We start from the raw sequence: 218,023 nt of genomic DNA, 5'->3' as shown, positions 1-218,023 counted from the left end.
GAAAGAGTGCTTCCAGTGGGAATGTTATCCCGGTTCCCGGGACATGGACTCGACCTTCTCACGCTGCGCTGCTCCATTAAGTTGGGCTTTGTTGGTGCTTTTTACTGAGAGAGGGCTGGGCGGCCCTGTGGAGAGAGAGAAAGAAAGTTCACCAACTTGGGGGAAAGAAAATGTTTGATGACTGATTGGGGGAGGGAAGGAGAGAATAATTACTAGAATTGGATAGGAGCTTGAATAATATCTCAGCTCTGCATTGTGTGACTGTGTGTGAGTGTTTGTGCACAAGTGTCGCTGTGGGCGTGTGTCTCTGTCTGAATTTGTTTGTGTGTGTCTCTGAGTGTGTTTGTGGAGTTGTCTCTGTTATTGAGTGCCTCTGTGGGAGTGTCTTTGTGACTGTCTGGCTTTGTTTGAGTATTTGAGTGTGCGTCTGTCTCTGTGAGTGTGTTTGTGGGGTTATCTCTGAGTGTTTGTGTTCATGTATTGAGTGTATCTGTGTGACTGAATTTGAGTATGTCTGTGTACAAGTGTGTGTCGCTGTGGGGATGTGTCTGTATGACTTTGTGTCTGAGAGCATTTGAGTGCCGTGTGTGTCTGTCTCTCTGAGTGTTTCTGTTCAGCTCTGACTGTGGGAGGGGGTGGGGACAGGAGCTGTATGCAAATAGCTGGACTTGGAAGCAGCTGATGAGAGGGGGGCAGTGGCTGTGTGTTCGTGCTTTATGAAGGCGCTGTGTTGTCAGACCAGGGGCAGTCCCAACTGGCTGACACCCCTTCGGCAGCAGCACGCATCCCCGGCACAGAAAGAGTCTCTGGGGGAGTTGTTGTTGAGTGCTCGCCTCTCCTGCTCTGTGGAAGCAGCCGGGACTTTCTTTGCAGAGTGTGTGACATGTTCCAGGATCCACAGCAACTTCGGGGTAAACTTTTCAAAAAGAATCTCGTTTCCAAAACAGCGAAGGCGGAAAGATGCAGAGCCCGAGGAGCGGGAACACAGGCAACTTTCTCCAGACTCTGACAACCTTCATTGCCTTTGTACTGAGTGAAGGATTGAGTGGAGTTCAGGGCAAGGAGCAGGAGAGCTACAGTGTACAAGGTCTGTGCTTCCTCTCTGGGTAAAGAACAAAAACCAAAATCACACGCAGTAACTCCTGCATATTGTTAAAAAAAAGACTCGGTTTGTGAACTGTAATCTCCCCATGTTCCTCACTCCTACTTTCCTTGTTCCAGAAAGTTGCACTGGTTAAGTTTAGGACAAATGTGATAAAGTGTGTGCAGTGAGCTGAACTTTAGACAGGAATATTCTGCAATAAATCCCAGATCCTCAGAAATTCCAACACTTTCCTATTCCTGTAATTGACAATTTCTGTGAACTTGTCATTGTAACTTTCTCCAGTGGAATTAACTTTTATTGCTCTGATTGTTTTGCTAATTTATACCTTTTGCTTAATACATAGTTGCGTTTGGAGAATGTATCAGCAGCCGACAGATACATTCCAGTGTTTGCAACAGTTCTGGGGCGGATAGTGAATCAATGAGAATGATATTTCCAGTTTGTCTGAGGTCAGGGTGTATTTTTGGGGCGTGAGTATATTTTTTGACACGTTTCATCTTTCCTTTCCAGAGCACCGTCTTCATCCCCTGTCTGACCCCGAGCTGGTCCACCCGGTCAGGGTTGACCACCTTGGCCGCTTCTTGTCTCACGATGTGTCTCACCAGGTGAGGCGGCTGCACCGCCGGGATCTTCCGGCGGAGCGGGATTCCGATCCCGCCGTCTACTACCGGCTCTCCCACCGGGGCCGCCAGCTGCATTTCAACTTGACTGCCAACCGGGCACTCCTGGCACCCGGCTTCGTGGCCGAGAGGCGCTATGGGGGCATGAAGGGGGCAAGCATCAGCCGCCTGAAGGTGGCTGGATGTCACTTCATAGGAAAAGTTCAAGCAGCAGAAACCGGGACAGCAGCTATCAGCACCTGCAAAGGCCTGGTAAGCACATCTGCAACTCGATAACCACTCTCAGAATTAAGCTGCAGTGAATTCCCACACCACACATTGCCCATAATGGCCAACGTTTGCCAACATGGGGGCAGCATGGTGGCACAGTGCAGTTAGCACTGCTGCCTCACAGCGCCAGGAACCCGGGTTCGATTCCCGGCTTGGGTCACTGCGGAGTCTGCACGTTCTCCCTGTGTCTGCGTGGGTTTCCTCCCACAGTCCAAAGATGCGTAGGTTAGGTGCATTGGCCATGCTAAATTCTCCCTCTCTGTACCTGAATAGGCACCAGAGTGTGGCGACTAGGGGATTTTCACAGTAACTTCATTGCACTGTTAATGTAAGCCTACTTGTGACTAATAAAGAAACTTTACTTTATTTTCCGAACGACCTGCATTGGCTACTTATTATCAATCTCAGCATCACTGAGTAGGGGTACAGAGGAGATTCACCAGAATGTTGCCCGGCTGGAGTGTGTCAGCTAGTGGCACAATGGTTAGCACTGCTGCCTCACAGCGCCAGGGACCCAGGTTCAATTCCCGGCTTGGGTCACTGTGTGGAGTCTGCACGTTCTCCCCGTGTCTGCGTGGGTTTCCTCCGGGTGTTCCAGTTTCCTCCCACAGTCCAAGATGCGCAGATCAGGTCCTTTAGCCGTGCTAAATTCTCCCTCAGTGTATCCGAACAGTTTTCTGACACAATGGGCTGAATGGCCTCCTTCTGTACCACAAACCTTTCGATGTTAATGTGGCAACTAGGGGATTTTCACAGTAACTTCATTGCAGTGTTAATGTAAGCCTTACTTGTGACACTAATAAATAAATTTTAACTTTTAAAGGCTGGTTAGGCTGGAGTTGTTTTCCTTGGAGCAGAGATGAGGTGCGATGCCTTATCTTGTCAGCTTGGATCTTGTTTGTCTCTCTTATGAGGACCACAAATTGGATTCAATTTGAATTTGGTTTTTGGAGTAAGCAAGGAGATGGATTCAGGTCTGCCCGGCCCACTCTGATAATTGGCTTGATCACTTTAAGAATGGAATAAATAAAATTAATAAGTTTTCCTTCGAGCTGAGAAGGAAATTGAGATTGAGGTGTACAAAATTATGAGGGACATTGATAGGGGAGATAGGAAGGAACTTGTCCCCTTACTACAGGCATCAATAACCAGGGGGCATAAATTCAAGGGAAAGGGTGGGAGATTTAAGAACATAAGAACTCGCAGCAGGAGTAGGTCATTTGGCCCCTCGAGCCTGCTCCGCCATTCAATAAGATCATGGCTGATCTTTTCGTGGACTCAGCTCCATTTACCCGCCCGCTCACCATAACTCTTAATTCCTTTACTGTTCAAAAATTTATCTATCCTTGCCTTAAAAACATTCAATGAGGTAGCCTCAACTGCTTCACTGGGCAGGGAATTCCACAGATTCACAACCCTTTGTGAAGAAGTTCCTCCTCAACTCAGTCCTAAATCTGCTCCCCCTTATTTTGAGGCCATGCCCCCTAGTTCTGGTTTCACCTGCCAGTGAAAACCACCTCCCTACTTCTATCTTATCCATTCCCTTCATAATCTTATATGTTTAGAGGGGATGTGAGGAAAAACTTTTTCACCTCGAGGTGGGAATCTGGAACTCACTGCCTGAAAGAGAGGTAGAGGCAGGAACCCTCACAATATTTAAGAAGTATTTAGATTTAAAACATACAAGGCTAAGGACCAAGTACTAGAAAGCGGGATTAGAGTAGATAGATGCTTGATGGCCAGTGCAGAGATGATGGGCCAAAGGGCCTCTTGCTCTGCTGTGAACCTTTATGACTGTATGACATTGCTGAACCTGACATTTATTGCCCAAGTTGCAGAAAGGAATCACATTTCAGACCATCCCCCACCCTATTCAACTTTGAGTTGTATTTCCAACTCTCCGATGCCCTTTTTCATCATCTGCCCATTTCCACACTTTATTATTTATTTATTAGTCACAAGTAAGGCTTACATTAACAGTGCAATGAAGTTACTGTGAAATTCCCCTAGTCGCCACAGTCCGGTGCCTGTTCGGGTCAATGCACCTAACCAGCACGTCTTTCAGAATGTGGGAGGAATCTGGAGCACCCGGAGGAAACCCACGCAGACACGGGGAGAACATGCCCACAGTGCCCCTGCAATTATTACAGAAATTATGTTAAATCTTTGCCCCTGATTATTGACCTCTCTATTAATGTAAATCAATCCTTTCTGTCCAACTCAATCTAGACCATTCATAATTTTTTCACCTCATTCAAATCTCCCCTCATCCACCTCTGTTCTAAAGAAAGTAGCCCCAGCCAATCTTTACTCATAGCTGAAATTCTCCATTCCTCCTAGCAACATGGAGTCATTACAGTGCAAAAGGAGGCCATTTGGCCCATCAAGTCGTTGGGTCAAAATCCTGGAATTACCTCTTGCTTTGATTTATTATTGTCACATGTATTAACATACAGTGAAAAGTATTGTTTCATACACACTATACAGACAGAGCATACCATTCATAGAGAAGGAAAGGAGAGAGTGCAGAAGTAGTGTTACAGTCATAGCTAGGGTGTAGAGAAAGATCAACTTAATGCGAGGTAGTCCATTCAAAAGTCTGATGGCACTACCAGCCACTGGTACACTACCAGCCACAGAGGGCAAGAGAGCGGGAGAGATGGCTGTGGCTGGTAGTGTACCAGTGATGGTGTATCCCTTTACACTGTGGAATCGGCCGGTTCTGCTTCACCTTCTTAGCGAGGAATCGCTTCATCCTGAAGGTTTCGTGGGATGGCATGGCCGCACGTCCAGTCCGGCAGGAGGCATCGGCCGCAGACTGGCAGCCGATTTCCCCCTCCAACCAGAGGATGAGACGTCATACCCCCCCCCCCCCCCCCCCCCCGCCTCCTAGGGGATGAAACATCACACCCCCTCTCCTCTCCCCCCCCCCCCTCCCCCACCCCAGGGGATGAGACGTCACCCCCCACCCCCCAGGGATGATACGTCACACCCCCTCTTCCCCCACCCCCCCCCCCTTTCAGGGGATGAGACATCACACCCCCTCTCCTCCTCCCGCCCCGACCAGAGGATGACCTGGGTCAGGGAGCCATTGCAGTCTCTGAGCCCGCTCTTCGGAGGCTGCAGCGGCGACTTCAGACTTTTATTTTGCAGGTCGGTAACAACGCGGACACGGATCGGGCCAGAAGACGGTAAAGTGGGATTTGGCGGAAGAGTTGGGCGCGCGGTTCATTAAGTCGATTTAAATGCATGCAAATGCATTTAAATCATCGGGCCACCTGATTCGGGCGTGGGCCAGACCCGCGCCTGAATCGGGTGTCGGTAAAGGCGCGATCTGCTCGGATTTGGGTGCAGATCGCGTTAAAGGCCCGACACCCAACTTTACTGCGATTTTCGGGCGCGAAGTTTTGGTAAAATCAGGCCCTTGGTCACCCTTGTTAGCCATTCCCTCTTTGTCTCAGAGTCCATTTCCCCAACTTCTCTGGATGTTTTTCAAGGTTAACTGCACGATATAAGCCCTATGCTACACACAGGGTAGAGTACATGGATTTAGATTTAAATTATTGGAATAGTAATCTAGGGAATATCAGCTCAAATCCAACCATGACAATTTTTTAAAAAAGTGATATCGGTAAAAGTTGTAAAAACCAAAGTGTCTTATCTGGTGTGGCCTGTATGTAACTGCAGTCCAACCCTTTACTGCCTTCTGATGACATCTAACAAACCCCATTGTATAAAGAATGATATATGAAAGCAAACTACTGCAGATGCTGGAAATCTGAAATAAAAACAGAAAATGCTGGATAAACTCAACTGGTCTGGCAGCATCTGTGGAGAGAGAAATTATGTTAATGTTTCAGATCTAAATTACTCTTCTACAGAATATATATATAAATGTGTAAAGAATGAGTTGCTGTTGTCAACATATGTTTAAATGTAACTGGTAGATCCTACCTGACAGGTGATCAGGAAATTCCCAGTTTCTAACTTGGAGCAGACTAGCCAGCATTCATTAGCCATCCCTAGTTGCCCGAGAGTCAACCACATTGCTGTGACTTCGGAGTCACATGTAGGCCAGGCGGGTGGTACGGTGGCACAGTGGTTAGCGCTGCTGCCTCACAGCGCCAGAGACCCGGGTTCCATTCCAGCCTCCCCGGTGACTGTGTGGAGTTTGAACGTTCTCCCCGTGTCTGCGGAGGTTTCCTCCCACGCTCTAAAGATGTGCTGGTTAGATTGATTGGCCATGATAAAATGCCCCTTGGTGTCAGGGGGATTGGTAGGATAAATACATGGGGATTACGGGGATAGTGCCTGTTATCCCACCCACACAAGGAGGCTTATTTAATTAGTGGAGGGCACTCTTGGGTCGGAGGGGTTCCCATCGTAAGGGCATTAAACTAGGCAAAATCTGCAGGGATCGCGGACAAGTCTTATGGTTCCCACCAATAGAAAGGGACACTTCCCACCAAGCTGACCTGGCCGCCTCCGAGCAATGACCAATCCTGTACCACAGCAAAGCTTGCTCGGGGAGTGCGGCGTAACGGCCACAGCATCGACGAGGCTCGATGGGCCGAATGGCCACCTTCTGCACTGCAGAGTTCTCTCATCCTATGAAATTAGATAAGGATGGCAAATTTCCTTCCCTAAAGGACATTGGTGAACCACATGGGTTTTTCCGATAATCGACAATGGTCATCATTAAATTCTTAATTCCAGATATTTTTTATTGAATTCACATTTCACCACTTGCCGTGGCGGGATTTGAACCTGGGTCCCCAGAACATTAGCTGAGTTCCTCAATCAATAGTCCAGAATAATACCACTAGGCCATCGCCTCCCATCTACAGTAGATTGAAATCTACCTTAGAAATAGGTAAGCTTATCAAAGTCAGAACTAGCATCATTAAATGATTGTCTTCCTTTCCTATTTTTATGCTTAATGTTTGATGCTGAATATGACATCTGGAGAATAATGAACTGAGATAAAATGGCCTTTCTGTTTTTCTGTGATTTTTGTTTGGTTTTCGGTGATTTTTGGATTTTACCAAATTCAATGGTTTCTTTTTTCCTTTATTGAAATAAAGTCAAAATCGGCATGAAATTGCACCAGAGATTTACCTGTGAAAGAAACAGAAGCGAAATAGATCCTTTCCTTGCGCGATCCTGAAGACAGAACTTTTAATTTCATTGAAACACATTTTCTGAAGGGCTTTGGACAGGGTAGACAACAGGAGGTTGGTTCCCCCTGGCTGGGGAATCGAGCATGTGGGGATTCAGGTAAAGGGCTGATCATTTAGATACCAACATGGGGAAACAGCATTGGCAAAATAATCTACAAAGGAATCTTTCCCAGATCATAAGTTCATAAGATATAGGCCGCACCTGGAGTATTGTGCACAGTTTTGGTCCCCGTATTTGAGGAAAGATGTACTGGCATTGGAGGCAGTTCAGAGGAGGTTCACTAGATTGATTCCAGAGATGAGGGGTTTGTCGTATGAAGAGAGATTGAACAGTGTAGGCCAATACTCTGGAATTTAGAAGAATGAGGGGAGGTCAAATTGAGCTATACAAGATGATAGGAGCAGAATTAGGCCATTTGGCCCATCGAATCCGCTACGCCATTCGATCATGGCTGATATGCTTCTCATACCCATTTTCCTGCCTTCTCCCCATAACCCTTCAACCCATTACCAATTAAAAATCTGTCTAACTCCTCAAATTTACTCACTGTCCCAGCATCCACCGCACTTTGGGGTAGCAAATTCCACAGATTCACAACCCTTTGGGAGAAGTCGTTTCTCCTCAATTCTGTTTTAAATTTGCTGCCCCTTATCCTAAGACTATGACCTCTCGTCCTAGAATGCCCCACAAGAGGAAGCATCCGCTCCACGTCTACTTTATCCATACCTTTTATCATCTTGTATAGCTCAATTTGACCTCCCCTTATTCTTCTAAATTCCAGACAGTATCGGCCTACACTGTTCAATCTCTCTTCATACGACAAACCCCTCATCTCTGGAATCAATCTAGTGAACCTCCTCTGAACTGCCTCCAATGCCACTACATCTTTCCTCAAATACGGGGACCAAAACTGTGCACAATACTCCAGGTGCGGCCTCACCAATGCCTTGTATAGTTGCAGCAATACTTCCTTACCTTTATATTCTATTATAACAGCGACAATGCTTGAAAATTTAAGTTAATTTGTTACAAGTAATTAGTCACAAGTAAGCCTTACATTATATTCTAAAGCCTTGCTTTATATTCTATATATATTCTATTATAACAATGCAATGAAGTTACTGTGAAATTCCCTTAGTCGCCGCGTTCCAGCACCTGTTCGGGTCAATGAACCTAAAGCAGCACGTCTTTCAGAATGTGAGAGGAAACCGGAGCACCCGGAGGAAACCCATGCAGACATGGGGAAGATGTGCAAATTCCACACAGACAGCGACGCAAGCCGGGAATCGAACCCGGTCCCTGGTATTGTGAAGCAGCAGTGCTAACCACTGTGCGACCGTGCCGCCCTATTTAATTGGTTATAGAGGTGCTTTGGGATATCTTACTTAAAGGTATGAAAGGTGCTGTATAATTGCCAATCTTTCTTGCCTTTGTCTTGAGAATACATGAAATTCCAATGATGTAACAATATTATTGTGTCAGCAAGGGGCAGCACCTTTAATAAATTTCGAGATCATGAGGCTGACGGCCAGTATTACAGAGAGGAAGCTCTACTTAATTTAACATTGCAGATTGAATTTCCAAAACCATATTAAGACGCTGAAGCTCAGTGCATACACAGGACACAAAGGGTTAAATACTATTTAGATAATTGCGCCCACAAATAAACACAGGACAGCTTTGCTGTGTCAGATTTCCTGCACTTGAATGCTAACTTTATTGCAAATAACAACATGATCCAACAAGCCACTTTCATCTGTTCCATTCATTGAGTGACCGTGCTTTCATCGAGTGGAAATACGTATTCTTGTACAAAGAGCTGAATTTCAATAGTAATTTATTTTGAACACCTGCAGATGTTAACGTCATTGCTGAATTAAAAGTAGCAAAAAATAGCCCAGTGTAGGCAGAGACCTATATTTATCGGGTAGATTGCAAGTCCAGGCTATTTCTTGGAGCTGATGGATGGGAGACATAAATTTACACTGCAACATGTACTAAATGTAGGTGAGAAGTTGGTAAAAGAAGGATGGGAAAAGCGCAGCAGGACTGAAAGAGATTACCTCATGTTATCAAAACTCAGAGGTTATAACAATCAGGCTGAACTGCCTGGGGCACTTTTCACCAGGAAAGAGAAGGGTGGTGACCTAACAGAGGGCTTTAAAGTTATGGAAAGGGTTTGCTAGGCTAGACACACACATGGTGGCATAGTGGTTAGGACTGCTGCCTCACAGCACCAAGGACCTGGGTTCAATTCTGGCCTCAGGTTATTGTCTGCGTGGAGTTTGCACATTCTCCCTGTGTCTGCATGGGTTTCCTTTGAGTGCTCCAGTTTCCTCCCACAGTCCAAAGATGTGTGGGTTAGGTTGATTGGCCATGCTAAATTGACCCCAGTTTTAGGGGATCAGCGGGTAAATACGTGAGTTTACGGGAATAATGCCTGGATGGGATTGTGGTCGATGCAGACTTAATGGGCCGAATGTCCTCCTTCTGTACTGTAGGGGTTGTATGATTCTTCACGGAGATGTGTTCACTTTTGGGCAAAACCTGACCATAAATATAAAATAATTACTAATAAATCCAATTGGAAATTGAGCCAGAGTTTGGTCTGAATATGGAACCCATTAACCCAGGAGTGGATGAGACAACACTGATGCATTAGAGCAGGTAAACACATGAGGGAGAAAAGAATAGAAGGATATGTTGATGAAGTTATATGAAGGGTAGGAGGAGGATTGTGTGGAGTATAATGTTGTGGATTTGTTGGGCTGAATGGACTGTCTGTACTGTAAATACCGCGTAACATTATGTAATATGTTAGTACGCTGCGGCACTGTTCATCTATTTTTAGAATTTAAAGTCTATTAGACGTTCAAAATCATGAGAGGTTTTGACAGGGTAAATAAGGATAAACTGTTTCCAGTGGATAAAAGGTCAGGAACCAGAGGACAAGGATTAAAGACGATTGGCAAAAAGGATCAGAGATAACGTTAGCAAATATGTTTTAGACAGAGAATTCTCCTGATCTGGAACGCACTGCCCGACAGGCTGTGGAAGATTTGATCGAAAGCTCCAAAAAGAGAATAGGGTAAATATTTAAAAGTGAAAATATACGTAGTGATATGGGAGAAGAGCAGGGGATTGGGATTAATTGAGTGGCTCTATCAAAGAGCTGATACAGGCTGGATAGGCTGAATGGCCTCCTATTGCATTATATCATCCTGTGACTGTATGATTATATTACCTGCCTTGTAAAGCTGCCAGTTGTCCCTTGGTGACCGGAGGTGCCTGGGCTCCACACTATGCGAAGGAGGTAACATAGATGGGTTCTTGTAAAGGTGTATATATAGAATATTACTACACATTGGGGAAGTCAAATTCTGGGACACAGATTCAAGTGTCAAGTTTAAGATTAACTTCAGAAACATCACATTAGGTTTTCCGACTCTCCAGCATTGTCCTGGTGTGTTAGGAACTGAAGGATTAGTCTCCCAAACGCTGCGTGAGCAAGAAAAAGCCATGAGAAGAATTATAAAGGAGCAAAATCAAAGTTTATTTATCACAAATAAGGCTGACATTAACACTGCAATGAAGTTACTGTGAAAATCCAGTCGCCACAGTCCGTCGCCTGTTCAGGTCAATGCACCTAACCAGCACGTCTTTCAGAATGTGGGAGGAAACTGGAGCACCCGGAGGAAACCCACGCAGACACGGGGAGAACGTGCAGACTCCACACAGACAGTGACCCAAGCCGGGAATCGAACCTGCGTCCCTGGTACTGTGAAGCAGCAATGCTAACCACTGTGTTACCGTGCTGTTGTGTGTCATAGAATCCTTACAGTGTAGAAGGAGGCCATTTGGCCCATTGAGTCTGCACTGATTCTCAGATAGAGCATCTTACCCAGGCCCACCCCCTGCCCCATTCCCTTAATCCCACACATTTACCCAGCTAATCCCCCTAATCTTTTAAAAGTTTATTAGTATCACAAGTAGACTTACATTAACAACACTGCAGTGAAGTTACTGTGAAAATCTACACATCTTGGGACACCAAGGGGGAACTTAGCATGGCCAATCCACTTAACCTGCACGTCTTTGGAGTGTGGAAGGGTAACAGAGCACTTGAAGGAAACCCACAAAGTCACTGGGTGAACGTGCAGACTTCGCACAGTCACCCGAACCAGAAATTGAACCCGGGCTCCTGGTGCTGTGAGGCAGCAGAGCTAACCACTGTGCCGTCATATCATCTTAATTTTTCTGATGTTTTTTGCTTCTTAGTTATGAAAATGTTAGAGATTGGGGGATAAAGGCTGTTTGACTGAGCGGGATAGTCAGGAGTGGGAGTTCATGAGATGCCAAAGTTGGCAATCCAATTTCACAGAATACTGAAAACATGGAAGGGAGAACAAAGAAGGAAAAATCTGTGCAATTGCTTAAGGAAAAATTGGATGATGTCATGGGGATTGCAGAGTTCTTTTGGAAGGATGAAAGAAAGTAAACCTAGTGATCCTTTACATTCATTATTCATCTTGAATATTGACCATGATCATACTGGAGGCCTGTGACCAGCGGTGTGTCTCAGGAATTGGTGCTGGGTCCCGTGTTATTTGTCATTTATATTAATGATTTGGATGAAAATATAGGAGGCATGATTAGTAAGTTTGCAGATGACACCAAGATTGGTGGTGTAGTGGACAGTGAAGAAAGTTATCTCCGATTGCAATGGGATCTTGATCAATTGGGCCAGAGGGCGAACGAATGGCAGATGGAGTTTAATTTAGATGGGTGGCACGATAGCACAGTGGTTAGCACTGCTGTTTCACAGCTCGAGGGACCTGGGTTCGATTCCCGGCTTGGGTCACTGTCTGTGTGGAATTTGCACATTCTCCTCGTGTCTGCGTGGGTTTCCTCCGGGTGCTCCGGTTTCCTCCCACAGTCCAAAGATGTGCGGGTTAGGTTGATTGGCCGTGCTAAAAATTGCCCTTAGTGTCCTGGGATGCGTAGGTTAGAGGGATTAGTGGGTAAATATGTAGGGATATGGGGGTAGGGCCTGGGTGGGATTGTGGTCGGTGCAGACTCGATGGGCTGAATGGCCTCTTTCTGTACTGCAGGGTTCCTATGATTTCTATGAAATGTGAGGTGATGCATTTTGGTAGATTGAACCAGGGCAGGACTTACTCAGTTAATGGTAGGGCGTTGGGCAGAGTTATAGAACAAAGAGATCTAGGGGTACATGTTCATAGCTCCTTGAAAGTGGAGTCACAGGTGGACAGAGTGGTGAAGAAGGCATTCGGCATGCTTGGTTTCATTGGTCAGAACATTGAATACAGGAGTTGGGACGTCTTGTTGTAGTTGTACAAGACATTGGTAAGGCCACACTTGGAATACTGTGTACAGTTCTGGTCACGCTATTATAGAAAGGATATTATTAAACTAGAAAGAGTGCAGAAAAGATTTGCTAGGATGTTACTGAAGTGTCCAGAGGGGCAATCTTTTCACATAGAGGGTGGTGAGTGTCTGGAACAAGCTGCCAGGGGTAGTAGTAGAGGTGGGTATAATTTTGTCCTTTAAAAAGCATTTAGACAGTTACATGGGTAAGATGGGTAGAGAGGGATATGGGCCAAATGCGGGCAATTGGGACTAGCTTAGGGTTTTTTTAAAAAAGGGCGGCATGGACAAGTTGGGCCAAAGGGCCTGTTTCCATGCTGTAAACCCCTATGACTCTATTAAAGTGGCAGGCAGTCTGATCAGAAGGTTGTGGGTTCAATTTCCAGTCCAGAGACTTGATCCCATGATCCAGATGGACACTCCTGGTGTCAATACTGAGGGCAGTGTCGGATTTAGACTTGGTGAGGCCCTAAGCTATATAAAGCTTGGAGGCCACTTGTTAAAAAGTTACACCAAAAGGTCTCACAAAGGTGCGAACCAAAACAGGACCTTGGGTCACCACAAAAAAATTGAAAACATAATTATGCCTTTTAATTATTTAATAGCAAGGTATTTAAAGTGAAAAATACAAATTATTTTCAAATGAATGCATTTACTGATTACATATTTATCATTTGGCTGGCTTGATCTCGCTCATAGATTTCGGTAATTTTGGTAATTTTTTGAGTTGCTCTTCAAGCTGGTGCTTTCTTTTTCTTTCCTGGTATCCGCTCTTAAATGTTCTCTTCATTGTAAACCTTCTGAAATTTTGTGAGGCCCCTGCGGATTGTGAGGCTCTAAGCTGTAGCTTGTTTAGCTTATGCCTAAATCCAGCACTGACTGAGGGAGTGCTGTACTATTGGAGGTGCTGTTTTTTGGAGGTACCATTAAGCCAAGGCCCCCTTCTGCACACTCAGATGGTGCAAACAATCCCATGGCATTGGTTTGAGGAAGAGCAAGGGAGTTCACTCTGGTGTCCTGGCCAATACCGTAACACTCATCACTGAAAAAACTATCTGGTCATGTGGATAGAATGGATAATCGTAATCCTTTTCCCAGGGTAGAAAGGTCAATTACTAGGGGACATAGGTTTAAGGTGAAAGGGGGAAAGTTTTAAGGAGATGTGTGAGGCAAGTTTATTACACAGGGTGGTAGGTGCCTGCCAGAGAAGCAGATACAAAAGCAATGTTTAAGAGGCAGCTTAACAGATACGTGAATACGCAGAGAAAGAGGGATATGGACCATGGAGAGGCGAAAGGTGTCATGTGTCGGCGCAGGCTTGGTGGGCCAAAGGGCCTGTTCCTGTGCTGCACTGTTCTTTGTTTATTATTGCATTGCTGCTGGTGGGATCTTGCTGTGCACAAATTGTTTACTGTGTTTCCTCCTTGTTTCCTACATTATAAGAGTACTGCACTTCAGAAGTACTCCCATGGCTGTGAAGTGTTTTGAGATCATGAAAAGTGCTAAACGCAAGTTCTTTCTTTAAGATCCTGTGAGATGTAGTCAGCAAATCCTTCAGTCTTGGCCCGCTGTTGTTGCTTTCCTTTATCCTCCCTATTCGAGTCTATCCTGTAACAGGATTCCTGCTCTCCATTCCATCCCCAGTGAATGGTTCACACCCTGATACTCCTACTTTCCCAGATGCTGACACTGCACTGTGCATTTATAAAGCTTTCAATTTTAATCTCAAATTTGTAAATTTGTTTTATTTTCACACATTTCTGATCAAACGGTCGTTGATTCCTTCTTTGTGCTAACAAGGAGGAGTGAAGATCATCTTCCCCAAGGAGTTTAGTAAAGGGACAACCCTTTAGAACTGAGATGAGGAGGAATTTCTTCAGCCAACGGGTGGCGAACCTGTAGAATTCATTGCCACAGAAGGCTGTGAAGACCGGGTCATTGAGTGTATTTAAGACAGAGATAGATAGGTTATTGATTGGTAAGGGAATCAGAGGTTACAGGGAGAAGGAGGGAGAATGGAGTTGAGAAATGTATCAGCCATGATTGAATGGCGGAGCAGACTCAGTGGGCTGAATGGCCTAATTCTGCTCCTATATCTTATGATCCTAAGATTAACAGGCACTAAGTACAGTTCGGAACTTATCCAAGCCTGAATCTTCTACAAGTTGCAATCACTGATCCAATTATGGCTACAGCAGAAATCTTGGAGCATTGTTGAACTGGTTCCAGCTCAGTGAAATGTGTCTCTGGAGCCAATAAAACTCGCCTTGTGTTTAGAGTATGAGTCAGACTGACACCTACCCTCTTCCATGCGAGTCCAACAAGCAAATTGGATGTGACCAGATGCCTTGTGGTGCTGGGAATCAGTTAAAGTGACACTGGCCTTGAAACCACTTGCCAAGCGAAGGAGAAAACTTGCATTTGTGTTGAGTTTTTCACCACTCCGCTATGTCTCCAAGCACTTTTTTGGCAAACTAATTACATCTGAAGTGCAGTCACGCCTGTATTGAAGGAAAAAACAGGTGCCAATCCACACACAGCAAGCTCCCACATGAAGCAATGAGCTAATGGTTAGACGGTCTGTTTTAGTGATGTGGGCTGAGTGGGACTTGATGAGAGTCAGGATAGCTGCAACAAGGGTTTGGATGAGGTCAAATCTACAGAGGATGCAAGGCGGGACGTTGAAATAGCCGAATCTTAAAGTAGGAGAACAGCATCAGACAATGAATTACCTTCATTTGCAATCAGAATAGAAATATTCTGGAAGTATTGAACAGATCAGGAAGCATCAGTGGTTTGCTTTTGACCGTAACTCATAAACCTGGCCGGACTTCATTATGTAGCTCCCTTTAAACAGAGACAGTTAAGAGGAGATTTGAGAGAAGCTTTTGAAATCATGAGGGTTTTGGACAGTGCTGATAGGGACAGTCTGTTCCCAATTATGGGAGGACTGAAAATCAGATTTCTCACCCATTTACGCTATCGAATCTCAAATACCTTAATCAGTTCAGTCACCTCGGCCTTCTCTTTTCCAGAGAAACGAAACCCAGCCTGTTCAATTCTTCCTGATGGGTATCATTTCTCAGTTCTGGAAATATCCGTGCAAATCCTTTGTGCACCTTTCCCAGTGTCTCTGTATTCTTTTCATAATATTTTCACTTCCTACATGCTGAAATAGAGGGACGAAATCAGACAAATCCAAATCATCCACTGCTTGTAGACTGACTTCTCAACTAGATTCAGCCACAGATACCATTCCAAATCTGAACGTACGAATTAGGGGCAGGAGTAGGGCCACTCGGCCCCTCAAGCCTGCTCCTGGCTGATCTGATTGTAACCCCAAATCCACATTCCTATCTACTCCCCATAACCTCTCACCCCTTTGATTATCAAGAATCTATCTAGCTCTGCCTTAAAAATATCCAAAAACTCTGCTTCCATTGCAGTATAATCGTGGCTGCCATCATTAAAAAAGTTTTTTGGGAAACAATCCTTCCCTGCTACCTTGTTCAATGCAGACTGTGGCCACGCTTATACTACACCATTACAATTAAGGGGAACAGAGCCCCTCTTTGATCAAATGGGCAGCAGAAGCATGCTGGGCCCACAACGCAGGGGTCAATGGATCAGAACCATTCTCTGCTACCAATGTTTCTTCAGGAGGAACTCTTCAAGATACAGCAAATGAAACAACAACAAAATTTACTCCAACTTATAAATCAAAGAAAGGGATTAATAAAGAAACATCATTACTCCAAACTTGGGGCCTCACCCTGGGCCACTCCAAGCTCCCCACAATTCTACATAGTTCCTTATTTATAGTGAATCAGTTGGTCAGCTGACTATTACATCATTCTGTGATTGGTTCCATGTTTTACTGGGTCAGCTGACCCTTCCATCGTGTTCCCATTGGTCATATTACATCAAATTTGTCATTGGTTACATTCTAAGATCCATTGCCTTTTGAAGAAGAGAGTTCCAGACACTCATAACCTTCTGAGATTAAAAAAAATTCCCTTCATCTCTGTCTTAAATGGGTGACCCCTTATTTTTAAAGAGTGACCTTTCGTTCTAGATTCGTTCTCAAAAGGAAACATCCTCTCCACATCCACCCTGCAGAAACTCCTCAGGATCTTAAAGCTTTCGATGAAGTCTCATCTTACTCTTCTAAACTCCCGTGGATACAAAGCTAACCTCTATGACTTTTCCTGATAAAACAACCCACCCATCCCAGATGTTAGTCTAGTAAACTTTCCCTGAACTGTTTCTAAATCATTTACATCTTTTCCTTAAATAAGGAGACCATTACTGCACACAATATTCCAGATGTGGTCTCACCAATGCCCTGAAACATAATCTCCCTACTTTTGTATTCAGTCCCTTCACAATAAGCACTAACATTCTATCAACTTTTCTAATGACTTGCTGTACCTACTGTACTTGTGATTCATGCACTGAGGCACACAGACCTCTCACTAGTTTGATAATCTTTTTAATTCTTCCTACCAAAATGGGCAATTTCACATTTTACCGCATTATACTTCACTTGCCAGATTTTCGCCCATTTATTTAACCTATCAATGTCCTTTTGTGGTCTCCTTATGTTCTCTTCACCACTTATTTTCTTACCTATCTTTGTGTATTCTGCAAATTTAGCAACCATCCCTTTGGTCCCTTCATCCACAGTCATTGATATAAATTGTAAACAGTTGAGGACCAATGATCCCCGTGGCACACAACTCTTTATCGCAGAGGGCAGTAGAGGCTGGGTCATTAAGTAAGTTCAAGGCTGAGATAGACAAATTTTCAATCAGTGAGGGAATCAAGGGTTATGGGGATAAAGTGGGAAAGTGGAGCTGGGGATTATCACATCAGTCATAATCTCATTGAACGGTGGAGCAGACTTGATGGGCCAAATGGCGTTTTTAAAAAATTAATTCGTGGGACATGGGGGTCACTGGCTGGCCAGCATTTATTGCCCATCCCTAGTTGCCCAAGGAAAGTTACGAGTCAACCACATTGCTGTGACTCTGGAGTCACATGTAGGCCAGACCGGTTAAGGACAGCAGCTTTCCTTCCCTAAAGGGCATTTGTGACCCAGATGGGTTTGCCCAACAATCGACCATGGTTTCATGGTCATCAGTAGATTTTTAATTCCAGATTTTTTTTATTGAATTCAGATTCCACCATTTGCCGTGGCAGGATTCGAACCCAGGTCCCTAGAACATTAGCTGAGTTTCTGGATTAATAGTCTCGTGATAATACCACGAGGCCATTGCCTCCCCATACTCCTACATCTTATGATTTGCCAGGATTTGAACCTGTGTTTCAAGATGGTTAACCTAGGCCTCTGGATTACTCATCCAGTGACATAATCACTAAACCACACTCTCCAAGAGTAATTTAGTTATTAATGAAAGTAGGATTTAAATCCAGATTTGTTTATTAATTGAATTTAAATTTCTCCAGCCACCATGGTGGGATTTATAATCCTCTTTGAGACACTAGACCAGGTCTCTGGAACACTAGTCCAGTAATGAAGCTCGTGTGTCTATTTTTGGATTCAGTGAGATTACAAAGGTAGAGGAGGGAAAGGCCATGGAAGGACATGGAAATAAAAGGATGAGAATTTTGACATTGAGCCATTGTGAGTGTCAGCCAGCGAGTAATGGGATGGTGGATAAATGAAACTTTGTGCAAATATCAAAGTAGCACAACAGCCAAAGTACATTTCTGTTGTGTGTGTCACTACAGTTTACAATTTACATAGATGATTTGGAGTTGGGGACCAAGTGTAGTGTGTCAAAATTCGCAGATGACACTAAGATGAGTGGTAGAGCAAAGTGTGCAGAGGATGCTGAAAGCCTGCAAAGAGATATAGATAGTCTAAGTGAGTGGGCGAGGGTCTGGCAGATGAAGTACAATGCTGGTAAATGTGAGGTCATTCATTTCGGTGGGATTAACAGCAAAATGGACTATTATTTAAATGGTAAAAAATTGCAGCATGCTGCTGTGCAGAGGGATCTGGGTGTCCTTGTGCATGAATCACAGAAAGTTGGTTTGCAGGTGCAGCAGGTAATTAAGAAAGCAAATGTAATTTTGTCCTTTATTGCTAGAGGGATGGAGTTTAAAAACAGTGAGGTTATGTTGCAGCTGTACAAGACTCTGATGAGGCCACACCTGGAGTATTGTGTATAGTTTTGGTCTCCTTACTTGAGAAAGGGTGTACTGGCATTAGACGGGGTGCAGGGGAGATTCGCTAGTTGATTCTGGAGCTGAGAGGGTTGGCTTATGAGGAGAGACTGAGTAGACTGGAGCTATACTCATTGGAATTCTGAAAAATGAGGGAAGATCTTATAGAAACATATAAAATTATGAAGGGAAAAGATAAGATAGAAGCAGGGAGGTTGTTTCCACTGGCGGGTGAAACCAGAACTAAGGGGGCATGGCCTCAAAATAAGGGAGAGCAAATTTAGGGCTGAGTTGAGGAGGAACTTCTTCATCCAAAGGGTTGTGAATCTGTGGAATTCCCCGCCCACTGAAACTGTTGAGGCTATCTCGTTGAATGTTTTTAAGGCAAGGATAGATAAATTTTTGAACAGTAAAGGAATTAAGGGTTACGGTGAGTGGGCGGGTAAGTGGAGCTGAGTCCACGAAAAGATCAGCCATGACCTTACTGAAGGGCGGAGCAGGCTCGAGGGGCCAGATGGCCTACTCCTGCTCCTAGTTCTTATGTTCTTATCTGGTATCCCGGAAGCTTGGGACTGGATATATGCCGGATTTGAGGATTTTAGGGATTGTGAATCCTAGGATTGCATGCATAAAAATTAAAGCATAAAAGGTTTGTATTCCCAAGGCACCAGCTTTCAATGCAGATGGTTTTTGGGTCCTTCCAGATTTCTGGACACCAAATAACAAGTGTGGTACCTGTAAAATCTCCTGCTCTCCCCAGCAACCATTTCTCTCTTCTTTCCTCAGTCAACACAAAAAAAATGTCTGAACACGTGTTGCTTTTTATGAGGTCTTTCTGCATGTTTATTTACATAACAACAGTCACTGAAATTTAAGATGAGTCATTCATTTTATTGCCCAACTCGGTGAGAAGGTACCTCTTAAAACAAGACCTTAACGTGAAGCTCTTTGTTTGCACTTTCAGAAAGGAGTATTCCGATTATCGGATGAAGATTACTTTATTGAACCTTTGGAGGGACATCCCTGGGAAGAAGCCACTCCACAGCCCCATGTTATTTACAAACGGCACGCTCCAGATACAAAGGGGATACAGGACCCTCACTTGTTGGGTGAAGTGATGGAGAAGGGAAAGATCAAAAGCCCTGAAGAGAATAGAACATGTGGCGTGTCAGGTAAGCCCACCTCCGCTCTCTGAGTCATTTGGGTTTCTGCGGCAGAAGGAGTTACTCGTGTCCCTGTGAAACTTGAGGCACAACTATCAAGTGTGAAGCTTTGGATGTTGAGAATGTAGCTGCTCTCTGCTCTCATTCACTGCTTTGATGTTAAAAGGCTTCAGCTGACAGCAAACACAGAGTTCCTGCTCTCTGCTGCACTCTTAAATATAAACCAATATTCCAACAGGAGCCAAGATCCACCTTTTCACGGGTTTCTCAATCTACCTGCAGTGTAGCTGTCCATGTTAACCAGCACTGCATAGATTCAGTGCCTCGACACAATTAGGTCAGAGATTCGCACAGAGGCCATTTGGCCCACCAGGACTGTACTGGCTTTTTGGTTGAACTGTCCAATGAATCCCATTTTCCTGCCCTTTCCCTAAAGTCTTGCTTTTTTTTTCCTTTTCAAATATTTATCCAGTTCCATTTTGAAAGTTCCTATTGAATTAATTTCCACTGCTGGTTCTCGCAGTGCCTTCCAGATTCTAACAACTCACAGTGCAAAAGAAATTTCTCATCACATTTCCTCGCATTCTTTTGCCAATTATCCTAAATCTCTCTTCGCTGGTTACTGCCGTTCCTGCCAGTGGAAGCAGCTCCTCCTTACTTACACTCATGGAAGCTTTCATAACTCTGAACAGTTCTGTTAAAGCTTGCCGTCAATTTCTCTGCTTGGAGAACAATCCCAGCTTCTCCAGTCCCTTCATGCAACTGACATTCCTCATGATACAAACTAGAATCATGACACAAGCACGTTGTGGACACAGCAAATGCTGGAAAATGTCAGCAGGTCTGACAGCATCTGTGGAGAGAGAATAGAGCCAACATTTCTGCTCTGACAAAAGGTCACCCAGATTCAAGATGTTGCCTCTGTTCTCTCTCCACAGAGGTTGTCAGACCTGCTGAGATTTTCCAGCATTTTCTGTTTTTGTTTCTGATTCCAGCATAGATGATTTGGAGTTGGGGACCAAGTGTAGTGTGTCAAAATACTTAGATGACACTAAGATGAGTGGCAGAGAGAAGTGTGCAGAAGACGCTGAAAGTCTGCAAAGGGATATAGATAGTCTATGTGAGTGAGCAAGGGTCTGGCAGATGGAGTACAGTGTTGGTAAATATGAGGTCATCCATTTTGATAGGACTATTATTTAAATGGTAAAAAATTGCAGCATGCTGCTGTGCAGAGGGACCTGGGTGTCCTTGTGCATGAATCACAGAAAGTTGGCTTGCGGGTGCAGCAGGAAATTAAGGTAATTGGAATTTTGTCCTTCATTGCTAGAGGGATGGAGTTTAAAAACAGCGAGGTTATGTTGCAGCTGTATAAGGTGCTGGTGAGGCCACACCTGGAGTACTGTGTACAGTTTTGGCCTCCTCACTTTGGAAAGGATATACTGGCACTAGAGGGGGTGCAGGGAAGATCACTAGATTGATTCCGGAGTTGAGAGGGTTGGCTTATGAGGAGAGACTGAGTAGACTAGGGCTATACTCATTGGAATTCAGAAGAATGAGGGGAGATCTTATAGAAACATAAAGGTTTATGAAGGGAATAGATAAGATAGAAGCAGAGAAGTTGTTTCCACTGGCAGGTGAAACTAGAACTAGGGGGCATGGCCTCAAAATAAGGGGGAGCAGATTTAGGACTGAGTTGAGGAGGAACTTCTTCACACAAAGGGATGTGAATCTGTGGAATTCCCAGTGAAGCAGTTGAAGCTACCTCATTGAATGTTTTTAAGGCAAGGATAGATAAATTTTTGAACAGTAAAGGAATTAAGGGTTATGGTGAGCGGGCGGGTAAGTGGAGCTGAATCCACAAAAGGATCAGCCATGATCTTATTGAATGGCGGAGCAGGCTCAAGGGGCCAGATGGCCTACTCCTGCTCCTAGTTCTTATGTTCTTATGTTCATCTGCAGTACTTTGCTTTTATCTCATTGTTGATGCAGGAATGGCTCACGCCCAGTTCTGCTGCCTACTGTTCTGACATGATGCCGCGTCCCAGGCTGGCCTTCTAAACTGGCCTCTTTATGCGGCCTGCTTGGAGACCAGATAACAAAGACTATACAAGAGAGGGGCAAAGAGCTGTGGAACTGCCTTCCCACAGACTGGAGTGAGAAGCGGTATTTCGGAATGTATGTAGCCTTACCCATCAGGGCTCACTGGCAGCCTGGGTAAACAGTACCCGCTGACAATACACACGCTCTAACATTCCCCTCACCTGAAAGCTGCTGCTGAATTTTGGGAACATTCCCAATGGATTTGACCTCGCCCTCTCTAAATGTTCCAGCATTGGCACAGTCCGATACCAGAGACTAAGCAAATGAGCACATTATCAGAATGTGATTATATATGCTGAGGTCACAGAATAAATCCCTGACTGCTGACTCTCTCAACCTGACCTTTTCCCTCACCCTCCCTCTACCACCCAACCCCCGACCCTCTACTCCTCCACCACCCTCTATGCCCCCCTCCACCACCCCTACCTCTCCTCCGACCCTCTACCACCACCCTCTACCTCTCCCCGACCCTCTATCTCTTCCCTCCCCCCCCCCCCCCACCCAACCCCCGACCCTCTATCCCCCCCATCAATCCTCTTTCTCACCTGCAGAGATGGGCTCCCTCCGGCCCTGTCCCCGCTCCGGCCCTGTCCCCGCTCCGGCCCTGTCCCCGCTCCGGCCCTGTCCCCGCTCCGGCCCTGTCCCCGCTCCGGCCCTGTCCCCGCTCCGGCCCTGTCCCCGCTCCGGCCCTGTCCCCGCTCCGGCCCTGTCCCCGCTCCGGCCCTGTCCCCGCTCCGGCCCTGTCCCCGCTCCGGCCCTGTCCCCGCTCCGGCCCTGTCCCCGCTCCGGCCCTGTCCCCGCTCCGGCCCTGTCCCCGCTCCGGCCCTGTCCCCGCTCCGGCCCTGTCCCGGCTCCGGCCCTGTCCCGGCTCCGGCCCTGTCCCCGCTCCGGCCCTGTCCCCGCTCCGGCCCTGTCCCGGCTCCGGCCCTGTCCCGGCTCCGGCCCTGTCCCGGCTCCGGCCCTGTCCCGGCTCCGGCCCTGTCCCGGCTCCGGCCCTGTCCCGGCTCCGGCCCTGTCCCGGCTCCGGCCCTGTCCCGGCTCCGGCCCTGTCCCGGCTCCGGCCCTGTCCCGGCTCCGGCCCTGTCCCCGCTCCGGCCCTGTCCCCGCTCCGGCCCTGTCCCCGCTCCGGCCCTGTCCCCGCTCCGGCCCTGTCCCCGCTCCGGCCCTGTCCCCGCTCCGGCCCTGTCCCCGCTCCGGCCCTGTCCCCGCTCCGGCCCTGTCCGTGCTCCGGCCCTGTCCGTGCTCCGGCCCTGTCCCCGCTCCGGCCCTGTCCCCGCTCCGGCCCTGTCCCCGCTCCGGCCCTGTCCCCGCTCCGGCCCTGTCCCCGCTCCGGCCCTGTCCCCGCTCCGGCCCTGTCCCCGCTCCGGCCCTGTCCCCGCTCCGGCCCTGTCCCCGCTCCGGCCCTGTCCCCGCTCCGGCCCTGTCCCCATTCCGGCCCTGTTCCCATTCCGGCCCTGTCCCTGATTCTTTTTCTCAAGTGCACAAGAAAAATATTTTTCACTGTATCCCAAAACATGTGTCAATAATCAAATCAAATCAAACTTCATCCAGCATGTCACAGTGTGATAATTGAATTTTCTTTCTCTTACCTGCTTGTGTTTTATATTTCCCCACATGCCAGCAATCGCCTCTATGTTTAATTCCCTACGTTCTTCCATTGAACAGCAGTAAACTTTGCTCCAATGTTGACATACTCAGTAAAACTGAGCCAAGCTTTAGTGAATGGGTGCAAATCTCACTCCAACTCGATAGAAGTATTACTTACCATAAAAGTACAGTCTCATCGTGTATAAATCATTCCTAACTTTTTGTAATTGTGTTATGTATATAAACGCAGTGGTAGGCCATTCAGCCCCTTGAGCCCGTTCCACTGTTACATTAGATCATGATTGATCTGGATGTTAACTTTGTTGGCCAACCTGGATTCTGACACCCTTTTAATACCTTCACGAGCGCAATTCCTGCTTCACAATTTACCCCCCGTGTCAGCATCCTTCTGGGGGAGCGAGTTCCAGGTTTCCACAATCCTTTGTATGGAAAAGGGCTTCTTGAACATTACCCTGAACGGCTGGGTTTTAATTCTGGCCACTTGCACATCCCCTATTTCAATCACTCCACTCTTGGCGGCTACGTCTTCAGCTGCCTGGGCCCTAAGCTCTGGAATTCCCTCAGTGTCTGCTTCTGCTTTAGTTGTGTTGGCATCACAGACTAACATCCGTGTTCTGCCAACCTTTATCTGAGTAACGCTAGCTAAACCTTCTCTTTCCTTTCCTTCTTTATGTACAGTGCACTTTGATGCGCTATCAACTAGGCAAAAGACTACTTGTGTGCCAATACAACTGTAGGCTTTTATTCATAACAGAATCAGGAGCACATCCCAACAGGTAACCGACCCGAACTGAACAAGGGGGAGGAGACAGCCACCTTTATACTAGGTGACAAGGGGAGGAGCCAAGCTGGCCGGGGATGTGTCCAGGCATAACAAACACACAACGGTGGTCCAGGTAGGACAAAGGCACATCTGAAATCCACCACACACTTTATCTGTATAGTGCGCAAGAAACAATACTTTTCACTGTATACTAATACAAGTGGCAATAATAAATCAAATCAAATCAAAAACTAGGTATGATCTCCTGAGATGGTATTCCTGATAATGAAAGCTTAGAAGTGGAAATAATCTGAAGATGGGGCATGAACACTTCAAGATTTCTCTAAGTCTCTCCTGCTTTAAGATACTTCTTACAACCTACATCTTTCACCCAAACCTTTGCTGGTCTGTTCTAGTTTGTCCTTGTGTGCTGATGCCAAAATTTCTCATGTATCTTGCTGTGTTTTATTACTTTGAAGCGCTATTATAAATACTGTTAGTGATGGTTGTTGTTGTTTAAGGCATGGCCATCAATGGTGGAGCAAAGGAAGTCAGAGGTTCACCAGAGGCCAGAATTGGCGGCACGCAGAGACCTCAGAGGGTCGTGGGACTGGAGGAGGTTACAGAGATAGGGAAAGTTGTAGAGGCTGGAGGAGGTTACAGAGATAGGGAGGGGTGTAGAGTCTGGAGGAGGTTACAGAGATAGGGAGAGTTGTAGAGGCTGGAGGAGGTTACAGAGATAGGGAGAGTTCTAAGGCAGGAGATTACAAAGATGGGGAGGATTGTAGGGCTGGAACCAGTTATGGAGATCGGGACGGTTGTAGAGGCTGGAAGAGATTATAGAGATAGGGAGGGTTGTAGGTGCTGGAGGTTCCAAAGATGGAGGGGGGGGTTTAGAGCTGGAGCCGGTTATGGAGATTGGGAGGGTTGTAGGGGCTGAAGGAGGTTACAGAGATAGGGAGGGTTGTAAGGCTGTAGGAGGTTATAGAGATAGGGAGAGTTGTAGGGCAGGAGGTTACAAAGATGGGGAGGGTTATAGGGCTGGAGCCGCTTATGGAGATCGGGAGGGCTCTAGAGGCTGGAGGAAGTTATAGAGCTGGGGAGGGTTGTAGGGCTGGAGCGGGTTATAGAGATGGGGAGGGTTGTAGGGCTGGAGGAGGTTACAGAGATGGGGAGGGGTGTAGGGCTGAAGGAGGTTACAGAGATGGGGAGGTTTGTAGGGGCTGGAGGAGGTTATAGAGATGGGGGATGGGAAACAAGGATCTTAAGAACCGCGATCTAGTGTAGGTGGACAAGCACAGAGTGATGGATGAACAGACTTGGTGTAAGTTAGGATGTGGGCAGCAGACTAAATGTGCGGTTAAACGCTGGGATGTCCTCTGTTTTCAACTGCATTGAAGCAGATATTTTGGATTAGAGAGTGCATTTCCAATGTTTCCTCGTGAATTTATGGTAACTGTGCCACCTCCTCCCTCCTACACTCAGTGACAGAGTAAACACAATGACTGTGTAGAATTAAGAATCTGTGGCATGCATGCCCAATAAACTTTCTCCATCCTGTACCGTACACGGGGGGTATAGGCAGCTGTGCTCTGACCCAGCAAGCTGCCATCTAGATAGGAAAGCAAGTTAAAAGTTCAAAACCATTTTTCAGAGACGTTGATAAATTAGATTAAATTGACTTTTGATTATTTTGGCATGAGGTGAAGTCAAACAATAAACCTGAATGCTTGAGGCCGCCTGTCTGTAACCGCCTCCAGCTCATAGACCCACTGCCTGGAGTTCATAAAGAGAGCATGAATTAACTCAGCAACCAGCATTTCATTGACAGGAGATCTGAGGGGAGGTGCCAGCCTGGTACAGTGCGTGGTGCTCTCACCCCTGAACCAGAAGATTGTCAATTCAAGCCCCACTCCAGATGCTTGAAGCACGAAATCCACTCACCCGCCCAGTGTAGCATCGGGTGCCATCTTTCAGATGAGGCATTTGCGGGCAATGGTGGCGCAGTGGTAATTCACTGGATGGTTTGTAAACACTCGGAGGCCATGGGTTCAAATCCCACCACAGCAGCTGGTGGAATTTAAATCAAATTAATAAATCTGGAACACGATGCTAGTCTCGGTAATGGTGACCATGATAATTCATTGCTTATTGTAAAATCCCATCTGGTTCTTTAGAGAAGGACTCTGGACCAATGCAATGTGGTTGAATCTTAACTGCTTCAGTTCAAGAGCAATTAGGGATGGGCAATAAATGTCGGCCTTGCCAGCGATGCCCACATGCCACGAAAGCAGAAATAAATATTGAGGCCCTGCCCATTATCAGATGAATGGAAAAGATCACATGGTCCTCAATATTTATTCCTTAACCAACATTAAAAGCTGATGATATCATGATGGTCATAGATATCGTTGCTGTTTGTGGGAACTTACTGTGTAAAGATTAGCTGCCATGTTTCCAACATTACAATAGTGACTACACTTCAAATGTCATTCATTAGCTGTAGAGCCTTGGGTTGTTTTGAAGACATGAAAAGCTGGAGAATTTGATTTGATTTATTATTATCACATGTATTAACATACAGTGAAAAGTATTGTTTCTTGTGCACTATACAGACAAAGCATGCCATTCATAGAGAAGGAAACATGAGAGTGCAGAATGTAGTGTTACAGTTATAGCTAGGGTGTAGAGGAAGATCAACTTAATGCGAGGTAGGTCCATTCAAAAGCCTGATGGCAGCAGGGACGAAGCTGTTCTTGAGTCGGTTGGTAAGTGACCTCAGACTTTTATATCTTTTTCCCGACGGAAGAAGGTGGAAGAGAGAATGTCCAGGGTGCGTGGGGTCCTTAATTATACTAGCTGCTTTGCCGAGGCAGCAGGAAGTGTAGACAGAGTCAATGGGTGGGAGACTGGTTTGCGTGATGGATTGGGCTACATTCACGACCTTTTGTAGTTTCTTGCGGTCTTGGGCAGAGCAGGAGCCATACCAAGCTGTGATACAACCAGAAAGAATGCTTTCTTTGGTGCACCTGTAAAAGTTGGTGAGAGTCGTAGCTGACATGCCAAATTTCCGTAGTCTTCTGAGAAGATTATGAGTATCGTCACAAACACATCCTCCTCCTCACGCGCTCATTGTAAAAATGGAATCTCCTGGGGGAGACAGCTAAATCTCTCAGGAGAACAGAATCCAGGCGATCATATGGACCAAGTGTTAGCTATAAAGATACAGACATGTAGTCGTCGCATTGTAGTCGTAATCGGGGACAGTATAGTTAGGGGCATTGACATGTGACCAGGATCAAGAATCCTGAAGGTTGTACTGCCTGCCTGGTGCTCGGGTTCAGAATATCTCATTCTGGCTGCAGAGGAACTTGGAGTGGGAGGGTAAAGATCCAGTTGTCGTGGTCCACATAGGTACCAATTTATAGGTAGAACAGGAACAAAGGTTCTGCCAAGAGAGTATGAACAGCTAGGAGCGAAATTAAAAAGCAGAACCAAAAAGGTAATAATCTCTGGATTGCTACCTGAGCCATGAGCGAATTGGCACAGGGCCAATAGGTTTGAGATAAATGTGTGACTCAAAGATTGGTGTGGGAGGAATGGATTTGAATTCATGGGATATTGGCACCAGTATTGGGGAAGAGGGGACCTGTTCCGATGGGACGGTCTTCATCTGAATCATGCTGGGACCAGAGCCCTGGTGAATCATATAACCAGGGCTTTTGGGAGTAGTGTACAGGCCCCCAAGCAGTTGTCAGGATGTGGGGCAGAAAATTAATCAGGAGATAGAAAAGGCAATATGCAGGTGGACTGGGAAAGTCAGGTAGGTAGTGGATCCCAAGAAAAGGAATTTGTGGAATGTCTAAGAAATGTTTTTTTGGAGCAGCTTGTGACAGGCAGGGAACAGGCAATTCTGGATTTGGTGATGTGTAATGAGGCAGACTTGATTAGGGAACTTAAGGTGAAGGAACCCTTAGGGAGCAGTGACCACAATATGATAGAATTTACCCTGCAGTTTGAGAGGGAGAAGCTGGAATCAGATGTAACGGTATTACAATTAAATAAACGTAACTACAAAGACATGAGGGAAGAGCTGACCAGAGTTGATTGGAAAGGGAGCCTGGCAGGGAAGACAGTGGAACAGCAATGGCAGGAGTTTTTGAGGGTTATTCGGGAGGCACAACAGAAATTCATCTCAAGGAGGAGGAAACATGCTAAGGGGAGGACGAGGCATCCATGGCTGATGAGAGAAGTCAAGGACAGCATCAAAGCAAAAGAAAAAGCATATAAAGTGGCGAGGATTAGTGGGAAGCCAGAGGATTGAGAAGCCTTTAAAAGCGAGCAGAGGACAACTAAAAAAGCAACAAGGGGGGAGAAGATGAAATATGAGTGTAAACTAGCTAGTAATGTAAAAGAGGATCGGAAGGGTTTTTTTTTCAATATGTAAAAGGGAGGAGAGAGGCAAAAATAGCCATTGGATCACTGGAAAATGAGGCTGGAGAAGTAATAAGAGGAAACAAAGAAATGGCAGAGGAACTGAACAGTTACTTTGCATCAGTCTTCACGGTGGAAGACACCAGTGGAATGCCAGAGCGCCAGGAGAGTCAGGGGCACAGGTGAGTGTAGTGGCCATCACTAAAGAGAAGGTTCTGGGGAAACTGGAAGGTGGATAAATCACCTGGATCGGATGGACTACACCCCAGGGTTCTAAGAGATAGCTGAGGATATTTTGGAGGCATTGATGGTGATCTTTCAGGAATCACTGGAGGCAGGGAGGGTACCAGAGGACTGGAAAATAGCTAATGTAACACTGCTGTTTAAGAAGGGAGGGAGGCAGCAGACGGGAAATTATAGGCCGGTTAGCCTGACATTAGTCATTGGCAAGATTTTAGAGTCCATTATTAAAGATGAGATCGCGGAGTACTTGGAAGTGCATGATAAAATAGCACTGAGTCAGCACGGCTTCATCAGGGGGAGGTCATGTCTGACAAATCTGTTAGAGTTCTTTGATGAGGTAACAAGGAAGTTAGATAAAGGAGAACCAGTGGACGTAATTTATTTCGATTTCCAAATGGCCTTTGACAAGGTGCCACATAGGAGACTGTTAAATAAGTTAAGAGCCCATGGTGTTAAGGGTAAAATCCAGGCATGGATAGAGGATTGGCTGACTGGCAGAAGGCAGAGAGTGGGGATAAACGGGTCTTTTTCAGGATGGCAGACGGTGACTAGTGGTGTGCCTCAGGGGTCGGTGCTGGGACCACAACTTTACACAACATACATTAACAATTTGGAAGAAGGAACTGAAGGCACTGTTGCTAATTTTGCAGATGATACAAAGATATGTAGAGAGACAGGTAGTATTGAGGAAGCAGGGGGACTGCAGAAGGACTTGGACAGGTTAGGAGAGTGGGCAAAGAAGTGGCAGATGGAATACAATGTGGAAAAGTGTGAGGTTATGCACTTTGGAAGGAGGAATGGAGGCATAGATTATTTTCTAAATGGGGAAATGCTTAGGAAATCAGAAACACAAAGGGACTTGGGACTCCTTGTTCAAGATTCTCTTAAGGTTAATGCGCAGGTTCAGTCGGCAATTAGGAAGGCAAATGCAATGTTAGCATTCATGTTGAGAGGGTTAGAATACAAGAGCAGGGATGTACTTCTGAGGCTGTAAAAGGCTCTGGCGAGAAACCATTTGGAGTATTGTGAGCAGTTTTGGGCCCCATATCTGGATCGGATGGAATACACCCCAGCGTTCTAAAAGAGATAGCTGAGGAAAGGATGTGCTGCCTTTGGAAAAGGTCCAGAGGAGGTTCACAAGAATGATCCCTGGAATGAAGAGCTTGTCATATGAGGAACGGTTGAAGACTCTGGGTCTGTACTTGTTGGAGTTTAGAAGGATGAGGGGGGATCTTATTGAAACTTACAGGATACTGCGAGGCCTGGATAGAGTGGACGTGGAGAGGATGTTTCCATGAGTAGGACAAACTAGAACCAGAGGGCACAACCTCAGGCTAAAGGGACGATCCTTTAAAACAGAGATGAGGAGGAATTTCTTCAGCCAGAGAGTGGTGAATGTGTGGAACTGTTTGCCGCAGAAGGCTGTGGAGGCCGGGTCATTGAGTGTCTTTAAGACAGAGATAGATAGGTTCTTGATTAATAAGGGGATCAGGGGTTATGGAGAAAAGGCAGGAGAATGGGGATGAGAAAAATATCAGGCATGATCGAATGGCAGAGCAGACTCGATAGGCCGAGTGGCCTAATTCTTTTCCTATGTCTTATAGCCTTATGGACATTCTATCCAACGTGATCTCTGCCTGAGTTTAAAAACTACTCGAGCATCCTCTGGAAGGCAGAGAGGCAGCATATGCCATACTGACCAGCAACACATTCCCAGAATTGAGTTGATTTATTATTGTCACATGTATTGAGATATAGTGAAAAGTATTGTTTCTTGCACGCTATACAGACAAAGCATACCGTTCATAGAATACATATGGGAGAAGGAAAGGATAGGGTGCAGAAGATAGTGTTGCAGCCACAGGTAGGGTGAAGAGAAAGATCAGCTGAATGATAGGTCCATTCAAAGGTCTGACAGCAGCAGGGAAGAAGTTTTTCTTGAGTCGGTTGGTACGTGACCTCAGACTTTTGTATCTTTTTCCCGACCAAAGAAGGTGGAAGAGAGAATGTCCGGGGTGCATGGAGTCCTTGATTATGTTGGCTGCTTTTCTGAGGCAACGGGAAGTGTAGACAGAGTCAATGGATGGGAGGCTGGTTTGCATGATGGACTGGGCTACTTTCACAAGTCTTTGTAGTTTCTTGTCGTCTTGACAGAGCAGCAGCCATACCAAGCTGTGATACATCCAGAAAGGATGCTTTCTATGGTGCGTCTGTAAAAATTGGTGAGAGTCGTAGTGGATGTGCTGAATTTCTTTAGCCTCCTGAAAAAGTAGACATTGATGGACTTTCTTAACTGTAGCGTCAGCGTGGAGGGACCAGGACAGGTTGTTAGTGATTTGAACAACTAGAAACTTGAAACTTTTCCGGAGACTCACAACTCTCCAGGAAAGAAAGAACAGCCCAATATTCCCACTCTCCCATAGTACAACCTCATGCCTCCTGCTCCTTCCTAATCCACCCTACAACCCTTTCATTATTTTATAGACCTTCCTTTCGTTTCAGTAATTTTGATGGAAAAACAGATAGTTGAAGAAATAGATTTTACTTTCCTCCTGAAATTAGGGATTTCAGAAGATGGGAGACTTCTTCTTTCAAACATCTTTAACAATGCCAGATAACATGGAGAGAGAAACAATGAAGCCTTTGTAAAATATAAATGTTTTTCTTCAAGTACAAAATACCCGCCTTTGAGAGACAACAGTGCAGCAATCTGTGCGTTGAATGGAAATTTGGGTCTCAGTTCCTTTGCTCAAATATTCTTGCAAGAGATACAAAGACTGGAGTTGGAATGAGTTCAGCTAACAGCAGCTGTTTTAATTTTCCATGGATAGGGCTACACCCAGAATAGATCTCCAGATCTCAATTCATTTCTTAACCCTGTTAATGCTGAGGCTAGTGGAGATGGAACACAGTGTGTGACCACTCGCCTTCCCCAATTGGACGAAATGGAATCGGTTGGGAAGAGGTAGGTGTAGAGTATAAACACTGTCATCGACCAGTTGGGCCGAATGGCCTGTTTCTGTGCTGTAAATTCTATCTAATTCCAGATTTACAGCCAGACGTTTTGTAAGATGGAGACATTCATTTGGCAGTTTATTTCCCTTTTGTTTTCCTTTTTCCCTGTGAGCTAAAATATCCCCTCTCTTGTTTTTGTTGTTTGTATAGTGGCTGAATTCATTATCTCACCGAGAATCCATACACGCAACACCAGATGTTTGAGGAGCCTTGTCTCTCTGCCAATCTTCATTAGCTACCAGGGTGATCCCCCTCTGTTACTCAGTATGATGGGCTCTCCTGTGTACTTACAGCAACAACAACCAACATTTATATAGGGCCTTGAATGCAGTAAAACATCTCAAGGTGCTTCACAAGTATTTGACAATGAGCCACATAAGGAGAGATTAGGACAGCTGACCAAAAGCTTGGTCAAACAGGCAGGTTATTAAGAAGAGTCTTCAAGAAGAAGAGAGAGGTGGGAAAGTCTATGGAAGGAGTTCTCTGGCTTAGGGCTCAGGCAGCCAAGGGCAAGACCACCAATGGGGGAGAGATTAAATCGGGGGGGATATATAAGGGGCCAGAGTTGGAGGAGAGCAGAGACCTTGGAGGGTTAGCAGGCTGGAGGAAACGACAGAGATCATGAGAGGCAAGGTCATGGAGAGATTTGAAAACAAGAATAAGGATTTTAAAATCAAGATGTGACTGGATCAGGGACTGATAGATCAGCGAGCACAGGGCTTTGCGCAAATTAGGGTACAAGGTCAGGTGTATAGAGTGCAAGGTGGGAGATTGGCCAAAGCAGCAATGGAATAGTCAAGGCTGGAGGGGCCAATGAGATGGATGAGGTTTTTGGCTTTCAGTGAGCTAAGGCACGGACAGAACCAACAAACACACAAGGACCAAAGCTCCGTCAGACAGAGCACACTCTTTCTGAATAAAACACTTTTTTCCTGTCAGCTGGTCCAATACACATGGGAGTGCAAAAAGCCTGTGTTTATATTGTTGTAGAACATCCCCTTCCTGTTGTGGGAATGAGGCAAAACTCCCCAGAGGAAATCTCCTGAAAGATAGCAAAGCGAAATGAGACAGCGACTCAGATTATCTGTGAGTTTCCCCAATTACCGACACGTAGGAAATATGACCTCAGAAGGATCTGGCATGTTTAATTGTTCAAACATTATCTGGCATTTAGCACAAACAGAAGAACTTGCAATTACCTAGAGTCTTTCACTACCTCCAGATATCCCAAAGCATTTCACAGCCAATGAAGTACATTTAAAACATTGCCACTGCACTAGTGTAGGAAATGGCAATTTAGGCACAGCAAGCTCCCATAAACGGCACGGTGGCACAGTAGTTAGCACTGCTGCCTCACAGCACCAGGGTCCCAGGTTCAATTCTGGTCTTGGTCACTGTCTGTGTGGAGTTTGCACATTCTCCCTGTGTCTGCGTGGGTTTCCTCTGGGTGCTCTGGTTTCTTCCCACAGTCCAAAGATGTGCGGGTTAGGTGGATTGGCCATGCTAAATTGACCTTCATGTCGGGGGGATTAGCAAGGTAAATGTGTGGGGTTACGGGAATAGGGTCTGGATGGGATTGTGGTTGGTACAGACTTGATGGGCCGAATGACCTCCTTCTGCACTGTAGGGATTCCATGATTCTAAACAGCAATGTGATAATGACCAGATAGTCTTTTTTGGTGTGCCGTCAATTGAGGATCAGATATTGGGACATCAGGGAGAATACAAAGAAAATTACAGCACAGGAACAAGCCTTTTGGCCCTCGAAGCCTGCACCGACCATGCTGCCCGACTGAACTAAAACCTCCTACCCTTCCGGGGACCGTATCCCTCTATTCCCATCCTATTCATGTATTTGTCAAGACGCCCCTTAAAAGTCACTATCGTATCTGCTTCCCCTACCTCCCCCGGCAACGAGTTCCAGGCACTCACCATCCTCTGTGTAAAAAAAAACTTGTCTCGTACATCTTTTAAACCTTGCCCCTTGCACCTTAAACCTCCCCTCGTAATTGACTCTTCCACCCTGGGAAAAAGCTTCTGACTATCCACTCTGTCCATGCCCCTCGTAATTTTGTAGACTTCTATCAGGTCGCCCCTCAAATCTCTATCGTTCCAGTGAGAACAAACCAAGTTTCTCCAACCTCTCCTCATAGCTAATGCCCTCCATACCAGGCAACATCCTGGTAAAACCTTTTCTGTATGCTCTCCAAAGCCTCCACATTCTTCTGGTAGTGTGGCGACCAAAATTGAACACTATATTCCAAGTGCGGCCTAACTAAGGTTCTATAAAGCTGCAACATGACTTGCCAATTTTTAAATTCAATGCCCTGGCGATGAAGGCAAGCATGCCGTATGCCTTCTTGACTACGTTTTTTACCTGCATTGCCACTTTCAGTGACCTGTGTACCGATACACCCAGATCCCTCTGCCTATCAGTACGCTTCAGGGTTCTGCCATTTACTATATATTTCCTATCTGTATTAGACCTTCCAAAATGCATTCCCTCACATTTGTCCAGATTAAACTCCATCTGCCCAAGTCTCCGACTGATCTATATCCTGCTGTATCCTCTGATGGTCCTCATCGCTATCCGCAAATCCACCAACCTTTGTGTCGTCCGCAAACTTATTAATCAAACCAGTTGTATTTTCCTCCAAATTATTTATATATATATGTATATATTACAAACAGCAAATATGACAAAGGTCCCAGCACTGATCCCTGAGGAACGCCATTTGTCACAGCCCTCCATTCAGAAACGCACCCTTCCACTGCTACCCTCTGTGTTCTATGACCGAGCCAGTTCTGTACCAACCTTGCCAGCTCACTTCTGATCCCATGCGACTTCACCTTCTGCACCAGTCTACCATGAGGGACCTTGTCAAAGGCCTTACTGAAGCCCATGTAGACAACATCCACTGCCCTACCGTCATCAATCATCTTCATCACTTCCTCGAAAAACTCGATCAAGTTAATGGGACACAACCTCCCCTTCACAAAACCAAATGTCCCTGTTCTTTTTGGGAGGAGTGATAGGGAAACTTTCATATCCACCTGCGAGGGCAGTTAGACATCTTTATATTTGATCATAGAAATTTGATTTGTTGGTGTGTGCGTGATGCTAACTTTAACTCCTGATCCATAAAAACATTTGTGTTAATTTTTGTTTATGGAACCTCTTTGTGAATTGACCCAAAGCAAGAATTGAAAGAGGTGTTTAATCTTTCATGGGTGAAAATAACAAAATACTTCAAACATATACGGGGGTTGCCAACCCTCCAGGATTGACCTGGTGTCTCCAGGAATTGAGTAGGATATCTCTGCCCGCAATTCAAGAGAAATATCATGGCAGCAATCTAAATAGTGTGCTTTCTTTATCATTTTCTTTTCATTTGTTATAAAACTACGGGAGGTATGGGGGAGAAAAGCATCCTGTTGAGTCAGGAAAGAGTCAGCTCATTTTCTGATTGGCTGTTGGGAAGCTCTGAAGAGTGAGGAACCAATGGCAGGGGGATGGGAAGTGGGAAGTCCAAGGCGGGATGTCAGAAATTGCGCCTGTACAAGAGTTGGCAATAGCTACAATCCATTGGAGTTACCTCTCTCCCGCTCCATCCATGGGACAACCTGGTCAAAGCCAGTGAAGCTGGGTGGGGGAAATGTCCCTATTGTTACTCATGTTCTTCACGACCTTTTCCATAAAAGTCAGCGTCCAGCTTTCAGAAGATTGGGCAATGAGCCCAAGGAGGGAGGGACGGTTCACAGCTTCAGTAAGCTGAAATAACAAAGTAATGTTCAGTTGCCAGTTTCCAGTCCTTTAGTGTGGCTTCTGTATCCGATTCCTTTGTCCTCTTGTGACCTCTCCTTGGCCTAATGACAAATTTGTCAAGAAATGCGGACAGGAGGAGGCCATTCAGCCCCTAAAGCCTGTTCTGCCATTCAGTGGTTGACCCGTCTCTTAACTCTATTTAGGTCTTGTGCTTGCACAAGCCACAAGCTTTCGGAGCGCTGCCCCTTCATCAGGTGAGTGATGTGAGTGAGTGCACTCACCTGATGAAGGGGCAGCGCTCCAAAAGCTTGTGGCTTGTGCTACCAAATAAACCTGTTGGACTTTAACCTGATGTTGTGAGACTTCTTACTGTGCTTACCCCAGTCCAACGCCGGCATCTCCACATCATAGGTCTTGTGGCACAGTGGGTAGCGTTCCTGCCTCTGAGTTCCAGATTTGAGTCCCACTCCAGAACTTGATGGCCAAGGAAGGTGTGTTCATAATGTGGTCAAACAGGTTGAGTGTTAACTTGCAAATCCTTCCAAACACCAGTGGCTGGTGGTAAGAGTGGGAGAGACTCCTGGTCAGCCACACTTGATGTGGAGTGGCGCCTCTCAAACTATTAACCCCTGGTGACAGACTAGCAACTGTTCCAGGAATTACGAGCTATGGAAACAGATGAAAGTTTGTCTTAGTGCACCATTGATAATAACCCTTGCTTAACAAAAATCTACCAGTCTCGGCTTTGAACTTTTGAAGTGATTGTACTTTATTGCCTTTGTTCTTTAAAGGGATAATCATCTCTCATTAAAATTGAAATAAATTAAAAATGAAAAAAATTGTTTGTGCACAAGATTTCAGCAAGGTTACCCATACACAAGTAACATTTGAAAGTTTCACTCGAGTTGAGTAACTGGGACCGGTATATTCCAGCATGTGCATGTTTTCACTTGTCATGTGTCTCTGAATGATCCGGGTTTAGAACGGGTGATTCCGCATTAGACATCTTCAACAGCATTTCCCAAACCTGCAACCTCTATCACCTAAAAGGACAAGGGCAGTGGAATCATTGAAGGACCAACACCTGCAATTTTCCCTCCAAGTCACACATCCCGACTTGGAACGACATTGTCGTTACTCTTTGTGGTTGACCTGTCTCTTAACTCTGTTTAGGTCTTGTGGTACAGTGTGTCGCGTTCCTGCCTCTGAGTTTCAGGTTCGAGTCCCACTCCAGGACTTGATGGCTGAGGAAGGTGCGTTCATAATGCGGTCAAACAGGCTGAGTGTCAACCTGCAAATCCTTTCAAACACCAGTGGCTGGTGGTAAGAACGGGAGAGAGTCCTGGTCAGCCACACTCGATGTGGAGTGGCACCCCTCAAGCTATAAACCTTGGGTCAAAATCCTTGGGTCCTTGGGTCAAAATCCTTGGGTCAAAATCCTGGAACTTCCTCCCTAACAGCACTGTGAGTCTACCTGCAGCAATTCAAGAAAGTAACTGACCGCCAACTTCTTTGATTGAGAAGCTTGAGATGGGCACTTCATTAACTCCTAGTGTCTTAGCTCAGCAGGTTGACTAGTATCGAGTCGGCTAGCAAGAGTGTGTGCCTTCAGAGGAGATAGGAACACACTGAAACCACACTCACCTCAGCAGTTTAATTGGATTCAGGCATCTACACAAGACTTTCGGCAGACATCGAGGCTAATAGGATTAAATTACAAAAAGAGGTTGCATCGACTAGACATGTATTCCCTTGAGTACCGTAGATAAGATTAGGGGTGATATAATTAAGATGTTCATGGTGATTAAGTAATTGGATACGGGTAGACAGAGAGAAGCTATTTCCCCTTGTAGCGGGAGTCCAGAATAAGGGGGCACGGTCTTAAAATTCCAGCCATTCAGATGTGATGTGGGAAGCATTCCTTCACACAAAGAGTAATTGAAATCTAGAACTCTTTCCCAAAAAAGCTGTTTGTGCTGGGGGTCAAATGATCATTTCACAGTGTGCTTTGTAAGGTTTTAGTTGGGTGGGGGTATTAAGGCTTTCAGAGAAAGGCAGATAAACATGTTAAGATACACATCAACCTCGATTTAATTGAATGGTGAATAAGACGCAAGGGGCTGAATGGCCTCCTCCCAATGTTTTACATTCAAGACAGGGAATGAACGGCTGAACAGAACAGTGAGCAGTGACGGAGTTCAGTAACAGTACTGATTGTAGGGTTTCTTTAACATGAATCTGGGTGGTTCCCACCTTGATCAGGTTACAAAATAAATTTGAAAACCAGCTTTCTCAATGTTCTTGTAATGAATACCCTCAACTCCAAGGAGTTGCGCACACGAGTGGAACATTTGAACACGCAAGTCATCATAAGGTTGCCAAATTGTCCTGCCTTCCCATTGGAGCATATTTCAGGCATGATGTCAATGATTCACAAATGTTTATAAGGCGTGAATGCCAGATTCTCATTATTACTGAAATCAAAACAGAATTTTTTTTTTATTCTTTCATGATGTGGGCATAGCTGGCTGGGCCATCATTTATTGCCCATTCCTGAGGGCAGTTAAGAGTCAACCACATTGCTGTGGGTCTGGAGTCACATGTAGGCCAGACCGGGTAAGGACAGCAGATTTCCTTCCCTGAAGGACATTTGTGAACCAGATAGGTTTTTCTGACAATCGATTCAGGGTCATCATTTAGATTTTTAATTCCAGATTTTTATTGAATTCAAATTTCACCATCTGCCTTGGTGGGATTTGAACCCAGGTCCCCAGAGCATCACCCTGGGTCTCTGAATTACTAGCCCAGTGACAATACCACTATACCACTGAGTCCCCTGGAAATGCTCAGGAGATCAGGCAGCAATTTACATCATCAACCTGAGACGCTGATTGGAACTTTCTGTCCCGCCCTACAACATGTTTTCCAGTGGCAGAGGAAGCTCTCCACTTCACCATTGGCAGGTGCTGTGATCCCCCAGTCCTGCCGATGTCTACAGCCTTTTGCGTTCTTCGCCAGCCAAACAGCTAGGGAACCAGTTGGGGTGGGGGTGGGGCGGAGGGGAAGGGGGGGGTCACCATCAGCAGGACTGGAAGGTCCCGCCGGTCAGAAGGGCCAGAAATTTCAGCCCACAGATTCTGACACTATAATCAGGTTGGCGTGGTCAACTCTTCCTGACTCGGTAACAAAATGAGTTGGTTCTGGCCATAAAGCCCAGTAATTGTTGGAAACTAATCGAAGTGTGTGGAATCACACTGCTACAGGTGGAAGGAGAGCTGCCTCCGTACAGTGACCTCTTTCGAAGGATTCATTAAATTTTATGTTTGGCAATAATGCAGCTTTCTTAATATTCTCTGCCGTCTGCTAAAGTGCTGGCTCTTGTTGGGATCATTGTTAAGTGGACCAATTATCCTTTAATAATTTGTGTAAACAGCCATTGTTCATCTGAGGCGGCACAGTGGTTAGCACTGCTGCCTCACAGCGCCAGGGACCAGGGTTCGATTCCCGGCTTGGGTCACTGTCTGTGTGGAGTTTGCACATTCTCCCCATGTCTGCGTGGGTTTCCTCCCGCAGTCTGAAAGAGGTGCTGGTTAGATGCATTGACCCGAACAGACACCAGACTGTGGTGACCAGGGGAATTTCACAGTAACTTCATTGCAGTGTGAATGTATGCCTTACGTGTGACTAATAAATAAACTTTAACTTTATTGATCTTGATCCAGCTCTTTGCTTGGCATCCATGCGTGGACTCTGCCCCATGGAGGGAGGAAGTCACTGCATAGTCATGAGGACTGTGAGGCCAATCTAATTTTACACCCCACCGCTCCCTAATCTAGAGGCAACCTCCCCCCCACCAAACACCACCCGAATTCCAGTCCCACTACCAAAGCGCAACTATACACAGCTAACTCACCACACGCCATGACCTGAAACTGAGTCTTTCCTGGTTGGTAGAACTGGGTATTCACAGGGTTAAAGAATGGTGGTGGGGGGCAGCGGAGGGGGGAGGGGGTGGGGGGGGGGTTGGCAACTTCTGCGGTTTTATTCATTCCCCATGTGTCTCTGCTGCGAATTGTGCTGTTGGTCTCTGAGGAAGGAGACATGAGCTGCCAGAACAGAAATCCTTCAACACAAGCTCACAGGGACACGCCACATCAGATAACAAATCCACATTCATTTATCATTGCTGCAGTATTGCGTGGGATGTACACCTGGTACTTTACACGACTCAACTCCCCAACTCTGGACTCCTTGTTCAACTCTTACCTTGCGTTTCCCAGTGCTCTGACAATAAGGTCATGAACTGTCCATTATGTACCTTCTGTCTCTCGCTCCCTCTAATGCATTGAATTCTCTTTCCCAAAGTAACCCTCAATTCGACAGAAGTTTTGATCAGACCCGATTGGGAGTATCGCACTCCAATTGGGTACCAAACCTCAGGAGAGATGCAAGGGTGGCATGGGCAGCATAGTGGCACAGTGGTTAGCACTGCTGCCTCCCAGCGCCAGGGACGCAGGTTCGATTCCCGGCTTGGGTGGATTTTGCACGTTCTCCCTGTGTCTGTGTGGGTTTCTTCCAAGTGCTCCGGTTTCCTCCCACAGTCCAAAGATGTGCGGGTTGGGTGCATTGGCTAACTTTTCCCTCTGTCTACCCGAACAGGCGCAAGAGTGTGGCGACTCGGGGAATTTCACAGTAACTTCATTGCAGTGTGAATGCGAGCCTTCTTGTGACATTAATAAATAAACTTTAACTTTAGGGGCACAGCGGCACCAGAATGGTGTCGATAAAACATGCAGAGGTGAAATTAAACAGAGGGTGGTGGGTGCCTGGAACTCGCTGCCGGGGGAGGTAGTGGAAGCAGATACGATAGTGACTTTTAAGGGGCATCTGGACAAATACATGAATAGGATGGGAATAGAGGGATACGGTCCCCGGAAGAGTAGGCGGTTTTAGTTCAGTCGGGCAGCATGGTCGGTGCAGTCTTGGAGGGCCGAAGGGCCTGTTCCTGTGCTGTAATTTTCTTTATTCTTTGTTCTTTCGGTGAAATTGAATTCTGTCGGGGAGGTGAGAAGTGTAGCATTTTTTGCATGGCTCCCAGTGTAACAGAATAGAAAATCACTGCAGTACTGATGTCTGTCTCTAGATGTCACTACCACATTGAGGGGGTAATTTTAACTTAACCAGCCTGGTGGGAAATCGAGAGGGTTCGAATCACAGCCCAATCTTACAACAAAACCAGCCGTCACCTGTCCTGTTATCACCTGTTCTGTTGGTGTTGCTCACTAGCGGGTTTGGTTGTGAACCAGACCTCATCCCAGTGGTATCTCCACCATCGCACCAACTGACCAGCAGCAAAATGTCAGACTGTAAAGAATTATACTTTGGGGGGGGGGATTTGGGCAGATGTAGCATCATAGGATTGACAGTAACTCAGTCATCTTTTGAGTGAAGTATATGCGCAACAAACGATGTTCTTCTTGCCTCCCGAGCACCCTTTGTAGTTTTTAACAGCGATGGTGATTGTCAGCCAAACTTGTGGCTTTAATCTAAGATGGTTCAGAAGCTTCGAGTAACTCTGGGAAGCTGCAAACTGAGAAGGGCCTGAGGCCAGATTGAATTTCACCAGCTCTGTTTTTCCCATTTACTGGAGGCCAGTCTTTTAACCTCTTAATGTAACCCCAGACTGAGCACTGTGATGTTTGCTTTGGCGAGCAAATCCTATCATTATGGAATTTGTTCTACTTAGTTTTAATTTTGAGAGGTGGTGGTTAGGGGGTGGTGCCCAGGGACTGGAGAATTGCAAATTGTACACCTGCATTCAACAAAGAGTGTCGGGATAAATCCACCATTACAAACTGAGTGGCGGGAAAGTTTTTGGAAAGAATGTCCAGGACAAAATTAACAGTCATTTGGACAAGTGTGGATTAACTGATGAAAGCCAGAGGGTTAAAGGCAGCTTAACTAACTTGAATGAGTTTTTTTGAGATAACAAAGAGGGTTGATGAGGGGAATGTGGTTGATGTGGTGTATATGGAATAAAGCATTTGATGAAGTGCCACATAATAGACTTGACAGGAAAGCCCATGGAATAAAAGGGACAGTGGCTTCATGGATATGAAGTTGGCTTATGACAAAAAAAAAGGTATTGAGAATGATTGCTTTTAAGGCTGGAAGTAGGTTTACAGTGGGATTTCTCAGAATAGCTACTGCTTTTCTTGATATAAATTAGTGATCTCAATTGCAGAATACAATTTCAAAATTTGCAGGCGACTCAAAACCTGTATGGCAAGCTGTCAGGAGGATAGTGATAAAGTGTGATAAACTACAAGATGGCATAGGCTGATAGAATACACCTTAGGGGGGGGGTGGAGTGGGAGGGGGTTGGGGGGGTGCATTCCCCATACCCCCACCTCCCAACGGGCAAGTTTGGGTGAAGATAATGATCTCAACTTGCAAATACAGGAGTGTGGCGAGGTGTTGGAGTGGAAAAACAGATCAAATCGACCCCTCCAACTCCCCAAAATTAGCTGAGTGAAAGAATGGTGTGTGGTACAAGGCGAGGATTACACAAACACAAACCTGGTTCCTGTTGTCTTTTAGCCTGGGTGTAACCATGTCAGGCTGAAATGATTGCAGTCATATTTCGACTGCAGTCATTTCAGGAGAGGGAAAAAGGTCAAAGGTCACTGCCAGGCTGCATAAGAAATATTAATTGAGCAGTTGTGAATGACTCTCTGTTAACGGACTGGGATCCAACCCAGACATTCCACTTCAAATCCATTCAGGAATTATGTACGGCATCTGAAAGAGTCAGAGCTCCAAACTAAAGGAGGTTCTCCAAGCTCCATTAACTTCTTACTTTCTATTAATGGCGACTGAACTTGATGTTGTTCTAGAGGAGCCAAGTACAGGTTTGTGTAGGTTCCCAGTAGTGCAGGTTCTGGGGACAGTTCATCAATAGTTTCCTATCTGGTCAAAGCTTTATTTAAACAGAAGCCAGCTCGTGCTGTACCAAAGGCGGGAGTTAGGAATTAGAGGCTGCACTTACAAGCTATTGACCTTTCCACTGTGGTCTAAGGTTTGTTGTATAGATGTGGGTGAAGGTTTTAATAAGAAACGGGTTAGACTTTCACATGAGAAAGTTAGCCAACATAGAACAAACATTAGCAAATACATGCACTCACTTGTGTTCTCACACATGCGACACATCCAAACTCATTCTCTTTCCACAACACAATGGGTAAATGTTTGCGGGATGCCATTTTGGAGTTGTATAAAATGTTGGTGAGGCCACAGACAGAGTACTGTGTGCAGTTCTGGCCGCCACGTTATCGGAAGGATGTGATTGCTCTGGAGGGGATGCAGAGGAGATTCACCAGGATGCTGCCTGGGATGGAACATTTAAGTTATGAAGAGAGGTTGGATAGGCTTGAGTTGTTTTCATTGGAGCAGAGAAGACTGAGGGGGGGGGCGGCCTGATCGAGGTGTACAAGATTATGAGGGACATGGACAGGTTGGGTAGGGAGCAGCTCTTCCCCTTAGTTGAAGGGTCAGTCACGAGAGGACACAAGTTCAAGGTGAGGGGCAGGAGGTTTAGGGGGGGATGAGAGGAAAAACGTTTTTACCTAGAGGGTGATGACTGTCTGGAATGCGCTGCCTGGGAGGGTGGTGGAGGCGGGATGCGTCACATCCTTTAAAAAGTACCTGGATGAGCACTTGTCATAACATTCAAGGCTTTGGGCCAAGTGCTGGTAAATGGGATTAGGTGGGAGGTCAGGTGTTTCTCATGTGTCGGTGCAGACTCGATGGGCCAAAGGGCCTCTTCTGCACTGTATGATTCAATGAAATTGGTAAATGGCTGATACGGAATGAGATGCCTGTTTTACATCTAATTATTTCCAGATTCCCCCACTATTTTCCTTTTATTCTCCCTTATGTTCTCTCTCACGCAATCTCATTCTTTCTGAAATCTCTCTGCCTCAAACACGCACGCACTCTCATTTTATGCAGACACACACATACATTGTCCTTTTTTTCCTAGTGTACGTGCACTCTCACATTGCCTCAAATATTCACTCTCACGCGCATTCCCTTAAATATAGATTAATTTCTCTCTCTCCTTTAGCCACTCTCATATTCCTCAGCGTGACACAGGCACCAAAAATAGACATGTGCTCAAACACATTCTCTCACACGCAAACACACACACGCATTGTGCACAATGCATAGCGATTCTGAAACATGTATAAACACACACATTCAAACATCTTCACACAAATGCAATGTAGAGTCACATTCCTATACTTGTACATGTGCACATTAACACTCATGTACACTTGCACATGCAAAAACAGTCAGATACACTTGTGGGCAACTCCTCCTCACTGATTCAAAACCCATTCGCATTGAGTTATAGTCGGGTCCTGGGCCAATTCTTTCACATACAAATATAACAATATACCTTTTAAAAAAAAATAAATGATTACCGAGAATTAGCAAGAATGCCTGTGAAACTGTGCCTGTGCTTGAGTTCAGCTTTTTAGAAGGCCTGGAAGAATACAACACAGAAGGAGGTCATTCGGCCCATTACACTGGTCCTGACTCCTTGAAGGTTTGGTTTGGTCCCACTCACCTGCACCTTCCCCATAGCCCTGTACTCCTCCTGTTTATCCAATTTCCCATTGAAAATTACAATTTAATCTGTGGAAAGAGCCCACTCAGGCAGCACATTTGGGACACGGTGGCACAGTGGTTAGCACTGCTGCCTCACAGCGCCAGGGACCTGGGTTCAATTCTTGGCTTGGGTCACTGTCTGTGTGGAGTTTGCACATTCTCCCCATGTCTGCGTGGGTTTCCTCCGGGTGCTCTGATTTCCTCCCACAGTCCAAAGATGTGCGGGTTAGGTAGATTGGCCATGCTAAATTGCCCTTCGTGTCAGGGAGATTAGCTAGGGTAAATGCATAGGGTAATGGGTTTAGGGCCTGGATGGGATTGTAGTTGGTGCAGGCTCGATGGGCTGAATGGCCTCCTTCTGCACTGTAGGAATTCTATGATTTTAATTCACTGCGTACATTGTTTTTCTCTTCATCTTCCTGTTTCTTTTGCCGATTACCTTCAATCTGATTTCTCTGGTTCCTCACTTCTGTCACTGCAGACAGTTTCTCCTCAGTTGACCTGATCAAAACCCTTCATGATTTAAAAACTTTATTACCTTTTCCCTTAAATCCTTCTGTTTAAGGCAAAGAACCCCAGTTTCTCCATGTAACTGAAGTCTCTAATCTCGAGTACCGTTCCAATGAATCTCCTCCAGACCATCTCCAAAGGTGCCCAGAATTGGACACAATGTTCCAGGAAAAGGCTTAAACAGTGTGTAACTAAACAGGAGGCTATCAGAGGGAGAGGTCAGCCTTTTCTTTTCAAAGTCTGTGCACGACAACAGAAATGTGAAACAAGAAATCCTAACAGGACATCAAGTTAATGACAATCTGTTATAAACTGCTTCCAGGTTTAAAGTTTCGATTGAGTTTTCCTCCATGTATCCTGTGAAAACCCCAAGGCCTTGACATTAAACAGTGGGAAATCTAGGGATCAGGTATCTCTCTCTCTCTCGCCTATTTTCAGGAGAAGAGTTAACCCGAGTTAAAATCAATAGCCTCGCAGCCTCTGACAACTTGTTAAGTTTCTTATTTAGTAAAGGCGTCATATCCCAGATGACCATGGGCAGCTCTCCCCCTCAAAACGGGACTGTGATGAGTTAATCAAAGGTCACCACTCCTCAAACGAGGGGCAAGGTTAAGAAAGTGGACCTTTGTGAATAACCTGAGCCGGTACGGGAATTGAACCTGTGCTGTTAGCGACGCTCTGCACCATAAACTAGCTGTCCAGCCAACTGAGTTAAACTAACCCCCACTCCACTGCCTCGTGTTAGAACTTAAGATTTTGGCTCAAAGTCACTATTTTTTGGGGGGAAGACTGGGGATTAAAGCTGCCAGCAATTTTTCACAAGAAATGTTGAATAAACCAAGTGCCAGTCAGTGATCTGTCGGGTTAATTATTAACGCCAATGAGTAAATCTGAAAGAAACACTTCATCAAACGAGCCTGGCGATTAGATTAGCCTGGATTTGAGCATGGGAGAATGTAGAACTTGCACCATATCCAGTTTCACATCCTCGTTCTCTGTTGATCATACTTGCTTTCCCTCTTTCACTCTCTGTTCAGACGTTTTGGGCCTGATTTTAACTCAGTGGATGGGTTTTGAGAGAGTTAAAATCCTGTTTAATGTCTATCGCTGACCCATGCCTCTCTCTCTCTCTCTCTCTTGCTGTCATTGTTGTGTTCCATGCAGTTTTGATAGCACAGACCAGCAGGGATTGTTCCTGGTGCTGAGACTTTAGTTACAAAACCTTGCAATGGTTTTTGAGATTCACAGGTGTAAAATATATACCTGGGAATTGTGTCGACCCCCTGAGGGAGAGCAGGGTCAGTGTGTCGTTCATGGGTTGTTTAAGAGGGGAAATCTATCCTGTGATATATTCCATCCTCACTTTTATATCTCCAGTCTAAATTCCTAAATCCACATGCGAAATGGAAACTGTCCAATGCAATAGTCACACTGTAATTACATCCTCCTGCCAGTGGTGATGCTGCAGTGCCTCCATAGGTTAATAACAGTGTGACATGTTTACATGGAGACTTCCTATTATAAAGGTGAACATGGGAACTGTGTGCAGATATAAGATTTGTTAGAACTATATTATGTAGATTTATAAAATCTTGACAGTAACTCTGCCTCCGTAACTTCAGTCTCGTTACATAAATTGAGCTTGCGTTTCCTAGAATGTAGAGGCTTTAGGATTGAGTTTAGTGACAATTTTAAGAATTCTGAAGAGAATTGAGAGGCTAACTTACAGAAAATCTTTTTTCCATCAGTGTGGAGCCAAGAACAGTGGAATCTTAGATTAAAATTAGAACCCAGGCCATTCAGGAGGGAAATGAGGAAACATTTCTTTACACAAGAGCTTGTAAATTTGTGGAACATTCTCGCACAAAAACCATCATTTTAAATGTGAGGCTGATCGATTTATTTATTAATGGACACAGAGCCACGGGGTCAAGGAGCAGATCAACCGTGATCTCATTAAATGTCAGGATACCATCACACAGTTGTTACAGCGAGGAGGCAATTCGGCCCATCGTGTCTGTGCTGGCTCTCCAAACGAGCATCATGACTTAGTGCCATTCCCCTGCCTTTTCCCCCTGCACATTGTTTCTATTCAAATTACCATCCAATGCCCTCTTGAATGCCTCGATTGAACCTGCCCCAACCACACTTCCAGGCAGTGCACTCCAGACTTGAACAACTCACTGTGCAAAAAACATTTTTCTCACATCACATTTGCTTCTTTTTGCAAATCAATTCAAATCTGTGCCCTCTTGTTGCTTTTGATGCTTTTGCAAGCGGGAACAGTTTCTCCCTATCTACTCTGTCCAGCCCCCTCATGATTTTGAACATCTCTATCAAATCTCTCCGTCTTCTCTTCAAGGAGAACAGTCCCAATCTCTCCAATCCATCCTCATAACTGAAGTTTCCCATCCCTGGAACCAATCTTGTAAACCTCTTCTGCACTCTCTCCAATGCGTTCACATCCTTCCTATGGTCTGGCGCCCAGAACTGTATACAATATTCCAGCTAAGGTCTAACTAGTGTCTTGTATAAGTTCAGCATAATCTCCTTGCTCTTATACTCTGTGCCCCTATTAATAAAACCTAGAATGCTCTATACTTTATTAACTGCTCTCTCCACCTGTCCTGCCACGTTCAATGATCGATGCAGTCTCTTAAGAATTTTGCACCTCATTTTATATTGTCTCTTTGTGTTCTTACCACCAAAATGCATCACTTCTCTGCACTGAACTTCATCTGCAACCCATCTGTCCACTCCACCAACTTGTTTCTGTTCTTTTGAAGTTCTGAACTGCCCTCTTTACAGTTCACAATACTTCCCAGGTTCTGTATCATCTGCAAACCAAGATCTGGATCATTGATAAATATCAGGAAAAGCAAAGAACTCTGAAAATCTCCACTACAAACTTTGCTCCAGTCCGAAAAATATCCATTGACCATTATCTTGGTTTCCTATTATTCAGCCAATTTTGTATCCCCATTGCCTCCTGTCCCTTTTATTCCATGAGCTATAACTTTCCTTACAAGTCTGTTGTGTGGCATTGTATCAAACGCTTTTTAAAAGTTCATGTATATCACATCAATGGCATTACCCTCTTTATGGGCAGCGCAGTTAACACTGCTGCCTCACAGCGCCAGGGTTCAATTATAGCTTCGGCTGACTGTCTGTGTGGAGTTTGCACATTCTCCTGTGTCTGCGGGAGTTTCCTCCGGGTGCTCCGGTTTCCTCCCACAGTCCAAAGATGTGCTGCTGGAGTAGATTGGCCATGTTAAATTGTCCTTTAGTGTCCCAAGATGTGTAGGAGAGGGGGATTAGCGGGATCAATGTGTGAGATTACGGGGCTAGGGTGGGGTGGGGGCCTGGGTAAGATGCTCTGTTGGAGAATTGGTGCAGATTGTATGGGTCAAATGGGCTCCTTCTGCACTGACCCTTTCTGTTGTCTCCTCAAAAAATTCCAGCAGGCTAATTAAACACTATGAACCCTGTAGAAATCCATGCTGGCTGATCCTAATCAACCTACATTTTTTCCATGTGACTACTAATTCTATTCCAAATAATAATGGGCAGCACAGTGGTTAGCACCAGCCTCACAGCACCAGCGACCCGGGTTCGATTTCCGGCTTGGGTCACTGTCTGTGCGGATTCTGCACATTCTCCCCGTGTCTGCGTGGGTTTCCTCCGGGTGCTCTGGTCTCCTCCACAGTCCAAAGATGTGCGGGTTAGGTGGATTGGCCGTGCTAAATTGCCCCTTAACGTCAGGGGGACTAGCTAGGGTAAATGCATAGGGTTATGTGGATAGGGCCTGGGTGGGATTGTGGTTGGTGCAGACTTAATGGGCCAAAAGGCCTCCTTATGCGCTGTAGGATTCTCTGATCTAATTCTTTCTCGAAGCTTCCTCAGCACCTGATGTTAAACTGACCGCTCTGTAATTGCTGAAGCTATCCTTCCGACCTTTTTGGAACGAGAGCTTAACAGGTTCTAGAGGCCAATTGGCCTCCCTGCTTCTGTTCTTTGGTCAACCCCATTGATGCTGAAGACTGTCCCACTAAAACTCCCTTCCTCCTTACAAACATATTTAGATTCCTTGAAGAACCTGCGGCATTTGGAAAATAAACGGGAAAAGTGGGAAACGAAGCAACGGAAGAGGAGGCGAATCCAGCAACGCTCGATCAGCCAGGAGAAGTGGGTGGAGAGTCTGGTGGTGGCTGACTCGAAGATGGTGGAACATCACGGCAGTGAAAACATTGAAGCGTACGTACTTACCGTCATGAACATGGTGAGTGAGTGAGTGACCTTATTCAATTCATCCATTTTGACACAACACTTTCAATTACTTTAGAAAGTACGTTTTTTTAGGGAGTGCGTTGTGTCAATGCAGGGCCCAGGTTTTAACAAAGCAAAGTAAAAAGTAAAGTTTATTTATTCATCACAAGTTAAGGCTTACATTAACACTGCAATGAAGTTACTGTGAAATTCCCCGAGTCGCCCACACTCCAGCGCCTGTTCAGGTCAATGCATCTAACCAGCGCGTCTTTCAGATTGTGGGAGGAAACCGGAGCACCCGGAGGAAACCCACGCAGACACGGGGAGAACCTGCAAACTCCTCACAGACAGTGACCCAAGCCAGGAATCGAACCCGGGTCCCTGGCGCGGTGAGGAAGCAGTGCTAACCGCTGTGCCACCGTGCAATGAGAATTGGAACGTTTTCCCACTTTTGCCACTGTGAGGCAGCAGTGCTAACGACTGTGCCACCGTGCTGCCCTTAGACATGGGAGGCAGGGAAGTGAAGTTGAGACCACTATGATGAACTTACCAAATGGCTGAGCAGGTTTGATGGGCCGAATGGCCTACTCCTGCTCCAATGTCCTATATTCCCATGAGGGCTTTGAAAACAAGGATGAGAATTTTAAAATCAATGAATTGGTGTATTGGGAGCCACAGTCTGTCAGTAAGCTCAGCGCTGGTGGGTGAATGGATTCATTGAGAGCTAGGATGTGCAGAGCAGGGTTTTGAGGAGCTCAGTGTTGTGCATGGTGGAAGATTGATGAGTGTCTCAGGACTGATGGGACCTTCCTGTGGGTGATGCATTTATCAAGCTCTGTGCTGTGAGAGGATCAGGTTTGAGCAGGGCTGTTAAATTTTAAATGAATTTTTTGAAGGCGTGTGTGAAAACTACTGCGGGTAATATTTTCATTGCGGCTTCTAATAAACATTAGTGAGATGAAAATTAAAGAGAAACTACTCCCCCTTGTAAAAGGATCAAGAACGAGAGGGGAATAGCAGGGTAAATCCGTGGGGTTAAGGGGAAAGGGCCTGAGTGGAATTGTGGTCAGTACAGACTGGATGGGCTGAATGGCCTCCTTCTGCATTGTAGGGATTCTATGAGAGGGCACAGATCTAAGGTGATTTGCAAATGTGATGTGAGAAAGAACATTTTCGCACAGTGAGTGGTTGGGTCTGGAATGCACTGCCTGGAAGTGTGGTGGAGGCAGGTTCAATCGAGGCTTTCAAGAGGGCATTAGATAATTATTTGAATAGAAACAATGTGCAGGGTTATGGGGAAAAGGCAGTGGAATGGCACTAAGTTGTAATACTGGTGGGAGAGCCAGTGCAGCCACAATGGGCCAAATGGCCTCCTTCTCCTTTACTGTAACAATTCTGTGAAAGGACTTTATTTCTATAGCGCTTCAGGAAGTTCCAAAGCACTTTACAGCCAGTTAAATTGTTTTGAACTGTAGGCATTGTTGTAATGTAGGAAATGCAGTAGCTAATGGGCAGCATGGTGACACAGTGGTTAACACTGCTGCCTCACAGCGCCCGGGACCCGGGTTCGATTCCCGGCTTGGGTCACTGCGTGGAGTTTGCACGTTCTCCTCATGTCTGCGTGGGTTTCCTCCGGGTGCTCCGGTTTCCTCCCACAGTCTGAAAGATGTGCGGGGTAGGTGCATTGACCCAAACAGGTGCTGTGGTGTGGCGACTGGGGGAATTTCACAGTAACGTCATTGCAGCGTTAATGTAAACCAACTTGTGACTAGTGAATAAACTTTAACCTTAATATACATGCAACAAGATCCAGCAATATACTAAATCTCCAGATCATCTGTTTTGGTGATGCAAATTGACGGAGTTGGTACGGGCCAGGATTCCTCTGTTCCACTTTGAATTGTGCCGAGGGATCTTTTACATTATCCAAGGGGGTCGACAAGGTCTCGGTTCAAGAATTCAATCGAAACGCAGTGCTTTCATCAACACAGCATTCCCTCTGTACCACAGGAGAAGGCCGGAATTTTCTGTGGCTTGGCCGGCAAGCCAATTAAATCTCCATTAACATGGACGAGATCGGGAGATCCCGCCGGCATGAGCGCTGGAAAATTCCTGTCGGAATGTCAGGTTGGATTATACAGAGTGGGACCTGAACCAACAATCTTCTAACTCTGCATTGAGAAAACTATCCACTGAGCCCACACTTGATACTGTTCTGGGAAGGGAAATTGAATAACATTTGTCTTTTCTCATAACTTTGAAATCAACGCCCTCAGATTAGCTACCATAAATTTATTCGCAAAACATTCTGACCCGTAAACTCAGTCCCCCAGGCTTTGGAGAGCTGAGTGCTGCTGTGACAGCAGATAATAATTCAGGAGATATTTGCAACAAAAGCAATTTAATGCATCAACTGGTCATTTTGGGATTTATGGTCCAGTCAGATTGTTTGGCTTGTTGCTGAAGTATCAGCTTTCCTCCAAAATTTTCAATCAATAGACATCGAAAGCAAGACTCTATTTCACACTCATGTACACACACACTTTTGTACATACATATATACTCACATGCTCACACATTCATATAGACACACACACGCCCACACGCTCACGCACTCATACGCATGAGATGAGGCCTACATAATACAGGAGCCTAACAGCTTTAACTGCACAAAGTGGTGCCGGGCAAGGAAAAGGGGGAATCACCTTTGGGAGTTTCCAGTGGCTATCTCCACCGCCCCCCCCCCCCCCCCCCCCCCCCCCACTCCCCCACAAAAATCACATTTCCCTATATCATGCTCCCCCAGCCCACCCCCTCGTCCTATCAAAACTAGCTCCTCATCTCCCTCGCCAGGACCTTGCCAGCCTGAAAACAGCGAAATCCCCCCCCCGCCACCCCCGGCTTATAGTGGTGTCCGGCTCCAGTGATGATGTCCACTGGGGACTGCCTGTAGTCCCAGCATTGACCACTACTCCTCCCTGGCACTGCTGGGACCACAGAGCTGCCGGCCATCCAATTGGCCAACGACCTTCTGAGACGGGGCTTCCTGTCCCCAAGGGACTGAAGTCCCACCTCCAGCCAATCAATGGCCAGCTGACCATTAAATGACAGCTGTTCTTCCCCTGAGTGGACTTAGATCATAGAATCATAGAATCCCTAAAGTGCAGAAAGTGGCCATTCGGCCCATTCAGCCTGCACGAACAACAATCCCACCCAGGCCTTATCCCTGTAACCCCACGTATTTACCCTGCTGATCCTCCTGACACTAAGAGGCAATTTAGCATGGCCAATCAACCTAACCTGCGCATCTTTGGATTGTGGGAGGAAACTGGAGCACCCGGAGGAAACCCATGCAGACATGGGGAAATGTGCAGACTTCACACAGACAGTGACCCAAGCTGGGAATCGAACCGGGTCCCTGGTGCTGTGAGGCAGCAGCGCTAACCACTGTGCCGCCGTGCTACTGTTGCGCAACATGTTCTTGCGATGCCCCTCTCACCACTCCTTGCATCTCTTTCTGCAGGTCGCCGGGTTATTCCGTGATGCAAGCATCGGCAATGCTGTGAACATCGTCATAGTTCGTCTTGTGCTGCTGGAGGAAGATGAGGTGAGAAGGAAACTTGTGCACTTGATCGTATGTGAGGAACAGCATTGATAATGCGAATATTGTTAACCATATAGTCATCCAATCAGCTCAATCCACTCATAATGACTCTAGCTTACATTTCAGCTCCTGCAACCGAGTTTGATGCTAACCAGGTGAATAAGCAGATTAAATAATGACCTTCAAAAAGGAATTGGGTAAATTCTTTGAAAAGAGAAAGATTCTGGTCTGTATGTGGAGGAAGGGAAGAGGGATGAGGTCCAATTGGACAGATCAAAGAGTTGACCTAGCCATGTTGGGCGAAATGGCTTCATTCTGTGCTAGATGAACCCAGGTCCCCAGAACATTGGCTGAGTTTCTGAATTAATGGTCTAGCGATAATACTACTCGGCCATCGCCTCCACAGAAAGAGTCTTCAAGTTAATTTTTAAAAACTAATAGGATCTGATGTTGTTTGCTGTGAATTCTCTTCTCATAAAGGGGAGGTTTCTGGAGGTTTGCAACTTTAAAATGCAGAAAATTGCAAACTACTGGCTAGATTCACAGAATAAAGCACCTTCTCTTCTCCCATAACCTGCAAGCGTGGAAACGCACCTTCTGTGAAATGTCATAGTAAAGATTAACAATGTGCACACGATGTTCAAACTAAAAGCAGTTGCTGGAATCTGAAATATAAAAATGCTGGAAACATTTCGCAGAGAAGGTGGTATTTACAGAGAAAAAGAGAGGAAAGTGGATCTCTAATGAAAGGTTGGTGATTGTGAATGTTAACCTAAAGGAGGGGCGGCACGGTGGCACAGTGGTTAGCACTGCTGCCTCACAGCGCCAAGGACCCGGGTTCAATTCCGGCCTCGGGTGACTGTGTGGAGTTTGCACGTTCTCCCCGTGTCTGCGTGGGTTTCCTCCGGGTGCTCCGGTTTCCTCCCACAGTCCAAAGACGTGCAGGTTAGGTGGATTGGCCGTGCTAAATTGCCCCTTAGTGTCAGGGGGACAAGCAGGGTAAATAAATGGGGTTATGGGGATGGGATTGTGGTTGGTGCAGACTCGATGGGCCAAATGGCTTCCTTCTGCACTGTGATGATTCTATGATTTTAATCTAAATGGCTACTTGGGATTTGGATGGAACTCCAAACTCAATCTTGACTTCAGTGAAGAGTAAGGTTGTGGGGGTGTGAAGCCACATTGATCCTGATCCTGTCAGCATCCCATATTAGATTAAAATTGTTGCCCACATTTCTCCCTCCACAGATGCTGCCCAGCCTGCTGAGCATGTCTGTCAAATCCTGTTTTTATTTCCACGATTTAAATTCTCGGGTCAGCCTCCTCATCTTCCACTCGATTCACTGAAAGGCACCCGAAACTCTGGTTAAATTGCAGCAAGTCCCTTTCACCCATCGCCCACTGACTGACTTGAATTGACTCTTGGTTGAAATTCACATTCCGCTTTTCAGATCCTCCACGCTTTCACCCTTTGCTCATCCCTGTAACTTGCTGCAAACCTACAATCCTCTGAAATCTCTCCGCTCCTCCAATTCTGGCCTCTTGCCCATCCCTGATTTGCTTTGCTGCATCACTGGCATTTACGCCTTCAGCTATCTGAGCCCCAAAGCTTCTGTAATTTTCTCCCTAAACCTCTCTGTCTCTGGACCTTACTCAACCTCCTTTGGGACACTCTTTAAAACGTATCTTTGACAAAGACTTGGTGGCACAGTGGTTAGCGCTACTGCCTCACAGCTCCAGGGACCCAGGTTCAATTCCGGCCTCGGGTGACTGTCTGTGTGGAATTTGCACGTTCTCCCCATGTCTGCGCTGGTTTCCTCTGGGTGCTCCGGTTTCCTCCCACAGTCCAAAGATGTGTGGGTTAGTTATATTGACCATGCTAAATTGCTCCTTAGTGTCCCAAGATGTGTAGGTTATGGGGATTAGCCTTGGTAAATGAGTTAGAGGGATAAAGCAGGGGAGAGGGACTGGGTAAGATACTCTGTCAGAGAGTCAGTGCAGACTCGATAGGCCGAATGGCCTCTTCTGCACTGTAGAAATTCTATGATTCTATGCCTTTGGTCATCTCTCCTGATATCTGCTTATGTAATTTGATTTTGTTTGCTAAAAGAACTGCGAAACACAAATGCAACTTGTTCCTTAGTGTGTGTCTCAAACATCCTATGAACTTTGTTAAACTTTATTAGATTGCGAGACTTTCCAAAAAAAGCCATTCTTTCAGCTCCGCTCTTTTCTTCAAATTAAGATGAAAGGATTTGGAAATCGAGGATAAAAGTAACATGTCTGCAGCGGGAGGCAGAGGTCAACAGTTTCTAAAGCTTGTTGCGAGAGAGAGGGAGAGGCGGCAGCTCACTTCAAAGCTGAGCATTTTTTATTCAATGCACTTTGTGATATTCTCACAGATTCTGTCTGCAGAATATAGTCAGTTTAAATTGCCGTCAAACTGATATTGTTACTGAGCCTTGGGGGTGAGGGGCTGGTGGCACGACTGTGTATGCTGCTGACTGCACAGTAAGTGTAACCACAGCGATTTATTCCGTGATCCCATGTGGAACATGTGCTGCCGCACCCTGCTTCCCCCCCCACTCAAACAGTAAAAACTGGTGCCCTCTTACTGACACACCCCTAAGAACCCCAATAAACACTGGCACATTCCATGCCCCCCACCCCTAGTAAACACTGGCACACTCCATGCCCCCCTCCCCACAGTAAACACTAGCACGCTCCATGCCCCCCTCCCCACAGTAAACACTGGCACGCTCCATGCCCCCCTCCCTACAGTAAACACTGGCACGCTCCATGCCCCCCTCCCCACAGTAAACACTGGCATGCTCCATGCCCCCCTCCCCACAGTAAACACTGGCACGCTCCATGCCCCCCTCCCCACAGTAAACACTGGCACGCTCCATGGGGACTCCCTCCCCTCTCCCCTCCCCCCCCTCAGTAAACACTAGCGCACTCCATAAGGGACCCCCCCCCCCCCCCCGCCCAATAAGTACTGACACACTCCATGGGACCCCCTCAGTAAACACTGGCACACTGCCGAGGACACTGTAAATACGCGGACACCCATGGATCTCCTGGTTCTCTCCAGGGATCTCCAGTAAATACCGACCACTCCTGGGGACCCACGATATTAGTACTTACTGGCACCCACCCGGCTCTTTCCTAGGATCCTCCAGTATTTACTGACACACTCTCAGCAATGTCCTATAAAAACTACCTTCCAGACTATAACAACTCCCCATCTGAAAACAGTCCCCCTCATCTCTGCTCTGAATATTTTTGCCAATGATCTTACACCTGTGTCCTATTGTTACTGGCCCTCCAGCCAGTAGGAATGATTTCTTCGTACTAACTCCATCGAAACTGCTTATAATTTTGAATATGTCGATTAAATCTTCCCTTAACCATCCCAGCTCTTAGACCAATCCCTGCTTCCCTAGTCTCTCAACACAGCTGGTTCCACTGATCCTGCGGTTGTTTGATTTGAAGACCCAGTGGTCTTTCACATCTGGACACTAACGTTTTTCTATTATTGTATCAGGAGGACCTGAAGATAACACATCATGCGGACAACACCCTGACAAGCTTCTGCAAGTGGCAAAAAAAGGTCAACATTAAGGGAGATAATCACCCCACACACCATGACGTGGCGCTCCTTCTCACAAGGTAAGAGGATGGAGCACGATTTACAGCCATCAGCAGAGTGATAATTAAACTCCTTGCCCTTGCCTTTTCCATTGGAATCGCTTCTGATCTGTGTGACCTTTAACCTGCATGCTACAGACTTTGTCAGGAACACAAAGGGTATTTATTAATGAAGAAAAACTGTACAGAGGCTGGCAACCCCTCGACTGCCCCAGTCCCTACATGACTTAGAAACCTAGAATCTAGAAGCAGGAGTAGGCCATTCGGCCCTTCGAGCCCGCTCCACCACTACAAAAGGTCGTGAATGTAGCCCAATCCATCACGCAAACCAGCCTCCCATCTATTGACACTGTCTACACTTCCCGCTGCCTCGGAAAAGCAGCCAGCATAATGAAGGATCCCACACTCCTCAGACTTTCTCTCTTCCATCTTCTTCTAATGCGAAAAAGATACAAAAGTCTGAGGTCACGTACCAATTGACTCAAGAACAGCTTCTTCCCTGCTGCTGTCAGACTTTTGAATGGACCTACCTCGCATTAAGTTGATCTTTCTCTACACCCTAGCTATGACTGTAACACTACATTCTGCACTCTCTCCTTTCCTTCTCTATGAATGGAATGCTTTGTCTGTACAGCGCACAAAAATAATACTTTTCATTACACTAATACATGTGACAATAATGAATCAAATCAAATCAAATATCCTGATCCCCCCCATATCCCTTGATCTCTTCAGCCCCAGTAACTATATCTAATTTAGACTTCAGACTGTCTTCTATCCAAGGTAGGATTCCACCCTCTGGGGTGATTACCCATTCAGTCCCACTTGGTCCCTCAAGCCAAATGACCCTCTTCTGCTGTGTGGTCCTTAAAGGGACAATCACTACAATCTCCGCATCTGCTCTGTTACTTTACACGTTAAGAAGTTTAACAACACCAGGTTAAAGTCCAACAGGTTTATTTGGTAGCAAAAGTCACAAGCTTTTGGAGCCTTAAGCTCCTTCTTCAGGAGAGTGGGAATTCTCACTCACCTGAAGAAGGAGCTTAAGGCTCCGAAAGCTTGTGACTTTTGTTACCAAATAAACCTGTTGGACTTTAACCTGGTGTTGTTAAACTTCTTACTGTGTTTACCCCAGTCCAACACCGGCATCTCCACATCATGACTTTACACGTTATCCAGAGCTTGCCCTGCAGCCAGTATTTTTTCCAGATATCTAGTTGTTGCACATTTTGTTCTTTATTCCTGTTCTGAATTTTAAAAAGCAAAAGTTCTTAAAATATTCTCCCAGGTGACAATTACCAATGAAAGTATTTCAATGAAATGATTGTATTTAGAATAATTGGATGACAGAATGGGATCTCCATGTGTAATTCCTGCAAACGGGAGCTCATCAGGAAAAGATCCTGAAGAATATATTAACCTGTTAGATTTTACCCTGCTGATATCAGTGGTGATGCTGAATGGCCACTGGTTCCAGGATATGATTCCTGCCTCTAAGATTGGGATGTTGGTTCTGGACTCCACTCCAGCCGTCCATTGCAGTGCTGACCATCACTGGATAGGGGTCAATTTCCTGTGGGGCTTCGTGCAACCAGTGGATTTGATTGTTTCCACTACCTCTTCATCCTCATATTCCAAACCCTCCCTATCTCTGTGACCTCCTCTCCTGACCATCCTCCGTGTAATAATCCAGAAAGCCAGGTGCTGAAGGAAGCGTCATTCTCGCACTCTTTATCAGCGTTACAGAGATGCACATTGCAAACGTACACCTGCAAACCCAACCTCAGCCTTGCTTCTTTATACATTCTTTTATAAACCAAATGAACAAATGTAAACTAGTTAACTCATTGAAAATCCCTTAAAGAGACACTGTAACAAAAAACAAAACTCTCAAAGCAACTTGCTGCTTTATATAGGAGCAGAAGTGAATGTCCAGCACCTAATTACTATTAAATGTTCAATCGACATGTAAATAATAGTCTCAGGTATCCGCACCTTCGAATTTCAGTCTCTTCTACACCCCTCACTTGTTTCGTTCCACAGCAGCGGTCAAACCTTCAGCTACCTATGCCTAAAGATCTGGAACCCGCTGCTTAAACCTCTTGTGCTTCTCCACCTCTCTCTCTCTGAAAGACATTCTTTGAAACCTCCTCCATCTTTTGCTTTTTGTTATATTTTGTGAGTGCACTCCTGTGGAACTCCTTGCAATGTTTTCCTACATTAAAGGTGCTTTATAAAGGTATTGTGAAGTGAGTTACTGTGAACAGACTGCAATGGGGAAGAGATGAAGGACCAGAGGACACTTGGGCCAGAATCTTACCGGCACGCCCGCCCGAGGCCAACAGAGAATGCCCTTTGGCGAGCCTCGCCCGCCCTGATTCCGGGGCAGGCGTGCCGGTAAAATCAGGGCCTTGGTGTCCGTGGACCAGTGTCCCAGCAGAGTTCAGCAGCTTTGTGTAAAAGAAAATTGAGAACGGATAATTGATTTCTGGGTGCATGTGGGAAATCCATCCCAGAATAAATCCTTCCGCTGTCTAGAAACTGCTCAACAATGGAAAATTCAAGGAACACTGATGCTGTATAGCGATTGGCTCATTAACTGATGGCCCTAAATCCAAGCCCAGCATTTTGTTACTGGGCTCTGCTAGCTTTGTGCAGCTTTGTCCTGTGAGTACCGGGCAGTATTCCATCTCAATTTCAGGATTAAATTCTCGAGAAACTCAGCATCAATTTGCCAAGAAACAGTCAGAATTTCCAGGAAATGAAAATTAAAACCATGAAGACAACAACCCTTCAACCCACAATCCATTAAATCATTTATTCAACAGTCAGTCCCAACAGGAAATTTTGAGCCGAAGGATAAATAGTACACACAACTTGATTCGGCTTATACATCATGCTGCTCTCTCTGGAGTGCCTGTGACAGAATCAACATTATATTTCATCCATTCAACATTAAAAGTAAAAATGGCAAGGATTCTGAATCCAATGCAGGAGGAGTGAATGGGAACTGATTCACGACACACCCTTCTCTCAAAATGGGAGCAATGAGTGAAAGCTTGGTCCATTGGGATTGTGTACAGTGGGAGTGAACGGGAAGGAGTTTGATCCATTGAGATTCTATACAGTGAGAGTGAACAGAAAGGGGTTTGATCCATTGGGTTTCTGTACAGTGGGAGTGAACGGGAAGGGGTTTGACCCATTGAGTTTCTGTACAGTGGGACTGAACGCAGAGGGCTTTGATCCACTGGGTTTCTGTACAGTGAGAGCGAACGGGAAGGGCTTTGACCCATTGGGTTTCTGTACAGTAAGGGTGAACAAGAAGGGGTTTGATTCACTGGAATTTGTACAGTGAGAGTGAATGGGAAGGAGTTTGATCCATTGGGATTCTGTACAATGGGAGTGAACGGGAAGGAGTTTGATCTCTTAGGATCCCTAACAATGGGAGTGAACGATGCAAAATTTAATCCATCAGTGTTGTGTCTAGTGAATGGGAATGGGTTTAAACCACTCGAAGAAATGAGCATGAATGAATCTCTGAAGCAATTTAAACTTACCAGAGTGATGGAAGTTAACACAGTTTTATTTCTGAGAGGTTTTATTACTTTTTTATGCCTGTTGCTTTGATTATATACTAGGACAGTATAGTTAACAATGGCATCTTGTAAATCACCCCTTACACAGAAAAATGCCTCGGAGCACTTTCTGGAGGGGACACTTAGAACATAGAACATTACAGCGCAGAACAGGCCCTTCGGCCCACGATGTTGCACCGACCAGTTAAAAAAAAAAACTGTGACCCTCCAACCTAAACCAATTTCTTTTCGTCCATGAACAGGAAAATGTGGAGGTGGAGCAAATCTGCATCCAGCAATCCCATTGATTTTCCATCAATTTCTATAACCTCGAGCTCCTTTACTGAAGGCTGTGCAGATTAAAGATATTTTTATGCATGATGAAATTATCATTTTAATTATAATTTTATGTTACAACTGATTTTTGTTCCAATACATTGCTGTATTGTTAGAGTAGTAGTGTGCATTGTGCAGGATGTGTATAGTGAGTGTTGCAGTGTGACATGGCTTGTGAGTGACCCAGCGTTCGAGTGTGGGAGTTGTTGGCAGTGGTCAGCGGGCGGCTGGTTTATGGGTATGAGGAGACCCACGGGTGTGCACTGCGCTGCTGGTCAATTGCTGGCAGAAGACCCTGATCGGAGAGGACAGGTGAAATTTAAGTTTAAAATTTATTTATTAGCGTCACAAGTAGGCTTACGTTATAACACGGCAATGAAGTTACTGTGAAAATCCCCTAGTCGCTACGCTCCTGCATCTGTTCGGGTACACTGAGGGAGAATTTAGCATGGCCAATGCACCCTAACCAGCACATCTTTCGGACTGTGGGAGGAAACCGGAGTACCCGGAGGAAACCCACGCAGACACAGGAAGAACATGCAGACTCCGCACAGACAGTGACCCAAGCTGGGAAACGAACCCGGGTTCATGGCGCTGTGAGGAGGCAGTGCTAACCGGTGGTTCAGTAGAAGTGAGTACAGAACTATAGTTATTTGATTTGATTTATTATTGTCACATGTATTAGTATACAGTGAAAAGTATTGTTTCTTGCGTGCTATACAGACAAAGCATACCGTTCATAGAGAAGGAAAGGAGAGAGTGCAGAATGTAGTGTTACAGTCATAGCTAGGGTGTAGAGAAAGATCAACTTAGTGCGAGGTAAGTCCATTCAAAAGTCTGATGGCAGCAGGGAAGAAGCTGTTCTTAAGTCGGTTGGTACGTGACCTCAGACTTGTGTCTTTTTCCCATTGGAAGAAGATGGAAGAGAGAATGTCCGGGGTGCGTGGGATCCTCAATTATGCTGGCTGCTTTGCCGAGGCAGCGGGAAGTATAGACAGAGTCAGTGGATAGGAGGCTGATACAAAACTATAGTGAGTGCAGAACTATAATTCAGTAGAAGGTACAAAATAAGAGATCCCCTTTTCACTGGAGCTATTGTTGAGTAATTTCAGCTCTCCCATTGGCTCAGACGGGGTGTGAAGCGGTTTTAAATGTTGTTTCTCTTTTTTTGACTAGGAAGGATATCTGTGCTGGAATGAACCGCCCATGTGAGACGCTGGGATTGTCACACGTTTCCGGAATGTGCCAACCCCACAGGAGCTGCAGCATCAATGAGGACTCGGGTCTCCCTCTGGCATTCACTGTCGCACACGAGCTCGGACATAAGTAAGTCTGGCAACTCGCTCTCGAGATTCCGCTCATTCTCAGCAGCTGCTGATCAGGAGACTGAATTCTCTGAGCTCAGTTAAGGAATTGGCCGTGGCTCCATGGTTAATATTCAATTTCTCACGGCTAGTAGGTAAAGGAAGAGACGAGGGGCGGGATTTTCCGGCCGCGCTCGCCCCAAAACTAGACAGTCCCACCTGAGGTCAACGGACCTTTGCAGGGTCTGCTCCCCACCCGCTACGTTTCCCACGGTGGGCGGGATGGCAACATTTCCCCCAAGAAGTCAAATCGTTACTTGGTTTTAGATTTAATCGCAAAGTGAGACATTACAAATGTTTAACTCCTAACTCTACAACTCACCAGCAGTGTGAAGACATATTTTTGTTTGAGTAAATAATTTAAAAAATGAACAAACTAACTAATTAACAGTCCAAAGATGTGCATGTTAGGTGGATTGGCCATGCTAAATTGGGGCAGCATGATGGCACAGTGGTTAGCACTGCTGCCTCACAGCACCAGGGACCCGGGTTCGATTCCGGCCTCAGGTCACTGTCTGTGCGGAGTCTGAACGTTCTCCCCGTGTCTGCGTGGGTTTCCTCGGGTGCTCTGATTTCCTCCCACAGTCCAAAGATATGCAGGCTAGGTCGATTGGCCGTGCTAAATTGCCCCTGGTATCCAAAGATGTGTAAGTTAGGGAAATTAGTGGAACAAATACTTGGAGTAGCGGGGTTAGTGTCTAGTTAAGATGTTCTGTCGGAGAGTCAGTGCAGACTTGAAGGGCTGAATGGCCTCCTTCTGCATTGCCCCTTAATGTGCAAAAATGTGTAGGTTAGTTGGACTAGCCATGATAAATGTATGGGGTTATGGGGAGAGGGTGGGTGAGTGAGCCTGGATAACGTTTGGAGAGTTGGTGCAGACTCGATGGGCTGAATGACCTCCTTCTGCACTGTAGAGATTCTATTCTATTCTAACTCCTTAAAGAGGTACTGCAAATAAAACAAATGACAAAGGAAACTTATTAAATTAAAATAACTTTTCCAGAGATGACGCACTTCAGCCCCAAGCGTCTCTTTACCAAATAAACAATTAATATTCGTTTGGTGATACGGAACTTGAGTTTTGCTGAAAAAAGAGACATGCTGTCAAAGCTTTTCATCTTCCACTCATCAGGACAGCTCACAAGCAAATAGTTAACTCGTCCATGCTGCATTCTCTGACAAAGGGTCAGCCGGACTGGAAACGTTGGCTCTACTCTCTCTCCACAGATGCTGTCAGACCTGCTGCACTTGAACATCAATCTATACTGCATGTAAAGAGAGTGCTGATTGGTTGGCAAGTGGACTCCGATTGGTGGAGGAATTGCCATAGAGAATGCAGCACGGAACAGTTAACTACCCAGCTTTGTTCTGGTCAAAGCATTGCCCTGGGGAATGAACCTGGGAGCAACATTAGATGCCATTTCACAATTGGACAACTGACTGTGCTAAGAATGATACTGAAGACCATTTTAAGATTGTCAGTCGGGTTCACGGTGTGGTCACTCACACATGCTAGCAAATATATATATATTGACACAAAGGGCCCTGTCCCTTGCAGAGAGAAGGAACATGCAAACTATGCACCTTGTTCAAGTAACAAACAGCTATTTCCTGGTTCATTCCCCAGTGCAATGTCTTGACCACTCAGAGACAAAGGGCTCACATTCACGCCACGCTCCCGCTGCAGCGAGGTCAGAGAAATTGGCAGCCAGCCGAATCTCCTTTCACTGTGATGGGACGGGGAAAGTCCCGCTGGTGTGAATGCTGGTAAGGTTCCAGCCAAAAAGACCAAAAATGTTAAAGGAAAGTTAGCAAATTAAATTAAAAGTCATTTCTGGAACTGACGATGCACTCCAGTTCCCTATACCGGAATGCCTCGAGTGTGCCACTGGACGGGGCGTGGACCCTCTCCGGGCAAGGAAGGAAGCAGACAATCAGGTCTAATCACCCTCTCCGCAGTCTGATGGCTGGACCTGTTTTAGCCACCTTGGCCACACAAAGGAGTAGACCCATGAGGAAGTCCTCCGATCCATCACAACCCTCCACCCCCCCCCCCCCCCCCCCCCCGCAACCAGGCAGTGTGTCTCTTTTTATGTGCACAAGTAACGAGTGCCCCCCCCCCCTCCCCCTCCCCCTGTCCCCTATCTGAATACATTTAACCTTACTTTATACAATTAACATTTAACCTCCGCTTGCGTCCAACAGTTATGGGTTCAAGTTCCACTCCAGAGACTTGAACACAAAATCCCAGCTGTTGTTCCCAGTGCAGTACTGAGGGAGTGCGACACTGTTGGAGACGCCTTCCTTTAAGTAAGACATTAAACTGAGGCCTGGTCTAGTCTCTCTGAATTGAGATTCGATGGCACTAGTCTGAAGAGGAGCAGGGAAGTGCCGGCCAATGATAATCCCACAACAAACAGCAGTAAAACAGATGATTTAACTCATTGCAGTTTGTGGGAGCTTGCTGCACCCAAAACTGGTTGTTGTATTTCCTGCATCACAACAGTGACTATACTTCAAAATAAGTTAAGCTACTGTAAAACATTTTGGGGTGCCCTGAGATCATGAGGTGACGGGAGAAATACAAATTCTTTCCTTCAATTAGAAAGAACCATAGAATGGGTGGCACGGTGGTTAGTCCTCACAGCGCCAGGGACCCGGGTTCGAATCCCGGCTCGGGTCACCGTCACCCAGTCAATTCCACATGGCTGTGTGGAGTTTGCACGTTCTCCCCGTGTGTGCGTGGGTTTCCTCCCACACTCCAAAGATGTGCGGGTTAGGTTGATTGGACATGCTAAATTAGTGTCCCGGGATGTGATAGGTTAGAGGAATTAGCAGGTTAGCTAAGCGGGGCTAGGACCTGGGTGGGATTGGTGTCGGTGCAGGCTCGATGGGCCAAATGGCTTCCTGTAGGGATTCTACGATTCCATGAAAAGTTACAGCACAGAAAGAAGCCGTTCGGCCCAGCTTGTCCATACCAGACCGAGGACACCCAGGTACCCTTTCTAACCCCACCTTCCTGCACCTGGGCCTTTGGAATTGTAATCTATCTGCGAACATCTTAAACCAGGCTGACATCGAACAGTTTATAAATAAAAGGATGGAATTTTCCACAGAACCCGCTGCGTGTTTCTCCGAGACAGCCCACCTTTGGCCAGCGGTGGGATCCTCTGATGTGGCCCGTTGAATGCACCCCTTGCTGTTGAGAAACCCGCAGTGGGGTGTGCCATCGGCAGGACCAGAAGATCCCACTGGTGTGAAGGGCCAGAAAATTCCAGTCAACTGGTCTTCCGTTTAATCATAGAACCATAGACTCCCTACAGTACAGAAGGAGGCCATTTGGCCCATCGAGTCTGTACCGACCACAATCCCACCCAGGCCCTATTCCCGTAACCCCACACATGTACCCAGCCAATCCCCGTGACACTAAGGGACAATTTAGCATGGCCAATCCACCTCTTTGGACTGTGGGAGGAAACCCATTGTGGGGCAGCAGTGCTAACCAGTTCGCCACCATGGTGCCATGGAAATGAAGAGAATTTTCTTTCTCTCAGAGGGTCATGAGTCTTTGGAACTCTCCTCCGCAGAGAGCAGTGCAGGCAGGCTCACTGACTATTTATAAGGCAGAGGCAGATAAATTGTTGACTCGTAAGGGAGTCAAAGGGTATCCAGGACAGGCAGGAGTGTGAGGTTGAGGTTACAATCAGATCAGCCATGATTTTGTTGAATGGAGCAGACTTGAGGGGCCGAATGGCCTACTCCTGCTCCGAATTCGTATTTTTGTATGTATGTACCCTGGGAATAGTCTGGGTGACAGCTCAATGCCAAACACACATCCCCAGCTTCAGGCTAAAGCAATGATGGTGTTAAGTCCACTGGGAGCTGGCAATGGGAGGCAAAATGAAGTCAAAAATAAGGATAAAATCCCATCTTAAAATTAAGAATAAATCTGTATTCACCTAAAAAAAAAAGTTTATTTATTAGTCTCGCAAGTAAGGCTTACATTGACACTACAATGAAGTTACTGTGAAAATCCTCTAGTTGCCACACTCCGGCGCCTGTTCGGGTACACTGAGGGAGAATTTAGCACGGGCAATGCATCCAACCAGCACGTCTTTTGGACTGTGGGAGGAAACCGGAGCACCCGGAGGAAACCCACGCAGGCACGGGGAGAACGTGCAGACACCACACAGACAGTGACCTAAGCCGGGAATCAAACCCGGGTCCTGGCGCTGTGAGGCAGCAGTGCTAACCACTGTGCCACCGTGCTTCTATGAAAAGAAAATTGGCAGTTTGGAATAGTTCCAAGAAAAGTTTAGATTAGATTAAGGTTGGAAAATGCAGCCTCTCTTCTCTGACAGTTTACACTGTAAACAAAACGGATGAAAGGATTTTTCATTTTTCATTCCTGGACACTCAGTTTTCTGTGGTTGGAATATCTAACTCGTGCAGTTAGATTCCAGCCTGTAATCATTGCAAATGTGATGTATATTGTCTACATAAGCAAAGTGAGTCCTTTGATCAGATTCCAGCCAGTTACTGTCATTTAAAGAGAGACTTAGAATCATCGAATCCCTACAGTGCAGAAGGAGGCCATTCGGCCCATCGAGTCTGCACCAACCACAATCCCACCCAGGCCCTATCTCCGGATCCCCACATACTTAGCCTGCTAATCCCCCGTCACTAGGGTCCATTTAGCATGGCAAATCAACTTAACCTTGTAACCCCACGTATTTACCCTGCTAATCCTCCTGACACTGCGGGCAATTTAGCATGGCTAATCCACCTAACTCGCACATCTTTAGACTGTGGGGGGAAACCGGAGCACCCGGAGGAAACCCATGCAGACACGGGGAGAATGTGCAAACACCACACAGACAGTGACCCAAGCCGGGAATCGAACCGGGTCCCACCAACAGCAATGCTGTTTGTTGAGGGGATTAAATCCCCAACTGACCGACACTTTAGGTGCCTCATGCGATTTCAAGCTCGGCGGACATGAAACACGGGCCGACTGTTATTGTTTTCGATTCAATGGGGGGTGTTGGAAGGGGAATGGAGCAAATGCTGGATGGGGAGTGAGTTGCAGCAGTGTTTTTTGTGTTGGGGGCTCAGCACAGTGTGGAGCTCTCAGGTCATTGCTGTCCTCTTGCTGGCCACTGGAATCTTCTTTCTGCCTGCCGTGACTACCATATGAGGAGTTATAAGGAGAGGCTGGATAGACTGGGACTTTTTTCTCTGGAGCGTAGAAGGCTGATCTAATAGAGGTCTATAAAATAATGAGGGGCATAGATCAGCTAGATAGTCAATAGATTTTCCCAAAGGTAAGTGAGTCTAAAACTAGAGGGCATAGGTTTAAGGTGAGAGGGGAGAGATACAAAAGGGTCCAGAGGGGCAATTTTTTCACACTGGACGGTGAGTGTCTGGAACAAGCTGCCAGAGGTAGCAGTAGAGGCGGGTACGATTTTGTCTTTTAAAAAGCATTTAGACAGTTACATGGATAAGATGGATATAGAAGGATATGGGCCAAATGCGGGCAATTGGGACCAGTTTAGAGGTTTAAAATAAAAAGGGTGGCATGGACAAGTTGGGCTGAAAGTCCTGTTTCCATGTTGTAAACCTCTGATTCTATGACTGTACCAGCGCTGGCCACTCTGCCGGCAGTGATGCCTTTGCACGCAGCCTTTCAACCATTGGATGTGGGGTGCCCAACCCCACTGGCCCAATGCAGTCGTGATTTACACTGGCTGCTGCCTAAATGGCCAGCCAGCTTAATATCATGAGTCTGAATTGACCTCGTGTGGAACTGTGAATCGCGGCCGGTTCCGGTTGCCCTGAGTTTTTTATTCAGTCGTGGGACATGGGCAACGCTGGCTAGGCCAGCACTTAGTGCCCATCCCTAGTTGCCCTTGAGAAGATGGTGGTGAGCTGCCTTCTTGAATCGCTGCCGTCCACGTGCTGTGGGTTGACCCACAATGCCGTCAGGGAGGGAATTCCAAGAGTGCTTGTGAAATTCTGCCCATAGAAATCCCGAGCCTGGATCCTAGCCGTCTCTCACTCCCGGAGCTACAGCTGAAATTGAGCCTTAATTCCAGATATAAACTGTTAGAACTCCTCCTCGTAGGTTGCAAGCTGAAATTGTTTCCAGGTTTCATGTTAGTTATTTCAATAATCTGAATTCCTAGAATCCAACGCTATACTGCAATTACCACGAGATACCAATTATTTTCTGTTTTCCAAAAACAATGTTATAGAGTACATTAAAATCAAGACATATAATTAAGATATTTCTGAATATTTTAAATTACAGATATATATTCCTTGAGCTACGGTGCTTCCAGGTTAGATTGAAAATGAGAGAGGAGCTTTAATGTAGAGATATCGGAGTCTGGCGGCTTGGCACAAGATCAGAAATTCATCTCTGCATTACACTGCAATTTCATTCCCTCTGCAGCCGCCCAGCATTCCAGTGCCTGGAGTCTGCATCTATATATTCTAAACAATGTATTGTAGTTTGTGCAACCTACTCTCTGGTGTTTGTTTACAAATGATCCTGTTACCGTTACTCGTGTTTTATGCATGCTTCACTGAACGGGATAATTCTCCGTGAGAAAAGCAGACTGCTGGTTTTTGAAATATAAACTGAATAGTTTTGATTTGTTCATGGGATGCAAGTGTGAGGCCCATCTCTAATTGAGAAGGAGGTGGTGAGATACCTTCTTGAATCGCTGCAGTCCCCATGCGGCGAGTTCCTGCAGCGCATCTCGTAGATAGGGAGGGCAGATGTCCGGCTTTAGGCCGGACAGTCCGCCTTTTGAGCACTCCCTCCGGCGCCACCTCGAGCCGGACATTAATTTGTCCTCCTTTTTTGGGTCTGACTAAAAAAGGGCCGGCGCTCGGCACTTTCCGGAGGATTTCCGAAGTCAGTTTCGTTCCGTGGAGTGCCCGAAGGCCGGTGACGCAATCTCCGCGCCTCCGAAGATGACGCAATGCTCGGTCGGGACGCAGCGACCTCGGTTCATTCCGATCGGTGGCCGAAGATGAGCCGGGAGTGCTCGGGTGGGTGGTGACGTTCTCGGCTGTGTGGAGGCGCTTGCCGAAGCTGACGCAATCGGCGGGTGTCCAAGCGCTCGGTTGTTTCCGGAGGGATCCGAAGATGAGTCGGGGGGGGGGAGCTCGGATGGTGATGCGATGACGTTCTGGTCTGAGCCGGCACGTTGCCGAAGATGACAGAGTGGCGGGGGGGTGTATCGGTCGGAGCGGCTCTCCCGGAGATCTTCGGCTATTTCTGGCGGGTGGCCGAAGCTGACTCGGGAGGGGGCGGGGGAGAGGTTGCCGAGGATGACGCAATGGTGCGCTCGGCTGTTTGCGGACGGTTTCCGACGATGACGCGACGCGGGACGGCTGGCTGAGCGGATGTTGTCAGTGCGCACGCGCGGCTGCCATCTTTGTCCTCCTTTTTGGAAATGTGGAAATGGCTACCCTACTTGTAGATGGTACACACGGATGCCTTTGTGCATCGGTGGCGGAGGGAGTTAATGTTTCAGGTGCTGGATGGGGTACCAATCAAGCACGCTGCTTTGTCCTGGATGATTTTGAGCTTCTTGAGTGTTGTTGGAGCCGCACTCATCTAGGCGAGTGAAGAGTATTCCATCACACTCCTGACTTGTGCCTTGTGGAGGGTGGACAGGGAGAATTTCGCTGCAGAATTTACAACCTCTGATTATTCCCAGCATGCGTTTGGAAGCAAGTCTGAAACTGTTGCCAGCACCTTGGCAGCTTATAAATGGAAAACATCTGCAAGTAAAGCTGTCGCTTACAGTCGTCTTAACAGGGTGTTGACAGGTGTAATTAGCAAATAGATTTGGACTGTCCCAAACACTTTGAGTGCAGTTGGTGGTTATGAGTTCTTCCACTGTAATGACCTTTCACCTGTCTAACCTCCCCTTCCAACCTTTCATCAATTTCCCCACCCTGTCTGGAATTGATAGCCCCTTTTTCATTTGGGATTATTCCAATTACTAGTCCATTTCACAATACTTCCAACTTTAGAACCATAGAATCCCTACAGTGCAGAAGGAGACCATTTGGCCCATCGAGTCTGCACCAATAGCAATCCTACCCAGGCCTTATCCCCATAATCCCATATATTTACCCCACTAATCCCTCTAACCTACGGATCCCGGGACACTAAGGGGCAATTTATCATGGCCAATGCACTTAACCCACACATCTTTGACTGTGGGAGGAAACTGGAGCACCCGGAGGAAACCCATCCTGACACGGGGAGAACATGCAGACTCCGGACAGACAGTGACCCAAGCAAGGAATCGAACCCAGGTCCTTGGAGCTGCGAGGCAGCAGTGCTAACCACTGTGCCATCGTGACGCCCATCAAAGATTGTTAAAGATATTCCCTAAATTGCCCAGATTCCTCATTGCCCTTAACCCAATGTCCCACAGTTAACAGATAATTACAGTAAAAATCATAGGGTGAAATTCTCCAGCCTCTTTGCAGTCGGTTTGCCATTGGCGGAATCTTCTATTCTCAGAGAATTCGATGGTGATTTACGCTCCTTATCCATGCCCTCCTTATCAGGGAACCCACAGCGGGGGTCAACTTCAGTGAGACCAGAAGATCCCACCTGTGGAAAGGGCTGGAGAATTCCATCCGTAGAACCTTACCGCACAGAAAGGAGGCCATTTGGCCCATTGTACTTGTGCCAGTTCTGTGAAATTTATCCTACGCCCTTGCTCATTCTCTATAACCTTGCAAATGATTCCCCTTCCAACCATTTACGCAGTTCCCTTTTGAAAGTTCCCGTTCCATCTGCTTCCAGACTTCCATCCAAGATGCTCTCCAAATGTACCTTCACCCCTGCATGTTGAAGAAGGCCACTGACTACTGTAATAAGTCTTCTGAGGCAGAAGTCCCTTCACTAAAATCCCTTTATTTACAATTCCAACAGCAGTGCACAGAGGGCTCGCAGTCAGCAGTCTACCTTCGGGAGTGCAAGAGGAACTGACACTCCTGGTTAAATACAAGGCAAAGACTCCATGATTGGCCCATCAAGTGACTCCTTAATCAGGGAGTTCATATTCCAATAGGCCAACCTCAATGGCCTGATTGAAGTCATTCCAATCACCACCTTCTCCAGGGTAATTAGGGATGGGCAATAAATGCTGGCACAGCCAGTGACACCCACATTCCAGGCACAAGTAAAGCAGTGAGTTTCAGCAGGTCCTGGTGTTTTGTATCTCCTCAGTCTGCTCCGTGTACAGCTCAGGTTCTGCTTTCAGTGCTGACTCACTCCACTTTCTCTTGTTTTTGTTGGACTCTTGCTTTTACATTTCAGCTTTGGGATACAACACGACGGGACAGCCAATGACTGTGAGCCCATTGGGAAAAGACCTTTCATCATGTCCCCACAGCTCCTGTACGATACCAGCCCACTGACCTGGTCACGTTGCAGCCGGGAATACATCACCCGCTTTCTCGAGTAAGTGTCTCTCTCCTTGGGTCCTATATTATGTTGGGTTTTGGGTGAAGGATCTGCACTGTGTGTTCCTGTTTAGGAACCCAGGTGGAGAACTACAAGAGCTAGCTTGGTGTTCTTTTACAAACTTGTGGCGTTAGTTGAAGCTGTGTCTTAGAAACATAGAAACGAGAAGCAGGAGTAGACCATTTGGCCCGTTGGACCTGCTCTACCATTCATTTTGATCATGGCTGATCATCAAGTTCAACATCCTGATCCTCCCTTTCCCCCCATATCCCTTGATCCCTTTAGCCCCAAGAGCTATAACTAATTTCTTCTTGAAATCAGACAGCGTTTTGGCCTCAATTACTTTCTGTGGTAGTGAATTCCACACATTCACCAGCCTCTGGGTGAAGAAATTTCTCCTCACCTCAGTTAAAAAAAGATTTACCCCTTATCCTCAAACTATGACCCCTAGTTCTGGACTCCCCCACATTCTTTCTGAATCTACTCTGTCTAACCCTCATAGCACGAGCTTTCGGAACGCTGTTCCTTCATCAGGTGCTCCTTCACTCACCTGAGGAAGGAGCAGCGCTCCGAAAGCTCGTGCTACCAAATAAACCTGTTGGACTTTAACCTGGTGTTGTGAGACTTCTTAATGTGCCTATCCAAGTCCAACGCCGGCATCCCCACATCATGTCTAACCCTGTTAGAATTTTATAAATTTCTATGAGATTCCCTCTCATGCTTCTAAACTCCAATGAATACAATCCTAACCGGCTTAGTCTCTCCTCATATGACAGACCGGCCATCCCAGGAATCAGTCTGGTAAACCTTCGCTGCGCTCCCTCTATAGCAAGGACATCCTTCCTCAGATAAAGACACAAAGGCTGCACACAATACTCCAGGTGTTTCCTCACCAACGCCTTATACAATTGCAGCAAAACATCCCTATCCCTATACTCAAATCCTCTTGCTATGAAGTCCATCACTACTTTACTGCCCGCTGTACCTGCATGCTTACATGCTCACATGCTCTTGCGCCTTCTGCAATTGCCCATTGCTTGTGAGGCATCCCTCATGCAGTGAACTATAGAGGGAACATTGAGAAATCACCTCTTAGCCCTTAAATCTTAGAGATCATCTCTCTGAACACACTGTAACAGCTTCAGCTCAGATTGTCAGTGGGTAATACGCTGGCTGGCCCCGGTTGAGGGCGTGTTGGAGGGTGGGGGAACTAAATTGCCACAATTATTGACCTTCTCCTTAGTGGAAGCTGATTCAGGGTTGCCGTTCCTGATTCCTTGCTGGAGGCTGTATGACCATTGGGAGAGATCAGACTCTGAGATGAGGCCCCTCATAGTCGGAGTCACAACTTGCACACAAGGAACGGCACTTGGTTAGGTACAGGGGCAGTGAGTGACCCACGGGCATCCAGGAAACACCAGCAACTTCAGTGGAAATGAGGTGAAAAATAGACACAAGTCTTTTGCTTATTAAAACGCAAGAATGAAATAGAAACATAGAAGATAGGAGCGGGGGGAAGCCATTCGGCCCTTTGCGCCTGCTCCACCTTTCATCACAATCATGGCTGATCATCCAACTCAAGTAAATTTATTTATTAATCACAAGTAAGGCTTACATTAACACTGCAAAGAAGTTACTGTGAAACTCAATAGCCTAATCCTGCTTTCTCCCCATAACCTTTGATCCCATTTGCCCCAAGTGCTGTATCCAGCCGCCTCTTGAATACATTCAATGTTTTGGCATCAACTACTTCCTGTGGTAATGAACTCCACAGGCTCACCACTCTTTGGGTGAAGAAATGTCTCCTCATGTTCGAGCTAAATGGTCTACCCCAAATCCTCAGACTGTGACCCCTGGTTCTGGACTCCCCCCACCATTGGGAACATCCTCCCTGCATCTACCGTGTCTAGTCCTGTTAGAATTTTATAAGTCCGTATGAGACTTATTCATCTCAACTCCAGCGAAAACAATCCTAACCTAGTCAATCTCTCCTCATACATCAGTCCCACCATCTCCGGAATCAGCCTGGTAAACCTTCGCTGCGCTCCCTCGAGAGCAAGAACATCCTTCCTCAGAAAAGGAGACCAAAACTGCACACAATACTCTAGGTGTGGCCTCACCAAGGCCACCCAAATGTCGATTTGGGTTTCGTCTCTTCTCAGATCCTCCAGTTATCCCTAAAACCCCTCCGCTTCCTGTTTGTTTTATTGATGTGCCTTTTTTTTTTACTTTATCTACTTGTTGCTTCCAGCCGCGGATGGGGTCTCTGTCTGGATGATCTGCCCACCAAGGAAGCAATTGAATTGCCCTCAGTGGCCCCGGGAGTGTTGTACGACGTCAATCACCAGTGTCGGCTGCAGTACGGAGTCCGGTCTGTGTTTTGCGACAACATGGACGTAAGGCAACAATCCTTCCATTAACAGGGTCTTTCTGGGACTAGGTAGTTAGTGCCGGTCCTGTGTGGCTCAGAACCCCACATAAAAGATAAGGAAAGTCTGGTATTGATAGTTCCAAAGTTTTTCCCAGCCGATACTCTTTGAAGTTTAGTTACTGCTGTAACAAAGGGAATGTCTTCTGTTTTTGTGATTTTGGTTTGGGATAAATATTGGCCAGCACGCCAGGGTTAACTCCCTTGCTGGTCTTGGGAATAGCGTCTTGGGATCTTTCGCATCCATGTGAGAAGGCATTCGGGGTCTCAGCTTAATATCGCATCCAAAATACAGCACCTCTGGCAGGACGGCACTCCCTCAGCACTGGACTACAGCGTGATTTTGTGTCTTTTTTGCCAACCTGGCTCCATTTGGTCCCCCTTTGGCATCCAGAATCTGACCCGAAGTGGAAGGTAGAGATGGGATGGGAGGAAACGGGGAGGCAAAGGAGGGTAGCTCGGGCTGAGTGATGCCACAGGTTCCTCGGTCTGTCTGTCAACATTCCTCTGCGCTCCCCAGCGAGAAGTGTGTGTTTCTCTGGACTCTCACAGAATGACCCTGAATTGTGAGCTGCTGCTCTAAGTTTAATAATTGCCCTTCTCTCCCTGACAGAGTGTCTGCAATACTCTGTGGTGCACCGTGGGAAACACCTGTCACTCTAAGCTGGATGCAGCTGTGGATGGTACCAAATGTGGAGAGGACAAGGTAATGTTTTCAACCAAGTTTCCTTCAGCTCTCTCACTGATTTGCATTTTTCAGTCAATCAAGGCGATGAAAAATGTCTGGCTGGGCGTAGTGCTTCTCTCAAGTTGATTGGCTGAAAGATTGGACCGTATGTCCACCTGTTTCTATGGAAGGAACTAATGGACGGTCCACCAGTGGGGAGATGCTGACCAGACCTGAGGAACAGGCTGCTCACTCGAACCACCTCGCTGCCACCATCCCCCACCATCACCACATGCACCCTGCCCTCTCCACCCAAGCCTGTCACCTTGTTCCCACCCCATCCCCATATCCTTCGATTTCCTTAGTGTCCGAAAATCTATCAACCTCCGTCTTGAATATTCTCACTGACTCAGCATCCGTAACCCTCTGGGGTAGAGAATTCCAGAACACTAAAGACATTTTCCCTCCTCTCAGTCCAAAATGGCCGCCCCCTTATCTTGAGACTATGGTCATCCAGCTCTCAGTTTCTCCAACCATTAACTGGTCAGTTTCTGTAAGAATGTTACACATTCCAATGGGGTCACCTCTCATCCTTCTAAACTCCAGACACTACATTCTTATTCTATTCCATCTTCCTCCCAATAAGCAGCTTTCTCAACTCAGGAATTGACCATGAACATTCCTCACGCCCTGCTCTGGGAATGTAGATCGTTCCTGTGGTAAGGGGATAAAGAGCTCCATGTGTGGTCTTGCCAAAGTCCGATATAAATTGCTGCAAGGCGTCCTTACTCTTGCCCTCCAACCTTCTTATAATAAAGGTCAACATAACATAAGAACTAGGATCAGGAGTAGCCCATCTGGCCCCTCGAGCCTGCTCCGCCATTCAATAAGATCATGACTGATCTTTTTGTGGACTCAGCTCCACTTACCCGCCCGCTCACCATAACCCTTAATTTCTTTACTGTTCAAAAATTTATCTATTCTTGCCTTAAAAACATTCAATGAGGTAGCCTCAACTGCTTCACTGGGCAGGGAATTCCACAGATTCACAATCCTTTATGTGAAGAAGTTCCTCCTCAACTCAGTCCTAAATCTGTTTTCCCTTATTTTGAGGCCATGCTGTTTACCTTTCCAATTGTTTGCTATAACTACATGTTAACTTGTTAGTTGAACCTTAGTTGAACTGCGTAACGTGTACATTCACTCATGTTACTTTAAGGGACTGAACCCATGGATAGGACATGGTGGCATGGGCTTGGCATCCAGTATGGCAGTACAACTGATCCTGTTAAATAAACAAGCAATGTTCTCAATTTCTTCCCTAAATGTCTACACCTCTCTGCCTCTCTCTCCTCCTTAAAACCCGTCTCTTTGACCAACCTTTTTGTCACCTGTCCTAATATCACCCTAATGTGTCTTGGTGCCAAATTCTGTTGGACAATGCTCTTGCGTTGCACTTTGCGATGTTTTACAATGCTAAAGGTGCTATATAAATGCAAGTTTTTGTTATATCTAAATTGGGAGTCTGTGATGCCAACAATACATTTCCACTTCTAACAATTCCTAGGTTGATGACCCCAGAAAAGGAAGTGTATTATCTGGCAGTAACTCTCAACTTTCTCTTGCAGTGGTGCTTTGATGGAGATTGCATATCTACTGAGCAACGACCCGAGAGTACGAATGGAAACTGGGGAGCCTGGGGTTCTTGGTCTTTGTGTAGTCGAACCTGCAGTGCAGGAATACAGAGTGCAGAGAGACACTGCAACAATCCAACGTAAGCTCTTATGATTTCTCCTTGAAGTCTTGGCTGGAAGCTATTAGCTTGCACCAATCAGTCAGTGGTGTTCCAAACTTATCAGTTTTCCAATACCGTGTTCCAATGTTGTGCCAAGTTCTCAATCATTGCGACAGAATGCAGGCATTCTGTCCCTGGAGGGACAGCAGACACAAGAATTATTTCCTTAGCATCCGAGGAAAAACTCAGAATATTTCAGCTGTAAACGATGCAACTGAGTGTTGATCCTTGAGAAGTGAATGAGATTGGAAAGGTAGATGTGGAGCATTACTTCAACAATAAAAATAGGAGTCAGAGTCAAATAAAATACAGCTTTAGAGCAATGTTTGGAAGTTCTTTACACAAAGAATAATAACACTTGGATTGAGTGCGGCACTGGAGTCAATGAAGGAGCAATTAGATGCTATTATCAGAAGACAATGCAGAACCTCAAGGGACATGGAACTCCTGTTAGCATTGATCACATGTCCTTGCGAATGAGAAGTTGTAAACTGATTCACAGAACAAAGAAGAGCAAAGAACAGTCCAGCACAGGAACGAGCCCTTCGGCCCTCCAAGCCTGCACCGATCATGATGCCTGCCTAAGCTAAAACTATATGCACTTTCAGAGTCCATATCCTTCCATTCCCATCCTATTCATGTATTTGTCTAGTTGCCCCTTAAATGCCGCTATTGTACCTGCTCCCACCACCTCCCCGGGCAGCGCATTCCAGACACTCACCACCCTCTGTGTAAAAAACTTGCCTCGCACATCTCCTCTAAACTTTTCCCCATGCACCTTAAACCTATGTCCCCTAGTACTTGACTTTTCTACCCTAGGAAAGAGCATCTGACTATCCACTCTGTCCATGCCTCTCATAACCTTATTCACATCCTATTCTGAAGTCTCAGCTGTGGCTCAGTTGATAGCACACTCATTTCTTCAGTCAGTAGATTGTGGGTTCAAGTTCCACTTTGGAGATCAGAGTATGTTTCGCAGACTGGGTGCTGCACTGTCACAGATGCTGTTTTTTAGATGAGGTGTTTAAACTTTGGGACCTTGCTGCCTTCTCGGAAGGATTGCCCACCCCATCAGCATCCTGCCCCACCCCCAAGCTCACCTCCGCAACATGAGGAGGGGGAGGGGGGTGGTCACCAAAAGCATTCTCTGGAGAGAATCACGTCGGTTTTCTAGCCAGAAACAAGACTCTGCCATGTTTTGGTGAGATTCCGCGTTATGATTCAACGAACGCTCCTCCTCTGTTTTCTGTTTAACTGGTGTTTTGTTTTAGACTGAGCAATGGGACTTTGATGAAATGGGCTCTGAGATGAGGATTGGCTGCATTTCTCTGGCGTTTATAAAGTGACCGATCCAAACATCTTCCTTACCCAACAATAACACTCCACGGATAATTTTCTATGCATTTAACAGAATGCAACAGTGTTGTTGCTTGTCATCTAAGAATCACTGGGTGTTTTGTTCCCCTTCATTTTCACTGCTCATAAAATATAAGCAGTTTACTTACTTATCCGTTTGTTTGACTGTATGGTTCCATTTATAACTCAGGTCAGAGCCTTGTCTTAGCAAAATCAGCAGCTGGGATTCTGTAGCATGGCAGCAACCGTTGCCCATTTGACATCTGGTTTCTAAGGTAACTGCAGGAAAGCAAATAAGTGACTTTTTTCCAGGGCAATTCTGGTGAGCTTTAACAAAATAGGAAGAAGGAACTGGATGATGCACCTACGAGACTTTAAAATGCTCAAGAGGGTAATGAACACCATGATTCTCCTGCTCTGGGCAGCACGGTGGTTATCCTGCTGCCTCGCACTGCCAGGGACCCGGGTGCAATTCCAGCCTTGGGTGACTTTTTTTTGGTGGAGTTTGCACGTTCTCCCCGTGTCTGCATGGGTTTCCCCCGGGTTCTCCAGGTTCCTCCCACACTCCAAAGATGTGCAGGTTAGGTGGATTGACCATGCTAAATTATCCCTTGGTGTCCCAAAATGTGTAGGTTAGGGGGAATTAGTCATGGGAAATATGGAGGGTTAAATGGTTGGGGGAGGTGGGGCAGAGAGGGTCTAGTAAGATACTCTGTCAGGGAGTCAGTGCAGACTCGATGGGCTGAATGGCCTCTTCTGGTCTGTTGGAATTCTCTGATTCTAAGAGCCGTGTTAATGAGTCTCAGCGAGTATGGGCCAACCATTCAATTGCCCTCACTTGATCTTTGCTATCGTATTTACTTCTATGAACTCATCTCTAAGCTGCTTTTTGTCGAGGCTGTCAAGCTCAAGACTCTCTTCCCAATCAATACCTTCAATGAAACTTTCAATGCTGCCTGATCTCTCCAAGACATCCTCTATTCTGACTGTAAACTGTAGCATTATTGGATTGAAATGCCATCTCAACCTATCAATGTGCTGTCGCTTTGTAATGTGTTGCTTTTCTAAGTTTATTCCATTGGAATCTCTCTATTAGGTTCCACTTCAATTCATTCTCAGTTCACCTTTCAATATTGCCAACACATTGGGGTAAATGTTGCCCCTGGAGTTCATGTATCTCTAGTAGAATTAGCAAAGATATATTCCTCATGGCCTGTCGTAACAGAACAATTCTGAGATTGTGTGGGGAAAAAAGACCATATTTTCTCAGAAACTTCTCAAACATACAATAAGGAGTAATACCTGTACTAGAATGGGTAAATGTGTCGAAGCAAGATCCCACAAACTGTAATGATGAGTTATTCTGTTTGCAATGGATTTAATTCATAGAACCATAGAACCCCTTCAGTGCAGAAAAGGCCATTTGCCCCATGACGTCTGCACCAACTCTGACAGAGTATCCTATCCAGGCACTCTCCCCTGCCATATCCCTGTAACCCTACACATTTACCATGGCTAATCCATCTAACCTATAGATCTTGGTACACTAAAGGGCAACTTAGCATGGCCAGTCCACTAACCTACACATCTTTGAAATGTGGGAGGAAACCCACGCAGACGCGGGGAGAATGTGCAAATTTCACACAGACAGTAATTGAAGGAGGAATCTTGCCAGTATTTCTGCGGGCATTCTCTGCTGTTCCTCAACCCATAACATTCCTCAAAGTTAAAAAAGCCCACCAACACCTCTACTTTCTCAGAAGACTAAGGAAATTTGGCATGTCAGCTACAACTCTCACCAACTTTTACAGATGCACCATAGAAAGCATTCTTTCTAGTTGTATCACAGCTTGGTATGGCTCCTGCTCTGCCCAAGACCGCAAGAAACTACAAAAGGTCGTGAATGTAGCCCAATCCATCACACAAACCAACCTCCCATCCATTGACTCTGTCTACACTTCCCGCTGCCTCGGCAAAGCAGCCAGCATAATTAAGGACCCCACGCACCCCGGACATTCTCTCTTCCACCTTCTTCCGTTGGGATAAAGATACAAAAGTCTGAGGTCTCTTACCAACCGACTCAAGAACAGCTTCTTCCCTGCTGCTGTCAGACTTTTGAATGGACTTGCCTTGCATTAAGTTGACCTTTCTCTACACCTTAGCTATGACTGTAACACTACAGTCTGTACTCTCCCGTTTCCTTCTCTATGAACGGTATGCTTTGTCTGTATAGTGCGCAAGAAACAATACTTTTCACTGTATGTTAATACATGTGACAATAACAAATCAAACCCCCCCCCCCCACACACACACACACACACACACACACACACACACAACACACACAACGATGCAGCGTTCTCTGGGAATCAAATCCTAGAGTGGATCCTCACCACAGCCTTCAGGGTTTGCCACTGATTGAGGTAGACGGACAGTAAATGGATACGTTAAGGGTTAAGCACATCTGTTGTAGTCATTAATAGTAAAACGTTAAGATTAAACACAGATGGAAAGAATTTGGGTGGTCAATGGAAAACACCGGAAAAGAAGATGATATAGCACAATACAATCCGACAGAAGCGTTATTTATGTTTCTTGGCAGTGTGCAGCTCGCTCTCTGAAGGTAATGGTTATGTTAGCGGAGAATGTGATTGAACTTCTGTCCCAGTCTGCCTTGTTTAGTATAAATCCTCCCAACAGCCCCAATACTAATGGATTTGACTCCACCGAACATCTGAGCTACAGACCTGACAACCCAAAGTGTGCTTTCAGTAAATGAGCGTGCAGTTATTGCACGTCCCTTTTTCTGCTTCCTAGAGGAAAGATCCTTCCAGTTCAAACTCAACACATCCAACAAGGAAAGGTTGCACATCCAAAGGTGTGCATGTTCGGTGGATTGGCCATGCCAAATTGCCCCTTAGTGTCCCAAGATGGATTTGCCTTGGGAAATTGAGTGGGGTTACGGGGATAGGTCAGGGGAGAGGGCCTGGGTAATATACTCTGTCAGAGAGTTGGTGCAGACTCGATTAGGCCAAATGGCCTCTTCTGCTCTGTAGGGATTCTATGATTCTGCATTCATTGCACAGTGGAACTCAGCATTATCATCGTTAATCAGCCAGGCATCATGCTTTGTGACTCCTTGGGCAACTGGACAGGCTAATCCTGAGGCTACAGGTTTTGGACAGAGTTGTGCTGAGGCTGGGGGAGGTTCTTGAGCCAGGATTCTGCTCTCCTTCCACTTTTGACACTTCTCCGCAGCGAGTTCATACGATTCATTGCTGACATTGTTGCGGTTTTATTGGATGAGGCACCACCACATGATGTGGTTTGTGGCAAATTCCTTCCCCAAGCATCAATGTTAATTTGTTCCTTTTCTGAGCGTTCTTAAAACATTTTCTTTGTCCTATTTGAGATCGGGAGCCATGCTCCAGCTGTGAAAAGAGGATCTGCTTTGGAAGCTGATTATTTGGCTCGTGGTCCAGACCGGATACGATGGAACTTACAATCCAAGAGCTTCTTCACCACACAGGGAGTTCAAGGAGGCAGCCCAGCCTCCCCTTCTCAAGGATAACTTGGGATGGGCATTAACATGCCAGCTTTGCGAGAGATGCCCAATCCCAAGGACAGATACATAAAGAACTCCTCCATTAGCCACACAGTTATTCAGCAGAGGTTCCCCCTTGTGTGAGACAACTCTCGTTCCACTACTTTTCCTATTTATATTTAATTTTTTTGAGGAATAACAACAGGAACAGCTTGTTCATTTTAATTTGCACTAGCCGATCTTTTGTGGCATTGCTGAGTCAAATTTAAATGTGGTCTTTGGGTGAATTACATCGGAATGTTTTTGGTGATTTTTAACTTCCACAACGATGGGTGTCCTAATCCCATCCACCTACCCTGTTCCCAGGGATTGATCCAATGGGCGATTTAGGAGAACCTTCTTTACCCACTCTCTGGGTGAGGAGAGTGGTGAAAATGTGGAACTCGCTCCCACAGGCGAGTGGTTGAGGTGAATCGATACATGTAAGGGGAAGCTGGATAAACACATGAGCGGGAAAGGAAAGGAATAGATGGGCTGGCTGATAGAGTGAGATGAATGTAGGGAGGAGGAAGCTTGTATGGAACATAAATGCCGCCGTAGACTATATGAAATAAATTCTTTGTTTCTTGTACTGTCTAATCGATGTATCCTTATCATAGAATCCCTACAGTGCAGAAGGAGGCCATTCAGCCCATTGAGTCTGTATGATCACAATCCCACCCAGGCCCTATTCCCGTAACACCATATATTTACCCTGCTAATCCCCTGACACTACGGTCAATTTAGCATGGCCAATCAACCTAACCCGCACATCTTTGGACTTTGGGAGGAAACCGGAGCATCCGGAGGAAATCCATGCAGACACTCCACACAGACAGTGATGTGAGGCCGGAATTGAACCCGGGTCCCTGGCGCTGTGAGGCAGGAGTGCTAACCACTGTGCCACCGTGTCGCCCCATTTACTTATCGTAAATGTTGAAATGGTCTCTGCTTCAGTCACCAACTCTGGTGGTTAATTTCACACCATGTGTCTGGAAACGTTTCCCTGTACTCTCTGTCCTAAATCTCTTGCATTAACATCTATGTCCTCTGGTTCTTGACCTCTCAGCTATCGAAATAACCTGTTCCTATTTCTGATGCCCCCTCCCTTCAAACACTTTGTCAAATCATCCCATAATCTCCGCTATTCTGAACAAAGAGTCCCAGCAACGTGAGCGGGTAGGCAGAGCACCCGTCTAATTTAACTGCCATTTTAAAGATGCACTTTCTTATTTTTGTGTATCTGTTTGAAATTCCTATGTCCTATTTAAAATGGAAACTCCCTGTGTCGATACGTAATGTGACATTTATATCAGTTCAGCAGTGGCGCCATTACAGTGTCTCCACTGGCAACAGACGGTCTTTGAAACTGAAGAAAAGTTTATGTAAGTAGAATCATAGTATCCTACAGTACAGAAGGAGGCCATTCAGCCTATCAAGTCTGTACTGACAACAATTGTTTCCATGCTATAAAACTCTATGACTCTATCTAGCTTAGGGGTTTAAAAAAAACGGGCGGCATGGACAAGTTGGGCCCAAGGGCCTGTTTCCATGCTGTAAACGTCTATGACTCTATGACTAATCCCGCCCAGGCCCTATTCCCATAACCCCATACATTTACCCTGCTAATCCCCCACACACTAGGGTCAATTTAGCATGGCCAATCAACCTAACCCACACGTCTTTGGACTGCAGGAGGAAACCGGAGCACTCGGAGGAAACCCACGCAGATACCGGGAGAACGTGCAGACTTTGCACAGACAGTGACCGAGGCCGAAATTGAACCTGGGTCCCTGGCGCTGCAAGGCAGCATGCTAACCACCGTGCCACCCAAGTAGTTTCCATTCTAAATGCGAGCATTGCAAATTTTATTGTTAAAAGTTGATGGGAAGTACATATGGAAGTAATGATCCAGAATTTTCTGGAGTGGGACATCTCTCAGCGTTTCCCAATAGTTCGACTTGTTATACACATTTAGCTTTGAAATGTTTAGCCCAGAAGTTGCTGAATTATGATAACAGCATCGTGAAAACAACAGGATCTGGTACAAAAACAAAAAATCTCAGCATCTGTGGAGAGAGAATAGAGTCAACATTTTGAGTCAGGATGACTCTTCATCAGAACATCTGGTATCTTGATGAACAATCAGACACGCAGTGAATCTCCCTAACCAATGGGACTTAAGGACTGGAAATAAACAGATGAAGGGCTGAGAAGAAGGTTGTATTTGATGCCATATCAGGTCCCGACAGGGAAATGGAAAGAGAGAGAGGGGGAGGAAGAAACTGAAAAAAAAAGACAGAAAGTGAACGATTTTCAAAACTTTTCATAAATTCAAACAATTCAAAACCTGAAGGAATGAGACTCCACACTTGCAACTGTTCATTTTCTAGGCAAGAGTGATTGATTGGCAGTCATTACAATAGATCATATTGTTAAAATGGGTACTTTTTAAATTACAAGACATAACTTTCTGTGGAATATTTAATTGGCAATTATTTATGGAAATGCAACAATTTATGAAACTTAGAGAGAGGTGAAATCTGAGATGCCATTTTGGTGCTAATGGCGGAGCAGGGCCAATCATCCAGCAGTCTGCTACCGTCTGTGCTTCATGCTATCGTTTCCTTGCCACAGATGCGGCCAATTTTCATATTAATAGAAAACATGGTTCAAATGTTTTTTTTTATTATCAAAATCTGGGGAAATATTTTTAACACATTAATAGCTGGTCCTGCCTCATTCCTGTCTTTACTGAACCTTACAAACAGAGCACTTGCTGCCAATTCCCATTGTCCACTTGCTGATGCGTTTCATGTTGGTGGGTGTTGTAAGTTCCAGGGCTGATCTTCATTTTCCAGTTGTACAGACAGATTTTGAAATTGTTGGCACGTCAACAGTCTGTGGGAGGTATGAGAAAAGTCAAAATCCAAACATTAATTTAGAGGAGGTAGTGGCATCGTGGTAATGCCACTAGATTAGTAATCCAGAGACCCAGGGTAAAGCTCTGGAGACCCAGGTTTGAATCCCAGTACAGCAGCTGGTTAAATTTGAATTTAGTTGAAATCTGCAATTAAAAGTCTGGTAATGACCATCAAACAATTGCCGTAAAAACCCATCTGGTTCACTAACATCGTTTAGGAAAGGAAACCTATCTTCCTTACTCACAGATCACAGAATCCCTACAGTATAGAAAGAGGCCATTCGGCCCATCGAGTCTGCACCGACCACAATCCCACCCAGGCCCTACCCCCATATCCCTCCATATTTTACCCACTAATCCCTCTAACCTACATATCTCAGGATGTTAAGGGGCAATTTAAGCATGGCCAATCAATCTAACCCGCACATCTTTGGACTGTGGGAGGAAACCGGAGCACTCGGAGGAAACCCACGCAGACACGAGGAGAGTGTGCAAACTCCACACAGACAGTGACCCAAGCTGGGAATCGAACCCAGGTTCCCGGAGCTGTGAAGCAGCAGTGCTAAACACTGTGCTACCGTGCCGCCCTACTCAGTCCGGCCTACCTGTGACTCTCGAGCCACAGCAATGTGGTTGACTCTTAAATGCATTCTGGATCGGCTTAGCAAGCCATTCGGTTCAAGGGCAATTAAGGATGGCCAATAAGTGCTGGCCCAGCCAGTGAGGCTCATGTCTCACGAATGAATAAAAGAAAATTGAGCTGTGCATGCAAATTGGTTCATTCCGGGTTAAAAAGGAAGAACGGTGCACGGCTGAGCAGACAGCAATGGAAATCAAAGTTCATTATTATCTCTCACCAATACATTAATTTGTTAATTGTTGTAACCCTGCAGGTTCTTGTATCACCTGCCCTGAATACTGAAAATGGTGACAGATTCACTGGGATGACACGATGCTATATGACTTCTGAACAATACATTTACTCTGGGTAATTCATCACAGCAGGAACACACTCTGTGTCTCTTTCAAAACTAATTTCTTTCTGCCATGTTTTAATTATATTCAGATATCTGTCCTGGCCACAATTGCTGTGCTGAGGCACACTTAATGGCACAATCTATTCTCAATACTGTCTCCTCATTTTGTAATTCAAATACTGAGTTAAAATTAGAAAACTCTTTGAAAACCTTGACTAATGTGATCATGTTAAAAACGTTGATACTTTTACCAGAGAAAAAAAACCCAATAGGCAGAATACCTCGCATTACCAGAAACTTGATCCTTTCATACAATGTCCTTGAATGAAAAAGAATAAGAACTACTGAAACAGGCCATTCAGCCCAACCAGTCTGTGCTGGTGTTTATACTCCACATGAATCTCTACCATCCCCCCTGCCTGAACTTGCCCTTTCACCCTATCTTTCTATCCCCTTTCATGCACTTGTCAAACTTAATTTTGAAAGCATCTTAGCTACTTTCCTCAACAACTTCTTGTGGTAGCGAGTTTCACATTCTAACCACCCTCTGAGTTTTATTTTTCTGTTTCATGGCATGTGGGTATTGCTGTCAAGGTCAATCGATGGTGGTTTCATTATTGAGAACTAGCTTTATTTTCTACATTTATTAATCATATTCAAATTCCACCTGCTGCTAGGATGGGATTTGAACCCATGTCCCCAGAGCATTAGTTCTGGGCCTCTGGATGTTACCACTGCCCCACTATCTCCCAACGAATATAGAAATTTCTCCGAATTCCCTTTCGATTTATTAGTAACTAGTAACTTGAATTCATGGCAGAAAAACAGAAAATGCTGGAAAATCTCAGCAGGCCTCACAGCATCTGTGGAGAGAGAATAGAGTAAGAAGTCTCACAACACCAGGTTAAATTCCAACAGGTTTATTTGGCAGCACAAGCTTTCGGAGCATTGCTCCTTCAGGTGAGTGAAGAGTTGTGTTCACAAACAGGGCATACATAGACAGAGACTCAATTTACAAGATAATGGTTGGAATGTGAGTCTTTACAGGTAATCAAGTCTTAAAGGTACAGACAATGTGAGTGGAGAGAGGGTTCAGCACAGGTTAAAGAGATGTGTATTGTCTCAAACCAGGACAGTTAGTGAGATTTTGCAAGCCCAGGCAAGTCACGGGGTTACAGATAGTGTGACATGAACCCAAGATCCCGGTTGAGGCCATCCTCGTGCGCGGAACTTGGCTATCAGTTTTTGCTTGGCAGTTCTGTGCTGTCGTGTGTTGTGAAGGTCGCCTTGGAGAACGCTTACCCGAAGATCAGAGGCTGAATGCCCGTGACCGCTGAAGTGCTTCCAACAGGAAGAGAACACTCCTGCCTGGTGATTGTCGAGCAGTGTTCATTCATCCGTTGTTGCAGCGTCTGCATGGTCTCCCCAATGTACCATGCCTCGGAACATCCTTTCCTGCAGCGTATCAGGTAGACTACATTGGCCGAGTCGCAAGAGTATGTACCGTGTACCTGGTGGATGGTGTTCTCACGTGAGATGATGGCATCCGTGTCGATGATCCGACACGTCTTGCAGAGGTTGCTGTGGTGTCATGGTCACTGTTCTCCTGAAGGCTGGGTAGTTTGCTGTGGACAATGGTCTGTTTGAGGTTGTGCGGTTGTCTGAAGGCAAGAAGTGGGGAATGTTTCGAGTCTGGCTGACCCTTCATCAGAGCTGAAGACAATAGAGTGATATTTATATTGTTAGGGTGGGGAGGGGGGTTGACATGTCATAGACAAAAGGACAAAGGGAATGTAAATGGCAGTGATCAAGGCTAAGAAGGGAGCTGATAGCCGCACATTAAGATTGTATTTATGGCCCTTAGTTTGGATAACCCCATGAATGGAAACCCTCAGTCCATGTCTACACTGTCCAACCCATTCAGAATTTTAAAAGACCTCAGTCAGGTCAATTTGATATATTCTCTTTACTTCACCCAATCTTCCCCAATAACTGTAATCTCCCTTTATTGTCTCATCAGACAATAAAATCCACTTTTTGGATTCTGTTGAATTTTTCGCTAGAGCTAGATTTATTTTATTAATTCGTGGGACATACACATCATTGACAAAGCCAAAAGAATGTAACCTATCCCTAATTGCCTTTGAGAAGGTTGTGGTGGACCGTCTTCTTAAACCGCTGCAGTCCATGTGGTGTAGGTACACCCACAATGCTGTTAGGGAGGGAGTTCCAGAATTTTGACCAAGTGATGATGAAGGAATGATAACATATTTCCAAGTCAGGATGAAGTGTGACTTGGAGGGGAACTTGGAGATGGTGGTGTCCCCATGCACGCACTCCCCTCTTCCTATCAGATGATAGAAGTCACAAGTGTATGAGGTTTTGAAGATTATAGCTGAGTATGACTCCCCTCTTCCCCACTCCTATTCTTCATCTTCAAATCCCTTAATCCCGTTTTGAGAGATTAAAGATAAGGAAGATGACAAATAGTGAAAGGATGAGTGATGGAGAAGAGGAGAAGGAAGCCAGCAATGGTTATTGGCCACACTCACCCTGCACCCGACATCCAAAAATGCAGCTGAACACATTTGGAACTTCCCTCCCAGTAAAGATTCTTCAGTAACGATGAATATTAAAACTTAACTGTGGCATAAATCCATTGCAGATGATTGTCTATAACTGCATTTATTGATTATCATTCACACTGTAGTAGTGTCTTTGCTGTAAGAAGCACAGACAGATCTCCAGAATGAGCTGTTGCTCCTACTCGTGTGTGAAGTGAGACGAGACTGACAATTCTGGTGAAGACTTGAAAGGGTGGAAGCTGAGAACATGCTTCCCCTGCCGTTTCCCCTGCCGCTTCCCCTGCCGCTTCCCCTGCCGCTTCCCCTTCCGCTTCCCCTGCCGCTTCCCCTGCCTGGTGAAACTGGAACACGGGGTCACAGTCTCAGGATGCGGTCATTTGGGACTGAGCAGAGGAGAAATGTCTTCACTCAGGGGGATTGTGAATCTTTGGAGTTCTCCAGCCCAGAGAGTTGTGGATGCTCAATAGATTCAAGACAAAGGTTGATAGAGTTTTCGGTACCAAAGGAATTAAGGGCTAAGGGGGTAGTGCAGGAAGGTGGAGTTGAGGGAAGAGATCAGCCATGATCTTACTGAATGGCGGAGCAGGCTCGAGGGACCAAATGGCTAATTCCTGCTTCTATTTCTTAAAGAATACTTTATGATTGTGTGGATACCAATGTTACGCATCTATAAAAGAGAAAATATTATTTATTTTACAAAGTGATGTAAGCAGAAGTCTAGAGTACCATCAACTCATGGGCCTCGCACTCAAATCTGAACTGAGTTTACATCAGTGAAGTGCTTAGCACTGCTGCCTCACAGCGCCAGGGACCCAGGTTCAATTCCGGCCTTGGGTCACTGTCTGTGTGGAGACTGCACATCCTCCCCGTGTCTGTGTGGGTTTCCCCCGGGTGCTCCGATTTCCTCCCCCAGCTCAAAGATGTGTGGGTTAGGTGGATTGGCCATGCTAAATTACCTCTTGGTGTCAGAGGGATTAGCAGGATAAATATGTGGGGTTACAGGGATAGGGCCTGGGTGGGATTGTGGTCAGTGCAGGCTCAATGGGCTGAAGGGCCTCCTCCTGTACTGTAGGGTTTTTATTTTTGAGCTCTCAGTTTCAATGCAGAGCAGACCTGGGTCAGCATGGGGTCAGACAAATAATACATTTTGAGATAATGAGAATTTAAGAGGATGTGGCGTCAGACTTCCAAGCTTAGAAATATTATTCCTTAGTTTTGATAAATTAACCAGTGACTTCCATGATATATACGCTCTCTAAAAGCTCTACATCAAAGGCGAAGTCTCCTCATTCAACCATATATCACCAGCATCCAGCTACAAGTTCAGGAAACCCACATTAATAGTGTTGTCCTGGCTTATAGCCTGCTTTTTGAGGAGAATAGGGATTATTCTGGGGGCTGTGTGCAGCATTCTATCAAGAAGATTGTGGGTTTAAACCCTACTCTAGGGACCTGAGCTCATAATCCAGGCTGGTACTCAAGTGCAGTACTGAGTGAGTGCTACACTGTCTTTCAGAGGGGATGTTAAACTGAGGTCCTATCTGCTCCCTGAGCTAGATGCGAAAGGTCCCACGGCATCATTTGGAAATAAAAGGAAGGGCATTCTCCTTGATGTCTTGATCAATATTTATCCTTAAATCAAGGTCACTAAACAAAATATTTATTCTTTATCACAGTTCTGTTTGTGGGAAGCTTCCTGTGTGTAAATTGGCTCAGTAAGTGTTTTAACAACACCAGGTTAAAGTCCAACAGGTTTATTTGGTAGCAAATGCCATTAGCTTTCGGAGCGCTGCTCCTTCGTCAGATGGAGTGGATATCTGCAGATTGAGCAGATATCGAGCAGAGGCATCTCCACATCATGTAAATTAGCTGTCAAGTTTCAGATACTATAATGTGGGGAGATGTGGTATCGGGGCAATGTTACTTGATAACAATCCAGAGGCTCAGGCTAATGCCCTCAGGACATGGGTTCAAATTCTATCTTGGCAGCTGGGGAATTTGAATTTGATTAATAAACTCTGGAATATAAAGGTGATTCCAGTTATGATTGTTGGTTAAAAACACGTCTGGTTTATTAATCTGCCATCCTTACCTGGTCTGGCCCACATACGACTTCAGACCCATATCAATGTGGTTGACACTTAACTGCGCTCTGAAATGGCCGAGCAAGTCGCTCGGTTCCAGGGCAATTAGGGACGAGTAACAAATATTGGCCTTGCCAGCGACGCCCACATCCCATAAAGAAAAATTATAACAGTGAGTACACTTCAAAAGTACTTCATTGGTTGGAAAGCACTCTGAGGTGCCTGAAGATGCTATATAAATGCAAAATCTTTCTCCCTTGGTGGAATTCTCCAGCCCCTCCGCAGTGGGCTTTCCTGAGATGCAGGTATCTCGCCATCGTCATGGATCTTCCAGTCCTGCCAAAGTCGATGGCGATTTACATTCCTCGCCCATCCCCCATGGCGGGGGCTGCCTTTGGCGGGACTGGAAGATCCTGCCGGCAGGAAGGGCAGAAGAATTCCACCCTTCGAGTGGTGATTCACCCAATAAGATGCAGCAATAACTTGACTGGAGATTTTGTGCAAGAGCAAACATTGCAAGGAGACGTTTATTGTGCGTTGTGTATTTGCCGAATTAGAGTTCTATTCACAGTAAACATAAAGAAAGAACAAAAGACTTGTCAGCCCGTACTCACTGACATTTCATGGCTCTATTTAAGCCTTGTGTTCCAATCCTCCGTGGTCTCCCCCTCCCTGTCTCTGTAACCTCCTTCTGTACTTAAAACCTTCGAGGTCTCTTTGCTCCTTTTCTGACCTTTTGCTCATTCCAGATTTCTACTGACCCTCCATTGGCAGCCGTGCCTTTATCTGTCTAGGTCCTAAACTCTGGAATTCCCTCCTGAAACCTAATTCTCTTTTCTGCTTTAAGACGTCCCTTAAAACCTACTTCTTTGACCAAGCTTTTGGTCACCTGTCCTAATTTTTTAGGTCACCTGTCCTGTTTTTTAATGATGTTGTTTGGATGATAAATAACCTTGATACATTGCCACGGGATCTTTTAAGTCCACTTGGGAGGCCAAATGGGGCCTCAGTTTAATACCTCATCCAAAAGACAACATCTCCAACAGTGTCGCACTCCCTCGGTGTTTCCTGAGGAGTGCCAGCCTAGGTCTAGCACTCAGTCTCAGGAATGGTACATGTTGGGTGTTCAGTGATTTGCTCCATCTCTCATTCACAGGCCAAAGTATGGAGGCTCGTACTGTCTTGGAGAGAGGAAGAGATTCAGGATATGCAACATCAAAGCTTGTGTCTCAGAGACACCTTCCTTTCGTCAAATACAATGCAGTCAGTTTGACACAATGCCGTACAAAGGCAAACTGCTCAAGTGGATTCCTGTGCTCAGCAGAGGTAAGTTCATTGCGGTTTGGTTATAAAGATGTTTCATGGTTTCCCAGATCTAATTGATTCTAAATTGGATGATTCTTTCAAAGATCTGGTCAAGGCACGACGGGCTGAATGGCCTTCCTCTGCTGTAAGAGTCTATGATTCAGCTCATCTTTATGTCCCTCTTTTTGCCGTATTTTCTGTACAGGAAGAGGACTGGGATTTATGGATCGCTCTGCTGTTTGATTGGCAGAGGCTTCAAGATTTATTGGAAAACCCTAATTTCAAAATTCAAACTTTGGTTTTCTGAAAATAACCAATCGGTCTGGTCCAAAACCAGGTTCACCGATGCAAATAAGCTGCTGTCTGCAAGTGAAATCTGGATTCTTGTTGAAATGTTGTTATTACCAAGTATTTGCAGCAGAGAGACAGACCATTCAGTGCCCCACATGAGTACCTTGCGCCCCTCCCCAATCTGCATCTCCTCTATTCCTTTCCCTTTATGTTTATCTAGTTCCCCCTTAAATCTATCTGTTATTCACCCCAACCAATCCATGTGGTAGCGATTTTCACATGTTCACACAGAATCATAAGGGGCAATCTTATCAAAAAAACTCTTAAGTGTCGAATGAGCGTGAAAACGGAAGTTTCAGATCCGTTTTTGGGCGAGTTTGAAAATTCAGTCTTACGCCACTTTATGCAAAAAAAAATGCACAATCTGTTTCCCGCCAGTGACGGGAGGGGGTGGGGCCTAAGCTCACTGAAAAGCCGACTGCTCACAATAGAGGGCGTGATTGCGCATGCGCAGATCTCTCTGTCAGTGAGATATGTCAGTCGTGTCTCCCCCCCCCCCCCCCCAATCCCACCTTATCTTCGTAAACCCACATATTTAGCATGGCCAATCCACCTAACCTGCACATCTTTGGACTGTGGAAGAAACCAGAGCACCCGGAGGAAACCCGTGCAGACACAGGGTGAATGTGCAAACTCCACACAGTCACCCAAGGCTGGAATTGAACTTGGGTTCTTGGCACTGTGAGGCAGCAGTGCTCACCGCTGCACCATCCCTACCACTAAAGAATTTCCCCTGAGTTCCCTATTGGATTAATTAGAGATTACCTTGCTCCAATTCTAGCCTCACCTGCAGATGGAAACATTTATTCTATGGGCCCAATTTAATGGGGCACCCGCAGGCAGGAAAATAGGAATGAGGGTGGACCCATAAAGTAGGACACCTTGCTATGAGTGGCTTGCCCGTTGCTAACCCACCTTCTGAGGAAAGATGGAGTTGAGAATAAAATATCTACCATTTAAAGATGGAGATTAGGAGAAATCCTTCCTCTCAGAAGTCATTAGCCTGTGGAATCCTCTTCCCCGAGGCCGTTTGAATCTATTCAAAGCCGAGTTGGATAGATTTTTGATAGACAAGATAGTCAAAGTTTATGGGGGGAGTTTTAAAGGCAACAATGAGGGTGCTGTGTGACCCACCCGCCTGTGGGTAATTAGTTACCCATTAAGGGCCTTTTCCCATCACTCTAGGATTAGATAGGTAGGTCAGGTGTTGCTCATGTCAGTGCAGACTCGATGGGCCGAAGGGCCTCTCCTGCACTGTGCGATTCTATGATCCTGTTTCAACAAGCGACAGAGGAACATGGGATTTAGGAGGAGGCCATTCAGCCCTTCAAACCTGCTCCCCCTTTTGATGATATCATGACTCATCTGGTTGTGGCTCAACTCCGTTTTCCTGTCCCACAAGCTTTGCCGACCTTGTCGATCTAACTCGCCTTTGAATAGATTCAAAGACCCCTCAGGGGAAGAGAATCTCACAGGCTAACGACCTCTGAGAAGAAAGATTTCTCCTAATCTTCATCTTTAAATGGTAGATATCTTATTCCTAAACTGTGTCCCCTGGTTCTAGTCTCCCCCACAGGAGGAAACATTTTCTCAACGTCCACCTCAGGCAGTTTTCACTGATCCTGGTGTGGCGCAGAGCCGCTGGCCTCAGACTGGCCAGTGGCTCTGTGAGGTTGGACTTTCCCCTGGAGATGGACTGAAGTCCCGTCTCACTGAGGACCATCACCTAAAAGTTAAAGAGGGGTGATATGGCCAGATAGAGGAAGCTTCAACCTCAAAGGTACACTGGGGTGTGGAATCAGCATATAATCCAGATCTATGTCTACCCTGTCAAAATGTGGAGATGCCGGCGTTGGACTGGGGTAAGCACAGTAAGAAGTCTCACAACACCAGGTTAAAGCCACCAAGGTGGCTTGTGCTCCCAAATAAACCTGTTGGACTTTAACCTGGTGTTGTGAGACTTCTTATTGTGCTTACCCTGTCAAACCCATCAGAGTTATAACGACTTCTAATACACATCACGTTTTAGCCTTCTTTTTTTCTCTTCACCTTTGTGAAGCTTTTTAACACCTTCTCAGTTGCTTCTATATATTTCCTATAACATGGAAACCAGGTCTGTGCAAGTCATAGAATCCCTACAGTGCGGGAAGAGGCGATTCGGCCCATCAAGTCTGCACTGATTCTCTGACAGAGTGTCTTACCCACTCCCTCTCCCCCACCCGATCCCTGGAGCGCTGCACATTCACCATGGCTAACCCATCTAACCTACACATCTTGAGACACTAAAGGACAATTTAGCATGGCCAATCCAGCTAACTGGCACATCTTTGGACTGAGGGAGGAAACCGGAGCACCCGGAGGAAACCCACGCAGGGAGAATGTGCAAACTCCACACGGACAGTGACCCGAGGTCGGAATTGAACCTGGGTCCCTGGCGCTGAGAGGCAGCAGTGCTAACTACTGTGCTACCATGCCGCCCTAAAACAGCACACCTCGATGACTCAACGCAACTCTGAACTCCTCCTCAGCTCCCTGTCAGGGAATTGAACCCAGGTCTCCTGAGTGACTGGCGCGGATGCGAGCCACTTTACTAACAAGGAACTCCGTAGTATGCTCTAACTAAAATTCTGTGCAAGTTCGACAAAGCTTTAGATGCAAAACTTGGGCTTTTAATTTCGCAATTTCCCACAGAAAGGAAAGATAGTCGTGTCCAAAGCGAAACAACATGATTTAACAATACAAACAAGCTGCAGTTTACGATTAGAATCTGCATGAAGACTGGGATTTTGTCTAAATTGACCTATGCTGACCTAGTTGGGGCAGCACGGTGGCACAGTGGTTAGCACCGCTGCCTCACAGCGCCAGGGACCCGGGTTTGATTCCCAGCTTGAGTCGCTGTCTGTGTGGAGTCTGCACATTCTCCCCATGTCTGCGTGGGTTTCCTCCGGGTGCTCCTGTTTCCTCCCAGAGTCCGAGAGACGTGCTGGTTAGGTGCATTGGTCGTGCTAAATTCTCCCTCAGTGTAACCCGAACAGGCGCCGGAGTGTGGCGACTAGGGGATTTTCACAGTAACTTCATTGCAGTGTTAATGTAAGCCTACTTGTGACACTAATAAATAAACTTTAAACTGATTTCTCCCATGGTGTCTTGCCCTCAGTTAACCCCTGTGAGCTGCACTGCCGCCCTGCAGACGGTTACTTTTCAGAGAAGATGTTGGATGCTGTGATTGATGGAACGCCATGCTTTGAGGGAAATGCCAGCAGGGACATGTGTATCAATGGCATCTGCAAGGTACTGAGTGATTGAAAACAAAAAGGAGGGAAATTATTTTGATTTGATTTGATTTATTATTGTCACATGTATTAACATGCAGTGAAAAGTATTGTTTCTTGCGCGCTATACAGACAAAACATACTGTTCATAGAGAAGGAAACGAGAGAGTGCAGAATGTAGTTTTACAGTCATAGCTAGGGTGTAGAGGAAGATCAACTTAATGCAAGGTAAGTCCATTCAAAGGTTTGACGGCAGCAGGGAAGAAGCTGTTCTTGAGTCAGTTGGTATGTGACCTCAGATTTTTGTATCTTTTTCCCGAAGGAAGAAGGTGGAAGAGAGAATGTCCGGGGTATGTGGGATCCTTAATTATGCTGGCTGCTTTGCCAAGGCAGCGGGAAGTGTAGACAGAGTCAATGGGTGGGAGGCTGGTTTGCGTGATGGATTGGGCTACATTCATGACCTTTTGAAGTTCCTTGTGGTCTTGGGCAGAGCAGGAGCCCATACCAAGCTGTGATCCAACCAGAAAGAATGCTTTCTATGGTGCGTCTGTAAAAGTTGGTCAGAGTTGTAGCTGACATGCCAAATTTCCTTAGTCTTCTGAGAACGTAGAGGCGTTGATGGGCTTTCTTAATGAAGTGTCAGTATGGGGGGACCAGGACAGGCTGTTGGTGATCTGGACACCTAAAAACTTGAAGCTCTCGACCGTTTCTACTTCGTCCCCATTGATGTAGACAGGGGCATGTTCCTGAAGTCGATGACAATCTCCTTCATTTTGTTGACATTGAGGGAGAGATTATTGTTGCCGCACCAGTTCACCATGGGAAATGGGAAGAAACCTTCCATGTATGTTTGGGTATTGAGCAATAAATTACAGTCGGAGGCCCCAGTAGCGAGGTTGCAGATCTTACAATGTTGATCGAGCTCAGAAAGCCTCAAAGTGCCAAAGCATCGAATGAAAATGCCAATATGGGCTCCATAATGAGGGTTCAGCAGGTGATGCCCAACCTTTGTCTACATAGCAGTGTCATTGTGCCAAGTGTGCCATGCTTGTATGACATGTTCAACTTGTCTGGGACAGACGGGTGCCAATCGAGCTGATCTCAATTAGACACAAAGTGGGTGAAATTATTAAGATAAAGGCAAAATACTGCAGATGCTGGAATCTGAAACAAAAACAGAAAATGCTGGAAAATCTCAGCAGGTCTGACAGTATCTGTGGAGAGAGAATAGAACCAACGTTTCCAGTCTGGATGGGTCATTTTTGTGGGCAAAATTATTCTTTGACGAGAGGTGAAAATGGGCATGGAAAATTTGGTGGAGGGGGAGAGAAGGTAAACACAGAAACATAGAAGATAGGAGCAGGAGGAGGCCATTTGGCCCATTGAGCCTGTTCCGCCATTCATTACGATCATGGCTGATCATCCAACTCAATAGCCTAATCCTGCTTTCTCCCCATAACCTTTGATCCCATTTGCCCCAAGTGCTATATCCAGCCGCCTCTTGAATACATTCAAAGTTTTGGCATCAACTACTTCCTGTGGTAATGAATTCCACAGGCTCACCACTCTTTGGGTGAAGAAATGTCTCCTCATCTCCGTCCTAAATGGTCTACCCTGAATCCTCAGACTGTGACCCCTGCTTCTGGACACCCCCACCATCGGGAACATCCTCCCTGCATCTACCCTGTCCAGTCCTGTTAGAATTTGATAAGTCTCTATGAAATCCCCACCCCCTTCATTCGTCTGAACTCCAGCAAAAACAATCCTAACCTAATCAACCTCTCCTCACACGTCAGTCCCGCCATTCTCGGGTGTCTGTTTCACCTGATTCCCTCAAAAATTAAAGACTGGTTTCACACCCAAGATGCCGGCTGGGTGTTAATCAGGATTCCCATGGCGAAGGACCCTGCGGCAATATTTTCTGGAATGCTTTGCAATTGGAGTGATGCCCAGTTGTGCTGGTGAGTCAGGGACTAATGGAACTGAAATCCCCAGGGACTCTGTTCCAGAGGTTGAAATTTCCTTTTGAGTTGGAGCAATGTGCAGAAGAGATAACGGCCGCGACTCTGTGAGAAAGAGCTCTCTTGTAAGAAACTCGTTTAAGCTGAAGATTGGGTCCATTGTCCGGTTACTTCACTGACACTTGCCATTTAGATCTTTACGGGTCAGATGCGCCATCCAGAATCCAGACAGATAACCGTTGCTGTCTGCAGCTCGCTGGAGTGAGAAAGCTCTTTCATGCTGTTCTGGCCGCAAATTAAGCGATACTTTGCAATAATTGCTGTAGAGATTTACAAAGTGGATCATATCAATAGCACAAAGGGAATCAAAACAGAGCATGAATGGAATAATTGAACTGGAACGCTCACCGCTGCCTTGTTATGACAATTTGTGCAACCAGATAAAGGGCCATTGCTGTGATAATGCAATTCTGAGCGTACTTACACTGTAGCGATCATCAGTGCCTGATTCCAAATGTACTGCCGTTCATTATTGTGGAGATTAGGCGCACTGATTGCATTTTTGTAAGAGATCTGTTTGTTTTTGCATTTTACACTCCCTTTGATTCACTCATTTTCTGACCAATTTAACAGACCCAGGCACCAAGATTTAGGTGTTTATTTTTGCGTTTAAGCCATTCCAGAAATCTGGACAAGGTTACCCTCGTGAATTATTGGTTCAAATTGACCCCAATCTTTAACATTGAGCTGTTATCTACTCAGACAATTATCCAGGAAAAGATAACTTTTAAGTCAAGTAACCCAGCTCACGTCTTGCCTGTTGTGCATCTTTTCCACATAACTGAAGCTCCTTGGTATTTAACGCACACCCGTGGAACCCCAGAAGTTATTACTCAGAGTGTCTTGAGGAGAAATTAAGGCAATCATTGACCTGGAACAAAAAGTTTGCGAGCAACTAACGGCTGACCTCTAAATGACCCTCGTGGTTTACAGACATTCTTTAATTAAGTGCATTTGTCAAATTTTAAATCATTTTCCCATGACAGTACCTCAACAGTTGCCTTAAAGGGACAGGTCCGATTAGAGGTTTAAGTTTATTTATTAGTGTCACAAGTAGGCTTACATTAATGAAGTTACTGTGAAAATCCCCTAGTTGCCACACTCTGGCACCTGTTCGGGTACACTGAGGGAGAATTTAGCACCTAACCGGCACGTCTTCCGGACTGTGGGAGGAAACCGGAGCACCCGGAGGAAACCCACACAGACACGGGGAGAGCGTGCAGACTCCGCACAGACAGTGACCCAAGGCCAAATTGAACCTGGGTCCCTGGCGCTGTGAGGGGGCCGTGCTAACCACTGTGCCACCGTGCCGCCCAATAAAATAGAAGCTAGATGTACCATACTGAAGTCCTTCACTTAACTGTGAGAAAAGTGAAATGGTGTTCCTTCATGTGTAATAGGTGGATAGGTGATTAGCAGTAGTCCACCCTCGGTATCTCTCCCTCCATTAGAGGGAAGCCACTGGTTATATAGCTTAAGGGGCACCATTTCACATCCACTATGAATAACCCCAATCCTGTATCTGGTGTGTCTTTATCAGGATCTGGGGCAATATCTATTACAGGAAACAGGGTTCTCCTCTGCTGCCTAGAGAACAAATAATAGGCTTGACTTGTCTCCTTTGGAGAAGGCCAGTATTGAGTGGGTCAACGCGGTCCTGCCCCAGGATCAGTAGAAAGTACGAAGTACGTAGTACGAAGTAGAAAGGGTCGAGAGTTTCACGTTTTTAGGTATCCAGGTCACCAACAACCTGTCCTGGTCCCCCCCCCCTGCCAACACTATAGTTAAGAAAGCCCACCCACGCCTCTACTTTCTCATAAGACTAAGGAAATTTGGCATGTCAGCTACGACTCTCACCAACTTTTACAGGTGCACCATAGAAAGCATTCTTTCTGGTTGTATCACAGCTTGGTATGGCTCCTGCTCTGCCCAAGACCGCAAGGAACTACAAAAGGTCGTGAATGTAGCCCAATGTAGATACACCCACAGAAAAAGTAAAGTAAAAGTTGTGAAGTTTATTTATTAGTCACAGGTAAGGCTTACATTAACACTGCAATGAAGTTACTGTGAAATTCCCCTAGTCGCCACAGTCCGGCGCCTGTTCAGGTCAATGCACCTAACCAGCACGTCTTTCAGAATGTGGGAGGAAACCGGAACACCCGGAGGAAACCCACGCAGACATGGGGAGAACATGCAAACTCCGCTCAGATCAGTGACCTAAGCCGGGAATTGAACCCAGGTCCCTGGCGCTGTGAAGCAGCAATGCTAACCACTGTGTTACTGTGCTGCCCACAATGCTGTTCATAGAATTTACAGTGCAGAGGGAGGCCATTTGCCCCATCGAGCTTGCACCGACAACAATCCCACTCAGGCCCCATCCCCGTAACCCCACATATTTACCCTCCTCATCCCCCTGACACTAAAGGCAATCTAGCATGGCCAATCAACTTAACTCGCACATCTTTGGAGTGTGGGAGGAAACTGGAGCACCCGGAGGAAACCCACGCAGACACTGGGAGAATGTGTGAAGTCCACACAGTCAGTGAGCCGAGGCCGGAATTGAACCTGGGTCTCTGGCGCTGTGAGGCAGCAGTGCTAAACACTCTGCCACCATTACAGAGGGAATTCCAGGATTTTAACCCAGTGACAATGATGAAATGATGATTCCGTGCTGCGTTTAGTCGAGTGACTTCAGTCAATCGATCACTCAGTTGATTCTGTCTCTTTAGAATTTAATTAAAACAGGATACTTGATCAAGGATTGCAGTTGGTGAGTGACAGAGAGCTGTTAAAGTATCGCATAGTATGATTGGTGAAAAGAGTTAAAATCTGCATCTCAATTCTCAGTGTGTAGAATTATTTTCAATGGGAAGGAATTAATATTTAAACGAATTAATTGTAAATGATAAAGTCGAGTTATAAGACTCAATAAGATCAAATGGTTGGGGGCAGAGTTAATTAAAGCTGATTTAACACAAGAGCAAGAAAATGAGTTGTTTTTTTTAGAATGAAAAGGCTTGCCAAAAGAAAACTCCATAATCTGAAGTACCCCCAGGACAAATGGTAACTTGGATTTTCTGTTACAGAATGTAGGTTGTGATTATGAAATTGATTCCAATGCACTGGAGGATCGCTGTGGAGTTTGTCAGGGAAATGGATCCACGTGTGAGACAGTGAAGAAGACATTTGATAAAACTGAAGGGCTGGGTAAGATTGTTCTGTGCTTTTAACACTAACTCGTGGTTATATAGTGCCTTTCCCATCCCGGATGTAATCTGATAAAGGCCGGAATTTTCTGGCTGTACACACTGATGGGCTCTTCTGGTCCCGCCGGCAGTGCACCCCCCCCCCCCCCCCCCCCACGCCCCAGCGGCTGGACCTGAAGCTCCCGTCACCGGTGAACAGAATGCCGCCTCCTGCCACAAGAAACCAGAAAATTTCCCCCCCCCATCCCCAAACATTTGTCACTCAGCTACGGGAGGAGATATTAGAACAGGTGATCAAATGCTTTTAAGGAGCATCTTAAAGGAGAGAGAGAGGTGGAGAGGTTTAGGGAGGGAATTCCAGAGTTTGGTCCCAGATGACTGAATGCACGGCTGCCAGTAATGGGGCGAAGGAAGTGAGGGACGCTCAGGAGGCCACAGCTGGCGCGATGCTGGTATCTGTCGGGGCTGGAGTAGGTTAGAGATTCGGGAGGTGTGAGGACATTGAGGAATTTGAACACAAGAATGAGATTTTCTCAATTGAAGCATTCGAGGATCGGGAGTCAGTGTAAGCCAGCAAGCACTGCAGGTGATGGGTGAACAGGATTGGTGTAAATTGGGGTACGGGCAGCAATGTTTTGGATATTTAATTTTCCAAACGTGACAGAATCCATTCTCAATATTGTGTTGAATCTCAGTGACATCCATTCATGGGTCTGGCACACACCATTGACCTTCTTAACTCCATGTTTCAACCTCTTCCTCATAGGGAGTCGCTGATTGTGGCTTTAAAGGGACAGGCTAGATTAACCATCTCTCTGATTTCCATCTACACTCACAACCATGCACCAGTCAGATTAGTAGAATGTTATCGGCTGGAGAAATTACACACTAGGCCAGTAGTTGCTGGAATGTAAGGTTAAAGTGTGACTTAGTTAAGAGTTTTAGCAATTTGGACTGGGATTGATTGGGTAGATGGAGATTTCCTGATGGTGAAGGAATCTCGGACAAAGGGTCATGACCTTAAGCTGGGCCACGCCGGAGAGAATTTAGGAAACCCCCTGTTCATTCAGAGAGTGATGTGTGGAATTCTCTCCCACACAAAGCTATCAATGCTGGAGACCAATGAATAATTTGAAATCTGAAGTTGCTAGGCAAGGAGTTGCATAGGTCATGGAGCCAAGGCAGGTGGAAAGAGTTACAATAAAGATCAGCCATGGTATTGAATAGTGGAGTAAGAGTTTTAACAACACCAGGAGTTGTTAAAACTCTTACTGTGTTTACCCCAGTCCAACGCCGGCATCTCCACATCATTGAATAGTGGAACGGGATCAAGGGACTGAATGGCCTCTTTTCCCTTTCTGTGATCATAGAGGACCAAAAACGAAAAGCATTCAGTTGTTCTGATGGTCGGTCTTCCAGAGCGGCGACTAACTGGAACAGACAGCCTTAGTTTCCTCATTGTGTTAGGTTAGGCAGTCATGAGATAAAGCACAGCGGAACTCAGGAAGAGAATATTAGTTCCTGTTACAACCTTTGGGAAATGTGTGGATGATGGTAAAACAGGAAACAGCACATTTGCAGCATGATTTACATTCTGTCTAAAGTTCTTCTCCATTGAAGTTAATTATTTTCCGAAACTAATTCCATCTCCTGCAGTTTATTGATTCAAATGTGAAGACTGACTGTGGGGGATTGTATCAGAGGGAATTACAGCAGGAAAACATCCCTGATGGAATTCGGTATATAATTGGCGCTTGGATGATTTGCAAAATAAGTAACATTCCGTCACTCCTGGAATGAATTAAAATATATCTGGTTTTTCTCTGGGTTTGGGGTGAATTTCGAGAATCCTGAAATGGTTGATCAAGGAATTAGATAGCCCCTGAGTGAGACCTATTGATGAAGCCTATTATAACAGAGCAGAATGTGCACATTTATCAAGGAAAGGTGGGACACGTGGCTGGTATTGAACATCCGGGTGAAAATCTTCTTGGGTAGGATGTAAAATAGGAATATAAATGGGGTGATAGAGAGCCATGATGTGGAGTTGCCGGCGTTGGACTGGGGTAGGCACAGTAAGTAGTCTCACAAACACCAGGTTAAAGTCCAACAGGTTTATTTGGTAGCATGAGCTAACGGAGAGTAAAACAGAGAATAATGAATTGGTGCTATGTAAAACCCGCTGCTAATTCGCTCTAAAATTAAAGCAAAATACTGCGGATGCTGGAAATCTGAAATAATGCCGGAGAATGCTGGAAAGCCTCAACGGGTCTGGCAGCACCTGTAGAGAAAGGAGAGCAATATTGGACTCAACATTAAGTCTGTCTCTCTCTCCACAGGTGCTGCCAGATCTACTGAGTCTTTCCAGCATTTTCCGTTTTTATTTCTGATTCACAATAGCATCATGCTGTCACCCAAGATGCATTTTACCCTCACTGTCCTGATTTGCATCTGTTTCCAGTGCGTTCTGAATGGTATAGCCGGGAACACGGTGATAATTCCCACTTTGGGTTTGCTGAGGACTGTGCCATAAATCTCGCTCTGAACAGAAAGCCCCATTCCTCTACCACCATGCCAACATGGCTAATAATGTAGGTTTGGCAGAGCCTGCCTCAACACCGGCAGGTTTGGGTTTTTTTTGGATACATCATGGTGAGTGGTACCGGAGCAAGCCTTTACAAACTCCATCACCCAATGCTTTAAAGCATATCTTCACCTTTGGCCAATAGTGGGAGGGGGGTCAGGTACAGCATGACAATGATGCAAAGTTAAATTACTTGCTATTCCCAGCAGGTGCCTCAATTCCAACTTCAAATAAGGGAAATTACAGTGCCAGAATCCGTGTTTGCTCACTGTAACGATATAAAAGTTTAAGAATGCTGGTTGGATGGTTCTGCTTGCGGGTGTCAATTATCTTTTAAAAATGGATCTCATTTGTGTTGCTCATTGATGATTGGGAAAAAAGTACTTTCGAAATTCAATTCCTTCCCCCACCCACCTCACCCTCACCCCCATCCCCCCCCCCCCCCCCTTCACCCACCGTCCCCGAAAACCGCCACCTCTGTTTTAGTAACTATTCTGAGTTAGATCCTACGTTTGTCTAGTTTCGGAAGAACTGAACGCTTTGCCTATTTTGAAGTTAATGCTGAACGAAATTGCCAATTTTTCATTTCAGCAGAGCAGGTGGAGAGATAATTGCGTGTTAAGCTTTGCATACTTCCGGCTCTCATTAATTTCTATGCCATACGGGCAATTTTCACAGGAGCCCTTTTATTGAATTGTTATCCGAGTGGTGACCGTTAAATAAAATTCAGTTAGTCACAACAGAATGAAAATTGGTTTCAACAAGCAAGCAATTTCCAAACGTGAATCAATATCAGCTTGTCTGCGTTGAACATCCCTGCAGCCATATCGGGATCAAGCTTAGAGTTAACCTGATGCAGTTGTAAGGTCCAACATGAAGTGAGTCTGACCAATTCTCCAACAAGTTCTTGGCAGGCAATAGTCTACATCGTGGGAGAGGAGACATTTATATCCGACTGGATGTTCCTTGATATCAGTCTCCAAAGGTTGAGGTCAAGTCTTCGTAGATCTATTGGATATTTAGGATGCGTGTTAGTATTTAAATACACCTTTAAAATATCACTTACAGCCAGACACTGGAGGATGTAGGTTGGGCATTCTAGTACACCTGAATCCTAAATTTAGTATTTAGGTTGTTTGAACCTTTCAAATCCTTCACAGTTTATGACTTTTGTGTGGCCTCTCTTATTGTGCCAAAAGGTAAAACAACCCCACGTGAGGAGAAGGTGATCAGAACCTTTACATTATTAATAACTCAGTTTAGAATTTTGAAAGAGAAATGAAAAGCAGTAAAAACTAAATGGTACCATTTTAAAATCTGGGTAGTCACTTAAACATTTGGCAGCATCAGACCAATACTGTTTGGTGGGACGGGGTTGTTTAATGGGGACAGATTGTTTTCAATCAAGTTGTCCCGATTAAACCCCTTCCACTCTATCTGAAGCCTAGAGGAGCTGGGGTCCTATTTCAGAACGATTATATATTTGACATATGGCCACAATATGTCTTCAACTTCCAAGTGCTCTGCAAAAGGACAGAAACATCTTAAGCTCTGTCAGCACTCAGCTGATGTAAGTTACATTCCAGCGAGCAGCAATCAATGAAACTTGTGATTTGGTTTTGATTAATAACTTTACAGAGAAATTAAATCAACATATTTAAGAGCAGCGTCTCGTCTCACAGAATAATAGGATCACAGCGTAGAAGGAAGCCAGTCAGTATGTCTATGCTGACTCTTTGAAAGAGTTATCGAATTATGATCAAATTCGCCCTATTCCCACATTCTGGCCCCATATTCCTGCAAATTTATCCCCCTTCAAGCATTCATCCAATTCCCTTCTGATAGTTACTCATGAATCTGCTTTCAAGCAACCGGCCCCAGATCACAACAACTCATTACCCAAAAACAATTCTCTGGAATCCCCAATTCATAGAATTCCTACAGTGCAGAAGGAGGCTATTCAGCCCATCGAGTCTGCACCGACCATAATCCCACCTAGCCCCTAACCCGGAACCCCACATATTTACCCTGCTGGACCCCTGACACTAAGGGGCTATTTAACACAGCCAATCCACCTAACCCGCACATCCTCGGAGTGTGGGAGGAAACCAAAGCACCCGGAGAAAACCCACTCAGACATGGGGAGAATGTGCAAACTCCACACAGACAGTGACCCAAGGCCGGAACTGAACCCGGGCCCCTGGCGCTGCGAGGCAGCAGTGCTAACCACTGTGCCACCGTGCCGCCAATTTTTTCTGCTAACTGCCTTGTATCTGTGTTTTCTGGTTAGTGACTTGCCCCCTCAGGAGATTTTTTTTTTACCACCTTTATTCCACTCGTGAAGTAGAATTCCAATATTGGATCATGATTCTGTCATTGGCACTACTATTCACAACAAAAATAGTTTGAGATCCGCAATGTAATCTTGAAGAACAATTTTGGAGTTTCTGTTGATTTTACAATTACCTACATCATTTATTTAAAAAATTACACCTGTACACATTTCCTGTCAACTTTTTCTATTATAAATGACTACATCCATATTCATCATTGGAAACCATGGCCAGGATTTTCAGGCTCCGTTGTGGCGGAACTCTCTGAGGGAGATTTTCACAGGAACAATGAAGCAGCCAAAAATCATAAGAATATAAGAAATAGGAGCAGAATTAGGCCACTCGGCCCAAGTCCGCTCCGCCATTCAATCATGGCTGATTTTTTTCTCATCCCCATTCTCCTGCCTTTTCCCCATAACCCCTGATCCCCTTATCAATCAAGAACCTATCTATCTCTGTCTTAAAGACACTCAATGACCTGGCCTCCACAGCCTTCTGCGGCAAAGAGTTCCACAGATTCACCACTCTCTGGCTGAAGAAATTCCTCCTCATCTCTGTTTTAAAGGATCGTCCCTTTAGCCTGAGGTTGTGCCCTCTGGTTCTAGTTTTTCCTACTAGTGGAAACATCCTCTCCACGTCCACTCTATCCAGGCCTCGCAGTATCCTGTAAGTTTCAGTAAGGTTCAATCCATTGATTCTCAGTGAGGCTGGAAGACCCGCTGGTGGGAACGGCCCAGGCTGTGTCAATCTGTCATACTGTAGTTACACCTTTCCTCCCCCAGCACGGGCAGTATTACACCACCACTGGCAGGAGGGTAGAAATGCAACGTGACATGTTTACATAGACAATTCCCATTATAAATGTGAATATAGGAATCTATAATGGAAATATAAAAATAAATTCAGAATGTGTGCCTTTTTAAGATCAGGATTAAATTTCCTCTGTGCACCCTTGGACAGTTATCTCTTCCAGTGCAATCCTGCTTCACCCAAAGGTCACACGTGAGCCAGGATTTTACAAGCACTCACACAGGGTGGGATATTACGGTCCTGTCAAAGTAAAGGTGGTGGCGGGGGGCATGCCATGGCGGGGTTGTAAGATCCTGGCCACGGTCTTGATTCTACCTTTGTAATGCCACAGGACATAACTAAATCCTACATAATATGAGGAAGGCGTTTACTTAGCCAGTGGCATATCACTCCGATATGTCCAGAGCAGACATTGGCACTGGGAAATTTTATAGAACCATCTTATGTCCAGGGAGGAAATTGAACATGATGTGGAAATATGTACATTTTGCATTGAGGGTGTAAAATGAGGCTTCGCCAAATCATTTGCTTTAAATACACCATGAAATTCAAAGAGGGTTTGGGGAATGGGTTGATTGGTTGAAAAAAGTGAAGGTTTCAACATCAATAACAACTTGCATTTCTGCAGCACATTTAATGGAATAAAACATCCCCAGGAACATGATCAAGCAAACATTGACACTGTACTGAAGAAGGAGACAGTTGGCTGGGTAACTGAAGGATTGGCTGAAGGGAAATCTTTAATGAAGGGGAAAATGGCAGAGACAGAAAGGTTCCAGGAAGGAATTCCAGAACTTGGGGGCTAGCCATCCACAAGACACTAACAATAAAGCAGTGGATGCTGAGGATCCACAAGAGGGTAAGATGTTTAACAACAACAGGTTAAAGTCCAACAGGTTTATTTGGTAGCAAAAGCCACACAAGCTTTCGGAGCCTTAAGCCCCTTCTTCAGGTGAGTGCATTAATGCTCTCTCCACTCACATTGTTTGTATCTTAAAGACTGGATTAGCTGTAAGTATTCGCATTCCAACCATTATTCTGTAAATTGAGTTTGTAGTTTATATGCCCTATTTGTGAACAGAATTCCCACTCACCTGAAGAAGGGGCTTAAGGCTCCGAAAGCTAGTGGCTTTTGCTACCAAATAAACCTGTTGGACTTTCACCTGGTGTTATTAAACTTCTTACTGTGTTTACCCCAGTCCAACGCCGGCATCTCCACATCATGATCCACAAGAGGCCAGGGTTGGAGGGACACACAAAACCTGGTTGAATGAATGATTGGTTCCCAAGTAATTGCTTACTGATGCAGCAAATGCTGGCTCGATACATTCAAAACTTTGATAACTAGAATCATAGAACCCCTACAGTGCAAAAGGAGGCCATTCGGCCCATCGAAGCTGCACTGACAACAATCCCACCCAGGTCCTATCCCCGTAGCCCCACGTATTTACCCTGCTAATTCCCCCGGGGACAGTTTAGCATAGCCAATCCACCCAACCCACACACCTTTGGACTGTGGGAGGGAAACCGGAACACCCGGAGGAAACCCACACAGACCCGGGGAGAACTTGCAGACTCCACACAGCAGTGACCCGAGGCTGGAATTGAACCCGGGTCCCTGGCGCTGTGAGGCAGCAGTGCTAACCCGCTGTGCCACTGGAGTTGAGGAAGGACATTGGTGAAGATGTGATCAGCCCTCACCATCATGGATAATGCAGAGAAGTGCAAGTAGCATTGGCAATCTTCTAGGATTACAGGGAATTGAAAACTAATCTCCAGGATACTGCTGTGAACAACTCTACGGAGGAACCACAGAGGCAATGGTTAAAAAATAGTTTGTCTTTCATTGTATTTGCACATTTTGTTTATTGGTGGGGAGGTCTGTTTGACTCTGTGATGCTGTTCAAGGTTCCAAGGACCATGTCCAACCAGCATTGCAACTTGGGGGGCACAGTGGTTAGCACTGCTGCCTCACAGCGCCAGGGACCCCGGTTCAATTCCCAGCTTGGGTCACTGTCTGTGTGGAGGTTGCGCATTCTCCCCGTGTCTGCGTGGGTTTCCTCCAGGTGCTCCGATTTCCTCCCACACTCCAAAGATGTGCGGGTTGGGTGGATTGACCATGCTAAATTGTCCCTTCGTGTCAGGGGGATTAACTGGGTAAGTGCATAGGGTTATGAGGTTAGGGCCTGGGTGGGATTGTAGTCAGTCCAGACTCGATGGGCCGAATTGCTGCCTTCTGCACTGTGGGATTCTATGATTTTATTCTAAGATTCTGAGGTGAATGAGGAGATTAACTCTGCACCCTGACCTATTTGTGTTCTTACCCATAGGTTATGTAGACATTGGGCTAATTCCCGAAGGTGCCCGTGAGATTCGAATCGAAGAGGTTGCAGAAGCGGGAAACTTTCTGGCTCTGCGGAGTGATGATCCCGAGAAGTATTTTTTAAATGGTGGCTGGATAATCCAGTGGAATGGGGACTACAAGGTGGCTGGGACAACCTTCACCTACGAAAGAAATGGGAATCTGGAGAACCTCACATCACCAGGTCCCACCAAGGAGCCGGTGTGGATTCAGGTAATTCTGCACTTCCTTCGTGGCTTTGATCATTGATGCCAACTTTCCTCTTTAGGGCGGCATGACAGCATAGTGGGTTAACACTGCTGCCTCACAGCGCCAGGGACCCGGGTTCAATTCCCAGCTTGGGTCACTGTCTGTGCAGAGTCTGCACGTTCTCCCCGTGTCTGCGTGGGTTTCCATCGTGTGCTCCGGTTTCCTTCCACAGTCCGAAAGACGTGCTGGTTAGGTGGATTGGCCATTCTAAATTCTCCCTCAGTGTACCTGAGCAGGCGGCAGAGTGTAGCAAGTGGGGGATTTTCACAGTAACTTCATTGCAGCGTTAATGTAAGCCTACTTGTGACTAATAAATAAACTTTAGTTTTACTTTACTTAGCCTTCACTGCTCTCAGGAGGACAATCCAAGTTTCTCCAGTCTCTTGTCACAACCTTAAACCTTCATCCGTGAAACCATTTTCGTAAACCTCTTTTGTGCCCACTCCAAAATTTTCACTTCCTTCCTGATGTCTGGAGTGCAGAGTTAGACTCAGTATTGCAGCTGGGGTTGAACTAGCGTTTCAGGTTAGCTGAGCACAATTTCCTGGTTTTTAGACTCTGCGCCTATATTTATAAAACTATTTATTAAACTTGAGGCCAGGCACAGACAATAGAGAGAGAGAAAATATTTATCTCATTAAAGTGCACTGGACACGAGAACCTTCTGTCTTTTAAACAATTGCTCTTTTCGCCTACATAACAGCGAGTCATTATTCCACATTTCAATGGATGTGAAAGTCTTTGAGATGTTCTTGTCAGATTTAGCAATGTGAGTTGCTTTTTCTTTCATGCAGCGCAGAGTCTTGCCCTTGTGGTTTTGTTGACTGCGAGTGAGGGGATTTGGGGGAGGGAATGTTTGGTCTGATTTTGGGAACAGTGTGTCTGGGAGATTAAACAGGACCAAGTCTTTGTTGATAATGAGGAAACATGAATGTAGGCGAAGAGACCTTGTGGTGAAGTCTCGGATAAACAATGATGTTGGATTTCCTTTTCAAATGAGAATATCAGAACGCGATGTCTTAACTGAAACTGCAGTCAGTTTTATACTTCTTAAAAACTTAAAGTTAGGAGTTGCTGTCCAGAAGAGGTTGCCTTTCCAAAGGCTGCCAGGCAGACTTCAACAGCACACCAAGTGTCCGTACTTTGTGTGTGAGCCTATACCATGTGCTATTCGACTGTGGGCCATCACAGCGAAACCTGACCCTGTTCTCACCAGGTATAAGAAAACATGTGTGCGGCTGGCAGCGATCATTAGGTGGCAATCAGCCAAACAGAATTAAATTATTAAACAGAAATTGCTGGAGGAATACAGCAAGTCCGACAGCATCTGTGGCACAGTGGTTAGCATTGCAGGCTCAGAGCGCCAGGGACCCAGGTTCGATTCCCGGCTTGGGTCACTGTCTGTGCGAAGTCTGCACATTCTCCCCATGTCTGCGTGGGTTTCCCCTGGGTGCTCCGGTTTCCTCCCACAGTCAGAAAGGCGTGCTGGTTAAGTGCATTGGCCATGCTAAAGTCTCCCTCCGTGTACCCGAACAGGTGCCGGAACGTGGCAACTAGGCGATTTTCACAGTAACTTCATTGCAGTGTTAATGTAAGCCTACTTATGACACTAATAAATAAACAGACTAGTTGGGTACATTGGCCATGCTAAATTCTCCCTCAGTGTACCCGAATAGGCGCCGAAATGTGGCAATTAGGGGATTTTCACTGTAACTTCATTGCAGTGTTAATGTAAGTCTACTTATGACACTAATAAATAAACAGACTCGAAACGTTGGCTCCATTCTCTCTCCACACATGCAGTCAGACCTGCTGAGTTCCTCCAGCATTTTCTGTTTTTGTTTCAGATTCCAACATCCGCAGCATTTTGCCTTTATCTCAGTATTAAACGATTAAAATGGGCTTTGACTAAAAATGGCTGACGTTGCCGTTGCAGTCGATATGGCAGTAAACTGGGCTGCTTCCAATACTTGAGCAACTCACGGTGGATTTCCCTGTGACATTGCTCATGGAGAATCAAGGAAAAGCAGATCCCCTGAGCCTTGCAGCAGGGCTGTTGGAGTTACGGTCAGAAGGATCTGCACTCCCTGAAACTCATGACGTTCCGATTGTAGATGAAGTGTGTAGCTGCAGGCGTTGACTGTGTCTGTCAGCCTGGCGAAGGAGTGCATGATACACTTTTAATATATTAACACTCAGATTTCCTTGGCATTCCACAATGAAAGTTAAGACCAAATGTCATTTTCGGATGAGGTATTGCTAGAAGCCAGGGGGATATTCCCTCTGTTTGTAATTCAGCCCTCATTTTAAAATCATACATTTTTAATTTTTCGATTAGAATTCCCTGTGTTTATAAGATAATGGAAGCTGCCAAATCACACTGCGCTGCCACTGGTGTCACAGCAGCCCTGGTGAGGGTTATCACTGCAGTGTGACCGGGTTCACATAGACAATCACCATCTAAATATGGGAACAGCTATTTATAATGGCAACAGTTAACAGATAATCGTTCTTAAAAACATACTATAGATGCATATTGTTCCTTTGAACACCACAATGCACTAATTAGAAAGTTGCAATAATCTTTTCTTCCAAGATGCACAGTGGTCAGCACTGCTGCCTCACAGCACCAGAGGTCTGGGTTCGATTCCTGGCTTGAGTCACTGTCTGTGTGGAGTCTGCACGTTCTCCCCTTGTCTCTGTGGGTTTCCTCCGGGTGCTCCAGTTTCCTCCCAGAGTCCGAAAGACGTGCTGGTTAGGTGCATTGGCCATGCTAAATTCTCCCTCGGTGTACCCGAACAGGCGCTGGAGTGTGACGACACGGGGATTTTCACAATAATTTAATTGCAGTGTTAATGTAAGCCAACTTGTGACAATAATAAATAAACTTTAAACTTATCTGATCTGCTGTTGAAGGGACATAGGAACAGAAGGAGGCCCTTCGGCTCTTTGAGTCTGTTGCGCTATTCAATTAGCTCATGTAAGAAGTCTCACAACACCATGTTAAAGTCCAGCAGGTTTATGTGGTGAGCTTTCGGAATGCTGCTCCTTCATCAGGTGAGTGGGGTAGTGCTCCGAAAGCTCGTGCTCCCAAATAAACCTGTTGGACTTTAACCTGGTGTTGTGAGACTTCTTACTGTGTCTATCCCAGTCCAATGCCGGCATCTCCACATCACAATTAGATCATGACTCTACATGCCTTATTCCTTGATCTCCTGCCTAATAAAATTCTGTCAATCTGTCTTTTGATCTTTTCAATTGACGCCCACCCCCTGAGCAGCTTTGGGGGAGATAATTTGAGATTTTCACTACCTGTTGAGTGAGGAAGTGTTTCCTGACCTCCTGTGAGAAGCCTGGTTCTAATTTTAAGGTTTTTCCGCCTCATTCTGGACTCCCCCTACCAGCAACAATACTTTCTCTTTGTCTACTCCATCAACTCTTTTAATCATCTTAAATAACTCAGTTCGAAAACCCCTTAATCTTTAACACTGGAGGGAATATAAACCTCGCCTGTACAACCTGTTAACAGATGAAGTGTAAGGCGCCAAGGGCAGATAGTGTTGATGAGCAGATGATGGACTACGTATTTTTTTGGACTCAGCATATCGATTAGGATTCTCTAAAGTGATTTGCGTCTGTTTTGGACACTAACGGATAGGAAGATAGGGCGTGGAAGGGGAGTTGAGGTAAAAGATCATCCATGGCCTTATTGAACGTTGGAGTTGGGTTGAGGAGTCATGTAACTTACTCCTGCTCCCATTCCTTATGTTGTGTCTCATGTATAGATGCGTTTTCTGCCACATTATTAAGGAGACAGTACTGAGATGTACTCGACACAACATGGCTCCTTGTGCCGGGACAGAGAAACAGTATGTGTACTTCAGCCTTTGCCGAGTGTTATCACACATTGCTGCGGCCAATTCATTGTGATGCTGCATTCTCCCACACTCACTCTCTCTCCCACACTCACTCTCTCTCCCACGCTCACTCATTCTCTCTCCCACGCTCACTCCCTTTCTCCCACATTCACTCTCTCTCTCCCACGCTCAGTCTCTCTCCCATTCTCTTTTTCTCTCCTTCTCGCACACTCTCTCTCTCTCTCTCTCCCCCACACTCGCTTTCTTGCTTACTCTCTCTCACTCTCTCTTTCACCCTCTGTCTCTCTCAATCTCTCTCTCTGTTACTTTCTCTCTCTGATCCATGCTGACTCTGAGTTTCACAAACATTAGCAGCTTTCAAAACCCAAGGGACCACTTTTCATTCGTGACCATTCCCCACCTCCACAGACAGAGAGGCTAATCAACTGCATAAAGCGTCACTATTAACCGAATCCTATTCAGAAGAAAATGTCAACGCATGGGAGTGAGTCACGGGATATCAGTCTGCAGATGGAAAGTTTTTATTGTTTTTCCCACTTAGTCAAAGGACAGGAAAGGAAATTATCTGCCCCCCCACCCCCAGGTGAGGTCATTTATCTAAGCACAAGCCAGGAAGTGACCTCCTGGTCTCTTTGCTGAAGACTTTGCAGGGAACTTTTGAATCAACCACAAGTTCCAAATCAGCACAGACTGAATGAGAAATTAAACCTGCAGATACACATCCGGCAGAAGTACCAGCTTGTCGTTACTGGAGCCCCTTTAATACAACTCCCAAAAGCAGTCATAAAGACCAGATCATCTACTTCAGTAATGTCGGGTGAGGGATAAATATTGGACAGGACACAGGGGAAACTCCCCTACTCTCCAAAATCCTGCCATGGGATCCTTTACATCCACTTGGTTTCATGTCTTATCCGTTCTCTGAAGCCTCCAAATATAGAATCATAGAATCCCTACAGTGCAGAAGGAGGCCATTCGGCCCATCGAGTCTGCACTGACCACAATCCTACCCAGGCCCTATCCCTATAACCCCATGCATTTACCCTAGCTAGTCGCCCTGACGCTAAGGGGAAATTTAGCATGGCCAATCCACCTAACTTGCACATCTTCGGACTGTGGGAGGAAACCGGAGCACCCAGAGGAACCCCACGTAGACACGGGGAGAACGTGCAAACTCCACACGGACAGTGACCCAAGCCGGGAATCAAACCCGGGCACCTGGCGCTGTGAGGCAGCAGTGCTAACCACTGTGCCATCGTGCCGACCCTGTAGCACTTTTTCAGCAACAGGCGGGAGTTTTGTGTTTGTGCTTCTGGAGCAAGACTTGAATTCATCACCTCCTGCCTCAGAGGCAGGAAAAGCAATCCACACAAACCCCTTCACCCAGGATTGGTTCTGATCAATTGATATTGTGATGAACAACAATGATCACTCACCTGATGAAGGGGCAGCGCTCCGAAAGCTCGTGCTACCAAATAAACCTGTTGGACTTTAACCTGGTGTTGTGAGACTACTTAATGTCCATAAATTCATGCTGAGGTATTGTTGAAGACAACATTGACACTCACAAGCACAAAGTATTTCCCTTTCCCCAACGGTTCATCAATTTACATTTTTTTTAAAAAAAACCTCTGGTGGGAAATTTTCTCCAATTTTCTGTTAATTTTTTTTACCAGCTGCTGTTTCAGGAGGTGAACCCTGGGGTGCGGTTTGAATACACCGTTCGCCGAGATCTGGACCACGAGAATGAAATTCAACCACCGGAGTTTTTCTGGCGTTACGGCTTGTGGACAGAGTGCACGGCAACCTGTGGGGGCGGTAAGGAGATCAACACTTCCTTTTGATTTGATTTGATTTGATTTATTATTGTCACATGTATTAACATACAGTGAAAAGTATTGTTTCTTGCACGCTATACAGACAAAGCATACCGTTCAAAGAGAAGGAAAGGAGAGAGTGCAGAATGTAGTGTTACAGTCATAGCTAGGGTGTAGAGAAAGATCAACTTAATGCAAGGTAGGTCCATTCAAAAGTCTGACAGCAGCAGGGAAGAAGCTGTTCTTGAGTCGGTTGGTACGTGACCTCAGACGTTTGGATCTTTTTCCCGAAGGAAGAATGTGGAAGAGAGAATGTCTGGGGTACGAGGGGTCCTTAATTATGCTGGCTGCTTTGCCGAGGCAGTGGGAAGTGTAGACAGAGTCAATGGATGGGAGGCTGGGTTTGCTTGATGGATTGGGCTACATTCACGACCCTTTGTAGTTTCTTGCGGTCTTGGGCAGAGCAGGAGCCATACCAAGCTGTGATACAACCAGAAAGAATCTTTCTATGGTGCATCTGTAAAAGTTGGTGAGAGTTGTTGCGGACATAGAACATAGAACAGTACAGCACAGAACAGGCCCTTCGGCCCACGATGTTGTGCCGAGCTTTATCTGAAACCAAGATCAAGCTATCCCACTCCCTATCATCCTGGTGCGCTCCATGTGCCTATCCAATAACCGCTTAAATGTTCCTAAAGTGTCTGACTCCACTATCACTGCAGGCAGTCCATTCCACACCCCAACCACTCTCTGCGTAAAGAACCTACCTCTGATATCCTTCCTATATCTCCCACCACGAACCCTATAGTTATGCCCCCTTGTAATAGCTCCATCCACCCGAGGAAATAGTCTTTGAACGTTCACTCTATCTATCCCCTTCATCATTTTATAAACCTCTATTAAGTCTCCCCTCAGCCTCCTCCGTCCAGAGGGAACAGCCCTAGCTCCCTCAACCTTTCCTCATAAGACCTACCCTCCAAACCAGGCAGCATCCTGGTAAATCTCCTCTGCACTCTTTCCAGCGCTTCCACATCCTTCTTATAGTGAGGTGACCAGAACTGCACACAATATTCCAAATGTGGTCTCACCAAGGTCCCGTACAGTTGCAGCATAACCCCACGGCTCTTAAACTCCAACCCCCTGTTAATAAAAGCTAACACATACTAAATTTCCTTAGTCTTCTGAGAAAGTAGAGGCGTTGGTGTGGCTTTCTTAACTATAGTGTTGGCATGGGGGGACCAGGACAGGTTGTTGGTAATCTGGACACCTAAAAACCTGAAGCTCTTGACCATTTCTACTTCGTCCCTGTTGATGTAGACAGGGATATGTTCTCTACTACGCTTCCTCTGAATAAACCAATGCTAACTCTCAGACTCCTGGATTGGGGGGAGAAACAAGAAAGATTTGAATTTCTATAGCACCTCAGGATGTCCCACGCCGCTTCACAGCCAATGAAGTACTTCTTGAAGTGTAGTCACTTGTTGTAAAGTAAGAAACATGGCAGCCAGTGTGTGCACAGCAAGATCCCACAAGCGGAGTGTTAATGAGCAGATGAGTCTTTCTCAGCGATGTTGGTTGAGGGATAAACATTGGTCAAGACTCAATTGGGTCTGACTGAGAGAGCTTAGTGACTCATCCAAAAGACGGCACCTCTGACAGGACGGCACTCCCTCAGTACGGCACCAGGGGTATCAGCTTAGAGCGTGCACTCTCGGGTGGTGCTTGAACCCAAGATCCTCTGTGGAAGACACAAGATTTTTGGAAAAAATCCACCAACTGTTTAAAGTCTTTTATAAGGTTGCTCACATATTCAAAATGCTGAAATTTCATTGGTGGCTCACTTGTTGCTGAAAAGATGCTGGTATTCTCCTGGTTTTTCATTGGAAGAGGGGTCTTGGGCTCCAGTTTGTGCTCCGTGTTGTGTGAACCCTCTCCTTCACTAATTGGAGTTATCGCCGCAGTGTCCTGCACTGTGACACGTGCAGGAGAATCACAGGAAAGTACATTTCAGAGGAAAAGGCCTGTCTGTGATTTTGTGTGTAAACTTTCATGTGTGTCCAAGGAAGGCAGCCAGACAGTATTTGGGTATAAAGTTAGACAGATGTTGTGGAGTTTTGTGAGGAAAGCGAGAACTTTGTACAAACTCCACATGAATAGGGACCAAGATGAAACAAATGGAAGGAACTGGCTGGATGGGAACCTTGACCTTTCTCCATCCTTCATGTATACAACATAAGGGACAATTCAGCAGCAACAAACAATACATCTTTGTGGCGTATCCCGTGATAATTGGTCTATAATGAACAGGCAGACATGTGCACAATTTGACCTGAACCATGCTAAGCAAGTGTGTGAACACTAATCAAAACTCTTTGCTACGGGACTCGTAATAACTTCAATCAGGCCAGTGCGGTTGGCCTATTGGAATATGAACTCCCTGATTAAGGAGTCACTTGATAGGCCAATCAGGGAGTCTTTTCCTTGTATTTAACCAGGAGTGTCAGTTCCTCTGGCGCTCCCGAAGGTAGACTGCTGACTGCGAGCACTCTGTGCACCTGCTGTTGGAATTGTAAATGAAGGGATTTTCCACAAACGGTAAATCACACTGGATTTTTCAACGGGAGTTTCAAAATGAATCTTCCACGCTCTGTGCACCGCAGAGCGCACTAACATAAATCCTGCTGAAAACCAGTGGACGGGGCCTATTCCCGCTGGATAGGCCAGCAGCATAGCACTGAGCGAGCCACTGTGCATGCACCCATCTGTCAAAGCGGAGATCGCCACATGCGCAGTGGCCCCTGTCTGCCGGCCTCCCGATCACTGGCCAGCCCCGTGACCCCCCCCCCCCCCCCCCCCCCCCCGCATTGCCGGCCCTCCCAACCCTCCACGGGCCGATCGCTGGCTCCCCCCCCCGAACATGCCTCAACCCAGCCTGTCTTGATGCCCGACCGCCGCCACCCCCCCCCCCCCCCCCCCCCCCCCCCCCCCCCCCATGGCCAACCCCAATCCCTGGCTTCCCTCCCTCTGCCACTCAATCCAAATGCAGAGTGGCAGCGAAACCACCACCCCCCCCCCTCCCCACCCCCACCCCCACCGATCGCTCCCCAGAGCATCTCCCAATGTGGCCCCCTGGGCATTGGGGGTTCAGGCTGGCACTGCCAAGGTGCCAATGCACAGGGGGCAGCCCCTGGCACCCGACCGTGGCCTCAGTTGCCCCCCCCCCCCCCCCCCTTCACTCCAGCGGGGTCGGGCCGCCAGCTCCCCGCAAATGGAGAGCTATACTAAAACCCGCTGGAGTGAACCACTCCTGGCGGCGGAGGGGGGAGAGATGCCATTGGGCCTGGAGATTTCAGTCCCCGGCCCACTAATGCTATTTAAAATACATGCAAATTAGCATTTGCATCCATTATGCAGCTCCGTGCCAATCTCCAGCCAGGAGCTGACAGTGCCGGAAATCCGGTTGCCGGAGACGTGCGGAGCCCATGAACTCAACTCAAGTCTCCCGGCCCGCTGCGCTACAAAAGCAGTGCAACGGGATGGGAGAATCACCCCCCACGTTTCCAGTTATTCCCCATCACTCTCCCTTAACTGACCCCAGGATTACTATTTCCTCTCGATCTTTTACTCATGGAACCATAGAATCCCTACAGTGCAGAAGGAGACCATTTGGCCCGTCGAGTCTGCAACGACAACAATCCCACCCAGGTCCTATCCCCATTACCCTGCTAATTCCTCTGACACTAAGGGGCAATTTAGCATGGCCAATCAACCTAACCCGCACATCTTTGGACTGTGGGTGGAAACCCGAGCACCCGGAGGAAACCCACGCAGACACGGGGAGAACGTGCAGACTCCGCACAGACAGTGACCCGAGGCTGGAATTGAACCCGGGTCCCTGGCGCTGTGAGGCAGCAGCGCTAACCACTGTGCCACCGTGCCGCCCTAAAGATCATTCGAAGTGTTGATTGAAGTGGAACAGAATTTGCTGCTTACGAGATCTCGCCACACATTCCTGTTTCAACCTTGTTTTAAAAACACAAAAGTAGCAAAGTAAATTCGAAAATCAGGATTAAAATTTATAAAAACAACTTGTTGCACCAACAGCACAAGCACCCGGGTGAGGGGAGGACATGATCAGAATGCTTGCACACCAAACTCAGTATTGTTGTTGTTTCAACACTGGTCAAATGTGTTACTGGATCCCACTTGTATTCAGTCCCTCAGGCTGTTGGTTTGGTTTTCTGATCCTCAGGCCTGGGATTTCCAGCTTAATGCCATCTGCGCTGGAGCTTTATTTCGAAAAGCACCAAGAAGCTCGGGTTGCGCTGGGGTTGTTGGTATAAAGACTCATTTCTTTCTGCTGTGGGTGGTCAGCTCAGCGGCATCCATCACCTTTTCTCATCAAGATTGGCAAGTCGTGTAAGGAAATACCTTCTGCTTAGCAGAATGCAAAAACAGAATGGGCTTGGGCTGGTAATGAAACCGTCTCAGTCTCCAGGGAGAGGTAGTGCAGAAATTCTACCTCAGGGAGTGATTCCCCCATTCATATGTAACTCAGCTGTCCTAACACGGTGATTATAGCACCGGTCCAGTCTATTGGGGGGAATGTTAACTCCTTGACCAGACAGGGAGGGCGTTAAAATGAAACGGGTTAATTTTCCAATACAGTCAACAACAACAACTTGTGTTCCTGTTGCACACTTAACAACCTCAAACATCTTTAGGCATTTTACAGAAGTGTCATCAAACAAAATGTACATGTGCCACGTAAGGAGATATGTGACCAAAAGAGAGAGGTTTTAAGGAGTATCAGTAGGGAGGTGGAGAGAATCATAGAATCCTGCAGTACAGAAGGAGTGTAAGAAGTCTCACAACACCAGGTTAAAGTCCAACAGGTTTATTTAGCAGCACAAGCTTTCGGAGTCTCGCACCTTCATCAGGTGAGTGGGAGTTGTGTTCACAAACAGGGCATATACAGACACAAACTCAATTTACAAGATAACGGTTGGAATGCGAGTCTTTATAGGTAATCAAGTCTTAAAGGTACAGACAATGTGAGTGGAGAGAGCGTTAAGCACAGGTTAAAGAGATGTGTATTGTCTCCAGCCAGGACAGCTAGTGAGATTTTGCAAGCCCAGGCAAGTCGTGGGGGATTACAGGTAGTGTGACATGAATCCAAGATCCCGGTTGAGGCCGTCCTCATGTGTGCGGAACTTGGCTATCAGCTTCTGCTCAACGATTCTGCGTTGTCGTGTGTCGTGAAGGCCGCCTTGGAGAACGCTTACCCGAAGATTAGAGGCTGAATGCCCGTGACCGCTGAAGTGTTCCCCGACTGGAAGGGAACACTCCTGCCTGGTGATTGTCGAGCGGTGTTCATTCATCCGTTGTCGTAGCATCTGCATGGTTTCCCCAATGTACCATGCCTCGGGACATCCTTTCCTGCAGCGTATCAGGCAGACAACGTTGGCCAAGTTGCAAGAGTATGTATCGTGTACCTGGTGGATGGTGTTCTCCCGTGAGATGATGGCATCCGTGTCGATGATCCAGCACACCTTGCAGAGGTTGCTGCGGCAGGGTTGTGTGGTGTCATGGTCACTGATCTCCTGAAGGCTGGGTAGTTTGCTGCGGAAAATGGTCTGAGGTTGTGCGGTTGTTTGAAGGCAAGAAGTGGGGCTGTGGGGATGGCCTTGGCGAGATGTTCGTCTTCATCAATGGCATGTTGAAGGCTCCGGAGAAGATGACATAGCTTCTCCGCTCCAAGGAAGTACTGGACGACAAAGGGTACTCTGTCCGCCGTGATCCGTGTTTGTCTTCTGAGGAGGTCGGTGCGGTTTTTCGCTGTGGCACGTCAGAATATCGATCGATGAGTCGAGCGCCATATCCTGTTCCTATGAGGGCATCTTTCAGCATCTGTCGGTGTCTATTGCGATCCTCCTAATCTGAACAGATCCTGTGTGCATGGAGGGCTTGTCCGTAGGGGATGGCTTCTTTATCGTGTTTAGGGTGGAAGCACTTCACTGTAAGCCCACGGATAACCTCACGATGTTCCACTTCTCCAGCTTCCACCCAATGATCATGAAACCATTGTCGATTGGTATAAAAAGCCCACATGATTCACGAATGCCCTTTAGGGAAGGAAATCTGCCATCCTTACCTGGTCTGGCCTACATGTGACTCCAGAGCCACAGCAATGTTGTTGGTTCTTAACTGCCCTCTGAAATAACCGAGCGAGCGTTTACAGGAAATTAGGGATGGGGAACACATGGCAGGGTTGCCAATGGCACCAACTTCCCTTGAATAATTTTTAAAAAAAGGTTGGGGTAGTTTCACACCAAATGGAAACTGGCACTACTTCCTAAAATAAGTTGTTCCAATCCCAACACTTCAATGAGCAAAATATATTCACCAACTTCAACTGGGCAAATATGAGGTAATGCATTTTGGAAGGTCTAATACAGATAGGAAATATACAGTAAATGGTAGAATCCTTAAGAGTATCGATAGGCAAAGGGATCTGGGTGTACAGGTACACAGGTCACTGCAAGTGGCAATGCAGGTGGAGAAGGTAGTCAAGAAGGCATATGGCATGCTTGCCTTCATCGGCCGGGGCATTGAGTTTAAAAATTGGCAAGTCATATTGCAGCTTTATAGAACCTTAGTTAGGCCACACTTGGAATATAGTGTTCAATTCTGGTCGCCACACTACCAGAAGGATGTGGAGGCTTTGGAGAGAGTACAGAAAAGATTTACCAGGATGTTGCCTGGTATGGAGGGCATTAGCTATAAGGAGAGGTTGGAGAAACTTGGTTTGTTCTCACTGGAGATGAGGGGCAACCTGGTAGAAGTCTACAAGATTATGAGGGGCATGAACAGAGTGGATAGTCAGAAGCTTTTTCCCAGGATGGAAGAGTCAATTACTAGAGGGCACAGGTTTAAGGTGCGAGGGGCAATGTTTAAAGGAGATGTACGAGGCAGATTTTTTACACAGAGAGTAGTGGGTGCCTGGAACTCGTTGCCGGGGGAGGTAGTGGAAGCGGATACGGTAGTGACTTTTAAGGGGCGTCTTGACAAGTACATGAATAGGATGGGAATAGAGGGATATGGTCCCCAGAGGGGAAGGGGGTTTTAGTTCATTCGGGCAGCATGGTCGGTGCAGGCTTGGAGGGCCGAAGGGCCTGTTCCTGTGCTGTAATTTTCTTTGTTCTTTGTTCTCCCCACTCTACCCCCAAATAAACTAAATTCAATATATTTTTCTTAATTCTCCTGTGAAGAGACTGGTAAAAGTGTACTGGCTGTAATGGAGGGAATGATCTCTGAACAGTTCCTCGCACTGTGAGATTGTGACCAAGGCAGCCCCTTCCCTGTTAGGGAGGAGGTCAAGAGTGAAAGGGCAACTCAACGTGGTCCCTTCTCATCCCCATCTCTTCCTGACCCCTTTCAAGGAAAGAATTCTCAGAGCTCCCTTACCCACTGTGGAGCTTCCTCCAGCCTCTTTGCCCAGCGCAGTATGCGAAGACTCGAGCAAAAAAAAAGAACTTGTTTCTATCCCACGAGCATAGCTTCACAATTGTCTGGTTGGAAGAGGCAGGAAACGATAGCGCAGGCTGTGAGAACAGGAAGCAGGACTGTGATTAACTGACTCCAGGCTCAGTTGACACGGTGAAGATTCTGGCTGTGAAGAGACCAGCCCCACAGTAATCAACAAAGAAAATGTTCTCAACTTCTGAACCCAGAGAGTGGGGAGAATGTGGAGCTCGCTACCACAGGGAGTGGTTGAGTCAAATGGATAGATTTAAGGGGAAGCTGGGTAAACACACGAGGGAGAAAGAAATAGAGGGATATATTTATAGGATTAGATGAATTAAGTGGTTTATGTGGAGCATAAACTTTGGTGTGGACTTTGATGTTTACAGCAAGGAGAATTGACTATAAATACAGGGAGGTTATTGTTATGGTTGTACAGATGATGAGACTACACGTGGATTACTGCGTACAGTTTTGGTCTCCTGACTTAAGAAAGGGTATAATTGCGTTAGATGCAGTTCAGAGAAGATTTACTTGACTGATACCTAGGATGACAGGTTGTCTTGTGGGGAAAGATTGGACAGGTTGGGTCGGTAACCATTGGAGATTAGAGAAATGAGAGATGATCTTAAAGTAAAGTTTATTTATTAGTCACAAGTAAGGCTTACATTAGCACTGCAATGAAGTTACTGTGAAATTCCCCTAGTCGCCACAGTCCGGCGCCTGTTCGGGTCAATGCACCCTAACCAGCACATCTTTCAGAATGTGGGAGGAAACCGGAGCACCTGGAGGAAACCCACGCAGACACGGGAAGAACGTGCAAACTCTGCACAGTGACCCAAGCCGGGAATCAAACCGGGTCCCTGGCGCTGTGAGGCAGCAGTGCTAACTACTGTGCCACCCCATCTTATTGAAATATATAAAATCCTGAGGAGACTTGACAGGGTGGATGCTGAGGGGTGTTTCCCCTTGTGGGAGAGACTAGAAGCAGAGGACACAGTTTAAATATAAGGGGGGGTCTCCCTTTTAAGACAGGGGTGAGGAGAATCTTTTTCTCTGAGGATCGTGAGCCTATAGAATTCTCTTCCCCAAAGAGTAGTGAAGGAAGGTCATTGAATATTTTTAAGGCTAAGTCAGATAGGTTCTTGATTAACAAGAGAGTTAAAGGCTGAAAGGGTGAGACAGAAAGGTACAACTGAGGCCACAATCAGATCAGCCAGGATCTTATCAAATGGCGGAGAAGGCAAGAGGGGCTGAATAGAGGTCTTAGAGGTTTACAGCATGGAAACAGACCCTTTGGCCCAACTTGTCCATGCCGACCAGATTTTACCACTAAGCTTGTCCCAACTGCCCGCATTTGGCCCATATCCCTCTATACCCATCGTACCCATGTAACTGTCCAAATGCTTTTCAAAAGACAAAATCGTACCCGCCTCTACTACTACCTCTGGCAGCTCGTTCCAGACACTCACCACCCTCTGAAGAAATTGCCCCTCTGGACACTTTTGTATCTCTCCCCTCTCACCTTAAACCTATGCCCTCTAGATTTAGACTCCTCTACCTTTGGGAAAAGATGTTGACCATCTGTGCCCCTGGTTATTTTATAGAATGGCCTCTACCTGCTCCTAATTCATATGGTTGGGGCCAAGTAGCCTATTTCTGGGATCCAAATTATATATAATTCTATGAATAATGCGGAGCCACATTTGAAATAGAAATATTCCATGAAGACTTATTTCTGAAATAAATTCTTCAAGATGTGCACGAGGATTTGCCCTGCATAAATCCCAAGGGTTTAGGTTTTTCGAGTCACTGTTCAGCTGAAAGCGCTGACACACTGGACTAGCATCGAGCAAGACGGTGCAACCTCAGGGACAGACCTTCGCTGAATGCTGTTAAAACGTGACCTTCATTCCTACTTCGTTACGGTGCTGTAATGCCTGTGACACACTTGGCCAATTCCTTCCTCTTCCTATCCCAGCACTGTGGGACCATCTGCTCATTTCAAACACCCAGTAGGTGAGATTCGGAATGCCATCATTCCTTCCTGCATCCTTTGAACAGGAATGTAGAAGTCTGGGAGTTACAGTGCTGATATTCCTTGGCCGAATGATAATGTGGCCATACAAAGTTCCTCTGCGCAGTTAATAGGGGCGGCACGGTGGCACAGTGGTTAGCACTGCTATCTCACAGCTCCAGTGATCCAGATTCGATTCCCGACTTGGGTGGAGTTTGCATGTTCTCCCTGTGTCAGTGTGGGTTTCCTCTGGGTGCTCCGGTTTCCTCCCACAGTCCAAAGATGTGTAGGTTAGGTAAATTGGCCGTGCTAAATACTTCCTCAGTGTACCCGAACAGGCGCCAGAATGTGGCAAATAAGGGATTTTCACAGTAACTCCATTGCAGTGTGAATGTAAGCCTACTTGTGACTAATAAATAAACTTTTTACTTTGTCCAGACTTTAATTTAAGATAAACTGGTCAAAATTTGCATTTAAAGAGCAGAGGTACTCACATTTATAGTGTCTCAGGATTTCCTCAAAGCCTGTGAAGCATTTTCTTGAAGTGAACCCACCCCCCCCCCGCCCCCCGAACTGAAATGTAAGAAAGGTGCCAATAATTAGTGCTATCAAGCAGCAGTGAGATGAATGGCCAGACGGTGGTGTTCGATGGGGTGATGTTGGCCAGCGCACTGGGAGAATGATGCTGCTTTTTGGAAAATGCCGAGGGATTTTTTTTAACCGCAGAGGGCAGGCGAGTTTGCCTAGTGGACACGGGCACCAAGATTGGTAACGGCACCCGGAAAAGCCGGATAGTTCATTGGTAGCAGAAAATAGAATCATCTGGCTGAGTTGCAGTCAGAACATTTCATCTGAGGTTGAGGCAGAAGCTGTAAGAATCATTATTGATTGAACTGTAATTGTTTGATGCACTAGTGACGTTCTGAGGAAGATTTATATCCCAGCGTAGCTGTCCCCTCCCTGTCAACCTCTTGTTGAGTGGTTCCTGAAGATAGGGACTATTTACCACCTCCGCAATGAGTTCTGTCGGGATTAAAGTCATTATCAGCACAGTATTGATTTAAGAAAAACTTAACAACTTTTCCTAGCTGCTGACCCTGAATTGATTTTCTGAAGAAAGCCCAATTCAAGGTGATTAAATGAAACTAATCACTTTTAATACATCACTTTGCATCTCTGTGTCTTTCCTGCCCCCTCCCTAAACCTTTCACTCGTTCTACAACTCCTCCCAGATTTCTGCACTCCTCCCAGTTCTGGCCTCTTCCACACCCTCCAATTTTATTCACCGCCCCAGTGGTGGCCAAGTTTTCACCTGCCTGGGCCCTAAGTTCTGGAAATTCCTCTCTGCACCCCTCTGCCTCTCTATCTCTCTCTCTCTCTCTCCTTTAAGACGCTCCGTAATACCTACTCCTTTGACGTAGTTTGATCATCGCTGTACCGTCCTCATGTCACTCAGCATTGAATTGTATTTGATAATGCTCCTGAAAAGTGCCTCGGAATGTTTCCCATTTTGCAGGCACTACATAAATGCCTTAGTGCCAACATCATAACCTTAAAATAAGGTTGTGATCGAACCAGCTGTATGGATGAACCTCGAGGTTTAATAGGAGTCTTTGGAACCCACTGAAAAGTAGAAGCACGTTTCACAGAATCTCCAGAGGACTCTACATTGATCAGTCAGTGATCAGTCTGTCCACAATCAACAAGAACAAATCACTGCAGATGCTGGAATCTGAAATAAAAACAGAAAATGCTGGATAAACTCAGCAGATCAGACAGCATCTGTGGGAGAGAAACAGTGTTAATGTTTAAGGCCAGAGGCAGGACTGGAAGAAGTTAACTTCTAAACAAAAATTATGCTGGTAACCAATTTAAGGTTGTCAGTTGGGCTCACAGTGTGGTGTATTAGTGTCCTGGAAGCTACATATATTAATACACGGGGCCATGTTCGTTGCAAACAGAAAGAACATAGACTCACATTGTGCCTGTTTCAACTAAACAAAATAAGTGATAACTATTTGTTGATTCATTGCACAGCACAATGCCTTGACCAATCAGACCAATCTGCCTGGTTTAAATTTCAAGCAATGTTTGGCAGTTAACTGTCAGGCACCATCAACTGGTGCATTTTCCATGATTACACCTCGACCAACCAGAATCCAGCACCCTCTTCTGATACAGTAGAAAGCTGTTGTTTCCCCTGACACTGGTATTCTTGTGACTGTCCTGATGAGTGCAAGATGAAAAGCTTTGACAAAATGTCTTCAGCAACATTCGAGTTCATACTAACCAATAACTGTTTATTGCATTATAGTTTATGGGAACTTGTTGTGCACAAATTGGTTCTTGCATTTCCTGTATTGCATCAATGAGTACTCATCAAAGCTTATTTAATTGGATGTAAATTGCTTTGGGGGTTACAGAGGATGTAAAAGTTGCTATATCAATGTCAGTTCTTCTCTTTCTAATTGCTCATTCTCCATCCTTTCCACTCAACCATCAGTGATGATTCTTTTGATTGCTACCAATTCCCTCTGAATTCTGTCTCCAAAATGGCCTATTTATGTTACCCCCTTTACTTTTTGTACTTTGCTTCAGAAAAGTGCACGGTGGCACAGTGGTTAGCACTGCTGCCTCACAGCGCCAGGGGCCCGGGTTCGATTCCTGGCTTGGGTTACATTCTCCCCGTGTCTGTGTGGGTTTCCTCTGGGTGCTCCAGTTTCCTCCCACAGTCCAAAGATGTGCTGGTTAGGTGAATTGGCTATGCTAAATTCTCCCTCAGTGTACCCGAACAGGCGCTGGAGTGCAGCGACTAGAGGATTTTCACAGTAATTCCATTAGTGTGAATGTAAGCCTACTTGTGACAATAATAAATAAACTTTACTTTTTCAATCATGCCTTCGGCCTCCCTGTAGTATCCTGATAGCCTTTTAGATATCGACCGTTCTTTCCCATTGCACCTCAATGAGTCACAATAAAACCACAAGCTGCTACTTCTGATGCTGCAAACCAAAGCATGGTCTCAGCCACAGGCTTTTTGGAAATCAGCCAAGCTGAACATCTGAGTTGGAAGAGCGAGTTCTGATCCCCGCAGCCTCCGCCTGGATTGAAACCCAGCTGCTGGAGATGGAAACCCAAGGCTCCAGAGAAATGGCTGCGAAGGTATCATAGCAACCCAGAAGAGTCTGAGCTTCTTGCCTGTGGAAAGTCTGTGTCTGTGTGAGCATCTGTGTGTGTGTCTGTGTGAGCGTCTACATCCGTGTGAGTGTTTATCTGTCAGTCTTATGTCTGTGTGTGTCTGTGTCCATATGTGTGTTGGTGTGTGTCTCTCTGATATATGTGTCTGTGTCTATGCTTGTGTGTGCGTCTGATCAGTGTGTGTGTCTATGTCTGTGTGTGTCTATGTCTGTGTACATCTATGTGTATGTTGGTGTGTGTCTGTGTCAATGCCTGTGTGTGCATCTGATGGGTGCATGCGTGTGTGGGTGGGTGTGTGTGTGTGCATGTGTGTGGGAGGGTGTGTATGTGGGTGTGTGTGTGGGGGTATGTGTGTGCATGTGTGTGGATGTGGGTGGGTGTGTGTGTGGGGGTATGTGTGTGCGTGTGTGTGTGTGTGTGTGTGGCAGACTAAGCACAGTGAGAGTTGGCAAAAGTTTGAGTGACCTGATAGAAGTGGTCAACATGGGAAACTTGCAGAAAGCCTCAGTGGACTTGTCAAGAGGAGGGCTCCTGGAGTTTATAAGATGGAATATCTTGGCAAGCCTAAACATCAGCTGAGAATGTTCCACTTTGGATAGAATGAACCTCTGAGTGAACTCCCCTTTCCTCAGGAACATTAGTCCCTGTATGCACTGTTTGGAAAGAGGAACGCTTGACTGCTCAGCTTAGACCCCACCACTGAATCACATATCAACACTGTACAAGCTTTCCAACAATGACCTCTACAAACCGGAGCTCACCCAAAACATTGCTGCTGGTAACCTAACGAGGAACAAGTCCAGTTCGCCCATTACTCGCTGCCCCCACTACCTGTGCTTTCTGACCTCCATTGGTTCCCCGTCTGGCAACATCTCAATTTTAGATTTCCCATCCTTGTATTGGAATCTGACCATGGTCTCTTCCATCCCAATCTCAGTAACGACCCCCAGCCCTACAACTGTCTGCGATCTCGGAGTTCCTCGAATTCTGGATTCCTGAGCATTCCCGATTTTAATCACTCCACCATTGATGTCTGTGTCTTGAGCTGCCCCAAGTGGTGGACTTCCCTCCACCTCTCTCCTTCACTTTCTTCTTGCAAACTGATTTGATTTGATTTGATTGATTATTGTCACATGTATTAACATACAGTGAAAAATATTGTTTCTTGCGCGCTATACAGACAAAGCATACCGTTCATAGAGAAGGAAAGGAGAGAGTGCAGAATGTAGTGTTACAGTCATAGCTAGGGTGTAGAGAAAGATCAACTTAATGCAAGGTAAGTCCATTCAAAAGTCTGACAGCAGCAGGGAAGAAGCTGTCCTTGAGTTGGTTGGTACGTGACCTCAGACTTTTGTATCTTTTTCCCGATGGAAGAAGGTGGACGAGAGAATGTCCGGGGTGCGTGGGGTCCTTAATTATGCTGGCTGCTTTGCTGAGGCAGTGGGTGGGAGGGTGGTTTGCCTACCTATTTGACCAAGCTATTGGTCACCTGGCCTAATGTCTCCTTATGTGGCGAATATTTTGTTTTGTAATGCTTCAGTGAAACACTATGGGATGTTTTATTGCATTAAAGGCGCTTCTTAAATATTATTTGTTATTTTTGGAACAGTCAGTGAATACTGTGATGATAATTATGCCACTTTTCGGTTGAGATGATGAACCATCTGCCTGTCAGATGGATGTTAAAGATCTGTGGCTCTATTTGAAAAGAAGCAGAATCATCGCCTGTGTCCTGGCCAATATTTTTCCCTTATTCAACATCGCAAAAAAAAAAACCAGATTATCTGATCGTTTTCTCATTACTGGATGTGGAAGCTTGCTGAGCGCAAATTGGCTGCGGCGTTTCCTATGTTACATCAGTAACAAACAATTCACGGACGGCGTGGTAGCACGGTGGTTAGCATTGCGTCCCCACAGCGCCAGGGACCCGAGTTCAATTCCAGCCTCGGGTCACTGTGTGGAGTCCTCCCCGTGTCTGCATGGGTTTCCTCCGGTTTCCTCCCACTGCCCAAAGATATGCGGGTTAGGTGGATTGGCCATGCTAAATTGACCTTTAGTCTCAGGAGGATTAGCAGGGTAAATATGTGAGGTTATGGGGATAGGGGCTGGGTGGGATTGTTGTCGTTGCAGGCTCAATGGGCCGAATGGCCTCTTTCTGCACTGTAGGGATTCTGTTCTATTCCAAAGTAGTTGAGACATTCCAAGCCTGGATATGTTCCAGCTCTTGCTGCATTTGGGCATGGAATTCTTCAGTATCTGAGGAGTCGCGAATGGTGCTGAACATTGTGCAGTCATCGGCGAACATCCCCACTTCTGACCTTATGATGGAAGGAAGGTCATTGATGAAGCAGCTGAAGATTGTTGGGCCGAGGACACTAACCCTGAGGGACTCCTGCAGTGATGTCCTGGAGCTGAGATGACTGACCCTCCAACCACCACAACCACCTTCCTTTGTGCCAGGTATGACTCCAACCAGCAGAGATTTTCTTCCTGATTCCCATTGACTCCAGTTTTGCTCGGGCTCCTTGATGCCACACTCGGTCGAAAGCGGCCTTGATGTCAAGGGCTGTCACTCTCACCTCACCCCTGGAATTCAGCTGTTTTGTCCATGTTTGAACCAAGGCTGTAATGAGGTCGGGAGCTGAGTGACCCTGGCAGACCCCAAACTGAGTGTCAGTGAGCAGGTTAATGCAAAGCAAGTGCGACTTGATGATGACCTTTTCCATCACTTTACTGATGATCGAGAGTAGACTGATGGGGCGGTAATTGGCAGGGTTGGATTTGTCCTGCTTTTTTTGTACAGGACAATCTTCCACATTGCCGGGTAGATGCCAGTGTTCTATTTGTACTGAAACAGCTTGGCTAGGGACGTAGCAAGTTCCAGAGCACATCTTCAGTACTATAACTGGAATATTGTCAGGACCCATAGCCTTTGCAGTATCCAGTGCCTTCAGCTGTTTCTTGATATCATCTGGAGTGAATCGATTATCAATCGAGGCATAGATTACATAAGCAGCGAAGTCATGTTGGGAGTTGTATTGAACTTTGGTGAGGCCACAGCTGGAGCACTGTGTGCAGTTCTGGTCACCACATTATAGGAAGGATGTGATTGCTCTGGAGGGGGTGCAGAGGAGATTCACCAGGATGCTGCCTGGGATGGAACATTTAAATTATGAAGAGAGGTTGGATAGGCTTGGATTGTTTTCGTTGGAGCAGAGAAGACTGAGGGGGGCTGCCTGATCAAGGTCTACAAGATTATGAGGGACATGGACGGAGTGGATAAGGAGCAGCTGTTCCCCTTAGTTGAAGGGTCAGTCACGAGGGGATATAGGTTCAAGGTGAAGGGCAGAAGGTTTAGGGGGGATGTGAGGAAAAACCTTTTTACCTAGAGGGTGTTGACGGCCTGGAATGTGCTACCCTGGGAGGGTGGTGGAGGCGGGTTGCCTCACATCCTTTAAAAAGGATCTGGATGAATCCTTGGCACGTCATCATATTCAGGACTATGGGCCAAGTGCTGGCAGATGGGATTAGGTGGGAGTTCAGGTGTTTCTAATATGTCAATGCAGACTCAATGGACCAAAGGGCCTCTCCTGTGCTGTTTGATTCTATGAAGACTGGAATCTGTGATGCTGGGGACCTCTGGAGGAGGCTGTGACAGATCATCCACTTGGACTCTTGGCTGAAGGTTGGGTTCAAGAAGGTGACTCACCACCACCTTCTCGAGGGTAATTAGGGATGGGCAATATAGATACTGGCCTAACTGGCAATGCCCACGTCCTATCAAAGAATAATAAAAAGCAAGAGTATCAAATTTCAGACAATCACAACAATTTATGCAACAGGAGAAGACAATTCTGTTAGTTTGGCAAGTCAACTCTGATTGGCCGAGGCATTGCCATGGAGAAAGCAATAGGGAACAATAGGCTCCCGAGTAATTCATAAACATCTCGGCCAACCAATCACAATCCTTCTCTCTTGTTGTATAACCTGTGATTGTTTGAAATTTGACATTCTTGTGTTTGTCCACAATGTGTGGAATAAACTTCTGGTGAGATGCTGGGATCTCACTGCAAGAATGAACTAGATGGGCAGAATAGCCTTCCTCATTTCTGATTAACTTGTGACTGGTTCTCTTGGTTTTGTTTCTGCTACCCAGGTTACCGAGAGGCTGTAATATTTTCTGATATCAGTGAGATTTGCTTTGACATTCCTTTTTCAAATCCCTCAACAAATCTTCAAACTCTTCAGCCCCGGGCACTGACATGAGCAAGTTTTATGAGTCAGAGGTCACAAGCGATGGAATTTCTTCAATTTACAGATTGCCAGTTTAAATTAGAATCAGGGAGAGTTTATCAACCTCCCAGAGCTCCTGTTTGTCTGGGTCGGAGAGGGTGAGTCGATGCACAACATCTGACAATACCTGGGCCTTTGACCTTTACAGTAAGAGACGGGTCTGCAAAGGATGACATCATGTGATAGAAGCAGATCGTTGAGATTGTTAACAAGCTCGGATCTGAGGCAGCGGAATTCCTTTTATTCTCACACACAAACCCTCCTTTGTTTGTACAACATGGAGTGACTGTATTGGTGTAATTGCAATTCAGGGTCTGATCCTCTTAACTGAGGGAGCTCAAAGGCTATCGGCATTTTACCCGCCCCGATGGCACTGTGCAGGTTTTGGGAGAACAGACTGAGCACTGCTGCTCAACTCCCCACCCCCGATACAATCCACATTGAGATCCAGTCTTTGTTTCTGCGACTCTGCCAATCCTCCAATCCTAGCCCAGGCCCCAACTTCACTGGAACTCAAGTCTGTAACCGTGGATCCACAGCCCCACTCCCCTGATATCTTCCTGGTGTAAACTGTCACCAACTGAGCACACTATGTCATACAACCTTACAGCACAGAAGAAAGCCATTTGGTCCATCGAGCGTGCACTGGTTCTGAAAGGGGGTTATCCAGTTAGTCCCACTACCCGACTCTTTCTCCATATCCCTGCAAATTTTTCAACTTTTCTCAAAGTCCCTCAGAAAGTTGCGGCACGGTAGCACAGTGGTTCGCACTGCTGCTTCACAGCTCCAGGGACCTGGGTTCAATTCCCGGCTTGGGTCACTGTCTGTGTGGAGTTTGCACATTCTCCTCGTGTCTGCGTGGGTTTTCTCTGGGTGCTCCGGTTTTTTTCCACAGTCCAAAGATGTGTGGGTTAGGTTGATTGGCCATGCTAAAATTGCCCCTTAGTGTCCTGAGATGCGTAGGTTAGAGGGATTAGCGGGTAAATGTGTAGGGATATGGGGGTAGGGCCTGGGTGGGATTATGGTCGATGTAAACTCGATGGGCCGAATGGCCTCTTTCTGCACTGTAGGGTTTCTATAAAATCTGCTTCCACCGCCCCCTCAGGCAACACCTTCCAGATTACACAGCACGGTGGCACAGTGGTTAGCACTGTTGCCTCACAGTGCCAGGGACTAGGGTTAAATTCCAGCCTTGGGTAACTGCGCGGAGTTTGCACATTCCCCCCGTGTCTGCGTGGGTTTCTTCCGGATTCACCGGTTTCCTCCCACAGTTCAAAGATGTGCGGGTTAGGTTGATTGGCCATGCTAAATTGCCCCTTAGTGACAGGAGGATTAGCTGGGTAAATACGTGGGATTACAAGAAAAGCACCTGGGTGGGATTGTGGCCAGTGCAGACTTGATGGGCTGAATGGCCTCCTCCTGCACTGGAGGGATTCTATGATTCTGTAACACTGTAAAAATAAATTCTCTTTGTCTCCCTCTCTGGTTCTTTTGCCAATTATTTTAAATCTGTGTCCTCCAGTTACTGACCCTCCTGGAACTGGAAACTTTCTCCTTATTTATTCTATAAAATCAATCATCATTTCAACATCTTTTTCAAATCTTAACCTTCTCTGCTCTAAGAAGAACAATGTAAGAAGTCTCACAACACCAGGTTAAAGTCCAACAGGTTTATTTGCTACCAAACCTGTGAGACTTCTTACTGTGTTCACCTCAGTCCAACGCCGGCATCTCCACAAGAAGAACAATCCCAGCTTCTCCACAATAACTGAACTCCATCACCCTGACCATCCGAGTAAATCTAATTCTGCACTCTCTCCAAGGGATTGGTGTGTGATGCCCAGCATTGGGCACAGTAATCCAACTGAATAATGCAGACATTTCTGACCTGTTTCTTTGTGACTCAGTCTCTGGCATTAGGTATCAGTCTCCAGGTTGTCCTCTAAACCAGGGCCTGGCCATCTCCTCTGCTCTCTCCTGCTCTGCCCAAGACCGCAACTAACTATAAAGGGTTGTGATTGTAGCCCAGTCCATCACGCAAACCAGCCTTCCATCCATTGACTCTGTCTACACGTCCCGCTGCCTCAGAAAAGCAGCCAGCATAATCAAGGACCCCACACACCCCGGACATTCTCTCTTCCACCTTCTTCTGTCAGGAAAAAGATACTAAAGTCTGAGGTCACGTACCAACTGACTCAAGAACAACTCCTCCCCAATTATGGTCACTGGAGCACAAGTTTTTCCCTGCTGCCATCAGACTTTTGAATGGACTTACCTTGCATTAAGTTGATCTTTCTCTACACCCTAGCTGTGACTGTAACACTACATTCTGCACTCTCTCCTTTCCTTCTCTGTGAACGATATGCTTTGTCTGTATAGCGCGCAAGAAGCACTGTATACTAATACATGTGACAATAATAAATCAAATCATATCAAATCTTTGTGCTCCAGTGAAGTGACCAGAATTGGGAGCCCTGCTGTAAACTACAGAAGGTTCAAATTGGACAGATTCGCATGGAATAAAATGCTGGCTGGCAGTAAATCCCAACTCTGACCCAGATGGAGGCCAGTCAGGTCGTTAGTTGGTGATTCAGGTGATTCCTGATGGTTGCTTTACAGGAATGTTAATATTTGCACAATGGACTGAAGTGTGTTCTGGCCTGGAGGCAGGAATTGAGATTGGTCACCTGGATTTGTTCATTGAAGCTTTCAACCTGACTGAACGGGCTTTGTTTTCCCTGCTCTCTCTCCCCGTTGCATCCTTTGTTGCCTCCCTGGTTTATGGTCATGGTTTGTTTGAGCTTCCCTCTCTCATGTCTCTGAAATTCCAGATACGCTCTCCAGCTCCCGTAGTAGGCACGCTGCGGCGAACACAATGTGCCTGCTTTATGGTATAATCATAATAGGTTGTGGCAGTGAGGTCACTCCTGTTGTCGGTGTAAACAGCTCGTTGAAGCTCGCCACCCATCTGACACGGTTTCTAATCCAGTAAATACAGAAACTGCACAAAATAGTCAGTACGCTAAAGTCATTTTAAAAGACGGTGCAAAGACTTGCATTTATAAGGTGCCTATCGTGACCTCCAGATGTCCCAGAGCGCTTTACAACTAATGAAATGTAGTCATTGTAGTAATATTTGATTTGATTTATTATTGTCACATGAATTAGTATACAGTGCACTACCAGACAAAACATACCGTTCATAGAGAAGGAAACGAGAGAGTGCAGAATGTAGTGTTAATGTCATAGCTAGGGTGTGGAGAAAGATCAACTTAATGCAAGGTAGGTCCATTCAAAAGTTTGACAAGCAGCAGGGAAGAAGCTGTTCTTGAGTCGGTCGGTACGTGACCTCAGACTTTTGTATCTTTTTCCTGACGGAAGAAGGCGGAAGAGAGAATGTCCGGGGTGCGTGGGGTACTTAATTATGTTGGCTGCTTTGCCGAGGCAGCGGGAAGTGTAGACAGAGTCAATGGATGGGAGGTTGGTTTGCATGATGGTCATGTGTAATATGGAAACCATAGAATAGAATCCCTACAGTGCAGAAGGAGGCCATTCAGCCCATCAAGCCTGCACCACCAACAATCCCACCCAGGTCCTATCCCCATAACCCCACATATTAACTTAATTATGTTGGCTGCTTTGCCGAGGCAGCGGGAAGTGTAGACAGAGTCAATGGATGGGAGGTTGGTTTGCATGATGGTCATGTGTAATATGGAAACCATAGAATAGAATCCCTACAGTGCAGAAGGAGGCCATTCAGCCCATCAAGCCTGCACCACCAACAATCCCACCCAGGTCCTATCCCCATAACCCCACATATTAACTTAATTATGCTGGCTGCTTTGCCGAGGCAGCGGGAAGTGTAGACAGAGTCAATGGATGGGAGGTTGGTTTGCATGATGGTCATGTGTAATATGGAAACCATAGAATAGAATCCCTACAGTGCAGAAGGAGGCCATTCAGCCCATCAAGCCTGCACCAACAACAATCCCACCCAGGTCCTATCCCCATAACCCCACATATTAACCCTGCCAATCCTTGACACTAAGAGGCATTTAGCATGGCCAATCAACCCAACCTGCACATCTTTCCACTGTGGGAACACCTGGAGGAACACCACGCAGATGCAGTCAGAATGGGCAAGCTCCACACAGACAGACATCCGAGGCCAGAATTGAACCTGGGATCCTGGCACTGTGAGGCAGCAGTGCTAACCATTGTCCCACTGTGCTGCCCAGGAAATATCCCAACTAATTTACACACAGTAAACTCCTGTCAACAGCAATATGATAATGATATTGACTAAGAGACTGTTGCCATAGACACCGAGGGGGGGACTCACTATTCTCCCTGGGATTAGCACTGTGGGACCATTTATATCTACATAAGATCAGACAGGATCAAGGTTTAACATCTCATCTGAAGCGCGTTGCCTCCAACAGTGCAGCACTCCCTCAGAACTGCGCTGGAAGTATCTGGAATGGGATTTGAGCCCACAGCCTTTTGACTCGGAGGCAAGAGTCTTTTTTCTTTCCTGGGCAGTAGCATCGCTGGCAAGGCCAATATTAATGCCCATTCCTGAAGAAGGTGGTGAACCAGTGGCTAGAGGTTGCCTATGAGTTTTTTTAGTTTATTGATTAGTCACAAGTTAGCTCATATTAACAATGCAATGAAGTAACTGTGAAAATCCCTTAGTCGCCACACTCCATACCTGTTCGGGTACACTGAGGGAGAATTTAGCATAGCCAATCCACCTAACCAGCACATCTTTCGCACTGTGGGAGGAAACCGGCCAATCAGATTGGTTGGCAGCTTAGAAGTGTGACCTTTCCTCCAGCTGGGGGCGGAGCTCCTTCCTCCAGCCAATTAAAATTCTCCCAATCTCGGAGTCAGGGGCAGGGGTGAGCTCCCCACTGACTTCATTGCTGGAAAGGTGGGAAGTCCTACCACCCTGAAAAGCCAGCCCCAGGTATAGGGGACATTGATGATCTGGGGTGCCAGCAGAATTGAGTAAGGGGCACATTGTTCAAGATTTTACCTAAAACGTCATTGGGTTTATCCACACATGAATGCAGCCCAGTCCATCACACAAACCAGCCTTCCATCCATTGACTCTGTCTACACTTCCTGCTGCCTCAGCAAAGCAGCCAGCATAATTAAGGACCCCACGCACCCCGGACATTCTCTCTTCCACCTTCTTCCATCAATAAAAAGATACAAAAGTCTGAGGTCATGTACCAACCGACTCAAGAACAGCTTCTTCCCTGCTGCCATCAGACTTTTGAATGGACCTACCTTGCACCATAGAAAGCAGATGCACCATAGAAAGCATTCTTTCTGGTTGTATCACAGCTTGGTATGGCTCCTGCTCTGACCGCAAGAAACTACAAAGGGTCATGAATGAAACCCAGTCCAGCACGCAAACCAGCCCCCCATCCATTGACTCCATCTACACTTACTGCTGCCTCGGAAAAGCAGCCAGCATAATTAAGGGCCCCATGCACCCCGGACATTCTCTCTTCCACCATCTTCTGTCGGGAAAAGGTACAAAAGTCTGAGATCACGTACCATCCCGCTTGAGAACAGCTTCTTCCCTGCTGCTGTCAGACTTTTGAATGGATCTGCCTTGCATTAAGTTTATCTTTCTCTACACCCTAGCTATGACTGTAACACTATATTCTGCAGTCTCTCCTTTCCTTCTCTATGAACGGTATGCTTTGCCTGTATAGCGCGCAAGAAACAATACTTTTCACTGTATACTAAAGATGTGACAATAAATCAAATCAAAGACTGAATTGGTGAATGGAATTTAGTGTTTCCCAAATATTTTTGAAGGGCTGCATTTCAAATGGATTATTAATCACAGACCCCACCCCCAATCTAAATTATAATGCACCATAATACTCAATGTGACGATACTGCATGTGCAGGGTGTTTTATAATGTTTTTAAGGTAGTCAGTATTTATGTGGAGAATATTACAGACATAATGAGCTCTGTGCTGCCCTCAGCACATCTCCATGCTTCCTCCGAGGTGAGAGAAACAGCCCACTCTGTGCTGCCGATGGCCCTCTCCCATTTCACACCAGCCTTCAGCTGTGCTTGTAAACCCTTCCACGTGGTTTCACAGCTCTCCCCCTTCCCTGGAATATTGTTATGGTCACCAGTGTGAGAATCAATGTTAAAAGTAAAGTAAAGTTTATTTATCAATCGCAAGTAGGCTTACATTAACACTGCAATGAAGTTACTGTGAAAATCCCCTAGTCGCCACATTCCGGCGTCTGTACGGATACACTGAGGGAGAATTTAGCATGGCCAATCCACCTAACCAGCACGTCTTTGGACTGTGGGAGGAAACCGGAGCACCCGGAGGAAACCCACACAGACACGGGGAGAATGTGCAAACTCCACACAGACAGTGACCCAAGCCAGGAATCGAACCTGGGTTGCTGGCGCTGTGAGGCAGCAGTGCTAACCCCCAATGTTGTAAATTAGGCCAATCTAAAGCTGAAATCTCAGAGTGTCAGACTAAGTATTGGAACACTACCAATTACCTGGTCATTCCTGTAACTCCCTTGAGGGAAGTGCAGGGTGGGGACAGTTCCTTATTACCGGCAACTGATTGTTCTGTTGTACGGATAACAAAATGCCAGGTGGCTAATTGCGGGTATTCCTCCGAGTGATTTGATCACGTGCGCAGAGGTTTGTAAATGCTCAATGTCTAACTTGCTCAGGCTCATTTTCTCACAGGTTCTCAGTCTACGGAATGACCTCATGTTTGTTCTGTTGCTCTCAGGAGTTCAGAGACAGATTGTGCATTGTTTGGAGAAGATTGTGGGAATCGTGGAAGAGCAATACTGCGACTTCCTAACGCGACCCGATGATCAGCAGAGAGGCTGCCACCCAGAGCCGTGCCCAGCTCGGTCAGTACCCGATCTCAGAGGGCAAGGGTTCCTCAAAAATTGCTCATAAGACTTCATCCGTAACTGTAGTCTGCTACATTCATGTTGGTGCAGAATGGCTCCTGATCCTCATTCTGTTCAATCACTCACTGGCTTCTCCCCTCTCTGTCTCTGTAATCTCCTCCGACCCTTCAACCCTTCAAGTTACGAGGAGAGATTAGACAAATTCGGCCTTTATTCTCTCAAAACCAGAAGTGTGAGGGGTGATCTGATAGAAGTCTACAAAATATTTACAGGGAAGGACAGGGTGGATAAGGATAAACTGTTTCCACTGGTCGAAGGTTCTAGAACCAGGGACCATAATCTAAACATTAAGGCCAAGCCATTCAGAAGAGATGTTAGAAAACACTTCTACACGCAGAGAGTGGGGGAGATTTGGAACTCTCTTCCTCAAAGGGCGGTGGATTCTGCTTCAATTGTCAGGGTTAAGTCTGAGATGGACATATTATTATTGAGCAGGGGTGTCAGGGGATATGGGCCTAGGGCAGGTACATGGAGTTAGACCACAGATCAGCCATCATCTTATTGAATGGCAGAGCAGGCTCAAGGGACCAAATGGCCTACTCCTGTTCCCATGTTCCTAAGATCTTTACCCTCCTCTGATTTTTAATTTGTTGCACATCCCCGGGTTTATTTGCCCCACAATGAGAGGCCATGCCTTCAGCTGGCAGGACCCTAAGCTCAGGAAACCCCTCCCCTTAAACTCCCCAACTCTCTACCTCTTTCTCTAAGATGCTCCTTAAAACCGACCTCTTTGACCAAACCTTTGGTCACCTAGCCAAATATCTCCTGTCTGACTCGGTCTCAGGTTTCGTCTGCTGACATCCCATAAGAGTGTCGGAATATTTTGCAAAATGAAAAGTGCTGTATAAATGCAAGTTGTTGTTGTCTGTGCACTGTAATAGTTTCCTTAGAATCATTCATAGAATCTTACAGTAGAGACGGAGGCCATTCATCCCATTGCTCCTGTGCAAGCTCTTTGAAAGAATGGTCCAATTTAACCCTTCACAAAAAAAAATGCACAACTCTTCAGGTGATTGCTTGTCTCTGCTGGTGATGTTTGGAGTGAGCACAGAGACGGCTCAGAGATCCCCCTACCTGAAATGGCAATCGGAGGTTTACACCATGGGTTCCTGATTTCCATATTAAACTAAACCCGTTGCCTGATAGAATGCTAGAATCCCTGCAGTGCAGAAGAGGCCATTCGGCCCATTGGGTCCGCACCAACTCACTGACAGGGTATCTTACCCAGGCCCTCTGCCCCACCCTATCCCCGTAACCCCACACATTTACCACGGCTAATCCACCTAACCTGCACCTCTTTGGACTGTGGGAGGAAACCGGAGGAAACCCACGCAGACACGGGGAGAATGTGCAAACTCCACACAGACAGTAACCCGAGGCTGGAATTGAACCCGGGTCCCTGGCGCTGTGAGGCAGCAGTGCTAACCTCTGTGCTGTCCAAGGAGAGCGAGATAGGAAAATTAACCCTGGCCCACGGTCAGCAAACAGTAAGAAGCGAGTGTTTTCCAGGGAGTGCCCTCCAGACCTGGCTCATTGCTCTGAGGCTTGTCTTTATTTTCACAGGTGGTGGGTTGGAGAGTGGCAAGCCTGTTCGGCCTCCTGTGGAGCGAGGGGAATCATGAAGAGGACAGCCCTCTGTATCCAGAGCGTGGGGCTGGATGAGCAGCGAGCTCTGCAGGCCTCTGACTGCCAGCACATGGCCAAGCCTGAAGCCACCAGCCCGTGCAACCGGGAGATTCCCTGCCCGTCAGACTGGAGCGCCGGCAGCTGGTCAGAGGTGAGAGGGTCAGAGGTCAAATGTCAGGGCAATCATCCTAAAGCAGGAGGCATTTTAAAAAGACATAGGTAATGATTGACAAGCAATTAGTTCAACAAGGAAATGTCTGTCTTGAGCTACTCGAGTCTGGTCTCGGTTAGCTGTGACTTGCTGACCTGACCCTTTAAGCTTTTGTCTTGTACCAAGCCTCATAAATGTTATGTTTCTGAAACCTTAGAAGCTCTTGTTGCTTTTTCTTAAAGGGACAGACTCACCGGTTGTCACCCATTTAAAGAATTATTACAAGGAATGTAGTTTTAATGTACTGCGCTTTATTTTGTTGGCCCTGAGTTTTATTTCTGCATTCTCGTTATGTCGCACTGTAGGCAAAGCCAGCATTTAATGTCCCTCCCTGGTTTCCTATTCAGTAGGCGGTAGGAAGTCACTAGCTTAGCCCGCTGGAGGCAGTGGAGGTGCCCTGTAATGCTGCAATAAATCACAGAATCCCTACAGTGCAGAAAGAAGCCATTCGGCCCATCAAAGGCTGCACCCAGTTCCCATCCCTGTCACCCCAAATTTACCCTGCTAATCTCTCTGACACTAAGGGGCAATTTAACATGCCCAATCCACCTAATCTTTCAGACTGTGGGAGGAAACCAGAGCACCCGGAGGAAACCCCCACACAGAAACGGGGAGAATGTGCAAACTCCACACACAGAGAGTGACTCAAGGCCGGGAATCGAACCCAAGTCCCTGGCACTGTGAGGCAGCAGTGCTAACCACTGTGCCGCCCAAAGTGCAATAATATTTAGGTTCTCTACATGCATCGAGTTGCACTTTGAGCTGCTGCAATGCAATTGTGATGCTTGTGGTATGCACTGTATCCATTCAATGTGAATCGTTCAGCCCGATCACTGTGGCTGAATGGTCTTAGACAGCGACCTGCGCCAGCTATTGTTATTGAATCTGCCCGTTAATAATGGACCTGGTTATAGAAACAATGATACCAAACAGGAGTGAGAATGGACCTCATGCTTTTACATAAGTGAAATCTTGTGACAATCCACAAAGCGACTTCCAATAACCCCACGTGTTTTAGGCTGGAACTAAGCTTTGACTGTGCCAACCATGAACCAGTTCTTAATGTCCATTTGACTTTGTATTTTTGTCTTAAAGCTGTACTGTTCTCCAGTCAATTTAAAAGACTAAGATTGCATAAATGATGTAGAATCAACAAGACAGAAACAGGCCATTCATCCCAGTATGTCCTTGCCCAGTGTTCCTGCTCTACACCAGCCTCCGCCACCCTTCACCTCATCAATATATCCGACTATTCCTCTCTCCCTCATTTATCTAGCTTTCCCTTAAAAGTATTTATTCTGTTTGTCTCAGTACTCCATGTGTTAGAGAGTTCCGTATTCCTACCACTCTGCGGGAAGAAGGTTCTCCTGAATTCTTCCCCTGCATCTATATCACGGCAGATAGTCTCTAAGTCAGTGAGTCTGGTTAAGTGAACACGGTGCTCAAGGTATTTATTTGTGCAAGTTTCATTCATTATCCGTCCCTATTTTTGACCTTGTTTTTACTTTGGAGGATAGGATGCTCCAGTTGTTCAGATGCTGCCTGATTATCCCAGCAATCTATTTTTTGATTTGATTTATTGTTGCCACATGTATTGGGATGCAGTGAAAGGTATTGTTTCTTGCGCACTGAACAGACAAAGCATACCGTCCATAGAGTACATAGGGGAGAAGGAAAGGAGAAAGTGCAGAATGTAGTCTTATACTCATAGCTAGGTTGTAGAGAAAGATCAACTTAATGCAAGGTAGGTCCATTCAATAGTCTGACAGCAGCAAGGAAGAAGCTGTTCTTGAGGTCGGTTGGTACGTGACCTCAGACCTTTGTATCTTTTTTCCAAAGGAAGAAGGCGAAAGAGAGAATGTCCGGGTGCATGGGGTCCTTAATTATGCTGGCTGCTTTGCCGAGGTAGCGGGAAGTGTAGACAGTGTCAATGGATGGGAGGCTGGTTTGCGTGATGGATTGGGCTACATTCACGATCTTTTGTAGTTCCTTGCGGTCTTGGGCAGAGCAGGAGCCCATACCAAGCTGTGATACAACCAGAAAGAATGCTTTCTATGGTGCATCTGTAAACGTTGGTGAGAGTCATAGCTGACGTGCCAAATTTCCTTGGTCTTCTGAGAAAGTAGAGGCGTTGGTGGGCTTTCTTAACTATAGTGTCAGCATGGGGGGACCAGGACAGGTTGTTGGTGATCTGGACACCTAAAAACTTGAAGCTTTCGACCCTTTCTACTTCGTCCCCATTGGTGTAGACAGAGGCATGTTCTCCTTTATGCTTCCTGAAGTCGATGACTATCTCCTTCGTTTTGTTGACATTGAGGGAGAGATTATTGTTGCCGCACCAGTTCACCAGTTTCTTTATCTCATTCCTGTACTCTGTCTCGTCATTGTTTGAGATCCGACCCACTTGAAAATCGAGTTGGAGGGGAATTTGGCCACACAGTCATAGGTGTATAAGGAATATAGTAGGGGGCTGAGAACACAGCCTTGTGGGCCACCGGTGTTGAGGATGATCGTGGAGGAGGTGTTGTTGCCTATCCTTATTGATTGTGGTCTGTGAGTTATGAAGTTCAGGATCCAGTCGCTGAGGGAGGAGCCGAGGCCCGGGCCACAGAGTTTGGAGATGAGTTTCGTGGGAATAATAGTGTTGAAGGCTGAGCTGTAGTCAAATAAATAGAAGTCTGACATAGGTGTCCTTGTTATCTAAGTGTTCCAGGGTTGAGTGCAGGGCCAGGGAGATGGGACTGGGCTATGTTCACGACCCTTTGTAATTCATTGCTGTCTTGAGCAGAGCAGGAGCCATACCAAGCCCTGCGGGAAGTCCTTGGGTGGGATTTTCTGTGCAACCCGCTGCATGTTTCCTCTGGTCCCGCCATTGTCAGCGGGAATGTACCCCTCGCCGCCAGGAAACCCAGGGCATGAATGGCTGGAAAATTATATTTGCTCCAGCAAAGTTGCTGGTGAAATGATATGGGTGTGGTTTTGGTTTAATGGGGATAGGGCTACATTTACAGCATTAACTATAGTGGGGTAACTAGCTGGATGACACTGACCAGTGACTTTGTTGTTTGCGTAGCTGAGTGATTATTGGATATGCCCTGGGGGTATGAAGTGGCCCTAACTTTGGAATTCTCGCTCATGTTATAGGAAAGAGAAAACACCAGTGTTGAATTTGGGGCTGTGGGAAATAGAATCTTGCAGCACAGAAAGAGGCCATTCATGATTGTTCTGACACTTTGAAAGAGGCACTGAGAAAACCATTGCTCACAAGTTCTCGACATGTTTTTCTGCCCTTTGTTTAAAGAAGGGTTTGAATAGAAATATGCGCAAAAGGCCAACAAGAATATTTGAATTCCTGCAGTGCAGAGGGAGGCCATTCAGCTCATCAAGCCTGCACCGACTCTCCGAAAGAGCATCTTGCATAGGTCGACCCCTAACCAGCGGCACAGTGGTTAGCACTGCTGCCTGACAGCATGGCCAATCCCCCTAACCTAACGCACCTAACCAACACGTCTTTTGGACTATGGGAGAAAACAGGAACACCCGGAGGAAACCCATGCAGACATGGGAAGAACGTGCAGACTCCGTACAGACAGTCACCCAAGGCTGGAATTGAATCCGGGTCCCTGGTGCTGTGAGGCAGCCGTGCTAACCACTGTGGCACAGTGCCGCCTCATTCACCCACGTTTGATTCTTGACTTGGGTCACTGTCTGTGCGGAGTCTGCATGTTCTCCCCGTGTCTGCGTGGGTTTCCTCCGGGTGCTCTGGTTTCCTTCCACAGTCCGAAAGACGCGCTGGTTAGGTGAATTGGCCATGCTAAATTCTCCCTCTGTGTACCCGAACAGGTGCCGGAGTGTGGCAACTAGGGGATTTTCACAGTAACTTCATTGCAGCGTTAATCTAAGCCTGCTTGTGACAATAATAAATAAACTTTAACCCCATGTATTTACATTCTAATCTCTCCTAACATCTTGGGATGATAAGGAGCAATTTAGCATGGCCAAATCCCCTAACCCGCACATCCTTGGACTGTGGGAGGAAACCAGAGCACCCGGAGGAAACCCAGGCAGACACGGGGAGAATGTGCAAACTCCACACAGTCAGCCAATGCCTGAATTGAACCGGGGTCCCTGGTGCTGTGAGGCAGCAGTGCTAACCACTGTGCCACCGTGCCACCCCATTCATTGCCAGTCATTCATTCCCAGTGAATTGTTTGAAATAAGATTTTTTTTTTCTTCAAGTGTTTTCTGTTCATGTGTTTTTCTTGAAGTTGATTGATAAATAATAACCATTGCTGAGGGTTTTAAATTTCCGGTTTATCGTTTGTCTTTTTCAGTGCTCTGTGACCTGTGGGGAAGGAGTAAGAAGACGGAATGTATTGTGTCTGAACAACACCAACATGACGTGCAGTTTTGAGATGAAGCCAGCTGCGAAAGACCCGTGCCACCTGAAACCTTGTCCCCGACACAGCAATGGCCTCACGTTACATGACTGGTCAGGGAGTGGCGGGTCCAGCAGGGAACTATACAACGAAGTGGGTTTCAATCTGAACTTTGGCCCCAGCAAGACAGCTCAAGAAGACAATTTAAACCAAATTGTTAATATCCCCAACCCTCACTCGTCCAACCTCAAAGTAGAGACACCGGAACCACATCCATCTGAAGATAAGCTAAATAACCATATCATTGAAGATGATTTCGCTGTTGACAGCAGCAAGGACGAGAATTCTGCAAAAACAAACATCTTTGTAGATGATTTCTACTATGATTATAACTTCATAAATTTCCATGAGGACCTTGATTATGATCCTGAAGAAAGGTTTGATGTTGAAGAGGAAGAGAAGACAAGAGAGGACAGTAAACATGAAGAAGAACATTCGGAAATAAGCAATATTTTGAACAATGTTTGGGAGAATATACCTGACCAAAGGAAGAATGGAACTTCAGATGATTGGCCAGGGCCAGATGGGTTGGGGAAGATTCATTCCAAAGCCAATGAAAAGCCCTCCAGTCAGGATGAGATAGGAACAACAAATAATCCAATGCTAAATTCTACCTCAGAAGCAAACTCAGTGGATATTCAGCTGAGTGAGGAACATCTTTCTGAACATCTCCGAGTGACGGAGATTACGCCAAGTATATCGTCTGACGCTGAGAATGAAGATGGCCAGGAGGAACTGTACGAAGAAGATGAGTTGCTGCCCGTTCAAAATACAACAGGGCACGGCGTTATGGAAAATACATCTCCAGGTTTTTCATCAAGTGAAGATCAGGGCAGCATTCATGACATGATCAGACCCCACAGTCCTCATTACCACAATGACTCATCACTAATAATGACTACCTCATCACCAAATAACCATATAAACATTCCCAACACTTCACAAACCTGGAGGCAGGAGCTTCCTGTAGCCAAGTGGAACAATGGTGACCACAGCACTAGTGAGCATGATGCAAGCAACAGTGAGCATGGTGCAAGCGACAGTAAGTATGGGACAAGCGATAGTGAGCATGGTGCAAGTGATAGTGAGCATAGTGCAAGCGATAGCGAACATGGTGCAAGCAACAGTGAGCTTGGTGCAAGCAATAGTGAGTATGGGACAAGCGATAGTGAGCATGGTGCAAGCGATAGTGAGCATGATGCAAGCAACAGTGAGTATGGGGCAAGCGATAGTGAGTATGGTGCAAGCGACAGTGAGCATGGTGCAATCATTAGTGAGCATGGTGCAATCATTAGTGAGCATGGTGCAAGCGACAGTGAGCATGGTGCAAGCGACAGTGAGCATGGTGCAAGCGATAGTGAGCATGGTGCAAGCGATAGTGAGCATGGTGCAAGCGATAGTGAGCATGGTACAAGCGATAGTGAGCATGGTACAAGCAGCAATGAGCACGGTGCAAGCGACATTGAGCATGGTGCAAGAGACAGTGAGCATGGTGCAAGCGACAGTGAGCATGGTGCAAGCGATAGTGAACATGGTGCAAGCAATAGTGAACATGGTGCAAGCAATAGTGAACATGGTGCAAGCAATAGTGAGCATGGTGCAAGCGATAGTGAGCATGGTACAAGCGATAGTGAGCATGGTACAAGCAGCAATGAGCACGGTGCAAGCGACAGTGAGCATGGTGCAAGCGACAGTGAGCATGGTGCAAGTGATAGTGAACATGGTGCAAGCGATAGTGAACATGGTGCAAGCGATAGTGAGCATGGTGCAAGCGACAGTGAGCATGGTGCAAGCGACAGTGAGCATGGTGCAAGCGATAGTGAGCATGGTGCAAGCGATAGTGAGCATGGTGCAAGCGATAGTGAGCATGGTACAAGCGATAGTGAGCATGGTACAAGCAGCAATGAGCATGGTGCAAGCGACAGTGAGCATGGTGCAAGCGACAGTGAGCATGGTGCAAGCGATAGTGAGCATGGTGCAAGCAACAGTGAGTATGGTGCAAGCAATAGTGAGTATGGTGCAAGCGATAGTGAGCATGGTGCAAGCGATAGTGAACATGGGACAAGTGATAGTGAGCATGGTGCAAGCAACAGTGAACATGGTGCAAGCAACAGTGAACATGGTGCAAGCGATAGTGAGCATGGTGCAAGCGATAGTGAGCATGGTGCAAGCGATAGTGAGCATGGTGCAAGCAGCAATGAGCATGGTGCAAGCGACAGTGAGCATGGTGCAAGCAATAGTGAGCATGGTGCAAGCGACAGTGAGCATGGTGCAAGCGACAGTGAGCATGGTGCAAGCGACAGTGAGCATGGTGCAAGCGACAGTGAGCATGGTGCAAGCAATAGTGAGCATGGTGAAAGCAGCAGTGTGCATGGTGCAAGTGACAATGAGCAGGGTGCAAGCGACAGTGAGCATGGTGCAAGCGACAGTGAACATGGTGCACGAAATACTGAACATGGTGCAAGCAGCAGTGAGCATGGTGCAAGCGATAGTGAGCAGGATGATCCACATCATGTCGATGCTGAAGTTTACACACATTCCTCAGACAGACGAGAACAAGGAAGAAACCTCCAATCAGAGAAGAATGTGGACAAAGACATGAATACAAATCTATTGAACCAAGATGGGAGAGTGCAGAAGGGTTGGCATCAGATTAGAAATGAGGAAGCTCACTTTCCGAGCAGCACGCTCGGTAATAGTTATAGACTAAGTGACACGGCCCCTGTGGGTGACAGTCAATCCCCACATCCTGACGTCAATAATAAAAATACAGAAGGTGCTTTTAATAAAAACCTCAACCACTGGGGAAACCTTGGCCGTCTCCCCGCCATCACTAGTACTGTAACTCCAAAACCTTCCATCTTCATTGATCCAAATGCTGTTCCTGCTTCGGAAGTGATGGATTGGCCTGTGAAGCACGGACAAACTTTGCCAAGCACGCCGGAATGGCAAAGTTCCAGCAATTCTTTGGGGTTACCAGGGAATGTGGTGCTAGCCGGAGAGTCGGGGTATCGTAATGCCCGAAAGGGGCACTCCCACCATCATTCCCCTGCGACACAAACGTCTTTGTTATTGACACCACCTTTAGCCACGTCAGTGCCATTGGTGTTTCCAGAGACAAGTCGGCCACTGCGAGTATCAACATCTCCGGTGACTTCTGCAGTTCTGCCAAATCCGGACTCTCGGTCAGAGACGCAAAGTACAACTGGGGCAATCCAATCAAACCATTTGCAGCCGGCCAGGGAGACCCACTCTCGCCATTCGTTTGCTCAAACAGCGAGTCCACACCTTAGGCTCACAACCAGAAGATCACCGACACCAGCCAATCTACATCAAGAGAGGACAAGATCCATATCACCCTCAGTAGACTCTGTAGGCTCCAGAAGAACTACCTCTCCTGCTCACGGCAGCTCTAGTCCTAACCTGGCGACAGCTGCATCGCTCAGATCTACCTCACATTTAACTACATCACTGACATTGAGAAAGAGGACCCAGCCATCAGCCACTGTCTCTGAGGACATTCCTCGGACTGCCATCATGGGGCCACGTGAGACAACTTCAACAATTCAGCCTAACATCGAGGCAATGGAAACAGTAACAACAGATTTAACAAAGTGGAGTTCTGATGGACGCACTGTAAAACTTGGTAAAACTGATCTTGGAGACAGTGATTCAGATATCAGGAATGACTCCCAAACAACGACTGTGAGCAGCTGGCCAGTGGCAGCCCCCGAAACTCATCCCCCTGCTCTCTCCGGACACGAGCCTTTGTCAGCGTCAAGTTTGGAAGTTCAAACAACTTCAACAAGTTCAGTGATGGAAGCAGCCACTAAGCCAATCTCTGAGGGATCAGAAGAATCCAGTGCTTACTGGGTGATTGGAAACTGGAGTGAGGCAAGTATCAGAGTTAGCTGAGCAAGCAGCAACATTGAAAACGTTTCTTTAATCAAGGAATTAACATAGGAATAAAGGGTCAGAGTGGGACATTCAGCCCCATGTCCTGACATTCATTGGGATCATAGTTAATGTGGATACTAACTCCATCCACCCACCCTTAGTTCCATTTGTCTTAATACCCATCATGTCTTAGCAAAAAAAATCTCTTGTTCTCAGATTTGGGATTATTAGTATTTGCTGCTTTTTTGTGGGATTGAGTTCCAAGCTTACATCACATTTTATGAAGATATTTCTCTGAACTTCTCTCCCCCAGTGATCTGGCTCTGATAAGATTAATCTCTTTGTGTGGGCCTTCCCCACTAGTGGGAAAGGGTTTTCTCTCTATCCCACCCTATTAATTACTTTCAAGATCCTAAAAGTTTCAGTCCAGTGAAATCGCCCCTTCCTTAACCTTCTAGATTCCAGGGAATACAATCCGAGTCTGATGAACATCATAACACAGAACATGCTCATTTCCTCTACAGATACATTGGAATTTTCCAGCCGTTCACGCCGGTGGCATTCTCTGGTCCCACCATCGGTGCACCCCCTGCCATGGGTTTCCAGCGACGTGGGGTGCTTTCAATGGGAATTTCTACTGACAGTGGCGGAACCGGAGCGTCCTGCTGCCACCGAAGAAAAACACTGAGGGAAGGTCAGAGAATCTCACCCACTGGGTGGGATTTTCCAGACCCTCCCACCCCCACGGTGTGCTTCGCCAAGGCAGCCCGCCATTGGTGGGATCTTCCAGTCCCACCATTGTTAAATCAACAACTTTGTAGATTGTTCACACCTTTCGCTGCTGGGGAACCCACGGGAGAGGGTGCGGGGCGGGGGGGGGGGGGGGGGGGGGGTGTCGGGTCCAGAAGATCCCACCGGCAGGAATGACTGGAAAATGTCGGCCATTATTTGTTCCATTAACAGTTAAATAACTCCATCTTCCTCCTACCTTTCACCAGACAGGGCCCACCTTGAGTCTGCCCGCCCCAACCTGCCAGTCTGGAGCCGTCGGGGTGCCGTGGGGTATCCTGGAACTGAGGGTGAGACCACAAAATGGGTCGGGGCTTCCTCCCTCACCTGGCCTCCCACCTCTGCCCCTCCCCCCACTCTCCACTCTGTGTGGATTTCTCAGTGGGTTCTACTGAGCCTTTGAAAGATATTAAATGATTTCCACAGCCAATTGAATGAAATAAAATGAATCTTTACAGCGACAAATATTGGCTTGATTTATTGGACTTGAAAACATTTCCATTTTTTTTAACAAATGAGATCGATGACTTCCTCTGGTTGGGAATTTAAGACAAGGAGACAAAGTGAAACACTTAGAGCCAGATTGTTTCAAAATTAAAATAAGGAAACAAAGGGGGGTGAAAGTTTAAAATTCCCTTCCACAAATTCATGTTCAATCTGAGGAGGCCTAGTGGTGTTATCACTAGATTATTAATCCAGAAACTCAGCTAATGTTCTGGGGATCCAGGTTCGAATCCCATCATGGCCGATGGTGGAATTTGAATGCAATGAAAAATATCTGGAATTAAGAATCTACTGATAACCATTGTCGATTGTTGGAAAAACCCACCTGGTTCACTAATGTCCTCTAGGGAAGGAAATCTGCCTACATGTGACTCCAGAGCCACAGCAATGTGGTTGACTCTCAACTGCCCTCAGGCAACTAGGGATGGACAATAGATGCTGCCCAGCCAGCGACGCCCGTGTCCCACAAATGAATAAATTATTAAATTTAAACCAGAAATTTTTATTATGAATGGATACCAGTCAGAGGCAGGTGTATGGATCAGCATTGATCTCACTGAGTGGCGCAACAGGGTCGAGGGGGCTAACTTCTCTACCTCTGACCCTTTGGAAGACAGAAAAATCTGTCTTTCTCTCTCTCTGTGCGCAAACACGTTGATTTTGCTGGTTTAATGTTTCAGCAGGTTGCCATCACTGTCAGAAACTGACTCTTTTTTTTCAGACTAGTTACTTAAAGCAAGTTCACCAAGTCTCTCATACCCTTCTGTAAACACAAACTTGTTCTTTCAGCTGTTAGAAAGTGCAAGCGTGAGCTTTCTAAAGATGCTTCTGAGAGCCTACGCTGCCACCAAAATCTCATCTTAAACCCTCGCCCTTTGCAAACCCCTGACATCCTGCAAAGAAAACTCAGAAAGACGAAGGAAACAAAGCGAAGGGAACAGTGGTTTAAATCATGTACAAGGTGTGTTTGAATGGAGTCCAATAACTGTCTCAATAACTGTCTTGTGCAGTGTTCCACTACGTGTGGGATGGGAGCGATCTGGCGAACAGTGCATTGCAGCACGGGCTCAGACAGCAACTGCAACAAGACCAAGAGGCCAGTTCCAGCTCGGAGATGCTACATCAGACCCTGTTCAGCCTGGCGTGTGGGCAACTGGAGCAGAGTAAGTCCCTCGTATCACTCCAGCAGCTCCAGCTTCATGTAAAGAGGAGGATGAGATATTTTATACAATTAGACCATCTGACACCCATTGAAATGACCCAGCATCACAATTCCATTCGGCTAAACTGTTGGATTTGATTACCGGAGCTCCTGGTTTGAAAGACAGTGAAAGATTCCAAGTCTTAATTAATTACTTGTTGCTATTTTTGATGATATTACGTTCCTCCGCTGCACCATACCCCCCTCACCCCCCCCCCCCCCCCACCACTGCACCGTACCCCCCTCATCCCCCCCGCTGCACTGTTCCCCCTCACCCCCCCCCCCCACCACTGCACCGTACCCCCCTCATCCCCCCCGCTGCACCGTACCCCTCCCCCGCTGCACCGTACCCCTCCCCCACTGCACCGTACCCCTCCCCCGCTGCACTGCAACATCCTCCGTACACTCCAGCTTACCATCCTATTCAAACACACGTCCTATAGGCTTAGTCAGTATTCCCTTGAATATAGAAGGTTCGGGGGAGTTTAATTGAAGAGGCTAAAATGATTAAAGGATTTGATGTGAGGTGGGAGTGTCTGAAACAACTGGACATAACGGTACAATCTGAGCTTGGCCCCTTAGCGCTGGTATCAGGAATCATTCACTCAGCAGCAGCTGGGAGTGTGGAACCCCCTCCTCCAGAAAGTTGTTGAGGCTGGGAGGGGGCAATTAAACGTTTATAAAGTGAGATCGATAAGGGTATTAAGGGTTATGGAACCAAGTGGACGGAATGAGGGAATGGGTCCAGGGGATTGAAGAATCCAATATCTGCCTCTAACGCGCTTCACCTCATCCTCCCGAGTGTATCGTCTGGTTTCACTGATAACCCGAGTGAATCTGTGCTGGCCGGCCGCGCACCTTAAGCCGCGGAGATTGTATCTGTCTCTGACAAGGCATTCTGTATCTTGGAAGCAACCATCAAGGTTAATTAGCTGTCAGCTCTGGCAGCTTCATCTCTTCACCATTCTCGCAGGAGCTCTTACAATTCACACATCAAACTACTTTGGCTGTTACGTTTTATCCTTATTATGAAGTCAGGTCCTCCAATTTTCCAATTTGTACATTTTTTAATTGTTAATCATTTCATTGAGTTTCAGAAAACAGTAGTTTCTCTCCCCCCTCCAGCTCCAGAGGTTAACTCTGCAGATGCCGGAAGCCTTTCAGAACCTCATTAATTTAAGCAGCTGGACTTCCTCTTCAAGTCCTATTGTCCATTTGACTCTGGCGATGGAGGGGTGGGTAGGCCCTGGCCCTGACCCTGACCCTGACCCTGGCCCTGACCCCGACCCTGAACCCGCCCCCACCTCTGTCCCCACCCCTGCCCCCGCTCCCACCCCTGACCCCGCTCCCACCCCTGACCCCGCCCCTGACCTTGACCCCGATCCTGCCCCCTGCCCCCGGCCAGCTCGCACAAGGTGCCCACATCCATGTTAGCAATGAGGATCTAAGGGCCGGATTGGCTGTTTCCTAATTAATTCAGGAACATTGACATCGCTCTCCTTGCTGCTGCCACCGTGCGGCAGAGTTCATGAGGAGGATTACTGAACAGACCTGTACAGCACAGGAACAGGCCCTTCGGCCCTCCAAGCCTGTGCTGATCATGATGCCCTAATTAAACTAAAAAAAAATCTTCTGCCCTTACTCGGTCCGTATCCCTCTATTCCCTCCCTATTCATGTACCCATCCAGATGCCTCTTAAATGTTGTTAATGTGCCTGCTTCCACCACCTCCTCTGTCAGCGCGTTACAGGCACCCACCACCCTCTGCGTGAAAAGCTTCCCCCGCACATCTCCCTTAAACTTTCCCCCTCTCACCTTGAACCCGTGTGCCCCCTTGTAATTGACACTTCCACCCTGGGAAAAAGCCTCTGACTATCCACCCTGTCTATGACTCTCATAATTTCGTAGACCTCAATCAAATCTCCCCTCAGCCTCCGTCTTTCCAGTGAAGAAATGGTAATGCCGCTAGACTAATATTCCCGAGACACAGGCTGGGGACACAGGTTCAAATCCCAGCATGGCAGCTGGTGTCATTCAAATTCAATTAATTTGCGTTTCTGAATAAGGCGTTCCTCAGGGATCAGTGCTGGGACCTTTGCTGTTTGTAATATATATAAATGATTAGGAGGAAAATATAACTGGATTGATTAGTAAGTTTGCGGACGACACAAAGATTGGTGGATTTGCAGATAGGGATGAGGGCCATCAGAGGATACAGCAGGATATAGATTGGTTGGAGGCTTGGGTGGAGAGATGGCAGATGGAGTTTAATCCGGACAAATGTGAGGTAATGCATTTTGGAAGGTCTAATACAGATTGAAAATATACAGTAAATGGCAGAACCCTTAAGAGTATTGATAGACAGAGGGATCTGGGTGTACAGGTACACAGGTCACTGAAAGTGGCAACACAGGTGGAGAAGGTAGTCAAGAAGGCATACGGCATGCTTGCCTTCATCGGCTGGGGCATTGAGTTTAAAAATTGGCAAGTCATGTTGCAGCTTTGTAGAACCTATAGTTAGGCCTTAGTTATTCCATATTAGCACTTGGAAAATAGTGTTCAATTCTGGTCGCCACACTACCAGAAGGATGTGGAAGCTTTGTAGAGGGTACAGAAAAGATTTACCAGGATGTTGCCTGTATTGGAGGGCATTAGCTATGAGGAGAGGTTGGAGAAACTTGGTTTGTTCTCACTGGAACGAGGGGCGACCTGATAGAAGTCTACAAAATTATGAGGAGCATGGACAGAGTGGATAGTGAGAAGCTTTTTCCCAGAGTGGAAGAGTCAATTACTAGGGGGGCACAGGTTTAAGGTGCGAGAGGCAAGGTTTAAAGGAGATGTACGAGGCAAGTTTTTTTACAGAGGGTGGTGGGTGCCTGGAACTCGCTGCCGGGGGAGATAGTGGAAGCTGATACGATAATGAGTTTTAAGGGGCAACTGGACAAATACATGAATAGGATGGGAATAGAGGGATATGGTCCGTGGAAGGGTAGGGGGTTTTAGTTCAGTCGGGCATCATGGTTGGTGCAGGCTTGAAGGGCCTGTTCCTATGCTGCAAGTGATTCTGCCCCATCACAAACACCTTTTCTCTTTTAAGTGTCATTGAAATAGCAAAATTAATGATCAGAGAAGTAGGAGTTAAATGAAGTTTTTATAAGCTAATGATTTTGAAATGTTACTGTCTTTGTCATTTCATTTTTTTTTATTCACTACGGGACGAGGTGTCACTGGCTAGGTTAATATTTATTCCCAATCTCTAATTGCCCTTGGGAATGTGGAGGTGAGCCATGTTCTAGAATCGCTGCAGTCTGTGTGGCGTAGGTACACCCACAGTGCTGTCAGGGAGGGAGTTCCGGATTTGACCCAGCGACAATGAAGGAACGCCGATATATTTCCTATTCAGGATGGCGAGTGACTTGGAGGGGGCCTTGCGGGGAGAAGGGGGTGGGGTGCTCCCAGGCATCTACTTGCCTTCTACACGGCAAGGAGCCTTGGCAAGTTCATGCGGCGCATTTTGCAGATGGTACACATTTCTGGCACAGGTGGTGGAGGGAGCGACTGTTAAAGTGATGAATGGGGTGCAGTTACCCTTTTCAATCGTGACCCGGAGATTCCTGACCTTTCGATGTGAGGAAGAAGACTGAATCACTGAATGTTATTTAACTTTTCATTCTCACCAATCGGACATTTTAATCAAGACTTGCCTGTCTTACACTCTAGCTTTATTCCTTTTAGTCTCTGCTTGGCTTGGTAATGTTGCAGGTGTGAGAGTGGGGGGATGGGGTTAGCCTCTTGGCTTCTCCGTTGCAGTCCAGTGAACAGCAGCAGGGTCTTTGCTGGAATTCCTATCCTCCCCCACTTTGCCTACTCCATCCTGGGGTGGCACGGTGGCACAGTGGTTCGCACTTCTGCCTCACAGCGCCAGGGACCTGGATTCGATTCCCGGCTCGAATCACTGTCTGTGGAGATTGCACATTCTCCCCGTGTCTGCGTGGGTTTCCTCCGGGTGCTCTGGTTTCCTCCCACAATCCAAAGATGTGCTGGTTAGGTGGATTGGCCATGCTAAATTGCCCCTCAGGCTCCTGGGATGCGTAGATTAGAGGGATTGGCAGGCTGAATGTGTGGGGTTACGGGGATCGAGCCTGGGTGGGATTGTGGTTGGTGCAGACTCGATGGGCCGAATAGCCTCCTTCTGCACTGTAGAGATTCTATGATAACTTTTATCTAACTCTGACTGTGCGGAGAAAACTCAAACCTGTCTCAGTCCCTCCGGTTCACTCACATTGTGCAAAATTACAATGGATCAAACTCCTTCCCAGTGACTTGCATTGAATTTCTGCTCCAACCTTTTAAATAAACATTTAGATACAAATCCTCATCCTTCAAACTTAAACTATTCCCAAAATATTTGTACAAAACACTCTGTGCAGTGTCAACTTCTGCCAAATCTAATTATAGCTGCTTAAAAAAGGCTCTTGTTATAAACTTTTGCCACATGGTCACAAATCAAGAGCCCAGATAATAATTGCATGGATGTAGCTAGGGGAAAGATCAGAACAGTGACTGCTCATATCCCCAGTTACGCAGATCCTGATCCAAAAGGAGTGTTTCCCAGGGAATTAATTATCTGTCTGTTTGGATTTATATCTGACCAAGCTTTGTCTCACTTATTGCGTTCTGCAATTGCTGTTCAAAGCTTCTTCCTCTACAAAGCCTTACTTTGTAACATTTCCCCCCCCCCCAATCAATTTTAGTCATCTTCCCACTGCCTACCATTCCCAAAACAAGGACATTATGTTGTTAATCACAGATTACATTTCAGCTGGAGAATAGCATTTGGGGAGGGATATTGAAGGGTGGAGAGGGTGCAGAGTTTTACTAGAGTGGTGGTCATAGAATCGAGAGCATGGAGACAGGCCCTTCGGCCCAAACTGGCCCATCTAAGCTAGTTTGGTTCATATCCCTCTGAACCTTTCCTATCCATGTATCTGTCCAAATACCTTTTAAATGTTGTCAATGTCCCTGCCTCAACCACTTCCTCCGGCAGTTCATTCCACACACGTACCATCCTCTCGTAAAAAAAGTTGCTCCTCAGGTTCCCATTAATTCTTTCCCCTCTTAACTTAAACCTATGTCCTCTAGTTCTCGATTCCCCAACCCTGGGAAAAAGACTGAGTGCATTCACCCTATCCATGCCTCTCATGATCTTATACACGATCACCCCTCGGTCTCCTACGCTCCAAAGAAAAAAGTCCTGGCAACATCCTTGTAAATCTCTTCTGTGCTCTCTCCAGTTTAATAACATCTTTCCGACAGCAAGGCGACCAAAACTGAACACAATACCAGGGACTTTAGTTATGTGGAGAGACTGGAGAAGCTGGGATTGTTCTCCTTAGAGCAGAGAAGGTGAAGGAGTGACTTAAAACATGGCGAATGAATGACTGAATCAGGCAATTATAGATGGGTAATACATGCTAGCCCAACCAAAGATGCCCGCATCCCATGAAAGAATTTTTAAAAACATGTTTTTATAACACCTTTCTATCACACTTTTATGCTTCGAAATCCACTCACTGGCCCAAACTGCAGAATTTTATAATCTTCTGCAGAATCGATTAATTTAAAGAATCCGACCTTTGGAAGCCTGATTGGCGCAGGAAGGACCATTGAAAAGATGGCTACTGAGGTACCACCTTGGGAGAAATTTGAGCTCCTGCAAGGCCACTCCAGATGCAAAATTGGGCACCATGGAGAAGAAAATTCTTAGATCACAGGAGTTCATCAGGATTAGACAGAAAATCAGAACCCAGGTTAATAGGTTTTTATACTTAGAAATCATAGACACCCTACAGTGCAGAAGGAGGCCATTCGGCCCATCGAGTCTGCACCGACAACAATCCCACCCAGTCCCTATCCCCGTAATCTGACCTATTTACCCCGCTAATCCCTCTAGCCTATTCATCCTGGGACACTAAGGGGCAATTTAGCATGGCCAATCTACCTAACCAGCACGTCTTTCGGACTGTGGGAGGAAACCAGAGCACCCGGCGGAAACCCATGCAGACACGGGACGAATGTGCAAACTCCACACAGATAGTGACCCAAGCTAGGAATCGAACCCAGGTCCCTGGAGCTGTGAGACAGCAGTGCTAATGACTGTGCCACCGTGCCGCCCTATTTTTGTAAACCCACATATTTACCCTGCTAATCCCCCTGACACTAAGGGTCAATTTAGCATGGCCAATCAACCTAACCTGCACATCTTTCAGACTGTGGTTGGAAACCAGAGCACCCGGAGGAAATGCACGCAGATACAGGGAGAATGTGCAAACTCCACACAGGCAGTGACCTGAGGCTGGAATCAAACCCGGGCCCCTGGCCCTGTGAGGCAGCAGTGCTAACCACTGTGCCACTGTGCCTATTTGGTGAAATTGCCAATGAAATAATCCAAAATCAAGGTATTGATGAATCCTTAGCCAGCCTTGAGCAATTAAAAGCCTTTGACAAGTATTTTAATCTTCAAGTTGTGGAGCGTGCAGAGCTCGAAATGAGGAACAGAACAACTCCAAGAAAGCAACAAAGGGGTAAAAGACAATGCCAAGCAAACTACCTAATGAGGGTTGACCATGTCAGCACATTGAAGTCCACAAGTACAAGAGTTTACTGCAGAGGAAAGAGGAGGCTGAGAACCAGTTGGAAGGCTGAAAACATCGATATTTTTGGAAAGGCCGATACACATTACCCAAACTTCAACAGCAGGTGGCAATGCTGAGTCAGGTGACTCATTAAAGGGAAAGTTGTAGCTGCAAGTAGATATTGCTTAAAGTTTATGTATTAGTGTCACAAGTAGGCTTACATTAAGGAAGCCACGAGTAGCACGATTACAGGAATGAGACAAGCTAAGACGCATAAGCTGAGACAGGCCTGGCTAACGATGAAACCAAAAGGATAAGCACCAAGTCTGCTGCAGGCAGCCAAAGAAAAGACAGAAATAAGATTAGAAAAATTTCAGATCAAGGCAGAATTGGAAGAGTTGAAACACAAGGTTCAAGTAGGCACAGTAAGTAGTTTCACAACACCAGGTTAAAGTCCAACAGGTTTATTTGGTAGCACAAACTTTTGGAGCGCTGCCCCTTCATCAGGTGAGTGCGTTGGCACTCACTTGATGAAGGAGCAGCGCTCCGAAAGCTCATGCTATTAAATAAGCCTGTTGGACTTTAACCTGGTGTTGTGAGACTACTTACTGTGCCTACCCTAGTCCAACATCGGCAACTCCACATCAAGGTTCAAGTAGAGTATGTACCTTCGAAAACATGATAAACGAAAACCTTCGATGAGTCAAACTCTTCAAGATGTAAACAATCATGTTTCTGAGGTATCACAAATGTGCAAGGAGAAACAAAAATGTTGACTTTGAGAAGGATGAGTAAGTAAAAATGTGAATCATCTGCAAACTCAGTACGTATCTCCAGGAAAGCACCATGAGGAAATAACAACTCTGAATTCCATTGTTGGCAAATTGAAGAGTTAGTTGGAAAAACGACTAGAAGTACAGCCAGGCACAACAGCAGGCAGAAAATGTACTCAAAGAAATCGCTGCCTTGAAAAACGTTTTGGATAATCAATACGTGCCCCTAAAAAAATGTGAGGAGTAAAAAAGATGTTAAATACTACTTTAGAAGGAGCTGAGTTGGAACTGTCAGTAGTGACAAAGCAATGCACTGAAGAACAGAGTGAGATGGCAAGAGCTGAACAAGAAGATAAATATATGAAAGAACAGCTTATTGTCCTTTAAGATCATAGCCTTCACGAGCATGAAGATTGCTTTGAGCAGCAGAATGTAGGAACAGCAGAAAAATGTCAAGAAGACTCATTTGAATTACAAGAAAACCCAAGACGAAGCTGTAATAAGTCTTTGGAGGCAGAAGTCCCTTCACCAAAACCCCTTTATTTACAATTCCAACAGCTGTACAAAGTGCTATCAGTCAGCAGTCTACCTTCAGGAGCGCCAGAGGAACTGACACTCCTGGTTAAATACAAGGAAAAGACTCCCTGATTGGCCCATCAATTGCCTCCTTAATCAGGGAGTTTATATTTCAATAGGTCAACCTCAATGGCCTGATTGAAGTCATTACACAAGCAATTGAACTTCACAAAGAAAAGGAAAACTTGTTGCAGGGCCTTCAGACACTACAAAGATCCCTCAGGTCACAGTTTATTGCACTGGAAAGTTATTAAGGGAAGAGATATGGATTTGAAGTCACTCTGAAAGAACCAGTTGGCAGAGAAGACACAGCAATGTTTTATATTTCAAGAGGAAAATGCCAGGCTGCAATAAAAAACATTGAAAGAGAAAATCCAGTTCCAGTTTATTCCTGCTGAAGAGTTTGAGACAATGGAAATGTCACCAAGAAACAGAGTTTAAGAACTGCAGGAGGAAAAGGAGAAGATGGAGAATTCTTGTGTACGGAAGCAACAGGAAGTGAAAAACTGGCAGCTCCATTTTGACAATCAGAAATAGAGTTCTCTACCACTTCCGCAGCACACCCAGGTGAAAGAGGAAGATCTCACAGAGGAGACATAGAGAAGAGTCTCAGAAACAATTAGCAAAGTGCAATTGCAGAATGTGAGCTTGAAGGCGAGCGCAGAGGAATTAGCCTCTGCTTAGGGAAAACTGATCAGTGCAGAGAGCCAACTTTGACATACAAGAGATGTGTTTGCTAATGAAAAATTCAAACTTGATGAACTCTCTAGCAGTCTCTATTAAGAAGGACCTGGGGGTCCTTGTGCATGAGACGCAAAAGCCCAGTCTGCAGGTACAACAGGTGATCAAGAAGGCAAATGGGATGTTGGCCTATATTGCGAAGGGGATAGAATATAAAAGCAGGGATGTCTTGATGCACCTGTACAGGGCATTGGTGAGGCCGCAGCTGGAATACTGTGTGCAGTATTGGTCCCCTTATATGAGGAAGGATATATTGGCATTGGAGGGAGTGCAGAGAAGGTTCACCAGGTTGATACCGGAGATGAGGGGTTTGGATTATGAGGAGAGGCTGAGGAGATTGGGTTTGTACTCGTTGGAGTTTAGAAGGATGAGGGGGGATCTTATGGAGACTTATAAGATAATGCGGGGGCTGGATAGGGTGGAGGCGGAGAGATTCTTTCCACTTAGTAAGGAAGTTAAAACTAGAGGACACAGCCTCAAAATAAAGGGGGGTCGGTTTAAGACAGAGTTGAGGAGGAACTTCTTCTCCCAGAGGGTGGTGAATCTCTGGAATTCTCTGCCCACTGAGGTGGTGGAGGCTACCTCGCTGAATATGTTTAAAGCGCGGATGGATGGATTCCTGATCGGTAAGGGAATTAAGGGTTATGGGGATCAGGCGGGTAAGTGGTACTGATCCACGTCAGATCAGCCATGATCTTATTGAATGGCGGGGCAGGCTCGAGGGGCTAGATGGCCTACTCCTGCTCCTATTTCTTATGTTCTTAAATGCCTCTTTATAAGTTCATAAGATATATGAGCAGAATTAGGCCATTCGGCCCATCGAGTCTGCTCTGCCATTCGATCATGGCTGATAGGCTCCTCATCCCCATTTTCCTGCCTTCTCCCCATAATCCTTCAACCCATTACCAATTAAAAATCTGTCTAACTCCTTAAATTTACTCACTGTCCCAGCATCCACCGCACTTTGGGGTAACGAATTCCACAGATTCACAACCCTTTGGGAGAAGTAGTTTCTCCTCAACTCTGTTTTAAATTTGCTGCCCCTTATCATAAGACAATGACCTCTCGTCTTAGAATGTCCCAGCAGAAGAAGCATCCGCTCCACGTCTACTTTATCCACACCTTTTATCATCTTGTATACCTCCGTTTGATCTCCCCTCGTAACAGGAGGACGAGGCGATGAAGAATCAGAACAGTTGATTGAAAGCGGAATTAACAACCAAAATGAAGAAATTCTTGAACCTTGATCCAAGATAAGGAACATGAAAGGTGAGATGTATAGTGTGGAAGGGACTTTAAAAATAGAGAAGGAGAATTTCAAGAAACAGATTGACAAATGAATTGAGTGACTCTAGGGAGCATTCAGTGACCGTGGAGGAAGGAACTGAACGCCCAGCAGAAGTTGTGAAGCTAGTGTAAGGATTCCACGGATAAGTCTGAAAAAATATGACTGAACCCACCAGAGTGGTTGCTGAGCTGAACGAAAAGAGTCATGAGCTTGAAAAAGATTTGGAAACTAAGAGGATTTAAAAAATATTGGGGTGAAATTCTGAAACATGAGGAAATGAAGGTTCTGTTTTTGAAACGATTACTTCCAGCAAGATGGTGGCTGACCCCATGGGAAAGGAAAAGCCGAGGTCCAGTCTCTGGATGAACGGAGTGAACATTCCCTCTGGTGTTTCTTCAGAAGGAACTCTTCAAATGCAGACAATAAAAATATAACAAAACATACTCCAACTTATAAATCAAAGAAAGGATTTAACAAAGAAATTCCATTACTCCAAGCTTGGGGCCTCACCCTAGGCCAATCCAAGCTTCTCCACAATTCCCAACAGGTTCTTATTTATAATGAGTCAGCTGGTCAGCTGACCATCACGTCATTCTGTAATTGGTTCCATGGTTTACTGGGTCAGCTGACCCTTGAGGCTTATTACCATTGGTCAAATTACATCCAATACAAAGTTGTCACCGGTTACATTCTAACATCTGGAAGGAACGGAACAAGACTATAATATCCAAACAAAGCAGGCAGGTTGTCAATAAGGAGATGTTCAACTCCAAGAGCACAAGTTCGAATCAGATGAGTCAACCAAGTGCCTGAAACACAGAATAGAATGAAATCAACTCCGGGACTAAGAAAAGCTTGTGCAAAATAACCAAGCCGACCATTCCTGAAAACATGGCAAGAGCAAGATCTGGAACAGTGGTGAAGCCTCCAGACTGCCTGATGAAATATTGTACTGTAAATATGTTTTAGGTAAAGACTGGCATGTTCAGCATAGAAAGGGTTAATGCGGGAATGGGGAACAGTATGATGTAGAGAGTCACATGGTAATGGGCTGAGTACAGTAAAAGTCAACCGGAAATTGGATTGGAGATAATACTTACTCAGGGTTCATCCCTGAGTTACGTGTTACCGGTAAACACTAATGTTCAACCAAAAGCCTCCAGATTATTTGTGAGACACAGAACAAACCCTTTCAGCATAATATACAGATGTTAAATATTTATACTTGCAGGGCTATGGGGAAAAAGCAGGAGGGTAGAAATAATTGGGTTGTCTTTCAAAGAAATGGCACAGGCATGATGGGCCAAATGGCCTCATTTTGTGCTGTGTGTCTTTAATACACCAATATGCTGCACAAGAAATCTGATTCAAATCCTTGTCACTCCTGACATGGCGCTTACTATCTGTAATGTTTTGCAAATCCTTTGGGCTCCATGTTGACAGATTATTGATTACCTCCCGCAGTGCTCCAGGAACTGTGGCGGTGGGGTGAAGGTTCGAGATGTCCAGTGCATTGACACCAGGGACAGACGACACCTGCGACCTTTTCACTGCCAGTCCGTCCTCATCAAGCCCCCAACAAGCCTCGCCTGCAATTCCAAGCAATGTATGGACTGGTACATGTCTGCATGGGGAGAGGTAAGTCAATTGCAGAAAGGAAGACGGTAACATTTCCATTGCATATTTTACAGCCACCAAATACTCCAAAGCACAGTACAGGCAATACAGTACTTATTTAGCCATTTTTTTTAATGTTGGAAATATGGTAGCCAATTTGCACACAGCAAGGTCCCACAGTCAGTAAAATGACAATCACCAGACAATATATTTTGGTTATATTGTTAAGGTGGGAAGTTGGGGTTCCAGTCCAGAACTGTCATGATCTAATGGAATGATGGAACAGGTTCAAAGGCTGAATGGCCTCCTCCTATTCCTACTGTTCCTATTTCCCAGGAGGTGCAGGCAAAAACTAAGTCTTACAATTTGAAACCAAAATGGCAGCACCGGAGGGTTTGGAAGTTGTATTGAGATGAAATACGATAGATTCTTCTGAGGTCAGAGATAAGGTTCAGGCTTGAGTGCTGCTTTCTTTATCTGGCTATTTGCTTTGCTATTTCTTATGTGTTTCTTGAGATAGTTTTGCTCTTATCGGTTTACATAGTGCTCCAAAGCCTGTGATGGAGGAGTGCAAGAAAGGTTGGTCATGTGCCCAGAACATGGACGCTGTGATGAAATGTTACGACTGAACAGCACGAGGATGTGTAATATCCACCCCTGTACCAAATGGATGAAGGGCTCGTGGGGACGGGTAAGTTCAGGAGCTGACGTGGGTTGAGGGGAATTGAACTTACTGATGTTAATACTGACACACCCCTAGGGGCACCCCTGTTAATTTCTTTTCTGCATTTGTGGGACATGGGCGTTGCTGGCTGACCAGCATTTATTGCCCATCCCTAGTTGCCCGAGGGCAGTTAAGAGTCAACCACATTGCTGTGGCTTTGGTGTCACATGCAGGCCAGACCAGGTAAGGACAGCAGATTTCCTTCCCTAAAGGACATTAGTGAACAAAATGGGTTTTTCTGACAATCGACAATGGTTTCACGGTCATCAGTAGATTCTTAATTCCAGATATTTTTTATTCAAATTCCACCATCTGCCATGGCAGGATTCGAACCCGGGTCCCAGAACATTAGCTGAGTTTCTGGATTAATAGTCTAGCAATAATACCACTAGGTCTCCCCTAATATTGACACATCCCCTGGAAACCCCCCACTCTCTCCCCCTGTAAATACTGACACACTTCCTGGGAGCCCCTGTAAATACTGACACACTTCCTGGGAGCCCCTGTAAATACTGACACACTTCCTGGGAGGACTTTTCTTTGTCTCATTAATGAAAGGGAGTCTAAACTGACCTTTACCCTCTGATGTTGCTGTCTTGCAATAGTGCACCGTCCGTTGTGGGGGAGGAATACAGCGACGTCTGGTGAAGTGCGTAAACACAGTGACAGGTCAGGCAGAGGAGGACAGCAGTCGGTGTGACCACGAGCCCTGGCCTGAGAACACACAGAAATGTAACCTGCAGGAGTGTGACACCAGCGAGCAGAGTGAGTCTTTCTGTAAAGGCAAAGGAATGTACATTTATATAGCACCTTTCACAACCTCGGGACCTCCCAGAGAAGTAATTTTGGAATGTTGTCAATGTTGCTAAATTGGAAAGCCGAATGGCCACCTTCTGCACTCTCGGGATTCCAGGAATCTCAGCCAACTTCACAAGGAAAAAAGGTGCAGAAACTGCCTCCATCCCAGTTGGGGGAAGATGTCTCATCATTCCTGTCAGCAGTCTGTTCATAGTTATTTACTATTTATTCTAATTTTCCAATATAATTATCATTGATAAACAACTAATCATAGATCCAAGGAGGAAGACACCACTATATTGCTAATTTAGATTTAGTTTCGGACAGGAGAGAGAGAGCCAAACTAAACTTCTTTATCCTCTCACCTTCTGTCCGTAAACAGAGATTTTAAAAATTGTTTGCAAGCAGGCTGTTGTGGGTTTCCCCAGATCTTTGGCTGGTCCAATTTTATAAGTAACTCATGGTAAACTCTCTTTATGATTAACTCAGAAGGTTAGTTTATTCCACATTCATACCCGAGGAGGAATGTTCGCAACCTCATTCACACACACACAAACACACACATACAGTGTGTGAATTCAGCTATAAGTATACAAAACTGGCAGGTAGGAAAGGACCAGTTGATCCATCAAGCCAGCCAACACCTGCAGCAGGGGTCACTGTCTGTATAGAGTTTGCACGTTCTCCCCGTGTCTGTGTAGGTTTCCTCTGGGTGCTCCGGTTTCCTCCCACAGTCCAAACGATTAAGTGGATTGGCCAGGCAAAATTGACCCTAGTTTTGAGGAGATTAGCAGGGTAAATATGTGAGGTTACGAGGATAGGGTGGGATTGTTTTAATGCAGGATCAATGGGCCAAATGGCCTCCTTCTGTACTGTAGATTCTATGATTCTATCTTGATGGCTTTGTGACCAAACACTTCCCAGGATCCCCCTCCTCCATAGGGCCGATTAGGGACCCAATATGGCATTTACTTTTGTTTACTTGTGTTACTTCATTGCCCATGACTTCCCCTTTTATAACTATTTTAAAAATAATTTACAGCTATTCAAAGATTCTTACTCTAAATTTAAACCTGGAAAGGACTTACCAGAACTTACCACGTGAACCTAATTCACTCGGTTTCCGTCTCACTCAGGCATAATCTCCTGCCTCCTCACGTGCCCTTTACTGACCATGCTGTTTGAAAGGTCTGTCTTCATTAACACACTGTTTGATTTGATTTGATTTATTATTGTCACATGTATTAGTATACAGTGAAAAATATTGTTTCTTGCTTGCTATACAGCCAAAGCATACCGTTCATAGAGCAGGAATGGAAAGAGTGCAGAATATAGTGTCACAGTCATAGCCAGGGTGTAGAGAAAGATCAACTTAGTATGGAGTAGGTCCATTCAAAAGTCTGACAGCAGCAGGGAAGAAGCTGTTCTTGAGTCAGTTGCTACGTGACCTCAGACTTTTGTATCTTTTCCCGATGGAAGAAGGTGGAAGGGAGTATGTACAGGATGCGTGGGGTCCTTAATCATGCTGGCTGCTTTTCCAAGGCAGCGGGAAGTATAGATGGAGTCAATGGAGGCTGGTTTGCATGATGGATTGGGCTACATTCACGACCTTTTGTAGTTTCTTGCAGACTTGGGCAGAGCAGGAGCCATACCAAGCTGTGATACAACCAGAAAGAATGCTTTCTATGGTGCATCTGTAAAAGTTGTACAGTTGAGTTGGTACCTAGTTTAGCTTCCTGCTACATTAATTAACATCACTTCAACCAATTGCTTTCAGGCGATTAACAGACAACTGCCACTTCAGACAGTTCTCTACTAACAAGCTAGCTTCATTTACTTATGTCAGATCTTTATTCTTACTCTGAAGTTAAACCTGAGAAGGACTTACCAGAACTTACCCCGTGAACGTAATTCGCTCTTTGCCTCACTGCAACATAGTCACCTGTCTCCTCGCATGCCCCTTCCCTGTGATTCTGTGGCATGTTACCTAGAAAGACATTGACCTTCTGTCTGATGTGATCTCTGCCTGAGTCAGGAGTTGGTCCAGCTCCCTCTGGAAGGGAGATTCAGCACCCAGCACTCCATGGTAACACATGGCAGAGACTCACTGCCCTCTGGGAAAGGACGAACTACCAGTATCCTGTTCCTACTCTGGATTCCGGAGTTCAAGCCATGTCATTAAGAGATCGCATCTGCCATGTGTGCACGGATTTTAATTGGTAGCAAATTTAATTTAAAGTCATTTCAAGAATTGAGTATTTGGACCGTGAAGTTAGCGGGATGTCATTAATGTAGGCAAGTTCATCAGTTTGTTAGTGTGTGGCTTTACTCTGACACTGCACAGAGTTATTTACACATTGACTGATAAATATTACAGGCAGTTCCATACACAGACTTCCTTTAGTATTTCTTAATCCAGAAGGTCAGAATTGTCAAGACATTGTTTAGTAAATAATTATTTAAATAGGAATTAAATAAACAAGCTGTTGTCCATCCCATAAAAGATCAGCCCTGTCCGTATCCAATCCCAGGAAACACTCTAGGTTATGCCCTGTCGGAAATAAATCAGACTGTGGAACATCTGTGAAAAGAATTAAATGTGTGCAGTCCACGAGCAGTCAGGAGGTTAGATCTGTCACCACCCAAACCGGGTATCTGACTGCAAAAGAGGCAATCAAATAACCCGAGTGTGGTCGTCTGACTCTCCTGTCCCTATGCTGCAGACAAATGGTTTCAATTTACTCATGATGGAGTTACAAGGAACAACAGACAACCACAGGTCATTGTGACAGGTCAACAAACTCGGTACGTCCAAAATGAAGCAATACAGCTGCAGCCTTGGAACGATAGCAGCAAGAGGCCAGGGTAGAACGTTGGAGGTGCAGTAGCTCAGTATTACTGGACCTCTTGCTAAATCAAACAATTTGTATTTCTACAGAACAGAGAATCTGTGAAGAGACTTAGTAGAGGCCTTAAAATTCACAGAATCGAGTAAATAAAAGATAAATTGAAAGGAGATTGGCAAAAGAAGAAAACGTAACAAGGAGAAAAGTTTCATTATGCACCGAGGAACAACCCTTTAGAACCGAGATGAGGAGGAATTTCTTCAGCCAGAGGGTGGTGAATCTGTGGAACTCTTTGCCGCAGAAGGCTGTGGAGGTCAGGTCATTGAGTGTATTTAAGAGAGAGATAGATAGGTTCTTGATTGGTAAGGGGATCAAAGGTTACGGGGAAAAGGCAGGAGAATGGGGATGAGAAACATATCAGCCATGATTGAATGGTGGAGCAGACGCAATGGGTCGAATGGCCTAATTCTGCTCCTATATCTTATAATTTTATGCGGTTAGGATTTTGAATGCACTGCCGATAGGGTGATGAACGCCAATTGATTAGTCACATTCAAAAGGGAATTGGATAAATACTTGAAAATTGCTGGGTAGGGGGTAAGTGTGGGGTTAATTGGGTTGATCCTTGAAAAGACCAATGCAGACTTGATGGGCTGAATGGCCACCTCCGGTGCTGCGCTGTTCTGATGTAGGGCCTTTCTAGACCTTGGGCTATGATTTACTATTGAAGTGTAGGCTTTGTTGTAGGTTCGCACAGCAAGCTCCCACAAACAGCAGTGGGATAATATATTCTCAGCAACCTTCCATCTCTTGATGTAATGGTTTACAGCTTGGTGGTCATCTCTGTACAGCATCACCTGGTGAAGCTTGGGAGCCCCTCTCCGGAATGGGAGTCTCTGCCACACTTGCTGCAGAAGAACACAATGGAGGTGCTGGATTCGCTGGTCTTATCTGTCCAGCTGTAAAGCTCTGCGTTTATCTGGTTGAGAAAATGCAGCGGGTGATGAAAGGCAGGACATGATTCAAGTTATTTAAGCTGGAGGCTGATTGTTTCAGACCCCGTGTTGCGGAGAGGAATCACATATCCATGTGGATTTTACAATCCTGTCTGCACACTATATTGAGAATAACAAAACCCACTCTACATTACAGACAAAAGCAGACCCTGCCTGTATTATCGAGTGTAACAAATGGAATCATGTTAAAAAAAAATTTAAGTTTTTTGAAGTTTGTTTATTAGTGTCACACAAGTCGGCTTATATTAACACTGCAATGAAGTTACTGTGAAAATCCCCTAGTCATTACACTCCAGCGCTTGTTCGGGTACACTGAGGGAGAATTTAGCACTGACAATGCAGCTAACCAGCACGTCTTTTGGACTGTGGGAGGAAACCCCAGCAGACACGAGGAGAACGTGCAGACTCGGCACAGACAGTGACCCAAGCCAGGAATTGAACCCGGGACCCTGGCGCTGTGAGGCAACTGTGCTAACCACTGTGCCACCTGTAAAATGAGTTGGATGGGGGATGAACCTCTAAGAGAAAAGCTGAAAGGTGGATGATTCCTTAACCCTGGCTGCTAAAGCTCACTTTCCACACTGTTCACTCCACTCCATTCACTCCACACTCCTCACACTCCTCACACTCCTCACACCCCTCACACTCCTCACACTCCTCACACTCCTCACACCCCTCACACCCCTCACACCCCTCACACCCCTCACTCCCCTCACACCCCTCACACCCCTCACACCCCTCACACCCCTCACACCCCTCACACCCCTCACACCCCTCACCCCCCTCACACCCCTCACACCCCTCACACCCCTCACACCCCTCACACCCCTCACCCCCCTCACCCCCCTCACACCCCTCACCCCCCTCACACCCCTCACACCCCTCACACCCCTCACACCCCTCACACCCCTCACCCCCCTCACACCCCTCACACCCCTCACACCCCTCACTCTGCACTCATCAGACTCAATGATCAGGCTCCAGACCTCAGGAAAGTGCAGAGTTTGTGACGCCTGATTGTAAAATATTCAGTCACCTTCAGAGGACTGAACGCACCCTTCAACCCATCAAAGTGACGGGGCCATTGGGCTGAGTTGCTGCTTGGATGGATTAAGAAGGAGCCACCTCAAGTGGCTGTTTGATTAGACCCAACCTGCAGCTTGAAGTGTCTGCAGATAATGTGATAGGAAGGACCGAGCAAACTCTTTATCATCTCTCGAGAGCTCTTTATCTTAAAGCAGCTTAGCAGAGAGAGGCCAAACTCGCCCTTCTCAGTGTCACAAACAGGTTGACAACAGACAGATGAAAACCTAAGGGTCATGACCTTACTAAATAAGGGATTTGAGTTGAAACCTTGGACTTTCTGGGCTACATTTTTGTTCTTTTTTATTTTTTGGGATGTGGGCGTCGCTGGCAGGGCCAGCATTTGTTGCCCATCCCTAATTGCCCTTGGACTGAGTGCCTCGCTCGGCCATTTTAAAGGGTGGTTAAGAATCAACCATATTGCTGCGGGTCTGGAGTCACATGTAGGCCAGACTGTGTAAGGACAGCAGATTTCCTTCCCCAAAGGGACATTAGTGAACCAGATCATAGAATCGCTATAGTGCAGAAGGAGGCCATTCGGCCCATTGGGTCTGCACTGACTCTCCATGACCTTACCAGGCCCTTTCCCCCATCCTATCCCTGTATCCGCACATATTTACCACGGCTAATCAATCTAACCTACACATCTTTGGACACTAAGGAGCAACTTAGCATGGATAATCCGCCTAACCTGCACATATTTGGAGTGTGGGAGGAAACCGGAGCATCTGGAGGAAACCCACGTAGATACGGGAAGAACGTGCAAACTCCACACAGTCAGCCAAGGCCATAATCGAACCCAGGTCCCTGGTGCTGAGAGGCAGCAGTGCTAACCACTGTGGGTTATCACATTCATGGTTTTACTGAGACTAACTTTACATTCCCGATTTTATTCATTGAATTTAAATTCCACCAGTTGTCGTGGTGGGATTTGAACCCATGTCCCCAGAGCAGTAGCCTGAGACTCTGGTTACTAGTCCAATGACATTACCACTACTCCACTGTCTGTGCAAATAAAAACAAATATAAATTAAGAGAAATTTTGCATTGCTCTAGTGCCTGTCATAAGACATCCCAAAGCGCTTTCCAACCAATAAAGTACTTCTGAAGTGTAGTCACCGTCGTAAAGTAGGAAACATGGCAGCTGATGTGATCACAGCAAAATCTCACAAACAGCAACATGATAACAATCAGATCATCTGTTTTCGTGATGTCGACTGAGGGATAAATATTGTCCAGAACTAGGAATGGGGGAGGGAGGAGGGAAAGAAAGCCATCTAGACATGAAAGGTCATCGAGACTCGAAATATTGGCTCTATTCTCTCCCCACAGATGTTCAGACCTGCTGAGATTTTCCAGTACTTTCTGTTTTTGTTGTGTGAGAGAAAACCTTGCCCTTCAAAACTCAGATGTGACCTCCCAAGGGGGCTGGAAGGACCTCTGTTTGACACTGAGACATCTTTGAAAGAGTAACGTCCGATTTCAATTCTTCAGGAAAGATTGGAATGATTTTGGTCACAAGGATGCAACTTGCTGTGCAAGTTTAAAAGACGAAAGATTGAGGACAGCTAAGTAATTAAATTACAAGCAAGTTGTTTCTGAAAATGATGCGTTATATAGGCCTAAACTCTCTGGAATTTAGAAGAATGAGGGGAGATCAAATTGAGGTATACAAGATGATAAGAGATATGGATAAAGTAGACGTGGAGCGGATGCTTCCTCTTGTGGGACATTCTAGGATAAGGGGTAGCAAATTTAAGACAGAGTTGAGGAGAAACTACTTCTCCCAAAGGGTTGTGAATCTGTGGAATTCGCTACCCCAAATTGCAGTAGATGCTGGGACAGTGAGTAAATTTAAGGAGGAGTTGGACAGATTTTTAATTGGTAATGGGTTGAATGATTATGGGGAGAAGGCAGGAAAATGGGGACAAGGAGCGTATCAGCCATGATCGAATAGCGGAGCAGACTCGATGGGCCGAATGGCCTAATTCTGCTCCTATATCTTTTGAACTTATGAACTTTTGAACTTGTGTTGAGTAAATATAGAGCAATGAATGTAATTGATTAAGGAGCAGAAGTCGACCATTCAGCCCCTCAAGCCTCTGCAGCAGACAACAATCCAACAATCATGGCTGATCTGATTATAGCTTTAACTTCACATTCCTGCCAGCGCTCCATAACCCTCAAATCCCTTACAGATCCAAATTCTGTCTGTCTCAGTCTGCAATATATTCAATGGCCTGCTCTCCCTCGGGTCGCAAATCCTATAGACCCTCCAAGAGAAGAAATTCGTCACCATTCGCCAACAGAAATGGACAGATCTCTGTTTCAGCGGCGGTCGAAAGATAGGCTTGTGCTAGAAGGTTGGAACTGAGCATTAAATAAGAGTATTCTGAGTGGTGCTAATCCATTCCTAGTGTCCTGTAAAAGCTCCCTGGCTTTCTCCTGCTGCCAACACTCTGCAAACATGATGCTATCGGAAGTGGAATGAGATAAACAAGGCAGTCTCCCCCCAGAAAGAATCCTGCATAAAAAGATAGACGGTTCATTTGTGGCTGCGGAAGCAGTGCACTGATTTTCATGTTTTCATTTCGAGCTTTGGAAGGATAAGGGTGAATGAGCCTTTGGGCCATTAGCTACCTGTGCCATTTGTTGTCCTTGATGAGGCTAATTATCAGGAACTATTTACACATCACACTGCATTGTCCCAGAAAGACAGCTCCCAGCACTTTCAGTAAAGCTTTAATTGGCAAGAAAATTATCCAAAGTGATGTTTGGCCACAGATTTGGCCAGCTGTTGTATAATTTGAGATGATTTAGTAACTTATTATGTGGCAAACAAGCCATGTAATAGATTGAATAATTTACCAAAAGGAGCTGTAGCTGAAAGATTTCCTCATCGTGTGTGGCTTAATTCTGTTTATTAATAAAGTAACATTTTCTTGCATGTCCTTTGGCAGCAAAGAGAAGGGAGAGCAGAATTATTCTGAGTTTTTTGCTGCTTTCTGCTGTCGAAACCTTCATTATTGCTTTTATTATTTCTAAATTCAGTTTCTGCAGGCCAGTCTCCTACCTTCACCGTGAGCTCATCCAAACCTCTGCTGCCCTAACTCTCCCCATCACCCCAGTGCTCACTGACCGAAACCTAAACTAGCTCTTTGATCTTTAGATCCGCCTCCTTGTTTTCAATTCTCTCATCGCCTCGCCCCTCCCTATCTCTATAACCTCCTCCAGTTCTGAACCCTCCGAGTAAGCTGGGCTTCTCGAATTCTGGCCTTTTGGATATCCCCTGATTTTAACCACCCTCACCTGAAGAAGGGGCTTCAGGCTCCGAAAGCTTCATCATAGAATCATAGAAACCCGCCAGTACAGAAAGAGGCCATTCGGCCCATCGGGTCTGCACCAACCGCATTGCTACCAAATAAACCTGTTGGACTTTAACCTGGTATTGTTAAACTTCTTACTGTGTTTAACCACCCCACCATTGGCTGCTGTGCCTCCAGATTCCTGATCTCTAAGCTCAGGAATTCATTGATTCAGAGAATCCCTGGAGTGCAACAGGAGCCAATTGGGCCATTGTGTCTGCAGATTCTCTGATAGAGCATCTTACCCAGGCCCTCTTCTCCCATCCTATCTCTGTAACCCCACCTATTTACCCTGCAAATCCCTCTAACCAATGCATCTTTGGACACTAAGGGGCAATTTACCATGGCCAATCCACCTAACCTGTGCATCTTTGGACTGTGGGAGGAAACCAGAGCACCCGGAAGAAACCCACGCAGACACGGGGAGCACATGCAAACTCCACACAGTCACCAGAGGCTGGAATTGAACCCGGGTCCCTGGCGCTGTGAGGCAGCAGTGCTAACTACACTGTCCCACCCCTCACTCATCTCTTTGCCTCTACCTTGATTTCCATCTTTAAGGTGATCCTTGAAATCTACCTCTTTGACAATGTTGTTCGGTATCAGCATAATGCGGCTTCCTGTCAGATATTTGAAATGCTTCTGTAAAGTGCCTTGGGACATTGTACTCTGCAAACAGACTACATTGTTGTTTAAATTGGACCTGTTAAAAGAAGGAAGATGTGAGATAATGAAATGTCTCATTGGTGATGAGATTAAACGTTGAAATCTAATGTTTTAAAAGCAATGTCACACTTCAAAGACCTGTGCACGTGATTTGATCTAATTTGGATCAATTTGATTCTGAAATGGTAACATTTACACACATACACAGTCAGCTACGGCACCTATCCAATCGGATCATAGAACTCCTACAACACAGAAGGAGGCCATTCGGCCCATCGAGTCTATCCCAACCACAATCCCACCCAGGCCCCATCCCCACAACCCCATTTACCCTGCTAATCCCCCTGACACTAGGGTCAATTTAGCATGGCCAATCCACCTAACCCACACATCTTTGGACTGTGGGAGGAAACCGGAGCACCCGGAGGAAACCCACGCAGACACGGGGAGAATGTGCAGACTCCACACAGACAGTGACCCAAGGCCAGAATTGAACTTGGGACCCTGGCGCTGTGGGGCAGCAGTGTTAACCACTGTGCTACCGTGCCACACTGTGACTCAAAAGCGTAACGTTTGAATGTTTGTATGTAATGAAGTTTGGCTAATCATCGAACTGTACAGTACTCAGTCACACTACAGTAATTGGTAGATTTTTGAGAAATGGTCAAGGGCTTGTTTGTCCAAACCAATCTTCAAATATTCTATGTGTGAATATATATTATCTTTCAAAGTGAATAGAATCCGAGGAAGCACATAACTTAAAAAAGGCCATTTGGCCCATCGAGCCCACCCCATCTCCAGATCATGTTAGAAGCAATGGGATTGGATCAGGATCTTGTTTTACACTTTAAATTACACAAAATATATGGAGACAGCTGATTTGGCCCAACCAGTCCCTATTAGTCTTTAATCTCCAGCCTCCCATCTTTCCTCCTTTCACCCTATCAACATAACCCTCTATTCCATTCTCTCTCGTGTGTAAGTAACTCCCCTTAAATACACCGTTACTATTCACCTCAACTATGTAACGTGACAGCACGTTTTACATTTTTACTGCTCTCTGGGTACAGAAGTTTCATCTGAAATTCCCTATTTGATTTCTTGGGGACTATCTTATGTTGATGGCCTCCAGCTTTGCTCTGCCCAAAAGTGGAAACATTCCCTCTTAAAGGTCTCAATTTTAACTTTGTGTAAGTGAGGCTTAGTTACAAACTCACCCTCTGTCCTCTCAAAACCTCCAATTATTTGAAAGACCTCTGTTAGCTTGCCCTGTGCCTTATCATGCCCTATGTGGCACGGTGACACAGTGGTTAGCACTGCTGCTTCACAGCGCCAGGGATCTGGGTTCGATTCCCGGCTTGGGTCACTGTCTGTGTGGAGTTTGCACTTTCTCCCCGTGTCTTCGTGGGGGTGCTCCGGTTTCCTCCCACGGTCTGAAAGACGTGCTGGTTAGGTGCATTGGCCCGAACAGGCGCCGGAGTGGCGACTGTGGTGAATTTCACAGTAACTTCATTGCAGTGTTAATGTAAGCCTTACTTGTGACTAATAAATAAACTTTACTTTTACTTTACTTTATCTCTTTAAAAGAATAGAGATCCAAACTGTTCATTCTTTCCTGAGATTCCCGTTTAATTCTTGCAAATCCTTTTGCACCTTTTCCATTATTTCCATATCTTTTTTACATTACTGATACATCACGGCCAATGGGCAGTGAAATTAGCCAGGGCGTAAAATGGCAGCCAATTTATTCCCATCAGTGCTGCTTTAGTTGAAACAATTCCTTGTTGCTTGTGCAATTTCCCTTCTTGTGAACACTATCCCACCCATTTGACCTCCTGAATGAAAGGTTTATTCAAATTCTCTCTGATTCCCCAAGCCTCCAGAAGGTTGCCCTGTTGAAACTGGTCTTCTCCCCCCCCACACCCCTTTCTGACACAGAAGACTATTGTGATTAACTCCGTCTATTCACTTCTCTATAATCTCCAGCCCTCAAAAGGCCTATCCAGTCGATGCTAACATCCTGGGCCGATCGCACGCTCCAGTGATGCTGCTACTTCCTGTTGCTAGACGCTTTCTGTTGCCATGGCAGTGCAGGGATGTGCTCCTTCTACTTATCAATGGGAAAGGTAAAGGTCACTCTGAGACCTTTGACCCATCGGCAGGGAGTTCCAATGCTTCTGATCCCACCCCTATACACGGGATTAGTAAGCGCCAATCAATAGGGAAACTGTTAGGTAAATGACTTAAAATCTAGAAGCAGACTGAGATCCTGAGAGAAATAGATGGTGTGTGTGTCCTGACAGGTTTAAAGATCCAACAATTCCTGTGCAAAACATTATTACACAGATTTAAAATTTAAAGTTAAAGTTTATTTATTAGTGTCACAAGTCGGCTTACATTAACACTGCAATGAAGTTACTGTGAAAATCCCCTAGGTGCCACACTCTGGCGCCTGTTCGGGTAACACTGAGGGAGAATTTAGCACGGCCAATGTACCCTAACCAGCACGTCTTTCGGACCGTGAGAGGAAACAGGAGCATCCGGAGGAAACCCACGCAGGCATGGGGAGGACCCTGTGCAGACTCCACACAGACAGTGACCCGAGCCGGGATTCTAACCCCGGGTCCCGGGCGCTGAGAGGCAACAGTGCAAATCACTGTGCCACCCGATGGAAGTAAGTGAAAGCATACAATTGCGAGGTTAAATATATCTGATTTCCAGCCAGTGTTTTCATGATGGTGGCGGTGAAGGAATTAATTGCTTCTGATGGCCGAGACCCTGGAGGTAACTCACTGCTGGCTGTCCTGAGTGGCCCGGGAGCCTTTTGCAACAAGAATGTAGAGAAGAGTCCTTGAGATACTATGAGAACAGGGATCACACTGTGTCATCTGAAGCCTTAACAACAAGATCATTCCAATAGAGCTCACTCGGGTAAATTGGAGGGGGGGGGAGTGGAATATCTTAAATTGCCTTTAACTTTGAGTAATTGAGTTGGAAGCTGTGCTGGAAGGAAAGTTGGGGAACGGCCAATGCAAGTTATTGGAAAACGGCTTTAGTTTTATCTTTCTTGCTTTATTGTTTGGCTGCTGTGACCTTTCCAACACAGATGACATTTATTTATGGTAATCAGCAGGAGGAGAGAAAGCAAAAATACGCAGGCCTTGTATCCTGAGGCCATGTCTGCCAGCGCTGACGGCCCCTGGAAACATTGTCAGGAGGTGGTTGCCCCACATTGTGGGCGAGGACCCCTCTCGGGCACGTTGGCAGCCGTTTCATCTGCTGATGTTTGAAGTCCTAACGATGGCCTTTCCAACTTGACCAATGCTTTCAATTAGCCAGCAGACCCCCTCCCTCCTTCCCTCCCCCACTCTCCCGAGTCCCCCCGCTCCCCCACTGGAGTTGCCATCCCTCCAGGTCTGTCCTGGAGCCACCAATAACTAAAGATTAATCTGAGTTACAGTGCAGGCGAAAAGCCCACGGGAAGAATCGTAACGGCATCAAATTGAAATTATACACAGACTTTTCTTTGTTATAACAAATACTGACAATGAGGGGATAAAAGGCTCTTTGGCTGGCTGAAGCAGGATGTCATGTGACCAAGCCTCCAGGAATAGGGCCACACCGAGTTGGCAACCCCCTCCCCCTCTGCCAACATATATGTTCCTCTCTGCTGGAATGATCGAGTTTATATTTTAAATAAGCACCAAAAACTAAGTGAAAGAATTGACCCCAAATACAGGAATGAAATGACTGGTCTGGCAGCAAAATTATGTTGTTTTATTCTGATGAAGATGGTTGAGACTCAGTGGGAATAGCAGGAAATCAGTGAGGTTCACAACACAGAAAGAGGACACGCAGACATCAAGGGAGGAATTTTCCAGCCGCGCTCACCCCAAAAGCGGACAATCTCGCCCGACATCAACAGACTTTGCATGGTCCACCCCCACCCCCCTGCCTGCTACAAATCCCGTGACGGACGGGATGGAGATATTATCCCCATGATTCTGTTCCGCACTTTTAGTTTTTTTTGTTTATGGGATGTGGGCATCCTCAGCTGGCTCAGCATTTAGTGCCCATCCCTAATTGCCCTTGAGCAGCTGGTGGTGAGTTGCCTTCTTCAACTGTTACAGTCCATGTGCTGTAGGTACACCCACATTGCTAATAGGCAGGGAGTTCCAGGATTTTGACCCAGCACCAGTGAAGGGACGGTGACATATTTCCAAATCAGGATGGTGTGTGACTTGGGGAAGAACTTGCAAGTAGTGGCGTTCCCATGCACCCGCTGCCCTTGCCCTTCTAGGCAGTAGAGGTTGCAGGTTTGGAAGGTAGTGTCGAAGGAGCCTTGGTGAGCTGCTGCAGGGCATTATAGATGGTACACACGGCTGCCACTGTGCATCAGTGGTTGAGGGAATGAGTATTGAAGGAGATGGATGGGTTGCCTATCGAGCAAGCTGCTTTGTCCTGGATGATGTTGAGATTCTTATGTGTTGTTGGAGTTGCACCCATCCAGGCAAATGGAGATTATTCCATCACACTCCTGACTTCTGCCTTGTAAATGGTGTAAGAAGTTTAACAACACCAGGTTAAAGTCCAACAGGTTTATTTGGTAGCAAAAGCCACACAAGCTTTCGGAGCTCTTAGCCCCTTCTTCAGGTGAGTGGGAATTCTGTTCACAAACAGAGCTTATAAAGACACAGACTCAATTTACATGAATAATGGTTGGAATGCAAATACTTACAACTAATCAAGTCTTTAAGAGACGAAACAATGTGAGTGGAGAGAGCATCAAGACAGGCTAAAAAGATGTGTATTGTCTCCAGACAAGACAGCCAGTGAAACTCTGCAGATCCACGCAACTGTGGGAGTTACAAATAGTGTGACATGAACCCAATATCCCGGTTGAGGCCGTCCTCGTGTGTGCGGAACTTGGCTATCAGTTTCTGCTCAGCGACTCTGCGCTGTCGTGTGTCGCGAAGGCCGCCTTGGAGAACGCTTACCCGAATATCAGAGGCCGAATGCCCGTGACCGCTGAAGTGCTCCCCAACAGGAAGAGAACATCTCTTCCTGTTGGGGAGCACTTCAGCGGTCACGGGCATTCGGCCTCTGATATTCGGGTAAGCGTTCTCCAAGGCAGCCTTCGCGACACACGACAGCGCAGAGTCGCTGAGCAGAAATTGATAGCCAAGTTCCGCACACACGAGGACGGCCTCAACCGGGATATTGGGTTCATGTCACACTATTTGTAACTCCCACAGTTGCGTGGATCTGCAGAGTTTCACTGGCTGTCTTGTCTGGAGACAATACACATCTTTTTAGCCTGTCTTGATGCTCTCTCCACTCACATTGCTTCGTCTCTTAAAGACTTGATTAGTTGTAAGTATTTGCATTCCAACCATTATTCATGTAAATTGAGTCTGTGTCTTTATAAGCTCTGTTTGTGAACAGAATTCCCACTCACCTGAAGAAGGGGCTAAGAGCTCCGAAAGCTTGTGTGGCTTTTGCTACCAAATGAACCTGTTGGACTTTAACCTGGTGTTGTTAAACTTCTTACTGTGTTTACCCCAGTCCAACGCCGGCATCTCCACATTGTAAATGGTGGACAGGTTTTGGGACGTCAGGATGTGACTTTGCACAGAATTCCCAGCCTCTGACCTGCTCTTGTAGTAACAGTTTTTCTATGGCTTGTCCAGTTCCGTTTCTGGTCAATCTTCCAGCCAAGCCACTCTTGTTGATGGACATTGAAGCCCCCACCCTGAGGACATTCTGTGTCCTTGCCACTCTCAGTGCTTCCTCCAAGTGGTGTTCAACATGGAGAAGTACTGATTCATCAAATGAAGGAGGGCAGTAAGTGATAACCAGCAGGAGGTTTCCTTGCCCATGTTTGACATGATGCCAAGAGCCTGCATGGGGTCTTGAGTCAATGTTGAGGACTCCCAGGGCGACTCCCTCCTGACTGTATATCACTGTGCCACCCCCTCTGCTGGGTCTGTCCTGCTGGTGGGACAGACCTAGGGGTGGTGGTGTCTGGGACATTATGATACCATGAGTATGACTATGTCAGCCTTGACTAGTCTATGAGACAGCTCTCCCAATTTTGGCACAAGCCCCCAGTCCTTTTTTAGTCAGTATTTCCCAATCTATCACCATTTAAATAATACTCCACCGTTCTGTTTCTCCATCCAAAGTGGATAACTTTACACTTATCCACATTATACTGCATCTGCCACTCATTCAACTTGTCTAAATCACCTTGAAGCCTCTTAACTTCCTTCTCACCACTCACATTCCCAACAAGTTTTGTGTTGCCAGCAAACTTGGAAATATTACATTTGGTTCCCTTATCCAAATCATTGATGTATATTGTGAATAGCTGGGGCCCAAGCACTGATCCCTGTGGGACTCCACTAGTCACTGCCTGCTAGTTCAAAAAATACTCATTTATTCTTACTCTCTAGTTTCCTGTCTGCTAACTGTGGTGAACCATCGTTGGTTCCCACTGGATAGTACTGAGCCAGGGGCTGGCCAGTACTACAAGGATGTACATATGTTACTGTTGGGTTGTGCTATTGTTGCTGTTGGGGTTAGGGTGGGGTTGTTACACCTTTGTACTGTAGTGTTGTGGCACATCCCAGTCGGGCTCCGCCTCCTGGGAGAGGTATAAGAGTCCCTGCTCTGGCCGGGACCCCTTCAGTCTGGGATAGTGTATATAAGTTCTGGCAGCTTCATTACAGTAAATAAAAGCCTTTCATTTACTGAGCTTCAGGCCTCGTGTTTGAGTAGCGCATCACTAACCAATTCTCAATCCATGCCAATATATCACCCCCAACCTTATGTGCTCTAATTTTGCACACTAACCTCTTATGTGGGACTTTATCAATAGTTTTCTGAAAATCCAAATACACCACATCCACTGATTCACCCTTAACTATTCTACTAGTTACTTTCTCAAAAAACTCCAGTCAGTTTATCAAGTACAATTTCCCTTTCATAAATCTATGTTGATTTTGTCTGTTCCTATTGATATTTTCTGAGTGTCCTGTTATCACATCCTTTATAATAGACTCTAGCATTTTCCCTACCACGAATGTTAGGCTAACCGGTCTGTAATTTCCTGTTTCCTCCTTCCTTTGTTAAATAGCGGGGTTACATTTTCAACCTTCCAATCTGCCGGGACTGTTCCAGAATCTACAGAATTTTGCAAGATGACAAACAATTCATCCACTGTTTCCATGGCCACTTCCTTTGGTACCCTGGGATGTAAATGATCAGATCCTGGGGATTTATTGGCTTTCAGTCCCATTAATTTCTTCAGCGCTATTCTTCTCGTAATACTAATTTCTTTCAATTCCTCCTTCTCACTAAACCCCTGGTTTCTGGGAAGTTATTTTTGCCTTTCTCCGTGAAGGCAGAGCTATCGTACTTGTTTAATTGTTCTGCCACTTCCTTGTTCTCTATTATAAATTCTCCTGTTTTGGACCGTAAGGGACCTACATTTGTCTTCACTAATCTTGTTCTTTTAACGTATTTATAGAAGTTTTAACAGTCCGCTTTTATGTTACTTACAAGTTTACTCTTGTATTCTATTGTTCCCCTCTTGATCAATCTCTGGGTCCTCCTTTGCGGAATTCTGAACTGCTCCCAATCCTCAGGTTTGCTACTTTTTCGAGCAACTTTATATGATTCCCCTTTGGATCTAACACTATCCTGAATTTTTTTTTTGTCAGCCATGTTTGGGCCACTTTTCCTGCTGTGTTTTTGCGCCAGAATGTGAGGAATGTTTATAGCTGCTGCAGATGGCAAAAGTGGGCACGGGAAAATAAAAAATAAAATCTTACTGCTTATTACATTTTTAAAATATGCAAAGGGAGGAGAGAAGCCCCATGAAGTTTGCAAAACCCTCCCTGCTCTTGTGGAATTTATCTTGAGTGACAGAAAACAAGTTGGATGAAACCGGCCCTCCCCCTCCTCCCCATCGCCCCAGTAATGGTTCAAAACAAGCTTCAGGTCCACTTTGTCTTCAGATTATTGAAGCTGTCAGGAAGGTTTTTAAACTTCGAGATCCAGAGAGGAATTCCACTTTTCCTGCCACATGAGCCGGCGTTAGATTTCCCTGTGGGATTCCTTTTGAGTGTGAAGATTATCCAGGCGTCACTTGGCTCTCCATCTCACTGCCCCCAAACCCCCGACTCCCGAGAGGCTCTGGGTTCATAAAGCAGAAAACAGTTGTACTTTGAATTTGAATTGTTAAATCAGCCTGGGATCTGTTAATGCAATCTCACAGCAGTCTACAGCAGCACAGAAGCCAAGACTGAAATGCACACTTAAAAGCAACGGACAGAAGTATTATTACATCATTTCATATTTCCCGTTTCTTTTCCTGAAGTGTGCAGTTGTGCTGGGGTTTCCGCCAACTCTCCAACCTCGTTGGACGTGAGCTGAAAGAAAAGTGGCAGAGCACGAAGAAAAGGGGATATGTCCTCTCTCTGTCCAACCCCAAAAAACTTAACCCTAATGTCTCAAGCAAGTCCCTGTTCCTACCGTCTTGAGCAGAGACACTTGGGCCAGGATTTAGTGTTTTTGGGCAGGATACAGGAGCTAGTCAGACGGGGGGTCCCAGCCTCGCATTGTGCAAGGAACAGTCACCCAGCAGGGATTTTCCCTGAATTGGCCAATTAGTGTCCAGGGGGCATACTTACCATCCAGTTAAGGACAGTGGGGTGGGCAAGCTCTGGAAGCTGGAAGGCAATAGGAGACCCTCTAGTACAGAAGGAGCTTCAGCCTGCCATTGTCGGTCAGAGAGCAAGAGGGCACCTCCAACTTGAAGCACCCTCTCCGCAATTTTAACATTTTGTAGTGAAATATGGCCGCAGATGTTGGAGCATCATTTTGGAAGGGAAGCCTCTCCACTGGGCAGCCTGTGGCTGCGTCAGTCACCATGTAGCTGGGGGAGGGTCTCAGAGACTATCTGGTTCCAGTGAGTTATCCAACTATGAGAGCCATCGCCTGAACCTTCACCCAAACCTATTCATGACCCATTCCAATAAGGGTCACTGGATAAGCAGTTCCCCAAACCACACCTGCTCACACCCAGAGTTTGCACATTCAGAAGATGTTTTGCCTAATTGCCATGACCTAGAATGAGGTTAAATAAACGTCGGGGAGACACATCCCATTCCGATGAGCTATCCATTCTTCCTATCTGTTTGTGCTGTGGGTTAAACTAACCAAACTGTCTATTGTGGTAACAGGAGAAACATCTGGACCCCACACATGGCCATTTTCACATTAACTGCTTCATACAGTGCGGAGAAATCTATCGAGTCAAATTCCATTAGAGATCTTGAGATCCCGTGTGAGATTACATGGACAACAAATTCATACAGAGAGGTTATGCAGATTTGTGACCTTTTGCCTCTGTGCAAAGGTCATTGTGGTTCAACTGCAGAAGTGAAAGCCTTTGACTTTGGTTAACTCCAGACATTCTTCCAAGGTCACCACTCTCCTCTCCAGATGATCTTAAATGGGAATGTCAAAGGGATGGTGTCTTGCTGTATCTGAACAAATCCCTGGTTAGACCACATCTGGAGTTCTTTGTATTGTTTCTGACACCTTACCTTAGAAAGGATTTCTTAGAAAGGATTTCAAAGGGTGCAGAGCAGATTTACCAGAAGGGCTCCAAGGCACTAAGGGTTAAATTCTGAAGCAGGATTAAGTAAACCAGGTTTACATTCCCAGAATGTAGATGGCTCAGGTGAGAGTTGATTGAAGGTTTTAGAATTTTGAGGTAAATTGATAGATTAGTTCAAGAAGAACTTTCTCCATTGGTGGAGGAGACTAAACTGAGGGGACATTACCTTAAAATCAAAGCTTGGCCAATCGGGGGAGAAGTTAGGAAACAGTTCTTTAGACAAAGGGTGGCAGAAGTGTGAAATTCTCTCCTGCAAAAGATAAGAGCTGTTGGAGGTAAATTTTTAATTTAAAATCTGAGATTGATAGATTTTTCCTGGATGAAGGTATTGAAGGATGTGAAGCAAGATGGCAGATGAAGTCAGGGTGAAGGATGAAGATCAGCCATTTTTAAACATTTGTTCAGGGGATGTGAGAATTGCTGGCTGGGCCAGCATTTATTGCCCATCCCTAATTACCCTTGAACTGAGTGGCGGCTAGGCCATTTCAGAGGGCATTTAAGAGTCAACCACATTGCTGTAGCTCCGGAGTCACATGTCAGCCAGACCGGGTAAGGACAACAGATTTCCTTCCCTAAAGGACATTAGTGAACCAGATGGGTTTTTCCAACAATCGACAATGGTTTCATGGTCATCAGTAGATTCTCAATTCCAGAATTTTGTTGAATTCAGATTTTCGCCATCTGCCGTAGTGGGATTCGAACCCAAGTCCCCAGAGAATTGACCTGTCTTTGGATTACTAGTCCAGTAACAATACCACTACATCAGTGCTGAAAAGTATTTATTACCCAGATATATTTGCCCTTGCAAAGGTGGTGCTGTGAGTCCACCTGGAGCAAGTACACTCGCGCAAAGTGCTGTTTGGGGAGGAGTTCCAGGATCTCGGGTGGCACAGTGGTTAGCACTGCTGCCTCACAGCGCCAGGGATCCGGGTTTCATTCCAGCCTCGGGTCACCGTCTGTGCAGAGTCTGCATGTTCTCCCTGTGTCTGCATGGGTTTCCTCCGGGTGCTCTGGCTTCCTCTAACAGTCCAAAGATGTGCAGGTTAGGTTGATTGGCCGTGCTAAATTGACCCTAATGCCAGGGGGATTAGCAGGGTAAATGTATAGGGTTACAGGAATAGAGCTTGGGTGGGATTGAGTTTGGTACAGATTCGATGGGCCAAATGGCCTCCTTCTGTACTGTAGGGATTCTATGATCATGAGATAACCACGGTCTCAAAGATGGCAGGACAGTCTTGAGGGTCTGAGTGGCCTCCTCCTGTTTCAATCTAAGAGGTTAAACTTGGGGAAACAAGCCCTGGTGAGCGGTTTGTTGAGTGGATTATTGGACAGATGAAATGGTGAAACATGGGATGGGCATGACAGACTGGCCAATGAGGAATCTGTTTCAGTATAAACAACAGCAGCTTATACAACACTTTTAATATAGTCCAAGGTGTTTGAGCGGAGTGTCATCAAACATAAATAAGCATTGAACCTGGGAATATTAGGACAGGTGACCAAGAGCTTGGTCAAACAGTAAGTTTTAAAGAGAGTCTGAAAGGAGGAGGGAGGGGTGGAGAGGTTTCGGGAGGGAATTCCAGAAATTAGGACCCAGACAATGAAATGGTGAAGTGATAGAAATCAGGATGCTCAAGAGGCCAGAATTGGAGGAGTGCAGAGATACCTGAGGGTTGTGAAGTTCAAAGGGATTACAGGATTCGGTGGATGAGGCCATGGAAATATCTGAAAACAAAAATCAATTTTAAAATGAAGGCATTGGAGATCTGGGAAACAAGGTGGCTCAGCAAGTACAGGGGTGATATGTGAACGGACTTGGTGCGAATTAGGACAAGGACAGCAGGGTTTTGGTGAACTCAGGTTAAAGTGAGGTGGAAGGTGGAAGGTCAGGTAGGAGAGCATTGATTTATAAGTTTTTAAAAAGAGGCATGACCATGGTTTCTGCAGCAAATAGGTGGCACTGTGGTTAGCACTGCTGCCATCACAACGGGTTTGATTCCTGGCTTGGGTCACTGTCTGTGCGGAGTCTGCATGTTTTCCCCGTGTCTGCGTGGGTTTCTTCCGGGTGCTCCGGTTTCCTCCCACAGTCCGAAAGATGTGCTGGTTAGGGTGCATTGGCCATGCTAAATTCTCCCTCAGTGTAACCCGAACAGGTGCTGGAGTGTGGCGACTAGGGGATTTATCACAGTAACTTCATTGCAACTTTAAACCTTTGAGCTGAGGCAGTGCCACATTGGTCAATTTTGCAGTGGTGGAAATGTGCAATGTCTGTTTCTCTCCAGCCAACTGGTAAAGAACTTAGAATCATAGAATCCCTACAATGCAGAAGGAGGCCATTTGGCCCATCGAGTCTACACCGACCACTATCCCACCCAGGTCCTATCCCTGTAACCCCATTTGTCCCGCGAGTCGCCCTGACACTAAGGGGCAATTTAGCATGGCCAATCAACCTCACTGTGGACTATCAGAGACTGGAAAGTGAGATTCAGAGCAGGAAGCAATTTTCCCACAGGCTGTTTTGAGAGTACCACGTGCGATAAGTCTCACTGACATGACATATACGTGAACTTGGAGCTGATCTGTGACTGAAATGGCAAAACAAGCTTAACTAGGATTATGAAAATTTACTTGAAGTAATTCCATGTTTTGGACTTACTTTAGATTAAATTACTTTCGGAAAATAATTCCAAGTGAGCCTGAATCTTTTTGATTGAGAGTGGCACAAGGAACAGCAGAATAGCCTTCATTCATTACATCTGCTATTCCATGTTTACAAGTCACAGTCTGGATCAAAGAGCACTGAGGAGCAAGCTCAAAATGTCAATAAACAAGAGAAAAATAAAAAGATTACATGAAGAACGGGTAAAATAGGAGCAGCAGTCAGCCATCTGAATCTTTGAGCCTGTCCTGCTATTCAATAGGTCCCCTGCCTCAATTCTACTTTCCTACCCTGTCCCTAGACCCCTTAATTTGACTTGGCGTCCAAAATACTATTCCTCTCAGTCTTGGATATAATCAGTGATCGAGCATTCACTGCTATTTCCAGAAAGCAAGTAAAGTAAAAGTTTATTTTATTAGTGTCACAAGTAGGCTTACATTAACACTGCAATGAAGTTACTGTGAAATTCCCCTAGGCGCCTGTTCGGGTACACTGAGGGAGAATTTAGCATAGCCAATGCACCTAACCAGCACGTCTTTCGGACTATGGGAGGAAACCGGAGCACCCGGAGGAAACCCACGCAGACACTGGGAGAACGTGCAGACTCCACACAGACAGTGACCCAAGCCGGGAATCGAACCCAGGTCCCTGGCGCTGTGAGGCAGCAGTGCTAACCACTGTGCCACCGTGTCGCCCATTGGAGCAGGATAGAACTGGAGCCAATCTTTACACACTTCTCTGAGCATTTATTTACAAGCCTACATCGTCTTTGCTGCCCCTCAATTTGAGGATAACGTCTTGTCAAGGTCGCGAGTTTCCTTCATGGGTCATCATGTGACTGAACAGATCGATTCATGACCTCTAGTTCTTTGAACACATGGGGCAGCGTGTCCCACAAAGTAGCAAGATCCAGAATGCAGGATTTGCTTCCTTCATTGTCCTTCTCAGCTGCCGCTCTGCTTCTTCATTCAGATATTGCGAATCCAAATGTGAAGCAGCATGATTGACAACTTGTCACTATTCTAAACCAGCTCCTCCGAGTCATCAATGTCAATGATCCCGCACTTCAGAGAGAGCTTCAGAGTGTCTCTGAAGTGTTTTGTTTGTCCTCCCCTGGCTGTTTAAAGTTGAGAAAACAAAATCTTTTTTTATTCATTGGTGGGACATGGGCGTCGCTGGCTGGGCCAGCATTTATTGCCCATCCCTCATTGCCCTTGAGAAGGTGGTGGTGAGCTGCCTTCTTGAATCGCTGCAGTCCATGTTCTGTGGGTTGACCCACAATGCTGTTAGGGAGGGAATTCCAGGATTTTGACCCAGTGACTATGAAAGAATGGCGATATATTTCCAAGTCAGACGGTGAGTGGCTTGGAGGGGAACTTGCAGGTGGTGGTGTTCCCATGTATCTGCTGCCCTTGTCTTTCTTGATGGAAGTGCTCATGGGTTTGGAAAGTGGTGCCTAACGTTTAAAGTTTTTATTGATTAGTCACAAGTAGGCTTACATTAACACCGCAATGAAGTTACTGTGAAAATCCCCTAGTGGCCACACTCCGGTGCCTGTTCGGGTACACTGAGGGAGAATTCAGCATGGCCAATGCACCCTAACCAGCACGTCTTTCGGACTGTGGGAGGAAACCAGCAGCGGAAAGCTTTGTGAATTTGTGCAGAGCATCTTGTAGATAGTACACATGTGTTGGGGATACGTGTTTCAGCCATCCGGTGTAGTTGATTTTTCAGGAATTTTGCCTCAAGAAGGACACTCACCTTGGAGACACTGCTGGTGGAATTTCTCTAACACTCTAACTGCTCTGTATGCTAGTGCTGGAAACCTCCGACTTCATCCATGGCTGGGATTCTCTGGTGCTGCTACAGCGGATGGAGTTCTTCTGTGCCAGATTCTCTGTTTGTGCAGGTAGTGGGGTGGCCATGGGCAAGATCGGAGAATCCCGCCGAGGACTTTTGTTCAATTGCGGGGGTCTTTGTGGTGAATTGCTCACTGCCGTCGTTTGTCGAAGGCCAAGCTGGCACAGCTGCCCCCGTGTTCCCGTTAATAGTGATCTTTTGAGAGGGGTGACCATGAATGTATGAGAAGTGCTCAACATGTTTCAGAGGCCCTCCTTCAGCAGGGATATGGGGGAGGCGTGGATTGATGTGAGTTACTTTCAGAAACATTCAAAGACAGGACGATTTGAAGGGATCGAAAATGCAAATTTGGTCCCGAGTGGGCAACAAGACTGCGGCCATCTGCAAACCGTAGATCATGTATGTTGGTGGCTGTCAGTTTAGTTTTGACAGAGAGAACTGAGCTTAAAGTGTATTCCATCTAAGCGATATGTAATACCAGAGGCAGTTTAGGAGGTGAATAGCCACTGTCAGGTAGATTGTAAATAGTATGGGGGCTCTCACACAGCCTTGTTTTACACCAGCCTAGACTTTGAAAGCATCTGTTTCAGATCTCGAACACAGGACAGTTGCAAGCGTATTATTAGGAAGCAGTTTCAGGATTGTGATGAAGTTTCTTGAACATCCAAATCTCTGGAGCACTATCCACAAAATCTCATGATTTACTGAGGTCAAGTGCTCTGGTCAGGCCAATGAAGACAGTGAAAGGTTCCTGATGTTGTTCTTGACATTTTTCCTGGATTTGTCTGGCAACAAAGACCATGTCAGAGGTTCCTCTGGAAGGACTAAAGCCAAACTGTGTCTCTGGGAAGATTTCCTCAGCCACAGGGAATAGGCAATACAGGAAAATGATTGAGAGGTTTTTTAAAAATTTATTCATGAGATGGTTCATCCAGCGTTTACTGCCCATTGCTGTTAAGAAGGTGGTGGTGAGCTGTTGAACCGTTGCAGTACCTTTGGTGTAGATACACTCTAAGTGCTATTCAGGAGGGAATTTCTGGATTATGACCCTGCCTCACGGGGCCAAGGACCCGGGTTCAATTCCAGCCTTGGGTGACTGTATGGAGTCTGCACGTTCTCCCCGTGTCTGCGTGGGTTTCTTCCGGGTACTCCGGTTTCCTCCCACAGTCCAGAGATGTGCAGGTTAGGTGCAATGGCCAAGCAAAATTGCCCCTTAGTGTAGGGATTCTATGAACAGTGAAGGAACGTTGATATACTTCCAAGTCAGGATGGTGAGTGGCTTGGAGGGGAACTTGCAGGTGGTGGTGTTCCCTTGTATCTGCTGCCCTTATCCTTCTAGGTAATAAAGGTTGTGGGTTTGGAAGGTGCTGCCTAAGGAGCCTTGGTGAGTTGGTGCAGCACATTTCAAAGATGGTACACACAGCTGCCTCTGTGTGTCGGTGGTGGAGTGAATGCTAAATGTGGTGGATGGGGTGCCAATCAAGCGGGGCTGCTTTGTCCTGGATGGTGTCGAGCTTCTTGAGTGTTGTTGGAGCTGCACCCATCCAGGCAAGTGGGGAGTATTCCATCACACTCCTGACTTGTGCTTTGTAGATGGTGGACAGGCTTTGGGGAGTCAGGAGGTGAGTTACTCACCACAGGATTCCCAGCCTCTGACCTGCTCTTGTAGCCACTGTATTTATATCACAGAATTGCTACAGCACAGAAGGAGGCCATTTGACCCATTACTGGCTCTCCAAACAAGCATTATGACTTAGTAACATTCCCCTGCAAATGTCACTTGCCATTTATAAGCCCAAGCATGAATATTGTCCAGGTCTTGCTGCATGTGGACAATGTCTAAGGGATTGTGAATGGTGCTGAACACTGTGCAATAAGAACATAAGAAATAGGAGCAGGAGTAGGCCATCTGGCCCTTCGAGCCTGCCCCGCCATTCCACAAGATCATGGCTGATCTGAAGCGAATCAGTTCCACTTACCCGCCTGCTCCCCATATCCCCTAATTCCCTTATCGATCAGAAAACTATCTACCCGTGATTTAATCATATTCAACGAGGAAGCCTCCACCACTTCAATGGGCAGAGAATTCCAGAGATTCACTACCCTCTGAGAGAAGAAGTTCCCCCTCAACTCTGTTCTGAACCGGCCCCCCCTTATTTTGAGGCTGTGCCCTCTAGTTCTGGTTTCCCTTCTAAGTGGAAAGAATCTCTCCACCTCTACCCTATCCAACCCCTTCATTATCTTATATGTCTCTATAAGATCACCCCTCATCCTTCTAAACTCCAACGAGTACAGACCCAATCTGTTTAATCTCTCCTCATAAGCTACACCCCTCATCTCCGGTATCAACCTGGTGAACCTTCTCTGCACTCCCTCCAAGACCAATATATCCTTTCGCAAATAAGGGGACCAAAACTGCACACAGTACTCCAGTTGCGGCCTCACCAGTGCCTTGTACAGTTGCAGCAAGACCTCCCTGCTTTTATATTCTATCCCCCTCGCGATAAAGGCCAACATTCCATTCGCCTTCTTGATCACCTGCTGCACCTGCAGACTGAGTTTTTGCGATTCGTGCACAAGGACCCCCAGGTCCCTCTGCACAGTCGCACGATGTAATTTTTCTCCATTTAAATAATATTCCAATTTACTATTATTTCTTCCAAAGTGGATAACCTCACATTTGCTAACGTTATATTCCATCTGCCAGATCCTCGCCCACTCGCTCAGCCTATCCAAATCTCTCTGCAGACTTTCCGCGTCCTCCACGCAATTCGCTTTCCCACTCACCTTCGTGTCATCAGCAAACTTGAATACCCTAGATTCAGTCCCCTCCTCCAGATCATCTATGTAAATGGTAAACAATTGAGGCCCCAGCACCGATCCCTGCGGCACGCCACTGGTCACCAACTGCCAACCAGAAAAGCACCCATTTATCCCAACTCTCTGCTTCCTGTTAGATAGCCAATCCCCAATCCACGCCAACACCTTACCCCTAACTCCGTGTACCCCAATCTTCTGCAGCAACCATCTGCAAACATCCTCACTTCTGTCCTTATAATGGAGGGAAGGTCATTGATGAAGCAGCTGAAGATGGTTGGGCCTAGGACACTACCCTGAGGAACTCCTTCAGCAATGTCCCGGAACTGAAATGCTTGACCTCAAAGAACCGCAACAGTCTTTCTTTGTACTATGTATGGTCCAACCCTGCTATTTTCCCTGCTATGAAAAAGAGGGAAATACCTTGATAGTTTTCACAACATGATTTACCTCCTCTCTTGAAAATAGTTACCATTGTCACATTCCGGAAATTGGGAGGGGGTGGTGAAGTGGGAATTTTTTTTCCTCCCAAATCAAAATCCATATATTTCCAGTGTTATGGATTACAAGCGTACACCTCCTAACCCACCGCCATCGTTTCAAGCTGTGTTTATTTGGAGGGGCACAATTGAATCACTAGTTAATGCATTCAATTAAAAATAATTAATATACAATTAACATACATGGGCGGTTCTCTGTCGTAAATAATTTCAAATATTCACTGCCCTTTTGCATGAAGAAATGTCTTCCCATTTCAGTTCTAGCTAGCCAACCCCTCACCGTGAGAGCATGACCTCGCCAGTCAGGGGAAACAGCATCTCAGCATCCATCCTCTTAATTTCTCCTAGAATTTTATACATTTCAATGGATCACCTCCCTCTAATTCTTCTAAACTCCAGAGCGCATAGGCCCATTCTGCTCAATCTCCGCGACACGGCGACACAGTGGTTAGCACTGCTGCCTCACAGCACCAGGGACCTGGGATCAATTCCTGCTTGAGTCACTGTCTGTGTGGAGTTTGCACGTTCTCCCCGTGTCTGCTTGGGTTTCCTCCGGGTGCTCTGGTTTCCTCTCAAAGTCCGAAAGACGTACTGGTTAGGTGCATTGGCCATGTTAAATTCTCCCTGCGTATCCAAACAGACGCTGGAGTGTGGCGACTAGGGGATTTTGACGGTAACTTCTTTGCAATGTTAATGTAAGCCTGTTTTGTGACACTGATAAATAAACTTAACTTAAACCTATTGGACGTCCCTCTCACCCCAAGAATAAATCTCTTTAACTTCTGTTGCACCCTGTCTAAGGAAAACATATCCTCCCTCAGGCAAAGGAGACCAAAACTAGTAATCAGTTATCAATGAATAGTTTGAGGTTGGTAAATTGTTGACAAGTGCAGAGTTGTATCAAAAACAAAGCAAAGTGCCTGAAGAGCCTTGGTGGGAAAGAGTTAAACTTGATTTACTTCATGCCCTGTTGATACAAAGAATGCCATTGGCTGACCTATTAGCAAAGCTGTTTTTATTTTGGGTACAAGTGAAGGATTGAATTTTCTATCATTGCCCAGCATGCCTTGTGTGTCCACTGATAAATGCTTCCTTTCTAAATGATCTGGGTTTTTTTAGTGGCTTGTGACAGATTGCTGAATGTGTCACCCATTGCTCCCTTCTTCTCGTGCTTTCTCTCACTTTTGTTTCCTCCCGCTTTATTAGAGCCATTCACTCAGTTGGTAGTGACAGAACTCGCCAACACATTAAGATGCTCTTCTTTGTCTAATGCCTCACGATGGGGAGAATTTGTTGCCTCTGATCTTCATCAGTTTTTCAATAATTTGGCCTTTCTTCATGTTTTGCTTATTAACACCTTCCATCGCCTCCCCCCCCCCCCCCCGCCCCGCCCCGCCACCCCCCCCAACACCCCCACAGATCTTTTGCAGGGAAACGGCAGACTAACAAAAAATCACCCCATATCTGCCAGTGTAAATGATTTACTTTCAAGTGTTCTGAAGAACATATTGCCATGTTTCCACAAGGAGTGGAAGATATTGGGGTAGAAGGACCCACAGGCTAAAGATGTGCGGGTTAGGTGCTTTGGACATGCTAAATTGCCCCTTAGTGTCCCGCGATGCATAAGTTAGAGGGATTGGCGGGTAAATATGTGGGGTTACAGGGATAGGGCCTGGCTGGGATTGTTGTCGGTGCAGACTCGATGGACCGAATGACCTCCTTCTGCATTGTAGGGATTCTATAGATTCCACTGGAATGCACGGTGGCACAGTGGTTGACACTGCTGCCTCAGCGCCAGGGACCCGGGTTCAATTCCACCCTTGGGTGACTGTGTGTGCGGAGTTTGCACGTTCTCCCCGTGTCTGCATGGGTTTCCTCCGGGTGCTCCGGTTTCCTCCCACAGTCCGAAAGTTGCGCCGGGTAGGTGGATTGGCCATGCTAAATTGCCTCTTAGTGTCAAGGGGACTAGCAGGGTAAATACATGGGCTTTCACAGTAACAATGCGGTGCCAAATAAGCCTACTTGTGACACTAATAAATAAACTTTAAAATGTGGGATTACGGGGATAGGACCTGTGTGGGATTGTGGTCGGTGCAGACTCGATGGACCAAATGGCCTCCTGCACTGTAGGGATTCTATGATTCTTCTATGAAATGCGAGCTGGTGATAGCATTGTGAGTGCAACGGGGTTTCTGGAACCTTAATAAAGTATGGAGGAATGTAAATCGACCAGCAAGGTTTGCAGATTCACAAGTCATAGCCGGTCGATTTTCACGTGAATAACACTGGGTGTATTGCTGCAAAAAGGCATTTTGTCAAAGTTTTTCATCTTGCTCTCAGTGTCATTACTGGCTGTCGAGGGCCTGGTCTATTGTTCCATCGTCCTGCCGTGCAGTTCAGGGTAGCCTGACACAAAAATAACCAGCTGTGCCCCAGTACTGTACCTTTGACAAGCTAACGGCACTGCAGGGTCTGCACCCCAAAAATGCATTTTGTAAAACAATCAACAAAAGTTTAGTTCAAATTCCTGAGTTTGATGCTACATCTGCTGAAAGGAAAGCAAGTGTGATAGCATCTTCCAAACTGCACATTGCACAATGGGGAAAAAGAAATCCAACTTACCTGTTGGATTTGTGCCCAATGCAGAGACAAATAGGGTAGATAGAGACAGATAGGGTGGATAGTGAGAGCCTTTTTCCTCGGATGGTGTTGGCTAGCACGAGGAGACATAGCTTTAAATTGAGGGGTGAGAGATATAGGACAGATGTTAGAGGTAGGTTCTTTACTCAGAGAGTAGTAAGGGCGTGGAATGCCCTGGCCTGCAGCAGTGGTGGACTCGTCAACGTTGAGAGCGTTCAAGTGGTTATTGAATAAACATATGGATGATATTGGAATAGTGTAGATTAGAGGGGCTTTAGATTGGTACCACTGGTCGGCGCAACATCGAGGGCCAAAGGGCCTGTACTGCGCTGTAATGTTCTATGTTCTAAATAGTTCCATAATATATATGACTAAATATATATAAATATATTTTAAAAATATGAGTAACAATGGCTCTTTGGTCTAGGGATATGATTCTTGCTTTGGGTGTTACAATTAGCGAGTTTGTAAGAGTACTTGGGTTCAAATCCCAGACGAGCACTTTACTGTTGGGGTGGCGCGGTGACACAGTGGTTAGCACTGCTGCCTCACAGCGCCAGGGTTCGATTCTGGCCTCGGGTGACTGCCTGTGTGGAGTTTGCACGTTCTCCCCGTGTCTGTGTGGGTTTCCTCCAAGTTCCCCGATTTCCTCCCACAGTCCAAAGATGTGCGGGTTAGGTTGATTGGCTATGATAAATTGCCCCTTGGTGTCAGGGAGATTAGGAGATCAGGAGGGTAAATATGTGGGGTTACGGATATGGGACCTGGGTGGGATTGGGGTTGGTGCAGGCTTGATGGGCCAAATGGCCTCCTTCTGCACAGTAAATCCTATGAAATATTATCAGAATGAAGGTATCACAAGGCTACAGTTGCTCTGAGAGATTGTAATTTACTTGTGATGCCTGTTCGTTGGCATCTCACCGAAAGATCCAAAATTCTGAAAGGACTGAACAGGGACTGCGTTTCCAGGCTACAGAGTCTAGATCTTGCAGGTTGCAGTATCAGAGTAAAGTTTCCTCCATTTCAGAAATGTTTTCACTCAGAGCGTTGTGAATCTTTGGAATTCTCTTCCCCAGAGAGTTGTGGATTTGAGCATTTTCAATACTCGGATTGTTAAATTTTGGATACAAGGGGAATTAGCAGATTTGGAGTTGAGTAGGGAAAGCGGAGTTGAGGTCGAAGTTCAGCCATGGTCTTACTGAATGATGGAGCAGGGGCAGGCTTGAGGGGCTGAATGGCCTATTTCCGCTGTTACTGATGTTTTTATGTCTTTCTGATGCTGTCAAGGTAACGGCAGCAGCACAAAATGTGTTGCCTATCGGTCTGCCTTGCTACAGATGTCAGATAAAGATGGGATCAAGTTCCCCTCCTCCACCCCTCGGAATAACCCACCAATATTTACTGTCTATAGCACACAATGCATGTTCAAAGGGGCACGGCAGAGGAGTCTAGCTAAAACCAAGAACCCAGCATGTATCAGGAGGGGAGAGAAGATTGAAGAATTGCAGGGCAGTGGTTAGTCTGCAACACACAGGTCCCATCATGCCTCAGTGTCTTGGCATGTTAATATCAGCCCTCAGTCCAATTTCTGCAGTTAACCAGAAACAGGGGTAGGTCAATAAAAACAGCAGGAGGCACTGCTCCCATTTACTGACTGCTGAACCTTGACTTGATTCACTAATTCACCATTTCTTCCTCTAAGAATCAACGGTGCACTCCTGCAGCTTGGATGCCAAGGCCCGTCAGTAATTCCCATTGCAATTCTCAACGGTAAATAAAGGAGCTGTTGCTGTGAGATTGAGCCTTTGTACGAATGAATATGTGCTGCATTCTGTACAAACTCTTGTCCTATTCTAATCAGTTTTGTATCTGCTCCCCTCTGATATCTGTAGCTACTCCTGCTGCTATCTTACAGCTCCTAGCCTTTCATTAGGGTTATCAATACAAAGAATTGGTTAAATGCTAAGCTTGCCCTTTTTTATCATTTGTTTGTTTGGAAAGGGGAAACCCTTTCAGATAACTATGATCTCAGTCCTGTATTTCTGCTGAGATTATTTTCGCAAATTTTCCCCTTCTATCTCTCCTGAACCTTGATGGAAAAATTTCAAGACTGCAGTAATTGTTTTTTGTTCATTCATGAAATGTAGGTATTGCTGGCTAGGCCTGGCATTTATTGCCCATCCCTACTTGTCCTTGAGAAGGTCGTAGTGAACCCCCTTCTTGAATCATTGCAATTCATGTGGTGTAGGTACACCCACAGTGCTGTTAGGGAGGGAGTTCCAGTGATGGTGAAGGAACAGTGATGTATTTCCGAGTCAGGATGGTGTGTGACTTGGAAGGGTAACTTGCAGGTGGTGGTGTTCCCATCTGTCTGCGGCCCTTCTCATTTTAGGTGGTAGGGATTGTGGGTTTGGAGGATACTGTTGAAGGTGCCTTGGTGAGTTGCTGCTGTGCATCTTGTATATATTACACACGGCTGCCATTGTGTGTGTCAATGGTGGAGAGAGTGAATGTTGAAGGTGATGGATGGGTGTCACTCAAACAGGCTGCTTTGTCCTGGATGGTATTGAGTTTCTTGAGTGTTGTTGGAGCTGCACTCATCCAGGCAAGAGGAGATTATTCCATCACACTCCTGACTAGTGCCTTGTAAATGGTGGACAGGCTTTGGGGAGTCAGGGTGTGAGTTCAGACTCTAAGTGTTGTACCAGCCATCGTATTTATGTAGCTGATCCAGTTAACCTTCTGGTCAATAGTGACTCCAAAGATGTTGAATGATGGCTGCGATGGCAGGGGCTTTGGCAATGGTGATGTAATGGTTAAAATTTCTCTTGAGTATTGTTGACACGTGTCAGACAAATGCCACTTTATCAGCCCAAGGCCCCCAAGCCTGAATGTTGCTGCAAATGGCCACGGATTGCTTCATTATCCAAGGAGTTGCAAATGGAACAGAATATTATGCAATCATCAGCGAACATACCTACCTCTGACTGATAATGGAGGGATGCAGCTGAAGATAGTTGGACCCACAGCGCTGCCCTGAGGAAAACTCACCCTGTTCATTGAAATTATCTCCCTAACTCCTGAAATTCACTCCTTAATTTATAGAACATAGAACAGCACAGGAACAGGCCCTTTGGTTTACGATGTTCTGTCAAACATGATGTCAAATTAAACTAATCCGTCCTGCCTGCCCTTGGTCCATATTCCTCTATTCCTTGCACATTCATGTGTTTATCTAAAAGCCCCTTAAACTCCCTATCGTATTTGCCTGCACCACCACCCCTGTTCCAGACACCTCCCACTCTCCGTGTAAAAACACTTGCCCCTCACACTTCCTTTGAACTTTCCCCCTCTCACCATAAGTGCCTGACCCTGAGTATTAGACATTTCAACTCTGGAAAAAAGATTCTGACTGTCAACCCTATCTATGCTTCTCAATTTTATAGACTTCTGTCAGGTCTCCCCTCCGCCTAAACCACTCCAGTGAAAACAGCCCTAATTTGTGCAGCCTCTCCTAACTTATACCCTCTAATCCAGGCAGCATCCTAGTAAACCTCGTCTACACCCTCTCGAAAACCTCCACACCTCCCTGTAATGGGGCGACCAGAATTGAATGCAATATTCTAAAGGCGGCCTAACCAAAGTTTTATAAAGCTGCAACATGACATCCGGACTCCTGTACTCAATGCCCCGACCAAAAAAGGCAAGCATGCCTTACACCTTCTTTACCACCCAATCTACTTGTGGGGCCACTTTCACGGAGCTATGGACTTGAACCCCAAGATCTTGAAACACTCTTCCTAATTCCTGAAACTGTTCCCTAATTCTTGAAACACCTTGCAATGTTTGTGTGCTAGTGGTTCTACATGAATCAAAATTGTTCTTTTAGTTCTTTGTTGTATAAAATGACTAAGGGAAGATCATAGAAATTCATAGAAACCCTACAGGGCAGAAGGCGGCCATTCGGCCCATCGAGTCTGCACTGACAACAATCCCACCCCAGGCCCTATCTGCACACATTTACCCCGCTAATCTCTCTAACCTACACATCCCAGGACACTAAAGGGCCATTTAGCATGGCCAATCAACCTAACCCACACATCTTTGGACTATGCGAGGAAACCGGAGCACCCGGAGGAAACCCACTCGGACACGGGGAGGACGTGCAAACTCCGCACAGACAGTGACCCAAGCTGGGAACCGAACCAAGTCCCTGGAGCTGTGAGGCAGCAGTGCTAACCACTGTGCTACCGTGCTGCCCCATCTGGAAACACAGTCACTGGTTCTCCCGAGAGTTTTCAGAGCAGCCGAATAGACTAAATATTCGCACCTTACTGAAGAGTGTGGTTTGGGGTCTGCTTGCCCAGTACAACTCCCAAACTCTAATTGTCCAACTGTAACCTTCAAAAAATCCAGTTTGATTTTCGATCAAGTTAGTGGATGAATTGGCTGCTGTTTTCTTCACAATTATAACAAACAATCTTTCTCTGCTGTCTGTTAAATAAAGAAAGAACGTGGCCTTTTCATTTTCTATCAGAAAGTGTCATATGTGATGAAAAATCTTCAGATGAGAAACATCCTCCAGCCGCTGTAACCTGTCACAGGCGTCAATTTAACTAATTTTCACAGAACGCATTTAAACTAACAAAAGAAAATAGTTGCAGAATTGCAATGTGGAACTGACGCCTCTTTCTACCTGATAGCGAAGGTGGTATTTTTGAATCATTGACAGCCCCTGTCTAAAGGTCAAAGCTCATAGTGCACCAGGGGTGAAAAGAATAGAAGCGGAGACCAGACAGATTCAGAAAGAACAATTAGGTGATGACGAGAAACATTTGAAAGATTTCTGGATCATCTTGTTATGTGACTTTAGATAGGCAGGTTAAAGTGTTCCTCAAAATTGGGAACAGTTAGCTGTATAAAGGTCTCACCAAGCGTCTGTGACCAGAGAGTTTTACAAGTAACTGGCCAGTTCCATTGGCCTTCTTCCTAAACACCAATGCTGGTGTCTGGTTATCCCTTAACAACATCACTAAAACAGGTTACTGGGCCAACCTTACGTTGCTGTTTGTAAGAATTTGCTGTGCACAAGTTAGTTGCTGTGTATCCTACATTACAAACTGTGAATAATTTTAAAAAAGACTTCATTGTAAAGCCCTTTGGGACGTCAACTTAGAATTTGGGAGCAGAGGTAGGCCGTTCGACCCTGCAAGCCTGCTCCTGTCTTCGAGTTTGTCAAAGGTACTACAGGAACGCAAGTCTAGTTTTCCTCTCCAGGGTGGTGTTGGGGTATTATAGCATCTGAGCATAAAAGGAGGCCATTCTGCCCATCAGACCTCTGTCAGCCACTTTGAAAAAGCTATCCACTCGCCTCTTTCACCGTGGCCCTGCAATTTTCTCCCCTTCATATATTTACCCCAATTTCTTTTTGAAAGTTACCACCCTTTTACGCAGTGTATTCCAGATCACAGTAACTCTCAACATTAAAAAAAACTCCCTATCTTCCCTTCTGACTTGTTTCCATATTATCTTTGAACTCTGGTTACTTACCTTCCTGCAATAATTTCTCCTTATGCACACCATCAAAACTCTTCATGTGGCCCATCAGTTTTCACAATGTGGGCCTATTCTCTATGTTTCTATTCGCTCAGTCGGTTAGATGGCTAGATGACAGAATAATGCCAACAACACAGATTCAATCATGAAGATCTACCTCCTTGCCTTGCCTCATGCTTGATTGGGGGGGGGGGGAAGTGGTGGTAACCCTCAGGCTACATAACCACTTGATGGGAGATGATGGCCTAGTGGTATTATCACTAGACTATTAATCCAGAAACTCAGCTAATGTTCTGGGGACTCGGGTTCGAATACCGCCACGGCAGATGGTGGAATTTGAATTCAATAAAAAATATTTGGAATTAAGAATCTACTGATGACCATGGAACCATTGTTGATTGTCGGAAAAACCTATCTGGTTCACTAAAAAAATGTATTTATTAGTCACAAGAAGGCTTACATTAACACTGCAAATGAAGTTACTGTGAAAATCCCCTAGTCGCCACACTCCGGCGCCTGTTCGGGTACACTGAGGGAGAATTTAGCCTGTCCAATGCACCAAACCAGCACATCTTTCGGAATGTGGGAGGAAACCGGAGCACCCGGAGGAAACCCACGTGGACACCGGGAGAACGTGCAGACTCCGCACAGACAGTGACCCAAGCCGGGAATCGAACCCGGGTCCCTGGCGCTGTGAGGCAGCAGTGCGAACAATTGTGCCACTGTGCTACCCAGTAATGTCCTTTAGGGAAAGAAATCTGCCATCCTTGTCTGGTCTGGCCTACATGTGACCCCAGAGCCACGGCAATGTGGGTGACTCTCAATTCCCTCCAAGGACAACTCTGGATGGGCAATAAATGCTGGCCAGCAAGCGACGCCCATGTCCCATGAATGAATGGACAAACATCTTTGCCAGAATTCAACCACCCTCTCCGCCATGAGAATCAGGGTGGGCGAGGGGCGGACAATGGTAAGGTCCGTTGACCCCAGGCAGGATTTTCCAGTCTCGGGTCGAGTGAGGCCGTAAAGTCCCACCCCTTGACACTTGAGTGGGCTACTGACTGTTGGGCACCACCCTTGGAATTATAAGTCAGGGGAAGGAGAGCCAGGGAGTGAGAGGAAAAGAATAGGATCTCATTGCTTCACACTAACAGACGTATTTGTGTATGTTTTTCCTAATCCTCAGGTTATGTCTGTGAGCGAGATCGGCTGACCTTCACCTTCTGTCAGACGCTTAAGCTCTTGGGCCGCTGCTATCTTCAGACCGTGCGGGCGCAATGCTGTCAAACATGTCGACCAAATGGAGTACGAGACCGTGGCAATGAACGCGTGTCAAGGAGATGAAAAACTAACACTGGTGCCACAAAAAAAAAGACTTCGAAGAAATAATAATTCAAGAAAATAAAAGGATTACAGGGACTGAAAGGCACAAAAGCAATTCAGGAAAAAAGAGAGATTTGTACGTGGACATTATGTTATATATATACGTATATATATAAAAGAAAGAGTCTTTCTTTCAGTATTCTTGTTTATGCAACCATATTGACAGGACAGCAATCCTAACTGTTGACTGAAGACTTAACAATGTTGGGATTGCTCAGCAAGGTCTGAGGCCTAGCGGTTGCTATAGTTACTCACCGTCCTTTCAAGTAAGTGGTGCTCCTTATCTTCAAGAATAACACTTCTCCCGTTCATAACACAACCACATGTGTCTCCCAAAAGTGGTTTAGTAAGTGCCATCTTTCTGTGAGGTTTGTTAATTGTAAAAGACATGTTTAATAGCGCAGAGAACTTGAAGGGCTAAGAAGGCAGGAATAAAGATGCCGTGTGGTGCTGCTGTGTCCGACTGGCAGCATTTAACTTGTCCTGAGTGTTGCTGGGCAGCACAGAACTTTTACATACTTGAATGTTTTTTTTTTAATCCTATTTTATTTTCAACTTTCAAGCATCAAATTTAGGTGTGAGATCATGTGTCATTCTGATTGGAGTCATGGTGCTAATAATTTTTTTTTAAAACTGTTATTTTTTTGAAAGGGGCTGCCTAAGAGTACAGTGCACGCAAGTCTGTGCTGTGCTTTCTGCTGAATAATATGTGTATGTATGTAGCAATAACAATATTCATTGCCAGAAATTGCAGAATGGGTCATGTAGAATAACTATCTATGGCATTGAAATCTCCAGTAAATACCTTCCAATAGGTCAAGACAAAATGGATTTTTTTTCTCTAAATATTAATGTCACCACCTCTTCCCTTGGCTTGAGTCTGTCCATGTTGCAATCTTCCGTGTTTGAAATTACCACTGTCTGAATTTGCCTCTCTTGAGAAGTATTAAATTGGCGTCTGACAATGTCTGCCTCCTCCCCTGTGCCTCACCGTCGCAGGGGGAACAGCACAAAGTAATCGGAGTTAAGATATTGTAGCTCTCCTCCCCCCCCCCCCCCCCCGAAGAGTATGGGGGGGTTTAACTTTATTGTGTGTTACAAGTGTTCTGGCCCTTCACCGAGCTGACAGAAACACACACACACACAAAAGACAAACTCAGGTTTCAGCTAATGTGTACAATCTGCTCAGCTTTGTGCCACAGTCAGGATTATTTGTTGTGCTGTGAATATTACACTCCTAACTCTGTTTTTTGGTCTCCAAAGAGGCTGACTCATACAAAAGCCTGTTGTGTTTAAGACTCCACCAAGCTACATAGAAAGTGTCTGATTCTAATGGACTGTATGCTCACACTGCATATGTGCACAACCCATATTTTCTAAGTTCTGACAGCTCAGGTTCACGTTATCTCCCAAAGGCTCTGGCTTCCCAAGTGTGTGCAGGGGTACTGTGGAGATTTAACCCGCTAAAACTGCATGGCTGACATTCAGACCATTGGTAAACTGAACATTGCTAGTCCCGCAGACAGGGCCTACCCATTCTTTTCGTAATGTTAACTAGAGTAACAATCACGGTGCCAGTTCTAGTTCAGTGTACCACACAATCACCATGTTTTGTAAATTGTTATTGCTGCCACTTGTAGCTACCCCTATCAGGAGATCTGCTGTCATGGTATGACATGTTTATCTGCCTTGCCCATCCTCGTACATCCACTGTGGCTCAACTGCAACCACGCTGTAATGTCTGTCATCCAACTAAGCCTAAGTCAACCCTCTTGCAGTTGTCCTCCACTTTGTCCTCTAGAAGAGATCTCGGCAGCTTTTCAATTCTGATCAAGTGGCCAAAATATTGACATTTTCTTTTCTCATGTCACATCTGATGTTGGCGGGGGGGTTGGGGGGCAGAGGCGATGGCCTAGTGATATTATCGCTAGACTATTAATCCAGAAACTCAGCTAACGTTCTGGGGACCCGGGTTCGAATCGCGCCATGGCAGATGGTGGAATTTGAATTCAATAAAAAATATCTGGAATTAAGAATCTACTGATGACCATAAAACCATTGTCGATTGTTGGAAAAACCCATCTGGTTCATTGATATCCTTTAGGGAAAGAAATCTGCCGTCCTTACCTGGTCTGGCCTACATGTGACTCCAGAGCCACAGCAATGTGGTTGACTCTCAACTGCCCTCAGGCAACTAGAGATGGGCAATAAATGCTGGTCAGCCAGCGACACCCGTGTCCCACGAATGCAATTTCAAGCACCTCTTCATTGATCTGCTGTTCCGGATGTGGAATTTTTAATGTATGTCTCAGCATCCATGTTTCAATGGTCTCTATTTTCTTCATTTATTGTCCAGGTCTTTGAGGTGTACTGAAAGTGGATAGAATGTAGCATCTTATGAGTTTTTCCCTTGATACGAGCTTGAGTTTTCTTGTTGTTAACACATCCTTCATCTTCACAGAATTGCTTCTGGCTATTTCTATCCTGCTTTGAACTTTGGCATCACATCTGTTATCATTTGTCTGAAATAGACAAATCTATCTGCTTGTTCCAGTGTGACACCATCCATTTCACACTTTGTTCTCGTTAATTTCGATATATTTCTTCTAGCAACAATTATTTTTGTATTTTTGGTGTTTATATTCAATTCATGTTCCAAACTTCTAGCATCTCCTCTGATTCTGTGTGTATTCATCAGAGTACCTCAAGTTTGTTGTGTTCTTAGGAACATAGGAACAGAAGTAGGCAAATTCAGCCCTTCCAGTCTGCTCCGCCATTCAATCAATCATGGCTGATCTCTCCCTGTCTCAAATCCACCTCCCCACCTGTTCCCTATATCTCCTTATCCCTTATTTTTATTAGAAATATATATATCTCCTTCTTGAAAGCATTCAATGATTCAGACTCCACCGCGCTATGGGGCAGCGAGTTCCACAAATTCACCACCCTCTGCGAGAACTAGTTCCTCCTCATCTCAGTTTTAAATCTACTGCCTCTCAATCTATACCTGTGACCTCTTGTTCAAGATTTCCCCTCAAGAGGAAACATTTGGTCCATATTTACTTAACAATCCCTTTTAAAATTTTATATACCTCGATCAGATCCCCTCTCATCCTTCTAAACCCCAGCGAGTACAAGCCCCAAACTGTTTAATCTCTCCTAATACATCAACCCTTTCATCCCCGGAATCAATCTGGGGTGAATCTCCTCTGAACTGCCTCCAATGCCACCACATCCTTCCTCAAATAAGGAGACGAAAACTGGACACAATACTCCAGATGAGGTCTCACCAACACCCTGTACAATTGCAACTATACTTCTCTACTTTTATACTCCAATCCCTTTGCAATAAATGCCAATATCCCATTTGCCTTTTTTATTACATGCTGTACCTGCATACTGATTTCCTGCAATTATTGAACAAAGAAAGTTTTTGCCTGCAATTTCTTCCCCTGGATGTACATCTAATACTCTGAATATTTGTTCTGTGTACAGATTGGAATACTTTGGTGACTGTACACAGTCTTGCTGTACCCTTCTCTTCACTTGAAACATCTGATTGGCCATCTAGTATCCTGATGTTTGCAATATAGGCTCCAGATAAATCTCACATCTTTACTGTCAATGTCACAATTTAGCAACATGTCTATTAGCTTTTGGTGTTAAAACATGCTTGAATGCTTTTTATCGCCTGTGAAGCATAGGTAAATGTTCTTGTTCACTTGTAGATATATTTCAAAGATTGCTCTTCAGATGAATATTCTACCCTTCCTTTCTATGTTAAATATTTCTATTCTTTGGCTGCACGGGGACACAGTAGTTAGTAGTGCTGCCTTACAGCTCCAGGGACCTGAGTTCAATTCCAATCTTGGCTACTGTCTGTGCGGAGTCTGCGCGTTCTCCCCATGTCTGTGTGGGTTTCCTCCGGGTGCTCTGGTTTCCTCCCAAAGATGTGCGGGATATGTGGATTGGCCATGCTAAATTGCCCATTAGTGTCAGCGGGATTAGCAAGGGTTACAGGGATAGGGCCTGGTTGGGATTGTTGCCAGTACAGGCTTAATGGGTCGAATGCCCTCCTTCTGCACTGTAGGGATTCTATGATTCGATTGTTCCGACTCCAGACTGCGTTTCACCAATTTCTGCTTCAGATGTGTTATTTCTTTCTGTTAAGATTTTCAAGATCACTTTAATGAGATGACTCATTAAGTTTATAGTTCTAAACTGATTGCATTCTATTACTTTAGGTTTCTTGGGTATCTTAAGGAATAATGAATGTCTCAAGACACTTGGAATGCATCCTTTGGGATATATTTTATCACGTGTTTCTGTTGCGATTTCTCATTCTGTTTCTCCAAGGGCTTTTAGATGTTCTGTGCTGCTATTGCATCTGTGCCTGGAGTGTTCCGTGTGCTCATCAATTTCAAGGCATTTTTACTTCCGACATCGTAACGTTTGGTGCTTTATTTGCACCAGTTGGCTAAATCCAAATGCTGCATTGCAGCTTCAAAGAATGTCTGCAATACCGTACAGTACTTCCGATAAGGAAACCACTCAGTAACTGCACGTTTGAGAACAATTTGAAATCTACCATTCATTGTAGATGATGCTAATGGAATGCATTACCCTACACGAGAAACTGGATAATTCATACTGTACGTGGAAGGGCGCAGCTTTTAGCAAGACTGAAAAAACTGGGTATATTTTGTAGGGTATGAAATACTGTTGAGTTGAGATAAAAATTATAATTCTCCTGGTCAAAGACACAGCTAGAATCCCAAGCAGCTGTTAGTCTCTGCGAGGTGATTCCACATTCCCAATAGGACACATTGCATCAGTAATCATGTCCAAACACCGTGCATGTCCCATTAAATGACAGTATTAACAGAAGGCTGAGACACATGGACAGTTTAACGCTGAACGATGAGGGATTATCATGCATGTTGCAAAATCTGTAGCTGCAATTAAAATAAACACTTTTCATGTGAATTATTTGATTCTTTCACCTGTGGTACCAGGTTTCAAAGTCAACTCTGACACTCTCTCTCTCTCTCCTTCTCTCTCGCATTCTCTTTGTGTCTCTTTCTACCTTTGGGTGTCTTTCTCTCTCTCTCTCTCATTGTTGTCTCTCTATCTCTGTATCTTTCTCACTCTGCTCCTAAATGAAGTGAATTTGGAAACAGAGTCAGATTTCAGGGGAGCAAGCCAAAAGATCAGAACTGCCCCAAATTGAGCACTGATTGGCAGTTGGAGTCAGAGAAACCACAGGCAAGGTGAGTGTGTGAATTCCGAGAATGTCCCTGTGAAGTTTGTGTTTGAGACAGATGTGCGAGAAGAGGAGACTTTTGTGGCCTGCGCTGTTTTTGATCTGGAAATGTTTGATACTGACACTGAGTGCAAAGTGAAATGGATCAACATTCTTTCCCCAGCACTGATACCCTCATGAGAACAGACATGACCCCCTCCCTCCCCAGAATGAACACATAACACTGCCCCCTGTTGCTACTGTTAGTATTTCACTTGAGTTCTCTGCAGGGAAGAACTCTCACCTTTGGGCTACTGTCTCATTCCTCTCTGGGAAATTCACACTTGTCTGTGTAATTTAAATGTTAGGTCCATTTGAAAGGTTCAGTTTCCAGGTAACTTTGATATGTTTATGGTACTTTCATTAAACTTGTATTTATCAACACTCTGACTTCATTATCTTATTCAGATGAGCTCAGGATTTTATAAAAGGGTTTTGTTCATGAATCCGGTTTGTCATTCTCTTTTCAGAGAATCTCAGGATTGGTACAGCACAGAAAGAGGCCATTCAGCCCTTTGTGTCCATGCCAACTCTCTGTAGGTGCAATTAACATAACACTACTCACCCTGTAGTCCTGTACAATCATTTATTTTTCAGCTAACAATCTAATTCCCTTTTGAAAGCCTTGATTGAATCTGCCACCCACCACACTCAGACCATTCCAAACCCTGACCACTTGCTGCAAGAAAATCGTTTCCTCTTGCCAGTTGGCTTCAACTTGTGCCCTCTGGTTCTCGATCCTTCCACCAATGGGAACAGTTTTCCCTATCTACTCTGCTCAGAGCCTTCACGATTTTGGATACCTTGATCAAATCTCTACTTAGCCTCCCCCAAGGAAAACAGTCCCAACTTCTCCAATCTATCTAGATAGTTATCACCAATTGTTATAAAAACACATCTGATTCGCTAATGTCCTTTAGGGAAGGGAATCTGCCCTCCTTTCCTGGCTCCAGTACCACAGCAGTTTTTTTCCCATTCCAATTCTCTTCCCACATCAGTGGTCACTAAGATGGACTTTCGTCCGTTTCCATGGCTAGTAATTCCTCAAACAGGTCGCTACTCTGTTGCCAGAAGCTTATAGCTTGACAGGCCCCACTCTATATCAAATGTGCCTGGTCAGGAGTCTCTCCTGCTCTTACCACCAGCCATTGGCATGTTGGAAGGATTTGCAGGTTAACACTCAACCTGTTTGGCCGCGTTACAAACGCACTTTCCTTGGCCATCAGGTCCTGGGGTGGGACTTGAACCCGGAGCTTCTGGCTCAGAGGCAGGGACACTAACCCACTGCGCCACAAGACCTTCTTCCAGCAATGTGGTTGACTCTTCCCAAAGACGTGCTAGTTAGGTTCATTGGCCATGCTAAATTCTCCTTCAGTGTACCCGAACAGGCAACTTGGGGATTTTCGCAGTAACTTCATTGCAGTTTTAATGTAAGCCTATATGTGACACTAATGGACAAACTTTAAACTTTTGAACTTTACCTGCCCTCAGAAACGGCCTAGCAAGCCTCTCAGTCCAAGGGCAATTAGGGGTGGGCAATAGAACATAGAACATAGAAAGCCACAGCACAAACAGGCCCTTCGGCCCACAAGTTGCGCCGATCACATCCCCACCTCTAGGCCTATCTATAGCCCTCAATCCCATTAAATCCCATGTACTCATCCAGAAGTCTCTTAAAAGACCCCAACGAGTTTGCCTCCACCACCACCGACGTCAGCCGATTCCACTCACCCACCACCCTCTGAGTGAAAAACTTACCCCTGACATCTCCTCTGTACCTACCCCCCAGCACCTTAAACCTGTGTCCTCTCGTAGCAACCATTTCAGCCCTTGGAAATAGCCTCTGAGAGTCTACCCTATCCAGACCTCTCAACATCTTGTAAACCTCTATCAGGTCACCTCTCATCCTTCGTCTCTCCAGGGAGAAGAGACCAAGCTCCCTCAACCTATCCTCATAAGGCATGCCCCCCAATCCAGGCAACATCCTTGTAAATCTCCTCTGCACCCTTTCAATGGCTTCAACATCTTTCCTGTAATGAGGTGACCAGAACTGCGCGCAGTACTCCAAGTGGGGTCTAACCAGGGTCCTATAAAGCTGCAGCATTATCTCCCGACTCCTAAACTCAATCCCTCGATTAATGAAGGCCAGTACGCCGTAGGCCTTCTTGACCGCATCCTCCACCTGCGAGGCCGATTTAAGAGTCCTATGGCATTCTTTCCTGGGATGTGAGCATCATTGACATGGCCAATAGATGTTGGCCATGTCAATGATGCTCACATCCCAGGAAAGAATGCCCACAATTGCTGCCACTGGAGCAAAGGCAGGTGAATGAAGTTAAAGTGAAGGTCGGTACAGTCTAATAGAAGAGCAGAGCCAGATCGAGGGGCTGAATGGTTGATTCCTATTCCCATGAGGCTTTTACTCCCCATTCATTCTGAAACAGAAGGTTGAATATGCCCTGTCAGATTCACCAAATCCAAGGATTGCCAACCATCCAGGATTATCCCATTGTGATGCCCATTGGGTGGCACAGTGGTTAGCATTGCTGCCTCACAGCGCCAGGAACCTGGGTTCGATTCCCAGCTTGGGTCACTGCCTGTGTGGAGTTTGCACATTCTCCCCGTGTCTGCATGGGTTTCCTCCGGGTGCTCCAGTTTCCTCCCACAGTCCAAAAATGTGCGGGTTAGGTTGATTGGCCAGGTTAAATTGTCCCAGAGTGTCAGGGGGATTAGCAGGGTAACTACATAGGGTTACAGGGATAGGGCCTGGGTGGGATTGTTGTAGGTGCAGCCTCGATGGGCCGAAAGCCTCCTTCTGAACTGTAGGGATTCTATCTCCAGGAATTAAAGATTACTCTCCTTTCCACTGCAATGCACAGCTGGGATGGGGAAAAAATTGTTATTTTCATTTTCAAATAAAAGGCTGTTTGGCAGACCATCAAAAATCATCCAGTCAGCATATCCCAAGAATCTTTCCAATTGGGTGTGGGAAAGCAGGGCATCAGGATGATTGACAGGTCAGGTGACCCATGTTGGATGAGTGGGGGTGGGGCAACTGAGGAATCTGTCCAACCAGGGATGGCAAAACGACTGACTCTCCCAACCATTCTTCAACCAATGAGTTGACTCTCCTGATTGCAAACCAGGATAGCGCTGGATCAGTCTAGTTCCAGCTGAGCACCTTATTCAACAGTTCATGATTTGCTGTTTCCTACAAAGGGAAAGTGAGAGGTTTCATGGTTAATACAGTAAAGTATCGCAATAAGTCTCACAGGAGCAATTAGAAAACCAAATTTGTCAGTAAGCCACATGAAGAGATTTTAGCCCAGATGATCAAAAATCTGGGCAAAGAGGTAGGTTTTAAGAAACAACTTAAAGGAGGCAAGAGAGAAACAGAGAGGTTTACGGAGAGAGTTCCAGAGCTTAAGGCCTACACTGCTGAAGGCCAGGCTGCCAATGATGGAGCAATGGAAACTGGGGATGGACAAGAGGCCAGAATTGGAGATCCCAAGAGGGTTGTAGGGCTGGAGAGGGTCACAGGTGGGGAGGGGAAGAGTGAGGCCATGGAGGGACCTGCAAACGCAAATTCAAGGTGTCGCCAGACCAGGAGATCAGTGAACACAAAACCTCCTCCAGTATCCAGGGAGATGTTTGTACTGTAATACCTTTCTACATTCACTCCTGGAAAACTGAGCTTGCATCAGATATTGAGAGCTCTTGAGAGACCATTTTAAAATGTTTTTTCTCTTTGAAGCTGAACTATCAGCTGGCCAAGGGTAACATGATGCACTTTCCCATTTCACCCCCTTTTCCTCTCTCAGCTGTCTATACGGAAGCAGCAACTGACGACTTCACAAGAAGTCAGGTCTGGCAGGACATCAAGTAATGTTTTCAACAAAACTTAGAGATCGTTAAAGTATTTTAACAAAAATCCCATTAGAAATGTAAAATAAAAATGAGGATTAAAGTTGTCCTGTGACAATCAGGGCTGTCGTTAAGAAAGCAAAAGAATAGAAAGATTGTGTAAAAATACAACAGTTTTAAGAATAAATATGTCATAATTCATCTTGTAGAAATTTGAAAGCTCATTCTGCAGCTGCCTCCCAAGCCTGGTTTGTATCATCACAGCTGTCTAGACATGAAAACAGAATTAAATCGTTCTGGAAGTTGCAGATGGCCAGTTGAACTGGCTGAAAATATTAGCAAGTGAGAAGCCACATATGTGGATATGCTCCAGTGTGCCTTTGTGTGTCAGTGTGTGTATATGTCTGTGTACCTCAGTGTGTTTGTGCGTGTGGAGCAGTCACAGAATTGTAGTTTATTTGTAACATGAAGGGCTCCATTCTAAGCAGTTTATGTGTGAGGAGCGCACGTGTGTGAACATATAGGTGTGTGTGTGTGAACATATGCATGTGTGTGTGTGTGAACATATGCGTGTGTGTGAACATATACGTGTGTGTGTGTGAACATGTATGTGTGAGCATTCATGAGGCAGAGGATCACTATTCTGAGGATTGTCAGTGGAACAGGGACCTGTATTCGGCCGATTGTGTGTATGATGTGTGGTGTTTGACTATGTATCTCTGTGTGATTTTGTATGAGTTTATGTGTGTGGCTGTTTGTGGGTGCTTTTGTGTGAGTATACATGTGAGTGAGTGTGAGGCTTTGTACATGTGTAGGAGTCGCTCCAAGTTTGGAAAAAGTTCCTCTGTGATCTAACCAGAGACCACACCCTTGTAGCCAAGTTATTAAATATTTGGAGAGAGGAGGGTGGGTTGGCCTCTTAGCTCCTGGATTTTCTATGGGCAGCACGTTGGCACAGTGGTTAGCACTGCTGCCTCACATGCCAGGGACCTGGGTTCGATTCCCAGCTTGGGTTGTCTGCGAAGTCTGCATGTTCTCCCCATGGGTTTCCTCCCACAGTCTGAAAGACGTGCTGGTTAGGTGCATTGGCCATACTAAATTCTCCTTCAGTGTACCCATACAGGCGCCAGAGTATGGTGACTAAGGGATTTTCATAGTAACTTCATTGCAGTATTAATGTGACACTAATAAATAAACTTAAAATCTCATTCCTGTTTTTAAATCCCTCCATGGCTTCACCCTCCCTATCTGTCTAACCTCCTCCAGCCCTACAAACCCCAAGATCTCTGCACTCCTTGAATTCTGGCCTCTTGACTCTTAACTGCCCCAATATCACCCCTTTAAAATCCTGACCTTCCTGAATCACCACAGACAAGAGAAGGATGTTGACAATAAAGCAGCCGGTTTACATTGCCCAGTGCCAATTATCTGAAGCAGTGACAGGGGATTGGTTAATTGGTACTTTGTGAAATCGAAAAGGGTGTTTAGGCTTAAGTGCGAAAGGATGAATTGAGATGCCCATCCAATTACCTCACCTCATAATTAAAGACCTTACATTGCTTCCAACCCAAACAGTGGCTTCAGTCTTATCCCCACAAAATTACACCAATCAAAGCACGTACATGAAGAACTCTTTGTTATAACTGGGCGAAATAGTTTCTGAAATAAAAAGTATGTATGGATAAACTCTTGCTCTATACTCAGAACATTGTTTCTTCTCATGTGATATCCCTGGACTCTCTCCCACCCCCCACCCCCCTCCCCCCTCCCCCCCCCTCCCACCCCCCTCCCCCCTCCCCCCCCTCCCCCCTCCCTCCTCCCCCCCCTCCCCCCCCTCCCCCCCTCCCCCCCCCTCCCCCCCCCTCCCCCCTCCCCCCTCCCCCCCACCACCTTCAGTCTTTAATATTTTATTATTAGTTTTAACTCCGTTTTTCCATCTCTTGCCATTACTGATCTCTGGTCAATCCTCCACATTGTCCATACAGACAAACCAACTACAGACTCCAACCAGCCTTCCCGTGACTTGTCAGCAGATCTTGTTCTTGTTTTGTGATTGTTACTGAATCTATGTTGAAGGGAGTTAATGATACGAATTGGAACGCTTTTCCCTGGCATCCTGGTCAATATTTACCCCAAAACCAACAACGGCAGACTAGCTGGTCATTATCGCATTGCTGTTTGTGGGAGTTTGTTGTGTACAAAATGGCTGCTGCATTTCCCACATGACAACAGCGATTACACTTTAGCAGTATACTTCGTTGGTTGTTAAGTATTTTGGGATGTTCTGAGGTTGTGAAAGGTGCTACAGAAATGAAAGTCGTTCACCTTTTGTGACTTGGTCCTTTAAATTGAAGACATGTTCCCCACAGATCCAACCTTTCCACTGGCCTTAATTATGTGAATCACAGCAGTTATTACACACACAGAGGCCTGGATAATACTGGATAAATACTGTTACCACAAAATGAGAAGACTGACTCAATTTTATCCCAGAGGTTAAAAGCCATAGACAGAAAATATGTATCTCACTAAAGGGATTATCATTTTAGCATAAAGCTCAAGATAGTCAAAGTCTTCATCACCTTGTCAGTTATCACAAAATAGGTTGTCTCATGGCGAAGGTGGTGGCACTGTGGGGTCAGACTTGCCTTTGGGCAGGGACCTCAAGAAGAAGAAGGTTATGGGAACTGGAAGAGGCCATTCAGCCTTCGTGCCTATCCTATCATTCAATTAGATCATGGCTGATTTGCAACTCAACTCCATTTACACAACTTTACTCTATATCCCTTACTCAGTGAAACATTTGGGCTACATTTACTTTATCAATCCCTTTTAGAATTTTATATCCCTCGATCAGGTCCCCTCTCATCCTTCTAAGCTCCAGCGAGTACAAGCCCAAACTATTTAATCTGTCCTCATACGTCAACCCTTTCGTCCCCGGAATCAATCTGGTGAGCCTCTTCTGAACCTCCTCAGTTTTTCATTTGGGGTAATATTTCATACTTTAGTATCATCAATCTTCTCTTTGACTCAGTGCATGCATGGCCAAATTTTAATTTTGCCAAGAGTTTTATAACTTTTGACAAAAGCAATGTGGACGCTGGAAATCAGAAATAAAAGCAGAAATAGCTGGAAGTGCTCAGCAAGTCTGGCAGCAAGATTGGGAAATAAAAACAGCTAATTGGTCTGAAACGTTGACTGTTTCTCTTTCCACAGACCTCCTGAGTATCTCCAGCATATTTTTTGTTTTCATGATAACTTTTGACTTCTTTCAAAAAGATCTAACGCTAATTTTCTTTTCTTTTGCCAATCTCCAATAATAGGGAATAGATTTAATTCTCTTCAGTGTTTGGGGGGCTCTGTAATGTAGCAAATCCACCCTGACCTGGAAGATGCTGGTTTGATCCTCTGCTTGTGTGGTGTTAGCTGATCTCAGCCCAGGTTATACTGGCACCAGTGCAGTGATTAACAATATTCCCACTAAGCTGTGTTTGTGTAAGGCCACGTAACAACTTGAAGGTACCTCACAGGACTTTGTTGTTGCAATTGTATAGGGTATTGGTGAGACCACATCTGGAGTATTGTGTCCAGTTTTCGTCTCCTTATTTGAGGAAGGATATTGTGGCATTGGAGGCAGCTCAGAGGAGGTTCCCCAGATTGATTCTGGAGATGAAAGGGTTGACGTATGAGGAGAGATTAAACAGTTTGGGGCTTGTACTCGCTGGGGTTTAGAAGGATGAGAGGGGATCTGATCGAGGGATATAAAATTTTAACAGGGATTGTTAAGTAAATATGGACCAAACGTTTCCTCTTATGGGGCAATCTGGAACAAGAGGTCACAGGTATAGGTTGAGAGGCGGTAGATTTAAAACTGAGATGAGGAGGAACTACTTCTCTCAGAGGGTGGTGAATTTGTGGAACTCGCTGCCCCATCGCGCGGTGGAGTCTGAATCATTGAATGGTTTCAAGAAGGAGATAGATATATTTCTAATTTTAAAAAAAGGGATAAGGGGATATGGGGAACAGATGGGAGGTGGATTTGAGACCAGGGAGGGATCAGCCATGATCTGATTGAATGGCGGAACAGGCTCGAAGGGCTGAATTTCCAGGTTAAATACCATACATGTTCTGCCATGGAATAATATTTAAAGGCACCACACATTGAAAATATATCCACGCACATAGTGTGTGCACGCGTGTGTGTGCGCATGTGTGTGCGCGTGTGTGTGCGCGTGTGTGTGCGCGTGTGTGTGCGCGTGTGTGTGTGTGTGTGTGTGTGTGTTGATTAACAATCAGATACATCTCAATTGTGATGCTTATTGTTGAAGAATAGCCTCCTGATCCTCTCCTAGAAAAGAGAAGGCTGAGGGATTACCTGACACAGGAGGAAAAATTATGAACTTGTTCAACAAAATAGACATGGAGATGTTTCCATTTGTGGGGAGAATCAAACCTTGGGGGCCAAAAATTTATGCCAGAATTCTACCGCCCCACCCACCACCAAATCGGAGTGGGCGAGGGACGGACAATGGGAATGTCCATTGACCTCGGGTGAGAATCTCTGGTCTCGCTCGAGCGAGGCTGTAAAATCTGGCCCAGAGAGTCACTGGTAAATCCAGTCAAAATGCCTGAAGAGTTATGCAGAGCTGGTTAGAATGTGGAACTCGCTCCCCACAGGGAGTGGATGAGGCAAATGGTATTTAAGTGGAAGCTGGATAAGTAAATGTGGGAGAAAGGAATAGAAGCATATATCCATGAAATGAGAGGAGGAAGGGTAGGAGAAGGCTCCTGTGGGCCTTTCACTGTTATTGGCTGTTGCTGTGCTGAAAAATCTATTTAATGTTGTGAAATATTTGCTGTCAAGGCTCAAATGTAGAGAACAGATGCTTCAAAATGAAAATGGAAGTGTATAAAATTCTGAGAGGATTTGACAGAATAGGTGCTGAAAGGCTGTTTCCCCTGGCTGGACTGTCTAGAAACGGGGATCACAGACTATAAGGATGCTCGTTCATCAGTTGAGGGAAAATACAATTCGTTTATTTACAGATTAAAACTATTCAGAGGCTCAAAGCCTCATGGCTGCAATCAGCTCCCCAGTTGATTCTGAGTACAGAAGCCCACGCTTACCAGAGTGATCCCCCATCCTGCACCCAGGTCGTGTGACCTTTACTCTTCAGACTGATCCTTGAAGGGACCACATAGACTCTGAATTAGGAGTCAACCATTTCGGACGGAACTGAGGAAAGAATTTCCTCCCTCAGAGGTTGAAAATGCTCTACCCATGGAGAGCTGTTGATGCTGAGTCGTTGAGTAGATTGAAGACTGAGATCGATAGATTCTTGGACACTAAGGGACTCAAGGGGCAGTAGAGTTGAGATAGACTTGATCTTATTGAAAGGAGGAGCAGATTCAATGGACTGAGCGGTCCAGTCCTATTTCTATCACTTATATTCTTATATCGAAGGGGAATCATTGCCTAAAGAGTCACATTCACGAGGAACTTATTTTGTTCCACATGCTGTGCAGTTTGGAAGGGAGGGGTTTGTTCTGGTTTCAATGATAAAAGGATGATGATGGAAGCTCATACTGTGCTGGGCTGTGCTGTGCAGGGGTATGGGATGTCCATTATAGAGAGGTTTCACTGTAAAGATCTTCAATTTGACATCAATGTACAGGAACGTCCCTTTTCCCGGAATCACAGGAGTAATGTTTATACCAGAAATCGGAAGTTAGTTTATTTAAAAGGCTCTGTGCGATCATCTTTGTGTGTTTCTTTGTGATAGAGCGGATAGAGAGAGAATTGCTCCCCTTGTCGGGAAGAGGAGGACCAGCGGTTATCAGTACAAGGGTAGTCAGCAAGAATTCAGAAGAAACTTCACCCAAAGAATTGTAAGATTATGGAACTCGATGCCACAGGGAGTGGCTGAGATGTATCGCAGAGATGTGTTTTAGGGGATGCGAGACAAACATATGAGGGAGAAGCAATCAGAGGATTAGGATGATCGATTTGGATGAGGAGAAATGGGAGAAGGCTCAAATGGAACATAAACAGCATGGACTGATTGGGCCAAATGGCCAGCTTCTGTGTTGTATTTCCTATGTAATCCTATGGAATCTAACCAGCAGTTACTCCACACTATCATCAGCAAGTTTCATCTGTTTTTCTGCTCTGACTGTTGGTCGTTTCTGGGTCCACAGGAGTTGGCAACCCACTGATCTTTTATCCATGTGACAAAGAACAAAGAACAGTACAGCACAGGAAACAGGCCCTTCGGCCCTCCAAGCCTGTGCCGCTCCTTGGTCCAACTAGACCAATCGTTTGTATCCCTCCATTCCCAGGCTGCTCATGTGACTATCCAGGTAAGTCTTAAACGATGTCAGCGTGCCTGCCTCCACCACCCTACTTGGCAGCGCATTCCAGGCCCCCACCACCCTCTGTGTAAAAAACGTCCCTCTGATGTCTGAGTTATACTTCGCCCCTCTCAGCTTGAGCCCGTGACCCCTCGTGATCGTCACCTCCGACCTGGGAAAAAGCTTCCCACTGTTCACCCTATCTATACCCTTCATAATCTTGTATACCTCTATTAGATCTCCCCTCATTCTCCGTCTTTCCAAGGAGAACAACCCCAGTCTACCCAATCTCTCCTCATAGCTAAGACCCTCCATACCAGGCAACATCCTGGTAAACCTTCTCTGCACTCTCTCCAATGCCTCCACGTCCTTCTGGTAGTGCGGCGACCAGAACTGGACGCAGTACTCCAAATGTGGCCTAACCAGCGTTCTATACAGCTGCATCATCAGACTCCAGCTTTTATACTCTATACCCCGTCCTATAAAGGCAAACATACCATATGCCTTCTTCACCACCTTCTCCACCTGTGTTGCCACCTTCAAGGATTTGTGGACTTGCACACCTAGGTCCCTCTGTGTTTCTATACTCCTGATGACTCTGCCATTTATTGTATAACTCCTCCCTACATTATTCCTTCCAAAATGCATCACTTCGCATTTATCCGGATTAAATTCCATTTGCCACCTCTCCGCCCAATTTTCCAGCGTATCTATATCCTGCTGTATTGCCCGACAATGCTCTTCGCTATCCGCAATTCCAGCCATCTTCGTGTCATCCGCAAACTTGCTGATTACACCAGTTACACCTTCTTCCAAATCATTTATATATATCACAAATAGCAGAGGTCCCAGTACAGAGCCCTGCGGAACACCACTGGTCACAGACCTCCAGCCGGAAAAAGACCCTTCGACCACTACCCTCTGTCTCCTATGGCCAAGCCAGTTCTCCACCCATCGAGCCACTTCTCCTTGTATCCCATGAGCCTTAACCTTCTTAACCAACCTGCCATGTGGGACTTTGTCAAATGCCTTACTGAAATCCATATAGACGACATCCACGGCCCTTCCTTCATCAACCGTTTTTGTCACTTCCTCAAAAAACTCCACCAAATTTGTAAGGCACGACCTCCCTCTTACAAAACCATGCTGTCTGTCACTAATGAGATTGTTCCGTTCTAAATGCACATACATCCTGTCTCTAAGAATCCTCTCCAACAACTTCCCTACCACGGACGTTAAGCTCACCGGCCTATAATTTCCTGGGTTATCCCTGCTACCCTTCTTAAACAACGGGACCACATTCGCTATCCTCCAATCCTCAGGGACCTCACCCGTGTCCAAAGAAGCGACAAAGATTTCCGTCAGAGGCCCAGCAATTTCACCTCTCGTCTCCCTGAGCAGTCGAGGATAGATGCCATCAGGCCCTGGGGCTTTGTCAGTTTTAATGTTCCCTAAAAAACCTAACACTTCCTCTCTTGTAATGGAGATTTTCTCTAACGGGTCAACACCTCCCTCCGAGACACTCCCGGTTAACACGCCCCTCTCCTTCGTGAATACCGATGCAAAGTATTCATTTAGGATCTCCCCTATTCCCTTGGGTTCTAAGCATAATTCCCCTCCTTTGTCCCTGAGAGGTCCGATTTTCTCCCTGACAACTCTTTTGTTCCTAACGTATGAATAGAATGCCTTAGGATTCTCCTTAATCCTGCCTGCCAAGAACATCTCGTGACCTCTTTTTGCCCTTCTAACTCCCCGTTTGAGATCTTTCCTACTCTCTCTGTATTCCTCCAGAGCTCCATCTGTTTTTAGTTGCCTGGACTTAACGTACGCCTCCCTTTTCATTTTAATCAGATCCTCAATTTCCCTGGTTATCCACGGCTCTCGAATCCTACCTTTCCTATCTTTCCTTTTTACAGGCACATGCCTATCCTGCAGCCTTATCAATAGTTCCTTAAAAGACTCCCACATGCCAGACGCGGACTTACCCTCGAACATCCTCTCCCAATCAACATCCACCAATTCCTGCCTAATCCGGCTATAGTCAGCCTTCCCCCAATTTAGCACCCTGCCCGTAGGACAGCACTCATCCTTGTCCATTACTATCCTAAAGTTAACAGAGTTGTGGTCACTATTTGCCACATGTTCCCCTACCGAAACTTTGACGACCTGACCGGGCTCATTTCCCAGAACTAGGTCCAGTATAGCCCCCTCTCTAGTCGGGCTATCTACATACTGTTCCAAAGAACCTTCCAGTACGCATTTTACAAATTCCTCCCCGTCCGGTCCCCCAGCTCTAAGCACTTTCCAGTCTGTGCCAGGGAAATTAAAGTCCCCCACTACAACAACCCTATGTTTTCTGCACCTATCCAGAATCTCCTGACATATCCTTTCCTCCACTTCCCGTGGGCTGTTGGGTGGTCTGTAGTACACCCCCAGCATAGTGACTGCACCCTTCCTGTTTCTGAGTTCCACCCACAGCGACTCAGTACATGACCCCTCTAAGTTGTCTACCCTCTGCACCGCGGTAATATGCTCCTTAACTAATATTGCTACTCCCCCACCTTTTTTAGCCCCTCCTCTGTCTCGCCTAAAACACTTATACCCCAGAATATTCAGCTGCCAGTCCTGTCCTTCTTTTAACCAAGTTTCCGTCACCGCAACCACATCCAAATTCCGC

At 46.0% G+C, this 218,023-nt stretch overlaps 1 protein-coding gene across 1 annotated transcript; it reads left to right on the top strand.

Annotated features, from left to right (window-relative positions):
- Positions 1–347: 347 nt before the first annotated feature.
- Positions 348–200,792, top strand: LOC144511169 (A disintegrin and metalloproteinase with thrombospondin motifs 7-like). The gene is made up of 24 exons (XM_078241199.1): positions 348–1,087; positions 1,616–1,977; positions 19,721–19,928; positions 49,114–49,310; positions 52,821–52,904; positions 56,449–56,573; positions 61,640–61,789; positions 71,183–71,326; positions 73,581–73,725; positions 74,371–74,463; positions 76,053–76,198; positions 90,884–91,053; positions 94,541–94,674; positions 99,763–99,883; positions 107,940–108,184; positions 113,775–113,916; positions 137,743–137,869; positions 139,496–139,709; positions 144,104–148,102; positions 150,409–150,561; positions 162,076–162,249; positions 162,773–162,919; positions 163,558–163,717; positions 199,633–200,792. The coding sequence occupies exons 1-24, from the start codon at positions 961–963 to the stop codon at positions 199,788–199,790; spliced, it is 7,725 nt and encodes a 2,574-aa protein (XP_078097325.1). The 5' UTR covers positions 348–960; the 3' UTR covers positions 199,791–200,792.
- Positions 200,793–218,023: the final 17,231 nt, after the last annotated feature.

This window comes from Mustelus asterias, chromosome 24, assembly GCF_964213995.1.
Source record: "Mustelus asterias chromosome 24, sMusAst1.hap1.1, whole genome shotgun sequence".
Classification (NCBI taxonomy): domain Eukaryota; kingdom Metazoa; phylum Chordata; class Chondrichthyes; order Carcharhiniformes; family Triakidae; genus Mustelus; species Mustelus asterias.
The sequence above is the reverse complement of the archived record's forward strand: the minus strand, read 5'-3'. Positions and strand labels throughout refer to the sequence as shown.

Bases quoted from the DNA above. Each gene is read 5' to 3' on its own strand.
- LOC144511169 (XM_078241199.1), top strand. From the start codon at position 961: ATGCAGAGCCCGAGGAGCGGGAACACAGGCAACTTTCTCCAGACTCTG. The intron at 49,311-52,820 runs GTGAGTGAGTGA...CTCTTTCTGCAG, and splicing joins TACTTACCGTCATGAACATG to GTCGCCGGGTTATTCCGTGA. The intron at 61,790-71,182 runs GTAAGTCTGGCA...TTTACATTTCAG, and splicing joins GCACACGAGCTCGGACATAA to CTTTGGGATACAACACGACG.